General features: G+C 48.2%; 2 protein-coding genes across 12 annotated transcripts; one reads left to right on the top strand and one right to left on the bottom strand.

Annotated features, from left to right (window-relative positions):
• Nucleotides 1-37,634: 37,634 nt before the first annotated feature.
• On the top strand, nt 37,635-155,149 carry MBP (myelin basic protein). 7 transcript variants are annotated; one of them, XM_081252250.1, is made up of 9 exons: nt 37,635-37,781; nt 65,028-65,103; nt 92,936-93,023; nt 122,127-122,548; nt 144,404-144,511; nt 145,784-145,819; nt 146,219-146,251; nt 149,383-149,502; nt 154,907-155,149. In XM_081252250.1, exons 2-9 carry the CDS (start codon nt 65,053-65,055, stop codon nt 154,949-154,951), a joined length of 903 nt encoding a protein of 300 aa, XP_081108376.1. In that variant the 5' UTR covers nt 37,635-37,781; nt 65,028-65,052; the 3' UTR covers nt 154,952-155,149. The 7 variants fall into 7 exon arrangements, with proteins under 7 accessions (XP_081108376.1, XP_081108377.1, XP_081108371.1 ...); XM_081252251.1 differs by lacking the exon at nt 146,219-146,251 and having other exon boundaries at nt 154,907-155,144; XM_081252245.1 differs by lacking the exons at nt 149,383-149,502; nt 154,907-155,149 and having other exon boundaries at nt 146,219-147,062.
• Nucleotides 155,150-163,956: 8,807 nt separating this feature from the next.
• Nucleotides 163,957-257,864, bottom strand: ZNF236 (zinc finger protein 236). Of its 5 annotated transcripts, none has more exons than XM_081252751.1 (32): nt 257,685-257,864; nt 245,006-245,148; nt 243,610-243,774; nt 234,167-234,345; nt 231,502-231,626; nt 231,027-231,199; nt 228,655-228,798; nt 225,471-225,674; nt 224,282-224,510; nt 216,301-216,573; nt 214,774-214,977; nt 205,944-206,085; nt 205,040-205,300; nt 201,996-202,240; nt 201,180-201,281; nt 200,507-200,658; nt 198,554-198,657; nt 196,950-197,101; nt 195,980-196,192; nt 193,859-194,141; nt 191,506-191,609; nt 189,421-189,786; nt 188,529-188,674; nt 188,197-188,437; nt 187,610-187,789; nt 184,492-184,647; nt 175,207-175,394; nt 171,419-171,547; nt 170,403-170,600; nt 168,058-168,187; nt 166,182-166,358; nt 163,957-165,354 (listed from the first exon to the last, which is right to left on the bottom strand). In XM_081252751.1, the coding sequence occupies exons 1-32, from the start codon at nt 257,737-257,739 to the stop codon at nt 165,230-165,232; spliced, it is 5,688 nt and encodes a 1,895-aa protein (XP_081108877.1). In that variant the 5' UTR covers nt 257,740-257,864; the 3' UTR covers nt 163,957-165,229. The 5 variants fall into 5 exon arrangements, with proteins under 5 accessions (XP_081108877.1, XP_081108878.1, XP_081108880.1 ...); XM_081252752.1 differs by having other exon boundaries at nt 245,006-245,052; XM_081252754.1 differs by lacking the exon at nt 257,685-257,864 and adding an exon at nt 246,121-246,326.
• Between the last annotated feature and the right edge of the window lie 18,395 nt (nt 257,865-276,259).

Here is a 276,259-nt window from a genome sequence, read left to right as displayed (position 1 = left end):
GATACACACACAGACACACACATAGACACACAGACATAGACACACACACACATAGACACACACACAAACACATAGACACACATACCGAGACACACACACAGACACACACACAGACACATACACAGAGACACACACTCACACACAGAGACACAACCACACAGATACACACACACAGTCTCACACACTCACACAGACACACCAGCACCCAAGCAACAGCCCACGTGCCCCTGCCCCAGCTGCTGCAGCTCAGCACGTGTCTGGCTCCCAGGCCGTGTGCAGACAGTCTCCTCATCCTGTGCATTGCTGGTCACCCTTCAAGTCTCAGTTTCTAGAACTCAACCCCAGGACACACTGTCAGCCTGGGTCCTGGTGCCCACATCAGACTCTCGGTGCCACCGGAGGGAGAAGTTGTTTCCCTTCTTAAGGAGCCCATCTGGTCTGAAAATTAAACTGACAAAGACACATGAACAGGAGAAAACATTAACCTATAGGGTAAGTTTATCACTTTGCTGTACACCTGAAACTAACACAACATTGTAAATCAACTATCCTCCAATAAAAATATTTTAAAAAATAATACAGAAAGAAAGAAATAAAGAAAAACAAGCCATAAGTTCTACGAGCCACGGGAGCCTCAGAAGGAAGCGAGGACCTGAAGAACCAGCCGGACCCGAGTGCTGTGCCAGGTGCGACAGCGGGTCGACGGCGTGGAGGGCCCGGGCAGGTGAGGGCTATGGGGAGGGGCTGCCCGGGGGAGCTTGGCAAGGCCTGTGGGCTGGGGATCTGCTCAGTCGTGTCCTCCGGGCGTCGGGAGGCCGGTACCTCTCCCGGGAGCCCGTCAGGGCCGGCTGCAGGGAGGAAGGGTGGGTGCAGGAGGGGCCGGGGAGGCCTTCCTGCTTCTGCCGTTTCTGCAGATCTTCCCGCCTGAAGTGCTCAGGGTGGCGAGGGGCGTTGCCGTGCTGAGCCCTGAACCCCATCACTGTCTCCACTTCCCTATCACAGAGCCGGTCACCCCAGATTCCCTGCATATTTGTTGGGCTGAATGCACCTCTGGGCCTGGAGGGAATCATTTGTAACTTGCTCAGCGCTGTGTCTCCAGCCCTGACAGGGTGTCTGGCACTCGTGCAACAGACACTGAATGAAACACGGAAGGAAGGGAATCCAAGGCCACGAAGACCTTTCAGTGTCACCAGGATCCCACAAAGACCCCACTAGGCCTATTTTAATGATCGCGCTGAGCTCTCCTGAATATCCTTCTAAAATCAGGTTGCTTGTTTGGAAAACCTATACACTCCTCAGCATCCAAGGAGGGGGAGAGAAAACTCCAGTCCTCCCTGAGTTAAGTTTTGCGCACTTCCTGAAATTTCTAAAGTAGCAGGATCCCTAACGAGACCATTCCAAGACATGGCAGGCCACCTGGAAGCCGATCTTCGCTCTGTGGGCAGTGCCTCCTGGCCTCTTGCGTCCAGGCGCACACTAAATTTTGACCCCTTTGTAAGGCACCTGGGAGAAGGCCCCACGGCTCTCAGCTAGAGGGAAGTCACCTGTGGCCCTGGGCAGTGCCCTGGGGCCAGACAGCCTGAGTGTTTAAATTATTACTCACGCACAGGCTGTGTGGTTGAGGGCTCTTCTCTGGGAAAACCTTCAATGGCTCATACTAACATTGAAACGGTGGCGTCAGTAACCACTGGCTTGAGGGAAGGAAATCACAGGTCTCCAGGGTCCCCCAATGTCACTTACTACGCAAAGCCAACAGCTGGGGGAAAGGTGGGTAAGTTCGCTGGAAGAGAAGAAAGAAATCAAGAAATAGATCCCTTCCGTTTTTCCACTTGTTTCTCTTTTTTTTCATTCAGAGTTATTGGAAATAATTACTTACAGTAAAATTCAACTTTTTAAAAAAGTTTTACTGGCATATAGATGAAAACTTCACCCTTTTTAAGTGTCCAGTTCTATGAGCTTTGACCGAAGAGACACAGTCGTGAAACCACTACCACATTTAAGAGAGAGACAATTTCCATCACCCCAAACGTCCCCTTCTACCCCCATGCAGTCGACCACTCCCAGCACACCCAGCTCTTGGCCCGCACTAATCTGATTCCATCGTAGAGTTTGGTCTTTCCAGAAGGTCACATAAATGGAATCACACAATATAGAGCCTTTGAGTCGAGCTTCTTTCACTTCACACAATGATTCTGAGGTTCACCCATGTGGTTGCACATATCAGGAGTCCGTTCCTTTCCCTGCAGAGCCGTGTTTTGTTGTGTAAATAAACCTCACTTCATCTCTTCACGGGCTCATGGACAGTTGGGATATTCCAGTCTGGGCCCATGTGGATAAAGCTGCTACAGACATTGATCTGTGGGTCTTTGTGTGGACATGTTTCCACTCATCCTGGGTAAATACCCGGGACTTGTCTTGATGATTGAGTGGTGAGCATATGTTTAACTTTTTAAGAAGCTGCCCAGCTGTGCCCCAGAGGGGCTGCTCACCAGCACATGCGAGGGACCCTGTTGTTCCACATCCTTGTCAACAATATTGTCAGGGTTTTAAAATGAATTTTTAAGACATTCTCATTGATGTGCAGTGTTATATTAATTTGGCTTTAACTTTAATTTCTCCAATAACTAAAGACTTTGAGCCTCTATTCACGTGCTTCTTTGTCGTCATAGTTTTTCTTGATCAAATGTCCAAATCTTTCCCCCTGCCCTGTTTTCATATTTTTGAGTTGTGGGCATTCTTTGTACATTCTGATTACTAGGCAGCTTGTTTGTTTGTTTTCATAAATTTATTTATTTATTTATTTATTTTTGGCTGCGTTGGGTCTTCGTTGCTGCACGTGGGCTTTCTCTAGTTGTGGCGAGCGGGGGCTACTCTTCATTGCAGTGTGCAGGCTTCTCATTGAAGTGGCTTCTCTTGTTGAGGAGCCCGAGCTTTTGGCATGCGAGCTTCATTAGTTGTGGCACGTCGACTCAGTAGTTGTGGCACATGGGCTTAGTTGCTCCGCAGCATGTGGGATCTTCCCAGACCAGGGCTCGAACCCATGTCCCCTGCATTCGCAGACAGATTCTTAACCACTGCGCCACCAGGAAAGTCCTTGAAGGTCATTAACTTTTGATGACATTTATTCCATTTATCAATTCTTTTCTTTTATAGTTTGTGTTTATTGCATCTTATCTAGGAATGACTCCCTTGTCAAAAGGTCACAAAGATTTTCTCTTATGTTTTCTTTCAGAACTTGTCTTAGTCTTAGGTTTTACATTAAGGTTTATGGTCCACCTCAAGTTAACTTTTGTATATATATGTGCAAGATATAGGCTGGGGTTTATTTTTCATATAGAGATGCCCAATTGAGCCAGCACCAGTTGTTGAAGTCTATCTCTTCTATATTGAATTAGCTTGGTACTTTGCCAAAAATCCATTAACCATATATGGTCTTTTTCTGAACTCTTTTCTGTTCCACTGACCTGACTACCCTTCACCAATGTCACCATGTCTTAGTTACTGTCTTGAGACCAGGTATTACTATCACAAAAGTCCTCCTATCCTTATGTGTTTGAAAGCCAGCATTCACAGATCTTCTTGCAGAGATCTGTCTAGAGGAAAGTACATCAGGGCTACAAACAGGACCTCACCACTGTCACCTGGAGACAGCTCAGAGGAGGGGGTCATGGGGGAGGCTACAATGGCAGGCACGTGACCGGAAGGCTCTCCAGTCCAACACGGGGGTCTGGCGGTGGGGCTGGTGCACTCTGGGAAGAATGGCCAAGTGTGTCTTTCATGTAAACTAGAGAGCTTTGGCCCTGACAGTCCGGCAGGGAGCACTGCTGTGGTCTGGGCAGGTGTCAGAGCAGCATCGTACAGACCACCACACTGTGGTCATAACAGTGGCGTGGCCGTCCACGCCAGAGCCATCGCTGGGCAGATCATACAGCTTCCAACGTTGGCAGAAGCCTTTGGAAGTATAACTACCTCCTCTGGACCATGGAGCACGTAGGCATCAGATTTAACAGTCAAATGAAGCTTCAGGGGCACAAACACCTTGACATTCTGATCACTGAAGTCGCTGGGGCTCAAGAAACTACTTTTTTAATGTGGCCCTTTTTGTACCAGACTCTAAAGAAACGTTAGATCAAACCATTTAAAAGTGTAATTTTTTTCATTCAAAAATGGTAGAATATTGGCAATTTCATATGTTTCGAATTCATAGGTTATATCAGTTTCGTTAATACACTTTCAAAGGGTCTGTTCTGCCATAAATCCACACCAACTTATCATACATGCTTCCTGCCTTGGAAGAATTCTCTTATTTTCTCCTGATTTTGCTGTCTGTTTTCTTCCCACCAGTTTAAGAAGGCTATTTGATATTTCAGAAACTTTGTACAATGAATTTTAAAACCAAGCCTCTCCTGATTCCCCCTGCACTCCCAGCATCATTTGTTGTGGTCAGATCCTGTCTTGCTCCTGGGCTCTCTGTCCTGTTCTGTATATAGACTTGGGTGATATTATTCCTTTTGATATCTTTGTCGAAAAATTTCAAAAAACACTACAGGATTCCTACAATCAGTCCCTAAAAAGGACTTTTTTTTCTCTTTCTGTAACCCCTTTAAGAACTCCGACCAGGAGTTAAGAGGGAACTAAGATTTATTCGAATTTACTTACTTTCCTTCCTGACCGCAGATGGCTGGGGTGAGCTTTAAGCTAATGAGCTGAAGATAATAAGCAAAAGGAAGGAAAACTGCTCCAAGGGGACAGCTAATTCACAAGCTGCATAAAAAGCCGACAGGACCCAAATGAACTTGGAGATTTTACTGAGATTCGCTTGCAAATACTTAGAGATGAACTGAATTTTGAATATTTCTCTCAAGAGAAATTAACTTAACTTGCAAAATTGTCACAACTTGTGCTTTAATGAGCAGACAGGGAAGGTGAGTGTATAGGGTTATGGAAGAAAGAGATGAGGCAGTGCACTGGATGGGCCCAGTGCCAGGGGGACACAGGCTAACCACGGCACCGGAGGAGGACTGCGGACCATAGAGCAGCTCCAAGCCCTGGCATCAGAGAGCAGTGGTCATCCATCTGCACTCTGGAATCAGACAGACCAGATCTGCCTCTTTTCTTTTTGGACACATTCTGAACCTCACCAAGCTTTCGTGTCCTCAGCTGTGCACTGGTGATGAGAATAGCACCAGAACTGGAAGATGGCTATGAGAAGCAAATAAGAGAAACCATGTCAAGCGCTCAGCCTGTTGGGATGAGAGGGAAGATGGTGACACCGATGGTCACCTGCGAGGTGTTGGCAGCAGTGAACGTTTTATGGGTGAATCGTTAAAGCCTGGAGGAGAATCCTGGGAATTTTCATCAGACTGGTACTGTACTCATTCACTTATGGGGAAAGAAAGCAAATTAGCTTACTAGGAAAGGACACATTTCAGTACATAAGAGAAAAAAATCAAACATAAACTTGGATTTAGACAGACCACTGTACACACAGCCAGCCTCTGCTATGTGAAGTGAACAGGGACCAAAAAGAAATGTATTCCTTTGTATGAAAAGATCTCATTTTGGAAAGAGTTAAGAAAATACAGTATTTTATTCATCTGCTCATTTGGAGACAAATTCACACAATGCCGTACAGGTCCACACCAGCTCTCTAGAAAATAGCCAAATCCATTTGTTAACTTAGTTAGATAAGCAATTCTATTTAGGAGAATTTTACCTTAGAGGTATATGGGCACATACACAATTTAAAAGGTGCATGTATAATAATTTCAGCAAAAGACTGTAAACAATTTATTGTCAATGAAAAAAAATGGGCCAAGTTAAAATCATATATATTCAGTAAATTTCAACTCATGGTATAGCAGCAACAGAAGAGAATGAAGAAGGTCTTCATGTCCTGATATATGACTTATCTCCAATACACATTGCTGAGTGAAAATGGCATAAGAATAGACAGACAGATCAATAGAATAGAATTGACAATCCAGAAATAAACACTTACATTTATGGCCCACTGATTTACAACAAGTGTGTCTAGACGTTTCAATGGGGAAAGAACAGTCTGTTCAACGAAAGGTGCTGGGACACCTACAAAAGAATGAAATCGGACCCTTGCCTCACACCATATACAGAAATTAACTCAAATGGAACTAAGACCAAACTGTAGGAGCTAAAACTATACAACTCTTAGAGAAAAACACAGACATAAATCTGCATGATTAGTCAGTGGTTTCTTAGCTATGACACCAAAAGCACAAGCAACCAAAGACAAAGTAGATAAATTGGACTTCATCAAAATTTAAAACTTTTGTGCTTTAAAACACAACACCAAGAAAATTAAAAGACAAGCCATACAATGGAAGAAAATATTTACAAATCATATACCTGATGAAGGCCAAATATCCAGAAGATACAAAGAACTCTTACAACTCATCAGGGAAAAGACAACTCAATTCAAAAATGGGCAAATGGGGGGACTTCTGTAGTGGTGCAGTGGTGAAGAATCTGCCTGCCAATGCAGGGGACACGGGTTCGTGCCCTGGTCTGGGAAGATCCCACAGGCCGCAGAACGGATGGGCCCGTGAGCCATGGCTGCTGAGCCTGCGCGTCCGGAGCCTGTGCTCTGCAACAGGAGAGGCCATAACAGTGAGCGGCCTGCATACCGCAAAAAAAAAAAAAAAAAAAAAAAAAAAAAAAAAAAAAATTCAGTCTGATTTTCTATTGCCTTAATAAAAACCACGAATTTTCCAGTTAGTTTGAAGGATAAACTTGAAAATAGCTTGAAGGCAGTCCATCGAATCTTTGAAAGGTAGGTCATACCTAGGAAAGAAAGGAAGGCTCTTTTAAGGAGATGGAAAAAAACAGAACAGCCTCCTTGTCTTTGACCTAAATTAAACTTGAGCTTTGGGCACCTTTCCTCCTGGTTTCTCTCCCTGCACCCAACCTGCAAAATGTACCAAAAACTTGAGTAAAACAAATATTGACAAACAAGGAAGATATCCCCCAAGTAGGGCAAAATACTTAGCCAGTCTATTAATGAGCTAAGTCCAAGCAAAAAGCCAGAAGCAGAGGAAATACAGCCCCTGAGCGAAGAAAGCACAGACTAAGCCAATAAGCTAGAAAACGAAGTAGAAGAAAGTCAGCTTCTGCAAGATTTCGATACAGATTTGCCAGGCTTGAAAAGGGGACTATTTTTTCTTATTTGATTTCTTATTTGATATGTGAAAGATGTGACATATCCAGTTAGAGTTCAAATTTTAAATAAACATGTGAATTTCTTAATAAAGGGCTTGGAGATTGATAACGATTTCTAGTATCCAACTCAACTAAATAGTTCAGATCAATTAACTATGTCTTCTTGTCACCACTTGATGGCAACACAGTTAATCTACAGGGGCAGTTAGGGCCACAGCAGGATCCAAACTGATCTAGGGCTGTTACAGAGGTGACTTCACGGCTGAAGATACGGTTCAACAGAAATTCACAGGGACAGGAAAATTATTTCAGACCCTCCAAAATGATTGCATATACTGGCCTAAGCTCTCTAAAGGATCAAGCAAGACTCTTTGGCACCTATTGAGGTTATGGGACTTTTTAATTCTCTCCATTATTAATCTGTATCATTTTTATTTTTCTGCAATGGACATGTAGTGCTTTTGTAATAATAAGTCAACATTGGTTAAAAAAATAAAAAAAGAATTACAGCAGAATTCTTGTCAGGAACCATGCAAGCAGAAGAGAGTGGAATGAAATATTTTAAACCTTTAAGAAAAAAAAACAAAACCTACCAACCTAGAATTCTATATCCAGAAAAAGTATCCTCCCAAAATGAAGGAGAAATAAGGACTTTCTAAGACAAATAAAAATGGAGGGAACTTGTTTCCAGTGACCTGTCCTGCAAGAAGTTAAAAGAAGTTCTTTAGGTAGAAGGAAATGATACAGGAAATACACACACACATATCAAAAAAAAAAAAAAAGTTGGAGCATCAGAGAAAGAATAAATGAAGATAAAATAAAATTTTTTATTTTCCCTATTCTTAGTTGATTTAAAAGATAAATGCTGATTTAAAATAATAAAAGCAACACTGTATTGGGTGATTATGACATACAGACAGGTGAAATAAGTGACAGTAAGTCACAGGGATGAGAGGGAAGACAGAATATTCTGACACAAGGAATCTGCATTACACCTGCTATATGAAGACGGACTCAGAGTAGTTAAAAACACCTCAAACTTTAGGAAAGCAACTAAACAAGAAAAACTCTTAAAGGAATGTATTTGATATGCTAAGAAAGGAGATAAATAGATTCATATAAAATGCTCATTTAAAACAAGGGAAGGGGGGCTTCCCTGGTGGCGCAGTGGTTGGGAGTCCGCCTGCCGATGCAGGGGACACGGGTTCGTGCCCCTGTCCCGGAAGATCCCACATGCCGCGCAGCGGCTGGGCCCGCGAGCCATGGCCGCGGAGCCTGTGTGTCCGGAGCCTGTGCTCCGCAACGGGAGAGGCCACGGCAGTGAGAGACCCGCGTACAGCAAAAAAAAAAAAAAAAAAAAAAAAAACAAGGGAAGGTAAAAAAAAAGAGTAGGGGGGAATTCCCTGGCGGTCCAGTGGTTAGGACTCTGCACTCTCACTGCCAAGGGCGTGGGTCCAATCCCTGGTCAGGGAACTAAGATCTGCAAGCCATGTGGTATGACCCAAAACTTAAAAATTTAAAAATAAAAAATAAAACAAGTGAAAGTAGAAAAAGAGACCAGGGAAAAGAAGTGAAGAAAAAATGCAATGAATAAAAGCAATTGCAAACCTGTGGATACTAATCTAACTATATCAATAGTCACTTTAAATGTGAATTGTCTGAATATACCAATTAAAAGGGATTGTCAGAGTGAGTTAAGAAAAAACAGATCTAACTATGTGTTGTTTATCAAAGAAAATAAATTATACTGTCAAAGAAATTCATAGATTTCTAAGGAACTCAAAAACCTATCAAAAGTTCATTCAAAACGAGATTTGGTAAGCAATTTGTTAACTTATTTAATATTTATTTATTACGTACTGTGCCTCACTGTTTGCTAGGGAAGCAAAGCCAGTGAGGACAGTGCTGGTACTCTCTGTTCACTAGAAGGATGTGAATATGCAAGTGAACGTGTGTAATAAAGTTTTGTAGGCTTTATGGCAGGTGGGCACAGGGTACAAGGTCCAGAAGGAACCCAGAGATGACCCAGGCCACTCGGGGGGGCCACGGAGCTGTGATCTTGCAGGTCCCAAATTCCCTTCTTCGGCAACCACACGATCAGCTACACCAAACAAGAGCACGTGGAGCTCCCTTTCCCGCAGCCTCTCACCTGGTTTCTCACTGTCCTTTGTCCACCCTCCCGCATTCCCATCGCTTGCATTTTCCTGCTTCTCTCCATCTTTGCGCTGTGCCAGTTTTCAGGCTCACATCAGCACTTGCCAGCCTATTATACTGTAGCCCCCCCTCCTGGCTCCCTTATCCACGGTTTCCCTTTCCACTGTTCCAGTTACCCTCAGTCAGCCAAGATCTGAAAATATCACATGGAAAATTCCGGAAATAAACAATTCATAACTTTTAAATTGCCAGCCGTTCTGAGCAGTGTCGCGACATCGCCAGTTGTCCCACTCCGTCCTGCCCAGGACGTGAATCTTCTCTTTGTGCAGCTAATCCACACTGTCTACACCCATTAGTACAGGAAAAAACACAGTGTATGCAGGGTCTGGGAGTATCCACGGTTTCAGGCACACACTGGGGGCCTTGGAACATATCTGCTATGGATAAGGGGAGGCTACTGTAGTGACCTGACTTCGTCACCCTGCCTCCAGTCCGGCCCAACCTATATACAGCAGCCAAAGACATTTTTGTGGAACCCCAAATTTATTTCATGGTGTAAAACCCGCCATCAGCTCCCGGTGCCTCTGATGTGCATTTCCAGTCCCTTAGTGGCTATAAGCCCCCATCCTGACGTCATCACAGTTTCGTATGTGTTGACACAGCTCTCTGCCAGCCTTTCTGCCTCCAGCGCCCACGCCCCCATCTAGAGAGATGTCAGGCTTGCATGTGCTCTCGCTGTCACCTTTGTGTCCTCAGCGTTTAGCAGGGGTTTCTGCGCAGGTCGCCATCGGTAAATACCTGTTGAAGGCGTGGGTAGCTGGACGGATGAGTGAGTGCACTGCTTCCCCAGGATTCATCCGTTTCAGGCTTTGCCTGTCTGCAAGCCTACTGTGCGCCTGGGAGCCCCAGTACCTTACGCTTCCCTGGACCTGCTCTTTCACCCCCAAGCCCTTGGCTGGGCTGCTGTTGACCTAGGATGCCCCCTCCTGACCCCCCTCCACTAAACTGCCTCCCGCCATTCCTCCTGGCTCTGCTTCGAACACGACTTTTTCTGGAGCATGTTCCCACCCATCCTAGGTTATAGAATAGCTAAGGTCTAGATTTTTTTTTTCAACTGTTGGCTCAATCCTTTACTGTTCTTTTTTGTTTTATTTATTTATTTATTTATTTATTTATTTATTTTGGCTGTGCGGGTCTTAGTTGCAGCACACGGGATCTTCGTTGCGCATGCAGCACCTTTTTTAGTTGTGGCAGGCATGTTGGATCTAGTTCCCTGACCAGGGATCGAACACAGGGCCCCCTGCATTGGCAGCACAGAGTATTAACCACTGGGCCACCAGAGGAGTCCCCTTTACTGTTCTTTTTGAAGGCACTTTGTTTTGCTTTCCTTTTAACATCGAGCTTTTTCTTTTTTTTAATATTTATTCATTTATTTATTTAGTCATGCCAGGTCTTCATTGCGGCACACGGGGGTCCTTTTTTAGTTGCAGCATGCAGGATCTCCTTCCCTGACCAGGGACTGAACCCAGGCCCGCTGCACTGGGAGCGCAGAGTCTTAGCCACTGGACCATGAGGGAAGTCGATAGAATGAACAGAACTTTTCAGATTCTCTTGCTTATTACAGGCTTCATCTGCTACAGTATTTCAAAGAGAGATTGATACAGCTAACCATCCACAGAATTTTTAAATCTGTTCTTCCTGATTTTGTGCCCTTAGACTAGAGAACTCACGTAGATTTTTCTTTTATTTAATTTACTTTCAAATCTTCAGGGTCACTTTGGAAATGGAGATCTAAGATAACTGCAAAACCTTTAACCCGAGATGACAGGAAGTGGCTGAGGTGAGACTCACACCATATATCTCATTTCCAAAGTCTAAAGCTGCAGAGTCGGGCTGTGCTGCCTGACTTCTCTGGTCTACAGAAGACAAGCTTCAAACTCGTGTTAAACTTCATAAGTGAGTTGAAATGAGTGCCTCGTGGTGAAGGATGAGATCTGGGTTCATGCGTTTACCCAGTAGCTCTGCCAGAACGAAGCAAAGCCCACCGTCAGTCTGTTCCCAGCCTGCCCCCGGTGAAAGGAGGGTTAAGAGATCAGGCAAAGGCAAGATGAAATAAACGTGTTTTCACCGTCGGGGAAGGAACTTTGTGTCGTTCCGCCATCCTTCCCCTGGGGAGGCATGAGGAGTCTCAGTGCCGCGAACGAAAGCATTGTCGCTCCGGCCAGAAGGAGGAAAATCCGGCAATGGAGATGTCAGCAGATTGTTTAGGTGTGACTTCAGAAAACTCCTATTCTGGAAAGGGTTACCCTCATATGCTATAAAGGAAACATGAAGCTTTGTAGCTCTTTTCAAAAGCAATGTGACAACAGATGGTTAACAAAAATACACAAACTCTTCAACCCCAAAATCTCTTAGAATCTATCCCACAGAAATTACATAGCTAAAAACAAACACAGTTGTACGAGATGTCGATTCGTTCTTTATATTGACAAGAAACTGGACAGAAAGAGAATATCCCTCAGAAAGAGACTTTCTAAGCCCTTAAAACAACTGGGCAGATGGAGCATCCTCACTGCAGCAAGAGATGGGGGTCCTCATCAATCTTTAGAAAGCTAAGCTAAAACATGATCAACACAAATTTGCAAAGCCTGAAGCTAGCTGAGTACAAGAACCCACTAACTCAGAACCTGTTAAATGCGTAACCAAGATACTTTGAGGGTGGAGCTAGAACAAGGTCCACAAGGAATGGTTTCACTTCATTTTTACAATCCTAGACTAAGGTACTGTGGTCACGATGACTGGCAGAAAGCCCAGCAAACACGAGCCCCACGTGCACCAACATCCAGCCGCCGTGTCCCCTCAGCCCTGCTGGTAGAACTGTCTTGGTCATGGGAATGTGACCTCGGAACGCACAGATGAAATCCACCTGCTGCAGGAAGACAGCAAGCGACCCTCCCCTGCTGCCTTTGCTGGTCCTACTGCTTTGGAGCTGGACTCCTGAGAGCCCTCACCACCTCATTTCACGTAGACGTGTGGTCTGTGGAATCAGACAGACCTCTTAACGGAATCAATGCCACACAATCAAATCTCAGTCAAAACGGGAGGCACATTATTTATCATGCAACTACTGTCCTTTACTGGATTGTAATTAGGCTGATGCATTACCATCTACAGAGTGCTTGCACTTTTCCAGAAGTATTTGAAAAAACGGTACAGTTCCTAAGCCTTCTTTCAATAATTTTTTATGAGTAGAAGTCAAGGAGAGAATTATAATCCTAAAAGAGCAAGCACATTTTGTGTTCCAAAGAAGAAAATTTTAAGAATTCAAAAGAGATTGGAGACAGGGAACATTGGGTGGTAATTTCATATAAGTAGTATTAATGTCCACTAATTGAACAACGTAAATAACAAGTGTTTCCCTTGAACCTGATTAATCATCTAATCAATCAACAGGTACACGGTAGAGTCACTCCATACATGGTAGAGAGGGTCTTAGTGAGAACCTGAGTTGACCTCCTCTTCAAAGGAGGAATCGGACACAGAGGAGCTGTGTCACTAACCCAGGATCCTGAGAATCCTGCTGGCTGCCAAAGGCTAAAACAACGAAGTCACCACCTGCAGCAGGATATCGGTTACACGTTTTAAAGAAAACACTCATTGAACATGATTATTTTTAGCTTATAAAAGTCTATTCGTGAGGGCTTCCCTGGTGGCGCAGTGGTTGAGGATCTGCCTGCCAATGCAGGGGACACGGGTTCGAGCCCTGGTCTGGGAAGATCCCACATGCTGCATAGCAACTAGGCCCGTGAGCCACAACTACTGAGCCTGCGCGACTGGAGCCTGTGCTCCGCAACAAGAGAGGCCGTGCGCGACAGTGAGAGGCCCGCGCAGCGCGATGAAGAGTAGCCCCCGCTCGCCACAACTAGAGAAAGCCCTCGCACAGAAACGAAGACCCTACACGGCCATAAATAAATAAATAAATAAATAAATTGAAAGAAAGAAAGAAAAAGAAAAAAAAGTATATTCATTTAGAAGCATTCAATGCCGTAGATTATTGTAAGAAATATCTTTAAGAGGAATTGCAATAATTTGTGTAATTTACGTACATTATATATAATATGCTATTATATATATTTAGGGGGTCTTGCATTCAAAAGCTGTTTACAGGAGTTGAAAAACACCATCAAATAATACATAACAACAAATAATATTTAACACTGTCAAATAATATATACATGCAAGGCTGTCTTCACAAGACAGTCATTTATTGTTGAGAAATTACTAGTCTCTCTAGCCTCAGAACAAATTCTATGGGAAGCAGCTGCAGAAACTCAAATAATGGAAAGAAGATTAATATTAAGCTACTGCCCTCATCGTCAGCTCACACAACAGCACCTCCTCCATTCCCTCTCAAGGTTAAGTATCCCTTTCATTACACTGTGATGGAAACAAACCAGATGACTCCACTGCAGCCAGTGTCCAGCCGGAATAGAATGATTCTCTTCCTCATTGTGGGATCTTTGGAAGTTTCCTTGACATGTAGATTGGCCTTAGAGGAAAGCTGCTAATGGCAACAGCGTTCTTGGCAAACGTGCATGTATACGATATAAATGTGCTAAGAGGGATTCCCTGGAGGTCCAGTGGTTGGGACTCTGCACTTCCACCGCAGCGGGCATGGATTTGATCCGTGGTCGGGGAACTAAGACTTCCCACCAGTGACGGTCAGCAGCGCAGCAGGCTAAGCCCCTTGAGTTCATCTCAGGTCACTGGGTCTCAGCTCTCAGGGCCTCTTCAGATGCTGTGGAGACTCAGCTGAAAGGCAAGCTGAAAGAAAGAGTTTGCAGGGACTTCCCTAGCAGTCCAGTGGTTAGGACTCTGTGCTTCCACTGCAGGGGGCACGGGTTCAATCTCCTGTCAGGGAACTAAGATCCCACAAACCACGTAGTGCAGCCACAAAGAAAAAAAGGAAAAAGAGTTTGCATATCCATCAGTTACCTGCAATTTATAAAAATGTAAAATGGTGTAAAGACAATGAACAAAGCTGGAATCTGATGACTCAGAAGGGCGTGCTATAGATGATGCACAATTTTCCACTGAAACACAAAATTTCTCTCTACAGCCTTTTGATCGAAAGCAATCTCAAAGAAAGACTATTCCTGTTCACAAATTAAGGCTAGTCTCATTGGACTTGGCTTAATTTTTTACGTAGGTGTTGCAAAAATGGTAATTTACCATAGGTCCTCTTAAGACTGCTTTGCTTAAAGTTTTCATAAGGAATCTCAGATTGGATTATAAAATCCTCTTTAGACGAAGAAGACAAGACAAGAACTTGACATCATATTTCACCTGCAATATGTGTAGATTTGGGTGAATCCCTCTCTTCTTGAGGTCTCCAAAAGATCCTAAGATTCCTGTGTCTGTCAAGAAGTGACCATCCTTACTCACTTGTAAGGCTAGGAGCCCTGGAAGCCTAGAACCAGACAGTTTTTCCTAAAGGAGTTTGTAAGCACCAGCTCCATATAAAGTCATCTGTAGCTCCTTAAAAGTCACTCAACGAGCATCATTCTCAAATACGACATTCCAGGCCAAGTCTTGACGGCATAACCAGTGTTTCTAATTATGGCCTCTTAACAAGGAGATCAGACTCTTTTGAACCTGTTAAAATAACTATATTGCCATGAAATAAGAAGACTCAAGAGGAGTTTCAGAATTCTAGAGGTGTCAGGCAGGGAGAAATAGATGCCATTTAAATATTTCATTTCAGGACTTCCCTGGTGTTGCAGTGGTTAAGAATCCATCTGCCAATGCAGGGGTCACAGGTTTGAGCCCTGGTCCAGGAAGATCCCACATGCCACAGAGCACCTGAGCCCGTGTGCCACAACTACTGAGCCTGTGCTCTAGAGCCCATGAGCCACAACTACTGGGCCCACGTGCCACAACTACTGAAGCCAGCACGCCTAGAGCACATGCTCCACAATAAGAGAAATCACTGCACTGAGAAGCCCATGCACTGCAAAGAAGAGTAGCCCCTACTCACCACAACTAGAGAAAGGCCACGCGCAGCAACGAAGACCCAATGCAGCCAAAAGTAAGTAAGTAAATAAATAAATAAATTTAAAAATAAATAAAGTAGTTCTCATTAAATAAATAAATAAATAATGTCTGTTAACTCAATTTAATATCAGTTCTAGGTTTTTAAGTTACAAAAAATTCAGGACATTATCTTCAAGTTAATGTAATTACTATTGAAATAAAGTTTGTCAGAATAATTATTCAATTCTGGTTAAGTGTAATTTTGCATTTTTCATAACCTTAAAAATTTATTAGAAGCAATGCGAGCTTATTCAATAAGTCCTGTATAGGTTTAGGAAGAATATACCCAAGTAGAATCAATATATATTTACTTAACACTGGTAACTCAGAGAACACACGGTTTGTTTTTATTAACACTAGTAAACAAACTAGTGTTAAACTAGTCTTGTTTGCCAAAGACCTATCTAAATTATGTGAGCTTGAATTCTTAAAACATGTTCAAATTATTTCCCAAAAGAATAACTTTTTTCACATTGAAAGCATTACAGGTTCAATTTATTTAATTCCTAGGAATTTAAAAAATTGAATTGAATTTATATAAGCGCTTTTATTTATATGCAAATTAATCAGGATAGAGCTTCATTAAGAGACTTTATAATCTAATTTGGTAATACCCGCAGTAGGTAGGAAAATACCAATATTTACACAATAAAAAATAAAGGCCTTTCTGAATTAGACATATAAGTCTACAGACACAGAGGGAAGGCTGACAGTTTTAACTCTAAAACCGCAGCCATGGATCAAGCATAAACACAGAAAAACACAAAATTTACCACTTCCCATTGGGCATGAAATTCTTAATTTGAGCACCAAATAGACAAAGAGATCACCAAGTGGTTAGGCCACAGAACCAAAAGAATTCAGCATCCACAATCGAGCAAGTACGCAAAAGAACCAAACTCAAACCCACACCAAGCTATCGAAGAACAAGTGTCCTGAGCACAGGACCAAGAGTAAAACTCACCATCACTAGGTGGCCCAGCAGGAAGAAAGCACAGAGGGCCCGAGAGCCTTGTTACCCAGATTGAGAAAACGCAGATCGCAAGACAAGGTCCAACCCGTCCGATTCACGACACCAGCTGTGAAAGACAAAAATGCACCAGACAATTTAGTAGACGATGTTATTCAGGCCGTTGTGATAGAGAGAAGTGCACTAATGAAGAAGGTTTCAAGCAAGAGGGAGGAAACCTAGAGTTTCTTGAAAGGAGAGAATCCTTGGGGAAGGTGGAGTTTGGTCTCATCTCAGAATATGTGCTCAGCCATTTCCCAGAATGCATCACCACCATCTGGGAGAACAGGGCTCAGATGAAGTTCAACATCATCAACGTGAAGAAAGCAATTCGATCCGGGTTTGTGGATGAAACATTAATCAGTCTACGAAAGAAATGGAAAATTTTATTCGAGCCAAACTGAGGATTATAACCAGGGAACAGCATCTCCTAAAGTTCTGAGAACTGCTCTGCCCATGTGAAGTCAAAACACAGTGACATTTTTCAAGACAGAGGCTGTATGTTAAATGACGTATTACTGAGAGTTTACACAGTCCAGATCTGCAAGTACAAAGGGGTGGGGTCATCATGACGCCTTGCAAGATCAAGAAGGAACGTTATCTTTTTTAAAAAAATTTAATTTAATTTATTTTTTTATACATCAGGTTCTTATTAGTTATCTATTTTATACACATCAGTGTATATATGTCGCTCCCAATCTCCCAATTCATCCCACCACCACCATCACCCCCCCACCAATTTCCCCCCTTGGTGTCCATATGTTTGTTCTCTCTGTCTGTGTCTCTATTTCTGCCCTGCAAACCGGTTCATCTGTACCATTTTTCTAGGTTCTACATACATGCATTAACATATGATATTTGTTTTTCTCTTTCTGAGTTACTTCACTCTATATGACAGTCTCTAGATCCATCCACGTCTTTACAAATGACCCAATAAGAAGGAACGCTATCTTTTAAGGAGTCATCGTGTTGATGCTGGGAGAATGTTGTTCTTTACAGTTGAGCAGGTATTTCTGCTGATGGAGGAGGTCTGGTCAATGCACAATGCAGATACATAATGCACAGTAGAGGGGAGAGAGGAGACCAAAGGGCAGAGAACATTTTTATGCTTATATTTTTTCTCGTCCTACCATAAAATACAAATTATATTTCACAACAGGTGCAACAATCAAATCTACCACCTGCTAACTGTAGACCAGGGAAGTGAAGACTGAGACACGGAGCTGAGCAGGTCTTTGCTGATTTTGCTACAGAACTCCTTCGTGAGCCCCACACACAGTGAGCCCAGACGAATCAAAACACCAGAGTTTGGAGCAGAGAAAGGTTTATTGCAGGGCCAAGCAAAGAGAAAGGGTGGCTTGTGCTGAAAAAAACCTTTGGGGTGAGGGCTGTGCAGGGTGTGTGACTTTCTTCTGATTGGCTGGTGGTGAGGTCACAGGGCGGAGCTCCAGGAATCCTGTGCTCAGCCTGAAGTTACCTTCCTCCACCTGGGTGGGAGCCTCAGTTCCTGCAGAAGAACTCAGAGATATTGTTGTGTACATTCCTTCACGTGGAACCAGGACCCTGCCCCAAGGCAGCACTACTTTTTCTGGACTGCTCCTCCTTTCTTTCTGCATCCCCTCTCTTCCCTGATCAGCCACAGTTTGACTCTGCCTTTTGGAACTTATTTGCAAAGAAATTTAACCAGTTTTTCGCCAATAGCAATATTTATAAATATATTTTGTCTAGTGTCATGAAAATAAAAATTGGCCTTGTGCCATGACTTTCACAGTTTTCCAAGTTTATTCTATTTATATTCTTCACTTTTTAGTCACTTATTCTGGCCGAAATGTAGCCACACAATACGTTATCTGAATGCACTATTTTCTGTCATGTTTGGATGGGACTTACTTTCTATCAATAGGATTATTTTTGAGCAAAGGACATGCTAAAAATGCACCCAAAAATCCATAATATGATTCATAATCCTCCCAATTTCTTACTTTGTAAGGAGTCATAGGATTAAAGAAAGTAATTTTGTAACATTTAAATTTGCATTTTAAGAAGGCTTGCCTGAGAAGAGGAAGCATTTTCTCACACAGCCATAATTAAACAACAAAAAAAGAAAGTGGTAATCACAATGCCTTGCATTTAAACACTGCTTTCTTCGGAACTGCAAACTCATGGGAATCAGAGCTGGGAAGGACCTTGCAGAGAGAAAATCAAGTTCAACCTACCATTTAAATGATGGGAAATTGAGGCCTAGAAAAAATGAAGTGACTTTTAAGGCCTTAACTTTACCAGCTAATGGCTGGGACCGCTTAAAATAAATGAATTTCCAAAAATCTTTGCTTCAGGAGTCATATAATTAAGCTGTGAATATTATCACCTTACTTCTAAGCGACAGAGGAAATAAGTTAGAAACAGGTGACTATAACCTATCCAAGTTACAAATTAGCAAAATGAGAGCTCAGAATTCTTGCCTCTTGTCTGGATGCTCTGAGGGATCCCCACCTGCAGTACTGAGCTGCATTGATCAGTTTCGTACAAAGTTACCATTCAGTTTTCTACAACCCTACTCATAGTGTTATCCTGCACTTTAGGATGTAAAGGTGTGAGGACGGACAGTTTGTATGTTATTAATCACGATTTTGGGAGAATGTAAAAATACAGAATCAAAGACTGTCTACAGGGGCTTCCCTGGTGGCACAGTGGTTAAGAATTTGCCTGCCAATGCAGGGGACATGGGTTCGAGCCCTGGCCCGGGAAGATCCCACATGCCGCGGAGCAACTAAGCTCATGCGCCACAACTACTGAGCCTGTGCTCTAGAGCCCGTGTGCCACAACTACTGAGCCCATGTGCCACAACTACTGAAGCCTGCGCGCCTAGAGCCTGTGCTCCACAACAAGAGAAGCCACTGCAATGAGAAGCCCGCACACCACAACAAAGAGTAGCCCCCGCTCACTGCAACTAGAGAAAGCCCGCGCGCAGCAGCAAAGACCCAACACAGCCAAAAATAAATAAATAAATAAATAAATAAATATTAAAAAAAAAAAAAAGACTGTCTACAGATGTCTCCACATCACAGTGATGCTTCCTTAAAAATTCAGGAATCCTCACTGGAGGACAGGAGTAAACCCAGCTGCCAGCAAAGGCTTAAATATGGGTCAAATAGGCAGAAGCAACAGTGATCAGTCTTTATTTTCAAACCCCTTGCCTTCTTGTTTCATTTTAAGAGTCCTGGGTAACAGACAATAACTAACAATAACGTGTTTCCCAGGTAGCCAGAGCTTTTTAGAATCCGAAAAAAAGGTCATTAGGGAGGTTATTCCCAGGGTAAAGCTGGATATGCCTGGGCATTCAGGAAGCAAACTCACCAAAAGGACTGGAAAGGCCTTGGGTTCGGGTTTCACAGAGGTCCTGCTGAGTCTCAAATGTTCCTAAATTTAGAAAGTAGATGCGGAAACTGGCACAACTTGAAAAACAGGTAAAAATCATAAAACATTTCTGTATTGAAGAGTATTTTAATCTTAAAATATTATGTCAACTTCCTCTTCCAGGAAAATGGAGTAGTGTGTCTCCCTATACCCCCAGAGAAGTACAACTAAAAAGTCCTGGATGGAATATTCACAACAAAAGCAAAAAGGTTCTAAGTGGAGGAGAGAAGAGGAAGACTGGTCAGGAACCAAGCAACAATGCGGTGTGAGCCCCAGGGCTCCCTTTCAGTCACATGTGTCCCTGTCTTTGAACTGAAGAAGCTACAACTAAGAAATGGCAATGGAAGCAGACAGAAAAAACAACAGTGGAAGCCTGCTCTGTCTGGTCAAAGGCAGGGAAGGGGCAACCAAGCAGGCAGAGAACTTTCAGACAACAGACGACTGCTCCAGTCCAACTAAAAACCAGAGAAAATGGTGTCCTCCACCCGCGCCCGTCACAGCCATGCAGGCAAAGGCTAAGTAGGGGGCCAAGATGTCCCCTACACAGGCTGGGACAAAGGCCCAACACCCTCTCTGGGATGTTGTCAAGGAAGTCAAGTAAGAGCGGAGACATTCCTACCCTGAGCTGGTAAGGACCACCCACCCCTGCCTGGATCACCAACTTAAACATACAATTATGCAACTTTTAGGGAAAAAAATGAAAGAAAACCTTTGGCATCTAGGGTTAAGCAAAGAGTTCGCAGACTGATACCAAAAGCATCATCCATAAAAGGAAAATGTGATAAATTGGCAATTTCACTGAAGTTTAAAACTTTTGCCCTGGGCTTCCTTGGTGGCGCAGTTGTTGAGAGTCCGCCTGCCGATGCAGGGGACGCAGGTTTGTGCCCTGATCCAGGAAGATCCCACATGCCGCGGAGCAGCTGGGCCCGTGAGCCATGGCTGCTGAGCCTGAGTGTCCAGAGCCTGTGCTCTGCAACGGGAGAGGCCACAGCAGTGAGAGGCCCGCGTACCACACACACACAAAAAAAACTTAGAGAGAAACATGGTTAAAGGCCACGAACAGATAATTCACGTGAAAGGCATTAATAGTGTGAAAAGAAGCTCAACTCACACGTGAGGAAAAGTGCGCTGAGGACTTGCTTTCACCCCTCAGGTCAGCATGTCAGAAGTTTGATGACACAGTGGGATGGCGTCTAAAGCCGGCAACTTGGCAATATTTATCCATATAATGTAGGTACTGTTGTTTTGCAAACCGGCCCGGACACGGAGGGCAGGGAGACACCGAGGAAAGAGGCGCGGCGCCCCAGGCCGTAGGCGGCAGGTGTAAGAAAGGAACTTATAAGGCTGGTCTCCGCACCCGCCCCGCGGCGGAGTCTTCAAGTTCATCCAGAGGCCTCAGCAGGGTCCAGGCCCGGCCTGGGTGGGTGGTGGAGGTGGGGGCAATCTTAGTACCACATCACTCTCCAAAGCTGCATCCTTGAAAGTGGTCCCCACGGTGGGCGCGGTGGCCAGAACCCACATCCCGAGGACAGGGGAGGGGTCAGGAGGCGGGAGGAGCCTTGGATCACCTGGGGCCGGTGGGCAGGTCTAACTACAGTCATGTCCTCTCCTTGACCTGAAGACCTCCTCCGGCACTGATGTTTGACCCAGCGACTACCCCACAGATAACATTTCCATGTGTGTCAGTGACATAGGTGTAAGGTATTTCAGCTTTATTTGTTATAAAAGATTGGAAATAACCTGCATGCTTCTCACTATGGGACTGATAACTAAATTATGCCACATTCATAAAATAAAATGTTTTGTGGATGTTATGAAAAGGGTACATTCCTCAAGCACTAATATACTGCTAAGTGTGAAAAAAAAGCAATGTGTGGAGAAGTTTATACACTTTATGTCATGGATATAAGCTTTTTGTAATGCCATAGGTGTTAAGGAAGGGAAATGTATTTACACATGATATATAGATATAATATATACATGATGTCATTGTATATAAATAATGCATCCAGAAGCAAACACACAGTCATGCCATATATATTTCTGGGAGGATATGTCAGAAACTGATAATGCGGCTGCCCTGGGGGCACTTAAGGCTGAGAATGGATAATGAGAAATGGTGCTTCCGCATCTGAGCGCCCGTGAATGCTGAGCTATTGGCAGCCACACTCTTTGCTATATATCCTATGACTCAGACCTATTTTAGGCAGCCTTTCCAAATGATGAGCTGTTACGAAAGTACTTTGAACAATAACACAACTTTTTGAATATTGTACGTAATCTCCCTGAGTGACTGCAAAGGTGGCATCTGTAATTTTTACATTAAATTTTTCAACTGCTCAGGTTACTTTAATCTCCCCCCCAACACGCCCCCAGTATGAATACGTAAATAATTGACATGGAGAAAGTCAGTTTTTCCATTGTTTGTTTGGCTTCCAATCGTCAATAGACTAAATGACCACGGTAATAGCTTTCAGTTTATTTCTAATAAGAATAGACGGAACCCCAAAAAGATTAAAACTTATAACCACTAAACATGATTTCATGCTTTGTAAATTATACTCAAAGATTCAGAAATCTTTTACGATATGCTCCTATTTCTGTGAGATTCCAACTTTTCATGATTTTTCTGTCTGTATTCCAAATTCAGTACCATAGGCAGCACATTCTTATAAATCATTTTCCAAATATAAAATTACTAAAATGTAACTCAAATATGTTCCGTTATTTCATTCAACGAGCACTTCTGGAGTGTTAGCAAAGTGCTCCATGAAATTAGTACTCTATCTACTCTCTTAAAAATGACAACGAAGAAAGAGAAATATCAATCAATAAATAAGACTAACAAAATATTCCAAATAATAATGCAACCTTATGGTGGTCCTGGTAATGTAAATACTTTCCCATTCTTCATTTTTTTTATTTCCCTATTTCACATGCAATCGTTCTCCAGGCATTTTCTGACTAATTAAGGATTGCTGGGGGTGCAAGAATTAGAAAGCCACTCAAATCATCTCAAGTAAAACTAGATTTTCTGAGCAGACACAAAGGAATTACCTAGAAACAAAGTCTGTAATACAGCTGGACCTCTGGGAAGTGGATATTTCTTGAAAATGGGTCTCTCTTTGCTTTCACTCTGCATCAGGCAGCCTGGTAAGACCAAGGTATCCAGAAGGGTTACTCCAGAAATTGATGTTTCTGTCAATCAGTTATGTAAATACTTAAAAGGTATTACATATTTTCCTGCAAATATGATCTGATACTGCCTTACCTGTAACTTTCTGATAGCTAGCGGTTATCCTCAGTGTAAATCTCAGAGCCCTAAACTTTAATGATCTTCCCTCTGCTTACCTAACCAGCCTTATTTCATGATATTCCCCCTGCCCTGCTACATACCTTCCTTCAATCTCCAGACCTTTCTACATCCTGTAGTTACGCTTTGAACCGTTAGCACTTGAACGTCGTATAACTTATACTGAAATACTTCCTTTTGTTTTTACAGTTTTAAAAACAGTTGCAGTCAGGTCTGTTCTGGATATAACTGGGAGTAGAGGAAAAGATGGCAGGTAGCACAGTGATCTCGCGTTAAGCCTGGCTCCGTGCCCACACACTCACCAAGAGCCGGTTCACCTCCCCGTCCTTCCTCCATCCTCATGAAATCAGATCAGGGAAGATCCAAAACCCAGTCACCCAAAATGAAAATGGTTGATAGCTTCCATTTCATTTACCTCTCCCAGTGGTATTTGCATTTTAGCGTGAATCAAAACTTTAAAGTTAAAACGTTAGAATGTTAGCATTTCCATCATCAGCCAGTAGAAAATTGATATGATTGGGAAAGCAGGCGAGGACCTTTCAGTGCCCCCTAGTTCAAACCATATTCTGCCTTCATAAAAGGCTGACCTTGGCTGTACTCTGGTTTTCAAGAGAGTATATATCGCACATAAGAATAAACGGAATTTCTCATAAAGCTGGCCATTATTGCATCTGCCAAAGCAGGGCCGCAGAGCTACCCATCAACACACATCCCAAATGAATTTCCACAGTAGGCCAGAGATGATTAAATAATTTTTGTAGAACGGCATTTGAAATTTTGCTTTTATCTATATTTTTTATAATAATCAACAGAGAATGGATTGCACCCCTCCAAGAAAAGAATAATCTGGCATTTTAAAGAAGTCCTGAGGCACACATTAGCACAAAAAACCCATCCCGCCCCAGTGTGTCAGGCACGCACATCTTAGAGGCCTCTTCAGGTACTTTATCTTTCAGCTTTTCCAAATGCTATTTTTTAAAAGCATCCAGATGTCTATCCTAAAGGCAATTATTTCCTTAAAGTTCATAGAGAGTCGGAGACAAAGGAAAAATACATTTTAACATTTGTATGTTTGTCCCCCGGCAACAGAAGTTAAGCATTAAATTGCACTATGACTCTAAAAGCTGTTAAGGAAAAAGGGACCATGGATAACTTTAGTCAATGACTTTAGGAAATCCATGTTAGTCAAGTCTGCACAAATCCTCACATTTTCTTCTGAGACATAGTGCTTCCATATGGGTAAATACATGTCTCCTTGGCTAGGCTAGAGTGTCCAGTTTTTCCATCAAACACCAACCTAGATGTTGCTGTAAAGATATTGTGTAGACATGATTAATATCTTCAGTCAGTTGACTCTAAGGAGATTACCCTTGATGGTATGGGTGGAACTCATCCAATCAGTTAGAAGCCTTTGGAGCAAACACTGAGGTTTACAGGAGAGAAAGGAATTCTGCCTTGAGACCTCAGCATCGGCTCCAGCCTGCTGACCTGGAGACTGACCAGTGCGCACAGTCTTGTGACCCAGTCCTTGAAGGAAATCTCTTTATAGGTGATGGATGGATCAGCTGATAGATAAATATCTCCTTCTCCTCTTGGCTCTGTTTCTCTGGAGAACCCTGACTAATACACCTTCCCATGCCATCATACTGATTAATTTACATGCCACTTCTGATAGTTTTTGCAAGGATAAGAGCTCTGTGAATATATTTAGATATATCATCTTAGTGAATAGATTATTTACTGCATTAAATCAGCTTTTTCAAGCCATGATCCCAGAGTCGTAAACAAATTGCCTGAGTGACTCAAGTGGCCAGAAGAAGAAGGAGAGCTTCTAAATGATCCTTTGTCATTTCCAGGATGAACTCGAAAGATCTGATTCACTGTTACTGTTGCTGTGTGCTTTAGCTGGAGAAGTTAGAGCCATGCAAATGGAATTCACATACTACAAACACATCACAAAGGCGCCAGGTTAATCTTTATATGCTTTCCTTGATGTTTCCAAGGAGAGTGGGAATACGTGCCTAATACTTCATCAGCTTGAATTACGCTTTTCTGCCACCTTGATTATTACCTATTTGTCTCATTTCCCGATCTAGATCATAGGAGTTAAATTCAGATGCGCCAGTGAAACAGCCTCATTTACTCTTTGGAAGAGCTCTGCTTAAATAGTTTTTACCCTCTGCCAATAACTTCTCTTTAGCTAATAATGCCTGTAAACATTTTAAATGAAAAGGGGGAATTGTGGATCGTCTCCAAGGAGACTAACCTTCCATTTTCTAGAAGATGGAGGTACCAGATATTCTCATAAAGATAAACCAACACATCTGACAGGTGGTTTCTCCATCAGCCTCTTACACCTCATAGAGTTCTCACCTTCCTAACCTCCTACAGTGTCACATGTTACAAGACACTGTGATCTCTGGGCTTAAATCCATGGTATCCATGATTTTACAAAGCCAGGCTGGAACTACACATAATTCACTTAGAATGAATGAAGGGAACTTTCATTTCAAAAGAGTCATTTTTTAAAATTCTCTTGGTCAATCTGGACTTTTGCTGGCTTTGCTCAAAGCTGGGGGCATGTGTATTCTAATAGAATGTGTGACTTTAGCTTGCTCTGAGCCCACTGATATCAAATTCAAGCTAGTTGATCATTCTAGCAATATTCATTCTGTGATTATTACCAAAATCACCATGAGTGCACTTACCTCTTTTCAGAGTGAGACTTTCATCCGGGACTCTTGGGTAGATTAATCAACACAACTCCAGACTTTTTGTTATTATTATGTATCAGCAAGGATGCCATGATTCCATTGGTTCTTCAGATTTTTTGTTCTGCTTTCACACCCATTTTCTTGCTTACTACTCACGACATCTTGTAATTTTACTTTACAGATGAGGACGTTGTGCCCTAAAGAGAGCATATGACTCATCCATCAGGACTTGGTAAATCAGAGGAGTCAAAGCAGGACCCGACTGCAGGCCGGCATCCTCCCCGTTACACCCTCTCAAGGTTCAATACCCCGATGCCCATCCGAGCTCTTCCCGGACACCTAACCAAAGCCTTCTGTGTAAGGGAGTCTCGTGTCCCGAGACCACTTTCCTCCCCAAAGACACCTGAGGAGGGTCTGCACTGCACCTACAGGTCTTTTTTCTGTTGGCTCTAAGGTGTTACTCTAGCAAAACCAGCTACCCTGGTGACATCTTGGAAAGCAGACGGAGTAAAGAGGGACTGACTCATATGAAAGGCCCGGGGACTTTTCAATCATAGACTCACATATAAGAAACTAAGTCCAGGCAGTTAAGAATCTGCCTGCCAATGCAGGGGATACAGGTTCGAGCCTGGCCCGGGAAGATGCCACATGCCACAGAGCAACTAAGCCTGTGCGCCACAACTACTGAGCCTGCGATCTAGAGCCCACGAGTCACAACTACTGAGCCCGCGTGCCACAACCACTGAAGCCTGCGCACCTAGAGCCCATGCTCCGCAACAAGAGAAGCCCCACTCACCACAACTAGAGAAAGCCTGTGCACAGCAATGAAGACCCAACGCAGCCAAAAATAAACAAACAAACAAACAAATAAATAAATAAAAGAAATATTTTTTTAAAAAAGAAACTAAGTTCACAGCAAGGCCCCCAGCCAGTCCCCCAGGAACACAGTGAGCAGTGAGCATGGTTACATCTACTGACACAGAGAGATAAGTTTATGATACTCTGCTAAGTGGAAAAAGCAGCTTACAAAGTAATAGTTACAGCACCATTGCAATTTTATAAACAGAGTAAAAATGTCTGAAAGGGAAAATGCACACTACGTCCAAGTAATTACTTCTCAGTAGTTATAGTAGCATAATCTGAGGAATAAAAACATTTTTATTTTTTAAAATGTTTTCTGCATTTTCTAACTTTCAGCAATGGATAGGTAGTGCTGAGTAATACAGTGTTTCAGAGTCATCCGAAGCTAATCAGTTCTAATCAGTCATGTGTAGGTTACTGGCCTTACCAACCACTCTCAGGCCAAGGTCCCCCTGTCCCGGTCAGGGGTCAGGGCGTGAGCGGCTGGGTGGACCCTGGAGGCCCGGGGAGGAGCACGGACTAGGCTGGGACGTTCCCTCGGATGTGCCTAGGCTTCTCTTCTCCACTTCTAAACCTGCTCCTAGGCTGAGGGGTAACTATCTTCTGACTTCTTCAGGAGGGGGAGGGCACCTTCTCCTAAGCTGACAGCCTATGGTGACATTGCCAGCACCAAAGAACCGCCACCAGTTCCCACCCGTGGCCTCTGCACTCAGGCCCGTTTGTAAGGTGGGTAGCTATATTCACAGCTATATAGGTACAGAGAGAGATGCATGGAGAGAGAGAGAGAGAGGAAAAGGGACCAGAAAATATTTGAAAAGGCAGGGTGGAGCCAGCTTAATTGCTCCACTAAGTGTTAAAGATGTAGCTTCTTTTTAAGCAGTAAGTGGCCTTGTCCTACTGATCTTCCAGTGTGTGACCTTGGAGCCAGCCTGTGCAGGAAAAGGGAAGGAGAGCTGTGAGCTGCTTCTCCTCTTCCGTCCGCAGGTGACATCAACCACCCGCCCATGACCTGGCAGAGGGCTGCTGTCAGCCAGCAGAGGCCCTGACTCAGCTTAGGGAAGAATTTGTACTCATCACGTGGTTCTGACCCAGAGAGCAAGCTCCCGGAACTCTGGAAACAGCGATCGCTTTTCTTTCGCTTGAAATCCATGTAACTTCAAATGTCATCAGCTCTGAATTCATGTGTAAATAGTATGCAATGTTTCAAGCAGAATGTTCCACCTGCTTTAGAAAATAAACTCTTTAAACCTGCTCTGGTGCTCATTTACATGCACCCTAGGTAATAAGAAGTAGCTACTGTCTTTACTACTCATGTTTATTCATGGTTAACAAGGCCCTTCCCTTAAGGCCTCTATTTGGCTATGATCTGTTTCCCTGCTGGTGATTATCCCATGCGCTTTAAACTAATAGTATTTACCTCCTTTTACATATGAAAAATACATAGACACAGAGCAAACACGTACCTAGTCTTTACTAGGCCCTGTTGAAGCATCTCCCACACACTACCTCATTTAACCCTCAGGACAATTCCGGGATAAGGAAGTATTACTATCACCATTTCACAAATGGAGAAAGTGAGGCCCATGGAGGTTAAACAACTCACCAGGGTCACAGAGCTGGTAAGGTGCAGTGCCAAGGTTAAAGCCAGGCTGTCTGGCTCCTGTGTCCATGTTTTCACTATGATAAACCTCTATTCCGTATGTCACAGTGACAAAAATCATTCTCACGTGAGTGTCCACGTGGAAACGTGAGCTCCACTTTCGAAGTTGCTCCCTGCTGCTGGTAGGGCTAGAAGCTCCTTCCCAAACTAACCAGAGTGATTCCATCTGTTGTGATCCTCATCGTTGTCCCAGAGATGATCACACAACCTCGGCTGGCCCCACTGGACTAAAGCCCCAGGCTTTTGTTTGAAGACTGAATCTAAATGAGAAGCACAGTTGCCATGAGCCCTTGGCGAAATGAGAGAATCCCGCCAAGGATGAAATTGCCCTTAGGTAGCAGAGCTGCAAAGCGGAGAGCGTGAAGGGGACCCTTACCAGGTCATCTGAGCTGCCAGAACAAGCCATACCTGAAGCTGCCTTTCCCTTTGAACTTTCTAGTAACATATGCAGTGGAATCCTTTTATTGTTTGTCACTGCTTATGCTGGTGTTCTTGTACTTGCATCTAGTAACTAATTTGGCCCAGGAGTGGGATGTTTATTACACACGGTCTTTTAAAGATGGATTTGGCTGAGTTGAAGACAGGGCGGTGACGGGCCATCCTTGCCATTTTAAAGGTAAACTATGGCTAAGTTCCTCCAGGTGTGTGTTGTCACTTGAACAATGTCTGGCTGCAGTGTAACAGGAAAGGGCCCATTTTGACTCCAGGTTGGATCTGTTTCTTTGACATTAGCCTTTGCTTTTCGTTGCTTTTTTAATTATAATCATACATAATGGCCTGCCTCTGGGAACCCTACCCACCTGTGAATGGCTGGAAGAAAGAAGAAATTAACACATCCCCTCCCCGAGGCTGGCCATTCCAGGAGATGTTTTGCAAGACCGGTGGCCCTTTTACTTTACTTCCTCCCTGTCTCTCCCTCTCTATTCTCTCTTTTTACTGTACTTCTCCCTCTGATTCTATAAAAGAAACCGGCACCCAGAACCCCCATAATATGGTTTTTTAGAGACACTAGTCTGCCATCTTCTCGGTCTGCCGGCTTGTATTCCTGACCTCAACACCTTGTCTCTGATTCATTGGCCAGTCGTGCGGCGAGCAGAGTGGAACTTGGACTCTGTAACAGTTATGCAAACCTGCCCGTATATTGTGCCACCGAGAGATAAAACTCACTGATAATACCATATAATCCATGCTCATTTACATTTATTTTAACAGCCTGGCTGCGGGTACTTCTGCAAACACAGAAGCAAATTCTATTTCCCTAACCAAACGAAACTCTGAAGTTGTAGCTTCTGGTTGCCATGAGAACAGTTATATTTAAATGTTCGGTCCCAGCAGCAGTAACACAGATACGCAGATTCCCTGAAAGGTCTGTCCTCTTCCACTTTCACCAATTCGCATCAAGTACTTTAAGAGGTGGCAGAGTTGAAAGCCAGAAAGAACCCTCATTCAGTAAAAACTCCTGGGTTCCACTTACCTGGCACGACTTGGCCAAAAGTTTCAAATACAAAATCCTTTTCCCATAACTGGCGGTGGTGAGCGATTTATAAAACATACTTGGAAGTGGCAGTGTTCCCTGAAGGCTGACGGGATTTGTAAGGTGTCACGTAACCCTTAGTCCCACGTCACTTGGTCTGTAAGGAGTGAGGTCACAGGAACACTGGACACTGGGTCCAGGGAGAGACATACACATGCGGCCAAGGAGGGAGCAACAGGAGGGTTTCAGGCCCTGGTTTTTTCATCAGTGCTTTACCTGCCAGGACCACAGAGCTGTCACAGGAGGATGGCCGGGAGCTGATGAGCTTAAGGGTCAAGGTGCCTCCCACACCGGGACCTCACTGCGCGTTCACAGTCCTGGGTTCTGTTTCTTAAAAAGGGCTCCCCAATTTTATAGGCTTTGTGCCCCAGCAAACTTGGAGGCACCCTTGTGCCCACAAGCAAAAAAGAAGGTTAAAGGGCGGATGTTAATTTCAGACACGTACTATCTTTAAGAAGCACTTTCAAACGTGAACACAGGGAACAGGGGATCCTTCTGTCTGGAAGATTCTGACCAGCGTTCAGACATGCTGTCCTGTCCTTTCTCTCATCCTAAAATAGAACCCTTTCTTTCCTCCCTTTACAAAAACTCCCTGGGGCACGGGATGCCACCCCACTCCAGTCAGGATGTCCCCCCCCACCCCGGTCTGGGGAAGGTACAGAGACCTCCACGCACAAAACCCCGTCACCCCGTCAGCCCCCCCCATCTCTCCTCCAGAGGCCCCTTCCGCACGTCCTTCCCGCCCCCCGGCCAGTCCCCCATCTGTCTGGTCTTCAGTATTGGGATGAGCCGTCGGATGCTCTGTTCTCCAGCTGATTCACTCCCCAAGTGACCTCAGCCGGTCTCCAGACTCACGAGGTGCCTACATAGGAGACAACTCCCCCAAACTGTAGCTCCCATCAGGACCTCTGAATCAAACACGCACCCCATCTCCCTTGGATGCCTAAGAGGCACGAGCAAAAGAGAGCTCCCGACCCCCTCGTTGGTGGCGACATCATCCTGCAGCTGCTCAGGCCAAGCCCGGGCCATTCTGACCCTCCTCCCTGGCCCTCGCCCCACCTGTAATCTGCCAGCCCACCCTGGCTCTTACCTGTACGAACACCCAGCACCTGCTCCACCTACACCCGGGACCACTGCAGCAGGTTCCAACTGACTTCCTGCTTCTGCTTTTCCCTGCTCCAGTCTATCCCCAAACCTCAGCCCCCTCCAAGCAAGACCCAGGGCAGCTGCAGTGGACGGCAAGGCCCTCTGTGTGACCCCCGCCCCGAATATCCGACCTGCTTCTTAACATGCTCCCTCCAGCATGGTGGCTCCCACGGTTCTCTGAATATGCAGGCACTCCTGCCACCACAGGGCCTTTGCACCTGCCACCCCAGGGCGTCTGCACCTGCCACCCCGGGGCGTTTGCACCTGCCACCCTGAAGCCTTTGCACCTGCCACCCCGGGGTCTTTGCACTTACCACTGATGTGTCCCAGAATGCACACCCCCACCCCCACACCCCGAGATGTGCTCCCTCACTCCCTTCCATTTGAATTGAAAGAATCCGCCCCCCCATCCAGCACTTCCTATCCCGGTCCCCTGCGTCCCCCACACCCTGTTGCCCCCTTACTGGCACTTGCCGTGTCCTCTCATTCCTGCTCGCACTGGCTGCTTGTTCCCAACTGACACAGAGGCAGGTCCTCCCTCCTGTGGTCTTTCTGTTGGGTGTGCCCCGCCCCCCCGGCACACGCAGCAGTGGGGCAATCACCGGGACATCGGGACCCCAAGGAGACGTGTCCCAGCCCATGGGGGGCCTGGCACTGCAGAGGGGGCTTCACAGAGTGCCCACGGCCAGCCGCTGGGAGACGGAGGGCTGTGAGCCTGGCTGAGAATGTGTGTAAGGTGACACTCCGCATGCCCTGGGAGCGCGAGAACTTGGGTGTGTTATCTGAGCCACCAGGACCCCGGCATCCGGCCTGCCCTTCAAGAACCACCCTCCCCCATGTCTCCATCAGATCTGCTCCTCATCCGATATTCCCCATCTCGGCCAGCATCCCCAGCCATCCTGCCAGGGGCCTGAGTGTCACCGAGACCTCTCCCTCTTCCTCAGCCCTCCTCCCCGCCTCCTCGTCCAGCGGGGACTGCCTGCTCTCTGCCTTTAGCAAAGAGGGAAGCACGTGGGCTCTGTGGCCGGCCCGCCAGCCTCCAAAGTCTGACCCCAGCCCTTCCGACGAAGGCAGCAGGTATGTACCACAGGTCCACCAGCCAGGCCCCCTCCCAGGGCTTGACGGGCAGGTGGTCCTGACAACAGAGACGCAGGTCCCCGAGCAGCATCCCCTTCAGCTGGTGCCGCGGGCAGCCCTGGACCCTGGGAACCACGGGAATTGGGGATCTCACCCCAGAGGGGCCATGAGGACCCAGGGCTGATGCAGGGAGTTGCCTCAGTGTTGCTGGAAGCAGGTGACGCCTCCAGCAGAGTCAGTGCATTTTTATGGTCACTATTCTTCTCCTGAGGGCTCTCTCCGCCCTTATCTCTCCTGTGAATCCACTCCCCAGAGCTGTGGAATGACGTCCTGAAGCTTCCTCAGCCTCAACCCTTTGCTCCAGGGCAGCCTGGCCTCACAGCCCCTCCACAAGTTCCTCAGCATCTCGCACCTCCGTGCTCGCTCCGGCTGGTGCCCCTGCCTTCCCACTTCCCCCTCGGCCCTGCACCCTAAGGAGCACAGCAGGGAGACCCTCGGGTCCTCTTGGACCTCAGGCTGGCTCCCTGCCCACCCGCCTGCTGGGGCTTCCAGGTGCCCAGGTAGATGCTCCGGTGCTGGCCCAGCCTTGGGGGCCTGAGGCTGAAGCCCGCCTGCGTGAACCAGGAGGACCGCATGTGCGGAAGGCAGCCGGGGCCCGGGGCGGGGCTCTCGGGGCCCAGGTGGCCGGGGTCCCAGATCGAAGCGGGTCTGAGGCCCTGGATGCCCCTCCATCAGGCCCCACGGTGCCTCCCTCTGGCCTCCTCTTCCCTCCTTCATCCCACGCCCCACCGTTTCTATCATCGAATTGTCCTGTCCCCGTTCACGTGAGGTTTCTTTACGCGAACGGCTGGTCCTCTGTTTTTCCTTCTGTGACTCCATGAGTTTGCTTCCAGGGGCAGCCGTATCAAAGTGCCACAAACCGGGTGGCTCAAAACAACGGAAAGAGCCTCTGTCGCTGTCCTGAAGCTGAAGTCCGGAATGCAGGGGCCGGCGCGCTCCCTCCCGAATCTCCAGGGCCGGGTCCTCCCCGCCTCTTCCGGGCCCCGGGGGCCCAGGCTCCTTGGCCTGTGGCCCCGTCGCTGGGGCCCCTGCTTCCCCCTCCACCCGCTTCTCCTGTCTGTCTCGTGTGAGGACACCCAGGGCTTTGGAGCAGGGCCACCCTAACGACCTCATCTCAACTTGATCACACCTGCAAAGACCCTACTTCTGAAAAAGGTCCCACTCCCAGGCACCTGGTGGGACAGGGACACAGTTTCTGGGGACATAATTCAACCGACGCCAGTGAGTTGTTCTCAGTAGGAACAAGGTTTCTTCACCGGCGCAGAAGAGGGCAGGTGGCGGAGGTGAGCAGGCCGAGACCTGGGCAGCAGGCGAGGGCACGCGGGGGACGGTGGCCACCATACGCCCTCCCAGCACGGGCCCTGCTGCACCAGCATCGGCTACGGTGTAGCCCGTGTTGTCTCCACGGGGCTCCGGGTGGCTCCATCTCCTGTCACACAAGCACCTCCTCGGCACACGCTGCCCCCTCCCAGCTACGCCTCCCTCACCTGCTCCATCCGGCCAAGTCCTGCCCAGGATCGGGCCCCTCCCTCCAGAGAGCCTCCCGGGACCCCCCACGTCTGTCTGGCTTTAAGGATACAGCTGATTTAAGTGCGTTGTCAGTAGGTCTGACAAGTAAAAGTGAGTGAAGGAATGAAATGTCGCTGAGTAAGATGCTGTCCTCCCTGGAGAGGGAGCCCACGGTCACTTACAAGGAGTGACGTGCACCGCAGCCCGGGCGGTGGCATCCAGCCCTCAGCATCCCGGGACCCCACCTTCCATCTGTCATTCTGGGCAGCCCTCCAGGCACCACTGAGACACAGTGACCACCCCAGACCTGCTGGAGCAAAGCAACCGTGTCACCGTGCTCGCAGATTCGGGGGGTCAGGGGTGCAGGGAGCACACAGGAAGGATGGACAATTCCTGCTCCGTGAGGCCCGGGAGCTCAGCTGGGGGGACCCAGAGGCCACGGCGACTCAGGCGGGGTCCCTTCTGAAGGCCGCTGGCACAGCCCGTCCTCAGAGGACAGTGGCTGGGTTCCGAGGGCGCTGGGCCTGGAGAGGAAAGCAGACGTGCTCGGCATTGCTGTAACCTCGCCCCAGAAATCCAGGGCCCGACTCCACAGCTGGGGCCGTCACAGGGATGTGCCCAGGTCCAAGGGCAGAGACGCACCTCCTCCTTTTCCATGGCACCGGCCTCAAAGTCACAGAGGAAGGAGAACAAGGGGTTTGTGGGATTGGGATGGCGCTGGGGCCACGTGTGGAAGCTACACCTGCCACACGACACCCAGGATCGTAAAGCCTCTGCTTGTCAGCGCAGATGAGCCCCAGAGCTCACCAGGCGGGTTGACAACAAGCCATTCAGTATCGAGAGCTCCCTGGAAGAAGAAATTCTAGAAGCAATTAGAGTGGGAGGATGATATCTATTGAAAGTGTACACAGTTCCTTCAAAATACACTGAATCCAGAATCTACTTCTGTAGTTCAAGAGTGACTTGGATCTTACGGAAAGCTGTTTGCTTTTATTTTTATTAATAAAATTAGGGAGCTATAGTTAAAGAAAAATACTATATGTGTGTGTGTACCCTTTGTAAAACAGTTTGTATAACAGCAATGTCAAAAAATTGATGGTAGAAAATGTGTGAAAGCTTTTTTGTTTTTTCCCACACAATCAAACTTGTACAAATCTCCTTTCCTTTCTTTTTTTTCCTGGATAAAAAGAAGTGAAGTGACAAGTGGCTTGTGTGTGTGTGTGTGGTTGTGTGTGTGTGTGTGATTGTGTGTGTGAATGTGTGTGTCTGGTTGTAGTCTAGAAGCCTCCCTCAAACGCTTTCCTTGTTTACATAATTTTTTATGTTGCACTTTGTGGAGTTCATGTACCTAATTTTCTTGCAGTCATGACCACAGCAGAACCTGTCCAGTTATTAAGTGGAATTTAAGTGGATTATCAATTTTGTGGAGATCACCAGCAAACTGTTAATTACAAACCAGAGATGAAAGTGATTTCAGGGCTTTTGTATGCAAAAATATAATTACAAAGGTAAATCTGTTGATGAAGAAAATTTTTTAGAAACTCAAAATGCATGTAGTGTGGTCTCTTGGAAATTATTTAGCTTCCTTTCTTCCTTCAGTTTGAGTAATAGCAGTTTAATAGGACTGAACAAAAATGAACTGAATGTGTATCATGCATGAAACTTTGTGCTCCCTGCTACGACATGAAATGCTGAAGGTTGCTGCCCTCATTATGTGAAAAGCAGTAAGAGATGGAGGGAATGACCATAGGATTTTCTTAGAAATATCAGAGACAATGAACTTTGGATCATTTATCTTTCACCTGTCAAAAGACCCATTTCAATTTTATTGAAATGAATAAAATCAGTCTCTGTCATTGTGCTCAAAGATGCAAGGCCATCTTCATGTGGAGCGTGACACCCCTCACAGGGAGGCACCCGCTTTCCTCCCTGGGTCCTTTCCCTGGCATAAGGACCTTCCAAATGCCCACCCGTCACTTTATTTATTTTTTTTATTTTTAATATAAATTTATTTCTTTATTTAATTTATTTATTTTTGGCTGGGAGGGTCTTTGTTGCTGCGTGCGGGCTCAGTAGTTGTGGCTCCCGGGCTCTGGAGTGCAGGCTCAGTAGTTCTGGCACACAGGCTTAGTTGCTCCGCGGCATGTGCGATCTTCCCGGCCCAGGGCTTGAACCCGTGTCCCCTCATTGGCAGGCAGATTCTTAACCACTGTGCCCCCAGGGAAGCCCATCCGTCACTTTATTAAATCGTGTTCCTCATTCCCTCACACACATTTTCCTTGAAGTTCCCATGCATTTGGGGGCATTATATCCCCCAAATATAGGCATGGTGGGATCTTATAAATACTTTAAAAAGCCTTTAACCGGAGCTTGGCAAGCCTGACATTTGCAGAGACGGCTGTTGGCATATTCGAGGTTTCTACACAGCACGATGCGGGACAAACCCTGCTGCTTCCCTGGGGCCTGGACTCCCCAATATCCAGTCTTCACTGATGTCTGCAGGGCAGGAGCCCTTCTTCCCAAATCCCAGTGACCCGAGGAAGAAGCAAGGAGACGTGGGGGGAGAAGCGCTTTGTGAGCCTAAAACCGGCATCCCAATGGAACGCACTATGGCCTGAGCTTTAAGAAATATCGGGGCTGGGGGTGAAGAGTGACTTGAGTCAGGGACCCGGAAGGGTCCCGGGTCAGAGTCACTGCCCCGCACACCCTTGGGCTCCTCTGGCCCCCTTAGCCCTGCCCGTCCACCCTCTGCTGCAAATGGGCAGAAGACTTGGACAGAGAACTGGGAACAGGCAAACTCCGTCTTCGGCACAGCCACCAGCATCCCTGCTCCGCCGCCCCGCTCACCTCCCCTCTCTAACTCCTGAAAGCCCCAGGCCAACCTTTTCTGAGGACAGGATCAAATATTTCTGGGACGGTGGACACATTTCTCTTAGAATCACCAGCACTGGAACGTGGTTGCTAGATGCCCGGCCTGTGAGGGCGGCTGCTTGGGGAAGACAGCCCTGAAACCACACTGGGAGCTGGGGCCCTTCTGGCCGGCCCGGGGGGACCAGGGCTGAGTCTCACCAAGCACCAGACTTCCCCTCCTCCTAATAACCAGGTTGGGTCGCCGCGGGCTCCGGGAAAGCGTCAGGTTCAATTCCCTGACCTGGAATCTAAGCCATGGGGGACGCCCGGGTCTCAGTCTGTGTCTCCCCTCAACCTCCTACTTTTCCACCATCAGGAGGAGGGTGAGAATGCAGGGGAAAGGACCACCGGACTGTGTGCAGGTGACTAAGGTCCAAACAAGAGGCTTCCTTTGGACCAAGAGGATGACATTGACCACAAGCCAGTAGATGCTTCAGGCCGCAGGCCTCAGGGCCGCTCTTCCAAATGCGCGTCTTCTGGTCTGCTTTGCGAGCGCTCTTCGCTGGCCTCCTTTGGGAAGCCTGTGTTCCCCAGCGGAGCACCTGTCCGGGTGCTGGGATGCACGAGAGCTCCCCGGGTGTTCTCCAGGGGCCAGGCGTTGCTGGGGGCCCTGGAGCCGGCGCCGGCTGCCGTGGAGCGGGCTGTGGAGCAGCTGCTCTCAAGGCTCCCTCCCCGCGCGCTCGGGCCGGGTGCTTCGGAGGCTCAGCCGCGAGCAGCGGCTCAAAGAGCCGCAGTTCAGCCCCGGCCGGAGTCCGCGCCCGCCTCCAGGGGCTGCCCCCGCGCGGGGCCCGTGAGTGCCGCGAGCCCGCGTGGCCGCAGGTGGTCCCGGCCGGCGGGCAGCAGGTGCGGCGGCTCGGCCCGGCCGTGTTTACCTGGCTCGCAGGAAGCCCGGGGGCGGGGGAGGGGCGGGGAGCGGCGGCGGGCGCGCCCGGCGCTTGGAGCCGCCGCCGTCAGTCGCCGCCGCGCGCCAGCGAGGACGAGCCTGCGGCCCCGGCGGCCCCGGCGGCCCGCGTCCCCGACCCGGAAGGCGGCGCCGGCGCCCCGGGACCCCGCGCGCTTGGGGCCCGCGCGGCGAGGAGGCGGCCTGGACCCAGAGGCGCCCTCGGCCTGGGAGCGGCGAACGCAGCGCCGTAGGTAACCCTCGCCGGGGGCGGGAGGGCCCCTTTGCGCCCTCGAAGCGGGGACCGCGGGGACCCGGCCGCGGGGCTCCCCCGGGCGGGGGCGCAGGTGGCGGCAGGTGGCAGCCGGGCGACCGCCCTGCGAGGGGTGGGCGCGGGTATAGACGCCGATCCCGAGCGGCGGGACTGTCCCCAACGCGTGTCCAGGTGTGGGCTCGGCCGGGCCCAGCGGCCGGGGTCGCGGGCAGAGCGTGGGAGGGGGTGAGGGTAGAGTTTCGGGTGAGAAGTGACAGAGGTCAAGGAGGCCGCCCCGGGCGGGCTGGGAACGCGCGCTGGTGGCGAGCTTTCGGGCAGGCGAGGGTCCCCACCAGCCTAAAGTGCTTCTTAATGACACACCTGGAGCCGAGCGGACGACTCCTGCTGTCCCCCCGCCCCACGAGCCGAAAACCAGTTTCCTTTTGAGCGCCGAGGGCGGCTACAGGCGACTCTCCGGGCTTCCGCCTTCCGGGGGGCCCGTCCCGGCTCGGGCCGCGCCGCCTGCGCCCACCTGCGCGCCTGGCGCCCCCGGGCGCGAAGCCCCCTGGGCCCGGCGCCGGATTGGGTGGCCCTTAGGGTGCCCTGTGATCTGCACGACTCCCTGACATTCAGTGGCTCTGGGTCCTTTGGGCTGCTGGTGGCACTGCCTCGTTTCTTTTAGCGTCTCCTTTCACCTCGTTTCGGAAGGCAGAGTGCGGCTTGGAAAAACGTTTGCGTTTCTTTGGCGATCTCAGTAGGAGTCTGGCAGGAAATAAGCGCTTTCTGGTTCCTGGTTCTCTGTTTTCCAAATGCTACAACGTGAGAATCGACAACACCTGTTCAGTTTGCCTCTGCAGCCGTGGAAGGCACGGGCCACAGCCGGGATGTGCTGGGAGACGTGTAAACACGGTGCAGGGGGGCCGCTGGCTGTTCTGGCCAGGGATACCCACACCTGGCCTAGAAAGAGAGATTTTCAGAGGGAGGGAACTTTAGGGTGCGTCCTATTTAAGACCTGTGGGTTTTGGAGAAGACTTTAGCCCTCCAGCTCAGGGAGATAGTTTACAGAGTGGCCCACAAGTCTGGGAACCCCCTGGATCGGGCTCAGTCCTGACCCCCCTTTTCCCTGGCAGGACCACCTCTGAGTGCTGGGGGCCTCCTTGGACGTGGTGACCCAGGTGCAGAGCCAGCGGGAGCCTGGGACGGAGCAGCTCTTCAGGGAGGGATGGGTCCAAAGAGCCAGCAAGTGGGCCGCAGCTTCACAGCTGTGTTTCTCCCAATCCAGGAGAAGTGCCCGTCCGTCGTTGTATGTTTTTTAAGTGGGATAAACCAAAACCTGAAGGGAGGGAATCCAGTTCAAAATTATTGTAAAGTGTTGGCTAACAGTCACTCCCAATGGTTTAACTGTTCTGAAATGACTCCCTTTATTAACTCAGGGTTAAACAAAAGCTGTTTGGTTCAAATCCACTTTAGAAACCTTTTGTTGTTTGACTTTTAGTTTCTCTTTAGATTCTTTAAAAATTTGACACAGTATCAGCCACCGTCTCGGTGCCTTTTCCACCCAGGTGTCCAGGTAGCATTTTTGACCACTTACAAATTGCCAGGCTGTCTTCTTAGAGCAATATATCACCTCACTGATAGGCAGGATGCCCTGGGATACCCTCATTTGATATAACTACCCTATCAGTACCCTCATTTTTACTGCTAGGAAACCAAGGCATGGAGACACCCAGGGTGCCCAGGACTCAGTTCTGGGAACCTGCCACCAGCCCGTTGTTGCTGCCCTGCAGGGCAAGTAGGAGGCCTTGCAAAACCCACAGGGCAACCTTCCACTTCTCTGTCTGTTAAAATTCCACCGCTAATGAGCGGCCACGCCCCACTTCTCTGTCTGTTAAAATTCCACCGCTAATGAGCGGCCACGCCCAACAAAACATGCTTCCTCTTCAGGATGATTGGCCCCGAAGCCCGCTGTCGGGTCTCTGTTAGTCATCTGTTCCTTAACTTCCTCAGTGAAGGTGACAGTAGAGAAGGAAGGACGGTTCTCTAATTCCTCAGCACGCTTTTTAGTAAGTAGTCACTCAGCAGGAAGACATTTCTACTGGTCCCTGAGAGCCACTGAAGGAAGCTTAAATCAGCCTGAGTTTGGGGCCCCAGGAGGTGAGTTTAAAGCAACAGTAGTTATACACAGGGAGACCCTGGTGGTCCCATTCAGCGGAGATGAGCAGAATTCAAACTCCACCTAAACGTGTAGCCGTCAGGCTTCAGCCAGAGAAACGGAATCAATGGGAGATGCACATGAGTGACTTATCTCAAGGAATTGGGGCTAGAGAGGCCGACCAGACAGGAGGCTGCAGCTCTCAGGCGTGAGCTGAGGCCACATCCAGCGGTCACGCTGCAACCAGGAATAGGGAACAGTGCATATTCTGAAGCTTTTAGCAAAGTCTCAGAGTCAATAATGGCTAGAAATTCATAAATATGGATCTGGACTCTGTGAACACCTCTGAGTAAGTGTGAGGCTCTATATTAAAAAAAAATAGATGGATGCCTAGAGAATGAGGATAAACAGACTTAGGTGAGGTATCTGGAACGTATCAAACATTCTAAAATTCAGCAATATAAAACAAACTGCCCAACAGAAAAAGATGTGACTGAACAGGCTGGCCCAGAAGAGAAAACCCAGATGGCCTAGTAAAATACGAAAAGAGGTGTAACCCACTAGTTCTCAGGGAATCAAAAATCACATCAATGGGATAATTTTTCATATCCATCATACTGGTAAAAATTTTAAATTCTGACTATACCAAGTATTGAGGAAGATGTAGAGAAGTGAGAACTCACATTATTGTGAGTAGGAGTGTAAATGAAAACAGACACTTTAGAGAAGAATCCAGAAAAGCTGATGACGGACATTCCCTATGACCTCATGATTTCACTCCAAAGTTCACCCTCTAGGGAGAACCTGGTCTGAGTGCAGAGGGCACATACAAAGGTTGCTCATGGAAGCAATTTTTAAAAACATTTTATTTTGAGATAATTGTAGGTTCACATGCAATTGTGAGAAATAATAGAGAGATGCATATATGCTTCATAACATCTTGCAAAACTATAGACAGTATCACATCCAGGAGATTAACATTGGTTCAATCCATCAGCTGTGTTGAGATGTCAGATTTCACTAGTTTACGTGTGTGTGTCTGTGTGTAGTTCTATGTAATTTTATCACACGTGTACAATTGTGTGACCACCCACCTCAGGTAGGACAGCTCCATCACAAATTCCCTAGGGCTGCCCTTTATGGCCACAGCCAACTTCCCCCTTCTCCCTCCCTGTGCCCTTGGCAACCACTAATCTGTTCCCCATTTTCTATAATTTCATCATTTCGAGAATGCTATTTAAGTAGAGTCATGCAACCTTTTTTGATTGGCTTTTTTCACTGACTGCAATTCTCTTGAGATCTCTCCAAGTCGTTGAGTATACTGATAGCTTGTTCTTTTTTTTTATTGATGAGTAGTAGTCTGTGGAATGGATGCCCACCCGCTCCCGTAGTTTTTTGGTTTTAAGCATTTGCCCTTTGAGGGTTTCCAGTTTGGGGCTGTTTGAGTAAAGCTGCTGTGATCATCCATGTACAGGTTTTTGTGTGAACACAGTTTTCGTTTCTCTGGGATAAATGCCCAAGCAAGAGTGCCCTTGCTGAGTCAAACAGCAAACACGTATTCCATTTCATAAGAAACTGCCCTCCTCTTTTCCAGAATGGCTGCACCATTTTACATCCTACCAGCCAGGTGTGAGTGATCCAGGCTCTCCACGACAGGCTTTGTCACTGTCACTATTTTTTATTTGAGCCTCTAACAGGTGTGCGGCGATACCTTACCGTGATTTTAGTCTGCGTTTCCCTCACAGATAGTGATGCCAGTCTTTCCATGTGTGCGTCTGCCATCTGCACGTCCTCTCAGCGAGCAGTCTGTTGTCCTCTTTGCCCTTTTTCTGATTGGGTTGCTCGGTCTCGTTAGTTCCTTGTGTGTTCTAAATGCGGCTCCTAGTTTTGGTTTGCAGCTATTCTGTCAGTTTCACTTGACTTCATCCTCTCCACAGAGTCGTTTGCAGGAAGAAAGTTTTTCATTTCGATGAGATCCAGTTTATTACTTTTTTCCTTTTATGGATTGTGATTTGAGTGTGAAATGCAAGAACCCTTCACCTAGCCTGAGTCTGGAAGATTTTCTCCTTTTTTTTCCCCCTGCATGTTTTATAGTTCTACATTTTACACTGAAGTCTGTTGTCCATTTCCAGTTAATTTTGTATAAGGAGTGAGGTCTAGGTGGAGGGTTTTGGTTTGGTTTGGTTTCTGTGCCTACCTAGGAACGTCAAATTGCTCCAGGACTGTTTGTTGAAAAGATGATCCTTGCCCCATAGAACTGCTTTTGCATCTTTGTCAAAAGTCGTGTCCCCATATTTGTGTGGGTCTATTTCTGGTTTCCCTGGTCTGTTCCCTTGATCGAGGTGTCTGTTGCTGCACCAGGACCACACTGTGCTGATTTCTGTGGCTGGAGGGTGAACATTGCCATCAGGTAGCATGAGTCCTTCTCCTTCTTTCTTTATCAAAATCCTATTAGCTGTGCTGGCTCCTGCACCGTTCCATACATCTTAGAATAAGCTTGTTTGTGTCTACAAAACCCTTCGTGGAATTTTTATAGGAATTTCATCAAATCTATAGATGGACTTGGGGAGAATTAATAGTTTTACCGTGTGGAGTCTTCCACGCTGTGATCACAGGTTGTCTCTGTTTATTTAGATGTGCTTTTGTTTCTTTCTTCAGTGTTTTGTAATCTTCAGCGTATAGATTCTGAATCTGTGGGGGTTTTTTAAGAGTATACCTAAATATTTCTCTTTTTTTGAGTTATGTTTAAATAGTGTCATGTTTTTAACTTCAGTTTCTACACATGTGTTGTTAGTTTACACAAATGTGGATGATGTTTGTGTGCTGACCTTGTGTCCTGCGACCTTGACCAACTCCCTCACTAAGTCTAGATTTTGGGGGTAGATTCCTTGTGATATCCATGCAGACCGTCATGTTACCTGTCAATGGGAAAGTGTTATTTCTTCCTTTCCAATCTCTATCCTTTATAATTTCTTTTTCTTCTTGTGTTGCACTGGAACTTCCAGTGCTCTGTTGAATAAGAGTTGCAGGAGTGGACATCCTTGCCTTGTTCCTGATCAGAGGGGTAAAGCATTCACTTTTTCACCACTAAGTATGAGGTAACTATAGGGTTTTTGTAGAAGTTCCTTATGACATTGAGGTAGTTCCCCTCTATTCCTAACTTGCTGAGAGGTTTTGCCATGAACGGGTGTCGGATTTTGTCAAATATTCTTCCAGTCAGTTGACAGGCTCCTGTGATTTTTCCTCTTTAACCTGTTAGTATGATGGATTATACTGATTAATGTTCAAGTTGGTGTTGACCCACCCTTGCATGTCTGAAATAAATTCCACTTGGTCATGTGTATAATTTTTATATAGGTTGCTGGATTCACTTTGCTAGTATTTTGTGGAGGATTTTTGCTTCTAAGTTCATGAGAGAGATTGGTCTGTGGTTTTCATTCTTTGTACAGTCTTTGCTGATTTTGATATCAGGGTATTATGAGCCCCATAAAAATGAGCTGGGAAGTGTTCCCTCCTGTTCTAATTTCTGAAAGGCTTTATGTAAAAATAACATTAATTCTTCTTTAAATGTTTGGTAGAAATTTCCAGTGAAACCATCTGGGGCTGGAGATTTCTTTGGAGGGGCATTTTCTAATTACACATACAGTTTCATTAATAGTTGTAAGATTATTCAAGTTATATATTTCATCTTGGTTGAATTTTGGTAGTTTGTGGATTTCGAAGAATTGGTTCATTTCTTGTAAACTGTAGAGTTTGTGAGTGCACTGTTGTTCACAGAATCCTTTATTATCCTTTTAATGCCACAGGATCTGTAGCGAGATCCCTAGTTTTATTCCTGATAGTGATGATTTCTGTCTTCTCTCCTTTTATGTGAGAATCTTGCTAGAGCATGATCCATTTTATTGATCTTTTTTTTTCAAAGATCTAGCTCTTTGTTTAATTGATTTTTCTCTGTTGTTTTCCTGTTTTTGGTTTCATTGGTTTCTGTTCTTAACTTTACTAGTTCCTTCCTTCTACTTTCTTTGGATATATTTAGGTTTTTTTGTTTGGTTTGGTTTTTTAGTTTCATCAGTTAGAACTTAGATTATTGATTTGAGTACCTTTCCTGTTTTCAATGTCAGCATTTTAGTCCTATAAATTTCCCCCTCAGCACTATTTTAGCTGTGCCCACGTATTTTTTTTCAAATGGTTTAAATGCTTATTGAATCGAGATTTTGTGTGTCCAAGATCAGGTCAAAAAGTGAACAAAATGTGGGAAGGGTTGGCTGGTTGATGGCTCCCAGAAAGAGAGCTGAGGTTCAAGGTGTAGCTCTGCCTGGCTCCGTGCAGTGTTGGGTCAGGTCTCAATACAGGTCAAAACCAAAGCAGTAGCATTGAATGGAAAGCAGCCAAGTTACAGATGAATAAATACAGTATCATTCTATTTATTGAAAAATTTTAAATACACAAAAGAACACACTACCTGTCGTGATCACACAGAGATGAAATAAATACAGAAATCACGCAAATTGGGCTATCCATCAACCTCAGGAAGCTGCTTACCTGTGTCTAAGGAAGGATGAGTTTGTATGAAGGGAAGGGAATTTGTTTTATTTATTTTTTGAGATTTTAGACGAAGAAAGGAATGGGTCACTTTTTTTGAGGGAAAAGGTAAGCCAGCTGTGTATTTTTTTCTGTACCTTTCGTTTGTAATAATTAATCACTTATGTTAACAATAGAGAAGCCAATGCCCAGTTTGGGGGTATGACACTAAAGAAGATGAAATGATGGAAAAGCTGGGAAGATTAATAGCCTCAAAGAAGAACCTGGAAGTAGGTTGGGGTGAAGTTACTAAAATTAGGTAAAAGCAAGGGCAAAGAAAAAGAGAGTTGGGGACCTTCCCTTGTCCCCGTTATCATTTGTCAACGGGGTACAAACAAGGAAAACTAGAAGCGGAGTTAAGTAGGGTGATCTTAGAAAAAGGACTGTGCCCTGTGAACCAGCCAAGGGCTGAGATTTCGGGGGGCGGCGGGGGAAGGTGGGTGCCGCGCCTGGCCCTGCTTTCAGCCTGTGAATTCAACTTGCGATCCGCTGTCTTCCTTTTAAGAACCATTTACATCTGCGTAAACATGAAGGGCGTGGGGGAGCTAGCGTTGGGCCCCAGCTGGGTTTCCTTCTTTGCTGCCTGAATTTTTCCTGAGTCCCTCACGTGCATAAGTGTGGCCTCTACGTACCGCCCTGCGTGTTTTAAATAGAGGTCAGCAAACCAGGGCCTCCCTTCTCGCTCCTCCGCCCGGTGGGAGAGCTGGCCCTGGACGCGTCCGCAAGTCCCCAGGTCCCCCTCCCGTGGGCATCGGACAGCACCCCCGGCCCAGGGGGCCCCTGCTCCCTTCCACTCACCTCCTCCAGACTCGCGGTGTCGGCACCAATATCTGCGGGCCAGCGACTGGTCTACGGGGGCCACTGGCCACAGGCAAGTGCAGGGACGCTGCGGTGGCCGAGGAGAGGTCTGTGATTGACTTCCCGTAGAACGATTTCACTTTCTTTAAGAGTGAGGGGTTAACATTCAGCTCACCCTTCTTCCATAAGAGAAGGAAAATGAGGTTTTATTCACAGTAAGTGATCAACCAAATTTCATGCTTCGTTGTATATCAGAGACTAATATACAGAGCGTGGAAAGACGGGTCCCAGAGGCAGCTGAGGGCCTGGAAGGTGGTCACCCCGACACACTCACACCCTCACACACACACACACACACACACACACACACACACACACGCACACACGTGCTCATGGCTGGAGTCCGCACGTGACGGCCGGTGTGGGGTTGGCAGCTCTGCATGTTAGGGCAGCGCCTTGTACAGTAAGAACTACCCCTCCTTCGCCGAATGTAATTATGCCTGAGGTTTAATCCTCTGAACTTCTCAACCCGAGAGTTTATTTCCTTGTGATATCTGTTGTTTCAAACATGCATATATATATATATGTATATAATGATGTAGCTAAAACCCACTAAGAAGCCTAACTAACCTCTCCCACCACTCAGACAGACTTATTTTCTTTCTTTCTCTTTTTATGGTTTTCAGTTTCTTTCTTTTTTTTTTTTTTAAATTGAAGTAGACTTGATTTACAGTGTTGTGTTAGTTTCTGGTGTACAGCAAAGTGATTCAGTTATACATATATAGACATATTGTTTTTCAGATTCTTTTCCCTTATAGGTTACTAAAAATATTGAGTAGGGCTTCCCTGGTGGTGCAGTGGTTGAGAATCTGCCTGCCGATGCAGGGGACACGGGTTCGTGCCCTGGTCTGGGAGGATCCCACATGCCGCGGAGAGGCTGGGCCTGTGAGCCATGGCCGCTGAGCCTGCGAGTCCGGAGCCTGCACGTCTGGATGGAGCCTGTGCTCCGCAACGGGAGAGGCCACAACAGTGAGAGGCCTGCGTACAGCAAAAAAAAAAAAAAAAAAACATTGAGTAGAGTTCCCTGTGCTACACAGTAGGGCCTTGTTGTTTACCTATTTTAGATATAGTCATGTGTATCTGCTCATCCTAAACTCCTAATTTATCTCCCTACCCTCTTTCCCCTTTGGTAACCGTAAGTTTGTTTTCTGTCTGTGAGTCTGTTTCCAGACAGACTCATTTTCTAAAAAGACACGGAATAAGTGCAGTGATGATGTCTGGACAGGCCCTGTCAGCATCCTGGGGTAAGATGGTCTGCCCAGAAGGTGGAGGCCCTCCTGCCCCCCCGCTGGGGAGCCAGGTAAGGTCTGTTCCCCAGCAACCCTCTGAATCGAACGACATCCTCACCCTGTTACAGGTGAGGAAATGTGAGTTCTCAGCACTCAGCAGATCTGGGGGGGTCATGTGCAGCCCAGGGCGTCCTCTGCTCTGTCCAGCGACATGTGAGATGGCCAGCGATGCTCACCCTGTGCTCCTGAGCTCTCAGAGCACATTTCCAAATCCAGTCGTCCCTACACCTGTGTCAGGCTGCACTGTCTCAAGTCAGTGTCCCACGGGTGGGAGGGGCGTTGGGACCCGGCCAGCCCCAGGCCTTGTCCCCAAGCTGGTCACGAGTGCTGGGGACCAATCAGAAACCAGGGGCTTTTTAAAATTATTATTTATTTTTTTATTTTTGGCTGCACTGGGTCCTCGTTGCTGAGCGCGGGCTTTCTCTAGTTGCGGCGAGCGCGGGCTACTCTTCGTTGCGTGCGTGGGCTTCTCATTGTGGGGGCTTCTCTTGTTGCGGAGCACGGGCTCTAGGCGCATGGGCTTCAGTAGCTGTGGCTCGCGGGCTCAGTAGTTGTGGCACACGGGCTTAATTGCTCCGTGGCATGTGGGATCTTCCCGGATCAGGGCTTGAACCCGTGTCCCCTGCATTGGCAGGTGGATTCTTAACCACTGCGCCACCAGGGAAGCCCAGGGGCTTTTGTTTTAAAATGAGCTCCTTTTTAAAGGAAAGAATTGGTATGAAAAGGTGTAAGAACGGAGTTTCTCTTAGTGGTGATGTGACGCCGCACATCAAAACTGATGCTGGTTCTGAAAAGCGGTCAGTGGCTGATAGCTGGTGACGAGGGGGGTGACGCCCTCCAGAGTGCGAGGGAGCTTCTCTGAGGCCCAAAACCGCAGCTTTTTACAGGAAATGAGTTTCTGCTCAGAGCCCCTTGGCAGTTGTTCTCCTTGGTGTGTGTTGTAAATTTTGAAATGCAAAAAGAGTTGCAAGAGGCATTCAGTATGTTTTCCTGAACACACTGGTTTTTAACATCATGCTGATTCTGATTACATAGTAATTAGGCTTGGGTTTGGTTTATACCTCCCCACTGTTAAAACCATCTAGAAACAGAGACTGGTGTGATGCTTCTTCTGAAAGTGAGTTGACTTGGTTGCATTTTACATCAGGTTTTGCTCTGATCGGTGGCCAACATTCAGTGCTGACGCCCCTGACGGCAGCTCTGAGTGACCCGCAGGGAGTGCCAGGCCATGCCCTGCGCCCTGCAGGCGACATCTGAGTGCTGAGGGTTCCGTGGCAGCCCAGGGTCCCTGCTGGTGAGGGTTGCAGCTCAGCTCGGGGGCCCCCGGGGTCTGCCCGGCCCTATGACCAGCAGCTCCCCGGCTGGACTGAGGCTTCCTATGAGTCATGGCTGGAAAGGCAGGCAGAGCCACTAGGGTGACATGCCTCACTGTCATTTGGTTTTCTGAAATGTTTATTCCAGAGAGTGACTCCTGCAGTCAGATTTCCCTTTGTTTCATGGGACCTGGGGGCAGGAGGGTGGAAGCAGGTGAGGGTTTGATTTTCGTCAGAGCGTGGGGAGCCTGGCGGCCCCATCCTCGATGTTTTGAGTAAAGAGAGGGCTTGTGCTGGCCTGGCCTCCTTCACCACTGATAGCAGCGCCCACAGTGTCGGCCCCGCCTTTCGGGGTGTCAGGCGACAGAGGGTCTACCCCCAGGCCACATCCGCCCCGCCCCTGCAGTTTGCAGCCTCTGTTGCCGCAGCCCTGCGGGCAGGAGCAAAAAGCCAGGTGCAAGAACGTTCCTCCAGTAAAGATGGGCAGATGCACGGCCTCGCCTGCACCAGCCGCCAGGCTAACCAGTGAGGAAGGAAAGCTCAGATGGCGCTCACCTCCATCCGGAGTCTGATTGGGTACCTGCCTGAATCAGCGTAGACGGCTGCAGGGCCGGGGTTGGCTGGGGGGCAGGATACCCAGCGCCCCAGCCAAGTGTCTGCCATGGCCAGTGCCTGGCTCTAAGCCTTCCACGGGGCTGTGGACTAGGATGACGCCTAACGATCCCCCGGTGGGCTGCCAGCCACCTGCATGCATGTTGTCCAGAATTCTCATTATATGCAGAGTCCTAGGCCCGGAGCTCTGGACACCACACCACAACCTCGGGGCCCAGGCCCACGAATGTGTAATCTAATGAGCTCCAAGTGATGAGGACCACTGCTCAGTGAAAGACAGAAATGGGTGAGGAGTGCCCGATGTGTGTCTTGGTGACACAGATTTACCTGAATGCACCTGCCCGTGCTCAGACACATCCACTTTTACGCCATCAAGAAATTATATTTCACTGATAAACTGACTTTATGTTTGAAGAATGACTCATGGAAATAACGTTCTATACTGATGATACGTTCTTATTTTTTTATGATTTTTATTTTTTAATTAATTAATTAATTTTTATGTTTGGCTACATTGGGTCTTCGTTGCTGCACGCAGGCTTTCTCTAGTTGTGGCAAGCGGGGGCTACTCTTCATTGCGGTGTGCGGGCTTCTCATTGCGGTGGCTTCTCTTGTTGTGGAGCACGGGCTCTAGGCGCGCTGGCTTCAGTAGTTGTCGCTCGTGGGCTCTAGAGCTCAGGCTCAGTAGTTGTGGCGCACAGGCTTAGTTGCTCTGCGGCATGTGGGATCTTCCCAGACCAGGGCTCGAACCCGTGTCCCCTGCATTTGGCAGGCAGATTTTTTTTTAACATCTTTATTGGAGTATAATTGCTTTACAATGGTGTGTTAGCTTCTGCTGTATAACAGAGTGAGTCAGCTATACATATACATATATCCCCATATCCCCTCCCTCTTGCGTCTCCCTCCCACCCTCCCTCTCCCACCCCTCTAGGTGGACACAAAGCACCGAGCTGACCTCCCTGGGCTATGCCGCTGCTTCCCACTAGCTATCTATTTTACGTTTGGTGGTGTATATATGTCCATGCCTCTCTCTCACTTCGTCCCAGCTTACCCTTCCCCCTCCCCATGTCCTCAAGTCCGTTCCCTGGTAGGTCTGTGTGTTTATTCCTGTCCCGCCCCTAGGTTCTTCGTGACATTTTTTTTCTTAGATTCCATATATCTGTGTTAGCATACGGTATTTGTCTTTCTCTTTCTGACTGACTTCACTCTGTATCATGGTTTGTTTTTGATGCTCCATTTAGAGGATGACATTCTCTTTCCTGCCTATACGGTATTTGTTTTTCTCTTTCTGACTGACTTCACTCTGTATCATGGTTTGTTTTTGATGCTCCATTTGGAGGATGACATTCTCTTTCCTGCCTGTGACTGCTAGCCTATCTGACAAGGAATATTTAGGGATATGCATCGTCTCCATCTGGTTTCTTGGTTAGTTGGGACCTAACACTTTTGCTAAACTTGCTTTGAAAGCAAAAAATACAGAGCTGTGTGGCAGGCTTCCCAACTAGAGCAAACGCACAATTGATTCTTTAAAATTCTCTCATTCTCTAGGATGGGCAGGAGGCCACGCCGTGCCTTTCCAATGCACCCACATAAAACAGACGCATCTGGGGCCCTGCAAGTGCTGTGCAGTAGTATTAGGGGGCTCAGGGATCCACAGATAGGTTTCCCAAGGCCCAGCATTTGCTGAACACACTGCAAGATGTATAAACAAAACTCAGGTGTCCCGATGAGGGGGCTGTGCTGGCAGAGGGGAGGGGACTCAGTAGCTGCTTCTAACCCCCCCAGCAGCCCTGTGCCTCCCCTGCGGCCTGTCTGCGAATTCTCTGGGCTCTTCCCGGAATTCCTGGCTGGGGTTAGGGTTAGGATGGACTGCTCCTTCACGGCTGTTCCCTCACCCTGTTTCCAGGATGCCCAGCTTCTCCACATGGCGTTTCACAGCAGTAGCTCTGTTCTCTGGTTCTGATCACGTTTAGTTTATAAGGGTTCCATTCCGCACTCACGTTCCGGGACAGGTAAATAAGTTTTCCTCGCCTCACGTCATGTGCGTGGTGCTCAGGGGTGGTGTTTGTTGCCTCCCCAGATGGCTGCTTCCACTGACCCTAATCATCACCATCTGCCTGATGCCCACGAGAGTCTGAATCTTGCCGAAGTCATTTGCCCAAGTCTGTTCTTCAGCAGCCAGGAGAACATGGGACATGATTTATTCAGCTCTCTGTGTTGCCTTACAAGACCAGATAAAACAGGAAGTTAATAAAATAAACAAAAATGACTCTCATACTTTAGGAGCTAGGTTTCTCTTGGTGTGGTAGGAGGGCAGGGTGTGCTTTGGTTGCTTTTATTCTGGTTCTTTTGGATATCTGAAAACGTGATAGCGTTAGACTAGCTGAGACCAGGGATTTATGGAGTGGAATCCCCAGCTGCCGTTGTCTTCCTAGAAATAGAAAGAGGATAAATTGTATTTCAGAGTCAGGCCTAATGCATCTCTACCTTCGATGCATCATTTTATACAGCTCTAGGGAAGGTGCTGTCCCCTTTAAAAGGCAGACAATGATTCTTTTTTATTCCGTCATTATCTCTGTATGTCAAGACTTATTTTTGAAGAGAGAAGGCTTTAAACCAGATATTAAAAGCTAGCCTGGGATTTCCTTGGCGGTCCAGTGGTTAAGACTCCGCCCTTCCACTTCTAGGAGCCTGGGTTTGTTCCCCGGTTGGGGAACTAAGATCCCTCATGCTGTGTGGCTCGGCAAAAAAAAAAAAAAAAAAAGCCTTATTCATTTCAGACGTTGTTTGGAAATCGTTATGTGAAAGGAAGGAGGACCTAGAGGTGCTGACCTGGCAGACAGCCTTTCTGAAAAGGCAGGGAAATGCCGTGTTTAAAGCCACATCACATAACAGTCCTAACCCTGTTTACACAGATATTTTTTACATAGGATTAGCAACACCAAAATAAAATGTGGGATGGGAAATTAAAGTAAATTTTAATGTGAAGTTAGGTTAAAACCTGGACAAATTTTCACACCCTTTTTTTTTTTAAATTTTATTTAGTTTTGGCTGCATTGGGTCTTCGTTGCTGTGCGTGGGCTTTCTCTACTTGCAGCGAGCAGGGGCTACTCTTCGTTGCAGTGCACGGGCTTCTCATTGCAGTGGCTTCTCTTGTTGCAGAGCACAGGCTCTAGGCACGCGGGCTCAGTAGTTGTGATTCGCGGGCTCTAGAGCACAGGCTCAGTAGTTGTGGCTCGCGGGCTCTAGAGCACAGGCTCAGTAGTTGTGGTGCATGGGCTTAGTTGCTCCGCGGTATGTGGGATCTTCCTGGACCAGGGCTAGAACTCGTGTCCCCTGCGTTGGCAGGCGGATTCTTAACCACTGTGCCACCAGGAAAGCCCTCACACCCTTTTTTTTTTTTTTTTTTGCAGTGCGCAGGCCTCTCACTGTTGTGGCCTCTCCTGTTGTGGAGCACAGGCTACGGATGCACAGGCTCAGCGGCCATGGCTCACGGGCCCAGCCACTCCGCGGCATGTGGGATCCTCCCGGACCGGGGCACGAACCCGTGTCCCCTGCCTCGGCAGGCGGACCCTCAACCACTGCGCTACCAGGGAAGCCCCCCTTTTTTAAAAACCACATTTGTTCATGAAGGTAGAAGAGGTCCCAGGTGTCATTTCTGTGTGGGCTCATGTGGTACCATCATCACAGAGTCCGAAATCTCTGAGGCTTAACTTCATTTGCTTTCATGACTTGTGCTGAAGAAGAGTTTGAAAAATGTGCCCTGGACTCAATCCAGAGTTTGCTCCTGACCTCTTTCCATGGAGCTGCCCTTAGTTACCATAATGCCCTTAATCCAGCGGGGCTCTGAAGGGTGGTTCAGATCCCACTGTTTCCCCGTCCTTTTCTTAGATTAACCTTCCCAGCCACTCTCTCTGGAGTCTTCTGCACAGAGCTGGTGTGGGTTTCATGACTAATTACAGATGTTCTAGGGTACGTGATGGAGACCCCGGGGAGGCAGGTACAGAAACGCAGAGAGGAAAGAGGCAGGGGGTGTTCGTTCATTCCTCAAAGCAGGTGAAGCCCGGACCCAAGTTGGTGCCCGTGGACTTCATGAAAGAAAGAAAAAAACACCAGGCTGAGGTCTCTGCACAGCATGGGCTTGGCTGTCTGTGGAGACGCCGTGCCTATAGCCTGTCTAAACAGCTAACCTGGCTGGTAACCAGGTAACTGAAAGGCCAGGCGCTGCATGAGATGCTGCCCTGGGTTCAGAGGTTTCTATTCCAACCTTTGGACGCAGCTTTCATTAGAGCGTAATTCGAAATCAGCACTTTGGAAAGGTAATTAATTCATTAAGAACCGCCCTCCCCCGCTGCCCCGTCTGGGCACACGTGGTTTGGGGTGGAGGGAATAACTTCAGGGCTTTATTCTGCTTCTCCCATTCACTTCACAGGTGTTTACTGAGCACCTACTATGCACCAGTCAGTGGGGTGGGTGCTGGGGACACAGCGGTGGCCGAGTCACGGGTCCCACCTGTAGTGCCTTCATCCCCAGCGTGCTCTGTGGGACGGCAGTTCCAGCAGGGGAGGGGGATTGCAGAGAGGGTGGCTCAGGACCCCGGCCGCAGCGAGGGTCCAGCCCTGCCCGGGGAGGGAGCAGTGTTCTCAGGGCTGCAGGAGAGACCCTGCAAGGTTGAGGGGAGGCGGGGTGAGCCGGGCAGCTCCTCTGAGTTCCTGCAGGCCCCCTCCCAACCCTCCGTCCTCTCGGTGGTGGAGACAAAGCAGGACCACACGGCCAGGGGCCCCAGGCAGGCAGCGTGCCCTGCGGCTTCTGCTGTCCCCACTTCGGGGGCCTCTCCTGACCCAGTGTACGCTGGTGACATGGGCTCCCGCGAGGACGGACGTCTGGGGACCAACCTGCTCTGGCGGTCCTTACCCCCTGCCCGCTCCGAGAAGGATGGAGTCAGAGGCGTGTTCGCTTAGAGGAGGATTCTCTCCCGGAGGAGAGTTCTCGTTCTTCTTCTGGCGCCACAGGGACACAGAAGAGGGGGTGTGTGGGGGGGTGGCTCCATCTGTGCACATTGTGCCTGCTGGAACCCAGCTCCTCCCCTGCACTCCCTGCATCAGGCAATGAGTCTGGTCCTGTCTTGTTTGGACCCGGCCCCCAGCTTCGGGAACCCAGATGTTTGCGTGTCTGACACGATACGGCAGCTTCTCTTTTTCAAACTCCTGAGGTTACAGGTGTGAGGCACCCACAGCATCCCTGTAGGAGTCGGTGCAGCCACCCCCGGCCCCGCTCCAGGCCCCTTGCTTCCCCAGAAGGACAGCAGAGCCGGTGACCTGTCCAGGGCCGCCCGGCTGCCCGTGGCAGGTGAGACCAGGACTCGGCCTTCCTGCCCCGAATGCCCCACTTCCATCACCCTTTTTGGTCCTTTAAGTCGGTCCTGCACTGTCTTTGAATGTTACAACCCCTAAGCATCAAATAAGAAGTTATTTATCCACAAATGCCATGCTTTGGGGGGAATATGAGTGATTACGACACTTTATTATGGTTCCAGCGTGGCCACAATTTATCACATAAACACAGTATTGTGAACGTTCTCCGTCAGATGTTTTCATTTTTCATTTATTTCCTATAAAAGGCATTCTGGATAATCTTGATTTTGATGGAGAAATAAAATCATAAGGACTCCACCTTGTGCCAATAAAGCATTGCCTTCTGAAAGGATACTGATCTTTTTCAGGCCTTAAAGATACCACTTAGGGCTTCCCTGGTGGTGCAGTGGTTGGGAGTCCACCTGCCGATGCAGGGGACATGGGTTCATGCCCCGGTTCAGGAAGATCCCACATGCCGCGGAGCGGCTGGGTCCGTCAGCCACGGCCGCTGAGCCTGCGTGTCCGGAGCCTGTGCTTCGCAACGGGAGAGGCCACAACAGTGAGAGGCCCGCGTACCGCAAAAAAAAAAAAAAGATACCACTTAGAAACTAAAACGTGTGCAGAAACCAGGTGACAAGTTCAGGGTCAGACTACAAGCTTGTTGGCAGCCTCGTGTTCATCACACATGCTGTGCTCTGCAGAGGTTTGTTATTTACCTATTTAAAAGAGATTTAATGTTACGATGTATTCCTATAATGCACCATTGTTTACTGTTGCTCTGCGCTGGTTTCCACATCAGAGGGAATGAGGTACATAGACTCCGTCCAAGTTGTCATGAGTGTCTTTCGAATCATCAGAAAGTACATTAAAACCTGTGAAATAAAGAAGCGGTGCCGCTCTATCCTTTCCATGCAGCTCTGTTCCTTAATAAATCCAAGACTGAGTGCATCTAGAGTCCTTTTTCTGGAGAAATTCAGTGCCCTGCCCAAGTCACCGGGTCAGCTCATGGCCGACCTTGAACCAGTGACTGTGAACTTGTATTACCCGGTCTTTCTGAACCTTCCAGGTTTCACTGGCTGTAAAACGAGCAGCGTCCTAACTGCACCCACCTCAGCCTGGGGGGAGCGGGCTAGGAGGCTGGACTTCTGGAAAGGTCACGTCCCGCCTGGCGCGGAGGAAGGACCGTCACACTGGCCACCCTCTGAGGCCTCCAGTCGAGCCCTTTCCATCGAGCGGTGCTCTCTTGGGACGTGTCTCCCTCCCTTTGCTTTAACTGTAATTGTCACCTGCTCCCATCCTGCATCTTCTACAATGTCACACACCCGTATGACGATGCAGCACCCATTAGATCATCTCTGAGCCCCGTGCCTCGGGGCACCATGATGGGGGTGATGACTACGCATGCGTTCCTTTCCCTGATCAGTACCTGGAAGGTTCTGGAAGGAGGTCACCTGAAAAAATGGTGCCAGATGGGAGATGGCCCCTCTCCTGTGGTGATTTGAAGTTGGAGAGTTGAGCTCAACAATTCCAGGAGTCAGATGTCCTCTGTGTCTTCAGGAAGATCAGGATCATTTTAGTCAAGACTCAGGCTGTAGCTCCTCTGGCCGCAGGCCACATGCAAACCTGTAGTCTGAGTCAACGCGTTCCTTCCCCACGCAGAGCTCTCAGGAGGCGGCATGCCTGATGCCAGGGAACGTGTGAGCAGCTCTGGAGGTGGATTAAAAGACATGGAGTTCAACACGCCTTCTGCCCTTTGATTACTGGCCCCCAATGCTCACGTTTCCTCTGCTGCCAGTGACAGTGTCCTGGTTGTGGGCACACAGGGACCTGTAATAGTGGCACACGTGACCCCCATTGCAGGCAGTTAATAAAATACTAACCAGTCATTTTCACAACCCCTCCTGGAATTAACATTGGCCAAAACCTCAGAGCAAGTGGGAGAGAGACGACAAGAAGGGGCATGCCCTGGGCACCTCTGGGACCCGAGCTCTGGGACTTTCTCTCCGAAACCCCCGCCTGCTGGGCCTCCCCGTGGGCGGCGTGTGCAGGGCGTGGCCAGTGGGACCCGGCCTTCATGCCCATGACTGAGTTAGGCCACCAGGACTGGGCTCTTTCCAGGTGGCCCACCTGGCGAGGGAAGGGGGGGCCCTGCGTCCGAGCATCAGGAAGGCTGTCTCCATGTGACTGCAGGCCTGGCGGGCCGGGGTTACCCAGCGTCCCAGCTTCCCGGGACCTCTGTTTTTACACGGAGAACTTCCTCTCTCCTTTCAAGAGCTATAAAAGGCTAAACATGCCACCTGATTGTAGACTTGTGTGAATGCATTAACAAGAAATTCTAAAAGTTAATCTGACTTAAGCATTAATGAACTACTGTTTGATCTGCTGCTTTCCTTCAAGGAAGCACTTTGTTGTAATTGAGAGAGGTGACGTTACAAAAACACCAGGGGCCGGAACTCCAGAACGTCGTTTGCTGCCCATTTTGGTAATGGCTTTAGCTACAAAGCCAGCTGATGCCCCGAGGACCAGGCTCAAGGGACCACAGTCAGACTCCCCCCAACTCCATCCATCTGCAGTTCTGTAATTTTCTTTCTCGGTGATTTTTGAGAACTTTAAGGCAGTGTTCTTCTGCACTGTAAATCTGATAAGCCTGGGGAAAACCAAGGATGGTAATAACTAGCTTATGGATATTATGTGATAACCCAAAGCAAAACTTCCCGTCCCCCAAAATCTAGAGGCTGATTTCTTCTGACGCTTTCCGTGTGAGTCCAGATTGGGTGTTTGGGTCTGTTTGTAAACGCCGTCAGGACACCAGCGCAGTTTGGGGTCCTGAGGACTGTTGCGGGGCCAGATGCCACCTCACTGTCTTGGAGAAGCTTTTTCTAGGCTAGACATAGACTTCTGAAGTGAACTTTTACCCCGTCCTTCTCAGCGCATTATGAGCTGTCTTAGTCCACTCAGGCTGCCGTAACAGAAAACCACAGACGGGGGGTTTGTAAACAACAGACATTCATTTCTCACAGTTCTGGAGGTGCGAGTCCAAGATCAGGTGCCGGCAGATTCACTGTCTGGTGGGAACCCAATTCCTGGATCGCAGCCAGCATCTCTGCACTGTGTCCTCACACGGGGAAGGGGTGGTTTGTGTTCAGAGAATTGCGAGAAGGTCTGTGAGGTACATTGGGTGGAACAGGAAAGCAGACTCTTTCTTCAGGTTCAATGTCGAGTTTGCCATATCCACCGACCGGTGAACTGTGACGTGTGACGTGGGCGGTCTGTGTGCTGTAAGCCAGAGGGCGGAAGGGAGCTTGGGGAGAGCCTGAGGATCTCCGAGGTCAGCTGTCACATGCGTTCCTGAAACTCGGTGTGACTTCTCAAGCTTCCCACCCCCCTGTTCCAGTCGTAAGATGGTCTTTCTTTTTGTCTTGTGCACATGCGTGTGTGTGTGTTTCTTTTGGGGGTGGTTGTTTTGGTGATGTTGGTAGCTGTTTACTATGTTCTGAGCACAGAGTGTTACAAGAATGTTTTTGACCTGAGAAATAAAAATGATTGTCTAGAGAAGCCAGACGTAAACGCTTGGCCCTGGTGGAGAGAGAAAGAGGCAGAATAGAGGCGGGTGGGGAAGGAAGAGGGAGAGAAACAGCGTGAGGCTGCTGGCGGGATGGGAGTCTTTCATTTAGGCTCACGCTTCTCTCTCGGGTCCTGGTTTCATTTTCTGTGCGAGTTCCTTGCTCTGTCACATTTGCTCTCTGGGTTTTGTTTAAAGGTCAGAGAAGCAGAGTCACACTGTCTGTCCCTCCAGCTCTGTGCTACCCCCGCCCACCGTTTAGGGATGGTGGCATCAGTTTGGTCTCTGCGGGGAGGATGGGCAGGGTCCACACCCCGTGACCAACCATACCCGCCACGGAAGGGTGGCCCGGAGGAAGCGATCAGCTGCCAGCTGTGGGTTCCCTGGCTGGTCTGGGGGGTGGGGAGGTAGTGCCCTTCAGCAGCTCAGCAGCAGGTTCATTCTGTCTCGCATTTAGTGGCTCCCAGGAAGGAAATGAGGGTGCCCCTTTGGAATGTTCACCATCTCCTCTTTCATTAGCTTGTTCAGTTATTCCGTTTCGGGGACACCCTCTCTCACTCCCTCGATTAGTCAAACTCTCCAGGTTCCCCTCAGCTCAGAGGTTAAAGCAGCCCTTTCTGGCTGGTGCAGATCCCCAAGCATCTGTCTTACTGTTCATTCTTCTAGAAGGTATGGTTAGGCCACCTCCAAACATAAACCATGCTTATAAGTGCCTGGTGGTTCCTCAGCCGACCCTGGCAGTTAGTATATTTCATTCCCAAGGACCCAGGAAGCCCCTTCAGCATGTAATTCACCAGTAACTAGAGGCTGAGAGCCATTTGGGTCCAGCTAAGGGGTTAAGTACAAAGTGTAACAGTAGTAATAACAGTAAAGTTCATTTACCTTTAAAGCCTGGTAAAAATCTCCGTTAAGGGTTAATGGCACAGTACCTGGAATTTTGAAAACATTGCTTTAGTGATTTGCAAAAGCAGAGAAGCAAAAGTTACCACCCTGGTAGTAGCAGAATTTTAATTCTGCTGCCAAAAGTACACATTAATCCACCTCCTGGCTGGGATGACTGTACATGGATTCAGTGGGTAGATGTTAAAACACTAACCGTGGGCTCAGTGCTCCTGCGGTTTCTCACCTGACCCACCCCTGTGACCCAGGTTGACCTCAGCCCCTGGATCCTTCTCAGCCCCTCCCCACAGATGCCAGCCCTCGGGTGTTTGTACTGTCAATATTCACACCTACACAAGTGCAAACAGGACAGAGAGAAAAATTACTCTAAGCTACTGTACGTGAAAAATTGCACCCGAGGCAGATGAGAAAGACAAATTGCCCTCTGGCTCTCTACTGATCATGAAGCAATATATTCACTGAACATTTTTATTACAAGAAAGTTGAACTTTAACAGTTACGACCTCTGTGGATGATTAGCCCTTCGGGATCATAATTAACTCCTTATTCGTCTCATTCTGCGGTAGGTGCCTCATGTAACATACAAGCCATTCTCTAAGGAAGGGAAGAGAAGGCCCTTAGGTTGTCGGTGGGTTGTCAGGGGCCAGGGGATTTTGAGTCTGTTACCTTATTGAATGCCTCAATATGAATGAATGCACTGCAGGTATTATCATCTGATTTTACAGATGAGAAGTCAGAAGCTCGGAGAACTAAGTTTCTAAGCTCTTCAGTAAATAGTAATTGGCAGGCATGGAATTAAAACCCAAATAATTCCTTGCATACACTTTTCACCAGCTGTTATGGCAAGACATTAGGCAGGAAATTAAGAAAGTCGCTTTCATTTTCCTTATTAAACTTGTGTATCCACATACAGGTGTTTATGAAGAATAAGTTATTGTAATGCAGCTATTTTCTTAAGGCTGCTTATTAGAGCAAAGCCTTCTCCTTATCATGTTGATCAATAATCTGGAAATGGGTGACATCTTAGACCTACCGGAACACTTGTTTCCACGTAAGACATATTCATAATGTAAAAAATGTCCAGCTGATCCCTATTTTTACCTATGATATATTCCTAGAGGCGGTGTTATATTCATAGCTAGATGAGTCTTCTAAACTTTACTTTCTCAACTGTAAAATGGGAATAAAGCATACAGGGTTATTCCTATAATTCCGTAACTCAAGGGATAAAGCAAATCACTGTAAAATTAACCCTGTATCTCCATAAAAACATTAATTTTAGGGTTGCTTTTAGGAACATGGACACTGAGCAGGAAAAATAAAAAACAAAACTCCTGTACAATCTACAGAATCTTATGAAACCAAAGCCTAAAGAACTATAAGTCTGTGAGAATAGTACACCTGTGACCGTTTCCTAGAACATGGACATAAATACAACCAGACAGGTTGGTTCCTAACAAGCCCAAATGTATAGTGAGTGCAGACACCATGATAAACCCCGCCCCATCACGCGTGTGACCACACGGGTTACCGCCCTGACACTCCTCCCAGCCCAGAGGTCAGCACTGCCCACGGTGATCCCCTCCCATTTCCGAGGGTTTGGGGAGGCGGTAGGATGCTCTGGGGGCCACAGCTGTTGAGCAGCTCTCTAGGGAGACTTGCATTGAGGCCTTCTCTCTCCCACAGTAAACCTACTGAGACAGAGATTTCACAGTAATCCCGTCGCCTGTGAAAATGCACCCAAAGGTGCTGGAGGAATAGCCAGCTTAGCCTGTTAGTGTCTGCAGCCTCCTCTGGGTCTCCAGTCTCCACCTCACTTTTCCCTTCTCGCCACCCATCCCCCACCCACTCTAGTCTGGAAACAGAAGACATCACGCTGCTTCCCGGGTGGTTGCTTATGGGCTCCTGTAGGACGACGTCACCTCTGGGCTTCTCAGGCACCGGTGTGCTCACCCCTTTCTCCTCTCTTGACCTGGGAGTTTAAGAGCGGGTGTCCACACATAGGGGAACCCACGTAAAGGTCTCTGCAATAGGCGTGCAATCATAGATAGCTAGATGGCTAGAAGAGGTTTTCTCAGCTGATCACCACCCACCCTGGGCACCCTGTGCAAGGGACAAGAAAGGCAGGAGCCGTCAGCCCTAGAGCTCACCCTGACCCCAACCTTGACCCCAACCCTGACCCCAACCTTGACCCTAACCCTGACCCCCCAACCCTGACCCCAACCCAGACCCTAGCCCTGACCCCAACCCTGACCAGCCCCTACTTCATTCTCACCGCAGCACAGTGAAGGAGCTTTTGTTGCTTCCGACTGACAGGAAACTGAGGTTCAGAGAAGGGGAGTGATTTGCCCCAGGTCACCCCGCAGGAGCCTGGATTGGGACCCAGGTCTCACCTGCCGTGTTCACTCTAGAAGTCAGGACTTCCAGTAGAAAGCAGGTGGTTAAAATGCTCAGAGCAAGGTGTTTTCACCTCCATGCCCCCAGCATTCCAGCTTCCCCATTCACACGCACTCCTCTCCACCCAAAGTGGGTTTTATCTGTGACTCCTTCACAGTGTCCACCAAAGTGACACGAGTGGTCTTAGCTGCATTAGGAGCACATTGTTGAAAACAGATCCAAGCAGCTGTTGAAATCCAAGCAGCTGAGACTGGATTGCGTTCCAGTGAATCTGGGTTACTAACCTGCACTCACGTGCTTAATTTTTACTGCCCTCCCCCCGCCACCAATAACACAAAGTATGGATGGTCATGAAAACATTATGGAAATTTTCAATAAGCCCAGTGGCTGTTTCGAGATCACATCTGGGATTGAATTCCAACCTAAGGAGTATGGGGCAGTCCCAATATAACCTAAAGTCTATCCTGAAGGCTCCCAGCCCTGGCCCTCCACTTCCCCTCCCACCAGTCTCCTGTCTTATTATTTCACGAAAAGCTTCTTAATAACCTGGAGATGCTTCAGAGTCAGCCTGAGTTCCAGGAGCATTCCACATGAATTTTCCTCTTGCTCTATTTGATTAATTGCAAAAAAAATGAAATGAAATAAAGATGACCTCCAAAGTCCAGCTCTTCTGTCTGCAGATGGCTCTTTTCAGCTTACTATGGAGGCCAGCTGCCTGGGCAGCCTTCTTTCTGTAACCCAACCCTCCCGTCTCTCCACGGCGGAATGGGGCAGAGTTACCCCAAAACAAGTCCACTGCCCATCGTTTCACCACAGGACTGTGCCGTACACCTCAAGTACTGATGATCCCTCTAACGACGGGCCCTAATCTGAGAACTGTCACTTTGTTTTTCTTGTCTTTCTTTTCCTGCCGGTGTGCAAATTGTGCATTTAAGGCTAGAATCTGCCTACTCGAAATGACACATATCAATTCTCATTCTGTTCATCTGAGACAGGAGGGAAAAAAAGTCTGTAGACACTCAAAAGTCTGACCCGGACTTTTGTTATATCAATCTATTCTGTGTCCAGTAATCTTGAGTTTTTTTAATAGTGATTAAAATAGCTCATGAACGGCCTTCCCAAGTATACCCTCAAGTTGGGCTTTGAGGCATGATAAAGTTCTGTCCAGAACACACTGGCTTGGAAGACGCATCCCCTCTCCAAGGAGCAGCGCAAGCATCTTGTGATGAGATCAGCTGTGCCTCAAAGCCCTTGCTCCAAAATCAGCTTTCCTTTTGTCCACAAGCAACCCCCCAAATATTCACACATCCCACACTATTTTGATTTAGGTTAAATCCTTAGAGATTTGTTTTCTGGAAGGGGGGACCATTGTGTTGGGATTTACCTAATACCTGCAGGGGAGGTGACTGAGGAGAGTGAGAATAAGATGGAAACGGGAGGAGGTAAGGGATGCTGGGCTTGAGATACTGTCCAGGTGAGAACAGAGATGGTAGCGTGCGCTTCTCTGTGTCGGGGCTGGAAAACCCCAAGAGTCCAAGCTGTCAACTTGAAAAGAAGTTATCTATTTTTGCCTGTGTTTAGTTTCAAATACACCAATTCTTTTTTTTTTTTTGGAGGTAACTTTTATTTTATTTATATATATATTTTTATTGGAGTATAGTTGATTTACAATGTTGTGTTAGTTTCAGATGTACAGCATAGGGATTCAGTTTTATATGTACATATATTTTTTCCAGATTCTTTTCCCTTATAGGTTATTACAAAATATTGAATAGAGTTCCCTGTGCTACACAGTACATCCTTGTTGGTTATCTGTTTTAGATATAGTCGTGTGTACATGCTAATCCCAACCTCCTAATTTATCTTTCCCCAGTCAAATACACCAATTCTTATTTCTTTAACAGGGATGTTTGATGCGTTGTTACTCTGTGTATTACATACGCAGTGCAAGTTACCAGTACCTACTTAGAACCCCGCGTGGGATCACAGAGAGATCGCAGTTCAGAGTGACCCCCTCTAATCCCGGAGTTCAGACCGCCGTCCTGCACAGAGAACGTGCAGTCATGTTCTCCACCTGCAGTTCAGACCCCAAGAGGACAAAATCAAGTCCCCTCTTCCCTTTCTGTGCCCACTCTTATCAAGTAAACTACCATATGTGCCCCAAACCTCCGTCTTCCCAGTGAGGTTACCCCAAAGAGGTTTTTTAGGGGGTGGGTCCCACGTAAGTAATTTGGGAAGGTGGATGATAGAATCGCGCTGGATACTGAAATTATCTGCAAAGGTCGACTTGCATTTTTAAAAGCATACATTTTATTTATTTATTTATTTATTTTCGAAGATGCTGGGGGTAGGAGTTTATTAATTAATTTATTTATTTTGGCTGTGTTGGGTCTTCGTTTCTGTGCGAGGGCTTTCTCTAGTTATGGCAAGCGGAGGACACTCCTCATCGCGGTACACGGGCCTCTCACTATCGCGGCCTCTCTTGTTGCGGAGCACAGGCTCCAGACGCGCAGGCTCAGTAGTTGTGGCTCACAGGCCTAGTTGCTCCGCGGCATGTGGGATCCTCCCAGACCAGGGCTCGAACCCGTGTCCCCTGCATCGGCAGGCAGACTCTCAACCACTGCGCCACCAGGGAAGCCCCCATTTTATTTATTTTTTTAAGCATAGATTTTATTTTTTAATTTAAAATGCTTCATTGCTAAAAAATGCTAACCATCATCTGACAGTGCAGGGTTTCCACAAACCTTCAATTTATGAAATATGCAATCTCCACAAAGAGCAATAAAGCAAAGCACAATAAAACAAGGTCTGCCTGTGTACAATACAGTATCGTTAACTATAGTCACCATGTAAAACCATACATGTTACAATATTGGTTTCTTCACCTTCATGTCATGATACATGATGTATTCACATGATTCTTCTAAGTCAGCAGTGTTTTTATCACCACTAGAACCATGTCTTTGATTCACCAGAGCACATAATCCCCCTTCGATCCAAGTCATTTGAAGTACAGCACTTTTTAACATCTCCCTCTGCGTGGGGCTCTGGTCCAGTTTCCATTTGCAAAATACAAAGGTGGGAAGGGTTTCCACTCCTCAGTTGCTTGGTCTCCACCAGGTAACGACTCACTGTACCCCACACACTGGGAGGTGATGCTATAAGACGCCATCACTGCCTTTCTCACCAGTTTGCCTGGGGAAGGGCGTGGGTGTCCTTCGTGGTCACCGAGGAGTCACCCAGGGATATGGGAGGCTTTGGGAAAATTCCAATACTGGGCAATTCCTTCTTTGCAAAAGAGTGCCTTTGGGGAAACAAAACTTGCCTTTCATCAGGCATGTGTAGTATTTTAGAAATCCTTCCCATTTTTAGAAGACAGTTCGTATGTTAGCTTTCAAGGAGAGCCACTCCTTGTTCAGCCTGGAGCTACTACTCACATGTCCTTTGAAAAGGATGCATCCTGGATGATTGAGTGTTGCGACGACCCTTAAAGACAGGTCACCTGCAGCCAGCTGACAAGTGTACGGTGATGGTGCAAGTGGTCCTCATGGTTCTTGCAGGTCCAGGGATGTGTGTGGGATGAGGGAATCTGTGTGGAATGAGTTTAGCTAAATTCTTCAGTTTTGTGCCTTTCTGGAGGAAAAAAAATAAATTTGCTGCTAAAGTTTGGATTAGAAAATACAAATGAGGAACCTGTGCTTTTTTAAATCCAACTTTATCTTCCTTACAAATTCTGTGGATTCTTGGAATGCTTGTCCGATAAGCAACCCTTGGTCGGGTCTTGCTGTTTCTGTGCTCACACGATTCCCGAAGCATCAAGCTTATTTTTATTTTTAGGAGCGTCGGCACGTTTCTGCATCTCTGTTCCTCTTGTTAATGAACGTGAGGTGTACCTCCGTCTGTCCATCTAGACTTGTGCACAGTCTGTGAGATCTCTGGAGATGATTTCATCTTCTTTATGGATGAGGAAACACACTGAACAGTGTTTGTCACTGGACAGAATCCGGGTTTGGGTAGTCACCCCGCTTTCTAGCTTTTTGCCAGGGTTCAGAGGACAGTGACATTCACTCATGAGACTTTGGGTGCCTCTTGAGTTTGGGGGCTTTCGTTTTCTTTTCTCAGAAATGGGTATAGCATGTGGAACGGGATTGCACTGATTGAAAAATAGCGTAGAAAACTCTGAAAGTACCAGTTTCAAGGCTAATGGCCTCTCTTTGTCTTTCAGCATCTGAAGACCTCGACGGCTCAGGATGGGGAACCACGCAGGGAAGCGAGACTTAGGTGCCGAGAAGGGAAATAAGGTAAGAAGTGAGCTGGCTCAAAAATCCTTCAAACGCACAAACCCTCCTCAGGTACCCTGTGGCTACCAGGGTTTTCCGCTAAAACCATTGGCTTGTTATCCTCCTACCTTAGAAACGTCTAGGGCTTAGAATGCTAGTCCTCAGCACACAGGCCAAGACCCGAATTCCTCGGCCGGGACTCCAGGCCCACTACGATCTCACTGTGACTGGCCTTTCTGGTGCCATCCGGCCCGACATCCCTTCCCCCACCCTCATCACAGGGAGTTTGGAAGATACAGGAGAGCAAACAGGAAAAATGCAAATAAAAATCATCCAAATCCCTCCAGGGACTCAGAATGAATCTTTTATGTATTTCTAGCCTCGCATTCGCCCCTTTCCACCTTATTCCATGGACATCAGCTTCCCCTGTTCGGTGATGATTCTCTGCATCACCTTTGATTCCCCCAGAGTGACTGGGAAAGTGGTTCTCAGCCTGTTTCCCCCTGAGCCGCTCAAACCGATGACCCATCACCAGGGCACCAGCTGGGCTCATTCTCTGCCCACCGAAGAATCATTTCAGGTTATGAGGAAATAGGCCTGATGTTGTGTGCAGAACTGTGAATCCACCCTAATTTGTAGGGGGGAAAGGTTAATTATTCCAGTTCTTTGGTCCTTTAACTCAAGACAAATGACAGTTCATCAGAATGTCACAGTGCTGAGGATGGACCTCCACCAGCCCACACGCGCACAGAAGTGCTTCATAAATGTCCACCGGATTGAATTACATTACATTTGAGCCCCAAGACCTCTTTGCTGAGGTTCTGTGCTACGGGTTTTATTTAATAATAATGAACTTGGCAGCCATGGGTCCTTCTCTGATCTGTACTTGGACTCAATGTCCAAATGTCCGTATCAGCCAGGTGGGTAATTTTCCATAATTTGCTTTCAAGCCATTCATGTAAATCAGTGATTACATACTGTTTTTGTTCATATCTTATCTTATAAAGTGTTTTGAGAAAACATTGTTTTACCTAAAAACAATGTTACGGAGTTTCTTTCCTAATGATGTCAGGCCCAAGGTCAGCTAGAAGGGGTTTACCTTTTTATAATGTTATTATTGATTTGGAATTCTCCTCTCCTTGTTGAAAGGAGGACCAGTTTCCTAAGTGGGTAAAGTGTTCTAGTGAATGTTGAATGGGGAATCATGCGGTGTTTTCTACGACTCGCGCGTGAGCTGTACCACTGGTAATCTGCCTGTGAAGATACTAGTAACTGAGCTGTGAATGTGTTCCGTTACTGTAAAGACCGTGGGTCTGGTGGCCTCCGCACCAGGAGGATGGAGTCTCAGCTGAGAGTGAAAGTGGAGAAACAGCTCTTCTCCAAGAGCCCCATCCTGTTAGCACGTGGTATTTTAAGGCACTGCTGATCTAAGTGACTGATTTGCAAGTCTGCTTCTGAAAACCTCTCTGTGGCTTTCAGTGTCTTTCCTGTTGTTGGACATTGTGAAGCACCAAAACACAGTTCTCACTGGTTTACTTTTACCAACGTCAGATTCCTGGGTGGTAGGACAGCTGTAGTGACGCTTCTGTTTTCTGAAAGCTAATTTTTAACATTCTGATGATGTTTTTTTGAAAATGGGCATTTAAGACCACTGGTTCCTGTAGGGAGTTGTTACAAGTAACAGCTCTCTTCTTTTAACTGTTTGTCACTTGACAGAAAATATCTGAGGCCTTGTGGACGGAGTGCTCTGGGGCAGCGGTCCCCAACCTTTTTGGCCCCAGGGACTGGTTTCGTGGAAGACAGTTTTTCCACGGAGGCGGGGGGTGGGGTGGGAAATGGGGTGGTTTCAGGCGGTGATGTGAGCGATGGGGAGGGAAGGGGAGGGGTGGGGAGCGATGGGGAGGGAGGAGGAGGGAGGAGGGAGGGGGAGCAAGGGGGAGGGAGGGGGAACAAGGGGGAGGGAGGGGGAGGGAGGGGAGCGATGAGGAGGGAGGGGGAGGGAGGGGAGCGATGGGGAGGGAGGGGAGCGATGAGGAGGGAGGGGAGCGATGAGGAGGGAGGGGAGCGATGAGGAGGGAGGGGGAGGGAGGGGAGCGATGGGGAGGGAGGGGAGCGATGAGGAGGGAGGGGGAGGGAGGGGAGCGATGGGGAGGGAGGGGAGCGATGAGGAGGGAGGGGGAGGGAGGGGAGCGATGGGGAGGGAGGAGGAGGGAGGGGGAGCAAGGGGGAGGGAGGGGGAGGGAGGGGAGCGATGAGGAGGGAGGGGGAGGGAGGGGGAGGCGCAGATGAAGCTTCGCTCGCTCTCCGCCGCTCGCCTGCTGCTGTACGGCCGGTTCCTAACAGGCTGCGTGAACCGGTACCGGGCTGCGGCCCCGGGGCGTTGGGAGCCCCTGCCCTGTGGTGGTACGTGGAGTATTGGCTTAAACCAGAATAGAGAAAAATCACATGAGCTCGTGCCCTGCTGTTCAGCATTCTGCGTGTGTCTGTAGTCATCCTGGGAAGCTTGCTTTTCACTGCTGAGGAATGGACAGGAAGCTTTTGCCTGTGTCCGGGGCTGACTGCTGCCCTGCTAACAGGCGGGGGGCTGCAGGGACCGGTCACCCCGCTCGTCTCCCCAGCGCTGCCCCGTTGCGGCCCCCCCGAACCGCACAGGGGGCCCAGAGCCCCCCTCTGTGCCCCACGCGCGTCCCCCATCAGCCCCGTGTCCTCACGCCCGCGCCTGCTGCCTTCCTGGGACCCGCAGGCCTGCGGAGGGCGTTAGGAGGTGGCGGCCCTGTGTCCTGACCCCCTGCTCTGCCGCCCCACCCCCACCCCCCGCACTCGGCCCAGCTGGGGAGGGAGCCGCGGTGGCCAGGAGCACACAGCCCCCCGCTGCCAGGTTCCTCCCCGTGGCACCGCCCCACTGTTCTCTCACTGGCTTCTCTCTCCTCCTGAAGAAGGCGTGTCACGATGTAGGAAGGAGCCTGTGATGGAAGGCACAGCTCTGGCATTTCTCTGTTCCTGTTCCAGCCTTGCGTGTTCATGTGGAAACAGACTCAACGTCCAGGCAGCGATGCGGCTGCGAGCCCGACCTCGGGGCCCCGTCAGAGAGCAGAGTGTGCGTGGTGGAGGTCAGGGAGGCCCCATCCACAAGGGGAACCAGTGGCATTCAGGGAAGTTCTCATTCTCAGACATAAAGAAATCCCTGCTGGCCTCCGATTCCCTGTTTTTCTGAGCATCCTGGTGGGTTTGGTTTCCAGAAAGCCCCGCTCACTAGCTTACCAGCTCCTTGTCAGGCAGTGCATTTTCACAGTCGTCCTTTGGCAGAACTGGGGAAGGACACATCCCAGCTGCCACGTCCCCGGGACACATGGTTCTCAAATAGGGCCCCCGCCCTTGGGCGGGCTGTGCCCAGGCAGCCCTGGGAGCCCGGGGACCGGCACAAGTGGATGACATGCTTGGCCCCTCTGGCTCCTGGAGGGGAGGGTTCATTTCCATGTCTGCACAGGAGTGGAGCTGGAGCACTCCTTCCTCAGGAGAACCAACTGGGACTTAGGACGGTGCCCACACCCTTTCCTGAGGCTGTGCTGGGCTTCTGTCTCGTTAAGCGTTGCTCTGACTGTTCTGTCAGTCTCTGACCTATGGGTTTGCTTGTTGGGGTTTTCTGGTGATTCTCTGTTGGACACACCAGCTGCTATTAGCACCTGCCCTGCTCCAGGCATCCACGCCGTGGCTGTGTGGTTGCCAGGGCTGCTGTGACAAAGCACCACAGACCCAGGGGCTGAACGACAGACATGTATTCACTCTCAGTCCTGGAGGCTGGAATCTGAGACCCAGGTGTCGGCAGGGCTGGGTCCTCCTGAGGCCTCACTTCTTGGTGTGTAGACGGCCGTCTTCTCCCTGTGTCTTCAAGTGGTCGTCCCTCTGTGTGTGTCTGTGTCCTGATCTCCTCTTATAAGGACACCAGTCCTATAGGATTAGGGCCCATCCTAGTGACCTCATTTTACCTTAATCACCTCTGTGAAGACCCCACCTTCAAATGCAGCCATATTCTGAATTCCTGGAGGGCTAGGACTTCGACACGTGGCTCCTTGGGGAACACGAATCAGTCCACAATGTCCGTGTTATTTGATGCAGCCGAGAAGTGACTGGGAGGTTTGAGAGGCCAGAGAGAGGAGTGTCCCCAGCCCTGCCTGGTGATCGCCACCAGAGTCTGACCCTCACCCTCAGGGGGCACTGCCATTGCCCTGGCCTCTCCCCATCATGAGATTTCAGCATTCGCTTCTCTCCTGTTAATGCCTCCCTTTCAGACCCCTTAACCTTCCAGGCCCCAGATCCATAAGCCAACACCCCCGCTGCCCCTAGGACGTGGGGCTTGTCCAGAACCTTCCATGCCCGTCTATTGCCCGTGACCATCTGTCCACATGGCACAACGGCCTTGAGATTGTGTCTTCCATGTGCTGCACTCATGCGTTCAGCCCTTCTCCATGCTCTGACCCTCTGAATATCACCTTCATTTTACCCGTGATGGACTCTCAGAGTGGCCTGCGTGGTTGGCCCAAGGCCAGGTGGGGAGTGAATGGAGGAGCTAGGCTTTCGGGCAGCTGTCTGCCCCTCTAGGTTGGCACCGAGCAGCAGAAATGGAAGGAGAGCCGCAGGTGGACGTTTAAATTTTCTAGTAGCCGCATAAAAAAGTAAAGAGACAGGAAGAAATTAATGTTAATATATTTTCTTTAACTTAATATACTCCAAATATCATGTCAGCATATAACAACTGTCAGTGAAGTATTTTACAGTTCTTTCTGTCTCAGTGAATCTTCAAACTCGGGAGTGTATTTAGCTTACATCCCAATACGGCCTGGCCACTTTCCTGGCACTCTGGCCACATGTGGCTCGCAGCTCCAGGCCGGACGGCAGGCTCCAAAGCCAGGCCCATCCCTGTGGGCGCTGTTGGCTCGCCGGGCAGTGCCCCAGGACACCCTCATGGTGTCCTCTATCCAGTTCACGCCCCCCACCCTGCCCACTGTGCATCGCATCCATTGCCTGATGAAGAGGAAAGAGAAATTGTGAATGACCAGTATTGTCCGTTGAGAGATGATGATGGGTCTGCTTTTGCCCTTGGATGGAGAGAGCTGGGGTTGGAGAGGAGAAGCAGGAGGGGGAGGGAGGGGCTGGGGAGGCGTGTGGATGAACGGCTGCCCTCTGCCCCCTGGCTGGACCAGTCACCGCAGAGCAAGGACAGTGATGAGTGGAAGTCCGGTGCAAAGGAGAAAGCAGGAGCGGCCTTTTTAAATCGGCCCAAATCCAGAGACCGTTTAGGGCATCGGGAGTGCCTTCTGGTCTCGCGGCTTCCTCTGCCCTCCCCTGAATCACCCCCAAGCCTCTGGGGCACCTCGAAGCGTCCGACCTGGGAGTCAGCCCCGGACTCCACACGAGGTGCTTCGCGGTGCTCCCACAGACACGTCAGGACACTTGTCCCTTTGTGTTGCCCCCAGGTTTCTCTGACGAGAGGCAGAGGCTGTTCTAACTCGTGTGTGGACTCTTTCCTTTCAGAGTTCACAGTAAGTTAGCTGTTTAGGACTGAAAGTGTCTCAAACCTTTACTTATTCCTACATCCATTCACCCATCCATAGGCAGGTGCAGACTTTTATTAAGCGCCTCCCCTGCGTAGGACTGGGCTGGACTCGGTGACGAAAGCCTGGCTTCCCCACCAACTGTCAGGTGACCTGGGGTAGTTACTTCACGCCCCTGGGCTTTGGTTCCCTCGTTGGTTACGGAGATGCGAAGATGGTGAACGTTACGTGAGCCGAAGGATGTAACCCACAGAGTGGTGCCTGGTGCCCAGCAAGTCCTGTGTGCCGTTGCTGCTTCTGTTCCTAATGTTCTTATTCTTGCTGTTGTTTTAAGAGAAACGGGCATGCATCTTCTGTCAGAATAGCTCCCAGTATGATTAGAGAGACCAGCAGAACTCTGACCCTGTGCCCAGCGCAATGACGGGATACAGGAGGGAAACCATGGGGACCGGGGGCCCTGGCCTGCCTGATGGCCTTTAACCAGCGTGGAGAACAGGCTGCAAAGAGCAGAAGGAAAGGCCAGGAGTGGTCCTTCCCTGTGTCCTCGGGATCAGGGAAACACGGGCAAAATGTTTAAATACCGTAAACAGGATTTGACCTGGGGCACCCATTATACAATCCCTTTCTGCAAATCTTTCCCAGTTTCAGCCCCTCCAAGCGCTGTGGATTCTGAGTCCCCCAAGCACCAGCCCCACCATTTCCGCAGCCTGACTCTGCCTGTCAATCAAAGTGTCCCCCTCACAGTGATTGCTGGGAAGAGGCGTCCTTTGTGATGAATTTGCGTAACTGAGGGCAGGACCAGTGGCCCCTTGGACATTCCGTTGGTTTTTCCATTTCTGACACCATGCTGGGCGGCCTTGGAACTTACTGGCACAAGTCAGAATACTTTCTGGCTACGTAGAGATAACTTTGGCTCAGCGGGACGGCCCTGGCCCCAGGCCTGTCGCCTATGCTCAGCGATTGTAAGCGGCTTCCCTCCTGAACCCGTGGGTGCCCTAAACACCGTGATTTCTGACAACATCTCCCAGAGCAGCAACCAACGTCTTGCGGGAAAGAGCTTTCGGGCCGTTTTTTGTTGTGCAGGGGAAAAAGGCTCCCTGGCAGAGACCGATATCAGAGAGGTAAGAGGAAACTCGGGAGAGCCACAGATGGGAAGGGTTCAGAGAGAGGGAGGGGTCCGAGGCGGGCAGAGCTGACGGCTGCCCCGCTGGACACTCAGGCCCCGCCCAAGTGTCAAGTGTGGAGGACCGGGGCTCCCAGCACCTACAGACCAGGACCTTCAGAATCCACCTCAACACCTGTCACCTGGGGCCTACTAGTGCTGCCTGGCAGGTGTCAGTGGAAGGTTCTGGAACAGGGCTGGTCCCTGGGGACTCTGCCTCTCCTGCTTCCAGATTTCCTACCGACCTTGAGCAAGTGGGATTTCCAGCGTCCTTGAACTCTTTCTTCTCACCGGAATTCTTCAGCTTTGTTTAACTTTCTTGTTTGAGCACTGACCTCAGTCCACATGGGAATGAACTTCGAGAAGTTTTCATACGAAACTAGTGAGGCCATTGCTAGTCAGAAGCATTACTGCCATGAAACCTAAGAAACAAAGAGTAGTTTATATTGGCATCCCCACAGGTTTTCCAAAATGAGTGAAGTCAAGCGATGACCTATTACAATTTTCGAAATTCTAACAATAATAATTTTGAAAGCCTGCTTTTCACCTCTGGGATCTCTATACTTTTCTTGGCAGTGGTATCGGGCTCACAAAGTTTCTCCAAAGGCGCCCAGCCATGTTTCTGGAGTTTTCTATGTAATCAGCTTAAGAAAAATGATACCACACTGAAAAACAAGGTCTGAGAGCCATTTTAGAATTTAGACGCATGTCTGATTTTCCAGTGGGGAGTAACTTGTTAGTCTGTTTTGTGTTTCCGATTAAAGTGATTCGCTAAGCTGTTCTTCAAAGCCCAGTGCGTGCGGGCCGCCTCTCCAGGGATACTCACACCCCTGGGGAAGCCGTTCTCATATTTAATCATCACGGACGGACCCCACTGTCTGATGAGCCACTGGGATGCTGTACCGGTGGCGCTCTGAGAAACGAGAGGTGTAGTTTGCAAATATACACAGAGACACTCAGCAGCTCAGCGCTGCCCACCAACACGGAGATGGAAAATGTAGATTTGACGGGAAAATACGTTTCCTTCAAAACGTCTGACGTCCCAGCTGTGGGGCAGGCTGACATGTTCCCCTGGGGGTTCATTCCTCTGCAGAACTGTAATCCTGTGTCACCTTGTCCCAAGTGTGGCATGTTGTCAGCAGTCTCACTTGTTCAGGAGGCCCCGTGCTTTTCACGCCAGCCTTGGGAAGGAGGAATTCTTCTACTTTAAACCACGGCCAGCTCCGTGCCATTCTCTCTCCTCCCATGTGGAAATTAAGTGCTGTGAGGGCTCTGCTCGTGGATATTGTGCCCTTGTCCCCCGCCGCCCCCATTGCTGCTGTTTGGGGGACCCTAACTGCACAGCCTGTACGGGTGTCCAGGGCGCCCCTGACACCACCGGCTCCAGGCCGGGTGGCTGCTGGCGGCCTTCACCTGTGGGCCCCAGCCCAGGGCAGGGAGTCATCCACATGCCCCGCACTGCGAACGGCACAGGTGGGCCCTTCAAACCCCAAATCCAGCGTTGCTTTCGCCCCACATCATGCTTTCTCCTGCAGTTCCTTGTTAGAACCGACCGCCGTCACCACGGCTACTTCGCAGAATGGGAAGCGGGTTTGCCAAGAAACTCACTTCCGTCCAGTCGCCCAGACCCACTTGATAGGGCTGCCGTGTCTTCGAGCAGGGAATCCACCTGGAAAGTTAACGCTTCTGATTTGATTTTGCCGTGTGTTGGCAACTGTTAGACCCATACATGTGTAATTCCATTTTCTTAGGCCGGTTCCATGAACAATTTTTTCTGAGAACTCAGGTAGTTAAGTTAACCAAATAATATACGTTTCAAAGTTTAGGGGGCTGAAAAGTAGAAGGTGTGTCCCTGCAGACACTCACCAATCTAGTCAGATACATGGAAAGACCTAGTCAGCATCAAGTAAGACCTTAGATTGCGAGGTGCAGGCGGATTTTCCCTTGTATCTGTCTTCAACAGTCCTAGAGTCCTTTCTCTATCTGTCTGTCTGTCTGTCTCTCCCTCCATCTCTACTTGTATCTCCATCTCTATCTCTCACACACACCCATAAAGAATTCCCCTTCACCTCAACTGCACGGCATTAAACCACCTTCCGATAGGCAGAGGGTGCGCTGTACCAATAGCTGCCATGCGTCTGTTACTCACTGCAGACGCCCCGCTGCAGCCCTGTCCAGCAGGACCTTCTGCTCTGTGCCCCTGCTAGCCAATAGGGCGGTCACGGGACACACGTGGCTAATGTGATTGGTACAACAGAAGAACCAGATCTTTAAACTTTAGATTTCAATAGCCGTGTGTTTTGAGGCGCAGTGCAGTTCCACTGGGTGCTTGCTGTGTCCTTCTAGTTCTAGGGTCCCCAGAACCCTGCCTGATAGGCATCAGCTCCAACTCTTGTTAAGGACAAAAACTGGGTCTTTCTCAAAGTCATATGATTGCATTCAAAAGTGAGCATTGAGTTCAGAAGGTCAAATCCTCTGGAAACACACCCTTATAAATACCAGCAACTGCAGAGGACAGCGCTGTGAGCCGTGAGCTCCAGCAGGTGGAGCAGGTCTTGCCCTCACTCACCTCCCTTGGCTGGGAGGGTCTCACGGCCCCTTGCTTACTTAAGTCTCCCTCCGAAGGGGGCCACCTGCTGCAGGGTTGGGAAACGCGCATTGCAAAGAGCATGCATTTATCTCACTGCCTCTGAGTTTCCTGCACACACAGACGCCTACACACTTGACTTGCTTAGGGCCTCCGAAAGGATTTCAGTGAGCTTCTAAAAAGAGAAATAAAATAGTGTAGAAAATGCATCCTTTTAAAGAGGCTTCCCAGAATCAGTAACCTTCTGATTACAGTCATGGAGAAATCAACATGGGATCTGTCCCTGACTTGAGAAGGAGCCACGAGAATATAAAATGAAACATCTCCTTCCCGGCTGGTTTGTGAAATCGCATGTGTATTTAAGAACCCAGGACCGCCTCTGAAGGGGGGCTGTCTGTGCCCCGAGGGATGGTGAAGACTGCCGTGTTGGAGATGCAGCATTTCCCACCCGCAGGCGAGCACAGGCTTACTAAGTCTACCTTTACAGCAGGTTCTCGAGTGTGCTGGGTCAGCACTGATTTGCTCTTGGAAGGTACTAAAGACAAAGCCTCTCATCACAGTTTTGCACAGAAAGCAGGACCCTAGCTTGATTCTGATTTCTAAGGTCTGTGAGTGAGCATTTTGTTTCCTCTGATAGACTGAGGACACGCACACCTGTCAGTCAGGTGGCAATAGGCCTCACAGACACACATGTGAGTAAGTAGTAAAGACGGGTGTAGTTAGCCAGCAGACCCCGGCCCCTCAACAGCCCTTAATAAAAATAATGGGGCGATTATGAAGTGGTGCCCCAGGCAGCATAAATCCAGCGGGCAGGCCACACAGCAGCACGTGATTTATGAACTTGCCCGCCGCCTCCAGGCCCGGCTTCACTCCGCCCCATCCCTGGCCCAGGCCCAGCCCCTCCCCATCCTTGGGATGGCCTCGTGGACCCCTGCTCGGGGGCCCCTCCCGGCTCAGCTGCTAAGGGAAGCGCCCCAGCAGTCAGTCTGCGGGGACCTCGAGGCCTCCGACTCAGGGTTGAGGGCTTGAAAACCCCAGGGGCCTCGGACTCCCGTGAGATGCGCAACTTCTGTGTCCTTTCACCCGATTATAGGGTTTATTACGGTTGGGAGTTAGTTCGCAAGCTTAGTTTTTATCAGAAACTGTGACCAACCTTGCAAGCAGCTGACTTTGGGCCACGAAAGTTGTTCAGTAGAAGTGATATGTTTAACACTGGTCATCGACTTTATAAATGACGTGACAATAAAATCAATCTCTGGGTAAAACTACAGCAACAGTGGACCGTGCCCCCGAGGGGACGGCTCTTGGATATTCAAGCCACCCCGACACGAGGCTTCTATCCTTACGATCATGTTCCCGGGCCTCGGGCAGCTGATCCCGTGGAATCCGGAGCCCGGTGACCCTGGAACACACCCGTTTATCGTCTTGTTTTCAGCTGGACTCATAAAGCGTTCCTTCCGCATTCCTTCCCTCACCCTGTCATAGCCCCTAATTCCCCTGTCCCTGCGTCTGTAACGCTAAATCACTTATGAGAGCTGACAGGACGGGGGAAGGGAGGCCAGAAATGTTGGCCTGTCATCAGATGCGCAGCACAGAACAAGCAGAGGCAGCGCTGACTTCATTGAACAGGTTTTTTTTTTTTTAAGGTGGGGAAGTATTTGAGCTCATGATGGATACGCTTTACGTGAAATAGTTTTCAGGCTCCGTTTGGGGTTTACGTTTGATTGAGAACATGATTCCAAGGATGGCACAGCAGATATGTATTCTTGAATTCCTACTGACTTGAATGAAAGTGTTCAGATGGAAACTCCCCTTTCCAGAGGGTGGATGAGTTAGATTTCCTGGCAGTGGAAAGTGGTGCCCTCCTGTAGGTGGTTCAGGTTGACGGGCCGGGGAAAGGGCTTAGGCGGCAGATTGTTTTAATCTCCAGTCGTTTTAGGGCTCGCCGCTTGGTGTGCCCATGAAGCCTCCCTGAGCTGATATTTCTCATCCCCTGCCAGGTAATTTCAGAAAGGCCACCATGTAATTTTATCTTGGAAGACAAGTTTATTTCAGACTCAGAGTGAAAAGCGTGTCATCACGTATGAAAACTCTGTGTTTGTTTTGTTATTAAGGAAGAGCTTTTTAAATATTTAATCAAACCCTCTTACAATGTTTTAAGTGAAACAAAACCTAAAAATCCAGGTTTCAGAATGATGCTTCCTGTCTTTTCTCACTCATTACTAAGGCAATATGGTTTTTTTTTTTACTTTTTTTTAAAATGATTGCTTTTATTTATTTATTTATTATTTATTTTTGGCTGCGTTGGGTCTTCGTTGCTGCGCGTGTGTTTTCTCTAGTTGTGGCGAGCGGGGGCTTCTCTTCGTTGCAGTGCGTGGGCTTCTCACTGCGGTGGCTTCTCTTGCTGCGGAGCACAGGCTCTAGGTGCGTGGTCTTCGGTAGTTGTGGCTCGTGGGCTCTAGAGCGCAGACTCAGTAGTTGTGGCGCACGGGCTTAGTTGCTCAGCAGCATGTGGGATCTTCCCGGACCAGGGCTCGAACCCGTGTCCCCTGCATTGGCAGGCGGATTCTGAACCATTGCGCCACCAGGGGAGTCCTAAGGCAATATGGTTTTAAAACTTTAAATTTGGAAGTGAGAGATTTTATAGGCTGGAATACATTTGTGAACATCTATCTTTCTGTGTTTGTCAGTGTGTGTGTGTGTTTGAGCGTGTGGCATTTTTCTCACCCGCCAGCCTCCAGCACTGCACAATGCCCGTCGGCAGCTGTGTGGACACGTTCTCAGGCTCAGCCCACGCTCTGCACTTGTATGATCCTAACACACCACTCTCCTAATTGAGATTTGGTTCCCACATTAATTTGATTATCATACAGTCAAAAAAAAGCCTCGATAAAATTCATTATTGTTTCTGTGGCTTTTGATACTTGCAAAACAGACTCTGTTATTCAATACGTCCTAAATTATGCTTTAGCACAAGTCATATGTAAACAAACACAAGCCATCAGTAAATAGATGAGGCAATTTGGTAGTTACCTTAATTACCCGTGGCGAGTGAGGGTGACTGCAGCCTGGGTTATTCATAGACGTGCGTGCATTCACAGTCTGCTGTTGCAGAGCTGCATTAAGTCGCTTAACAAAATACCAACATCTTGAAATTTAAAAGTAAAAGGCGAGCTTACATGTTGGTTTCGACTGTTTGGGTAGGAATCTGCCTCTTTCAGGAATCAGTCTGAGACGTGTCCTTGCTGGCAAAGCCGCATGCTGTCTCCGCATCTGGGGGCCTGGCCTCTGCCACCCGTCCCCTCCTGCCCCCTTGACCTGCAGCCCTGCGCCCCTGCCCTCCACCCTTGCCGCTCGGCCCCTCTCTTCCAGCTGCTCACCTTACTCTCCTTGTCCCACCCAAACCATCGGGTCCATTTTCCTTCTCTGGCTGTTTTTGCCACCTCACCCTGGAAAGCAAACCCTGTGGGAACGGAGGCTGACCCACTGGCACCCACACGTCCCAGGGCCACTGGATACTGCATGGCCAGTGGGTGCCATCACCCCAGGGTCCGCTTATGTGGCATCTGCTCAGTGCACAGCGTCCAAGCTGATCTTGGTAGTGAACTTCACACCATGCTGGGGCTGGTTACTTCTGCTGGGAATGCCTGTAGGGAAGGAAACTTCTTCAAATACCTCCCCCGAGATTGCCTCCTTTGGATGAAGTAAAAATAAAAGGTGTCAGCTACCAAATGTAAAATAGTTAGTGGGAAGCAGCCGCATAGCACAGGGAGATCAGCTCAGTGCTTTGTGACCCCCTAGAGGGCTGGGATAGGAAGGGTGGGAGGGAGACCCAAGAGGGAGGAGGTATGGGAACATATGTATATACAGATAACTGATTCAAATTGCTATACAGCAGCAACTAATACAACACTGTAAAGCAATTACACTCCAATAAAGATGTTAAAAAATAAATAACTAAAAGGTGTCAGGAGCCAGCTTATTAATGTAGAGTCACATTCCGTTGCACTTCCTTTTCTGGAACGCAGGTGCCTCCCAGGAACCAGGAAAGTATCTAGAATGTCGAAAGCAGGTCCCATCTGTCTTATATGCTCACCAGGGCCCCGCGGCGGTGACTGCCCACACCGGCAGGTATTTTAACTGGGGAGACAGATAATAAACAAGTCAACATGTGAATTAGGTACTTTAGATGGCGTTAGGGCTCAGAAGAAATATGTGGGGTTGGGGGCTAAGGAGGGCAGGGGTGAGGGCTGCCGGGGAGCCACCGTGATGGGGCAACATAGAGCAAAGGCTGGGAAAGTGGAAGGTGGGAGCCACGCGGCTCTCTGGGGACAGATGTTCCAGGTGGAGGATATCGCACGTGCAGAACCTGAGGCAGCCACTTCCTTGGTGCATCGGGAGAGGCAGCGCTGGAGGGGTAAGATAGGAGGCCAGGGAGGCAGGGAAAGGCCTGGATCACAGAGGGCCTAGCTGGCCGTCAGGTAGCCCCGGGAACTGTCCTTCTGAGAGATGATGGTGCCCGGCGGGGGGGCGAAGGTGGATGCCTTGAGAAACGGTCAAGTTCCAGTTACCTTTGAAACGAGCGCTGGTAGGATTTGCTGATGAACTGGGTGTCAGAGAGAGAAGGCAATGAAGGGTTGGGGCCTGGGCATCGGGGGTACACCTGTGCACAGGTAAGGAAGCGTGGGCAGGGTAGGTTAGCGAAACGGGTGGAAAATCACCGCAAGCTTGAGGTGCCCCTTAGGTGCTCACCTTGCAAAAAGCGTCGGCAGAGACGTCCAAGATTCATAACTCTCAGATCAACGAAGGAGACGGGTTTAGAGAGGAATCCAAGGCTGAGCCCTGGACTTCAACATTTGGGACCCGGAGGGTGAGCGGCACCCACAAGGGAGACCAAGATGGGGCAGCCACAAGGTGGGGGGATGGACATGAGTCATGGGGTCCGACAGGGAGTGTTAGAAGCACTTCACGGGTCAAATAGCACCGAGTCCAGGTCAGAAAAGGATGGGGGGTCGACCACTGGATGAAGCAGCCCCCGGGGTCCCTGCTGCCCGGGGCCAGAGATGCTTCGGTGGCATGGTGGCAGTGAGACCCGATTAGTATTGGAAGGAGACTGGCAACAGTGGCCCCGAAACCTCCTTGAGAAGCTGTGTGGAGAGGAGGAACCGGACCCAGGGCGCAGCTGGCAAAGGGCATGGAAGCCAGTCGGGGCCGTTTTGCTTTGACGGTGGAGCTTTAAGAGCGTGTTAGTCAGCTGATGCAAACGGTACCCTGGAGAGGGGACCATCGCCGAGGGTGGCAAGGGATGCCTGCTCTGATACATGGTGGTTTTCTTTGGAAAAGGAGAGAAGTGGTTCATCTCAGCCTCAGGCAAGCGCAGGCCAAGCTTTAAGATCGGACCCCATGTCTGCAGCCTCCTTTGCAATGGCGAAGGCCTCTTGGCCAGCTGCCACCGCAGCGTCCCGTGAGGTGAGGGACAGTGGGACAGCACTACGGCCACCCAGACACACTGCCTCGTGTTCAACTGCTGCAGGAGAGTTGCAGCTCGTATTCAGGAAAGCCTACCGAGGTTTGGAAGCATGCTGGCCGTGCTGTTGTGTCTGGAAGGAAATACCTGGCTGTAGGGTGGACGCCAGAGACCCAGCTAAGCAGCTGCCCCCCACACCTGGGGAATCACGTTGCCCTGCAGGCGGAGGTGTCCGGGGTCAGGCGCGAAGGGATGAGGGCCTGGACCAGTCCGGTAGTCACCTCCTGTAGGTGCTTCAGGCAGATGCTGCAGCCAGACTCTCCAAGCTGCACCTGTGTCACAAGGAAAGTATTCCTGAGAGGCACGGTGGGCTGGTACCTTACAGCCTGAAAGATAGTGCAGCTTCCAGGAGCATCGTCCTAACTTCCTGTGGTTGCCGCGACAAATCATCACACACGGGGTGGCTTAAAGCAACAGAAACTCATTTTCTTACCGTTCTGGAGGCCAGATGTCTAAAATCAGGGTGTCGGCTGGGCCGAGCTCCCTCTGAAGGCTCCAGGGAGGAGTCCTTCCTGCCTCTTCCAGCTGCTGGTGGGGAGCATCCCACAGAAAATCTGTTTTTTAATCCTATTCTATTTTGTGACAATTTTAGTCCTTTTAAAAGAGGTTTATTGCCATGTTTTTCAAGGTGAAATATGATGCGGTATTTGTAGAATATAGTCCAGGAGTTTATAATACTGCTTTTTGGTGAGCCGTTCTTAATAAGAGGTTCCTGTCATTGCATTGTTGGAAGACAAAATATTTAGTTACTTACTCTGCTTAGGAACATTGTATCTTTTGCCTTTCTTGCCAATTCTTCAGTGTTTAAGAGAAAATCCATCTTTGATTTTATGATTTTGTTCTTGAGCATATAAGCATGCTCTAAAACATTAGGAGACTGAGCATGATTGTTTTAGGTCACAATTCCTATGGTACTTAAAATGAAAGGATGGTTTCATTAATATACAGAGAAACCCATTTGATCTGCGTTTTCCTGGACAATTTAGTTGCCACCTGACCTTCCATAAAGAGGTTTTTCAAAATATTTTTTGTACCTTCTTCTAACTGTACTCTGACTTGATTTTATTGTCAATTATGGAACAAGAGAAGGTCTGTGGCCTGAAAAACCAAATTTCCCCTGAATGTGCATTTGCAGAGAATGTCGCGTGCACGCTTTTGAGGAACTGATCGTATTGGTCTTGGTGGTCGGCATCTATCGGCACTGCGTGTATGATATTCTTGAGATGCACTTGGTCTCTTAATCAAGTTCCAGTGGCTCATCCCGACCTTGAACGGGTGGAAACCAGCTTTGGCCTGACTGTTTCTCTAGCTCCTGGAACGAGTCCGAGCAAGTTTCTGTTTCAGTGATTCGCCTGGGTGGTCACAGGTACAGAGCTCAGCTACGAAGAAAAGCACCTGCAGAGGCAAGTGACAGTTCCATTTTGCAAAACGAGCTTGTTCCTTTCGAGCAAGGGACCCAGAGCTCAGGAACAATCAGAGTTCGCTGTGAAATCTCTTTTTATTTCACTTCTCGACCTGATTGCATTGACGTGCACCTTAAAACCTGATTTTTACTTAAGAAGATTTTATTTCCACCTTTACTAAAATGTGGAAAGTAATCAGAAGATGCATAAGAGTAAAATAAATCGTGATGGTGTCCAGCACCGACGGTGCTAGCTGAGGGTCAGACACTGTCACAGTCACTACACGTATGGGCCCATTTCGCGTTCAGAATAACCCCGTGAGATAGACGGTATCATTATGCCCATTTTACAGTGAAACAGGAAACGGAGAGGTTGAAGGGATCGGCAGAGCTGAGGTATCTATTCAGAAAAATGGTCAGACTCTGACATATCAGCGTGTTTTTCCTTTGAGCAAACATTCATCTTCTATTACTAGGCTTTTGCCCCTTCTACCCTGTCTGCCTCACAGGAAGCAGTTAAATACCCACGTGCAGGCACAGGGTGATGTGTTCAGGGAAAGTAAGTAGGAGAGGTTTTCATTCTATAAAACTAAAGGAAATTTCAAATTAAGAAAAGCAGAGTTTTCCACTGCCTCCTGTTTTCAGTAACGTAGGATATCTTTTTGAGCTGAATGAAGGCCCTTCTGTGAATTAGCTTTAAGTGCATTTTATTTCAACTTTCCATTCACACGACCATCAAACTCTCTTTAGTAAAAGAGATACATGGAGCAAAGCCCCCCTCCCTCTCGCCCACCACCCCACGCCCTGCCTTTGTCACCATCCTTCTTGTTCTACTTAAACAGCTGATGGAGCAGTAACTTCCAGGAATAAATAGCAGGATATTTGTCTTCCTAAAATAGATGTTAGAACGTCCAGTTACATAACAGGTCTCAATAACAGTTTTACTGTGACACTAGTCAATACTTACTTTGCTGTGACCCATGTTGAAGATAAAGTCCTGAGCTCCTTTCTTTGCATTCATTATTTAAAGAACACTGCGATCTTAATTACGCTACCAAATGGTCTTCCAGAGAGTGTGGCTTTTAAACTAGGTAGTAAAAGGGCCATTTCCTAATCCAAGATAACAGCTTCACAAGCACCTCAAGCCTGTAGTTCTAAACTCCCTTTAGTGGTGCTACAGCGTTTCATTTTAACTACCTGCAAACTAAGCATTTATGTTTTTTAAAATATCTTTATTGAGATGTGATTCACATGCCACACGATTCACCCGTTTAACGTGTACAATTTGGTGCTTTCTTAGTTTAGTCATAGATACGTGGAACAGTCACAACAATCAATGTTAGAACATTTTCATCACCTCACAAAGGAACTGCAGTCATCTGCTATCACCCGCACCCCCCACCCCGAGACCAGCCTCCCAGCCCGCAGCCCTAAGCAACCACTCATCGACTTTCTGTCTCTAGATTTCCCTATTCCAGACATTCTGTGCGAATGTAATCATGTAATACGTGGTCTTTTCTGTCTGGCTTCTTTCACGTAGCATAATGTTTTCAATGGTCATCCATGTTGTAGCCTGTGTCAGTGCTTCATTCTTTCTTAAGGTCGATAATATCTCTTTGTACGGATATGCCGCATTTTGTGTATCCATTCATCCGTTGATGGGCAGTTGGGTTGTTTCCGCCTTTTGGCAATTATAAAGAACTCTGCTTTAAGCAAAAACTCATCGACAGGTTTTTGTGTGGACATATGTTTTCGTTTCTCTTATATAACTTCTGAATTTTAAAAAATCCTGGATTTTCATATACTCATATCATCAAAAATGCTTCCTATGTTTTCCAGACAAATCTAGAAAAGGAGTCCTGGATTTGAAATCTCATCCCATTGAGAGTTGTAACATCACGGTTCTTTTCCTCTGGAGTCCACAGTGTTGAGTGGGAAGCATCTTCAGTGCCTTTAGTCATAAATCTATTCAAGTTGCTCATTCTAGCCATCCTCCCACCCCACCCTACCCGCAACCCCAGGCCACTGCTAATGTACTTTCAGTCTCTACAGATTTGTCTCTTCTGGACATTTCTTAAATATGCAATCATACAACAGGTATGTGTGTGTGTGTGTGTGTGTGTGTCTATCTGGCTGGCTGGCTGGCTTCTTTCACTTACATAATGTTTTCAGGGTTCACCCGTGTTGTAGAATATGTCAATACTTCATTACTTTCTACTGCTGAATAATATTCCATTGTAGGAAAATGCCACGTTTTACTTACCCGTTCATTAGTTGGTGCACATTTGGGTTGTTTCCACCTGTTGGTATCACAGATCATGCTGCTGTGAACATTTGTGTATGAGTTTTTGCACAGACGTATGTTTTCATTTCTCTTGGGTATGTACTGAGGCTGCATCTGCAGGGTCAAATGGCGACTCTGTTTCTGAGGGGCCATCAGAGTCTCTTCCGCAGCAGCTGCACCATTTCACTACAGCGTACGAGGGCCTCCGCGTCCTCCCAACAATTCTTGTTATCAGTTTTGTTATTGTATCCGGCAGTGTCTTGTGGTTTTTGATTTGCATTTCCTTAATGGATAATGATGATGAGCATCTTTTTCTGGGCTTATTGGCCATTCATATGCCTTCTTTCTAGAAATGCCTGTTCAGATCCTTGGCCAATTATTTTAATTGGGTAATTTGTCTTTTTGTTGTTTAGTTGTAGGAGCTCTTTATGTATTCTGGACACTAGACCCTTATCAGATAAATAATTTGCAAATATTTTCTCCTATTCTCTGGGTTGTCCTTTCACTTTTTTTTTTTTTTTTTTTTTTTTGCGGTACGCGGGCCTCTCACTGTTTTGGCCTCTCCCGTTGCGAAGCACAGGCTCCGGATGCATAGGCTCAGTGGCCATGCCTCACGGGCCCAGCCGCTCCACGGCATGTGGGATCTTCCCGGACCGGGGCACGAACCCGTGTCCCCTGCATCGGCAGGCGGACTCTCAACCACCGTGTCACCAGGGTAGCCCCGTTTCACTTTCTTGATCACACTGTTTGCAGACCAGAAGTTTCAAATTTTGATGAAGTCCAGTTTATCCATGATTTCTTTTGCTGCTTGTGCTTTTGATGTCACATCTAAGAAACCGTTGCCTAGGCAGCACTTGCTTTAATGACTAAATTAAATCTAATTCTCAATCATTCTCTAATCCTTGTCATGTGGGCCCTGCTTTCTAATTATTCTTTATAAGTGGAGTTTTGATGACTCACAAAATGTCTTCATGAAAAACTCATCACCGTCCTATATGTTTGTGAACAGATTCATGATTTTCACCCCCTCTCTGTTGCTTCTCTTTGTCTAGACCGGTGGCTCTCAACCAGGGGACCCCCCTCCATGCTCCAGACATTTGTCAATGTCTAGAGACATTTCTTGTCACAGCTGCAGGGGCTTCTAGCATCTCCTGGGTAGAGGACAAAGAGGTTGTTAAACATCCCATGACACACAGGACAGCCTCTACCCCACAGCAAGGCTTATCCAGCCCAAAATACCAATAATGTAGCATTGAGAAGCCCTGGTCTGGATGGGCTAAGGTCACACTTTTGCCTGAATATCTCCATCCTGTTCTGATGCTGCATAAAAAGGGACATGCCATTGAGATGAGTCGGTTTATATGAGTCTGATTGTCATTTTTCTTCATATTCTTTACATTGATCCCATAAGCTTTCAATGTTTTGCTAGTATCGTCTGTTACTTGTCCAAATCCAGCCAAGAAGCAAGACTGTGATCCTTGTTTATTTTAAGAAATAAACCAAAAATGCTGACTAATAAGTGCTAAGTAAAAAGAACTATTTTTATATACTTCTTATTACTTTGTACAAACAATACATACTTACACATGCATACACACAGGCACACACACACTCATAGACATATGCACGTGTACACACAAACACATACACGCACACACACACGATTTTTTCTGGGGTTGCTACTTTAGTACTTTAACAGTTTCAAACAAAGTTTATCACCAGATTTAAATAACAAGAACATGCAGGAGGATTTTTTCAGCCACAGAAAATACCGGTAGATTCGACCCTCCCCGCGTGCGTACTGGTCCCTGAAGCACCCACACAGCCCTGGGCTGATGGGCTGTTGGCCGGGACAGTCTCATTGCTTCCCTCTCCCCCCTCCGGTGGCAGCTGAGATCTCTGAGATGTGTTAGACAGCAGTGCTGTAGGAATTTAAGCCAAACACATACAGCCAGCCCATATGGGGCCTGGATTTATTCTGAGCGTGAAAGGAATGATTTGCTTCTTAAAACAAAAAGAGAGAGAGTTTCCCTTAGAGAGATTCCACAATTTTCCTTGAAAGCACAAAGTGTTCCCAGAGAGAGGAACTGGCTGGTTAGCGTCCCGGCCTCCACCCCAGGTGCCCACACCTCAGGTCTTGGCTCCAGCTGGCTTATCTCCTTCCTGGGAAGACGCTGGACTGGGGTGTCCCAGCGACCCCAGTGGCTGAGCCCATGCCAGCTCCCGGGAGCCACGGGCAGGACCGGGAGCTGAGGGGGCGACCACACCGGAGACGGGCAACGTTCCAGCACCGTGGATGCGAGTCAGCCCGTCAGGATTCCCATCGGGGACACTCTGCCTTCCAACTCTGGAGCTGCTGTCCACCCTCTGCTTGAGTCCCCAGGTTGACACCTCCAGGGAGAAATGAGTGGGAAGGAGGCCTGTGTCCCAAGGCGCGTATCAGAGCACCGAGTCCACAAGAGATGTCCCACGACGCTCGCGTGTTGCCATCGCGCCTTCTGTTCTTCCTGGAATTCTCTCCCCAGCGTCATGGGAAGGCTTCTCTACCTTTCCTCTGATGAAGCCAGAATCTTAAAAATATCTTCAATTCCCAGGAATTTCCTAATCAGACAGCAAGAACCTCTGAGTTAAGACGCCCATTTCACACTTAGGCAAACGAAGTAGAGGAAACCTCAATTGTTTCCCCAAAGTTACCCAGCTAGCAGGTGGGGCAACAGGATTCAAGTCCAGGACATGGGCCTCAGAGACCCAATTCTTAAGCTTTTGTGCAAATAACAACTTGGTGCAGCATACTATGTGTGTCACTGATCCTATGCCCCCAAACCATTTTCAGCAATTTCTAGGTGGATTAAATCTATCAGCTATGTGAATATGGCAGAAGATAAAGGAAAATAAATATTTGTCTTTTAGTAACATCCCCTCCACGGTGACCTCAGGTCAAAGATACACGTGGTGCCCTGAGAAACAGCAGACAGACTTACGTGGCACTTAGATGAGGGTTATAAGGCCAGACGGTGACCGGTACCCAAAGCATCTGACCAGCCTGTGTTCTGGAAAGCAAGCCCGTGAGGCTGAAACATGGATGAGGAGCGTGATGGATGAATGTGTCACTGGTGAAGCCATAATGAAATCTCTGCTGGGTTTCTTCTTTCCTCTTTAAGATGACATCGGTCAAGAATAAGATGCACAAAGAGAACAGTGCGGGAGGATGGAGGGCCGTGGCCAATGCAGCTTGTCTTGCTAAATAAACATCCTAAGAATTAAAAACGGTGGGCTTCCTTGGTGGCGCAGTGGTTGAGAGTCCGCCTGCCGATGCAGGGGACGCGGGTTCGTGCCCCAGTCCGGGAAGATCCCACATACCGCGGAGCGGCTGGGCCCGTGAGCCATGGCCGCTGAGCCTGCGCGTCCGGAGCCTGTGCTCCGCAACGGGAGAGGCCACAACAGTGAGAGGCCTGCGTACTGCAAAAAAAAAAAAAAGAAAAAAAAAAACACGTTGAATCACTATGTACTTTTTTCTTAGGGTGTCTCAGAAAAAGTAAGTGTGACGCTGGCTCAGTAAGCTGGCTCACCCAGTACTAGTTTCAGTGGCTGGCTTGATGGTTCTCTGATTTTCTTTCTGAAACATCCATTTTGTTTACTGCATGTGAGCATCCCAAGGAGGCCCCACGTCTCATTTCTCTCTGCATCCTCGGCTCCCACTACAAGGTCCGCATGGGAATTAATGAGCGAATGGGAAGACAATTAAGGAAATAGAACCAGATAAGACTGTCCCTGCGTCTAAGCCCATGATGTCCCACTCAAGTTTTATGGCATCTCATGACATGTCTTTTTTTTAAGGTATGGCAAACTTCTCAAAATCAATTCTCACTTCTCCTTTTTTTGTTAAGCAACGTATGGTGGATCGTGTCTCAAATACTAACATGTAACTGGTTTTTCAGTTTAGCATGTCACTTTTTAAATGTTTCACACGTTTCCTCTCCTGATACGTGTTTTCTAGTTTGAATCAGAACTTTTGAAAACTTTTTAACTTTTTAAAAATGTGACTGCGGTGTTTTCTTTTCCTCTCCCAGAGCTTTCTTGTTATTTTTCAGAAGTTTCTACAATGATTAGAAACTTATCCTCTGGGCCATTCCTCCTCAAATTGCTACCTTGAGACCTTCAGTGTTTTAAAAAGGCAAGGCTGATTAAAATCATATTGTCCTCTATACTCGTGTGTGTGTGTGTGTGTGTGTGTGTGTGTGTGTGTAAATAGCTGTACCAAGTAGAAGAAAATCTCTAAAAATGGCAGTGATGCACGTGAATGATGGGGTCTGTTGCCAGAGGATTGGACAAGATGGTTAGAAAGTACAGCAAATTGCTTAAATCATAGTTAATATTCTGCCAAATATTGGTGGATAATGAATCTCACTATACTTAGAAGTATTTTAAAGTCTACATCAATAATTATGGGAGTTTTGCTTGTTGTATTTACCTCTAAAATTCATAGGGAGAAGTAAGTGGATTCTTACATATTTAGGCTGATGGAAAGGAAAACAGGCACAAATATTTTTTTTTACATCTTTATTGGAGTATAATTGCTTTACAATGGTGTGTTAGTTTCTGCTTTATAATAAAGTGAATCAGCTATACATATACACATATCCCCATATCTCTTCCCTCTTGCGTCTCCCTCCCTCCCACCCTCCCTATCCCACCCCGCTAGGTGGTCACGAAGCACCGAGCTGATCTCCCTGTGCTATGCGGCTGCTTCCCACTAGCTATCTGTTTTACATTTGGTAGTGTATGTATGTCCATGTCGCTCTCTTGCTTTGTCACACCTTAACCTTCCCCCTCCCCTGTCCCCAAGTCCATTCTCTACGTCTGTGTCTTTATTCCTGTCCTGCCTTAGGTTCTTCAGAACCTTTTTTTTTTTAGATTCCATATATATGTGTTAGCATATGGTATTTGTTTTTCTCTTTCTGACTGGCTTCACTCTGTATGACAGACTCTAGGTCCATCCACCTCACTGCAAATAACTCAATTTCATTTCTTTTTATGGCTGAGTAATATTCCATTGTATATATGTGCCACATCTTCTTTATCCATTCATCCGATGATGGACACTTAGGTTGCTTCCATGTCCTGGCTATTGTAAATAGAGCTGCAATAAACATTTTGGTACATGACTCTTTTTGAATTATGGTTTTCTCAGGGTATATGCCCAGTAGTGGGATTGCTGGGTCGTATAGTAGTTCTATTTGTAGTTTTTTAAGGAACGTCCATACTGTTCTCCATAGTGGCTGCATCAATTTACATTCCCACCAGCAGTGCAAAAGGGTTCCCTTTTCTCCACACCCTCTCCAGCATTTGTTGTTTGTAGATTTTTTGATGATGGCCATTCTGACTGGTGCGAGGTGCTACCTCATTTGTGGTTTTGATTTGCATCTCTCTAATGATTAGTGATGTTGAGCATCCTTTCAGTTTTCGTTGGCAATCTGTGTATCTTCTTTGGAGAAATGTCTGTTTAGGTGTTCTGCCCATTTTTGGATTGGGTTGTTTGTTTTTGTGCTATTGAGCTGCATGAGCTGCTTGTAAGTTTTGGAGATTAGTCCTTTGTCAGTTGCTTTGTTTGCAAATATTTTCTCCTATTCTGAGGGTTGTCTTGTCTTCTTGTTTATGGGCACAGATATTATGAAGAAATCATAACGGCTTGAAATGCACTCAGATACTTACAGTTACAGACACCATTTAAGAATCAGAATGCACTGGGACAAGGACACTTAGGGAGGGTGCAGGTCATAGGCCTGACTGTCTTGTATGTCTGAGGATTTTATTACGTTTTATCATTTACAGGATGCTCTTATTTCTTTATCATGAAACTTCCATTACATTGGACACACATCACCTTGATTTTGTTTGTGTTGCTTTTGGACATTTTGCTTATTGAAAATGTGTTATTTATGAGGATTTTAAAATATTTATTTATTTATTTATTTATTTATCTATGGCTGCGTTGGGTCTTCATTGCTGTGCACGGGTTTTCTCTAGTCGCAGCGAGCGGGGGCTTCTCTTCGTTGCGGTGCACGGGCTTCTCATTGTGGTGGCTTCTCTTTTCGCGGAGCACAGGCTCTAGGCGCGCGGGCTTCAGTAGTTGCGGCACGCGGGCTCAGTAGTTGTGGCTCGCGGGCTCTAGAGCACAGGCTCAGTGGTTGTGGCGCACGAGCTTAGTTGCTCCGCGGCATGTGGGATCTTCCCGGACCGGGGCATGAACCCGTGTCCCCTGCATTGGCAGGCGGATTCTTAACCACTGCGCCACCAAGGAAGTCCCAAGGACGTTTTTTATATTTGTGGAATAGCAACAGTATCAGGTCTCAGAAACAAGCTTTGTATTTGGACAGAAATTAGTCAGTAAATTTCCCAGGGCAACCTGTACTTTCCGCACAGCCTCGTGCGCCATGATGTGGGGGACAGATGTTTACTCAGCTAGAGGCTTGGTACTGAGCAGGGAGATGGGAGGGGGTGGGGGCTGCGGTCCTGCCTGTATCACTACGCGGGGCTGCATCTGCGGCCGCTTCAACGTGAGGATGTTCTGTCGCGTCAGCGCGGAACGCTGTGTAAGGCGTGGGCGTAAGACGCACGATGTCTCTTCGCCACGATGCCATTCCAGCCTTTTTTTTTTTTTTTTTTCAAGGTCTGCACAGAAGGTTTATTGGTTCCTCTCGGAAAGCCCCCCTCCCATCGTCTGTCCAGGAGCTGCCTTTGAAGCTGGTTCTGGGTTCCCCCAGCTCTGGGTTGACCATTTTGTTCCCTGAGCGTCTGAGTCCCTGGCAGGCAGCGTTCCCTCGGGGTCGGCGGGCACCAGGTTGCTCTGGAAGAGTTTAAGGATGTGGTTCTCGATCACCTGTGGCACTTTCCTGTGTCCCAGTGCCACGGCGATGTAAGACACAAGGTGTCTCTTCACCGTGATGCCATTCCAGCCTCAGCAGTGGATATGGGGAAGTTCTGTGACCATGCTGTCAACCTCCACTCACTGAAAGCAAAGTGATTTGCTTGAAAGATCAAGCTTTTCCTCTGAACCTGAAGCGTCATCATCCCTGACACCCCATGTTGTTTCCCTAACCACCGAGAAAGAAAACAGTGTCCGTTCTAGTTGGAAGATGCTATTGATTTGTAAGGAGCATCCTGATTTTAAAATGTGAAAAAACATATCCCAGCGATTTACAATGGCAGCTAAATTGTATTTAATTAATTACTTCTCCAATAAAGCTTATTATTTTGTAGTTAGTGAAGGATATGATACTGACACCAGCGTAGAAGGGAGATGTGAAACAAACACATATAATAGGAATTTATGATGATGAAAGAATCTACCAAGAAATTCCTTCTCTTCCAAGTTTTACTCTCCTCTAAAAATAAATAAGTAGACATGAAAAAATATGTACTACAGCACCTTTGACTCCGTCTGCTGAAACAGAAGTTATCTACTTTAAACGATCCTTAAACAGCATACAATTGAAGTTTTCTCTCCAGCACTTGCTAGATAGCAGGTACTGTGTCAGGTTTGGGGCTAGAAAGATTTATCAGGCAAGGTCCCTGTTCTCAAGAAGTTTACAGTGTGGTGGGGAGACGGAGCGCTCGACAGACGGGGCGTTTGTGATGGTGTCTGCAGTAGAGACCAGCTCAGATCTATGACTGGGGGGACAGGAAGGGGCTGGGGGCAGGGAAGCCACTGAGGCGGGGCTGGGGGCTGGGTGAGGTCAAAATTCCCAGAGGCTCTGACCTCTGCCTGGACCCCCCAACGCTACCCCTAGGTCAGGAGGTAGGGTGTGGTCCAGGCAGAGAGATTGGTCTGAAAAAAAGTGACGCAAAGTAAGCGTGGAGACCAGAGTATGCAGCGGCGGACCCTCTTGTGGATCTGGCCAAGTTAGGCGCTGTCTTTAAAAGATGACGGTGCGACTCGTTCAAGCTCCAGAAATGTATCTTGTACAAGGCTGAGTAGGCGAGCAAGGCTTAAGGCAGCGTTGGGCACAGCTGACGACGGGGCAGCAGGGTCCCGGGTCCTCAGCGGCAAGAGGGACGGAGAGAGCTGCCAGGTCCCTGTCGGCCAGGGCAGCGTGGGCAGTGCCGCGTGCCCTGGGGGACACGGTCTCCAGGACTCCTGCTTACATGACACAGCGCGAAGCAGAGCAGCGTCCAGGGCGCGATGGCGTTTACAGAAAGGTAAGAAGGAGGACGGAGGGAGTGAACTGGTGCAGTGGCTAAACCAAGCCCAGACTGTGATGGAGGAAGACGGAAGCTGGAAGCACATCCCCAGGGGAGGTGGGCGGCCGGGAGGTACCCGGGGATCCCGCCCTTCTCACCGTGACCCTCGCAGTGCCCTCTGAATGTGATGTCAAGTGCAAGCGTTCCATATGAAAATAATTAAATAAGCCTGATTTAGGGTAGAAACAGAACCGTATCTACTCTGTGCACTTAAAATGTTAAACTCAAAAAGCACCCTGGGGTTCCATAAAAAAGCAGAAGGGAGGGGCTTCCCTGGTGGCGCAGTGGTTGAGAGTCCGCCTGCCGATGCAGGGGACACGGGTTCGTGCCCCAGTCCAGGAAGATCCCACATGCCGCGGAGCGGCTGGGCCCGTGAGCCATGGCCGCTAAGCCTGCGCGTCCGGAGCCTGTGCTCCGCAGCGGGAGAGGCCACGACAGTGAGAGGCCCGCGTACCTCAAAAAAAAAAAAAAAAGCAGAAGGGAGTTCGGTGGGAGGGGAGTGAAGAAAGCTCACCTCTGAGGGTGCAGCTTCCCAGAGGAACGAGGACAGAGGTGGGTGCCCAAGCCCAGGCCTGTGGCCCAGCCCAGCCCAGCCCAGCCCACGTGGCGGCTGCCACTCCCCTCAGCTGGCCAGGTGGGCCGAGGACATTTGCATCATTCCTGCCCCTGCAAGGGGCTCTCCCCCAGGACTGTCCTGCCCGGCTACCACTGAGCAAAGTTGGAATTCAGGGGAGTCAGGTCTGGTGTCAGTTTCATCCTACGCTTTAAACTCACAGCCCGAAACAGCGACCAAGTGGACAGGCTCCTGAAATACATGGGATGATGTTTAGCTTGTTTAGTTTAATAACTTCAATTTCTTTTGTATGAAAGTATATCCACTGGAGCAAGAGAGTGCTTGCGTGCTCAGGCAGAGAAAACGAGCCAGAATTCAGAATCCTCCACAGAAAACACACCCTGAATTGAGATTCCATCTCATACCTTGAAGACAGACGTGAAAATGTGTTTATTGGCTCCAAAGTGTATCAAGAGAAAAATGCATTAAAACTTCTTGTTGATAAGACACTATATCTTAAGAAAGGGTTGGTTGTTTTTTTCCAGGATGGTGACACTAACAGAGGAGAATCTGAAAAAAAGAGAAACCTTCGTGACGTTTCCCGGGAGACCTCAGAAGACAATGACGTGTTTGGTACGTAATATAAAAATTAGAAGATGTGATTTCATATGAGAATCGTGTGCAAACACATTCTCATTTGGAGAAGGTCTTAATGTTTTTAATTACGTGAGTAATCCATGAATTTGTTCTCATTATTAGAAATGCAGCCTCTGTAGAAACCTGGAGGCCAGAAACCTGGAGGCTTCATCAGCCTCTTGGGAACATCCATCCGTTCTCCCGGATGGGACTGCCCTGGCCGCCCATGGTAACCATCCTCGTCTTGTGTTTGCTTTTGGTTTTGTTTCACATGCCTTTTTGTACCCACAGACACCGGAAATTTCCCAGATTTTCCCTTGCTATATGCTATTTCTCTAGTCATCTATGTGATCAATTGGGTGGGGGCGTGGGGAGGCCAAGCAGTTCTGGTAAAAAAAGTAGATAACAAGGAAGGGAAATAGTCCCAGAGCCTGGATACGGTGGTGTTTATTTTAACTACGAAGAGTGACTCAGGAGGTGTTGGGAAATGTGTTTTCGGTCAAAGTTTACTTTTTCATCACCCTAGAGATAGAGGTTGCCTCTCACCCCAGGAGTGAACGGGCAGGTTCCTACCCATTCCTGTATTAACGCTGTTGGGTCCACCTCTGACGCGTGACAGTGACCCTGGATTACTTTCCCAGCATCACAGGCCGAACTGGGACACGAGCAGACCTGCCCGTGGGCATCGCTCGTTTCCCACGTATTCGTATTCCTGGAGTGTGAGGACTGCAAGCCAGACCCTGAGGTCTCATTTATCAAAACAAGAGGGCCCGGTTTTCTAGGTGCTGAGATAAGCCTTAGCCACAGTCAGCCCAGCCTGCAGGTCTGACACTCAAGGAACAAGGCCTCCCCACCGTATTCCTGGCCTGGTCTCTGCTTATTTCTGGAAAGGTTTTCTTTACGCTTCCCTTGTCGGGCAGGAAACTCCATCCCAATTTTCTCTGTTCCTGATTTACCTGCTCTTTCTGAAAAATCCTTTCCTTCTCTATAATTCCTTCCTTCTTGAGCAGAACACGTAATTACAGAAGTACCGCTGCCCACTTTTTCAGTATCATAAGCTTCCATGAAAATCAACGTAACCCAAAGGCCCAGAGACAAAACACTGAGGATTAGTTCAATGGAAATCAGACAGGAAGTCAGTACTTGTTACCCTCTCCCGGATTCTACCTGCTTCACGATGATTTCCGTAGGGATGTTTTGGACCTGAACACAGTCCAGCGCCTCTAGGTAGTGGGGTTTCCACTCCTTAGGGGCAGAGGAAGGACTAGAGGATGGCATCCTGGCTTGGAGAGGAGCATGTGGCCTTTGGACTATAGAGGGAGACACGTCTGACTGTCAGGGACTTTAACGCTAAATCTGCCTGTAAACCTCTAAGATAAAGGTGTCTTTAGCCCCGTATTCTAACTATATATGTGTATAAACACATAAAAGAGAATGACAAAGTAGAAATGTCCATAGTTCTATATATGAATAAGAGTAAGTTTTAGAATTTTTTTTTGGCTAAGCTTACTTATTTTTTTTTCTGTTTCATAGTACTTTTTTTTTTTTTACAACTTTATTGGAGTATAATTGCTTCACAATGGTGTGTTTGTTTCTGCTTCATAACAGAGTGAATCAGTTATACATATACATCTGTTCCCATATCCCTTCCCTCTTGCGTCTCCCTCCCTCCCACCCTCCCTATCCCACCCCTCTAGGTGGTCACAAAGCACCGAGCTGATCTCCCTGTGCTATGTGGCTGCTTCCCACTAGCTATCTATTTTACGTTTGGTAGTGTATATATGTCCATGCCTCTCTCTCGCTTTGTCACATAAGCTTACTTATTTTTAAAGCAAGCATCATATTTATCATTACCCAGGTTTACCACTTTTAGGATTATTTGAAACAACATCAGCCAGTCTTTTACTGTCAGATGCACACACACACACACACACACACACAACACAATTATATTGCCTGTATGACATAGCATGAAAAGATCTATAATAAGCCTTTTCCTTAAGTTATAAACGTGGTGTAATTCCTGAAGAACTTTTAAAGGCAGCCCTTTTTAACCTTCTCAAATGCATACTCAATTTGGAGAATTTTCTTACTATCTGGAGTTGAATGTGAAAGCCAATGGAAATGCAAATATTTCAGTCCTGTCACAAAGTTAGATTTGCCTTTTACTGGGAAGAATAGTGCCACAAGCCAGCTTCTGCCTGTCTTGTCTACTGTGACTTTGCGGTGCCTTGAACGCTGAGACAGGCTGGAATATCTGCTGATTGGAGATACCGCTCCCAGGCTAAGCTCTCAGCCCATCAGCGCAATTAGGGAGTAAGTAGTTCCCTAATTGTCACTTTCAGGGCATTGCAGCTGATACTGCTGAGTCACAGCAGAGGGAAGCGTGACCATGAGTGAGGGGGACCCGGGACACCTCCTGGGCGCCACTGCTCTGTGCTCTGCCGTCCTGAGTCACACGGACATGGGAGCTGCAGAGCCGTCGGGCGTCTGCTTTTGAACTTCATAGTCTCCCAGTCCTAGTGCTTTCCTGGGGTCCAAAGCCACCCCAGTCTAAAGTTGCAGAGTGATGGGGGGAAAAGAGGCTGAAATAATCTTGGCTATCCATCTTGGCAATCTACTTTTGGAGGAAATATGTACGAGTTCCTTTTAAATCCTGAAGTGTTGTACAAATGTCACTCGACGTGAAATCAGCAGCTCCCTCCCACTTTACAAAAAGGTCTTTCCCTTGGGCCTCCCTGGTGGCGCAGTGGTAGAGTCCGCCTGCCGATGCAGGGGACACGGGTTCGTGCCCCGGTCCGGGAGGATCCCACATGCCGCGGAGCAGCTGGGCCCGTGAGCCATGGCCGCTGAGCCTGTGCATCCGGAGCCTGTGCTCCGCAACGGGAGAGGCCACAGCAGTGAGAGGCCTGCGTACCGCAAAAAAAAAAAAAAAGGTCTTTCCCTGACTAGACAGAAATTCCCCGAATCTAAGAAGAAACCGCACTTCCGTGATGGTCCGTGCAGGCTCCTGGTCATCATTCTGTCCATGTGTCCGCAGAACTGGGGGTGGGTGAGGGATGTGGGGAGGACATTAGCCTTCCCTTAACCCATGTCTTCAGGACACTCGTGCTCAGGGTCTCGGTGGAGGTTGGGAAGGCCAGCTTTGTGAGAGTCCTGCGAAGGGTCCCGACTGGGGACCGTTCTGGAGAGTCCAGAGGCTCTGTGGCCGGCGCTGACCCCCGCACAGGTGCCTGAGTCACTGGCTCACGTGCCTGATGCATGAGTCGCACAACTTAAACCAGCAACTTCCTCCGTGTGTGGTCAACGCCTTAGGACTGACTTGGCAACACGCTCAAGGGTTTCATTTACTTTTTCATTCTCTGGGAAAGTTTCACTGAAGGATTTAGATCTAAGTAATAACTCATAGGAGCGCACTTGTAAATCTCCTCCTGTAATTTCTCTTCTGACTGTGGGGCGTTACACTTGGGGAGTTTTGCCTGGTCACCCAAAGAGGAAGGAAACCTCTTAGGGCTCGGGAGCCCTACAAGAACCACGTGCTGTCTGGGCTTTGGGGAACCAGGGTGTTTTGTGGTGGGACAGTTGCTGAGCCTTTTTTTTGGAACCTCACAGCCACACACATGGCACAAGCTAGCCCTGTCATTTGAAATCCAGGTAGGAAGGAAGGTGGGCCTTCACCGCCACCCCCGTCCCCCAGAGCTAAAGCAGGGGCAGGTCATTCAGCCAAGGTGAGCAGAAGCCCTGGGTCTCCCTAACTGTACCCACGAAGGAGAGAGGTCTCCAAGAGAGGGCACCCCTGCTCTTTCCAGAGCAACTGTGGATCCTCCCAGATGCGACCCTCATCTCAAAAGTCAGAGCAGAGGGATGAGTGCCTGTCACGTTGGGTGAACGCTAGTGCAACTCCACAGGGTCACAGGATTGTGAGAACGCGGCCGCGCGTCAGGTCAGAGCGCTTGACGCAGCTAAGCCACGTGCGCGTTGCAGGGAAGGGCACGATCCTGTGGAAATCACTAGTTCACTTGCTCAGGTAACAGAGAGAGAATTGTCGATGTTTAATGGTTAGGGGGAAAGCATTCATATTAGAAACGTTTGCGTGTATGTCTCAGTATATAATTATAAAGTATATAATATATATTATTAATAATTATATTTTTAAGTGGACAGAAATATATATATGTATGTATATATGTGTGTCTTTATTTTACAAGGCTTGAGTTAACTTGCAATAAGAAAAAGGAACAAAATACAAAAAAACACAAAGCGGAGATGAAGTAAGGCCGCACGTCCATTTGTTGACTGTACAGCGGTTGCTGTGTTAAACTTATTTAACCTGTAGTTTCCCAGCTGTCCGATGGAAAGTGAGACCTCGTCAGCTTTTCCTTTTACACAGGACATAGCCTCCCCCTATCCCCATGATTTAGCTGTGTGGTTTGGGGCAATGTGCTCCCTCATCTTTCTGTGTCTTGGTTTCCTCACCAGCACGTAGGGGTGATAACAGAGCTGCCCGTGAGAAATAAACGAGCTGACACCTGTGTGTCACTCCCATCTGCCACAGTGACAGCTGTTGTTATCAGATGCCTACATGTGCTCTGCAAAGGAAGCAAAGCTGTAGCTAACACACTGTCAGAATTTTTTCTTGCTTAAATTTTTAATCACAGATGGTCACGTGGTCATCAAGGACCTCAAGGTGTTTTTATGGCAATTGGTGATTCGTTTCATATGCAAATTGACATAAACTGAATATTGAGCTTCCTTGCAGCTCGGAGCCCATTCAAGGCTCATGTCTCTACTTGTGACCTGGTGTATCATTCCCGCCACACCCGGAGGCAGCTCAGCCTCCAGGGAGGGGAAGTGGGTGCCCCTGGTGAGGGGGAGGACCTGTGAGAACGTGTGTGGCCTGAGATAATGCTCGGCCAAGTTTGGAAGATACTCTGCCACAGACAGATCTTTTCCCTGAGAATTTTCATGTAACGTTTAAAAAAAAAAAAGTTGCATTTTTTTGTTTGTTTGCCTGTTTCCAAGAACCTTCCACAAGGAAATTTTTTGAGATGTTATTTTAGGAAATATTTTATTTAATATATTCTGATTATTAGATTAAGTTACAAAATCAGTAAGTAGCAGTCATTACTGATGTAAAATTCTATCTCAACTCAGTAATGAACGTAGGTGAGGGACCCACTCTGTGCTGCCCTGTTTAACTGTCCCTCCCCAGATATAATCAGTGCCCTTCAGAAATGATCATTGCACAGCCGTTTTCCTGAGAATATTTTTCCTGTAGCCTTAATGTATTGCTCATTGCGATTCAGCTGTTGCCTGAGGCCTTTTATTCTTATCTAGACAAGTGATAGAATGGATACTGTATAAGGGCGTCTTTGGGGTGGATAAAAACCATAGAATCAAAACCGCAAGTTGACAACTTGAAGGAATATTAGAGTCCATCTCGTCCACCCGGTCATTGTGTCGATGAGGGTCTGACTGCCAGGACAGTTAAGACAGAGGCCTGGGGACACAAAGTCAAGGTTGCCGCCCGGGGTCCCTGGCCCTGCTCTGAGCCCCACCAGGAAAACAGTGGCTTGTCCTGGATGGTCCTTGGGGAACAGAGACGCCTCTCATTTGACAGATAGGTTAAGTGAAACATCATAACACGTTATTACTTCTCTGCGCATTTGAGTGAAAATGAATGATGCTTTGTGTCTTTCAAGTACGCGTTTGCCTATTTGCGCTGCCTGGTTGTAGTTCCCGGGCAGCCCTCCGGGGGCGCACTCTTCCCGCTCTCAGTGTGTGTATTTCTGGCCGAAGCCCCCCTGCTCCCGTGGTGAGGTGAGGCGTGTTCACGGCCAGCCAACGTCGGCTCTACTCGGCAGCCTGTACCGTGGCAGGAGCTGCTGGACAGATGTCTTGGCATCTAGGGTTATCTTGTTTCTTGAGTGAGGCCGTATCATCTAGTAGCTGGGAGTCTGGACCCAGACCTCCGGGCCGGGTCCTCAGCCTTTGTTTCTGTGCTTCCGGTTCCCCTGTGTGGGTGGGGATCCCGGTACGGCTGAGCTCCGGGCTGTCGTGAGGGAGCATCGGAGTTAAACAGTCCAGGGAGCGGCGGTGCAGGTGAGCAGGGCAGGTGCAGAGCGGGGGCAGGCGGCGGTGCCCTCAGCCCCTCCGTCGTGGCCAGGGGCGGAGGGTGCCTGCCGGAATGCTGCCTTCTCCCAAGGGCCCGGCCTCTGAGTGAAGCCCCCGGCGACCTTTGATAGTCCACATACATATACGGTATTCGATTGTACATACAGTGTTTAAATTAAATGTGCGTACCTGCGTGCTGGTTTCCTCTTTCTCTGGATTTTCTGCTCTGAGCCTCATTTTCCTGAAGATGAAATAGATCATCAGAGGGAAACAGCAGAAGGGAAGGGCCCGGTGAAAACTTACCGATGTCTCAGGAATCTGAGCGCTAACGTCTCCTGGCCCCTCTCCCACGAGGACACGGTGGGGTGTGTTGCCACTGTGGTGCTCGGGTCCCTCGCATCCCAGCACCTGAACAAGCTCGCCTAACTGAGCCGGCACCTACCACGTCATGTGGTCCAAGCCACCATCAGGACTCACCTGGATTCCTTCAGGAGCCCCGGCTTCCATCCTGACTGCTGCCTGCACGCCTGCCCGTCTGTTCTCAACACCCCTGCTCAGAGCCCTCCCGCCCTCCCCGCGGGCCGGCACCCCTCTGAGGACACCTCGCACCCTCCCTTGTCTCCTCCCCCGCCTGCTCGCTGTGCCTGGAGCGCAGGGCCTTTGCACGGGCTGTACCCTCCTCCTGGGATGCTGCACCCAAATGACCAGCCCACTTAGAAGGGAGCTGCATTAGGACAGCTAGGCTGTGCCGACCTCCCAAACGGGCTCCTAGGCCTCAGAGCTCCATGTCATAACTTCACCCGTGTCCCAGCCCAGCAAGGACAGGCAGGAGGCCCCCTGTCAGCAGTGACTCGGAGGCCCGGGCTGCTTCCATCTGTGGGGCGGGGAGCCAGAGGCACGTCCCCTGAGGGGGCCAGCGTCCATCACATCCGCTGAGGTTCCACGGGCCAGAAGTAGTCACGGGGCCCCATCGCATGACCCAGTCTGGCTGCCAGGAACCGAGAGGAGGGGCGTGGAGGCAGCCTCAGCTCCACCACCTGCTGAGGCTCTCAAACGGGCGTCTGCAGCTTGCGTGTTGTCTGCCCCCCGACTGCCCTGATCCAAGGCCCTCGTAGGAGCTTGTCAGCATCTGCCGATGATGGAGGGGTGGGTGGGACGCCACCTCCCCCTGCAGCCCGTCCCCTCCTCTCACTAAGACACCTTTGCAAACTGCTGATTTTCACCAGAAGTGCCCCCAGATCGTGTGACCTCAGGCCTGAGCTCTTTCTTCCTGAGAAGTTCTGCCTCTGGGCCGCTGCTGAGCGAGAGGTGTACGGAAGAGGGCCAGGCGGGTGGGAGGAGCTCGGGGTCCAGGTGGCTGCCTGGTGTCTCCTGGGACGGCTGAGTATGTCCCCTGGGGACCCGCAACGCTAAGACCGGGATGAGGGCTGTGGTCTGGGAGCGGGTGAGGCCCCCAGTGCACGGCGAGCTGGGAGGGCATCAGCCGGCGCCGGCGATCTGAGGCACAGAGGCCACAGCTGGCTGTCCAGGCGCTTCCCCCACTGGTCCTGGCCTTCAAAATAAAATGTGCTGCTGAGAGCCACTTGAGGCCAGCAGAGTCACAATAGGGCAACAGAACCATTTCCAGAACAAAAGGGGAATACAGGCCATAGGATGGCACAAACTGCAGCTGTGATGGGCTTGGCCAGCAGAAGGCACCGTGTCCCAGCTGGGACCCCGGGACTCAGAACCCCTGTGGCCCCGCCCGTGGACCCTTCCCCTCACCCACTGCCACAGGCGAGCCTGCTGGGTCTTGGGTCCCCAGCTTGAAAGCACCCATATTGGCTTCCATCAGGAAAAGTGACCGTTTCCAATGTCCACCTCAAGCCAGCCTGAATTTGTAACGTGGCCCCTGGGAGCTGGCGTGTGACCGGGGCAGTGTCACCTCCGAGTCCCCGGCCAGTGGCCCCGGCAAGCCCGAGGACAGTCCGCCTCGAGGGTGGAGCAGGTCGAGGGCACCTTTCCCCGCCGGCCCCTCCTCCTCCTCCTTTGGCCGGTTCAGGAGGTGGCCGTGGCCTTGCTTGTACTTATTCCAACGGGGGAGGGGCACCTGCGTCCTTCCCGAAGCTTTGAAGGGTGAGCGTCACCTTCCCTCGTTCCCACCAAGGCCATTTCTATGAACGCTGTCTAACTGAAGAAAGAAGGTCTTCTGGAAGGCGCGTGAGGCCTCCTGCCGCGCTCTGGTCCCACGGGCGCTGCAGGCCAAGCGCAAGCCGCTGCCTCCCCTCCCCCAGCCCTTACCCATCGAACCAAAACGGGCCCTGCCCCGTCCACACCCGCACGGCTCAGTCCTGCTGGCCACGTGCGGTCTGCCCCGGGGATGTTAGGTGTGACAGATCAGGAAGGCTGTCACTGGCCGTCACTGCTTACCTCTGTCTCCCCAGGGTGAGGGGACCGTGGTGGCCGCCCTGCCCCTCGGCACCTGAAGGGTTAAGGGGAAATCGGCCCTGGGTTCGGCCCAGGCTCCGTGTCCTGTGTCACCCTCCCTGTATGAGTCCAGATCCAGGGATGGAGGCACAGCCCCACACCTGTTCCTGCAGGTGACCTAGCCGTACCTGAGCCGGGACGACAGTGGCAGGTGGGCTTGTACAGCAGACCCTGGATATGACTCAGTTTGGCAGCTTTCATGTCGTCATCACAGGCGATCAGAGGTGTTCCTGTCAGTCCCCAGCAAGTGGACTCTAGGGAGATGGCTGTGATTTAGGCACGTGAATATTGGAATGCTTTGTTAGTAGACTTTTTGCATCCAGGCCGTTTTTATTTCAAGGCTACAATATAATCATTTTCCAAGTTATGTAAAACTTACCTAAGAAGGTATTCCTTCTGCCTTCATTGCTGTCTCTCTAACAGCCAGGAAGGACCCTTCCCGGATAGTTGAATTTTATATACTATCTTAATTAACTTGAACATTGCCTCTAGCTGAAATTTCGTATTTAAGTTGCTTCAAAAAATCATGTCTTAATGTTTCCTTTGTCTCTCTGGAATCTTTGATAAGAACCAAAGACACTGTGGCCCAGGGTTATAAGCGGGGGTCCCGTAACTGGAAGGCAACTGTGTACCAGCACCTGATTTGCCGCAGGTGGGGGGACAGGGTGACAGGAGCCTTGCCTCCAGGTGACAGATGACTTGTGATGCCGCGCTTGCACAGCATCTGCCCCGGTGCTTTACGGTCTCCAGGGTAGGCCTTGTGAACGGTCTTTCTGGAAAGCAAGTGCAGTTCCAGCCACAGAGAAACAGAATTTGACTCATGTCCACGTCCACTCACATTCATTCTCATAAACACACTCCCTGTCTCACACTCATGCTAACGCACAGACTCGGTCAGGCACATTCTCACACACGTGTGCAGGGGAAGGCAGGACCGGAGGGAGGGAGGGAGGGGCGGCCCCACATCTGAGCCCCGGGGTGGGCGCGCCGCTCAGCTGCAGGCTCGCCGGGTGGGGACCGTGGGGACCACACATCTTTGCTTGCGCATGAGGCAGGTCGGGACAGCTGCGCCCAGCTGGGTGTTGTTGGCAGAATCTCCCTGGCAGTTTCCTCGCGGGCAGTTGTTTGCTTGTAACTAAAGATGAGAGGGCTGTGTGCCTTCAGGAAGATCCGGGGAGCCATGTCCCAAGGGTGGGCCTCAGGCAGTGGGGAGTGTACCATTACCGTCCTTGCTGAGATGCCTGTACAGGATGGGGCGGCGCCTTCCGGGGGGACTTGGAGATCCCCCAGCGTGTCTCTCTTGGGCCGCGGTTTCCCGTCCTGGCTCCTCTGGTCCCCGGGGGTCCGCCTCGCGCTCTCGGGGCTGCTGTCCAGTCCTCAGTGTCGTTGTCACTCACCTCAGTGACATTGGACTAAAGAAGTGAACCCCTGCGATGAAGAGGGGTGGGACCCAGGCTGGGCGCAGCAGGAGAACCAAAAGGAAAGTTTCCAAACCAGTGCGGGGAGGGAGGGAGGCATGGGTGTGACTCTGAGCCTGGGGCCAAAGGCGGCCCCAGGCCCCTGGGCGGTGAAGCGCTTTGGGTTCCACACTTGCTCTTTGAAGGATTAGGCGCCTGGAACGATCTGCACGCTGACTCACTCATAGTAGAGACATCCCTTGAAATACAGTACACAACCGGCATACGTTCTTCCTACGTTGGAATTTCTAAGCCATTCAAATAGGAGCATGTATTCAGAAGTAGCCCGGAGGTGTACGTGCAGCCGGGCTCCAGGACCATGACAGCTGAAGCTCAGAGAGGGGATAGCGTGCAAGCTGACACGTAAACAATAAAGAGAATGCTCTCGTTGTGCTTCAGAAAGCCAGTGTCTTCGAAATTGTAAAATATTGTCTACAGTTTTCAAATCTCTTTTATTTTTGCAACTGCTTCTCTCTTCAGCGCAGTGCTTGAGGCAGGAGAGCAATCTTCTGTCCCAGGTCCATGTCAGTGAGTAACTCCCAAGTCTGGAAGGATCTCCCTGGGACAGTAGTGCCTTGGGGACGTGTAACTTCTGGGGGCCAAGAGAGGAGCTGGAAGATGGAGACACTGTTGCTCGTCAAAGTCTGTCACTTGTGGTCGTTGCTGCTGTTATGCCACTAAAGAACATCAAGGACAAACCCTGCCCTTAGCAAGAGGGCAAAACAGCACTCGTTTCCATGGCTACACAAGAGAGTGTCCTTTGGCCGCTAGTTAACCAGTGACAGTAACTCTAACACATCCCAGGCCCCGCTGAGCCACCTCAGATGGGCTTTCCTCTAAACTTGCAGGAATGCCAAGAGACAGAAAATGAAACCAGCCTTTGCTTCGTTAGGGTTTGAACAGACACCAGACTATTAAACCCTCCGTCTCCGTAATGCATGGCACAAGGACTGTTTTCTTTTTTTTTTTTTTTTTTTAAGATGTTGGGGGTAGGAGTTTTATTAATTAATTTCTTTATCTTTTGCTGTGGTGGGTCTTCGTTTCTGTGCGAGGGCTTTCTCTAGTTGTGGCAAGCAGGGGCCACTCTTCATCGCGGTGCACGGGCCTCTCACTATCGCGGCCTCTCTTGTTGCAGAGCACAAGCTCCAGATACGCAGGCTCAGTAGTTGTGGCTCACGGGCCTAGTTGCTCCGCGGCATGTGGGAATCTCCCAGACCAGGGCTCGAGGGACTGTTTTCTTAGTTTGGAATAGGAACTACTCATTCCACAAATATTTACTGAGCCGTTTCTATGTGCCAGGCGTGGTCTCAGTGCAGGGCTGCAGCAGTCAGCAAAACAGAAGACCCTGCCCTCGGGACATGACCCTTGACCTGCGTTCGGGTCCTGACTCTACTGCTTAGTAAATGTGTGGGTTTCGTTTTGACCTCGCTGACCCTCAGTATTTACAGCTATAAAATGGGGATTGTGATGCCTGTGCTGTAGCGATGGGGGGCCGGGGCGGGGGGCGGGCGCAGGGGGTCCAGTAGAGACAAATACCAGTAAAAGGCCTCCCACAAGAGTCTGTGAGGATGAAGCTCACTTTTCCTCCTCTCCGTCTTCTTCCGCTTGGCGTGGAGCCTCTGGGTTTCACCCACACGTCCTTAACCAGGAATCAAAGTTTCTGAGGATTCTGTCCCTGTCTTTCCTTTACTGATGTGTCAGCCCCCGACTGTGGAGGCAGGACGCACAAGGGACTCTTCCAGGTGAGCGACGCTGTGAAACCAGAGAGCGTCGAGCGAACCTTGCATCGGCTTCTTAGGCAAGTAGCATGTCCCCCCGGGGGAGCTGACATGCATGGGAGGGCCACTGGTCCACGTGCAGAGTCAGAGGGGCTTAAAGAGAGAAGAGGCACCTGTGGCCCTTAAATCTATAGTTCTGCGCTTTGCGGCTGGCATATTTCGTACTGGCATTGCTTAACGGTCACGTGTTAGAAGATTAGTTTTTAGACTTCTAGCTTTTCAGTTCATTATTTTCATCAGCACTATAATTACAGTTTTTGCACAGAATTTTCCTCTGAATAGTGATAGACCTAATGCCTTTATGGCATCGTATATACATTATTCATTGAGATGTTCTGATAGATATGTAATCATCAGAGATACATTAATTCTCTAGCATTTGGTATTAAGTATTAAACGTCTCTTTGCTTCTCCCAACTGCCTTAAAAATATGATTGAATACATCCCCTTGCATCTTCTGATTTCTTTTCTGTTTGGTTGAAAAGCTCTGTTGAAGCAACAAATGAGTAAAATGAAGACTTCCTTAATTGCTTTTATTTTTAACACCTTTTTTGAGGTATAATTTACCTACCATCAAGTTCACCCGTTTTAAGTGTAGAGATGAATGATTTTTAGTATTTTCATAGAGTTGTGCGACCCTCACTGTAATGTAACTTTAGAACATTTTTTCACCTCAGTAAGAAAACTTGTCCCATTATTGGTCCTTCTCTGCCCTCCAGCCCACCCCCCTCGGCCCCCAGCGACCACAAACCCACGCTCTGTCTGTGGATTTGCTGACTCCACACATGACAGGTGGCCTTCGGTGGCTGGCTTCTTTAACCGAGCACCGCATTTTCGAGGTCCATCCATGTTGTGTGGTGTGTGTGTGTCAGTGCTACATTCCTTCCTACAGTGGTCCGTGGTTTGCGTGTCCACCCATCGACTGCTGGCCGTTTACGTTGCTTCCGTATCCTGGCCACTGCAAATGGTGCCACCAGGAGCCTGGTGCTCAGGGCCTCGGGGGGCAGACACCTGCCAGACTGGCATTATTTTGTCTGTTGTGTTGAGCTCCAGAGGGCAGGGCTGTTTGCTTAGACCTTCATTTTTATGTCTGTCCTTTGCATTTGGGTGTTTAGTAAACATCACCCCCCAGAGCTGAACTCCATCCTGGTGGCTCATTCACTTAATCCATGACGCAGTCAGGCTTGCTGGTGGCTGAGGCATGGGAGACCCTTGGCATTTCGCTGCATCGGAGATTTCTTTTCCTGCCTCTGCAGACCGTTATGGTCTGGATCAGCAATCAAACTGGAGTCCACTGACCCACCTTGAAAGTTCATGTCCCCAAGCCCGTGCTTACCTGCACTAAAGCAACCCTCCCCCAACTCCCATATTCCAGAAGCTGCCTCTCCCTAAACTGAAGGAAAGGTGGGAATTCTAAAGAGAGGCCCCGAGACTGGAAGGAACCACAGAACAAGACCGACGGTCATTGAAAGTCTCGGCTTCCCCCCGGGAACGTGGGGAGGTTCGGCCTGCCCCAGCCACTCCGCCCGGCCTCCCGGTACACGGGGGACCGTGGCTTTTAGGGAGATCTCAGAGGCAAGGGTTTGACAGGATGACCCTCCAGGCCCAGCACGTGTTCCTCTGACCCTCATCCTGAGCCTTTTCCTCAGGATGCAGGACATTTGCAGAGCAGGACACACTCAAAGTTGGGGACAAAGGGGGGCGGTGATCTGAAGTGCTCTAGCAGAATCGGCTGTTTTGCTTGTGCAGGGGTACGTTTCCATCTCTGCGAATGTTCCCAGGGAGCCGTCATGCCAGCCTCACGAGCAGACATCTCTGACGCTCCTCAGACACAAAGGGACCCTGGGTTTCCGCATTACCACTAAATAAAAGTGTGATATTTAACAGGTACACACACACACTGTTATCTGTAGTTACCCTGCAATGTGGTCCAGCAGTTTGAAAGTGTAGATCATTAAGTATTTTGTACCTTCAGTTAATAGCTTACGTCAGCGAAACAAACGCTCTCCCTCCTGTGTGTCCCTGATGCAGCCGTCAGATCTACCCACAGGCTGGCCACTGACCCGTGCTTCAACTCTGCAGCTGAAGTTTTCAGATGGTGCCTTCCTGCCCCGTGTGTTCTGAGAAATGCTTCCTCAGAACCAATGTGTGGTCGCTTTCGTGTCTCACGGTTGTGTGGGAGGCGTGGTTCTCCTTCCTGTGCGTCGCCTACTTGCCGTTTTTCAAGCAATCTCACTACTACGTAGCACTTTTTCTAATAGAAGGAGAAAGAGGTTAGATTCATAATAGTAATTTTTTTAACTTTGGAAACGTCTTTGCTACAGGAGATGGGACGTTCTGAAAAGTGTGGGATTTTGTGATTGTTTATCACCTATGATCCCAGCCCCTGGGGGTAACATTCTGACCTGCGGTGGTTTGCAGAACTGACCCCGGACCGGAGGTCGGCGGTGATGATGCAGGCGCTTTCTGTTAGGAAACCTGTCATTTCAGTGTCTCTGCTGGGCGGCTGTCCTCAAGCAGTGATGCTGACTTGTAATCAGTGTTGCATTCTCCGTGGTCTGTGATATTTACGTGGAGGTTAGGGAGGCCAGGGCAGCGCCCTCTGTCCATTTGCTGTTGTCAAAGGCTGCTTTGTTACTATCTGTCATCCGCCTTCTCCAGCCAACGCAATGTTCCTTTTCTAATGGGAAAGAATAAGCGGATTAACTCCAGACGCATGACCTGATTACTTGGAAAGCAAACCTCAATCATAATGTATCAAGGTCATATTCATCCATTGATCCATCTATCCGGAGGTATCTTGTTGCAGAGGGCAGTCTTTAACCATGGGAGTGCCTGCGCACACGCGCGCGCACACACACACACACACACACACACACACACACGCACGTGCACACACACGCGCACGCACACAAGATGACAACAACCAAAAAGCCCTACAACCATCCTAACCATCGTTGCTAAGGAAACAGACATTTCCATTTCCTAGAGGTAAATTTATTGAAGAAGAAAAAAAATCACAATTTTTTAACAAATGTTTTTCTTCTCCTTTTTAACTTGATTTTAGCATTACAGATCTGGTTTTGTCTGTTCACACAGCACATAATCCCTGGGTGCCCTGAGGTGTAAATGAACAAGGAGCCCCTCGGTGGGGACAGACTGGGGACTGTCTGCTGCAGACCGGGTGGGAAGGTGAACACAGCCCGGCAGTGCGGAGGCCACCAGCCAGGGACCGTCCTGAGCGGGGCCCAGCCTCTGTGGAGGCTCCAGGGGGCCTGGGGGACGTGGCTGCTGAGCCGCCCCTAGAATGTCAGACCAGCGCGGCCGTTACCACGTGTCCCCGCGGAGCTGCCTGGGGCCAGCAGGCCGTGCGGGGTCCCTGGGCCGGAGGGCTGGGCGGCAGGGCTGCAGGGCGGTGGGCGGAGCTGACACTTGGAAAGCTGTCAAAGGGGAGTTTGCCCGCAGGGCGAGTTTCGCCTTCGGCCCATCAGCAGCGGGCAGGCACCGAGGGTCCTGAGCACAGCGGACGGTGCCTCTGTCCTCAAGGCTCTGAGAGGACAGCCCTCGGGATGCAGCGCGTCCGAGACGGGGCTTGCAGGCGTGGAGGAGGTGGGATGGCAGGGGCGGCCCCGGCCCCCACACTCGCCTCTCCAGACGGTTCCCCGGGTCGCGGCCGAGCCCCCCGTGCTCTCAGGCCACCCAGAACCACCGTCCGGGACCTTCCCTCCCTCCCTGCCTCCTTCAGCTGCCCCCATGCTGGTCTGCGTGGGCATCGGCCCAGCTCAGCGTCCACGGGGCCCAGGGGGAGGCACCTTGTCCCGAGGAGGTCACGGGCGGGTCGTCAGCGTTAAGACCCTGAAACCCTTCCGTCACCTCGACTTGAAACTGGGGGGAATAGCAAGTACAGCTGGCGTCTAAAGCTCAGCCCCGGCTGCTGGCATCCGGGGGGGGGATTCACAGCCTGCAGGAGGTGGGGTCTGCCTGGCCACGAGGGCGGAGGTGACGAACAGCAGAGTCAAAGATTCAGAAATACGGACGCATGTGGTGCAAGCGGCCGCCTCGACGGCAGCAGGAGCTGGGGTCAGGAAAGGTCAGGTAGAGTGACTGAGATCCGGGTCCGGATCCGGGAGGCCTTGGAAGCTGGGCCGGCTGACCTGTGAGATTCCCGCCCCAAATGTCTGGGCATCAGGGTGGCACACGTTAACACGGGCCTTAGACACATGTGGATAGATCCACCTCCGCAGGACCGACACCCCTTCTCACTCTGCTCTGGGTGCTCTTGGAAAGCCCTGGGATGAACTAATACCCCTCACACCAGGGCACTGAGCAGTAGCTCAGCGCATCACAATGCACAGAGCATTCTCAGGGATTAAAAGCTTTATCCCCAAGCGACCACTTTCTAAGGACGACATTTCATGCCCTGCATTTCAACATGTGTAGACCTTCAGGCCAGAAGGGACTTTGCAACCTGCTCCAGCCCTGCTGTGAGCGATGCTGGCCTTGAGTGATTACACGTGAGCAAGGCAGCGACACCGCCTCAGTGCCCAGGACCTGCTCCAGCACCTGGAAGGTTACACCATGCAATTGCGTCCTTCAGATTCCTCAAACCAGGGTCCCTCAGAAATAAACCAGGACCCGTAGCAAACGATGCCAAATTGTCTCTGGGATAAAAATGTAAAATGTTACAGTGAGACTCAAGGGGATCAAATTTTCTTCAACTTTGGAGAGCTTTGTAATACTCACACATCCATGTATGTGTGTACGGATTTATTTTCATGATGTGGAAATGCTGACTTTCTACGTCTGATAGTTTCCTTATCTAATTATTCAGGGTTCATGCAACAAAGCATAAAAATAGATTATTAGAGGCACCCATTGTGTTTAAGTTAGAATTTTCATAAATCAGTCTTTTAAAGTGTCTACTTCTACTGCATGAGACGATAGGGAATATTTTCCATTTCTTCAGTCGGATATCTTATAAAGTGTAAATGGTGTCTGATTATATGATCATGATAAATGGCCTCAAAACGATTTCTAAAAAGGAAAATAAACAAACCAAAAAAAAGCATGAAAATATTAGCATGCACTTGACTAAAGCAATATATATCTGGGAACAGTTAAAACAGCAGATAAAGAGAGTTTACCTGAGAACATTTTTATAATCGATATCTTGAAATGTTTCCTTTATTTTCATTTATCTAATTGTTACATTACCTTTTCTTAAGCTGAAAAATCATGTTTTACTGCCTGAGGTTTTTTTTAAGTATTTCACTGAATATTTCTTCACTTACAGAGTTTTCAAGTTATTTTTATCTTTAAAAAAGAGCAGTAGCTGACACTAGCTGGTACTGGACTGGCACTGCGTGGGCACTTTCTCAGTGCTGGGAGGCCGCTTGTGAAAAGCAGACATTGTGTGAAGCGCCCCCATCTCTGCCGCTAGACATTTGACACCATTGTTCCAACTGCGGCTTCCAGGGACAGACAGTGCTGCAGGACAGATCTGCAACTGTGCCCAAGGAAAGATCTAAAAATAACGTTCTCATTTACTAAAACCATAGCAAATGTATCGATTATTTTTTGCATTGTGAGCCATGGACTGTGCCGTCCTCTCAGCTCCTGGAGGCCAGTCTCCAGACCCCGCGCGTGGTTCTTCCATTTCTAAAAACAGCAGCACGCTCCCCATCCTTCTCATACCTGGATGACAGTCTCCCTGACTACCAGCTGCAGAAAACTGTGCCTTCCAGAGGCTCCTGTGGTTGATGAAACAGTCCCAGAGAGTCTCCCTTTTGCCATAAGACATAACATGATCACAAGTGATACCTCATCATATTCACAGGTTCCACACACTGAGAGAAGAGAGAATTGTACAAGGGGTGAGGATTATTGGGACCCATTCTTCAGTTCTGCCTACACAGGCATGAAATGAATATTGAATGGATGGATGGGTGGGTGGATGGATGGATGGTTGGCTGGATTGACAGGTGGATAGATGGATGGATGGGTGGATGGGTGGAAGGGCTGGTGGGTGGGCTGATGGGTGAGTGGGTGAGTGGATGGATGGATGGATGGATGGATGGATGGATTTACAGGTGGATGGATGGGTGGGTGGGTGGATGGTTGGATGGATGGGTGGGTAGGTAGGTGGATGGATGGATGGATGCATGCATGCATGCATGCATGCATGGATTGACAGGTGGATGGATGGGTGGGTGGGTGGATGGTTGGATGGATGGGTGGGTAGGTGGGTGGATGGATGGATGGATGGATGGATGGATGGATGGATGGATGGTTGGTTGGATTGACAGGTTGATGGATGGATGGATGGGTGGGTGGGTGGATGGATGGATAGATGGATGGATGGATGGATGGATGGTTGGTTGGATTGACAGGTTGATGGATGGATGGATGGGTGGGTGGGTGGATGGATGGATGGATGGATGGATGGTTGGATTGACAGGTTGATGGATGGATGGGTGGGTGGGTGGATGGATGGATGGATGGATGGATGGATGGATGGATGGATGGATGGATAGGTGGATGGATGGGTGGACGGATGGGTGGGTAGGTGGATGGATGGATGGATGGATGGATGGATTGACAGGTGGATGGATGGGTGGGTGGGTGGATGGTTGGATGAATGGATGGTTGGTTGGATTGACAGGTTGATGGATGGATGGGTGGATGGGTGGATGGATGGATGGATGGATGGATTGACAGGTGGATGGTTGGATGGATGGGTGGGTAGGTAGGTGGATGGATGGATGGATGCATGCATGCATGCATGCATGGATTGACAGGTGGATGGATGGGTGGGTGGGTGGATGGTTGAATGGATGGGTGGGTAGGTGGGTGGATGGATGGATGGATGGATGGTTGGTTGGATTGACAGGTTGATGGATGGATGGATGGGTGGGTGGGTGGATGGATGGATAGATGGATGGATGGATGGGTGGGTAGGTGGGTGGATGGATGGATGGATGGATGGATGGATGGATGGATGGATGGATGGTTGGATTGACAGGTTGATGGATGGATGGGTGGGTGGGTGGATGGATGGATGGATGGATGGATAGGTGGATGGATGGGTGGACGGATGGGTGGGTAGGTGGATGGATGGATGGATGGATGGATGGATTGACAGGTGGATGGATGGGTGGGTGGGTGGATGGTTGGATGAATGGATGGTTGGTTGGATTGACAGGTTGATGGATGGATGGGTGGGTGGGTGGATGGATGGATGGATGGATGGATGGATGGATGGTTGGTTGGTTGGTTGGATTGACAGGTTGATGAATGGGTGGGTGGATGGATGGATGGATGGATGGATGGATGGATGGGTAGGTGGATGGATGGGTGGACGGATGGGTGGGTAGGTGGATGGATGGATGTATGGATGGATGGATGGATGGATGGATGGATTGACAGGTGGATGGATGGGTGGGTGGGTGGATGGTTGGATGAATGGATGGTTGGTTGGATTGACAGGTTGATGGATAGATGGGTGGATGGGTGGATGGATGGATGGATGGATGGATGGATGGTTGGTTGGTTGGATTGACAGGTTGATGGGTGGGTGGGTGGATGGATGGATGGATGGATAGATGGATGGATGGATGGGTGGGTAGGTGGATGGATGGGTGGACGGAAAATGTATGGGTTCTTACACAAGGTATTCCCAAACTAGTCTTATAAATATCATAATAATAGCAACAATAACAAAAGCCCCCACTGAGTGTTCACTGTGCCCCGGTGCTAAGAACATTTTATTACGCGCACCTCAAGTGCTTGTCACAGCAGTGACCCGGAGGAGCTCCACATAGTCGTCCAACCTCACCCGTGAGGCACCCAATGCGTTGAGAGATTAGATCACGTGGTCAAGGTCACATAGTAGGTGGTAGAACCAAATCAAAGTCCGCTGGGCTTCACTGCAGCAGACTCCGGTCCTGTAGTCCAAATTCAGTTTAACGCTGCCGGCATTTGTTGAGCACCACTGTGTAGAACTGGCCTAGAGGTAGGAGTACCTGCTGTAGCTTATTTGATCCCCACTGAACAGCAGTTGGCGCTGGTGCCGGCGATGCCACCTTCTCGGGGGCTCCTGCAGCCTCTGTGCGTCCGTGCAGAGTCACTGTGAGAATCCCCAGAGGCTGCACAGGGGACAGGACCGTGTGAATACCGGGCTCTTTGGAATCTCATCACCTTGACACCAGCTGGGTTTGGGAGGCCGGGCGTCCGGCCTGCCACCACTGTCGTGCGACGGAGAAGGTGTGGACTCGGCGGGGGGGGGGGGGGTGCGGGGAGCCCTCCTCCGGCTCCGGCTCCGCGCGGGACTGCCTCGCCCGTGACCCCATCCCCGCCGTGGGAGGGTTTGAGGGGCCAGCTATTTAGAGCAAATAAAAACTATATGTTCTGGGTCCACAAAGGAGGCATTCGTGTGAGATGTGTGGGTTGGCAAGATTCGTTTGTGGCGAAGTTTTAAAGAAATCTCTGCAGGCAGCCTGCGGGCGGCCGCATACCTCTCATAGATGCAGAATTTCTGCCGGAGCAGATCCACAGGCCACAACCATGGGCCTTTTTGTTCCTTCGCCCTCCCTGGTGACCCTGAGTGCAGCGTGCCAGGAACAGAAGTACTCCACACACAAGGAGGGTCCTCTTCCCCCTGGCCCACACTGGCAAATTCCAGGGCTCCACGGGGCCCAGGGGCGTGGCCAGCTCCCCTGCAGAGAGGGGCCCGGTCACATCAGAGACGCACACGCACCCCGCCCGGCGCCCCTCCTGCTCAGAGGGTCGCCGGCCAAGGGCAGCGGGTGATTGTAAGGGGCGGCTCCCTCCTGCCCTTCCCCCCTGCCACCCCGGGCTGCACGCTTGTCTCTGTCGCGTTAACGTGAGGTTCTGTCTAAGGCCCTGAGCTCACAGCCTGGTTTGTGGCCGTCGGTTTAAGGCAGCCCCTTGAAGGACAGGCGCTGCAGAGCCTGCGGGCTGCTCCCCGCGGCCGGTGCCTGGCCTTTCCGGGCAGGCTGCTTCAGGAAGGAGGACGCTGGGTGCGCGTTCAGGCCAAGCCCAGCAGACCCCATGCCTGGCGGCCGGTGCGGTGCCTCCACCCGCAGGATGGAGAGGGGCTGATGGTCCACAGACGGGACGGGCACGGTGCTTTCTTATGTGGATGGTCACGTGAGATGGCACAGATGTTCTTGTCAGGTAACACGTATCAGCAGGCCCAGAGAAGAGTAACGTGGAAACTCGACCAACTTCTTACCATCAACCAAAAATGAGAATCCCGGCCAGGACTCAGGTCTACCAGATGAAACGATGTCCACCTCCCTTTCCTGTAGCTTCCCTGCTACAGAATCTCTGCTTGGCGGGCGGTGGGGGCGGGGGTGGGGGGAGCTGGAGCCTGTTTCTGCAGAAGGAGGCCAAGGCTCTGCGTGGTCACTGATGGGCCGGGAGGGGACGGGCAGGGACGGGCAGGGCAGGAGGCTCTGCTGTGGTACTGCTTGTCTGCAAAGCTGCCTCGGGCGAGAATCCTGCAGCAGCAGATCCAAACCATCTCCCTGCCACAGAAGCCAGCTGAGCAGCGAAATTTACAAAGGCCACTGGAGGACACTTGTGTGGTCTAGTTCAGTTTCGAGTTCTGAGCTTCTCCCTTGTTGTTCCTGAGCTGTAGGAAACCCAATCATCTTCTCTTGTTTTTTTGGAAATAAGCCCTCTTCTGCAATGGGCTGAAGTATTGGATAACTTTTCTTTAGTTCTTACAACCATCTTTGTATCCCTTAAGTTCTTCTTGACTCTAAAGAAGGCCGTGTGACTTCAGATTTCCTCTCCCCTTCGGATTCAGGTCACCCGCCCTGAAGGGCTTGACCTTGGGGTCACACATTTGCCAGGTCAACTTGTCCCAGTGAGAGAGGGCCTGAAATAGCGTCAGTCGTGCTAATCTACATTTTACAATGGTGTGGATGGTCTCAATGATCTTTAAGATGACATCTGATGGAAAAAATGTGGAAGAACAATATAAGTTATAAAGCATGAGTTTAAAAACAGCAAATCGAAGATCAAAAAACTAAAGATTTCCTCCATTTTGTGGATTCCACAGTGATAGTTCCTTCCATCTGTTGCTTAGAAACTAAGGATTCCTGTGAACAGTTACGAAAGTAGCACCTTTGGTGCTTTCGGGTTTATGGATTTCTTTTTGGACAATACTTCCTAAAGCGACTATAAGCTGGGAAACCAGGTTGGGAATCACTTTAGGGGAAAGCTGTGCAGTGCGCCAGGGCAGCGGGGCTCACGGCCACTCTTGACTCGTGCCCCTGTGCATCTAGTGGAAAGCGCACAAGTGCCCCAGAGCCCCGTCCCCACTGTGGCTCCGTGCCCTCCCCACCCAGGAAGGTGACCACCCCATTCCATGCAGGGTCGCTGGGATGCTCAGGCTCTGGGTAATTTCTGCCTCGGGTACCACACGACGTTACAGCAGGGAAAGGATTGGGACGGCGGGGTCCCGGTGACCTCAATGGGCCTCCTGAGCTCTGCCTGAGCTTCTAGGAGCCCTGGGGCCAGCAGCTTGGACGTGAACTGTACGAACCCCAGCAATTCCTTCAACAGTCATCTCTACTTCAGGCCCTATAAAAGGTAACCAGGAAGCGACTTGGGGTGGGCTTCTATGGGGCATCCATAGGAGACTGTAGCCGGGTTTCACTGTGTATGTCAGACCCACCAGAAGTGGCAGAGACAGTAAAGTGGAAATCCATGGTTTTGAGCCAGGAAAAATCCCTGTGATGGGGGACAGACCTAGCAGATTAGTTCAATTGTGACTTCAGTTTCTGGGTGATTGTTTTTCTTTCTGTAATTTAAAATAGTCAACTAAAATTATAGTCTGGGCTACAAACCTAATTAGATAGGCCACCAAAAACAATTGTTTTTAAAACCAAGCAAAAAAAAATGTAGGTACAACCAGTGAGTCTGACCCCTCAAAATGAAGAAACAGATTTTATTTTCTATCAAAATATCTGAATGGATGTCATGCGGGGGAAAAAACAAGTGTATATGTATGATATATACCAAAAGCCCCTCTGTGGGCGGTTGTTGGAGGTTGGTGGCAAGGTGAGACGCTCTGGGGGTTCAGCAGAGGCAGCATGGTGCTCGGGTTTGGGGACTTTTGCACAAGTCAGGGGGAGTCTGTTGGAACCCTGGGGCTACCTGGTGTGTCCCAGCCCTGCCCCTCCCAGGAGGCCACCAGCAGCGCTGGACCCAGAGCCTCCACTCGAGGTGGGCCTGTGAGGCGTGTGTGGACAGATGGAACCTCCTGGGTCAAAAAGTGACCCGAAGACATGGCACGGCCCTTTTTTCTGAGAGGATGCCTTTTCTGTTCTTTTGATACCCAAATTCCCTTTCTTTCTTTAGTGAAATGTAGGCTAGTACATGGTAGTTACTTGTTTTCTCTTTATAGCTTAGCTGTAAATAAAATAAAAGCTTCTCGAAGTTCTGGATATGCCAGTATGAAGACCTCACCCCTAATTTTTGCTATTTTACTGGTCTGTGAAGTCTGGGAACCTCCTGTTGAGATAGGAATGATGCCTGTAAATAAAACAAACCAACAGGGATGATTTGCAGTGGTCTAAGCCTCTACCACACATTTTTAAAGTTTGTTATTGGCAAAACCTCTAATTGGGTGAGTGATGATCATTTTTATTGTTTCCAGTCTCATTAAAGATCTGATCAGCCATGAAGATGAAATTTTATTAAACTTCCCCATGAAATTATAGTTGGATGATCCCTTATGGTCGATCCCTCTCTAATCATAGGAAGAAACATTAAATTAATTGTAGTGAAAAGAAGAACACTATGACTTATATCTTTTTAAAATTTTTTTATTTTTTTATTTATTTTTTTGCGGTACACGGGCCTCTCACTGTTGCGGCCTCTCCCGTTGCGGAGCACAGGCTCTGGACGCGCAAGCTCAGCGGTCATGGCTCACGGGCCCAGCCGCTCCGCGGCATGTGGGATCCTCCCGGACCGGGCCACAAACCCGTGTCCCCTGCATTGGCAGGCGGACTCTCAACCACTGCGCCACCAGGGAAGTCCTATGACTTATATCTTATCGATAGAAGGTTTTCATTTTGTCGTTAACTTTAATAGACTGACGCACTCACAGAGGGGATTTCTGTATTGTGTGTTATTCTGGTTTGATGAGCGATACAGTCCTGCTCTGAGAAACTGAATACATCCTTTCTATTCCTGTTGACCTGAGAGCCCGTGGCATTTGGAGAAACAGGCAAACTCAGAAGGTGAAGCCGCAGCCCGTGCTCACGCTGACCTCCCCTGATAGACTCAGGATGTTCCCATGGTGGTGGGAACAGAGCTGCCCACCCGGGTCAGCTCAAAGCTGGGGAAAGCCCTGAGTTCCAGCGGGACAAGCGCTCTCCCCACAGGCGCGGCTTCCCGACAAGAGCACCCAGGGCCCCAGGACACCCGACCCCACCGCGGGCTCCAGGTCATCAGCATCTTGGACACTGAACTTCCCTGATAACTACGTGCCCCGAGCTTGGGTGAACAGGAGGTGTCACTGACGGTGTCCAATGCTCGGTTAAAGGGCAAACCTAGTTATTGGGAGAATGAGTAACTCACTGCCCACTCCACCCCGGCCTGTTAAAAAAAATGCAGAATGGGGGGCCATCCTATGGTTTCTGACTTTTTGGGTCTGGGGTGTGCCTCGGCATCTGTGTGTTCTCATGTTTGTACGCACACACACATGCACGCACATGTGGTTTTGATGAACGTTGGTGATGGAATATGATTTCCATGGCTGTGATGGAAAAAAGCATAAGACACACAGTCTAGGTAAAAACAGTCATATTTAAATATAGAACAAGATTCACTTCATCATCACAATTTCTTTGAGATGATCTTATATGAATATGTGATATGTGTCATTTTCTGGTTATAGCAAAAATGATACGGAATCATAGAAAATAATGATTTTCAGGATTCCTCAACTCAGCTTTTTTGGGTGTTAACAGGCATTAACATATTCTGCCAAGGGCAGCTGATGCAGTAAATTGTGGGCAGATGTATGCATGCAGGTCAGGGGAGGCGGGGCAACAGAGCCCTGCAGAGTGCTGGGGGCTTCCAGCGCCCTGTGTCTTGCAGGTGGGGCCCAGGCTGGGCTCTTAGCTCGGGACGGCGGCGCTCTAGGATGTCCCTCCATCTCGCCCGGTCAGTCCCTCTGTTAAACGGAAACGTGTTAGCCATCGGTCATCTGCAGTTACATGTGACCCTGAGAGGCAAAACCTAGTGCCAGTTCAAGCCAGCAGGGGCTGGCGCAGGCTTGCAGGGCGCCCAGAGCTGGGGATGGTCTGCACTCGGCAGCACGTAGACGGCAGCTGGGGACCCAGAATGAACATCACCGCCTCCGTCGAGTCCTGTTTCACTTTTCTCTGCCTCGGTTTCCTCACATGAGTAAAAGGGCTCGTAAAACAACCTGCCTCGCGGCGTTGCTGGTAACGCACAGTGCATCCAGCGAGCGCTCAGCTTTCCCTCTGGGCTGTGACCGGACACTGCATTTACTGGAGGGGAGGCCCTGGGGGACACCCAGCACGCCTGGTCCCTGCGTGTGCTGCTGGAATGGGCTCGAGGTGCGGGAGGCCAGCGCGGGGCTGCCCCTCCGACCGCAGATACCAAAGGCGGCTCGGGGCCCCTGCTGCGGAGCCTGGGGGTCAAGCTCAGCCTCCAGGGCCCTTCTCAGTGGCGCCCCGCAGGCCCTGACTCTGGGTAGGTGGGAGGCTGAGGACCCACAGGCCCAAGTGATGCTGCCGAGACCTTGGGCTGGAGCCTCCCTCGGTGATGACACCTGTGAGTTGCTCTAAAGAGTCAACCCTGCCCCAAGGTCGCCATCCTGCTCTGCGGTGGGGGGGGGGGGTGTCTCTGTGCCCCAGAAGCCACCCTCCAGCCGGTGACATCCTCTGTTCCTCAGAGACGGTCCAGGGAGCAATTCGTGATTTTAGTACCACCACCCCCAGAAGTCCAGTGCATTTCCCTAAGTTTCCTGGGGTCATTTTAGCCATTAGATGGAGGTGGGGTTTTTTAAGACATTTTTGTGCAATTTCCTGTAGAATTTGTACAATAATAGAGGATTATAAGTGCATGTTTGGGTAGTAGAGCCAGACCTGTGCCTCTCACATTGTGCACTAGACGCTTTGCTCCAGACAGAGTCTAAAGAAGAACTCTGCCCTGGGCTTTAACTCGATTAAAGCTGTTATTAATTGACAAATTGAAACTGCCCTTGTCCTAACCCAAAATGCTGCAGATCCACAGATTTTAGCTTCTCCCTGTGCTCCTTGCGTCCTGGGAGAAGCTACTTTCAGGACACAAGCGCCCTTCTCTGTGCCTCACAAACACCCATATTCAGAGACACAAAAGCCAACTGTTGTAAAAATATTAGCATTCAGAGGCGCTTGTGTTTCGTTAATGCATTTAATCATGTACAAATAGTGACTGTTTCCCCTTTACATTTACATTAATTTATATCAGCCACAGAATCTAAAGCACAGCTTGAAAATCAGACTCTTTCTGTTGCAACCTATAAATTAGGATTGCATCCCTGCAAAAATCTACAGCTCTGTGCTGGCCGCAGCATTCTTCATGGTGCTTTTTCACGTTGCTGCGATCCAGTGAGGGATTTGATATGTGATAAATATTGGTGTTCTCACGTGGTTCAAGTAACCCGTGGTCATAGAAGACGTGCCATATCCTAAGTGACATATTTGTAAGGGCTGTAGCATGGCCGGCATTAGGCATACCTGAGAGCTGTGTGCACCCCCTTAGGAGCAGGAAAAAAGACCCCAGGGTCACAGGGTCTGGCTGTTTGCCTGGCACTTGGTCTCCGGCAAACATTTATGCTGTCCATTGGGAGTCAGTTCCTCTGCTTTGGAAACATAAGTCAATATACTGACTGCACGGTGAGTGTCACCCACGGCACAGTCTCTTGACCCCTATGACTTTGTTAAAGGAGTGTGGAGTCCCTCGGGTTTTGTTATTTATATATTTGTGGACGTAGGGGTTGTAGATATAAAAACTCCCCCGCATACATATAACAAAAGGAAAGACCCTCCTGGCAATCACCCCCCAGACATGCGCTGTTCCTTCCTGGCCCCCCAAGGACATGACCTTGGCCCTGCACCCTACCTCTCCCTTGACCACAGCCCCTCCCACCTGGGCTCACCCGCACCTGTGCTCACCTGCAGGCTGAGCCTTCTCCTCCCCTGAAGTCTGGTCCCACCCACACCCCATTCCTTGGCTGTCTCTGGACACTTTCTGCAAAGAAAACCCTTTGCCTCAGCCCTTGAAGCCCTGTGTAGTTTGGCCGGCCTGCCTTGAATCACCCTCGCCTCACCTCTTCCCTCCACCATCCCCCCATCATCCCCTCTCCTCCCCCCCCACCATCCCCCTCCCCATCTCCCCCCCCCCCCCGCTCACCGGCCAGCACCTTAAGCCTCGCACCCCCGGGCTCCAGGCCTTCCTCCTTCTCCCCGGTGGACACAGGCCAAGCTCGTTCCCGAGGACCCTGTCCTGGACGTCCTTCTCTGCAGAAGTCCGCCCCCCTCACCCCGGCCACCCCACCACCCCCAGCCCCGTCCTCAGCCCACACTCCCGTGTCACCCAGCGGTCCCCTCAGGGCGCCTTCCTGATGCCCCCTTATCCTGCTGTTTCCTTTCATACCATCACTCAACATGAAATTACGCATTGTATCTGTTTCCTGTGGCAGCCACACAAATGACCACGAACTGGGTGGCTGAAAACAATAGGAATTTCTACCCTCTCGGTTCCGGAGGCCAGAAATCTACACCCAGGTGTGGGCAGGGCAGCACTCTCCCCGAAGACTCGGGGGGAGGGTCTGCCCAGGGTCACCCGCCTCCCCGTATTCCCGGCAACCCCATCTTGTACACAAACCAGGCCACGGTCTGCTTCCATGCCACGTGGCCTCTGTGTGTGTGTGTCTGCATCCAATTCCCCCTCTTCTCACAGGGACACTGGTCATTGGGTCGGGGCCCACTCTACTCTAGTGAGACCCCATCTTAACTGGATTACATCTGCAAAAGACCTAACCCTCAAATAAGTTCACGTTCACAGGTGCTGGGGATGAGGATGTGGACACACCATTTGGGGGGACATTATTCAACCATAACGTTCATCTTCATCTGTGTTCATGCGACAAGGACCACATCTTGTTCGCCTAGTGCAGGGGACATTACACTTGCTAGGTGCTTGGTAAGGATGGGTGGCTGGGTGGGCGGATGGACGGGTGGATAAGTGGATGGACAGGTGGATAAGTGGATGGACGGGTGGATAGTGGATGGACAGGTGGACGGACAGGTGGATAAGTAGGCGGACAGGTGGATAAGTGGATGGATGGGTGGATAGTGGATGGATGGTTGGATAGTGGATGGATGGGTGGTCGGATGCTGTTGGTAAATGCTAGTACATAGATTTCTGGGCAGTCTGATGGATGGATAGTGTGAGTAAAGCCACATTTGCCGTAGGTAAGTAATAAACTTTGGAGAAGAACCTACCTACATGACATTCATTTATACCCACCTGTGGTAACTGAGAGCAAGATGGAGGTACTGTCATTCTCGAGAGAAATGCTGTGTATTTTTGTCAAAAGCTAAGGGAGGATGCTGTGCCACGTGAACTACCCCGTTTCCACTTAAACTTTCTGATTGCTGCTGCTTCCAGAGGAGAAGCCAAACCAAAATGTCCTGAACAAGCAGCTCTCTCCCATGCAAGAGGCCTCTTGTGGACTCTGGGGACTAAAGAATTCTAAATGCCCCATTTCTTTAAGGCATGAATTGCAAAAGGTGTGGGCAGTTCCACTGTTACCAAGAATGCTAAAAACACCTTTTGTCAAATAAGTGCTCCCAACATGCTTTGCTTAGGCACCAGTAGCCTTTTAGATGATAAACGTGCCATCCAGGCACCTGCAACCCTGGAGCCCCCCAGGGCAGGCGTGGCAGCGCCTAGGGGAGATTGTGTGCCTGGCCCTGTTTGCTCGGGAAGGCCCAGTGCCGGATCCGGAGCACCTGAGACAATTCCCAGGGCCTCTGAGACACAGAGCCGCCGCCAGGATGCTCGGGCCGGATGGGCTCTGCCCGAGGCCGTCTGGGGCCGCGTGGAGCTCCTGGAGCCTGCGCACCCTGCGGATTTGATAGGAGACGGCCGGTTCCCCAGCCCGGGAAGAAAGCAGCATTGTCCGCGCCCCGCTTTGCACAGCCATATTCATATCTCACTGTTGTTTGCAGATGTGGACCAGAACAATGGGACCCCGTTGCAGGACACAGCGGTGACAGACTCCAAGCGCACAGCGGGCCCAAAGAATGCCTGGCCGGATGCCAACCCAGCTGACCCCGGGGGCCGCCCCCATTTGATCCGCCTCTTTTCCCGAGATGCCCCAGGGAGGGAGGACAACACCTTCAAAGACCGGCCCTCAGAGTCAGACGAGCTCCAGACCATCCAAGAAGACAGCGCGGCTGCTCCCGAGGGCCTGGATGTGATGGCGGCTCAGAAGAGACCCTCCCAGAGATCCAAGTACCTGGCCTCGGCGAGCACCATGGACCACGCCAGGCACGGCTTCCTCCCCAGACACAGGGACACGGGCATCCTCGACTCCCTCGGCCGCTTCTTTGGCGCGGACAGGGGTGCACCCAAGCGGGGCTCGGGCAAGGTGAGCTCTGAGGGGTAGAGGCGCGTGCAGGTCGCGCCTCCCAGGTGGTGGAAGCGGAAAAGGAGGGGAATCCGCAGGTGAACTCAGCCGTTAGCGGGAGTACAGCCTCCGTGCTGTCTGGGGAAACGTGTTTTCCTTGCTGGAGATGCTTACGGGCTCCTGGGAGGGGCCTGGGTCACTGCTTTCGATTTTTCCACCCTCTCTCCCCTGCTCAGCAGGGATGCGGTCCAGGAACGGAGAACGTTCTGAATTCACATCTCCAGGGTGGTGTGGACGTGGGCACTGTGGTCTTTTGTGTCTTATGCTTGGGGGCTTTAGGGCTGATGTGGCTTCCGCTGCCCCCGCTTCGGGGCTGCACACTGGGCTGTTGCCAACGTTTTCCTGGACTCGGTGCCACCAGCTTCGTGTTGCTTTGCAACAATGATGTGATTGAGGACTTTGGAAGAAACTTGAAATTTAAATTCGCCTTGAGCAGACGTTCTCTTTTGTCTGAGTTGTTGAGGGAAATAAATGAGTGTGAGGGATTAAATGAGTGCGTCTATGAATCAAAACTGTATTCGTTTGTTATTCCATTCATTTGGATGTAGAATTTGTGAAGTTTCATTATTTAAATGTTCTGTAGATAAAAATGTGTCACAGGAGAAAATCGCTCCTATTGTGGTCCGGTTTGTGAAAGTGGCTTCTGGACTAGATTGTGAATAGATCATCTGTGGCTGATGCTTCATTGAAAAGCTAATCCCCAAGTGGCATTCCAATAGCAAATACATCGCACGCGCGGCAGCTGGATTTTAGAGTGCTGGATAGCTGGGTGACTCGGGAAGCAGTGAGGTTTTTCAGAACAGCCCCTGGTTTACTGGGTGTGAAAACACCTACGATGCAGCTGTGCTTCTGGCTGTGCCCTGTGCTTATTCTGAAAGGCCTTTGGGAAGTTGTAAGGGCTCTGAGTCGAGTGTGGAGCAGACGCCCTTGTCATCGTGGTCCTATAACATCATCAACACTGGGACACCAGGAGTTCAGGAGTTTCTCGAATTTGCTTTAGTCTCTAACTACAGTTCTTAAAATTAGTGACGATCCTGAAATTGTTGGAGATAAACACAGATGTCAGCTGCGCCTTTTGTGTGGTGTTAAAGGAGCGTTGAGCTTGCGGGGACCTGCTGGGGGGCCGAGATCTGTCACGTGACCCTTGGCAGGACTTCCTGTGAATAACTCCATGTACCTTTTGTGCTTATAGAATTCATTTTCTGATTGGTTTCTTCAGTGTCCTGTACTTTGGGGCAGTCTTCCCTCACCCTGAAATGTGGGTCCTCTGACCTATTTCTAATGCTGATTTCAATCCGAGATGCTTTATCAAGCACAGCTATCAAACCACACCAGACCCTGACTGCCTAATCAAGTCTTGCTATTATGCAAAGCACCCCGTATGCATGCAGCGTCGACAGTTTTGAAACCTTAAACTATTCTGCTTAACCCAAAGAACAGGAAAAATAGATTTACACTGTGCAGAAGAAATGAAGCAGCTGGATAGCATGTATTACAAAACAAGCTTCATTTCGGTGGTAATGGGTTAAGTTAAAATAAAATCGCGAAAGCGTTTATGTCAACTGTTGTGACCTCATCTCAAAATGAATATATATTAGACATACATGTTTTTCTTCCTTTATGTAAAAGTACAACCTTGATTGCATCAAGTCTGATATTCTTCAACACTTTCAAAGAAAAGATTCCAGCCTCAGAAGTAGGCATCCACTTCACAAACTAGTCTTGCTAGGTTATCAAGGATTCAGAGAAATCAAAACGTTTTCATGGGATTTTTAAACATGAAAACAATGTTTAAATAATTGATTTAGAACTTTTGAAGTATCAATTCTGTTCCCTACTGGATGTTGAGTAAAGAAGATTTTCGAATGAGCAGCCTTGCCCTTTGATGCCAAAGAAATCCATTAGAGTTCGAATGCAAAATCATATCCGTAGTTGCTTATTATAAACACAGGCTAGGGATACATTCCTGTCGAGTATCTTTGCTGAAAATATGCAGAGGGCCTTACTGGCAACCTTGCTCACCTCACCTGTCTTACTGTGGATTCTTTGTTCACTTTTAAACACTGGAGGTGTAAGCATAATACACTCGACACCCAGTGACACACACGTAATGGCCTCGAAGCCTGGGGTATTTATTGGTGTGGGCTCATTTTTTGGTTTTGACCTTATTTTTGCTTTGCTCTGTTTATAAATCGGGAGAACCCTCATTGTTTTAGGTGCTAGAAAGGTCCTTTGGATTGAAGCGTGTGGAACTGATGGCAGCCCTTGGCTCCCGGAAAAGGGGCTGTTTGTCGCCTGCCCCCCTCCTCCGAGGGCACGTGGGGTGGCCCCTGGGTGAGCAGCGGCAGCGCCCCCTGCCCTGGGAATGCACCAACACACCCACCCTCTGTGCAGCCGGGAGTTGACATTTGAGCAAAGCGCTCACAAATTCCTTGAGGCGGCGGCATATTCTTTCGAGAGCCATAAATGAAAAGTGCATTCCCGAGACCATGCGCCTTTGTGGCAGGAAGGAAGAAAGGCGGAGTTGTTGCCTTTAAGAAGCAGGTTTCCAAGTCCGTGGAACCTGGGGCCCTGTGAGGAATGGGCGGGTGGTCAGGACGGAGATGCCACCGCGTTTGGTCAGTTTTAGCGGGTGGAGGGGGTCCCCTAAGCTGCCCCACCTACCCACCCGTCAGACCCGCCGCTCTGGGGCCAGCGCTGTACCCTCAGGCTTAACAGCAACATTGTGACCCATTAGCTTGGACAATAGCCAGGGTGGCCGCAGTGGTGTGACACCCGGACGCACCCCAGTGGGGATGCAAGGGGCCAGGCCGGTCTCACCGTCCTCCACATCAGTCTACTTTCCTACAGTTTCTGTACTGGTGGTTATACCTGTTTTCCTCTGTTGACTACAGTCAGAGCTGCATTTACAACCTGCTGCTCTCAGCATCCAGCATGACTTCCCTGCCTCTAATCTTGACTGTGTGGGATAAGAGCGCTTGCTGTCAGTGCCCTGGGGTATAAGCAGTCTTGCAAGTTAATCACAATGTTCTGTTTCCTGCCTTTTCTTCCGCTGCATTTCAATTTCATTGAACACATTTTAGTTCTACGGTAACTTAACTCCTCATCGTTATCGTGGCACCCTAACGTTAGAGATGTATTCTGTAATCCCCTGGGGAGGGTGACAGTTGGAGGTGACATGAAGGACACAGCAGGCAGCGTCTGCACAGGGTGCCCTGCCCCATGTGAGTCTAGCCCTGAAGTCGGGGCGGCGGAGCTGCACTCGCTCATTTCAGCCGACAGTGTGTCCGCTTACGATGCAGCGATGCACGTAGCATGGGTCTCAGCGAACGTGAGTCTACGTGGCCACCACCCAGCCACTCTGTACATCAGTTTGCCAAGAGATCTGGCCAGACATCTTTCTAGAGGAAGATCCCTGTATGCTGGGTAGATGTGCTTCTGCACCCAAACAAACACTTTTTGAGATTTCCTACAGGAATTCCTTCTGACGTATCATTGCCCTGATCAATCAGGGATCCGTTATTGATCGGCTCCCAGCGCTTTGCTGTGTCCTGCTGTGGTCTCACTCCTCCGCTGTCTTTAACCAGGCGAGAGAGAAATCAGAATGGTGTGCCCCTGTGTTGGCAGCGATTTTGCTGCGTCCTCTGAGTGAAACGTTTGTAGATTATGTTGATGTATTTAATGCTGATTGCCTTCTGGTGATTGTATTGTGATTTGATTTTGTGATGACCTTTTGCTTTTTATATATTTCTTCCTTTTTATGCATTTATTAAACATTTTAACAGACTAATTGCATGTGATTTTTTTAAGTTGTCTTTTTTGGTGACCCTCCCTTTACTAAGCACACGGTGTAACTGGTATTTTCATGACCTTCTGACACAGCAACCAACCAGCAGGTGAGTTTGGGGCCCCGAGCACACCCTTCTGCACACAGTTTTCACACCTCTGCTTTACACACAGACGTCCTGTTCTCTTCTCTCCACGGGCGGTTCAGTATCCTGGTCTTCCTGTTAGGACTGTGTTCATTCTGCCTGAGGTTTTTACTGTTGCTCTCAAAGCACCGTCCTGTACACGTTGGGGGAAATGACGGTATTCTCCCCTGTGCCTGGGACACGGGACCCTCAATAGCATTTACTGAGTGACTGAGCACAGGAAAGACGGCCCCCGCCTGGGCTCCCTGGGAGGGTACACACCGGGGGTAGAAGAAACAGCGGAGAATCTGAACGTAGAGGCAGGCTGGTTCTTTTAAGGATGGCAGGTAATTTGTGAAATTGAGGGTAAGTTCGGGGTCGCTGGTGAACTAGAAATAAGCGCAAAGACATGGGATTAATTTTGATCTGTCTTCCATTTGTCTGTGCCCGTATCCTGCCACCAGACCCTGTCCTAACTCATCCCCTGTTAAACTCACTTCCGTGTTATGGTGTTGCTTTCCATCATCGTTGATGTTCCTTTTGGTAGAAGGAAGAGGCAATTCTTACCGGATGGAGAGCTTGGCTTGACATATGAGGGAATATCTCATCATTAGGGGAAAAAAACACTCCCTCGATCTCTTGTGGAAATCACTAAGTGTGGATTTAGCATTCCAGAACTGGAGAAATCTCTTCTCACACTCCGGTTTGATCGGTTATCTTAGAGTTTTTCCATTATGGACATCACCACACTCGTAAGCCCTCGGGAAGCGTCCTGCTCCATGAGAAACAGTAGCAGGCGGAGAGGGTGACACGCGGCTTCCGGAAGGGGCCGTCCTGCCTTTTCTCCTCCCGTCCTGTGGGCGCCTCACTCCTTCTGCTGGAGATGCTGTCCCTTTGGATCCTGAGCACGTCTGGACGCGAGGTGGAGAACCTTCCCCTGCTCTTACACAGACGGAGAGAGCTGTCTTCCCTCCTCCTGCCACCGCAGGAGGGGCAAGCCGTCGGGGAGGCATCCGTGGGCCAGTCTGTCACCCGGGGGGGCCACCCCATCTCAGAGCCGTGGGCCATCCCTGCCCCAGGCCGCGTGGCCAGCGCCCAGGAAGCCAGGCTGGCAGTAGAGGGGCCTTAACACCAGCCCCCAGAGCTGCCTGAAAATGTCACAGAGAAGTTGACCTCTTCATTAAGAAGGGATGTGGTCTTAAACAGAGGACTAGAAAAGTCTTCTTTGCCTTTGGACCAAGTGTAGGCATGGACCACAGGCCATTTTTGAGGGTTTTCACCCTCAGTGGGGACAGCCTGGCCTCATCAAGGCAGAGAATCCACAGGCTTATCCACTGAGATGTGCTTCTAAATAAGTACTCAGGGGTCTTATTTAAGTACCCAATACCATGCATCAAAGTCGCCAGTACTTCTTGCTAGTATAGAAATAGCCGCTCCCATGCGGAGAAAATTGATTGTGAGGTGCACAGCTAAGTACACGCTTACCACGGATTTGCCTCTGGAAACCCTAGTGTGTTCACTTTACAGTAATATTCCTAGAATGCGTTAATATTTTCCTGTGTCATAACTACTGCTTATTTCCATGCATAACCAACTGTTAACCTGGTTTTTCAAAATCCATTTCATCTGTAGCCAATATAAGACATCCCTTGAAACCTATTACACTGATTTCATCTCTTGACCCCTATGAGGCTCTCCGTCTCTCTCTCTCTCTCCCCCCCCCCCTTCTCTCTTTCTCTCTTGCCATTTAGCTATGGCAGGTCAAAAGAGAGGAACTTCTTGCAGGCCCCTTACCTTGGTCCTGTAATAATATTCTCTCCACCACATCCCTCAACATTGGTTGATTCAGCAGAAACTGTCTCGTAGCTGATAGAATAGGGAAAGTGCGCTCAGGAACAAATACTATTTAGGAAGATTTACAACACTAGAGTTCAGGCTCGTTCGCAGCTCATGAAGGAATTTTAAGTCTCTATTAATATTAATATTAAGCTCCTAAATGCCACCAACAGCAAAGAAGAATGGCCATGAGAAAGCATAACTCCACGTGGCTGGCTAGGACGCCTTCTGAGCGCTCTGTGGCTCTTGAAGTGATTCCCTTTTACTCTGGAGCCAACTGAGGGGACCCAAGTGTGAGAGCCACAGTTAACCCCACAGCGCAGGAAAGACTTCTACTTGTAAATCCAGAGCAGAAGCGAACACACTTGCTCTCAAAGGAAAATAAAATAAAACCCCCCGGAGTGTAAAATCTATTCCATTACAGACACGGAAAAGCCCTTTCAGCTCTTCCCGTGAAGCTGTCTTGGAAATCTTACATGTCTGGTGCCGGCAACGTTTTTAAGGAAATTTGGTCCCATAATGAGCTATAGGCCCCCAGAATAGACTCCGGGAAATAGTTGTTCCCTAACCCTTTCTCCTTGTTCCTTTCTCTCTGTCGTCCCTCCTCCTGCCCCCGGGCCCTCGGGGGCCGTCCCCTGCCCTCTTCCCTCCCCGGGTCCCCTGAGCCCCGGCCACTGGCTGCTCCATCCTCCATCCCCGTCACGTGCCTCCTCTAATCTCCGCCCGCCGCTCGCCCGCCCCCTCCCCGCCGCCAGGAGCTCACCCGCTGGAGGACGTGGACTCAGTGGCCGCTCTGTCCCTCTGGCAGGTCCCGTGGCTCAAGCAGAGCGGGAACCCTTTGCCCCCGCATGCCCGCAGCCCGCCCGGGCTGTGCAACGTGCACCAGGTAAGACGGCTCCGCGCGGCGGCCACGGCCATACCGCAGGGACGGCGCAGGTGCTGCCGGGCCCTCGCTCCCACCGTGCGCGCCTTGGGAAGGCACGTGTGTCAGGCTGAGCAGGGCAGCTCCTGAGGGGATGTGAGCGAAGGAAAATGTGCAAAGACGGAAGGGGGGTGGTCTTCGCGAGGGATGCGCGGCCTCGACTGGGGGTCCCGCCCAGACGGAGGTGGGACCAGGGTGAGGACAAGCTCCTGAAGTGGGCCTGGCCTCCGAGGTGGCCGGCAGCCGTGGGCTTGACCCGCCTGTGGCCCCGTCTTCTCGGAAAACCGGCGCCTAACGGACACGGAGCGCCCGCCGAGCACGAGGTGAGTGAGCTCTTCCCGGCGCCAGCCCAGCTGAGCGTCCCCGGGGTCAGGACCTCCTTCCCGGCTGCCCCTCGGAGCTCGTAGGGACCGTAGGGACAGCCACGTGGACGGCGGGCTGGGGCGACCCCGGGGGAGGCACGTGACCAGCCCGGGTTAGACTCAGCTCGCGGGGGGCACAGCCCTGCCCAAGGCCTCTGTTCTCGGAGCCCAGCAGGCGCTGTGCCCGGGCATCGACCGGCCTTTCCAACCTGGGAAAGCGCAGGAGGTTGAAACCACGTGGCACGCGACAGGAAATCTAGTTCTGACTGAGCCCCGAGGGTGCGGATGGGGCCAGGGGAGCGGGACCCAGGCAGCCGGGAGCTGTGCCCGCAGCTGAGACCCACTGCGGAGCCCTCCGCCCCGCACGGGACGGTGTGACCACAGGGGACCGCGGAACCGGCTGGTCCCAGGGGAGGAGCGGATCCATACGACGAAAAGGGTCGGCTCCCGGATGTCGGTCCGGGGGAGGCTGGCAGAGCGGCCGCAGAGCCCAGGGCCTGACCCCGTCGTAGGACCCGGCCACGGGAGCGGTGCCGGGGCCGCTGGCTGCCGGGAGGGACTTGCCGTCGAGCTCCTGGGGTGGGCAGGGGCGCATCTGCAGGTGACAGCTGCAGGGGGGCTGGAGGGGTGCCACCGCCGAGCCCGGGTTTCACGGGAATCGCGTTTCAGTTGCGACCATCGTGCTCACCCGTGCAGAGGGCCCCTGGGTGGCTCCTTCTCAAAGCAAACAGCCCCACCCCTGGGGAGGTCGAGAGGGCCCTGTCCCCCTGGAGGCACATAACCTCTGGGGCCCTTGGGCCTTGGCCTGGTCCACACTCAGCCTCGAGGAAGCCAGGGCTGGGCCGCAGAGGCCTTCTGGGGGGCCCTGGGCTCCCAGGCCGAGTGCGGAGAGCTGGGGCGGACGCTTGCTGTTTCCTGGCAGCGGGGATGCGGGCGGGCAGGCGGGGACGGCAGAGGCCCCGACGGGGACCCAGGTGCTCCCTGCGCCCCGAAGCCACCGGGTCCCCCGTCCTCTCCTCCACGGGACACGTCGCCATCAGAAAGCACGCCCGCTCCACCGAGAGGCAGAGAGACATTGCCAGAAATCCCAGATGCAGTGCAGAGTGGGGAGGGTCAGAGGCCAGGGCTTTGGCGTTTGGGGATGTTAAGAAACTTACAGCAGAATGACTTTTCTCTGTTGGTGGAAAAAGAGCAGCAGCCCTGCCCTCCACAGCTTCGTCCCAGACAGACCTCTGTGCCCACATGTACAAAACTGGCCAGAAATGCACGAGTTCCACACAGCAGCCCCAGGGACGCAGCATGGGGGCCGGGCGTCCGCGGCCTCCACTTAATGGGCCTTTGCCTTTGCTGTTTGTTCACTATGTCTTCCTCCAGCACGCTGCATTCTTCAGTATTTCAAGAAAGAGCTTATGTTTCTCGGAGCGTTAACGGCCCTGGACACGGGAAAGCACTGAAGGGCCAGGTGGCACGAAGTGGTTTCAAAATACGACAAAGGGCACGTGGAGTAGGCTTGTGGAGCGGACAGGAGCCGCGGGGTGAGGCCACGGCCGAAGGGCTGACGCGGGGGCTGGGGATGGTGGTGCAGGACCACCGGGCAGCTCGGGACCGAAAGCTTCCTCCTCCTTCCCCTGCGGTTCAGAGACTTAAAGTCGGTGAGCGATGTCAGGCTGGCGTCCTGCACCCGGACCTCCTTCTCTCTGTCTGTCTGTCTCTCTGAACAAACACACCGGGAAGGGTGAGAGAGCCCCACCTACTACACGTCAAGGAACAAGTGGGCTCAGCACTGTGGCTGCGCTTCCAGGACTGGGTCCCCTGCGAGGAATCCCTTGATTCCAGGAGCCTGAACACTTCTCTTGATTCTGACACAGGGCTGACCCTGAGGGCTGGAAGAGGACCGTGGAAGGTGGGAAGCCCAAGGCCACGCATGAAGTAATATTTGAGGACCGAAAAGCAAGCTGGGAAACACGAATTCCAAGGCAGAATCAAGGAGCAAATAAATACACAACAGGGAAGACAGCTCCGCGGGGAGACAGGCAGAGCCTTTCCTCTGCTTTCTCCATCACGTCACCCTGGCTCTGCACGGCTGGGCCTCTGGAAGCTGCATGACCCAGAGCGCCTGGTGCCTGCGGATGGAAGGAGCTGGAAAGGTGCCCAGGGCGGGGAGCGCGGAGCACGTACCTTGCCCGAGTAATCTCCGTCCCACCCACACCTGCACGTCTGGGCCCTGGAGATGCAGGAAGAACAGAGGGGGAAGCCCCCGTTCCCACGCCCATCAGCGGATCTCACTGGCTTCCTTAAGCCCCTCTGTCTGCATCCCACAGACCCCGGGAACCGGTCCTCGCGGCCTGGAGAGGACACTGCCTGGACGCCCGGCCCGGGAGGTGCCCAGAGGTTCGTGCAGAGCCGCCCTACCCGCTGTGACCCCCCAACCAACCGTCCCCAGGGTGCTTGGGGGTAAGGAGTCGGACTCTTCGCACCTGGAAAAGCACAGGGTAAGGATGGAGACACGCGTGGTAGGTCTGAGTTCACTGCTCAGCCTCCGTGCGTCTGCTCTGAGCCTCCTTTCCTAGCCTGAAAAGCACACCAACATCAGAAATAACCGTCTGTCCTGCCGACTCCCCGGGCCCCCGTGCTGATGGAGAGAAACATCCGGAAGCTGCTGGCGCACCGAGGGCACGTCAGGCCTGCTTCCCGCAGGGACCCTGCGAGGCCGCCCCAGCTCTGGCCGTCAGCTCCTGGGTTCCCGCTCTCAGGCCTCAGTTTCCTCACCCAGAAAGCAAAGGGGTCAGAGTCAGTGACTGCAAACATCTCTCTGAAGACTAAGACTCCATGGTTATTTCCTCAAGTCTCCAGGGGCCTCTCGTAAGCCCAGCCCCGCCAACCCCGAGGTGCTCGCGGTGACTCCGTGCCTTAGGCTTGTGGGCTCTTGTTCTGCTCCCGGGAAGCACAGCCCCCAGACCCCAGGCATCACTCACATGGAAAGCATTCCAGAGGCTTCCCTCGTATTTAGCCGTCAGGTTTTCGCAATCGATTTCTTCGTGATGCCCAAACAAATGGCTCTGACCAGAGCTGGGTGGTTTTGATGGGCCCTGGACGTCTGGCCATGGGGACCCAGAGCAGAGCAAGTGGGACCCTGCCCACCTGGGTGGAGCCTCTCCTGGGGGACCGTGGTCTACTCCCCCCACCCCCGACGGGCTGCCCCCCAGTGCAGCTGCGCCCGGGCCCACGGCCTTCACTTGCAGGAAAGCCTGTTGCAACTTGGCTTTTCTTCCAAAATAATCTTCCAGACTCTGCATCCCTTAAACCACTTGCTGTCATTCTGCGCAAGGAACTACTGAATTCTAAGCCGAGCAAAGGCATCCGGGCGATTGTTTGGTTTACGCCTCTGCTGAGCTGTTAGTTTGATGTTTATGCTGGGAAGTCTTCTGCGTACTTTAGACATATTGAGGTCTTTAAAAATGGGTGCCTGGGAGCAAGGAAAAGAGCCGGAGCGGTTAAGGCCGACATCTAACCTGTCCTCCCGCTGTTTTGGAAGGAGACATGGGAGGCCTCCAAACCCACGTTCAAGAGGTCGCTCTCAGCACCAGCCCAGACGCCCTGAGATCGGGAAATAGCGGTGAGCCTTCCCTGCGGGGACGACGAGCCCGGCTGTGAGCTCTCCAGAGCTGCCCGAGACGAGGAGGGAGGAGCTGCCTTATGGGACAAGGGAGGGTGGCCTGGGCACCGCAGAGGGAGCCTCACGTCCCTGGCGGGACGGCCCAAGGGCAGCCGCGCATCCTGTCTGGACGAGAAGACGGAGCGGTTGGTGGAAAAGACAACGGTCTGCGGCGTCCTTGCCGACGTGGCCGCAGCTCCCAGCTCTGGCCGGGCCCTTGTTCACTGCACTGCCTCCTGTTCCACCACCCTGGCCTGCTCACCGGGGTGAGAGCGGAGGCCAGGCCTCGGAGCCCTGCCCGAGTTTAACCCCGCTCGGGGGCCACACAGCCACCACATGCTCACTGAAGGAGCGGACGCGCCGGCTGTGACATGTGACACCGACTTCCTGTGTGTCCAGGGTGACCTCATGACCACATCCCAGGTTTCGTTCCGTCCTTGCCAGGAGGCCTCTGACCCCGATCTTTGGACGGCCGTCCCGTGGAGGCAAAGCCGTCGGTGCAGAGGAGGCCGGGGCTTCGGTTTCCTCGTTTCTGGAGAAACATCGCAGAAGAAACCAGAAGCCGCCGTGCTTCCTGCAGCCCGCTGCCTTCGGCTTCACAGGCTGCTAAGAGGGTAAACTCTCCAGCTTGGAAACCGGCCCCTCTAATCACGGGCCAGGCAACAGCCCCAGCTGAGCGGAGGACCAGGGACGGCCCACACCTCCGCACAGACCGCGCCCCGCCAGCCTTCTCACATGCCAGTATCTGAGAAGAAACGTGTCATCAGAACAGGCAGCAGGTCACCGAAAATCTCCACCTCAACGAAGGTCTGCCTGTGAATCTCTCCTGTAACTGAGAAAGGCCCGGCGCTGATACTGCATGGCTTTCTCTAAACAAAGAAAAAGCCCACGGCTTTAATTAAACTCCTTCGTGTCAATGATTCAGGAACAAACATATTCTTAAACTTGCCAAGGGCAAAAACGTAGGGCAAAACTGCGTAGGTCATTCAGACAGAAAAGAATTCCCTCCAGATTGCAAAATCTAAACGCCTTGACCTTGCCAGAAAAAATCTAATGCTCTCTCCTGAGGCGTATTAGAAGCTGTTTGACCAGAAATGGAGCAATTGCTTCCTCTGAAAAACATATATACACAAAACTAGGAGCGTGCCCAAAAGGCCCAAGATAACCTCGTGATCCAGTGATTTCTGGGAACGGCCAGAGAGCATCGTGCGGTCAGGGTGTGGGGATTAAAACATGCCGTGTTCATCAAGACCAGCTCTGAAAGGGGGAAACTCACAGCTCGAAGAGTTTCCAGCCAGATGTGTCATGTCTTCCACAGGCCTGTGACCTTTGGGTCACATGCTGTAGTCCAGAGTACTTATTTTACTGGCAGCTAGCTCAGCACCTGGGCCAGTCGCCACAGGGGCATAAAGCTACCACAACCCGTCCCTCCAAAGGGCTACAGGGAGGTAGACGGGCAGACAGACGGGGCAGCCACGGATGAGAGTCATTGGGCACAAGGTACGCTGCTTCCTCTTTCAGGAAGTCCTTAAGGAGGACGAATGACCGAAACAACATTTCGGAGGGCGGTGAAGGATTTTTATAAACCATCAAAAGAAGTGTGAAGCAAGAGGAAAAAGGCAGAAAAAGTATATCCATTTCATAGTGAACGATACGGAAGAAGCATATCTGGTTTTCTTACCGCTTTCACAAGGAAAACAGTCATCTTTTCACAAGGAAAACAGTCATCTTAAGACCCCAAGTCTTACTCTGCTGTTCTCCCTAATTGTCGGCAGTTCAGAAAAACAGTGACACTGTTATAGTCTGTGGCTCCAAACAGGTTAAAGAGATGAACCGCTTAGCTGCCTGGACCTGGGTTTCTTGAGGGCACCACAAAATCAAAGATTTCTCTGGCGGAAAAAAGGAGAACGCCAGTTCCTCCGCTCCCCGTGTCTCTGGACCACTGGTGGAACCACCTACTAAAGGCGTGTCTCCTTAATGCCACTTGGCGGATATGTGCACAGTTCTGTCGTGTTCAACCTGTACATTGAAGGATTCAGTATCCAAGATGTTTGTTCGTTGGATGGCTGGTCAGTTGGATGCTTTTAACCACATGACCAAAATAGAACGTTGCAGACGGTACAGCCCGCTTGGATTGAGGCACAACTTTTCCATTGAAAGTGGGAGCTGATGGAGCCCCAGTTTTAATTACGTAGAACTGCATCCTTCCAAATGACAATGAACCTGAAAAATCTCGTCTCTCTCACTAGATGTGCCGCGCATTTGTCGTATCCAGTTACCAGTATTTCCCAAGATAAGTAGGAACTCGTTTTCTAGTAGAGTGATTGCAGCTTTCCCAGTTCTCTAGATATTAACCGACATCTCTGATTGATGCCCCCAAGAGACACTAACTTGTTTTTCTTATATCTGAGCACATTTTTGTTTCTAGCGCACCGCACCTTCACAGCTTAACAGGAGGTAAGTCTGCAAACTTGGAAAAAGTTCTTCTCCCATCCCTTTGGTCACGTGGCTGGCCCGTGATTTCTCCACGTGCAGCTAGTGTTCGGTTTGGGACATTGCTTCTCGTGCACGTGGAATCCACAGGAATCTCGGATGACGCAGCAGGTTAAAACATGGAGCTGGGGCTGAAAGCAGACCGCAGGCCCTTCACTTAACCCCTTTGAGTATCCACTTCCACATCTGCAAAAAGAGGTGGCCACACAGAGCAACATTTCTGGTCTGTGACCAGCCGGGGTGAAAATAATAATGCGTCCACCCCGTGTTTTCAAAGCAAGTAGAAACAATTTCTTTGCTCCTTTTTTTATATTGGATCCTTCTGGGGGCACAGGGAGAAACGTGCGTTCCTGGAACTTGTATGATTGACTTGACTAGGAAAGTGCCAGTAAGAGAATGGTCACTGCTTTTAGCCACTGGATGACCATCTGGACATATTTGAGACAGATCCACAGAGAGGCCACTCCGGCTGTGTCATTCTGACACGGCACCAGGACCTCTCACTGAGTGAGGCGGGCTGCACAGGGCCTTGGCCGCCTCAGGTTTCCCTTCACAGGGTTAGGAGTTTGCTGATGGGCCAGGCCTGGGGCACCTCGGAGGTACCCGTGGCCACAGACCCCGGCGGATGGTGGGTTGAGGTGCCCTGGCATGAGGGCACCTGTGTCAGTCACCTCCATGAAAATGCTCAAGTCTTAAAAGGGCAGCAGTTTCCAAATAGCAGCTCCACACAGAGCTCATGTCTGTTCACATCACACAGAAAAGATGGAGCAGGTATTACCAACACTAGTTATCAGACACACATTGTCTTTGAAGGACCAGTTTCTCCCAAACTAGCACACAGTAAGACAGAGTAACAGCGCAGGAAGAGAACATGCTTCCTGTTAATGCCTGCGATTAGAGGGAAGCCAGAACACAGTTATGATATTTAAAAGACGTTCTCATCTTGTAACGAACCTCAAATTGTCACACTGGGTTTTAAAGTACCAGGGAGAGAGCTGGTCCTATAACAGGCTCGCAGTCTCCTGGGTAGCTACTATAAGCCATGAGTCTGTCTATACCTGGGTGGTCCTCAGATGCTTTTCCTTACGCTTGTGTATCTAATGATGTTATTCTCCTGGTCCCTCCTTTGCACTCATCCAATGTCATTCATCCGGAGGAGAGAGGCAAGCAAACTAAAGCCTGGGCAGAGAGAGGGGAGACCGCCTGGGCTCGTAGGGTCCAACAGGGAGCACACGGGTGCCTCTCAGGTGCAGAGCCCGGGAGGGGTGGACGCAGAGCGGGGAAGTGCCCCAGAGCCATGGATTCACTCTGACTTCCATCACTGGCATTCTGATGGTGGATTCAGGACAAAGTTTAAATTCCTCTCACAGACAAGAATTAAGCAAGCGCTAGACCTCTTTTTTTTTTCCCCCTAAGCACAAAACCCCAGGCACAGTGAATACTAATTTTTTCAAGAGGCAGCGTTTTCTTCTGAGAGGGACTGAGTCTATCCATTTGTTTCTAATCAAATGCAAATGCAAATGATGATGCCGGCAAATACCTCATCCCTATTTTCATAAGACAGCCGCTAGAGTCAGGGGAATGAATCTTTACCCAATCTGATGACCACTGATCTTCAGATGTGTCAGGCGAAAACTAATCCCCTGTTATTACTGGCAAGTTTAAGGACTCCCAGCTCTCCAGCGAATTGGAAAAACAGTTATAAAATCCTTCCCGTTACCTGGAGACGGGACTGGAAAGCCGCCGGGACGCCAAGTGCACGAGTGCCCCCTGCTGGTGAAGGACATTATCACAAGTGGAGGGAAAATGAATCACAATTTTTCAAAACCAGTACAATGAAACAGGCTAATGGAAAAAGCAGTTTATGTTAAAAATTCATGAAATGGTTGTCCTTTATCCCATGGCTTTCCTCCCGTCGTGTGTAAATTTTTTAGCATAATGTTATTTTATTTGCCACCAAGAAGTTTATTGTTGTTTTGTTAATCATGATGCCAAAAAAGAGTAACACGTCAGTGCCACGTAACCCTGCGCGTGCTGTGATCACGTGCCGAGGCCCCTACGCGACTCACGTGTTCACGTGCGCAGACAACCAGGTCTCCATGTCGTTCACCAGAGTGTGAACCAAGTCACCCCTGAGAGGTAGGATTTCTTCTACAAACTTCCTGTTCTTTGAAATCCCTATGTAATAAGCACTATTTTTCTAAACAACTTGAGTTTTCACTTTTAAAAACCTGGACTAATTTTCTAATTTCACTTGCCCCAGATATTCAGCTCCATGTATTTTGGAGAGAGCGTGTTAACGCCCTAACCTCAGGTGTAGACCGGCATGTGGGGCGGGGGCCCCGTCTCCGGCCCCGTTTCCTTTTCTGATTGCTCACGCTCAGAGGGGCGACCGCTACCCGCCCCGCCCCGGCTTCGGGGTGTCCGGTTCTGATTTTCCGGTAGGACTGACCTTCGAATTCCTCCTCTGCCTTTTAATCACTTACAAATAGATGAGCTACTTGGATCAGGACAGACGTGGACAGAGAGACACCATTCCTGGCAAATAACTGTAAAGTGTGAACAGTCGTGGCTCTTTCCTTTCTGAGCACAGATAAGGGCTGCATCGGAGAAGCACTAACCCTTCCTGAGTTAGGGAGCTGAGTCCAGGCGGCTCCTTAAAGGGAAACGTGTGTGTCCCAGGCTCTGGGGGCAGAGGCTGGGGACACAGGGGTGGAGGGAGGAGATGCAGGCAGAGGACTGGCCGCGGCTCCGGGGGTGTCGGCACCCTCACCCGCGCCCCGTCCTCCCCCCACCAGGGTCACCTCCGCACCCAGACGGCCCCGCCGCCATCCCCCTTCCCCTGTGGCCCCTTTCCTCCCCAGACTGTTTCCTCCAGGACAGAAACGGACCCCCTTGTTTACAGTGAGGCATGGAAATAAGTACCCACTCCCTATAAATTGTGAAATATAACAAATAAGCCAAAACCCACTGTTTTTAAGTACCCTGCCACTCCTGCCAGGGGCTCCCACTGCTGCCTGGGAGACAAAGGCTGGCCCTGCTCTGACCGTGAACTGAGCATCGACAGCAGAGATGTCCTGCACGGCCGGAGCCTCCCCGCCCGGCGCCCCTCAAGTTGGGTGTGGACCCCTTTCCTCAGCACAGGCCGGCCTTCGATATGGCCTCAGAGTCATGACCCCCGCTCCAAGCTCCTTCAAAGAATAAAGGATGCTCTTCAGGCTGTGGGGAAGGAAGCTGGGGGCCTGCATCCCCTCAGCCACCTGTCGGAGGCCGGACCACATCAGCATCACAGGGTCCGAGTCAGAGCAGGTGACTCTGCACAAGAGGCAAAGGGTTGAAACGACCCAAGTGTCCATCAGTGGATGAATGGGTGAGCAAAACGTGGCTTACACAGGCAATGGGGTATGACCCGGCCTTAACAGGAAGGGAGTTCTGACCCAAACTACAGCATGGCCGAACCCTGAGGACATTACACCAGTGAAAGAAGCCAGTTGCCACCGGACAAACACTGTGTGATTCCACTTGTATGGGGTCCCCTGAACCGTCAGATTCATAGAGAGAATAGGATGGGGCTTTCCAGGGGCCGCGCAGCCGATGGGGAGTTTGTGTCCACTGGGTACAGTCTCAGTTTGGGAAGATGGAAAAGTTCTGGAGGTGGATGGTGTAATGGATACACAACATCGTGAATGTAGTTAAGGCTGCTGAACTGCACACTTAACGACGGCAAAACGGTAGATTTCACGTTACATATGTTTTACCACAATAAAAAAAAAACTAAGGGTGACAGATACAGCACTCCCCTCCCCTGCCACTGTGTAAAGGTGTCGTCACCATGGCAACCAAGGCGCGTTTCTTAGCTCTGCTTCCTGTGCTCACCACAGAACTTTTTAGTGATACATAAAGAAACAGATTAAGCAGCAGCCCTAGAGTCTTAGGAAACGCCCTCATACATAAACCTAGCTGGAGAATTAGCTTTCTTTCCTTGGCTGCTACTCAGAGGTGGCCTCTTAGTAAAAGTTGAGAGCTAAAAATTCTCTCAGCGAGTCTCTGTTTCAACCCCGTGCTTTCACATGTGAGGAAACAGAAGCCCCAGCACTTGGCGTGCTCGGTTCGCAGGGGTTTTTATGTCAGGACCAGAGCCCTTCCGCCCCCAGAGGCTTGCTCTTTCCAGGAGGCCCCAGTAGAAAGAGGGTTTCTTTGTTCCCTTGTCCACTTCTATTTGCTGAACCAAACTGCCAGAAGCTTTGGGGAATCAAGTAGAAGTTTTTCTTTTTTCCTCCAAAAACTTAAAATCTAGCTGGAGACCTGGAGACGTAAGATGGATGTAGGGAGAAGGCCAGACTCACCTACGTGGAGATCTCCAACTGGGAAATTCACGGAATGACATAATGCTGCCATCACCAACTTTGGGCCAAATAATGATAGATTGTGTTAAATTGACTTATTTTATAAATTAACATACAGTAAAATTGGGTTGTATCTGGTGTACACATCTGTGAATTTTAACACACGTGTAGTTTCATGTGGCTGCCACCACAATAAGGGTACATCACCCCAAAACCTCCCTCCCACTTCACACCACACCCTTCCCTCCCCCATTCCTGACCCCTGACAAACACTGCTCTGGTCACCCTCCCTGTAGTGTACTCTTTTGAAGAAAGTCACACGTATGGGATCATACCATATGAACTCTTTTTGGAATGGCTTCTTTCACTCAGTACAGTGCCTTGGAGATGCCTCTGAGTTGTTGCTCCTTTGTACTGCTGCATAGTATTCTGTTGCACGGACATACCACAGTCTGTTTATCCCTTTACTCAGTGACGAACATTTGGGTTGTTTGCAGAGTTGGTGATTACGAATTGAGCTGCTGTAAACATTCATGTAGAGGTTTTTGTGTGATCATAAGTTTTCATTTAAGAGTCAAGTTATTTCCATCAACAGATTGGAGACCAATATATTCATTACCAAAATCACTTCCAAAAAGATGTAGTTTTTCTTTTATCATTCAAAGCAGGTAGTGGGATTGCTGGGTCATATGGTAAGTACTGATACATGGTTAGCTTTATAATAACTGTCAAATTGTTTTCCAGAGTGAACGTACCATTTTGCATTCCCACCAGCAAAGCATGAGAGTTCCAGTTGCACTGCATCCTAGTCAGCACTTAGTATTGTCAGTATCCTTTATTTTAGCCTTTCTAATAGGGGTGTAGTGGTGTCTCCTGATGGTTTTGATTTGCATCTTACTAATAGCTAATGATGCTGGGCATCTTTTCATGTGCTTATTTGCATTCTGCTCATCCTCTGCAGTGAAGTGTTTAGTCAAGTGTTTTGTCCAGTTTTTAAACCTGGTTGTTTGTTTTTTTACCACTGATTTTTGAGAGTTCTTTATAAGAAGGACTTGTGGTTTCAAGTCTTTTGTCATATATGTGATTGGAAATATTTTCTCCATCTGTAATTTGTCTTTTCATTCTCTTAAAGTGTCTTTTGCAAAACAAAAGTTTTAAATATTGATCAGATTCAGTTTATCAATTTTGTTTCTTTTATGGATCATGCTTTTGGTGTCAGGTCTATAAACTTATTGGCTACCCTCATGTCATGAAGGTTTTCTTCTATTTTCTCCTGTTTTGTTCTAAAACTCTATACTTTTACAGTGTAGATAGAGACCCATGATCCACTGGGGTTAATTTTTGTATAGGGTGTGACTTTGGATTGAGGTTCATGTTTTGGATATGGATGCCCAGTGGTTCCAATACCATATGTTGAAAACACTGTGCTTTCTCCATTGAATTGTCTTTGCACCTTTGTCAAAAACCACCTGGTCCTATTTGTGTGGGTCTGTGTTTGGACTCTACTGTGTTCCATTGAACTACGTGTCTATTCCTTCTCCAGTACGACACTGCCTGTAGCTACGTAGGAAATCTTTAAATCAAGTGATGCGGTTCCTCTGATTTTATTCTTCTTTTTCACAGTTGTTTGGCTATTTTGGTTACATGTAGTTTCAAGGTTAGTTTTTCTATATCTAAACAAAATCCTGCTGGGATTCTGAGTGGCGGAGCATTACATCTGTAGATCAGTTTGGGAAGAATTGCCATCTCTACTATTCATGGTTTTCTGACACATGAAGATAGTATGTCTCTCTGCTTAAGTCTTCTTTGATTTTCTTCCACCAGCATTTTCTAGTTTTTAGCATAAAGATCCTATACACGCTTTGCTAAGTTTATAACTAATATTCTGTTCCTTTGATGCTATTATATATGGTAGTGCTTTTAAATTTGGATTTTTTTTAACTGTTCATTGCTAATATATAGAAATATGATTGACTAAACGTTCTTTCAGCAACAGACCATTACAACTATAACAATATAGCTATAACTCTACATTAAATTATCTGTGACAACTTATAGCCAAAATTCCAAGTCAGGGTCCTAGTTCAGTCACTCTTCAATGCATATGTTACAAAAGGATTCCATGATGATTGTTCTATTTACTTAAGATCTATTGCATGTGTTGGGCTCTGTATTAAAAGTGATCTAAACTGTCGATGCGTTAATTCAACAGTTAATGCTCATTGCATGCTTAGTTCTGTGCCGAGGGCCATAAATACACTAATTGACTTTTTCATGAACAGTTCTGACCCCAGATTCTGAGAGGTAGAACACAACTTACCAACTTCATGTGTTCCTTAAAAGATTTAAATTACTTTTCCCTCAAAAGATTGGCAACCAATGTATTCATTATAAAAATCACCAAAATATATGCTCTTTCTTTTAGCGTTCAAAGCTGGCACGCATGATAAACGTGAAACATTATTATCTACACAATACTTCATTAACTATGTCACAGCATAAATAAGTTTTAATAATATCAGAACTGCATATAGGACTGAACGTTCATTTATTTAAAAACCTTTTTGTAAAGTTTAAGAAATTTTTCTAGTTTAATCACGGAATGGGTGAATCAAAGTGCACAATGTTTCTGTGACTCAAAATCCAACACAGCCTGCAGAAAAATGGTATATAAAAACAAAAGTAAAGGGACTTCTCCAGTGGTCCAGTGGTTAAGACTCTGCACTCCCACTGCAGGGGGCATGGGTTCGATCCCTGGTCAGGGAACTAAGATCCCACATGCCGTGCAGCACAGCCAAAAAAAACACACAAAAAAACCCAAAGTCAGGGCAAATTGTACTAAGTTTTGAGCTGCTTAATTATTTTTGGCCATTAGGGTGGTATCTAATAAATAATTTCACTTGGCAGATAACATTAGACACAAAGATATTTTTCTTAAAATAAGTAATTTAAACAGTTTCCTAGCTCATCTGTTTTCTTTTTTCATTCTTAGTTTTATACTCTCTCTTATTGGAGAAGAACGTGTAACGTGGGCCAGTGGTGACCAAATCTGATTGGTCTGTGAGCTCAGAAAGGCGCTGGCTGAGAGACAACATACCACAAGGAGAACCAGATTATTTATGTTCTGGCAACGCCAGCAGAGAGAATAAGAGTACGAAGGATGGGGGAGGGGGGTCGCCAGTTCCTGAAACGCTCCAGCGCTTCCCCTTGAGGTCGACATCTTCAAGTTCAGATGCGCGTGGCGTCCGCTTCTGCCCCCGCCATCGTACCCACAGCATAACTCAACCCCCCGGGCTTCCTCTGTGGGGAACCAGAATCCTGTGAGGTCCCCGGCCCATGGAGGAGAGGGAGGCTCAGCCCGTGGCCACTGGGCCTCTGGTTGTGGGGAAGGACAGGAGGACAGCATCCTTTGCAAACCCGTCTGGGCTGGAAAGGGAGGGGCCCGAGCAGGGCTACCCCAGCCTTGGCCTTAACGTCAATGTGGGGAGAGGACAAATGTAAGGAAGATTTTAAAGAAAAACCTACAAGGTTTGTGAACTGAGTCAGTGCGGGAAATAGAGCAGAGAAAGAGGCCAGGGTGACTGCTGGGCTTCAGCCCTGGTGGATGGGGTAGGAGGACCGTCAGCTGGGGACAGTCATAGACGTTAACAGTAACTAGTACCAGAGATAATGCACTTGTTACTCCAGTGACAGCCCAGTCAGGGGGGCAGGTATCACCAGTGAAACTAAGCCCATTAAATGCATTAAATTCCCGAGAAGCCCAATTTAGACTTTTCGGTGGCAACAGTGTCTTCTGAACGGGAAGGGTCGTTTCGGACCACAAGCACCGAGATGGTGATGGAGGAGGTGTGCCCGAGGCTTTGGCGCATTTACCTGACGGGCTTTCAGGAGACCCCTCTGACCTTGCTCACGACCTCCCACACTCCCGGGGCAGGGGCTGTGCTCGAGCACCGTCCCCTCTGCCAGGGCTCCGGGCGAGCCCCCCTCCTCCTGGGACCACCGGCTCGCAGGCTCTGTCAGCGCTTCTGCAGGTGGAGCCCGCGTCCGGGGAGGCTGGCGATGCGCCCTCCTGAGCTTGGCCTTCCTGTCGGGAGGGCTCCCGAGGGGGCGTCTGCAGTGGCCAGGAGGTCAGCCGAGGAGGGACCTGTGGGGACAGTGCCGCCTAGACCCCACCTGCCTGGCTGCATCCTGTGACGTCAGCAGCTTCCTAGCATCGGGTCTCCAAAAGCGTCCGGATCCGCAGACAGCAGAGGGTCCAGCCCACCCTGAGACCACGCACCCTGTCTTTCAGGATGGACACCACGCGGCCAGAGCCACCCACTACGGCTCCCTGCCCCAGAAGGCGCAGCACGGCCGGCCCCAAGACGAAAACCCCGTAGTGCACTTCTTTAAGAACATTGTAAGTGGCAGCTACGGGTGGGAGGGGGCAGGTTAGAGGGGTGAGGGGTGCCCGGCCCGGCCCCCGTCCACGAGGGCCCGAGTACGTCCCCAGGTGACACTGAGCTCTGATCCACAAGGGGTCTGAGTAGATCTCCGTGTGACACAGCTGTAATCCATGATGGGGGGTCTGAGTATATCCCCAGGTGACGCCTCCCACTTCCTCAGGGTGAGGTTGGCCTCGGGAGCCCAGGGCCAGCACCTGGTCCCAAGGTCTGAGCTGCATCTGCAGCTGAACTTTGTGTTAAAACTTTGAGTTCTACCAAAGAACTCACTCCTTTTGAGACTAAGCTAGTAGGAGATGCTTAGTTCAAAAATGCAAGCTTTGCAAACCTCTGGAGACGGTTAGAAGATCAGGGGTGCGGGGGCAGGAGGGATGAAGAGACGAGGAGTGCCCGGGAGGTGGGGGCAGCGAGTCTCCTCTGAACGATCCCGTGACGGCGGAGACACCTCATACATTTGTCAAAACCCACAGAATGTACAACACAGAGTCCCCAGACTTTGGTTAATGTATTGACATTGGCTCAGTTGTAACAAGTGGACCACACGAGAGCCAGGGGGTGCTGTGTGCAGGGCAGAGGGGTCATGAGAACTCTCTGCAATTGCTGTGCAAGTTTTCTAGAAACCTAAAACTGCTCTAAAAAATAACATATTAAAAGCAAAAACAAAACAACAGGCTCTAATTATAAACTTTCTGCGCAGCAGACATCTAAGATGGTATTTTCATGTTGATTAGGGAGCTTTAGGAGTCGCACACCTGAGGGTGTCCCTTTTGAGGCTCAAATACCAGGGGCCCTTGACTCCCCACCCCCGAGGGGATGGTGGTGACGCTCACCGTCTCCATCACCTGCGACAGCGGTTGTGGCACGGGAGCACATGCCAAGAGGAATCGCCTCTGTGGCTGCACAGCCTTTGGTGTGTTTCCCAGGCTCTCAGACACTTTCTGTGTGCTCTGAAAGATCGAGGTCACATTGGATACTTTCAACTTCTCAAATCGTATATTTTTCTCTCAACTAAAACAGAACGGGGACACCGGGCAGAGACTGAATGGGTGGCTTCTTATACCAATAGATACTAGACCCTCCCAGCAAGCAGGAGCTAGCAGGGAACTAGCAACAAGCCAGGTGACAACACAAGGTGACATGGTGACAACAGGAGGCTCTCACGAGGAGGGTCAGGGCTGCTGTGAAGGAGGGACCCCACCCCCGCTCACCATTCTCCTGTGTCTTTGCAGGTGACACCTCGCACACCTCCTCCATCACAAGGAAAGGTAAGACCTCCCAATGTGTTGAGTCATCATCACTTTACAGCCCTTCCCTGAAATCCCTAAATGGATCAAAAAGAGGGCTGGACTCAGAGCTCCCTGACTTCATCCCAAAATGTCTTGCCACGTGGAGCCCAAGTAGGACAGGCTGAGCCGTGCGTGACACCCCTTCCCGCCTGCGGCCACGCAGACAGCACTCACCCTCCCAGCTCCCTTCCCTCTCAACCCCGACCTGAAATCCTCCCTGGGCAGCTCCCGGGGGCCACGGCCAACCACAGGATAGGGCACGTGTGCCAAAACCTGCCTGCCATCTCAGCACCGTGTTGTCCTGTGTTTCCTGTTTCGTGGAGAGAACGCTTTTCCCACACTGATCACCATGTCCCTCTTTTTCTTTTCCTCACACAGGGGCGAGGACTGTCCCTCAGCAGATTTAGCTGGGTAGGTGACAAATGCACGTGCACCCGTTGCCTCTCCTTCCTCACGGCCACTCAGCTGTTCTGCTCTGTTTCGGTTGCTCTCTGGGCCCGCCTTCCTTCCCATCCCACCCAGCTTGTCTCCCGCTGCTTCCGCCGCAGCCGGTCCTTCCTCCCAGCTGGGTTCACGCTCCTGTTTCCGTGACCCAGGGCCCAGACACCAAAGGGCTCCTAGGAGACTCCCCTGGGCTCCTCCCCAGGAAAGGAGCGACTCCATGTATGAGAAAGTTCCTGATTTCCTTCCAAAACGGCAGATGAGGAAAAATGGGTCCCCGCAGTCCGCGTGTGGACCTGTCCAAATAGCCAGCACTCCCTTCCCCGCCAGATGTTGACATTTTGTGGAGAAAAAATGATTCTGCTCACGAGACAAAAAGATGCTAAATTCAGTCATTCAGTTTATAACCCAAGTGATCCAAAGATTTTGGCTTGGGTTTTGATTTAGTCATAACCAAAGCTTGGATATCAAGCCATCCAGGAAAACCTTTTTAGGAGTTTCTGAGAAGATTTTAAAGAAGATTAAAATCTTCGTTTAACTCATGAAGATTTTAAATGGCTGATTTGTTCACTTTCTAGTAAAATTTTGTATCTGAGCCAACTTTAAATGGCTATCTGTATTTTAACTAAATCTATGGACCATACTTACTAGCAAATATTAGATAGAGTTCTTACTTTATAAAATTTCCAGAATAAAAAGAGAACCATTAACCTCTAGGCCAGGAACTGTGTCTGTCTTGGAGACACGGTATCCTTAGAAACATCCTCCAATATCCTTGGAGACACAATATATCTCTAGTGCAGAGGCTACATATTCTTGATACCCAATTAATAAGCATCGTAGAAATGAATGAATGACTTTAGAAAGAAAGAAAAAGAAGGAAGGAAGGGAGGGAGGGAGGGAGGGAGGGGGGAGCCACCCTCAGAGAAAAGGCAGGGGAGGCTTCCATAAACTGCCCCAACACATCATTACATTGAAGTATGAACTGAGATATTTGCTGGAACATTTTATACAAATACGCGTGAGCGTTTTCCTGACCTAGTGAATTTGCCAAAAGGTGAGGATACCGTAGGGAATCAGCATGGGCCAGCCCTCAGGGACAATTAACGATTGACTTTCTGTGCCAGCAGGAGACAAAGATGATGTTGAAGAATAAGACCCACTTTTGACCCAGAAATCTGACTTTAGTAACCGCTTGAGCTGCCTTCTAACCTTCTAGGCGTGAACCAGGGCGAAGCCATCGGCGAACGTGGAGTGATGGGAGGGGAAAAGACCATGTTTCTTCCAGTTGTTTAAAGGCCACTTCAGCCCGGCAGCTAACAGCACGGCCTTTGCATGCCTCTCACGTCTCCGTGTTTGGTCCCACTAATGTCTGTTAATTTTCTCTTTTTTTCCAAAGTAAAATCCTGCTCCGTATTCCGTGAGCTGGTTTGTCGGTTTCCTAGAGCCACACGACTGTCTTCCCGTTTGGAGTTCCTGAAAGTCCCACCATTTTTCTAAACTATGTTGTATGTTTTTCGGTAAATTCTAGGTTGTCCAAAGATATAAGTGACCAAGAGTTTGAAAGGAGAAAATTTAAGCAGATTATTAATCTGAAAACCAATCCTTGAATTTAATTCTCAGAAGCTCTTTATTTCTGGAGAAAACAGCAGAGTAAGAGAACGATTTAGCACTTGCATGGGAAAGCATGGATCTCTACAACTCTTGCGTCTGTCCTTTGGCTCAGTCCTCTTTAACCATCCCCCCGACCCTGGACCATGATGGAGCGCGCGTGTCCATGGAAACCTCTGGGATTCAAGGGCAGTTCTGGGCTCCTCTCGTATGTGGTCTTGGATCTTCACTGCCCCTGTCCCTTGCACACTTGATAACCCTTGAAACCAAACCTTCACATGAAAGTAGCTGAGTGGCCAATGTCTGTTCCCAAACCTGGGCTGAAGAGAAGTAGCTTGGGGGTGCAGGGCAGGGGGTGTGCCTGGACAGATGGCCCTGGTCCAGCTTCAGTTCAAACACGAGAGGGGTGGACTGGAGGAATCTGGAAGCTTCTGGAGCCTAAACCAGAGGGATCGATCCCATGGTTTCCCAAGCTCCTTCCAGCCCTAAGGCACCCTCGTGAAATTGGAAAGCGCTGCAGCCTGAGGCAAAGGGTTCTGCGGTCTCGATCGGGAGACGGTTTTATATTGTGTATAGAATTCTCAGGAGAGGCCAGAGCTTCCTACTTCTTGTTGGCGAAACGTGAAGGGAGACCTCAGAGCCTGTCCGTTGTATAAGATCCGTGACGCAGACAGGATGTGTGGTTCGCCCCCCAAGGAACGTCGCACCCCAGGCTGGACACCCGTTACCCCCAAAGGCTAACAGTCCTTGTGTCTGAGCACCAGAGTTCCCCCATTCCTTTCTTGTGTTCACAGTGGAAGATTCCCTTTGAAACTAAAGCGCATTAGAATGCAGACTGGTCCTAGAGACACACATATCCTTACATTTCAGTAATCACTTGTCATTGCTACGTGTCACGAAGGCAACTTTCTCCATCTTCCCTGAAGTGAGAGGGGCTCCAGGGGCAGCTGGAGACTGGGCTGGGGGTGGAACCCCCCTTCCCATAACAACAGCAAGCTCGAAAGTTCAGAGCAGCAGGCTCCATTCTCAGAGCAGAGCATCCATTATTCTCATTTTATAGAAGTGGAAACCAAAGCTCAGAGAGGTTCTGACACTTGCCCAAGGTCACACAGCCAGGGCGGGGTGTTGCTGAGACCCGTCCAGGTGGCTGGCTCTGGGGCTGTGCACGGCCTGGGGGACAGGGCTTCCCAGCTGGGACCCGCCCCCTCTCCTCTACGGTGACCGGCTCCCAGCCCAGAGCCCTGGGAAGGACCCTGGTCCCAGTTCACCGTCCACACTCAGGGCACCCAGGCCGCGGCCAGGGGAGCTGGTCCTGGTCGTCCTGGAGAGGCTCCTCCAGGCTGGAGAATTGGGAATTTTGTCTTTGCACGTTAGAAAGGTAGGAGCCCCCAAATTTCACCAAGTCTGAAGGCTGCTGACGCCTCCAGGGAAGCAGATGGGAAGGGTCTGTGCCACATGGACGGACTGAGGGCGGCCGTCCTCTCTTGCAGGGAGCCGAGGGCCAGAAGCCGGGATTCGGTTACGGGGGCAGAGCTTCCGACTACAAATCGGCTCACAAGGGCCTCAAGGGGCACGACGCCCAGGGCACGCTTTCCAAAATCTTCAAGCTGGTAAGAGCACCTTCTTAAGGCGGGCGGCGCGGGGGCGGGTTCGCGGACAGGGCTGGGACTGCCGGCCTCGGGCCCGTCCCCACGCCGCTCCTCCGCAGTCAGCGCCCCACGTGCCGTCCCTGATGATCAAGCACTTCTCCAGGGCCCGCCTGAACAGGGGCGGCGCTGGGCGCCAGGCCGGGGCCCCTCGGGGAGCTTGCGGACGACGGGGTCGCCGTGGTTACAGCCGGGGCCCGGGAGGCACGGGAAGGTCAGGCGGCGTCCTGGCCGGACAAGCAGCCAAGGGGACACGAGGGGAAGACGGCCGGATGGATGAGAGGCCCCGGGGACCGCGGGCACCCGTCCTGTAGGTTAACACGGACGTCAGAGCCACGTCCGTCAGTGAGTGACCTGGGTTCCCGGGCGCCCTGAGGCTCGGCGTGTCCTCCGGACGACAGGGTGACGGACGCGTGGCCGGAGCCGCTGTGACGGTGGAGCGGGTACAACGCCCTCTGCCCGGCCCCCCTGCTGGTGACAAGACGGCCTCGCTCGGAGCACCCGACATCTCAGGAGGGGCTCTAACAGGGGACGGGCACCAGCACCCCGGGCCTGAGCCGCATGGAAGAGGGCAGGCAAGGTTCTGGGCTCGGCCGGCGGCCGGCAGTGGCCCTGCCCCCCAGGCCTCTCAGAGCCTCCCTCCCGGGGGAGGTCGGGGGCGCCCACGTCCAGGGCTGCCTCCTGACCGAGGCCAAGCTCACCTGTGAGGAAGCCGGACGGCCCGGAGACGGGAGGGCGGGGAGCCGGGCTGGGCCTCGGGCAGACGGACCGAGGGCAGCGGGCTCCGCCCCTGCGCCCTGCGCTCCGCTGGCCGCCGACGCCGCGGGGCCGCCTCCTCGGGCGCGACCCGCTTCTGCCCCTTCCAGGCCGTGACTAAGCCCAGGCGACTTCCAGGTGGCAGGAGGGACGTGTGTGGCCTCCGTTCGCTCGCCCTCTGCCGGTCGCAGGAGCGTCCCGGGCCCGCTGACAGCTCTTTGTAGGAAGGTCACAGACCCCGGCACACGAGGCGCATCCTCGGAAACATGCGGCCACCGCCTGAGGCTTGGGGCCCCGAGAGCCTTGGGAAGGGGCTTCGCGGCGGTGGCGGAGGCCTCGGGACTAACACGGTGCCGGGCTTGCTCTGGGGGGCGCCGGGGGCCCGGCCGGTGGCAGCCCTGTGGTCCCGCGGGTTCTGCCCCGGGCTTCGCTGAGCGCCCACTTGGTACGGTGTGACGTGCGGGCGAAGCCTTCCGCGCAGGCCGCCGCCTCGTAAAGGAGCCGTGTCGTCCTGTCGGGCGGGCGACAGAAGACACACGGTGCATGCTGGGGGGGTGGGGGGAGGCGGGATGGGCTGAGCGCGAACGTGCCCCTCTGTGTCCTCCAGGCCATCGGGATGCCAGGTGGGGCGCCAGACACGGCCCGATGGAGCAGGTGGCGGGCGCAGGGGCGCGAAGCCGGGGAGGGGCTGGCCTGGCACGGGGACAGGGCTCCCAGCTGACCGCTGACGGAGCACGGGGAGGCCTGGCCGGGTCCCGGAGGAGGGAGGCGGCCGCGGCAGCGGCACCGAGTGACCGGTGGGAGGGGTAAGGGGCTCCCCCTACAGAGGGTCCCGGGACCCTCCTGAGCACTCTGACCTTGGCCCTGAATGGGGAGGTCCCCGGGATCTAGTGACAAGGTGTGACTTATGTGCTAATGTTGAAAGACCATCTGGCAGAAACTAGTAAAAACGGGACCGGATTTTGCACTTCCTGGACTGGAGAGCAAGGAAGACCATGTGGATTTCCGCGGCTGCCCATCCAGGGCTTTGACGGCTGAGCCCAGGTTCCAGCCACGTGTCAGCTTTTCAGGCTTAAAGCTGGAAGGGGGTCGGGAGTTGGGATGACCCCGTGGAGCCACAGCGAGCCTACCGTGCCGCTGGGGTCGTGTCCACGCAGTTTTGAGGCTCCAGGAGGGCACTAGCCATCCCTGGCACAGAACCGTGTTCACAGGGCAGCTGGGCAGGGACAAACTTCACCATATTCGGGTCCCATGTTTTCTCGTCACAGTAAGAGCCCAGCCGCCACTTCCGCTGACTCTTCACCCAAACAGGCCATCACTTCCCCGCCGACATCCAACTACGACCAAAGCCCTGACTGCTAAGAGGGTCAACTCCTCTTCCAGCTGGAAGAAACGTCATACGGAAGACGGACGCCAGTGAGGAAAAGACAGAGTCCATCTGTTATGACAGGAGCGGCGTTGTAAGGACATGACACCCACGATGCCCTCAGCACCGTCGGATGCTCCCTGCGGATAAAGGAAAGCCGTGATCCGGCCGCAGGAGGGGAGCCAGCTGCTCAGTCCCCGGACTTTGGACCATCCTGGGTCCTCGAGCATCGTGGTGTCAGCATCGCAGGAAAACGCAGCCCAATTCTCACCCCGTGTGGCAGCTTCCTCCCACTGTGTCCTCAGTCCAGCGGCCACCTGGGGGAGGCGGGAGTTTCCACAGAGTCCTGTCCCAGGTATTCGTGGGCTCGGATGAGAATGGGAGCGTCTCCTGGGGAACAGCTGCTGGGAGCACAGCAGGTCACAACGTGATTCAACATGAGAAGGTCCCGCGGTGCATGGCGTGGCCGTGTCACCAGGAGATTCGACAGCCCCGTGTGCCTGTCTCAAGGGCTCGGTCACCACCAGCAAAGCACAGCGGCTCCTCCACCTGAATCACCTCTGACCTGCAGGAGTGGGCTTCCTACTTGGTTCATTCAAACGTCGAGATTCTACAATTTATGGCGGAAAGATTTGGTCAGGAACCCAAAGACTCACTGATTGGTCACCTAAGCTTTAATTTAATATCGAGTCCCATGTGTGGTGTATTTGGCGGTCGGGATATACACACGGCACAGATGGACCCCATGACCCAGATTCTGGAAGATGTTGGACACTCGTGGGTGATGTGGAGCAGGACTCAGCTCTGAGGAGCCTTAGTCTCCTCAAGAAAAACCTTACATACGTGAAGTGAGTGGTGAGTAAACCATGGCTAAGTTGGTTAATGTCAGATAAAATGCAGGGACTTCTCTGGTGGCGCAGTGGTTAAGAATCCGCCTGCCAATGCAGGGGACACAGGTTCGTGCCTCGGTCTGGGAAGATCCCACGTGCCACGGAGCAACTAAGTCCTTGCGCCACAGCTACTGAGCCTGCGCTCTAGAGCCCGCAAGCCACAACTACTGAAGCCTGCACACCTAGAGCCCGTGCTCCACAACAAGAGAAGCCACCACAATGAGAAGCCCGTGCACCGCAACGAAGAGTAGCCCCTGCTCACTGCAACTAGAGAAAGCCTGCAGAGCAATGAAGACCCAACGCAGCCAAAAAACACAAAAACAAACAAACAAAAAAACCAGAGGCAGGACCCACTCTTCAAAATGTCAATTCTGAGGCAAATCTGATAAGGAAATAAATTCTACCCTAAACGTCCAAGCAAAGAGACCATCACGATATACCTGTCTCGATTCTGAAACATAGCAGCGAGACGCTGAGGATGCAGACCCCGGAGGAGCTCTGGGTCTGAACCCGGAACTGCAGGGTTTCCACCAGTGACCCAAGCCTGGCCGGGAGGTTGCCTGCAATGCCCAGTCCATTTCTGGGTCTCCCAAGACTTCTGAACAAGAATGTCCCAGGGCTGTACCCAGACGTCTGCAGTTGGGACGATCTCCCTCCTCATCAGGGGTTCTAACCCCTTTGGCTGGCTGACTTTGGGGAAATTACGTAACCTCTCTAAGCTTCAGCTCCGTCGACCAGGCAAGGGGGATGCTAACAACGCCTCCCTCCAGGTTGGCTCTTGCTCGTTCACAAGAGGAAACAGATGTCACGGATTTAGCTTGCGGGAGATGCTCAATAAATTGTAGGCACAATGATAGAAAATAACCCCCCCAAATTTGCCATTTTTCATTTTACAAGGAGCCCTGAGGACATTGTCTGGCCAGGGGTGTGGGGAACCGAATCCGTCTCAGCGCAGGTGTACTTTGTCAGATGGGGCCGTGGCTCTGCCCTGCGCAGGAACAAATCACACTTCCGAGGGAGCCCTAACAGGTTAATCTGCGGGAAATTCAGGGCAAGGTGGGCCAGGACAGGCTGGGTCAGGGCTTCTCCGGCAGCGGCTCTGAGGACCAAGCACGCAAGGCTGAGCCGGGCTCACACGGGACCGGACCCGAGTCCCCGCTGAGGACGGTGGCCCTGAGGCAGAGGTGACAAAGCCCCTTCCCTGGGAGGGAGCATCTCTGGGTGATTCCTGATAACTTCAGAGGCTAGAATTCCACAAAGCTTCTCGCTTGTGAAAATAAAATTCCTCTGGTGAGTTGTTCAGCAACATAGGGATATTTCTGGAAAAAGCAAAACCCCAAGAAATCGGAACTACCATCTCTCTGGCTGACTGCGTTAGTTATAAGGGTCTGGGGCCCTCGTGCTTCCGTCACCTTAGTTCTGGTAACGTGAGGGACGGAGGCGTGGACGAGGTCAGGTCAATAGGTGCCCGTCTGTCATCTGGTCAACAGGGTATTTCATGTCTATCATGCTCTCTGGGGGCTCACAGTCTCAAGAGAATCTTTGAGAGATCAATTTTTCATCCATAACCTAAGAGAAAAGGGAAATCCAAAGAGACTAAAATTTGAATGAAAATTCAAAGGCAAAAAAAAAAAAACAAACGCCCTTTTCCAAGTTAATCTAAGTGACATCTGGGGTGACAAGTGCCACCTTCTCAGAGCCGATGCCCAGCCACGCTCCCTGGACGCAGTTGTCCCCGCCCAGCCGTCTCCACCTCCACGACTGCCAACTCTTTTTTTTTTTTAAATTGCAAATTGTATTTGTCCAGAAAACATGTCAATTCACATGTTTTAAGACCCTGAGGTCGGAGTTAGTGACCGGCCCCTCCAGGAAGCTGGTTTTCTTGGTGACACAGAAGAGGGCTCATGGGAGGGGACTGTCCCCGGGGAGACCAGCTGAGCAGTGGCCCCTCCCTCGTGGCCCAGGCAAGGGTGTGCCCGTCACGTCAGCACCTCAGCTCCCACAGAGGAGCTTGTCCCTGTCATCGTCACGGCCGCTTCCCTTGGTCCCCGGGAATCTCAGCCGAGGAAACCAGCTCCTTTGAAACCTGGTAATGTATCAGTTGAGCTTTTAACGCCCAGAAAATGCACCGTTCTCAGACAAGACCCCAACTCTCTGCGTCCTATTTGCCCCGTGGCACTTGGAGGTCCGACGGGCTAAAGGATGCTGGAGACACGGGGTCAAAGACTTGCCCCGTGCGGCATCATTTCCAGCAACAGACCCAGAAGAGGCCCCGTGGCTGGCGACCCAGTGACCGCAAGGACGCGGGGCGGCCAGGCGGCCCCGGCCCTCCTAACCCTCTGTTTCCTTTTCTCAGGGAGGACGAGACGGCCGTTCGGGATCCCCAATGGCGAGACGCTGAAGCCCTGCACCGTGTCCCGGAATCCCGTCCGTCCCCAGCTTCCTAACACAACTGCCTGGAAGTTAACCGCGAGCTGTAGATCCCTAACGTAGCCGCTACCCCCTAACCCTGGCGACAGCGCACAGCAGCCCCTGCGCGCGGCCTGCCGGCTTCTGGCCGACCGCCCCCCTGTCCCCTCGCCCTTGGAGATCAGTGACGTCCCCCGAGAGCCTGGGCCGGCGACGCTCCCCTGTCGCCGGCCCCCGTCCCGCGATGGCCCGGGGCGCGGCCCTGGGGACCACCGCGCGGGGCGCGCAGACCGTGCGGCTCCGAGCTTCCTTTGGTTTCTCTCCCGGCCTCCACTGCTCACCCCCCGAAGCCCTTCCCCTTCTAACCGATCGGCTGGGCGCGGAGCGGCTTGGCGGCGGGCGCTTTGGTACGTGACAGGCGGGCGGGCAGCGGGGACTGTCCCGCGTGGTGGCCGTGGCTCACACACCCGGATGAGCCGGATCGGCGCGGGCGGAGAGGGCGCGCGGGCGGAGAGGGCGCGCGGGGGCAGAGTCGGGCCGGGCTCTTCTGGGAAACCGGGCGGCGACGGCACAGGCTCGGCGGGCAGCAGAGCGGCCGAGGCCTGTTGCCACCCGAGCCCGGCGGCCGGCCGGGAGGTGGCGCAGCTCGGATCGGTGGCAGGAGTTTCCGGGGAGCCTCGCGGTGGCAGGCTGGTCACCGTGAGCGCGAAGGTGACAGGTGGCGTAGCTCAGCACGGCGGTGCACACGGCAAACACTAACCAACCCCCACCCCGGCAGAAACGTAACCGTCCCGCCCGCTTCCTCCTGGAAACCCACTGACGAGTACGCTGGCCTTTCCCGAACCGCCGGCCGAGCACGTGGGGGTGGGCAGAGGTCCTCCAATCCCGCCCTTTCCTAACGCGAGCTGACATCTCCTGCGCTCCCCCCGCCCCCCGTAACCTACTGACTCCCGCCTTTTGAGTTCAGCATCTCTCCCACAAGCCCTCCAAGGAGCCCCGCACACTGGCGTCAGCCCCCCTAGGACGGAGATGAGGACTAGTCGACATAACGCCCAAACGCGACTCTTTAATCCCCTTCTAATTTTGAATGTTTCGTGTGGGTTTAATATAATGTCTATTAATATATAGCCTCAATGATAAGAAAAAAGGAAAATTTCCGAAACAAAACCTCCAAATTGCTACACACACACACACACACACACACACACACACACACACACACACACACACACACACACACACACACACACACACACACACACACACACACTGCATCTTTGAGCTACTGTTGACTGAGTGACCTCCATTCGTGGCTACACCCAACAGCAAGAGCTGTGACCCTGGGTCTCGTGGAAAGTATGCACTGTTCTTGAATATTGAAATAAAATAATACACTTTTAATGATATTTGCATGGCCGTCTTCTTTGGCTTTTATTCTGGTCTGTGGAATGCGAGCCCACGTAGAGCAAAACTCAGAGCTGATGTGAGTAGGCGTCTTACTGTCACAGGACAGAGCTGCCTCTCGGCACCTGTTTGAGGAGGTGAGCCATCATCAGATGGTTTGTGTATCAGTAAGAGAAAGTGCAGCAGAGGCCGCTGTTAGGGCACTGAGTCTCTGACTCACAAGGAAAATAATTTTTAATTTATCTCTAAACAATCCTTTAGAGTATATTTACATTTCACTATCTTACCAGCATACCAGTCCCCATTAACTTGAACTGAAGAATCTTTGAAAAATGACTTTTTGCCACGCAGAGATGATGACAAAGATAAGTGATACTGGAAATTTTATGTATAGTTGCTTTTGGTTACGAGAATTATCTTTCAAAAAGGTAAATGGAAATCTTTTGTTTTGCTTTTAACAAACCACTGGTTCCCTTCTGTCTCAGGAGCAGCCCTGAGAAACACAAATCCCAGCAAGGGAAGCGCCCTCCCCGTCGAATGCGGGGTGACACCGGCCATCCTCAGCGAGCACCCACCAGGCTCAAGCGTGCTGTGCACTTCCAATCCGACAATAAAAGCAGGCCCCGCCTGGTAGCCTGACGCCCCATCCACAGGGTAGATAGACTCCAAGCCATGCCAACCCCCAAACCCCTTCAGACCGAGGAATTTGGAAAAGCATGCAAAGACATCACATCTTTTCAATTCTGCTCTTCCAGTTGGCAAGTCTATTTTAATGTTACATATATAGAAAATGCATTAAATGGTAAACCAAGGGGTGTCCTAGAGTAACACAGCGTTTACCATGATAATGTGATACTAAAATAAAACGACGCAAAATAGGAAATGAACCCAGAAGGGGTGTTCTCACTGAGCATTTATCCAAAGCGGTCTGCATCACCCCCTCAAGTTGAAGGAAATTAGTTTACCAGGCGGAGCTCCAAGAGAAGGGGGTGCTGAAACCCCAGCCGGGACACTCTTCCTCATCTCACTGTGCTCACCCCGAGGACCATCGCTCCCAGGGTCTAGAGGTATCGGGAGGGTCTACTGAACCAAGAAAGTCTCTTCCCACCAGGACAGGAAACCACAATGATCACGCTTTCCAAGATATCGTATCAATCTGTACAGCCGCCTCCACGCCACTCGGGCCAGACCGAGAACCGTATGTGGCCTCCTGTCCATCCGGGCGGAGGATGGTCCGAGGAGCTGGTCCAGGGTGCCCAGTCCGGCGGGAACAACCTCTGGAGGGAGGGTTGAGGTCGGGAGCAGGTCAGAGGTTAGCGGAGAGGATATCGGCTCAATCCATGGGGCTGGCTTCATAAATCGGGTGCGGGCTGTAAATTGGAATTGGGATCTGGGGAGGAGAGAGAACTGGGGCCTGAGGAAAACACTGAAATAGGGAAAGAAAAGCCTTCTTGTAGCAACTGAAAACGAGAGAGCCAAGCCTTTAATTAAGTCTATTAGGGCTGTCGTAACACTATACCACGGACTTGGGGGCTGAAACAAGAGATATTTTCTTTGCTCGGGGTTCTGGAGGCTGGAAGCCCATGGCCAAGGTGCTGGCGGGGATTCTGGGGAGGCCGCTCTCCTTGGGCCGCCCTCCAGACGCCGCCTGCCTGCTGGTGGCCCGCGGCCCCTCCTCTGGGCATGTGACACACTGCTGGTGTCTCTCCTTATGAGGGCACTAGTCCTCACCCTTATGACCGCCCTTAAACCCTGATTAGCTCCTAGAAGTCCTGTCACATTGGGAGTGAAGGCTCCAACAGATGGATCTGTGTGGGGAGGGGCACCAGTCAATCCACAGCAGGTGTGTGTTTCTCGTGCAGCGACAAGTAAGTCCTAGACCCCCATCTGGCAGGAGTTTTCATTAAACCCCAGGACTCCGCAGTGAGTACGCTTCCTTCTTTCCCCAGAAAGGCAACATGAAGTGAAGCCGCTCAGTGCATTTTCTATGGCGATTCTTCTCTCGTAAATAGTGAAGAGTCAGGGAATCCTAGGCAAAGCAGCGTGCGGAGGAGGTGCGCAGTCACGGCCCGGCAAGGCCGAGGGATGGGCAGCCGCCGCGGGCTGTTCCCTCCAGTGCACGGCCCTGGAGCACCGTCCTGTGACGGCATCTGCCCTGGACGCAGAACCAACGACCTAACTTCCGAGAGACACGCTGATTTCCGCCGGGCTCTCCCTTGCCTCCCAGACAATCCCAACTTCGTCCCCAGGGGGAGGGTGACAGCCCCTCCTCTCACAGCCTCTCTCAGCTCGACTTGCCCCGCACCGGGAAGGAACACGGGTTCGCCCAGCACCCGAACCTCACCAACTCCAGAAACTCGTTGCTCGGTCCAGACCCGAGAGCACGCCTAAGACCACCAGTCCTTCGACCGCACCCAGACCAGCTGGGGCCCCTGCCGCTCGCAGCCTAGGTCCAGATGCTGGTGTTAAATTAAGGAGAGATTTGGAGGAGAGCGCGGACAGAGTGACCGACAGGGTGCACAACAGCCCCCGAGGGGGGGTCCTGATGGCCCAGGACGCGCTGGATTGGCGGCTGTGCCCATGGCACCTGCACCAGCAGCACGGTGGCCCTGGGAGGCCCCGCCCACCTCGGGGGGCGGAACCTGGCCTCTGACGAGGCCCCGCCGGGGAGGTGGGGACGTTGCCCGTGGAAGACACCCACTGGACCCAGAGGTCAGTGACCGGTTCACCTCCCTTAACATGAATTGTGGCAAAATCACTTATGATAACGGGGCTGCTGCACAGGTGGGCAACGTCCTGCCCTCCTCGGGGACGCCTGTCTTTGCACCTTGGCAGCTGAACCTCAGAGCAAAACGAGCAACACAGGCTGCCGCAGCGACCGAGGCGGGGACCCCAGAGTGCTTGTGAGTGCGTGTGGATGCTCGCTTCCCCCGCTGAGGAGGGAGGAAACGAGGAGGGGCAGGGCCTGCAGGCAGCCAGGAGCCAGCCAAGCAGCAGGAGTTGGTTGTGCGTCCGGAGGCGGGGGCTCTCACTGTTGGAGGGGGAGGGGATGAAGCCTGCAGTGTTGGAGCATCTATGAGCCCATGGTTTCACGTGTAGACGGGTGAAAAGTCTCAGATGGATGATGAGCACGCGCGCATGCGTACACACACACACACACACACACACACACTCACACACTCACTCACTCACTCACTCCCCTACCACTCAGCTCCTGGCTTCTAAATTCCACTCTCCACTAAAGGGAGCCAGGGCTTCGGGAAGAAACGGCTGGTTCCAGCGCTGGGACAGGGAAAGGGAACAATTTATTGGGCCAGAAAGTAAGAAAGCGCTCAGAGAGTAACGTGGCCGTGTCAAAAGGACTCAAAGCTACCTGAAGGAGCCCCTCCTGGCCAAATCCAGGACTATTTGAGCGTTAAAATAAGGAAGGATCCTGATGGATTGCAGCCATTAAATAAAACAGGAAGCCACAAGCCCAAACCACCATAAACACAAGACTAAACCACCAAGGGAGAACAGGAAGCCCGTCCTCAAAGTGGAATACCAGCTACTGACGGCAGAGGGAATTAAGAGAACTGCAAGCAGGGAGCCGCCGGGGTACCACACAGAGGCTGTCAGCGGGATGAGGCACTTGGCCGCGTGGTCACAGAGCCTCTCACAAACACCAGTTACAGAGGGGAAATGGTTACAGGGTTGACACCAACAGCATCAGTCGTGGGACACGTGGACACTGCGTGTCACCCTGGTAAGACGCGCCGAGAAGAGCATCACCTCTGTGGTGCAGGACCCGGCCCAGCCGGAAGGCACGGCAGGGCGGGGGCGGCTGCTGAACTCGCTCTCAGTCGTCAGGGTAATGGAGCCACGGGGACATGGGGAGGGGCGTCCCGGGTGCAGAGGGTGGAGGTGCCGGCATGAGCCTGCACCAGGTCTGCCGCACAAAGAGCTTATCCTGCACACGCTCGGCAACACCGGAAAGGGGTCTCTGGTGAAGAGCATGAAGATTCCTTTGTGCCACTCTCACAACCTTTCTGTAAATCTGAAACTGCTTCGAAGAGTTTACACAAGAAGGAGAAAGATTTCGGATTATTAAACTTGAGAAAGATAATTCAGAGAGAACCTAGAAAACAATGCCTGCTGATGAGGGGGCAGGTGGCCAGCTGCTGTCCACCTCTGGCTGAGATAACGTCAAGATGAGCTACTTGGTGTTAAGCCGTAAGAATTTCTTCCCCTGAAGCCGGTTAACAGGGTAACCTACAATCACCCTGTTCTGATACTAAACTAGCAGCACAGAACCATCTCTTCTGGTCGATCGAGAATTTAAGATCAGGGAAACACCTGTTTAATGGCAGAAAGGAGAGGGTGGGGCTGCGTGTTGCCCCGCTGTCCACGTCTTCCTTAGAGAGCAGAGGGACTTTACACTTTAAAGGAACCGCATGACGGGAACATCTCCGTGACAGAAATAACACTCTGGATGGTGCAGAATAAATTCATCACTGACGTTTGTAAAACAAATTTTCCATTCATAGAGTACGCTGAGCCAGGAACATATTGCCAACAGCTGCGAAACGCGGGAAATTCTCCCCACCTGCCGGCTTAGAAGACCCGCCAGCTTCCCGGGTGCTGGCAGGAGACCGAGGCTCCCGGGCCGGAGAGCAGGGGCTGGCAACTCACAGCAGGAGGAGGCACCAGAGACCCGGCGTCTGTGTTGATACCCCTGGCCCCGACCTCCACACGCAGCCCAGAGCGGGCCAGGTGATGCCTGCACGCAGGGTGTCGTGTCCTGGGAGAGGAAGCAGAGCTTTGGGAACCCGCGTCTCCAATAAACACACAGCAAGCCGGCCTGACCTTCGCTTCAGTGAGACACACCTTGATTACACGGGTCAGTAAGAAAAGCATCACTTGGCTCTGGGGGAAGATGTCCTCTCTCCCGAGGTCATATTCTCTTCAAACTGCCTTGAAGAGATCGTGGGGCAGAGGTGGCCAGTGCTTTACCCCTAAGACTTGCAGAAATGAGACAGACCCCTGGAGAACTACCTCCCGATACACCACAGCTCACTGGTTAAGAATAGGTCCTCAAGCTGGGAAGGAAGACATCTAATCAACTAAGTTTACAGACCAGAGAAGTGAACCGAGCTGCCTAAAGACAGGCGGCCCGTCAGCGCCCTGGTTAACCTGACCTGAGGCCCCAAGGCCTGACTGCCCAGCTGTGCCCAAGACGCACCGTAAACTCACGCCCTTGACTGTGTTTAAATATCAGCAGCAATCTTACACCACCAAAAAGCCACGTATTCTGGAAAAACTCGGCTGGGCCATTTTAAATAGTTGCAATCCACAGTAGAGGGAACCACAATCTGATCATTTCTGAAACAACAGCCCCCTTCCCCACCTGCCGTATTTTAAACACTAATAGAGCAATGTTCTTCCTACAAACAAGCAATAAGAACAGCCAACTTCTTACCGTTCTCTCTGAGCAAAGCCCAGGAGAAAATAAAAATCACCTTAGCTGTTTCAGATTTACATAAATCTGAGTGACAATCTTTTAATGTTAAAAATGTGTACCTTCATGAGTTAGCAACATTCTTCTGCAAAGAGGAAACTCCGTGGGAAGAACAGAAACCCACCTCCTTTTCAGAGTTCCGCCCCTGTACTAATGCACGCACCTCTTGCGCATAAATACTGGCGTTCTTGTAAAACTCAAGCTCACAAACGGCAATGGGCAGGAATTACAAAACACCGTCCTGGAGAAACACTCGCTAGTTCAATGCTGACACTGGATGAGACGGAAACGATGCAAGGAAGGGAACTACTCACTTTAGGACCGATCCTCCTCGTGCTGTCAGACGTTTGAGGGACTTCCTGCTGAGCCGACAGGCTGCAGGCGGAGCCCCATTCTTGCAGGACCCTCCACCCACACACCTGCCTTTAAGAGGGACAAAGGAGAGTCTGGGGCAGGGCGTGGGAGTGCACGTTTCTGCACAGGTGTTTCCATTTACATCTACCACCATTTCACGCAGACGCGGCCACTTGTGCAGCTCCCTCCTGCCCCCCAGCGGCCTGTGAGCCACATCCCAGTTTCCCGTTCGGTATCATGGGTGGGAAGGGAACGCACTCCTTCCGCTTACTTAAGAGCTTCACCGTTACTTGACCACAGAAGACAGTTAAAGACAGTCATGCCCTTTCTAAAGGCACTTAAGTGACCAGGATACCGCTGAATATGGCCAAAACAACAGACACTGCTACCTAACACAGACGGCCTGCCTGTCATCACACCATGTCCTGATGTTTAGTCTGAAGATCTGCAAATAAACCTTGCAAGGGTAGCGTTCAAGTGCAGAGGTACAGGAAAATATGATTAAAATTCTTTTCTGTAAAAACGGACCTACTTGAGCTTGAAAGGAATTCACGTGCCAAACTATTTTAAATATTTTAAAAGAAAAAAAATTAATCACATTTCCTAACTTCATTTTTTATTTATTGTTATTTCCAAAGCAGATACGCTATGATGAGATATTTTTTAAAATACAATTATCTATCCTCAAAACCCTGGTTATGCAGGAGACTAGAAATCTCTTGTCAGAAGACTTTTTACCAGTAAAGTATAAAGATCAACCTGTACTCCACTCCACCAAAAGTTCAAGTGATATTATGTCTTTACAAAACCTTATTTTTCAAGGAATGTCTTGCAAAGAAGCAGCTTTTATAATTAGGAAGTAAATCAAAAGAATACATTAATGTCTTGTGTTTGCCTGATAATAAACTGAGAAAACTCACAAAACAGATTATTGATAGATTTTTTTTTTTTCGTTAACCAAAATAAAAGTAGGCTTTAGATTCACCTGGTAAGGCCTTACTTGGGCAGTGCACCAATACAATTCACTGAACTATGCTTTCTATACAATTAGAAATTAAACAAACCCCTTTTAGAGACTGACCTGAGATGACATTTAATGCTGAAACCAAAATAAATAACCTAGCAAGAACAAAATTTTTCAGATTTCAATCATTTCAACTTTGGAGATATTTGTTCACCAAAATTATTCAACATTTCTAAAATACTTTAATACAAAATTATAAAAGAAAAGTGCATTAAAAGCAGAACCTTTAAACTCTGGCGCAATTACAGTTATTCTGAATAACAGACTGCAGCCAGGTATACACACTGACATCCAAGAAAAACCTCAGGATATACAAGTCCAGCATCACAAGAATAAGTCAAATAAGGCTTTTTTTTTTCCTCCTTTAAAAAAATATACAATACATAAAGCAGTTTGAAAAAAAAAGTAATATTATTTAACAGTTTTCTGACTTAAATATTTTCACATAACAAAAGGTTTTATATCACTATCAATGCTACTTATATACATATGCCAGAAGTGTGAACAACAACAAAAAATCAAAAGATGCCCCTTCAAAAAAATAACAGTGAAATGTCTCTTTCTTCAGGAATCTGAAATGAGCTCCTCTCTTAATATACAAAGTCCATACAACATTTATATAATAAAACTACTCTCTTCTGAAACCAGCGAGGCAATGAGAGAGAAAATAAAGGCGACTATTTTTCAGGAAAAACAAAAACAAAAAACCAACCCCAGCTTTACGTCACAATGACAAGGATATCCATTTATTAATAAAATGAATACAATACTGATCTGAAGTGCTCGTTGGGAGGTAAAAACTCTGTCGCTCTCTCTGTAACTGGAACTAGTGCTTATTTACAAAATATACTGTTCGGCCACACAGAGGCCCATATATCTGTATATGTACATATGTATTTATATATAGAACATATAAATAATTTCAAAGGAGAGATTCACATGAAGTAAAGAAGTTTCCATCTTTGGAATGCTGTGGGAACGACACACACTCTGCCCCAGCGCGGGCAGCGGGGGGCAGGATTTGGTTTGGGACATGTTCAACGTGGCACCATTGATGATACTAAAGAATTCCCTGAAATAAAAAATACACCTGCTTATGCACGAAGAGGAAACCACGGGGCTCGTACAGGTTCTTACCCTCAAAGTACAAATATGCTTCTTAATTACTGAGGCGGACAGGGCTGCAGTCCCTTTGTTCCCAGGAGACCATTCTGTGATTTCTGACCTGCAGTGCATGGCTTGTGCTTTCTGTGGTAGCCCGACCCGTGTACCCGAGTATCAGCTCAGGCAGCGCGAGTGGCGTCATCCCGCGCGGACAGCTGGATCCTCACCTGTGAGTCAGGCTTACTGTACTCCCCGGGTGTACGCCCCAGACACTGCATTCTTGTCACTAATGATTAGATATTTGTAATGGAGAGAGAAGTGGTCCAGCCATCTCTCAAGGTATTAGTTATATTAACTTATGGTAGACTAAAAATTAGAGTCAATTTCTACTAATCTCAAAATTCACAGAGAAAAAGATGGAAAAAACTTTCCTGCGTGTTTTAACATTTTTTCCGAACTTCATGCACCTATCTTATGTTTGTTTCACAAGCTATGCTTCTTATAACAGAAAGCATGAAGGAAAACCTATCTGGGTTTTTCCACGTTAACTTCTGTCTTTGCTAATACAAAGAAACCACACTACAATGAGAGTAAGATCCAGTTAATTTCTTTTTTAACTAGACACACTGGCCACGGAGTAGGTGAGACTGCTGATGTAGTACCTGAGTTCAGTGATTTGCAGATGAACGACAGCAACGTGCTTCCATCTTTCCCAGCTTTCTTCCTGAAGTCTCTGAAAGTCAATGATTCTTTAGATAATTTTATAGCTAAAAATTTTATAGCTATTGTGGTAACATTTTTAACACTTGAGGCTTCAAAACAGAAATCCCAAGTGCTTTGTTTTTCTCCACACTTCACTCTGGAAACGTTCTTGGGGCCGGGCTGCGTCAGAAAACGTTGGCCAGGGTCTGCCACTCGCTCGCGGGTTCCGGCTCCACCTCGTCCAGGTGGAGTGCGCGGCTCAGCACCTCCCCTCCGTGCTCCTGGGGGCCGGCGGGTTCCTGCAAGGTTCCTGCCGTGGTGATAAAGAAAGAGTCCCAGACATTCACTAGCACAAAATTATTCACATTTAAATAAGGACAACTTAAACGGAGACAAGAAATTCCTAAGTTGATTTGTTTTCCTTCCCGGTGAAAAAAGAGTCATCTGAGCTGCAGGTTTCATCATTCCCTCGGTGATGACAATTACCGTTACTTGAACAAGAGCGCACACAGCGCTTGTTCCCCATGCTCATAAAGGCTACGTTCACATGACATCCTTGATGAGCGATTACTAATTAATACTAGTGTTAACGACAGGCACGATTTTTCTAACAGAAAGTAAAGCACGAAGCACTAGCGTGTAGATGTTAGAACTTCCTCTTCCTCAAAAACTTCACAACACGAAGGGTCCTACCCCTGTGGCTCCAGCAAAGCCCTGGGCACTACTCCTGCCACGCTCAGGCCGTCCAACTCCCCTCGTGGTCACAGCACCCAGACCAGCAGAGCGAGCCCGAGACGCAGGCTGTAACCCTCCCTGACTTGTCGGAGACACTCCGCGGGCTGCGTTCCGGCCCCCATCCCAAGCCTCCCGCCCCTGCCTGTCTCCGTAAAGGGTGCGGGCATTCCTGGACAACGCGGGAAACAAGGCAGACAGAGGGATGCCCCCGCCCTGCCGGCACCAGTGCCGGGGAGTCAGCTCGGCGACACGGAGGCCCGTCTGCGGAGCCACAGGGCACAGACTCGCCCGACCCGGACCCTGAGCCTGAGGCAGGGACGCGGGGCCAACCCCTCGTGGCCGGCCAGGTGCGGACCGCTCAGCACACAGAGCCCCGCGCACCGTGCAGCCAGGATGCCTCACCCGCGTAGCTGTGGGCCCGCTTCATGTGCAGCTTCATGTTGCTCTTCTGCGTGAAGCCCATGACGCAGTAGTTACACCGGTAGGGCCGCTCCCCCGTGTGCTTCTTCATGTGCACCTGCAGCGCGCTCTTCTGGTTGAAGGCCTTCTCGCAGAGGGTGCAGTGGAACGGCCGCTCCCCTGGGGACAGACAGCACAGTCAGCGTCCCTGACAGATGGCGCTCGACGCGCACACACAGCACACAGTAACTCCGAAGAAGGGACGCGGGTTTAACAGCAGGTGAGGACGTTCCTCGCTCGGGATGCTAACCCACAGGGCTCCAGCAAGGCCACTCCACGGGGAGCCACGAAAGACACCGCGATCAAAAGCTACGGGAAGTCCTGGAAGCACCCAGAAATAAAGGCAGAGCACATATGGTTCAAACAAAATGGTTCTAATCCATTTTGAGCAGAAAAGCAAAAAGACATTAAGGACATGGGAATATCAAATCCAATTGACTAAAAGTATGATTTATACAATATGTTTCAAATGGTACTTAATTGCTTTCAAGCTGACATGGAAACTGACAAATGGAGGGAAAAGCTGCCCAGCGTGACTTCTGCAGGGAGCCTGCCCAGGTGAACGCCCTCCCTACAGCCACACCGCGGAGCCCGGCCCTCCCCACGCAGCATCTCTCTCTGCTTCCACCCCCTGCAGCCCTGGCAGTCCTGCCATCCCTCGCTGTCACGCACCCACTTCCAAGTCCCAGGGACCGGGTCCCTTCCTGCCCCAGGGCCTGGCACAGCCCTTCCCTTTGGCCTTGAAGGTTCTTTCCCACGTGCTCTGCCTGGCTGCCTCTCGGGGTCACGTGCCAACACCCCCAGGGCTGCCCCGGGGTCCTAAGCCCCCCCAGGTGTCCCTCTACAGCCGACGACAAAGGAGGTCTTCCAGCAGCTCGCCTAGGGCAGGCAGAGTCCTAAAAATGGCCCCCCAAGGTCTCCTGCCCTGAACCCTGGGGCTGGGACTATGATGACGTCATGCCTGAGAAAAAAGAACGGCCACAGATGAACGAGTCGCCAGTCATATGACTGGGAGTGACCAAAAGGGAGATTACCCTGTGGGCCCACTCTGATCACACCGCCCTTAGAAGCTGGGATTCTCTGGAGACAGAAGGGGAAGCTGAAGACATCAGGAGCTGGAGGACGGGGCACCCACATGAGCAGGGACGTGGCCCCAGTGACAGCCACAAGGTGCCCACTTTACACACATGCCAAACCCTTCACATGCATCTATGCTATTAAAAATGGCAAACAGTCATTTCTCTTAATTCTGCTTTTGAATGGACGCATTATGAAGTAAGAGCACGGTTGTTTTTCACTCAAGAGCTACTTGCTGGACACCCGGTGGGCGCCGGGTCTGCGCTGACAGGCAAGGGGCATCCCTGAGGACACACGGCCCGTGGGCCGGGGAGGGCTGCCGGGCACCTGCTGACCACACAAGAGGCCCTCACGCCAGCCGGGGCACCAGCGGGGCAGGGCCTCTCGGGAGGAGGTGTCCGTGTGAAGGTGAGTCAGAGACGGCCGGCAGAGGGACAGGAGGGCTGGGAAGGCGATGACCTGCCAGAGACCACCGGGAAAGGGTGGGCGCCAGACAGAGAGCTGGACGGGGGGAGACCTGCCCGTGGCCGGGGGCCTCGGGGGCTCAGGGAGGTCTGGCGGGCTCTGCCAGGGGTGCTCAGGGGGAGCCTCTGAGGGCTCCGGCCCGGCTGCCAGGTGAACAGAGGCCTGGAGGGGCGCAGGGAAGATCCGAGAGGGTGGGAGGCCGAGCCCGTGGTCCCGAGGAGACGGAGGGGCCGAGGGAGAACCAAGCACAGCTGCGGGGGTCCCGCCACGTGGTCACCTGTGTGGATGCGGCTGTGGCGCTCCAGCTGGCTTGGTTTGGCAAAGGCCTTCTCACAAGTGTCACATTTGAACACCCTTGGCTTCTGAGAGCTCAAGGAAGGACCGGCTTGATGTGTCTGCATGTGCTCCTGGTAAAGACAAACACACACGTGAAGAATACTGAAGATCATAACAGAACTTTACAGACTTGAAACGGGAGAGGAAAACCCAGGGCAGAAAGGCCCGTCAGCGGGAGGAGGACCACAGGCTCGCCTCCGACCAGGACCCTCGTGGGCGTTCCCGGAGCAGAGTCGGAGGTGGTACCCGGGGGATGGGAGGCCGGGCGTGCGGCTGGCCAGGGAGACCCAGGCTCCCCCCGAGCCCCTGGGCTGCATCTGGGCAGGGCGGTGTCTCGGCCTCCCTCCCTGTCGGCCACCGCGACAGTTGTTAGAGGACCGGTTGGATAGTCTGCAGGATGTCCCTCAACTGAGAGGTGTCTGATGTTTTCCTCATCACCAGACCAAGGCTGTGGGCTGTGGGCCGTGGGGAGTACCGTGCCATTTCCATCGCACAATATCATCACTGCTGGCACCGACTCTGATCACGCAGGTAACGTCTGTCAGGTTTCTCCAGGGAAGGGTGGCCGTTTTTACCCCCTCCCATCACGTGCCCTTGCTGCCGCTCGCCCCTAAGGAGCGGGGCCACGCCCTCTCAGGGGCAGCGTCCACAGGGGCTACTCGGGATTCTTGTGCATGGGAGACTAGCCTGTTTCCACCAGTAACGGCCATGGAGGTTTTGCACTGCGGGCTATAACCCAATTCTCCTTTGTGTTCTTGCCCGGCTGTTCCAGCTTTTTGGCCCCTAGGAACTCTTTCAGTTGCCCCCGTGTCCCCCTGATACGGTCCCGTCATATACTGCATGTGGGTGGGATGGGTACTTCCTTATTTTCTGGCACAATGTAATTTTTTAGAAATTCCAGATTTCTGAAGGTCATCAAGAGAAAGTAACTTACAGGTATTAAAAGGCCAGATTTAGTATTTCAACCTGTACAACACACCACTTTAGATGTTTATGGAAGAGTTATGCCTTATATATAGTAACATACGATTTTAAACATCTTAAATTTTCTTTAACTAGTTTTATTCTCTTCCCTCTTCAAAAGGATTTATTCTCTATCAGGCTGTAACCTTAGCATAGTTATAATTTCTGTACTGTCTACTAAGAGCTAAGTGCAGGGCGTAAGTACTTTATATTCCCCAAAATAACCCTAAAATGGAAGCATTAACACCCTTATTTCATAAAGCAGGAAACTGAAGCTGCAGATGCTACGTGACCCGACCAGGAGCACAGAGGCTCTAAGTGGCAGAGGCAGAGGCACACGGAGGTCGGGCGGGGCTGGGGGCGGGGCGGGGCCCCTCAGGCATAAGGAGCGCTCGCCGACCTCCCCTCGCCAACCTCCCCGGCCTCCCCTCACCAACCTCCCCGGCCTCCGCGGCCTCGGGCTGCGGCCTCTTCAAGAAGAGTTCGTTTGACAGTCAGGGTTTTGCTTTTAAAAACGAACATGGAGTCCTCTTTTCAGAACACATTAATACTGGGGCTTCTCATCTCAGAAAACAGTAGAAAAAGAGGTGAGAGGTGCCAGGCAGATGGAGGCCTGGAGAACAGAAACTCGGTTTACTGACTGCCTGCCTCCTCTGAAGGCCCTGAAAAAGGAGGTGTGGGATTCACTGTGCAGTCAGGCGCCACAGGATCCTCACGCTTTTGGTAACTGAGCAGCAGCAGAGGAGGGGCTCTGGCCCAGAAGTCACAGGCCGGGCACTCCCCCCGACCAGTGGTCCTGGAAGTCACAGGCCGGGCACTCCCCCCGACCAGTGGTCCTGGAAGTCACATCACAGTACCCTTCCTCACTCTTTCCTCTACTGTGTGGACGTCCCAGACTGGGACCCTCAGGTTGTCTCCAATGACTGGCAGCTACGAACAACGCTGACCTAACCCTGAGCTCGGGTGGGCATATATGCCTTTGTGCCAACTCTCACGGTGGGAGCCGCTCTCGCATGGTTAGGTATCGCCTAATTCCCCTGCAGGACGCCAGACCAATTCTGCAGCCTGCCAGCCATCACGGAAGTTCCTGCTTCCCCAGAGCCCTGCTCGTAGGTGCCGACAGAGCTCTCATACGTGTCCCCGCGATGGGAGAAACGGCATCTCAAGGTGATCTGTAAATATGTTCACCTCCACGGGCCTTTCCTCGAAAAGAGATGGGAACCGTGTCGCTCCCTATGAAGAGTCCTGACCCCACTGAGTCCTAGGCCCGTGCAGCGCCTCTGACCTTAAGCGAAGAGCAGCGACGCTGGTGGGGGGGCGTACCTTGAGGTGCGTGGCGCGCTTGAAGGCCTTCCTGCACACGGGGCAGACGTGGATGCGCTCCCGGCCATGCATCTCCTTGCTGTGGTGCAGCAGCAGGGCGGCCGAGGCGAAGGTGCGGCCACACTCGAGGCACTGGTGCAGCCGGCCCTCCTTCTCGGGCTGCCCACCCTGGGCCAGGTTAGGAGACACGTCCGTCACCTGGAGCGGGTCAGAAATCCCGGCTTGACAGGACCAGCGCGAGGGGAACAGGCACCCCCGCCCAAAACCCAGCCCCCGAGCTCGGCTGTCATCTGTGGGAGGTGGCCGGCTTCTCGGCCTCCCGGCCTCCCGTGGGAGCAGCTGCAACGAGTGGCCCAGGCGCGCCTCAAGCACGCTGACCGGGCAGGCTCTGGGGAGCGGAGTGAGGCGCTGGCTGGGACCCCGGCCGCAGACCCGGCTCCCAGGTCACTGTTGTGGCCGCTGCGGGCGAGGTCCTCACTCCTTGTCTTTACTTCTCTGCAAAGCTCCAGGAGTTTTTAGGCTTTTATACGTGGAACTCTATCATTTACACTAAGTGTTTGTCCACCCTCATCCCCGCTGCCAAACTGCGTTTAAGAAAAAGGACTAGTCAGAGGACAAATAGGTCATGTACACACACGTGAATGTGTATGCTATGAAAAAGTATAGCAACACTTGAAAGGATCAGCAAAGGTATGACAGGAAATCCTACAAACAGAACAAAGGCAAGTAAACGGCCACGTGCAATCTGATCAGGGGGCAAATAAAGGAGATAATGATAAATTTAAAACTAGATTTCCGCATTATTGGAAAATCATGGAACAAACGAGACCCAGTGTTAACCCCCCACCCCCGGGTCCTCCCTGCTCAGCACCTGCTCGTCTCTCGGGAGACACACCCCCTCAGGCTGGCCCCGAGCCCGGCCATGCAGGACTCTCCAGGACCCTCCCCATCCCATCCATTCTGAAGCTACGTTTTTTGAAAACTATGAGAGATTGTGGATAAAACATGTGCTGTACCTGATAGGCGATTTCTTCACAGGCTGCCGATGGCTGTGGAGTGGGGCTCACCAGGATGACCTGGGGCGAGCCTGCACCCCCAGGGCCGGAGAGAGCGGGGTCCGTGAGCAAGGCTGGGAACTGCTGACCCTGGCAGAGGTGATTACTGCTTTAGAAGTTGTAACATGATCAAATCCAGTCATACTTCAAAAGATCTCTTATGGTGCAGTAACTTCGGAAAACAAGCTGGCAGGTCCTCTAACCACAGAACCACCATATGACTCGGCAATTCCACTCAGAGAAACGAAAACCTACATCCACTTGAAACCTTGTACAGGAATGTGCACAGCAGCACTATTCACAACAGCCCAAACGGGCAGAGAACCCCGATATCCATGAACTGATGAACCCACAGACAAAATGTGGTACAGCTATACAATGGAACAGCATTCATCAATAAAACAGAATGATGATGACACGGCTGCAATGTGTGCAAGCCAGTGAAGGAGGCCAGTCACAAGGACCAGAGTCTTATGATTCCATTTATGGGAAGTGCCCAGAATAGGCAAATCTACAGACAGAGAGTGGATCAGTGGTTGCCAGGGGCTGGGGGAGACCTGCAGGGGTGGGGTGGATCTGGGGTCGAGGGAGGGACCTGGGGAGTGACTGCTAACTGCTAATGGAACAAGGGTTCTTCTCAGGTGATGAACTGTTCAAAAATTAGATATGGTGATGGTGGTAAAGCTCTGCAAATATACTAAAGACCATTAAATCGCACACTTTAAATACATGGGTGAACTTTACGATACGTAAATTATATCTCAGTAACCTTGTAAAAAAAAATATATATATATAAAGACCATCTGTTTAAAATTAGACATACGGTTTTGCTAAACCATACAAAACTACTTTGAGTCTTATTACCACGCCAGCACACCTTTATCAACTGACTGTGAATCTGAGACACAGAGAGAGAATGGAGGTGGTGAGGGTGATGCAGGGGGTGAGTGCAGAGACGAAGTTCAACCTAAAGGAGCCAACACTGCATTGCAAATGCTGGCTCCATACTAAGGATACAACTTGAACTGCTACAATTAAAGCTGATTCTAAGCGTATTTCACACATCATCAAAACACTCACTCAAAACCATGAGTTTGAAGCATCCCCATCAATGCACAATGCTAAAGGGGTAAGGGGTCACACGACCATAAAGACCAGGGCCCATGTCGTTGGAAGCCTGTAAGCTGAAGGTGAAGGCTGCTGCTTAATGTCCTCACGGGACTGACACAAGCTGAGCTCCAACAGGGAAGACAAAGAGCCGGGGAGCAGGCGGGGAGAGGAAACGCAGGGCAAGACGGCACCGTGAACGCTTCCTCCCTCCGAGGACTTCAGGTGCACTGCTTACTGGAAAGACACCACCCAGGGCAGATGGGGAAACAAAGGCAGCGGGGTAGAACAGGGGGCATATGGGGCAGAAAATAAATTCACAAAGTCATCTAGAGTCTAGAAAAAAGAGCGTTTAAATTAAGATTCTTTACTTTCCGTAGGCAATGTTTTAAAAAGTGAAATAATATTTTAGGTAGCTCCATCCATCAGTCCAATTTTCTTACACCAACGTGGGATGGATTGAAAAGTTCCCATGTACCCTACTAAAGCATCACGTCCACGACCCCCCTTACAGAGGGAAGTCAGTTGGATACTGCTACCTTCAAATAGCAGTTACTGCTGCACTTTCACGTGTCTGTGGCTGGCTTTGGCCCCCACCCTGATTAGACAGCTGGTACCCAGTGTTGGTACCCAAATTTGAAAACTTAATCAAATTTGTCCATCAAAATTAATAAATTCACATTTCCTTACTTTGTTAATCAAGAACAAATACAATTGCTGGCCAGAAATCCTGAGCCACCTGAAGAAGTGCTGGCTCAGTAACTTCACATATTCCCAACTAAAGCTAAGACATTTGAGACTCTGGGCTCACACAGGTTTATCACGGGGGGTTACAATTCCTTTCTGTTTTGAAATGAGAACACCGTAGAAGAGATCAGCAGTTGTCAGGGGGAGGGGAGGCAGGTGTGGCTAAAAGGGCAACCCGAGGGATCCCTGTGGGGATGGGCGTGTTCTGCGTCCTGACTGTGCCAATGACAACACCTGGAAGGTGCAGTGCCCTGGTTCTACAAGATGCTACCACTGGGGAAACTGGGTAGGGGGTCCACGGGATCTGTTATTTCTTACAATTGCCTGCGAATCCACAATTATCTCAAAATAAAAAAGCTTAATTAAAAAACAATCCTGAATACGACGTGATTTACTAGCTTACGGTTGGTGTTTCAAAGGCTAATGTTAAGTATTCTTAATGCAAACGCCCTGATTCAAAAATCAAGTGCCTAATAAAATAAATGCTCAACAATTAGCTATACTTCCAGAAATGATGACCTGAATCCGCTAAAATGGCATCATCTAGCAGTCACTTATTTTTGGTTTGTATTATTACTTGCAGTCTGTTTCTCTGCTATATTTCATTTACACTGAGGTGGAAATTGTAATAATTCTCATTCCCCAAGTGCACATGAATTCTGTAGACTGCTGAGCACTGGCTGAGGGGAGCAGCGCTCCCCCTCAACTGCTCAGGGGGCCCAGGCTGCAGAGTCAAAATCACCTGGGAGGGAGCGTTCTGGTCGGCCGGGACAGAAGCCCCTCACGTGCAGTGTCCCACGTGTTCCCTGGGGAAAGGGCTGGGCGTGCTGGCAGGGGACCTCACAGGGCGTGAGCCCAGAGCGAGCAGAGGACACGTGACCATTCTACAAAGGGAAAGAGCGAGGACCTGCAAGAGCTAGCCCATCTTCCCGCAGTCAAAACAGCCAGCACGCACCTGTGGCAGGATCAGAAGAGAGCCTGCTCTGGATGCTACAGCCGTCAGCATTTCCCTGCACAATGAGAGCCCAGAGCGGGGACGAGGCTCCAGCCAGGAGAGCAGGTGACTGTCTACTCCGCTGCCCAGCCTGTCTCTTCACAGCCAGGCACACGCACAGCCTGGCACACGCACAGCCAGGCACATGCACAGCCAGGCAAATGCACAGCCGGACACATGCACAGACAGGCACACGCACAGACAGGGACCAGCAGACAGTTCCACTGTTGAAACTCCTACAGCGCTTTACTACAGGGATTCATTACTGTAATTAATCATCCCTTCTCATGAGTTTTCTAATTAAGGTGTGAAAGGTTTTTCGGCATCTTAAGCTCCATGCGTTATCTAAAATGTAACCCCTTCTATCCAGCACGTCTACTGCAGGGATTCGTCTAAGAACGTAAGTGATAAAGAGCATAAGACCTTCCGCCTACTACTAACAAGACCCTGGATGCAACGCAGTGCCCCTCGGTAAACTCATCTATAAGACCAACGGTGGTGCGGTCATTACAGACGTCTGCATGGCTAAAATCACTGATGGGGAGATACTCACAATATAATTAATGAGAGGGGGGAAAGTTTACACTACACGATATATACACAGGCTCATTTCTGTAAAAGTTAGAAAATACGCATCTGTACGTATGCATAGAAAGGTTTAGAAGGGTATACACACTCAAACATTAAGTGCAGTTCCGTTTGGGTAGTGGATTTTTTTAAATGCTTTTCTGTATTGTCTGGATTTTCTTGTACTCCCCACTTCGCATTTAACAAATTACTTTTTCAATTTAATCAGAAAAAAACACTTCAGCTTTGAAAGAGCGTATTCAGAACACACACTCAGGAAAGTGATAAGTTCCCCGGGACGACCCCATGGGGAGGGGGGAACACAGGAACCCACCTGAGAAGCGATGTTGAGCGTGACCGTGTCCAGCCCCCCCGAGAGCAAACCCTGAGTGTCAGCCAGCGTCAGTGTGACGCTGGCCTCTCCCCCGACTCCCGATGAGGACATGACCAGGTTCTGGGCAGATGTGGCAGATGGGGACATGGGTGTTGTCAAAGGCAGGCTTCCAGCTGTGGCATTAAGTTCTACAGAAAAGGCAAAATGGGAAAGTAGGTAAGTCCAATGTTATTTGCAGGGGAAGACAGTTTTCATAAAGGAACGAATCTGTCATAATCAGCATTTACATTGCCTAAGCTTGTGAAAGTGCATCAAGGAAATCACAGTATCTTTGATTCCAACGTTATGGCAAGGCTTTTGTAAATATCTACATGTCCTTACACGTAAATGTACTCTGCTTCTGAAGTGTAAACAGAGAAAAAAGCCGTAAAAGAGAGTGAAAAAGTGACCCTAAGGCCCAGTCACCGCTGCCAGTGCAGAAGGAGACTCAGACAAGAATTTCCAGGACACTGAACTCATCCAGGACCAGAGACCAGCCTGGAGAGAGGAATGAAACGGGACCCACTGAGCGACGACCAGCTCCACAGTGTAACATCTGACAACTCTGCTTACGTTCACCTATTCTGAAACACAGGCAGTCAAAATCAACCTCTTGCAATCCTTTAAATACTAATTTACCCTGCAGGACACCTTCATTTTCTTTGGAGAACAAAACAAAACACTATCATATTTTCCCCTTGTAGCTAATGATATAACAGAAAGGAAGACATCTGGGACAAATCGGGCAAGGAAAGGAAGGCCTTCTCTTCCACAAAACTGAAACTCATGCACCTACTGGCAAATGAAATGGACTTAGCATGGTATTATCAAAGTCCTGTGGCGGGCACCAACAAAACACAATTTTTTTAAGTTTTTACTTGTAAGCATAACACACATGCACATGCACGTGTACACACACACACACACACGCGCACAATTCTCACAAGCTGTCCTTCCATTCATCTAGCAAATGTGACTTATCACCCACTTGCGTCAGCCACCGTGCCAGGTGCTAGCGACCCCAAGATGACACCTAAAGCAGAAATTCCGAACACTAGTCCCTAATTACGTCTGAACACAAAACACCACGAGACTCCCGCGGTCCTCTGCTGAGACCTGGGTCTGCCCGGGTCGGGCACAGGGAACCAGGCTACTTACTTGTAACTGGCGTCCTCCACAGATCCACACTCCCGGAGTCCCACACTGTGCTGCACACACCTGGAACCTTCAAAAGCAGTACAACCATTAGGAGGCTGGGAGTCTCCGCTCTGAAGCAGCCACGCGGCTCCCGAGAACCTCGCCAGCCCCCCCTCACTCGCGTCTGCACAGCGCGCGTGCCCGGCCGCCAGGACGGGAGGGGAGTGTGGATCTGCGGAGGTACCCGGGCCACCTCCTCACCGGGCATCCCCTCCACACACCCGAACTCTCGCAAACGCATGCAGGTGCGACTCTCTCGGGAGGGGTGAAGATGAACAAGAAGGGCCCTGCAGGACCTGGCGTGGAGCAGCTACGTGAGCTGCTGTTCACTCAGAACCCTAAGGAGAGGACGGGGTCGGCTGGCAGGGCACCGGGCTGGGAGAAGCACGGTGGTGCGAAGGCCACGTCGACAAAGACCACAACCACAGGCTGGCAGGGCTCATCCCGGAGTAGCCACCAGGACTCCAGACCTCACCACAACTCCTGCAACTAAGGAGCCGCAGATCTTCTCCCCTTCCAACCAGTGAACTACGTCCGACGTTCTGAGGACGGTTAAGGTAGTGGAAGGTTCCAGGGCGTGCAGCACAAGGAATGCAAAGAGAAAACAGAAGCCTGTGGGTTCGTTAACTAAGGTGAACCCTGACACAAAGTTCAGAGAAAAGACTGAACAACTTCACGGAAGGCCAGAGCTCATATTTCAACTCAAACAGTGTGGTGAAGCAACCTTTAATAATGTTCTTAATTCAAGAGACTTCCCACAAGAAGGATGATCCTAGTTCAGGCAGAACTAGTCTCAATCTGGTTGAAAAGAACCTGTGTTTAAAGATTTTCTTACGCGTGCAATTAAATGATTAAAATAATTAAAAGCTGTAATTATATTTGTTTAATATAAAGCTCTTAGCCATATGAAAGTATTTGCTTAAAGCTCTAGAAGCCATAATTTAAAATCCAAATTAAATACTCTTAACAGGAAAATTAAGATTCAATACTGAAGTAAAGACTGTAGACTCTTACTTTTAGTTCCCACTTATTTTTTCTTCTTTCTTCTATTCCCCAGGACACATCACAGCCATCTAAGCCCTACGTCACTTCATGACTCTAACTCAAAAAGAGTAACCTTTAAAGGGTTAACAAGCTCTGTACGTTCATCAAACCCACCCTGTTCTCAGTCTTCGTGGGGATAAGTCTTCACAGCCTCTAAGAAAACTTAATGATAATTCTGGAGGGTTTCATAACAAGTTGACAAGGTGCGACATCACTTTTTTCTTGAGATTAACAAAAAAGTGGTGAGAGGAGGGGGGGAGTCGGGAACGGGAAAGATGCCCTGACTGGCCTCACCCCCAGGAAGAGTGGGAAGAGCGTCTGATTTTAAAGTGCACCCACAGGTGGGGACCGTGAACATTTCTGAGCTGTTGGGAAATAAGTAACTGTACTTAAATCTAGGAGAAATGGAGGCCAAAATAACCTCACAAAGAACTAGTAAACAAAGAATTGATCCTTCTCTCATTGAAAGCAGAACTCAATTTATTCATCAAAATTATCTTAAAAAGGGACTCAGATGACAATGAAAACACGGCGACCCAAAACCTATGGGATGCAGCAAAACCAGTTCCAAGAGGGAAGTTTGTAGCGATACAATACTACCTCAAGAAACAAGAAACATCTCAAATAAACAACCTAACCTTACATCTAAAGGAATTAGAGAAAGAACAAAAAAAAACCCCCAAAGTTAGCAGAAGGAAAGAAATCATAAAGATCAGATCAGAAATAAACGAAAAAGAAATCAAGGAAACAATAGCAAAGATCAATAAATCTGGAAGCTGGTTCTTTGAGAAGATAAACAAAATTGATAAACCATTAGCCAGACTCATCAAGAAAAAAAGGGAGAAGACTCAAATCAATAGAATTAGAAATGGAAAAGGAGAAGTAACAACTGACACTGCAGAAATACAAAGGATCATGAGAGATTACTACAAGCAACTCTATGCCAATCAAATGGACAACCTGGAAGAAATGAACACATTCTTAGAAATGCACAACCTGCCAAGACTGAATCAGGAAGAAATAGAAAATATGAACAGACCAATCACAAGCACTGAAATTGAAACTGTGATAAAAAATCTTCCAACAAACAAAAGCCCAGGACCAGATGGCTTCACAGGCGAATTCTATCAAACATTTAGAGAAGAGCTAACACCTATCCTTCTCAAACTCTTCCAGAATATAGCAGAGGGAGGAACACTCCCAAACTCATTCTATGAGGCCACCATCACCCTGATACCAAAACCAGACAAAGATGTCACAAAGAAAGAAAACTACAGGCCAATATCACTGATGAACATAGATGCAAAAATCCTCAACAAAATACTAGCAAACAGAATCCAAAAGCACATTAAAAGGATCATACACCATGAGCAAGTGGGGTTTATTCCAGGAAAGCAAGGATTCTTCAATATATGCAAATCAATCAGTGTGATACACCATATTAACAAATTGAAGGAGAAAAACCATATGATCATCTCAATAGATGCAGAAGAAGCTTTCGACAAAATTCAACACCCATTTATGATAAAACCTCTCCAGAAAGTAGGCATAGAGGGAACTTACCTCAACATAATAAAAGGCCATATATGACAAACCCACAGCCAATATCATTCTTAATGGTGAAAAACTGAAACCATCTCCACTGAGATCAGGAACAAGACAAGGTTGCCCACCCTCACCACTATTATTCAACATAGTTTTGGAAGTTTTAGCCACAGCCATCAGAGATGAAAAAGAAATAAAAGGAATCCAAATCAGAAAAGAAGAAGTAAAGCTGTCACTGTTTGCAGATGACATGATGCTATACATAGAGAATCCTAAAGAGGCTACCAGAAAACTACTAGAGCTAATCAATGAATTTGGTAAAGTAGCAGGATACAAAATTAATGCACAGAATCTCTTGCATTCCTACACACCAATGATGAAAAATCTGAAAGAGAAATTAAGGAAACACTCCCATTCACCATTGCCACAAAAAGAATAAAACACCTAGGAATAAACCTACCCAAGGAGACAAAAGACCTGTATGCAGAAAACTGTAAGACACTGATGAAAGAAATTTAAGATGATACAAACAGATGGAGAGATATACCATGTTCTTGGATGGGAAGAATCAACATTGTGAAAATGACTATACTACCCAAAGCAATCTACAGATTCACTGCAATCCCTATCAAACTACCGATGGCATTTTTCACAGAACTAGAACAAAAAAATGCACAATTTGTATGGAAACACAACAGAGCCCGAAGAGCCAAAGCAATCTTGAGAAAGAAACATGGAGCTGGAAGAATCAGGCTCCCTGACTTCATAATATACTACAAAGCTACAGTAATCAAGACAGTATGGCACTGGCACAAAAACAGAAATACAGATCAGTGGAACAGGATAGGAAGCCCAGAGATAAACCCACACACATATGGTCACCTTATCTTTGATAAAGGAGGCAAGAATATACAATGGAGAAAAGACAGCCTCTTCAATAAGTGGTGCTGGGAAAACTGGACAGCTACATGTAAAAGAATGAAATTAGAACACTCCCTAACACCATACACAAAAATAAACTTAAAATGGATTAAAGACCTAAATGTAAGGCCAGACACTATAAAACTTTTAGGGGAAAACATAGGCAGAACACTCTATGACATAAATCACAGCAAGATCCTTTTTGACCCACCTCCTAGAGAAATGGAAATAAAAACAAAAACAAACAAATGGGACCTAATGAAACTTAAAAGCTTTTGCACAGCAAAGGAAACCATAAACAAGACGAAAAGACAACCGTCAGAATGGGAGAAAATATTTGCAAATGAAGCAACTGACAAAGGACTAATCTCCAAAATTTACAAGCAGCTCATGCAGCTCAATATCAAAAAAACAAACAACCCAATCCAAAAAATGAGCAGAAGACCTAAACAGACATTTCTTCAAAGATATACAGACTGCCAACAAACACATGAAAGAATGCTCAACATCATTAATCATTAGAGAAATGCAAATCAAAACTACAATGAAGTATCACCTCACACCAGTCAGAATGGCCATCATGAAAAAATCTACAAACAGTATGGGGGTTCCTTAAAAAACTAAAAATAGAACTACCATATGACACAACAATCTCACTACTGGGCATATACCCTGAGAAAACCATAATTCAAAAGAAGTCATATACCACAGTGTTCGCTGCAGCTCTATTTACAATAGCCAGGACATGGAAGCAACCTAAGTGTACATTGACAGATGAATGAATAAAGAAGATGTGGCACATATATACAATGGAATTGAGTTATTTGTAGTGAGGTGGATGGGCCTAGAGTCTGTCATACAGAGTGAAGTAAGTCAGAACGAGAAAAAATACTGTATGCTAACACATATATATGGAATCTAACAACAACAACAAAAAAGGTTCTGAAGAACCTAGGGGCAGGACAGGAATAAAGATGCAGATGCAGAGAATGGACCTGAGGACACGGGGAGGAGGGAAGGGTAAGCTGGGACGAAGTGAGAGAGTGGCATGGACATATATACACTACCAAACGTAAAATAGAGAGCTAGTGGGAAGCAGCGGCATAGCAAAGGGAGATCAGCTTGGTGCTTTGTGACCATCTAGAGGGGTGGGAGAGGGAGGGTGGGAGGGAGACGCAAGAGGGAGGAGATATGGGGATATATGTATATGTACAGCTGACTCACTCTGTTATACAGCAGAAACTAACACACCATTGTAAAGCAATTATACTCCAATAAAGATGTTTAAAAATAAATAAATAAATTAATTAATTAATTAAAGTATTCTAAAATCAAAGGAAAAAAAAAGGGACTCAGGTAAGAACAAAAAGACAATGTTAAATTCCTTAAAAAGCTGTGCTAAATTTCAAGCCTCTACTAATAACTTTCTGCCTCTGTAAGGGTACTTATAGCATACTTGCCCATTTTCTAGGAAAACCCTTTGTCATGGGTGTTACCTGGATCGGATCTGGAAATGGCCTTCAAACCCATATCACAGATCTGAACAAAAGCACATGCTTTCGTTCTGGATGTGGAATTCTGACTCATCGGGCACATCCATTTATTTGTAAATCCCTCAACGGTACCAGCCTAATTCCAACTACGGCGCAAAGAGCCCAAAAGCTGCCCTAGAAGCTGGCAGCCCACCACATCCTGCTCACACAGAGCGCTAACGACGACAACCACGCGCACAGTCACTGTGCTCTGATCAAGGGCCTGCAACATGACTTTTACCAGGTGACACTGAAAGTTTGTATTTTGGTGCTCATCTAAGAAGAGGCATGTTTAATCTCAAAGTCATTTCAATTTCAGTTATTATTGGTGTGGCCTGAAGCTCGGCCTAGGGCTGACTGATTCTAAGATAAATGTTGCCCATTAAGATGCAATCTCTTGACAATAGGATATAGATGAAATCAGCCACTTAATTATAACTAGCACTAGTGGAATACGCAAACCTCTCTAAAAACATCTGCTTAGAGTCAAGGATCAAGTGGCTCAGCGTATGAAGAATCTTTTCCTATATTCAGGATTATTCAAAGATGCCAAAGGTATTTGAGATCGTAATACAACTGAGCTGCTTATATAAAATTAATCCTGTATTTATAATAACTGATACTACATTATTAAACAAATGTTCTTTAGTTATGAGCACATCTTTTATTTTCTAATATCATCAAACTCCTGAAAAAAATGTTTTTAATAAGATACCAAATTAAGCTAAAGTGGCGTCAAAAAGAAGAAAAGTTCTCAGCTGGCTCTAAAACAATAAGACTTAAGAGAAAAAAAATTAAATCAGAAGAAAGGGGCATGCGTGTTGTCTTTAAAGAAACATCAGTGCGTGGCATACAGGAGCCCTGTACACAACTGACTGCTCTTCCCCTGCCCGTGAGACCATCACTCTGTATCTGTGGAGGCAGATGTACAAGGTGGAACACCTAATGTCTGACTCACAGAAGAGATAGGTTTAAAGAAATACAGGTGGCCAGAACAGAGCCTTCTGCGTTCCTGGGCTCTCCCTCCATCCCCTTCTCCATTCCGATCAGAACATCACCAGCTTTAAGTAATCTGCTGTACTGGCGAACGTCCAGGGTCACCAAGTAGTGCAAAGCACCCCTCCATTTAAAGGGAAACACCGAAAACTCTCCTTGTCTTTCCATCGAGTTGCCCAGGACTCACTACAGACATGAAGCAGGGCTTCCAAGGAGACCTAAGATTCTACCACCCACAGCCAGTTTACTCCTCAGGGAAGCAGGAGGCGGGGAGAGCCTGACATCCCAACATTCCAGGACAGAGACCCCCACCAGAGCGTGACACCACTCATTCCAGTCAAACACAAGAGACACATCTTCATGTTGCACCACGCACCGCGCACCACGCACCACGCACCACACAGGGTGGGAGAGCTGATCAGAACCCTAGAGGTGTAAGAAAGAACACAGTGTCTAGTCGTTTATAAAAAGACACAAACTAAGACTTTCAGGAAACAGCTGCAGAAACAAGTTTGCTATGTAACTTGAGTAGTACATGATATACTGTAGATGTCTTACCTATTACAGGCTAAATTATAACCTGAAAGTACTAGCTTTCACAGCCAATTAGAATGTAAAACAAAATTCCCCTTAACTGCAAACAAAACAAAAGGACTCTCATCTCAAATTAGTAAGTACAAGAATTCAGTTCTGGAACACAATTTTCTTAGAGCCCCAAAAGGAAACAAGCAAAGCGACGCAGCAGGGACAGAGTTAAGACCACAGCAGAGCCGGGAAGACACGGCGAGCAGTGGCACAGTGGACACCGGCCTCGGCCAGAAGTCCAGACTGTGGATCTGCCCAGCCCCGCCAAGGCGTGATTCCCACACGGCTCTCCACCAGCCGGGTGTCGGTTTGCCCGTTGGCAAAGGGGAGGCGTGGACAGAAAGCCCCTCAGCGTCCTGAGTGGGACCTCACTGGGTGCAGCTGCTTTGGCTCACCGCCCGCTGCAGGTCAGCAAGTCCCCACCCCGCAGCACCAGCAGCTCCATCAAGCCCTCGCTCACGGGACGGAAATGCCCCCCCATGGCCAGAGCTCCCGCCTCGGGGGACCACCCCCACCAGTCGACCCCCCACACCTGAGACGTGCTCCCTGGGCGCCCTTCTCCCCTTTATGTATCGCTACTGCCGTTAATCCTACACTGATTTACGGGTTCTTCAATAAACGTCTGCTCTATTCATTTCTAGGATCCAAAACGCAAGGGGACCATAGTTGCCTTGCTCAACATTACACACCCAGATTTAGTATACTTCTTACCATACAGTATGCACCACAACCTTTTAGTGAATAGAAGAATTACTGGCTAAGAAAGCATTTCAATTAAGCATGAAAAAAAGTCTAGCTGGGGGTACAAACATATCTAAAGATTAAATTTTTGTTTTCTCAAAAAATGATATACAGAGTTAGAAAATAAAGAGGCCTAAGAAAGTTATGAAATCTCTACAAGGTAAGGAAAACAGGTATGTCATCCTCGACTGTTAAGGTTTACTTATGAAGCTGTGACTTATTTTATGGAGCTCTTTTACTTTTATTTTTTATTAAAGCCTATACTTCAAAACCTTAGTAAGATGTCTTCTTTTAATTCTGCCATCCTACGTTCAGCTGGTGCCCAAACATTCCCACCACAGGGCACAAAGTAACAAGTCAGAGGCACTTTCAGCCTGGCTGACACAGGGACAGCTTTGTGACTTGCAGACATACACACTGCCTTGCATATTTGAATAAGATTATTTACCTTTGTTCTTTAGAAGGTGGAAACCTTAAAAGGTTAATAACACTTGAGACAGTTCTGTGTCCTAGAATTATACATAAGCCACTAATCGTCACAGAATCACATCAAACGTATTAGAACATGCAGTCGACACACTCGTTACGCAATAAGACAGGTGACTTCTCTCCGCTGACCAGGTGCAGAGCCCTATAACTATGAAACGTTATGAACCCTCTCGTGGCTGGATCATTAGCTGCATACCTGAAGCGTTTAACGTTGCACTCTGTGAGAGAAGCTGATCATTGCTTATGGTCAAGGTGGCGCCCGTAGACGGATTACTGATCGCAGGCGCTGACAATCTTATGCTCCCGTTCAGCTCACCACTTCCATTAGAACCGTGCTGAATGAGATCTTGACCTAAACAGAAATCAACACTGTGGCATCTGAGAGTAACACGTTCATTCACAAACGGGCAAGTATGTTAAACATAGAATAACATCCTTTTAAAAGTGAAAAGGCTATTTCATTTTTAATACTATTTAAAGAGGAAAAAAATGAAAATAAGACCATGAAATACATTTCCCGAAATGAAACTATTTATTCACACTTGTTAAGCTATAAAGTTTTTAAGTGCTTCTTAAGAGTTCTACTTTAACCCAGCATTTAGGCACTTAGAGCTACACACTTTGTTGAATAAAACTTAAACCGAATTGGAAATACTTCCAAACATGGTGGACTCCCAGCTGCAGCATCGAGGGGCACAAGGGAGGGTACCAAGGCCTCCCTTGCGGCAGCAGTGGCCGCTACAGGTCTCCTGCGGGAGGGTCACTGCCCCACGGCGCTCTGGACATGCACAGCAGGCTCAAACACGCCGTGATGTACTCCCACTGAGAGACATGGGCTTCTGTCAGCTTCATTAGCTTATAACCTTTACATTGCAGTATGGAAACTACTAGAGGAACATGAAAATTAAAAACCCGAGCTGTTTCAATGAAAACCAAAAGACAAAAGGATGCTGCACTCAGCTTCATAATCACCGACACCCTCACGCCACACTAGAGAAATAGAACTGTGGAATGAGTCTGTACAACAGGGGTGGAAGTGTGGGCAAAATAAAACGTGCAGAACTCCTACCAGCAGAGCAGACCCATTTTCAAAGACCTGCGGATAAATGCTCAAAATCGTGTAGGCATCGTTTTTCTGACTCTCTGCTTGATGTGGCTTTTTATTAATAACTAGACTAAAGACATCAGGTAAGAGGACTTTTACTGTACAAGACAACTGGGGGAGACTGAGGACTCTCCTCGCCTTTTACCTAATGTTTAACTTTTTTTCCCAAACAGCTTATGAACTGCTAAAGGTCTGTACATCTTAATTGAAGTAGTATTTGCATTCTAGCATTCATAAGCATTTATAATTCTGTGCATTCATGGAAAAAAGAACATTCTACAAAATAACCAAAAATTTCTATAGCACAGCTAGATGCTTTCCACAGGTGACCACAAATTAAAAGCTTTTCTAGACTTCTCAGAATGGGATAAGAAAATGTTGAGTTAGTAGTCCCCACAGCCAATTCTCATTACACACAATAATGAGAAGTAAAGGAATAAGAAATCTTAAGCCCAGAGTTTGGGCAACCCTTATTTCATCAACTGACAAAGATTTCTCCTAGGATAACCCTTTTAAGCTTTTTTTTTTTTTTTCCATTTTTGCGGTACGCGGGCCTCTCACTGCTGTGGCCTCTCCCGTTGCGGAGCACAGGCTCCGGACGCGCAGGCTCAGTGGCCACGGCTCATGGGCCTAGCCGCTCCGCGGCATGTGGGATCCTCCCAGACTGGGGAACGAACCCGTGTCCCCTGCATTGGCAGGCAGACTCTCAACCACTGCGCCACCAGGGAAGCCCTAAGCTATTTTTTTTAATTGCAGTTATATTCACCTAATATACTAAAAATTAACAATAAAATAACTAAATGATCGATAATAGGAAAACATAGGAGAAACAGAAGTACAAGCCACAAACACAAAAATACATTTGCTGAACTATAAACAAGAATCCCACATTATGTGTTTTTTGTATAGGACTAGCACAACCCCTCAAATATTGAGATTACGCAAAAAAAGTTAATTCGATCAACAAAACAGCTTTCTGAAAATAACTCTTCCATGTTTCCAACATTAAAATTCAAATATATATATATATATATATATATATATATATATAAATACACATATATTAAATAAAAAAGAAGAAAGTTAGTGAATTAGATAAAATTCAAAGTTAATTTCTGCTGCCTGTTAGCATCTAAAAACCACTGCGTGTCATTGAGAAGCAAAGCTCCATCCAGGAATAGTTCCTCAAACTTCTCACATAAATTGAAAGGAATAAAGACACCCCTTAAGAAAGAATGCTTTTGGTTTTCTTCTCAATAACTACTCTTTCTTTTCCAATAATGATTTTTGCAGAAATCTCAGGCAACGGAGGTAATAACTACACTGACCGCTCACACAGCTATCGGCCCTGTGTTCCAGCCACTGCCATACCGTGTCTCCAGGGAGGTTATTCTGACCCCAGCAAAATGTTTTTCTTTTCTTTCTTTTTTTTTTTTTTTAAAACAACAATCTCATAAGGTTGTTATGAGACTTAAATGAGTTAATATTTGTCAAAGTTACTAGAACAGGACCTGGTGCACTGTAAGGGTCAAAAAAATTGTTGCTAAATTTAAGAACCACTCAGTTAACATGAAGAGCTCATAGGTAAGAGTCACGTGGGCAAAGCGCACCTGTAAAATATGCTCCAAGCTAACTTAGATGAGAACATATTGTGAGAATTAATGCTCTATAAGGGGAAGAACTGACCGTGAACATCACAGGCCTGGAACAGGGAACACATTAGCTGGTGACTCACATGGAGGATCAGCTTGCCAACCTCGGTGGCCTGGGCTGCCAAAGGGTGTCTTCCACCCACTTACCTAGTTCTACCATAATTTTCTACATAATCTGAGAAAAATTCTGAAAAGGTCAGGGGGGTAGGTATCTGTAATCTCCTAGTGTAACCACTTATACCGATTCAACTCCTTTAGCTCAAAGGAGCATGGTAAGAATTATGAAGCCATGGTTTTCTGCTCTTGGCTAAACAAAATATATCTGACAAAGCTAACTGGCTCAAACTGGACGTGCCATGAGGAACCACCACGTTTAATCCCTGGTATCAGATGGGAACTGCAAGATGATCGTTCTCACTAAACTGGAGTTTCTCACATAAATTACAAACACTTCCTGAGGCACTGGATTTAGGCAAAGCTCAGTCTTGCAGGAAAAAGATACAAAAAAGAGTTACCTAAACTGCAGGTGAAAGGATTTAAAAAATTTTAAGACTAACCGGAGATGGTCAGGGTAATTTCCTGCGGCGACCCCGAGGACGATGCAGCAGTGGGCCCAGCAGCCTGTGCCAGCACCTGGCTCAGGCTCGAGTTGTTAATGGTCAGGGTGATCTCGTGGGGGCCGCTGGAGGTGGACACCAGGCCTTGTGATGTCATCACCTGAGAGAGGTCTTGTGTCCCTGGTCATCGTTGTAAAACAGAACAAAGCTGGGCTTAAAAATAATAATCATTTCCTCCTTTTTCATATTAAAATATTTTAGTGCAACTGTTACTTTAAGAAGAGAAGGATTCAAAATACAGTATCAGTCATCTCTAATTCCTTCATCTGAAATGATTTAAAAACAAACAAACGAACAAAAAGCCTTATGAGGAAACAGGAAGCCGGTTCCATGAATGCAATCTCTGTGCATATACTGACTAAACATCATATATCGTCAGAAAAGCTTCCTTTATTTTTAGGACATTTATTCGTTAAGCTTTATAAAGAGAAGAAAACAGCATCCCAGTGTCCCCAAACCAAATCTGTGACTGTCAGCAGCGAGCTGAAACTCCAGCTGTCACAATCAACCGAGGCGGCAGCTCTCACCACTGCTGCTGGTGGTCAGCACGGAATCCTGCTCCGAGAGCGGGCCTATGGTCAGGTTGGCAGACGTCACCGTGGGCTGCAAGGACAGGCCTGAGATGGGCTGGAGGACCACACTGGCCGGGACTGTACTGTCTGGTGTCTGAAGGGAGCTGTGCTGCGGGGCCAGGCCGGGCTCCGCGGTCGGCTGCGGAGCAAGCAGGTTACCCTGCTGTAGCGTCTGCTGCAGGATGCTTGGGTCAATCTGAAAGCACAGAGGTTGTTGTGATGGAAATTTCACACTGAGTGTGACTCAGACCATCTGAAAGCACAGAAAAGCCTGGTAGGCGTCGCACCTGTAGCGTGATATTATTAATGCTGGAAGCGTCGATCCCAGAGATTTGAACACTGGGTGCAACCAAGTTAGCAGCCAACTGTAACTGTATGCCCTCGAGGGTGGCCAGGCTTCCATCTGTCAAAGACACTGTCCAGTCGCCACCAGCTGCAGAGGAAGAACAGGAATGACTGCATACCAGACACTTTCTCAAACAGGAAAAACGCACTGGGTTTCTAAATACACAAGTTCTAAACACATACCGACATGACCTAGTTAACAAATACTAATATTTACTTTACACAGGCACATACATATCTAATTTAATCATCACAAAACAAACCTTGTGAAATAGAAAATAATATTATCCATTTTAAACACATTAGGAAACTAGGCTCAAAGAGATCACACTGATTAGCCCAAGATTTAAAACAACGCTATTATTTTGTCTTATTATGCTTTAATTGTGCCATGGGTCATGAAACTGAAAGAAAGCCACTTAAGATGTCCAGTAGCTATTAACAGTTGCTACGTCGTTTGTGAGTTCACAAAAAACCCAACTGACTAAAATGTAATGCTTTTCAAATACTGTGGGACTCAAGAGCAACTGGATAACTCTCGTATATGAAAAACAAGGTTCACGGGTAGCTATAAGTTACGTCTCGCTATTAAATTTGTGAGAATACTAAAAAAGAAACAGGTTTAAGCCCATCAAACTAAACAAAGAGCCGAAGAGTGAAATGCAGAAGTGACGTTAGAAAGAACGGGAAACGGAAAGGCAGCTGCGTCTGGAAGTCAGGACTTCAACCCCCCACGGCCTCGCGGGAAACCCTCGGGAAGGGCATGTCCTGAGGCTGAAGGTCGCGCCCCCTGTCCCGGCGTCCACAGCCCTGGTGCCTGTCAGCCCTACTCACCCGACACGGAGGCGGGAAGGACGGCCTGGCCCAGCAGGCCCTGCTGCAGCAGACTCTGGTCCAGCTGCCCCGCCAGCACGGGGCTGTTCATGATGAACACGCTGGGGTCGGAGGAGGGCGGAGGGGGCGCGCTCACGGGCTGCGGCCCTTCCGGCGGCCCCCGGGGCCCGGGCTTCCTGGCTTTCTTGGGGTCCGGTTTGTAGTGAAACTGCATGTGAGTCTTCCTCCGCCCGGACGTGCGGAAACGCAGCTCACAGTGGGGACACTTGAACGGCTTTGCTCCAGTGTGCAAACGCATGTGGACCTTCAGGCTCCCCTTGGTGGAGAAGGCGTTGCTGCAGACGTGGCAGCTGAAGAGCTTCTGACCTGGGAGAAGGAGCCGAGCGTCAGCGGGCCGGCCGAGCGCTCGCCCCCGTCGGCCATTGGCCTGGCTGCCACCGCGCTGCGTCCACCAACCCCCGCGCTCCCCAGGGCCCCTCGCTCCGGAGGGCTGGTGGCTGGAAAACTTAAAAGTAAGCGAAGTTCACTGTCGAGGATCCGAATTCAGTCTTTCCACGACACGGAGGCACACCGAGCCCTGCCAGAAGCGGGGACCCGCCCTGCATCTCGGGCTCCGCTCCCTGATTTTACGAAGCGTGAGCTCACGCCTCACCGGTCTCCTCTGACAAAGGGGCGCCCGAGCCGCCGGCACAGGTGGAAGCCGCCTGGCAGACTGCGCTCCGGACGCACGTGCCCAGTTCCTGGGGCGCCAAGTCCTCTAACACACGCGCGCTGCGGGGGAAAGAAGGCCAGGCAGGCGTGGCTAGGCGTGGCGGCAGAGCCCCGACCCTGCCCTGGAGTCTCTGCAAGGAGCGCCCGCCCGTTCCTGTCTCCCTCCCCTGCTCTCGGAAACCAGCACAGACTGTGTCCAGGGGCGGGCGCCCGGCGACTCGCCCTGGGACTGGTGGCGCCTGCTCCCCTCGCACTGCTTGGGCCTCAGAAGTCACCTGAGAGGGAGCCCTGGAAGGTGTCTTCCCAGAGACTTTCTTCCTAGTCCTGACACCAGGGAGCCGACACGGAGGCTTGGTGCGCAGGAGGCATCCTGAGGGTCGCCGGCACCTGCCCCGTGAGCTACCATGCGAGACCCGGGACGCAAAGCCGCTAAGCGGGTCGCTCCCAACCCTTGGCAGCGCCCAGGGCTGCAGGGGAGGGTCAAGCACAGATCCTAAGGAAACAACAGAAGAACTGTCCGTAGAATACGCAGCTGAAGGACTTCGTGTATCTGTTTACCTAATTCCACACATGAACCCATCAGAAAAGAATCACAGGACTTTACGCCTATGTGTGAAATTCCACTTGTACTCTCTTGGTCAATTCTGCTTACGGCCAAAACTTCAGAGTGTAAACTGGTTTGATAATCATAATCCTACACGTCCTCACGACGCTAACATTTACTCCGTGTTTACCAGGCGCTACTTTTACTTTTCTAGGCAATTTAAACCGGGTGGGGGGGTACTCGTGTTTGCCCCACTTTCTACATGAGGGGTGGGCGGGTCTGAGGACAGACTCCAACCGGGCAGAGGCCCAGGGCCCGCCTTCTAACCCACAGGGGCGCACCGTGCAGCATCAAGAAGCAAAGGTTGAGTACGTTTTACTTAGGATGATTAACCTTCAGTTCCTCACATTAGATGAAGAAAATGGCCATGAAATTTGGACGTTAATTGTTTTCCTTTATCAGATTCCCCCCCACAGAAACAGAATTGCTACCTGATAAGTGTAATCAGATTTGTGAAATCCCCAGTTTTCACAAAATTTCAACAAACTGAATCTCTGGCCTGAAAGAGACTAAAAGGTAATCTTTCTAACACAGGTATTTAACTCTGAGTGAGACAACTTACAACGCCACATCTGAGACCTAGATCCTTTCCTTTGGTGTCAGATACCACTTTCTCCATGTTGGGAATCACACATCTTCTATATTCATTTCTTCGTGGTTCCTGATTTTTAAGCTTTGTTTCATCTTGAAAGTATGTGTGCAAAATACATAGGAACAAGTATAAAATGCTGTCAGAAGGCATCTACCAACAGTGCAGTGTTTGTTCTTACCTGTGTGAGTCTTCACATGGCAGTCTAGGGTAGACTTAACAGTGAAACTCTTCCCACATTCATCGCATTTATATGGCTTTTCTCCAGTGTGGATTCGAACATGCCTAGCCAGAAAGCATTTGCAATTAAGTGTCTTTCTTTTTAACTTTATACGCATTCACAAAAACCTTCATGATTTAAAATTTATAGCTATCCATATAAATAAAAATTATGCATGACTATGTACTGAATAAATTCAGCAAAAATAAACTTTTAAGCTTCACTCTATATAAATAATACCATAAACAAATCCACAAGACAACAAAGTAATCTGCAAGACCAATGAAAACAAGGCTAACTTTCTTGAAAACCAAAGAGAATCTTACAAATCAGCAGTAAGACAAGAAATATCACAGTAGAAAAACAGGCAACACACAGGCAGTGTAGAGAAGAAACACACGCACCCAAATGCCACATGAAAAGGTATTCCCCAGCCTCAGAATTTAAAAGGAGCAAGTTAACATGACAAGCCATCCCTTTCCCATCAGTCTGATGGTGACCCACCATTGGCTGGGTGGCCTGGGAGCAGGTGTTCAGAGGCTGGGGGATATGAACGACACAGCCCTCCGAGGCCAGTGGGTGTGTCCATCAGCACTGACCCCGGGTACCCACACAGGTGCACACAGAGCACAGGACAGTGGGGCTGGCCTAGTGATTCCACACTGAAAACTAGGCAGTCATCAACAGGGGTCTGGGATGCCTGCACGACAGAACAAGACGTCGCCGTGAAGCATGAAAGAGGTGGGCGGGTACTGACAAAGCTGTCTGAGACCCCACGATATATGTAAAAATTAAACCGAGACCAGAACTGCAGAAGTTAATGCTGACATATGTGTAGACATTTCTGAAAAAACGCACAGAAGAAACTGCTGATAGCGCTTGTCTCTGGGGAGGGGAAGGCTCTCCCTTCATAGCCTCCTCCGCTGTTCTAGGTCCTGGCTCGCTTCACCAGGATGCCCGTCCAGTACGCAGTGGGGGCAGCTGAGCCTCGCACGACTGTTAAATGAAGGACGGAGGAGAAGGCAGGCCGGCTGCCAGGCCGCAGCAGGCTTCCCGTTTCCAGGGGCAGCTGCCGCCTCGCCTCCTCACGGGGGTGCAGGGTCGGCAGTCCCGCCTCCTGGGCGCACCTCCGGGCCGCTGGCTGTTCGTCAGCACCACCCTCCGGCCACGCGCGCTGCAGGCCTTCACAGCGGCGCGACGCTGCCCACGGGGCTGCCCAGCATGACGTCCTCATCCACGATTCGCACCCCTGCCTCCCGCTGGGGCCCTGCCCTGCCCCACAGCCAGCGTGTTGCTCCCTTGCGGCCACCGCCCGGTCCTCTCCGTAGCTGAGGGTTCCAGCGTCTCACTCCCGGCCTCGGAGTCACGCTGGCATCTTCTTAGCTCCTTCCTCCTCCCCACCCGCCGGGACACGACGCCATCTGGGCCCCGCGCCCAAGCTCGGACCGGCCTTGCCCACTGCCCCTCGCCCGTCTACCCGTCCCTCTCTCGCTGGCACACGCCCCTTCCCGCCCGGCAGGAATACAAGGGCAGGGGTTCGTGGCTGCGCTCAGGTGATGAGCACTTCCAGCCTAGCAGCTTCTCGGCAGCCTGTCTGCCCTCCCGTCACGCGCAGGGATCTGTGCGACAGAGAGGGACAGGAAGACGCCTCTCTGGTTTTCTGAAGCAGCTGGCTCTCTTATTACCCGTCTTGAAATCCCGACAGCTCCTCCCTCAATCACCCTCTACCTTTTACCCAGCAGTTCCACCTCCTGAAGCAAAAGACGAGCGCCCCCCCGGCCCCCCAGTAAACGAAAAACCTCCAAATGTTGTAAGAGAGCGCTGTGCTTCGGCCTTCCTTCCTGGAGCCCGCCTGTCGGCTGCCCTCGGCCACTCTGCCAGACCGCACGTCAATCACCGCCTCGCGGCTGACGCGGCCTGGACCCCCAGCGCTCGGGCCACCTCCCCGTGTGATGGAGCCTCGCGCCATACAGACTGCTCACCCTGTGGGGCGGGCGGGAACCCGCTGCTGTTCTGTGCGCCTACGAGGCTGGGCTCAGCGCCGCGTCCTCCTCAGGAAATGAGGTTTAATTCTCCTTTACCGCTACCACCGTCACACCGAAATACGCACAAGCAACCCACAGAGCAAGCAGACGTCTAGCTAACGTGCTCAACGAGCCTCCAGGAAGCCGCGGAACGCACACGGGCCTGAAACCGTGACTCTAGAAGGCAAGGAGCCACTCACAAGGCACCAGGTTCAGACACCACAGCGAGGGCTGCAGAGGAGCACACAGACCGCACGGCCGCCCCCGGGGCAGCAGGGCCTGCACCGCACCTGACCAGGTCGCTGGGCTTCTTGAAGCTCTTGGGGCAGTAGGAGCAGCAGTTGGCGTGCTTGGGCTCGGCCTCCAGCTCTGCCTGCCTGTCCTTCATCTCGCTGATGCGGTCCTTCTCGGCGGCCGACTGCACCAGCACCTGCTCTGAGACGGTGGCACTCTCCTGCGGCCGAATCTTGGCCAACTGCGCCGTCTCCTCCTCTGTGAAGGTGATGACCTCGGGACGAGCCTTTCTAGACACATTTCTTTCAGAACTGTCTTCCTCTTCCTCCAGACCCATCTCTAAACAAAACGCAGGAAAAAGGATCAAATCCTAATAAAAAACTAAGTTGTAACAAAACAACGAAAACTAAACATTTAACTTAAATATGTAAGGTTAAAATTAGCAACTCAATGAGGCTACATTTGCGATGGTAAAGGGTTTTTTCCCACCACTGTCTATTGAGAAGCTGGTCAGGGTGGAAAGGCCATGCCTCGGGGGAGGGGTCACTGACAAGGGCAGATGCCATGGCTGACGGTTTCCTGCCAGCCCTGCCAGCAGGCAGGCAGTGGGCTCTGACAGGGTCAGTGTCCGCACGAGTCAACAGTACTCGTACACACAGACATTCATTTATCAACACGGGCACAAAGTGAATTGGCGTAAGGTGAGCAGCCCGAAGGAAGAGACCAAACTGATAACTAGCAAACAGCCGCCCATTCAAAAGACTTACTGAAAGGAAAGAAAACACTTAAAAAATATGTATGTTTAAGTAATCTCTCAGTGAAATGTAAGGATATATTTACATCCATTAAAAAAAAAGAATAAGCTGCTGTTAAAATGTAACCGAGAAGGAAAAAAAGGTTTGGCTGGGGACAGGGGACGGGGGACAGGGGGACTTTATTATTGCACAGATGGCTAAGAAAATTTTTTTAAAAAAACAGTAGAAACACTAAATAGCAAAACGGACGGCGATCAGAGCCAAAACAGTGAAATAAAAACTGACGGATGGCCCTCTGAGTCGCGCCCCCATCTCAGCATGCTCACTCCGCCAGCATCAACGGTGTGAGGTGCACAGTGCCGGCTGCAGCACAGACAGGAGCCCAGGCCCCAGGACACCATGTAAACTATCGACAGCATAACTCACACTGCGTATGGAACAAGGTCGTTTAAAAAATTTTAAACGCTGTGCACTGGCGCCATGTGTCAGAATACGCAAGCTGCACGCTCTGTCACCGTAATTTCACTCTGGAACTTGCTAAAAAGAAATCATCTCATAGGTACAAAAAGTATAAGCGGGCTTCCCTGGTGGTGCAGTTGTTGAGAGTCCGTCTGCCGATGCAGGGGACGCAGGTTCGTGCCCCGGTCTGGGAGGATCCCACATGCCGCGGAGCGGCTGGGCCCGTGAGCCATGGCTGCTGAGCCTGTGCGTCCGGAGTCTGTGCTCCACAACGGGAGGGGCCACAACAGTGAGAGGCCCGCATACCGCAAAGAAAAAAAAAAGTATAAGCACAAAATAATCCTCCTGGGATTACTATACTTGGTGTGGGAACTGGGCCCATCAGCTCGTCTATCGTTTTAAGTTAGCTTCATGGTATCTCGTGTCGATCAGATGAGAATGTGCGTGGTGAATAAGCACAGCGTCGAGGGTTAAAGCCCCCTGACCGCCAGCTCTTCCTGTTACACTGCAGCACTGGGCAGCCACTGTGCATCCAGCAACAAGAAACTGTGTAATGAAACACAATGGAATTCCATGCAGTTGTTAGAACTGATGTACATCCGTGCTCACTAATATCAAATTCGCCTGTAATAAACACTCATGGACGACAACACTGCATTTAACGTGATCTCCTATTAGGGAATTCGGGTCCACCTACGCGTGCGTGCGTGCGTACGTGCGTGCGAGGGCGACAGCCTGCCCTGTGCGGGGATGCTGGTATTTTGGTGTCTGGTGACCAGTGAGGTAAGAAGTTTTCCTCTTCGTGCCTTCCTGAATCTTTCTTTCAAAGAGCAGATTATGATTGCTTTCATAATCAGAAAATGAAATAAGTTAACATACTGGTACAAATCACCTCTGAAATGAGTTAATCACTAAGTTTCAGCATCGGCTGACGATAAACCTGAATCAACAAAGGGACCACACCTCCTCCTTCTGCCTCTCCCGGTGCTGACCCAGCCGAGGGGACTGTCTGGTGCCTCTTCATGTGCTTTTTACAATGAACTGTGGTTCGGAAGCCCTGCTCGCAAAACGGACACTTGTAGGGCTTCATGCTCATGTGCGTGGCCGTGTGCCTGGTGAGGCTGCCGTTGGTTGTGAAGGAAGCGTTGCAGACGCTGCAGCTGAACGCCTTTTCTCCTGCGACAGCAGAGACGGGGTCAGAACACGTTCGTTACCTGAAAACCGTACGCAATCAAAGCAAAGATGCGCTCAACAAGCTGCAAAACCGAAGAGCATGTACTTGCTGTGGTCTCCAAGTTTTAGGAATTGAGGGTCTTTCAAGAAGAGGTTATTTTAAGAAGACAGACGGTCATAATGAAGCAGACAGACCATACTAAGCCCTGACAAGATGTGAAATCATTGCTGGTGGACAAGGAAAATGGTGCGGCCACTCTGGAAAGGCCACTCTGGTTTGGTAAACCCCAAGGTTTAAACAGTTATCGTATGACCAAGCAAGTCCACTCCTAAACAGAGAAGCAAAAACTTGCATCCACACAGAAACGCACGAAACGTTCACAGCAAGGTTATTCCTGATAGCCAAAAAACGGCCACACCTCAGCTGTCCAACAGCTGATGAGCGGACAAGCAGAACGTGGTCTCTCCACACAGTGGACTACTGTTCGGCTATAAAAATAAGTGTGACACATGCTACAACGTGGCTGGACCTTGAACACGTGCTGAGTGAGGGAAGCCAGTGACAAAAGGCACCGGGTCGTATGGTTCCGTTTACAGGAAGAGCTCGGAACAGGCAAATCCACACAGATAGGAAACAGGTCAGTGGTTGCCTGGGGCTGGGGGCCCTGAGGGGTGTGATGAAAATGCGCTAGAATTCATATGCTCTAGAATCACGTATGGTTTTCCGCATGTTTACGTCCAGTGCGAGGCAGACAATGACCTGTGTGTGTCTTCTCGTGGGACTTGAGGACCCCAGAGGAAACGAAGCCACGTCCACAGAGCTTGCACTTGTAGGGCTTCTCCCCGGTGTGTGACCGCACGTGCTGCTTCAAGTGGCTGGACTTCTTAAAGCCTTTGTTGCAATAGTCACATCTATACACACAACACAGACCACGTTAATTCACAGCATGATCACAAACGCAACACCTGAGAAGGGAAGAAAAGCAAACACTCTTCACCAACAATCAGTAAACAATCAGGCATAACTGTTACAGAAACCAGGTATGCTCTCCAACACTTAAAATGCTGTGAAATACTAGCAAGAAAAACCTGTTAGATCAAATTCTGCTCAGACTGTACCCTGAAACATATTTTATTATTTCAAAGGTAGTAAAACCTATAGCAATTCTCCAGGAGAAATAAAATTTGATTAACTACAAACTATTCCTTTAAACATAACGGGGAATTTATTATGTGCTATTTTCTTTACCAAGTCATAAGACGCTGCGAACCCTTCCACTGCATTAGGGTCAGAATCACCTCTGAGTCTAGACACTTGGAAATGTCAGTTCGTATACTCTTTAGTTGATAAAATACTTTACCAAACAGATGTTACTAGAGCTATTTTGAATACTATATAAATATGTAGTGCTATTTTCCTCTCAGTTGTTATGAAATATATTAAAATTAAGAATGAAACAATTATAAATTTCAAAATTCCTATTCACATATTATTAAAAATTTTTTTTAAATTCTGAAAGCTTATTCCATTTTATTTCCCTATTTTTTCCATTTCCAGGTTTTAATCTGTGATAGGAAGGTACACAGAGCACACAGCAGCAAGTTCTTAATAAATGTTGAATGAACAAATGGGGAATGAATGAATGGCCAGAAGTCCAGGAATGCCCAAGCAGGTGTCACAAAGGAATCTCAAGAAAACATTACACTAATCTCACTTAAAAATACCCATGCAAAATCCCAAATTAAACATTAACAAACAAATACTTGTTGAATAAATGGAAGTGTGAGTTAAGTATCAGGAGGTTATATATAAAACACACAAAGAGCCATGGACAAAAAGGCACGATATAAATTCAAGTTATTTCTGAAAACACAGTAACAGCGGCCTAGAGTGGGGACAGGAAGCTACAGCAGAGTAGTTTACAGGTACAGGCTGATGCATCCAAACCCTGCCCATGTCACTTATTAGCTGTAGAAGCTTTAGCAAGTGAGTCTCTTTTGTCTCAGATACTTTCTTTATAAAATGGGGGTGACGACAGACCCTGTTTCCCAGAGCTTTTGTGAAGCTGCAGGAACGGTGCAGGTGGGCACTGGGCGCAGCAGGACGGGCTGCAGTCTGAGAGCGCATACCCGGAGAAGCGCGCGTACCCGGAGGAGCGCGCGTACCGGTAGAAGCGCGCGTACCCGGAGGAGTGCGCGTACCGGTAGAAGCGCGCGTACTCGGAGGAGCGCACGTACCCGGAGGAGTGCGCGTACCGGTAGAAGCGCGCATACTCGGAGGAGTGCGCGTACCCGGAGGAGCGTGCGTACCGGTAGGAGCGCGCGTACCCGGAGGAGCGCGCGTACCCGGAGGAGTGCGCGTACCTGTAGGAGCGCCGGCTGTGCTCCTCGCTGTCCTCCAGGAACGGGGGACGTGGCGCCTGCAGCTCCAGCTCCTGCTGGGATGACTCCTGAATCAAACGACTTGTCTAAAACATAGCAGAAGCACAGAGCAGACTGCTTGAACATCTATGAATGAATACAAACACCTAACAACTAAGGATAAGAACACTCATAAATGTGGATTTAAAAGGGAGAAACCCCAACTGGGTCGTTGCAATCTTTTGGGCCAAATTAATAACAAAAATCATCTATACCCATTTTAATGAAGAAATACTTATTTTCCATTAACTTGCTTTAACCTTTCCACATTTTTTATGTCTATTAAGAGACTACCCCTTCATCTCTACTCTTACTGAGAGTGAACAAAACGCCCTGCTTTCTTCAAGTACTAAGTCCCCTCACTTGTCACACACTCACAGGGGAGAAAGCCTGTTCCCAGCCCAGGAGCAGGAGGCCTGGAGACAGCAGCCCCTCAACTCGACACCTTCCGGCCACAGGTGGTGCAGCCCAGGGACTGGGCACAGATCTGCAGGAAACACCCATGTTCAGCGGACAGAGCGCAGGCTGACCTTCAGGACGTGGGGGACAGGCACAGGAGAGGCCAGAACAGGGGAGAGCCTGTCTGCGTGCACGTGTTTCCCCTGGCTTCGGGGACCCGCCCCGAAAAGCCACGAGTGAGCAGGTGTGCAGTCTTGCTCAGAGGGCCGAGTGAAGGCAAGCCACAGAGAGGCATGCCCCCCACCACCCAGATTCAGCGCCTACTGTCAATTACGCAGCTTCGAGCTGGGAAAACGGGCTCTGAAAATTTCACTGGAGGGTCCAGGTCCCCCACTTGGCAAAAGTTACCCACATGGGCTTTTAAAGAGAGAAAACAAGGACTTCCCTGGTGGCGCAGTGGTTAAAAATTCTGCCTGCCAACGCTGGGGACACGGGTTTGAGCCTTGGTCCAGGAAGATCGCACATGCCGCGGAGCAACTAAGCCCTGTGCACCACAACTACTGAGCCTGCGCCCTAGAGCCCGCGAGCCACAACTACTGGAGCCCGCGAGCCACAACTACTGAAGCCCGCACGCCTAGAGCCTGTGCTCTGCAACAACAGAAGCCACCGCCATGAGAAGCCCGCGCGCCGCAACCAGAGAAAGCCTGCGCGCAGCAACGAGGACCCAACACAGCCCCCCCAAAAATTAAAAAAGTAAATATTAAAAAAAGAGAGCCAGGGCTTCCCTGGTGGCGCAGTGGTTGAGAGTCCGCCTGCCGATACAGGGGACATGGGTTCATGCCCTGGTCCGGGAGGATCCCACATGCCGCAGAGCGGCTGGGCTCGTGAGCCATGGCCGCTGAGCCTACGCGTCTGGAGCCTGTGCTCCGCAACGGAAGAGGCCACAACAGTGAGAGGCCTGCATACCGCAAAAAAAAAAAGAGAGAAAACAATTGATTTGCCAATCATTTTCACCACTACCGAAAGATTTCCAAAAATGGCAAAATCAATACCAAAACAAAAACTTAAATGCCTCCAACTTGACTAAGAGATGAAAATTTTAAATGATGCATTTAAATATGTATCTTTAGTATGTCAGCCTTCATTATATTTTCATTCTAGCATGTTTCTTTTAAGAGTCCACATATTAAAATGCTTAGGTTTTCTCACTAAAGCAAGGTGATATCCTTCAGATGTTACGGAAGTCAGTTACACTCTCCTGACTTTCCTGACTTTCAACCAAAAAGGTAAAGCCACATCATGGGAATGAAATCTTAAAACAAAAATGTTTTAAGGGAATAGAAACCCTATATGATAAACATTGAGGTTTTCACAGGTGATGCAGCAATTTTAAAGTTGCAACAAGTTAGCATGCCCTCTTAAGTAAGCAAATTTTAAATATTTACAGTGAAGAATAAGATAGAATCTGCTCAATGATGAGACTTCTGCAATACTCACTACATTAATCGTATCAGAGCTAGGAACTGGAAGTAAGTTCTGCTGATGGAAGCTCGTGGACAGGGCTTGAGACTCCAGTGTGCTAGAATCTTGTAACTGTTGGACGGGTGGAAACTGAGTCTGTTGATTGTATGTATCAGTCACTGTAAAACCTGAAATAAATTAGAAGACATGAGTTCTACAAAAAATACTAAAGTTACACACACACACACACACACACACAAAACCAAAAAAGGTTGGTTTTACAAATAAAGGTATTTAAAGGAACATGTCTACTTTCTGAACGGGAATCAGGATTATTAGTTTTTATCAGCAGGCTCTAAAGTGATCTGCTCACAGGCAAGAGGCTACGCTCAGCTCCCATCCTTGCAGGGCAGGCTGACACACCAGCCACAGATAAGTCCCAATTTCTACTCAATTACCTTTCCTTGGCTAGAAACCAGGTGTAGAATGGTCATTAAAGTTCCTTTCTGGAAAATCTGAACAGACTACAAAATACCGGGTGTGTGCATGTGTACACACACACACACGCTACCCACGCAAGAGGTTATCTGGTTCGGTAACTGGTCATAAATTTCAGAAGAGCACTAAAAGAAACACTCAAGGTTGCTGTAAAGTTAACCCCAACCAGGCGCAGCTCACTGGAGAGCCCCGGGTAAGGCCCACCACTGACCCTGTGACAGACCCGCTGGCTCGAAGGGCTGCGGCGGGGGAGCCTGCTCCTCGTACTGGCCCACGTGCCCTTCCAGAGTGTGCTGCGGGACCACAAGCCTGTCTGAAGACAAGAAGCACAGACGAGGGCGGAAAATTCGTAAACCCGGAAGCTGCTTCACATCTACCAACCTGTCCAAAAGGATGCTTCGGTGAGTTTCCAAAAAGCAGCCTCCTTGTTTGGAAAAGACAGTAGGAACACAATTCATACAGAGGGTACAAACTTACATATGTTGGGTTAAAAAGTACAACACCCTGCTCACAGACCAAATACTTCTTGGGACGCCCATAAAGTAAACAGCAAGCTGACCCGGCCAACCGTTTGTCAGGCCCGCAGGAGGCCGGAAGCCGGAGCCGACTCTGTCACTGAGCTCACTGTCTCCCCGGTGAGCCGGCATCTTTCTGCAGCGAGACCTCCCCGCAGGAGGCAGCGCGCTGGCCAAGGGGCCTCAGCTCCCGCCGCCAGCAGCACCCAGTCCACGGCCTCACGCTGGGAAGTCCGGGAGCCACGCACCAGGACACGCGTGAGCACACAGATGGGCACTCAGTGGAAACCAAAGACTCTCTCGCGGTAGGCTCAGGGGTGAAAGTGGGTGACAAGCAGCACGTATCAGAAGGTCTCATTTCTACCATTCTAAATGCACCGCAGACTCTCTCACGCTCAGACACACGGCACAAACTGCGCTTTATTTAAAAGGTCAGAGACGAGAGGGCCAGCGGGGACTGGAGTACGAAGGGCTGCAAAACTCCTGAGAGTTAAAAGCCCTGAACGACTCACCTTCATCTGCTTCCAAAGGCTGACCCGCCATCTGCTGGCTGAGCCCCGCCTCCACGCCGGTGGGCGGCCCCAGGTCCAGCACGGCCCCAGGGTTGTCGGCCACGGCCTCAGCGGTTGGCTGTAGCACGGCGTTCTCAATCTCCACCGGCACCTGGGTGGGCACGTGCATGCCCTGCTGGTCCACGGCGCCGTCATCTATCGGGCAGGCCTGCTGGTGCTGCCGGAGCTGCTGGGCAAGCTCAAATCTTCAAAAAATGGACAACAGTCCACAGCGTCAGCACCGCGGGCACGCGAGGTGCGATTTATTCAGTGACAGTTTTCACTTTAAACTGTTTCACTTTGAAGTCGCGGCGGCAATCCAGTTGAGAGTTAAACACTACAAATAATCTGAAAGAAAACCCACGTGCCCTCATCTCTAAGCACTTTCACAGACTATAGGGGCCTGAAGGCAACAAGGATTTTTCAAAGTCTGAACGATACAAAAGACGCCACATTTCAAAGCTGAACTCTCCCAATTCAAATTCTGCGATGAGCTGAGGTGTTCAAAACAAGAACTGCATGAGATGAGGCAGCGCCTTGACAGACTGCTTTCAGTGTTGCACACACACGTGGGAGAGACAGGGCCGTCCTGCAACCTGCCAGGCCGTGCGCGGCTCACTGACCAGCGGGCCACAGGCTGCAGAACCTGGACCACGAGGCATGTGGCCGCGATGGTTTTCTGCAAGATCATTATTCCTGTTAATATTACTTTTACGTGTACAAAGCATACCTGGCATATTTTCAACAAGGCCAGCAATTTCTCTTTCAAAGAGACAAATGGACAATGAATTCAGTGAATGAATCAAAAAAACTGGGGAAAAAACAAACAAACAAACAAAAACCCAGGTCCGACAATGATCTGAGTAACAGGCTGTACAGTATCTCAGCCATGAAGGGGCTACTCCAGTCAGACTCACACGAGCTCTACCGGACGCTGGATGCCAGAATCCCGTGAATCTGCCGGTTCAGGATTCCATTCCGAGTTCCAAACAAAGTCTTTCCTCTCTATTTTCTGATATCAAAAACCGTCAGTTCTCGACTACTCTTACTGAGGAGGGGGGAACAAAAACGTACTGACAAGCAGCAAAGGAGAGAACACGCCCTGTCACAACCTCCACCACAGGGTGACTGGACAGTGGTGCCATGGGTTCACGGGGTCCCCTCTGCCACCCCGAAGGAGAGCAAGTGTGCCCTCTGTCGTGACTGGTGGAGCCTTGTTTTCTGTTGATTTGCCTGGGTGTTTTCACAACTCTTGCTACGGCGACCTTTTATTTTTAATGTCAGTGTATGTGGCATTTTAGGAATCCCCAAGACTTCACACAATGGGATCCAACGACTGGAGCTGCTGCCTGCTTGCAGGCAGGTTCACAGTACACGCCATCTGTGAGATAAAACCCCAACTCTGCAATGACAGACCTACCCGTCCTTACGCTGCCACCTGAAAGTCACGCACACTCGCCCCTGGCGTAAGCGTGGCACGTGTCCCTCAGCAGAACCCTGGACAAGCAGTGGCCAAAGCAACGCTCCACTGACAGAAATGACCCGGCTAAAAACAGCTGACCCTCTTCCCAGAAATTACAGCACTGGCCTCTGAGCCTGTAAACTGTACTCCCAACACCACCACTAAAGCACACTGTGAAGGCCAGGCGTCTTGCAGAGAGGCGTCATTCACCATGCTCTGGGCAAGCTGTGGCCACACCCCATTTCTCTTGGCAGGAGAGCAGCAGCGCACGCTCTGAGCATCTCCACCCCCATGAACTCCCCAGTTCCTGAATGCGTGTGAAGCACAGAGCTTCCTCCATAAAATGCAGCCAAGTATAACTGGATATATAATTGGCAAGAGTCCCCTCACTGACACCGCCAATCTCATATTCCCTAGATGGTCTCGAGAAGCACTTAAACTCCTCGCTACACGATCAACAGCGCCAAAATCGAGGGGAGTCAATTCTGTCAAGTGTGCTTCGGCATCCAGAGGGATAAAACCAAAACACTATTTCTCAGAGTTACCTTATTCTAACAGTTGGGAGTTCTGTTTGGTAGGTAAGACCTGGACAGAGACATCTAGGTTAAAATACGGCTCAAAGGTAAACATTCTAGGGCAGAAGGCTAATATTCTTTCCTGGTAAGCCTGGTAACTCTTGTTCTCAAAGTCTCCTAGGAGGTGGTCGTGGTCACCTTGTCCAGGCTTTCCGTTACAATACAGAATTCTGTGGCTTCACAGAAGCACCACTGAATAAGCTCCAGAAACAGTCAGAAATGAGTCTCTGTAAGGGCTCTTTGGGTCACCTCCATTTACAGATGAGGCAGCCCTCTAAGCAAGCAAAAATCTAAGTTAGGGCTTCCCTGGTGGCGCAGTGGTTGAGAGTCCGCCTGCCGATGCAGGGGACACGGGTTCGTGCCCCAGTCTAGGAGGATCCCACATGCCGCGGAGCGGCTGGGCCCGTGAGCCATGGCCGCTGAGCCTGCGCATCCAGAGCCTGTGCTCCGCAACGGGAGAGGCCACAACAGTAAGAGGCCCACATACCGAAAAAAAAAAAAAAAAAAAAAATCTAAGTTAGCTTTAATGATGGATTTATGTGTTAGCTAAAACATATTTTCTTTCTGTCAACAACCTACAATAATTACCATTCAGATAACACTAATGATATGCCTAGAGGTCACAGAGTTGACCAAGATTTTTTTTGAAACCTTCATTACCTCATTATAGTAGACACTGTCTATCTAGCATTTTATCTACCACTGATTATCAGTTTTAAGAGAGTTTAGAAAGCATTTAGGCCAACACTGACTACTTCAACACTACATTAAAAATAAAAATGATGTGCTTTAGTCTATGGTTCTCAATAGGTCATTAAACACTGATACAGAAGTTTCTTTAGCTCATACACCTCCCGCTAGAAGTAATAATAAAGGAAACAAAGACAACTATTTTCTTCAAAACGCTCCCCACCATCATCTGGGAATTATAAGGATTGTTAAAAAGTGACCATCAGAATTATACCTACCTATGGGTTTTCATGTGCTTTTTGCAATTTAGTGAGGTCTTAAATGTTTTCTGGCAATAGGGACACATATAGGGCCGAAGGTCGTTATGGATGCCCATATGTCGCCGTAAGCTACCTCCAGTAGTGAAAGCTCCATTACATATCAGACACTTGAAAGATTTAAGTCCAGTGTGCGTTCGGACGTGTGCTTTGAGCACTCCTGCGGAAACAAAGCCTCTTCCACACTGAGAACATTTAAAAGGCTTTTCACCTGTATGTGATCTAAAAAGAATAAAAACGGTAATGAATAAGCGTCTTACGCTGTCACACTGCTTTCTAATTTAGAACGCACCCTGGTAACTATCTCACTTGGCCACCCCTTTTCTGAGCTCAGCAGCAGAGAGACTCGGCTCTCACGTCCCCACAACGGGACCTGAGACTCAGCGCCCAGGCGGCGCATCTGAAGTCCCGGGGCTCGCACACAGCCAACACAAAACCAGACCCCGCACCCGCTTCTACGTTCTGTGCTCTTCCCGTGACCCCTCACGGCCTCGTGTGAGCAGGTTTCTATCAATACTTCCTTCTCACTGTTGCTAGCACCAAGAATTAACCTGATGAATACACCCGAGGAACTGTGAAAGAGCATAATCCTAATGAAACAAATACTTCTCTGACATGTCCCAGAGATCGCAAATACTGAGATATAATAGGAGCGTAAATAAAATTCAGTGGCGGTTTGTGGGTAAAACATTTTGGTCAAGACACTGAAGAATGAAAACATCAATTATCAGTAAATATTCTGGGGTCAAAAGTGACATTTTAAATAACAAAAGCTAACACTACCATTCTTAGTATTTCCACAAGTCACCAGATCACTAAATCACTGTAACTGTAAAGTTCCATCTCTGAATCTACATTACCTTACCTGATGTGTTGTTTAAGATGGCAAGATTTTTTATAGGCACGATGACAGTAAAAACACTTGTACGGTCTATCTGCTTCATTTACAAAATTATTATTAAAATAACTTTGAAAAAGCTGGTTTCTTGGAATGGGCTGGATAAGACCTAGAAACCAAAAGAAAATCAGAAATAATTCACTGTCAGTGCTACTAAGAAATGTCAAAAGGCCTCTGCTTTACCCAGAAGATAAAAATCCTGAGGAGCTAGATTCCAGTGTTGCGACTAATGGCTATTTTAGTTGTGTTAGGAACTCGCTATTTAAAGAACACCTATCAGGAAACACTTACGGAGTTAAAGTTAATGTAAGATAGATATTCTTTCGACATAAGGAACATTTATATCGTCCCAACTACTTCTCCTCATTCTAGAGCCAATTTTTCATGGATTTCTACATTTAACTTTCTATATGAGCATCTGTTGGCATGCAATTTATATAACTACATCAACATTTAGGTTAATCAGAGTTTTTAAGTCCCTTATTTGTTCAGTATGAAGACTGTACCCTAGGTACTAGAACAAACTCAAGACAGAAATGATTCCAACGTGATCTTTTGTTCTAAGAAAGTCAGGGTTTTCATAGAAATTTTGTTAAAAGAAAATCTGTAAACAGCAAAATCACAACCTTAAATATTTCAGGCCTTGCATACTTTCAGTGAATAAAGAATGCCCTTAGGTTGACCGTGTAATACGTAAGTCTTGATCAAGCAATTGAATTCTTTACGGAATTCAGGACAAACATATATTCGAGCACTCTGCATTGCTTAACGTTTACCTGGAACAACAAGAGGACGACATACGCTATCAGGTCTACCTGGGCATTCTACGACGCAGCTGTCAGCCAGGACTCTGGACTGGCCACACTCCCTGCTCCCTCAGCTGTGCCATGCACTTCCATGCAATGATTACCCACAGGCACCTCCTAACACACTGCTGTCCAGACTGTCCCTAACAGTGCCGGTTACAGCTCAATCCTCTCCCCTAAAACCTGCTTGTTCCTCCCAACTCTCCTAGCTGTACGTAAGGAACCCCATCCACCTAGTCACACGGGGGCCAGGGATTTCAGACTCCTGGAGCCGCTCGTTAAGTTTGCCATTTGCCAGTCCTGGAGATCCCACTTTCCAGTGTTCTTAAACTTGTTTCCTCGTTTCTATTTCCACTGCCATTTCCACTGCTATTTCTATTTTGCTTCGCTCGCATGTGAGACGTAACTGAACGGACCCGCACTTCCCGATGCTGCATGAGAGCTCATTTATTTTTCAAAGAGAATTCAGAACCTCCCTTGTGGGACTTCCCTGGCGATCCAGTGGTTAAGACTCTGCCCTCCCAAGGCAGGGGGCACAGGTTTGATCCCGGTTGGGGAGCTAAGATCCCACATGCTGTGTGACACGACCAAAAAATAATTTAAAAAAATAACAGAACCTCCCTTGTGATTGATGTGTGTACAATCCACAGGGCACACACTCGAAGAGCTGCCAAACCTTCTCCCATTTCACAAGGATTCAGGACTGGGGAGCTGCGTGGGGACCACACAAAGCCCTGCCCTCCGGGCAGCTTCAGCATCGCTCTACCCTTCACGGTCTCGCCCTTTATCCCAACAACTCCTCTCTCGCGCTCAAGAAGAGAAAACTTCAGTCCTTCAGTCCACCCCACCACCTTCCCCAGGACACATGCGCTAAGTCTGCTGCAGACAGGCTGACACGCCTGGCGCTCGGAGGCAAGCTGGCCGTACAAGGGACGATTCCCGAACCCAGATGCACGTTCACTCTTCTGCGTGGCTATGTGTCAGACACGCACCTAGACCAGCCTCCTGAACGTTCTGCTCTGCCTTCTCGTGTCACCAGCAGAAGAATGTCCCTGGCACGGTGCGCCGGGACCCGAATGGCAATTTGCTCAACCACCTCCCGTGGTCTGCCACCGAGAACGGGGCCACTGCGACCACCTGGCTCGGCCTCCTGGCACCGGTCCCTACCTCCCTCCACACCCACCGCCAGCTCCTACCCAGGCAGCTTCATGCTGTGATTCTTAACGAGCCTCACTTTCCCACCTCCACACGCTGACTCATTTCTGTCCCAGCACTTGTCACTGCTGGTTCTCTTTTCTCTTTCCCCACTCCCTGGGCTAAGCTTCTGGAGCCTGGGGCTGCCCCATGGTCATAGATATAGCCCTGAGCCAAAGAGCACCGGCCAAGTAGGACACGTAGATATGATCGAATACATTAATGATCCTGTTCTCAGTGTTTACAAAATCAGAGAAAGAAAGGAAGAAAAGAAGCACGCACAAATCCCAACCAAGATTGTTGATTCACGGTCTGACGGTCAACCTTTACTGGACATCTACTTTCAGGGAATCATGTTAGATTCTATGAAGAGAACAGAAAACTCAAGTGAGTATTTTCCAAACTGGCAGCCAAAAAGGGTGGCTCCTCTGGTCACTGCGAAGCTTGTGAAACTGTGAACCTCAAATGCTCTGCAAGGAAGGTCCACAGGCAACACATAATAGCAACTGTTAGGCACAGTTCCCCAGTATCTTATGCAAACAGGTTCAGTAACTATTAGCATAAAGTACCACCTAATTACAACTGTAAGCGCCAAGTAATATCAGATAAGCCATTTTATTGTTCATTGCTGAACTTAACGGAATGAGTGATTTCTAAGAAAACACCAATAAAAAAATTTAAAACTGTCCTCCCACAATTAAAATGGACGGTACAAATATACAAACGTGAGACATTAATTTTATAGACTTCATCAGACAAGATACACATTAAAAAGCAACACAGGAAAGTGAAATAATTTTAAGCAATTAGTTATATAAATTATTTATATAAATTGTATAAATTCGTGAAAGTAGGTAAAGTAAATAAAATTCACAAGGTAATTTTTAAAAAGTAAAAAGCCCTCCTATAGTTGTCTTCTATCTGTCTCATAGGGAAAAAAATAAGATATTCACAAATAAGGAAACAAAGTATTGCTTTTGCCATTTCCCACATCAAAAAAAAAAAAAAAAAAAAAAGCCGTACTGAGTGCTGGGGGCAGGGCTGTGCAGGGGTTCACTGCCTCCCAGTCAGACCTGAGGTCAGTTAGCAAAGCGGGGCTCCAGGTGAGCGCCTCCCTAGCCTGCAGTGCAGACACAAAGCTCGTCAGACGGCAGAGCCGGGCTGCGCCCCTAAGGCTCCAGGCTGCACCCGATTCAGCACCTTCAGAGAGCTCGCCACCCGTCTGCTGTGGCAGGCCCTGACTTCCAGCCTGCACTGAAGCAGCCTGACGCCAGAATCTACCGGGAGACTTCAGACTGGCTGTCTGCGCCAGGCCTTGAAGCTGTGAGCCCTGTAAGGCCCACAGACATCCCTCCTCTCCAAGTCACCCCCATTCTGGTGCAGGGTCCCCCCTCCAGCCCCACTGTTCTCCCAGCTCTTTCTCCTGTGGCTTCGGGAACCTACGTTCCACAGCAAACAAGTTCTCCATCATCAACAGGTCCCGTAAACAGAATGTTCAGTTGCTCCTTTCTTTTCCACAACAGTAGGTCTGTGGCCGAGCGGCAGGCCTGGACGCTCCGGCCCCTGAGGCCCCCTCCGAGCCTGAGGAGCTCGAGCCTCCTGTCCCGGCCCAGCACTGCCTCCCAGCCTGTCTTCGCTTCCTCCCCAGCCCCACCTGCCCTCCACGAACCGAATCCCTTTACCCGGTCCCCTGCCAACATGCTCTTGTGCAAGTCCTCTGGCCCTTTCTCAAATAATTCACAAGATCATAAAAACAAAAGCAAAAGAACGTGCCCAGTAACACCCCTCAGAGACAACCACAATGAACAGTTTAGTATCCACTCTAGCAGAAGAGTTTGTAATGCAAAAACGTAAGTGGGATCAACCATACACACCGTTCTGGAACTACCTGTTCATACTTCATACATATACTTAACTCTCCAAGTCACTACATATGACATCATCCCCATCACCCTTTGGATGCTGGCAAGGAATTCCACTGTGCCAGTGTACCCAGTTCCCTTAATGCACTTCTGGCGGACATTCTGCTTGTTTCTAACTGTACACTACTGCAGGGCTGCAATAAACAATCCAGTATATACAACTGTTACCTTAGTTTCTCCCCGCTAGACACAGAATTACAGTTTCTGGGCAGCATCCAGGCATATTTATTTTTAAACAGAACCCCAGATAATTCTGAGATCTTTGGGGGTGAGGGGAGGGGTCCCACCTTGAGCTCCTCAGAAAGTGAAATAACAGGCTTCATTTTTCCGATGCTTTATTTTTCACATCTAATAATTTTACAAAGTTCTGTTAAAAAGCTAGGCTAAGGGGCTTCCCTGGTGGCACAGTGGTTGAGAGTCCACCTGCTGATGCAGGGGACACGGGTTCATGCCCCGGTCCGGGAAGATCCCACATGCCGCGGAGCGGCTGGGCCCGTGAGCCATGGCCGCTGAGCCTGCGCGTCCGGAGCCTGTGCTCCACAAGGGGAGAGGCCACAGCAGTGAGAGGCTCGCGTACCGCAAAAAAAAAAAAAAAAAAAGCTAGGCTAATTATATGGTCCTAATCTTTGAAGAAAAAAATTAAAGGTGAATTAAACATACATAAAACTCTGGAGGTCTTGGCTACATTATGTCATTTCTACTAGACCATCAGTCCCTTTATATATATATATGTATTTTATTTTAAGGAAACTACTAATCTTAAAGAAAGGCATGGATAAATTTCAGCTAATACGCCTCAAAAACAAACTAGAAATGTCCTTAAAACTTCCTAAAATTCCTTCTATACTAACAGAAGAAAAAGTTTTATGTTGTTATGGTGCTTGGGGGAAAATACAACTTAGTCTTACAAGAGCTACCATAAATCACAAAAGAACAAAATGATGACAAACATAACACATATATCACACATAACATTTAAAATAAATCTGGTATACTAGGTTAGACAAATATGTGAAAGAAAAAGCAAGATAAATGCACTAATATCAATATGATTAAAACATGAATATAAACTTGGAAGATCAATCATTACAGTGCTGAGGTTTAAAATAATAGATAACTAGGGACTTCCCTGGTGGTGCAGTGGTCAAGGCTCTGTGCTCCCAATGCAGTGGGCCCGGGCTTCGATCCCTGGTCAGGGAACTAGATCCTGCATGCCGCAACTAAGAGTTAGCATGCCGCAACTAAGGAGCTGGCGAGCTGCAACTAAGGAGCCCATGAGCCACAGCTAAGGAGCCCACCTGCTGCAACTAAAACCCGGTGCAACCAAATAAGTAAGTAAATAATTAACTAATTAATTAATTAATTAAAAACAAAACAAAAGCCCACTTTTAATTTAAAATAAATAAATTTAAAAGATAATAGGTAACCAAAGCCTGGCTCACTTCGAAGAAAATATTTTTCAAACATCTATGCTCCACAAAAATGGTGGGAGCATACACCATTACACACACTCACACATACGCACAGTCATATATAGAAAACACAGTGATTTCTTTTTAAAAAAATAGATATGTCATATACACATGTGATTTGAAAATCCAGAAGCAGCTACAGATCAAAATATTACAATCACCCTGACTCCAATACTTCCCCAGTCTGCACACTGTTTTATTTAAACTTAGTTCTTGAATTTAGAAGAGAAAGCATTTAGAGTACAGTACACCGCATGTCTAGTGAAAACAGCCCCACGTGCAATGAACTACGCGGTATCTGTGGTCAGTAAAGACAACTGGTGCTCGATGCCAAGATCCAGTGGCTATCTGGGCCCCTGGCAGCTCCTCCACACTCCTGCGCTGGGGGTGCAAGGTGACGGGTGTGGGAGGAAGTAAGCTTTACTGACCACACCCTGATCCAGAAGTCTGAAGACCCAGGTTCTAGTTTTACCATGAGCTCTGGTTGTAGAACCTAAAAGCAATGTTAGAACCCTCTCTAGGGCCCACTTTTTACATCTGTGAAAATGAAGAGTGAGGAATGTAGGCAAGTTTGGGAAAGACTATTTTTAAGTTCCCACACAGCTCTGGAAGTTTTTAGAATTACACAACTATATGGGACTATTCCATCCAACAATGCTCCCTTAATATGCAGAGATTAAGTTACTTGCTGTAGTAATTTTTGATGCATTCTAATACTTTCCTAAGTGACAGTAATTAGTGTAAAAGGTATTGAGCTTCAAGTAACTAGACTGGACTGGAGCATCTCATCTCCCAGTTAAGTCAAATAATTGTAACTCATCTATGCTAAACCCTCTCTGGCGTGTTTTTATCAAGATCTGTCCCCCAAACATAATTACAGTCACACTGTTTCGACACAGCCCCCAAGGAGCTCAGCTTCTGAGAGAAGAGACAGACACAAATACAAATAACGACGAAGTGTAAAATAAATATTGAAATATTTTACATTTACAATGTGAAGCCAGCTCTATGAATCACTTCCCCCATGTGTCCCACTCAGCCTAGAACAAAGGAGAATTCTGCTTCCACTAATTTAGTCTAAGATACAGGTGTCTGTGAAGCTAAAAGCACAATGTTCTCCATTTTAACCTTGGAAAAAGTTTGGAGAATCAGGGCTCCAGTTCAACTCAACTGAGGATTTGTAAACTTAATGGCAAGAAACCCACAGGTGTGTAACCTGAGTCATGGCAACCTGAAAAAACTGGTAATCTGAGGGTTACCCTCAAGCATGAAGGATAATTCTAGGGCTGCTAAGTAAGTTTTTAGTCTGTCCTGACTTTTAGAGATTTTTTTGCATTTCAAGAATAACACAAATCACTGAGAACCTAGAGACTACAGTGAAGATTAAATACACATTAAGTGAAATTGGTCTGTTGTTTTGTGAGCTGCCACAACTGCACAAGGACATCAGAGTGTTCTAACCTACCATGGGAGTTCCGATCAGTGTCTATACCCTAAACAATTAAACACCCTAAGAATTACAGTTCCTAGGAAGCTTAGTAGAAATCATACGTAAAATCATTGCAGGCTGGTATTTGGGGAGTATGCTCTTAAACTTGTTGTCTTTCGGGGGTTTTCCATTTCTTCTAGAGTCAGTTCTGATAAGCACGTTATTCTAGAAAAAATCCATTTCATCTAAATTTTCAAGTGTATTAGCAAAATGTTGTAGAGCATCTGCAAACAAGTTTTATCTCATCTGTACCTGTGCTTATAGTTTGACTCTCCTTCCTAATATTCCAGTTATTTTCTTGGTCTTTAGTTTCCTAGAGACGTGTCAAGCTATCTATTCTACTGTTAACTTTTTAAAAATTGTAAAATTATGTTCACTAGAATTTTGTCTTCTATCTTAAATTATTATACTTATTACTTTTTGCTACTTGCTTTTTTATTTTTCTACCTTTTTGAGTTATATATTTTATTTATTTTTGTTCTTATTTTTTAGTAAGAAATACTTCTTAAAAGCTGTTATCAGTCTTTCTGATAATAGCTTTGGTCCATCAAACTGTTTATAAAAATGTTCCCATTTCGGGCTTCCCTGGTGGCGCAGTGGTTGAGAGTCCGCCTGCCGATGCAGGGGACGCGAGTTCGTGCCCCGGTCCGGGAAGATCCCACATGCCGCGGAGCGGCTGGGCCCGTGAGCCATGGCCGCTGGGCCTGCGTGTCCGGAGCCTGTGCTCCGCAACGGGAGAGGCCACAACAGTGAGAGGCCTGCGTACCACAAAAAAAAGTTCCCATTTCTAGGATGTAATTGCAGTTTCGAGTCTTACTTTTCCATATAATGAAACTTTAGATAGCTACTTTCTATTAATTTATGTTTTCATTGAACAGTAATCAAAGACTGTATCCTTCACAGTACCTATTTTTGAAAACCTGAAATTTCTCTATACCCTAGAATGTGATCAACTTCTATTTCATGCATATTTAAAAGAGTGTGTACTTTGGAGTACAAGGCTTTAAAGCCGTTCACTCACCCTTTTTATATGTGTGCTTCAAATCCTCCTCAGTCTCACTGTGTTTACACCAGTCTAACTGAGGGTCTCTCACTATGGTTCAGAATTTGAATATTTCTCCTTTCTTTTGTTTCTGGTTTGTATGTTTTGATGCTATGCTCTTAGATACATAAAAGCTCATGACTATTGATCACCTTATTAGTGGACTATAGCTGACATTAGTCTACAGTATCTCTCTTTTTTTACCATTTAAGCTTTATTTATATTAAATTATGTTTTGTTTGATATTAATTTTGTTCACAGACTAGATTATCTTGCCTAAGACGATGAAATACAGAAGAACTGCATAAAAACGTAAATTCCTGCACAGAACTTAATGAGTTTCCTTTAATCTTGTTTTAGGACCTACAAAAATCATTTTTCTGAAGATTCTCATAAACAGTGGGTTTTTTTTAGTTCTAACAAAATCAAAATTTACCTTGATCATAACAACACCAAGCCTAAAAAGAGCTTAAAAGCTGGCAGATTTACCTTTTAATCCAAAGGTTAAAGCAGCCCAGATAATGATCTGTTACACAGCATGCAGGGCTTCTAAGACATAAATGACACAGCATATTGTGTGCCCCACTCAGGACACCCATCCACCCCACATGTCCACTGAGGTACAGTCTTCCTTAGTGAGGACTCACATATAAATATCTTCACTTACACAGCACTTCCCTCTTACCGAGAACATAATCTGAGCAGCAGTTGAGCCAGAACTAGGATCTTAATTTAATTGTGAAACTTGCTGGCCCATAAAGCAAAACAGTGCTTAACAACAACTCCACTGGTACCACACATACAACTATCTAACTACGCAAACCATAATGTTCATACACCCTTTGCAAAGTACCAAGGGAGGACAATCTTACCTACGTCTGTTATGAGGATCGGCTCCTGCAAAGGAATATCGGGGACTGGAACGTTCGCCTTGCCAACACGAACTTTTGCAGGTTTACGCTGGTGCCTCATCTTTCTTAACTCCGTGTGTTTAAAGTGAGAAGCAATGTGAGTCTTCCTGTGGCCTGAGGTTCGAAATTTCTTGTCACAGTGAGGACAAGCAAAAGGTCTGACTCCTGGTAAAAAATAAAACAGACTGTAGAATTATTCCAAAGAAATACATCTCAGTTAATGCCAACATAAAATTCTAGTATTTTAATACTGATTTGAATTCTCAATTTGTTGTTTCACGCCATACGTTTATAATTTCATGGACATTATCAATTGACAGTTATTCTCCCTTGTTTGCATACAGTGCACGTTACAGATGTTAAGGCATGTAATAAGAGCATTTTAAGTAAAAAAAAAAAAAAAGGGCATTTACTGTTTTCAGGAGAAAGCCTAAAATTGTAAAACGGACGTTCAAACAACTAGTAGTCCTTAAGACGCTAACGTGAGTAGTGAGTAAGGCTGCTCTCCTCTCTCACATCATCCTGTCTGTAACTGGAATAACGACGGGGCCCCAGGCTTGCTGCGGGGATTCTATACACTTGTGATTGAATAGCACTTAGCAATGCCCAGCATTTGGTAAACGAGCAGTAAATGGTGGTGGTTTGATTGTAAATAATAATGTCACTGCTGATGATGATGACAGTAATAACATCCTCTTAACAATCCTCTGCTATGACTTCCCTTTTCTGAAGGAAACTTCCTTTTCTTACAGTTTTATTGGCAAATGAAAATGCAGATTCCAAAGAAAGGCATATATCAAAACAGTCTCATTTCAGCTTTTTCAAATACTCATTCACATGCTCAGCTCAGCCCAGGAACCTCAAAGGGTTAGGAGAAGTTACTGCTAATGGGTACAGGGTTTCTTTTGGGGGTGATAAAAATGTTCGAAAATTAGATAGTGGCATCGGTTGCACAACTCTGAACTGCACACTTTAAAAGAGTGAATTTTATGATTTGTGAATTATATTTCAATAAAACTGCTATGAACAGAACTGGAGCCTGAATATGAAAGTTCTTGTGCCTTAATACTGATGACAAAATATCTGAAAGGCAGAGTGGGTACTGATAGTAAGGTCTCAGCACAGACACTCCCAGCCTGAAGTGTGCCAGCTAAAACCCAGAGGCCCCACGGGGGCGATGCCGGCCTCCTCCTCGGGAAGGCCCTCCTGGGCTGCATCTGAATCCCGTCCCCCACAGCAGTCTCCCCTCCTCACTCCCTGCACTCCTGCCCTCACTCGTTCGTGGTACAGTTTAATGCGCCCTCTTTAGGCCATCGGCTCCATGAGGACCAAGGCCACGTGGACTTTGTTGAACAGCGTGCACCGTGTGCCCAGCCCACAGAAGGTCACTGTCACACTCATTAAAATAAAGAGCAACCAGTGTTCCACACGCTCAGCCACCACCGCAGACCCCGCTGTGAACCCCCTGCAGCGGGAGGGCCCCCGTACCTGTGTGCAGGCGAATGTGCACCTTGAGGCTTCCCGAGGTGGAGAAGCTCTTCATGCAGCACTGGCACTTGAACGCCTTAATGCCCGTGTGCGTTTTGACATGGGCCGTCAGTGTGCTCTTCACGGCAAAGGCCCTGAAGCACTGTGGGCACTTGAAGGGCTTCTCGTGGGTGTGGATGCGGATGTGGCGCACCAGGTCGCTGGGCTTGCGGAACTCCTTGGTGCAGTAGGGACACACGTGCCATCGCACACCGTTCTCCTCGCGGATCGACCCTGGAGGAAGATTACAAGAAGAATGGTCCAGCTTGGCCTCGAAACCGCATTACACCAATTATTAATGTCTTTCTAGGCTTAGATTTAGACAGCACACCATACCTATAAAAAGCTATACACCTTTTTCCACAGCAGAGGATATATGATCAACTGTGGGAAAAGATGAAATTTCCATAATAACTGTAATGACTGAGGACTATGATTGAATCTTGCAGAAAATCCTAACAGTCCCATATGAACACAAATCATAGCCTAAGAGAGATAAGAACGCTAACTAGACAGGTACTATGATATAAATCAAGAATTAGCAGGGCAGACTTAGTCTGCTATAAGTGTAAGTAACAGTAGGTGTGATCAAATGACTCCAAAATTAACTCAGAGAACATGAAAAGAAGGAATGAAGTTACAATAAGTATTGTCTGAGCTGATCTGTTATCACTAATAAAAAAATGCAAGGGCTTCCCTGGTGGCGCAGTGGTTGAGAGTTTGCCTGACAATGCAGGGGACACGGGTTCGTGTCCCAGTCCGGGAAGATCCCACATGCCGCGGAGCGGCTGGGCCCGTGAGCCATGGCCGCTGAGCCTGCGCGTCCAGAGCCTGTGCTCCACAAAGGGAGAGGCCACGACAGTGAGAGGCCCGCATACCGCAAAAAAAAAAAAAAAAAAATGCAAATAAAAATAATGAGGAAATGGTAAATTCTTATGCTATAGAAAGGAACTGATAAATAGTTAAAACAAAGAAACAGCATATTTGATCATGAATGAGTTCAGGATTTATGATCAAATATAGAAGATTCTTTTGCAACGCTAAATATTGCGTTTGGCCAAAAAGTGCCTTTGGTTTTTAAGTAAAAATAAAAGATGCATTTTTCATTTTCACCAAGAACTGTATTGAACAATGTATTCACCCTTTTGTTCCACTACCTTCCGCCATTTTTCAGGTAACTTCATAATTCCATCTTCCCAAAACTTCTTATCGTTTTGAGCAAAGAACTGTTGCAGGTGCCTTTTACAATCTTCCAGGGAATTAAAAATTATTCCATTAAGAGAATTTTGTAAAGACCAAAATAAATGGAAACCTGAAGGTGCAAGGTCTGGTGAATATGGCAGATGAATCAGAACTTCCCAGCCAAGTTGTGACAGTTTTTGCCTGGTCATCAAAGGAACATGCGGTCTTGCGTTATCCTGATGGAAGATTATGCATTCTCTGTTGACTAGTTCTGGATGCTTTTCGTCGAGTGCTGCTTTCAGTTGGTCTAAATGGGAGCAGTACTTGTTGGAACTGTTTGGTTTTCCGGAAGGAGCTCATAATAGAGGCCTCCCTTCCAATCCCACCATATACACATCACCTTCCTTGGATGAAGACCGGCCTTTGGTGTGGTTGGCGGTGGTTCATTTTGCTTGCCCCGCGATCTCTTCCGTTCCACATTATCGTACAGTATCCACTTTTCATCGCCCATCACAATTTGTTTTAAAAACGGAACGTTTTCTCTTCATTACGTTTAAGTAGAGAATTGCATGTGGAAGTACGGTCAAGGTTTTCTTTTCGCTTAACTCATGTAGAACCCAAACATCAAAGCGATTAACATAGCCAAGCTGGTGCAAATGATTTTCAGCGCTTGATTTGGATATCTGGAGTGTGTTGGCTATCTCCAGCATGGTATAACGTTGACTGCTCTCAATTAATGTCTCGATTTGATCACTATCAACTTCAAGTGGTCTACCCGACCGTGGAGCATCATCCAGCGAGAAATCTCCAGCATGAACCTTCACAGACCACTTTTCACACGTTTGATCAGCCACAGCACCTTCTCCATACACTGCACAAACCTTTTTTTGCGTTTCGGTTGCGTTTTTACCTTTCTTGAAATAATAAAGCGTAACATGCTGAAAATGTTGCTTTTTTTTCTTCTCTTCAATATTAAAATGGCTACACAAAAATTCACCAGTTTTGGTTAAGTCTTTTTTTAAACGCATGCTGATAGGACAGCCGTCATACAATCTAACAAAATTGTTTCGAATGAAGTTAAAGACAACTAAGTACTACTAGAGCCATCATACGGAAAAAACCAAACGGGGTTTCCCTGGTGGCACGGTGGTTGAGAGTCTGCCTGCCGATGCAGGGGACACGGGTTTGTGCCCCGGTCCGGGAGGATCCCACATGCCGCAGAGTGGCTAGGCCCATGAGCCGTGGCCGCTGAGCCTGTGTGTCCGGAGCCTGTGCTCCGCAACAGGAAAGGCCACGGCGGTGGGAGGCCCGCGTACCGCAAAAACAAAAACAAAAACGAAAACAAAAAAAACGAATCTTTTGGCCAACCCCATACTGTTATTCAACCTTGATCCAGGTTTGAAGCTATTCCTCTCAGAAGAAAAATTGCAAGTGGAATTTACGGAAATATAATTAGTAAAATAATACCTAAATTGGCAAATTTCTAATCTGGCAGAATCAGCTTTTTAAACTTCAATTAGATGTATTAGCCAGAAATTAAACAGACACCTACAATAAGGAATCCACTTGAAATCAAAGAGATTTGGGCCATGCTGATGAAATTCATCAGAAAAATTTTTACTCTTTATTTAACTGTGTCTTTACAGACATAGTTTTATTAGGGAAAAGAAAAGCTCTTTGTTTCCTTCTCTTTGTTATCAGTAAATACAAGGACTTCTCCTTATGTGCCAGTGAATCTGCAAGGAGAGAAAATGTATTTTCCTGAATATAACACTCTTTATGGGACTAATTAACATAGAGAAAGAGGTTAGGTAAAAGAATGAAAAGTAATATTTTTCTAATAACGAGAACAAAGAGAAGAACATACACACACCACGGCAGGTGGGGGGGAAAGAGTAGAAAAAAAAGGAAATGGTTTTTAAAGTGAAAGAAAGATATTTATTTTAGGTGATATTGCTTATACTAAGGAAGTCTAAAACTTAAGATTGCTTAAAACGAATAGGTATTAGAAGAAGTGCAATAATTACCTAAAGGTCTTATCACGACAAATCAGAAAAACAACGTACAAGAAGATAAGACAGAAGCATAATATGTCAGCTAAAATCTGGAAATCATCTCCCCAAATCAGACTTCTTTTCCAAACAAAAATGAAAATATGTCTTTAATTACATAAGATGACATAAAACTGTCACCAGGTTCTAATTATTTCTGGGAATGAACTGGAAGAGAGATACAAACTGGCAGCTGAAGCTGAAGCTTCAAACCTGAAGCTATCTACAAATCTGGCCTGTATATATTTTGTTTGGCCCAGGCAGTGTTAGAAAAAGAAAACTGAATCCAGATTTCTGACCCTTTGACAAACTGAATGATCTGGAAAACCAGTTCTGCATTCCCACATGGCAATCTTTCTTGGTGCTGGGCAATAGCTTTTCTCTTCAAACACATTAATAAATTTTGAAAGAAAAAACATGCATAGTCATCTTCAAGACGAAAAGGCATATACTAAAATTCAATGTCTACTTTTAAGTTTTAAAAAACTACCTAAAAACAGGAGGAGGTGAATAAAACATATCAATACAACATTTGACTTGACAGGAAAATACTAAAAGCAATCCTATTAAGGTGAGGAAAGAGTCCACTATCACACTGCCATTAATTTATGTTTGAGAGATACTAGCCAACGTAACTAGTTAAGATAAAGAAATGCACAGTAATAACTATAAAGGAAAAGGTAAAATCATTGTTTACAAATGATATGATTATACACCTAAAAAACTAAAACTCAGAAAGAGGCCCACATTTTAATACGTGAAAATCAACATCCTTCATACCTACCAACAAAATCCAGAAGAAGATTTTAAAATAGTACTAAAATATGGAAAAAAAAAAGATCTGAGTAAATGGAAATGCATACCCTATTCTTTTTTCTTAAGTTATTTTTTTTACTGAATGAAAGATTCCTTAAGTTCTATAGTGCTTTACAATTTTCAAAAGTTTCACACACATGATTTAATATAATCCCCTATTAACCCTATTCTTTGGTATAAGGACAAAAAATTTATAAAGGCATCAATTCTCTCTGATTAAATCACTTATATACAAATACCAATAGGAATTCTTTTAGAACTAGTTTTGGAAGCTTAGCAGTCGCTTTTGAAGTACATATGAAAAAATAAATATGTGAAAACAGTAAAAAATACACTTTAAAGAAAAGTGTAGTGAGAGAGGACTAGGTATCCTAGTTATAAAACACACGATAAAGCTAAAGCCATTTGGTATCACAACACATGAATAAAAAGACAGATTACTGGAATCAAGTCCAGAAAAGACCCATACAGTTTTAAGAGTGTAATATATGATAAAGGCAGCATTGCTTTCCAGTGGGGAAAATGTGACTTATTCAAAAATGGTGTCTAGGCAGCTGGGTGCCCATCTGGAAACAAAAAATAAAACTGAGTCAAAGATTTGGTTTAAAATATTAGCGTAAACAGATAGTAACTGTACATATCATGGTGATCATTTTGTAATGATGTATAAAAAAACGAAAGTATAAGCGTTAGATAAAAGAGGCACTTTTTCCATAATGTCAGTGTTGAATTCTAAGTATTACACGAGTCCAGAAGTCATAAAACACTGACAAATTTGGCTACATAAAAACATTTCTCCCCCTTCTGCTATACAAAAAGAAAATACCTCTCCCCTTTAACTCAAAAGCCAAACAAATTAGAAAAGAATACGTGCCATAAATACAGCTCAAAAAATACTACTAGGTAAAGGAAAAACGAATGCAGCAGAACATTTAGCACTTGGAGGATCTAGATGAAGGCAAAAGGCAATTCTCTGTATTTACTGTTCCTGCAATATTTCTGGTAAGCCTGCAATTATTTCAAAATCAGTACTTTAAAACAATCTTTACAGAACTTACCCTCTGAAAGCTCTGACACTTCCAGAAATGTACCCTACAGCTATACACGTATCCATGACAGTATTATTGGTACTGGCAAATACCTAAATATTATTTACCCATAAAAGGGAATACTATTCAGGCATCTTGTAAAAGAAGCTATCAGGTGGGAAAAAGTGAACCAGAAAATAATACATACAGTATGCCATACATCCTGCTAAAAAACAACAATATATAATATATAATAATATGCCTAAGCTTGTTTAAAAGACACAGAGGACCCCAGTGACGGCAGCTGCCTGAGGGCGGGGCGCGTGGAGGACCAAGATGAGCAGGGAGGGGACTCCCCGCTTTCCACTGTATCCCATCGTGTACCTTTTGAATTGTGGGGCATGAGCAAGTTTCACCTGCTTTTAAAATAACTTAAGGGCTTCCCTGGTGGCACAGTGGTTGAGAGTTTGCCTGCCGATGCAGGGGACACAGGTTCGTGCCCCGGTCCGGGAAGATCCCACATGCCGCGGAGCGGCTGGGCCTGTGAGCCATGGCCGCTGAGCCTGAGCGTCCGGAGCCTGTGCTCCGCAACGGGAGAGGCCACAACAGTGAGAGGTCCGCGTACCACAAAAAAATAAAAAATAACTTTAAAATGTACGTATTCATTACGCACTTGGTATGTGTCAGGCGCTATTCAGTTCTCTTCCATTTATTCTATCCCTTTTATCTACCCCTGTTACAGATGAGGAAGCTGACATTTTAAAGGTTAACTGACTTTATTAAAGCTTCATAATGATTTATACGTCACAAGTTTTATGATAAATATAAAAGCATTTGTTAAACGTTTAACTGATACACAAAATACCTCTTAAAATAACAAAGCAAATTCTACTAAAAATATTCACTCTCACAAAACTGAATAAATCAAATAGTGATAGCTACAGATGGCAGAGTTCAATTTGGAAATGTAATTAAGGCTAATTTTAAGCTGTTAAGAAAATGTTACGACTTACGAGACAAGAATAGTTTGCTCAGGGTCTTCTTAGGGTATCAGATGGTATCAACTACCCCTGAAGAGGTATTTTCAGAAACAATCGTTACATTAAACGTATACTGGTCCCTATAAAGTTTTAATCAAGAGGAATACCTTTATACAGAAACATGTCCCCATAATAATTTTCTCATCACAATATCAGAGAGATGGTTAAAACAAAAAAAGCTGACTCCAACCTGCAGTAAGGATCACATTTAATCTAAAATTTACTAGAACTCTATAAAGTTGCTAAGTGCTCTAAGTATTTCATTTATTCAAGTATTTCAAAAATTAATCTGCATAATCTTTACAAACTCGATGAACACAACACTCCACATTAAAACAATGTACAATAAGGTTAACTGCAGTTCCATTTTGAAATCTCCATCTAATAATGCTCAGTGCAAAAGAGAAAGCTGTTTCTAACACCTGAAGAAATGGGACGGCCCAGGATGAAGTCTCCCTTCCTCGTTACTTTCAGGAAGCCAGGTCTGGCCTTTCACTTGAAGACGTGTATGTTGCCTGCAGCCACATCAGAGCATGTTCATAGGCTCAGCATGACGACTAGCAGTTAACTCATACAAAATGTTTCGCAAGGACCATGGGTTTCCATCAGTTTATCAGGGGCACATAAAGGAGACGCTCAAGAATGCACAGCTAAACGTGTAACCTACAAGGCTGTCATATAGCTATTAAAAATATGTGGCAATGGCCTTTTATTTCCTTCTTGCCTCTCTAGATCCCAGGAAAACCCAGACAATAAACTGCTTAGATTCCATTGTCCTATTTTTCACTCGGGGAGGAGGGGCCAGATCAAAAGAAAAAGGAGAGTAGGGCCACAATGTTTTGTGGGTTGAGAAACGAGAATCTCAGAATCGCACGTTAACAATGAGAAAATACATTCTCATAAAGAAGTGTTAACAGAGATGACAGGGTTACTCCATGCTCTCCAGAAAGAAAGCACTTGCTCCCAAGACACCTGGGAGGGGCAGAGTAGTTACATTCACTGAGAAAATATTCTCAAAGGAATGCTTCTCCCAGAAGGCAGGAATCTATTTTTTTCAAGAAAGATGCATTAATGCGTGCTCCAGTGCAATGAGCCATACTGAGCACCGTGGGGTATTCGGAAATGAAGGGAATGTCTTCTAGCTGTCCACAAGTGACGTGAGGGACCGCGGGGGTCCCAAACATTCTAGTCTGCAGGACTGAGAGGGGGGAGACCTGTGCTCCTACAGCGAGGCGCCATGATCTGGCCTCAAATGACCACCAGAGTCTGCACAGAGAACAGGAGAGGAGGAGGAGGAAGAAGACATTCATGATGCAGAAAAGCCTGGGGAAACCCGTGCCATTCAGAAGACGTGAGAATGTTGAGAGAAGTGCAGGAATCCAAGTTTACCATAACGGAAGCTTGCATCCAGGTGACCCGGGAGGGAAGACAGACATGCACGCTGGGGCAGGCTGCGGAGGGCTTGTGGGCCGAGAAACGGAGCAGGTGCCGGAGCAGGTGCAGCAGGAAAGGGCCGAGGGTTTCGAGCAGAGGGGCTTTAGAAGCACCAGGCGGCGGCACTGGGGGACAAAGGGGCAGAGACTGGCGGGAAGGGCTGGAGGGAAGGAGGGGCCTGACAGCGGTGGAGGGACGAGCCAGGAGGGGCCCTAATCACAGGGATGTCGGTAAGTTTAACGAAGTTTACGATGAACAAATGCTATTAGGTAGACGCTATCAGAGCCTTCAACAAACATAGCACCTTCAGTAGGGAAAAGGAGGGCGTGTTTCTTAAAAAGCAGCAATAGGCCACCCAAAGTGTCTAAACCTTAAAGCATACTAAAATTACCAGGTAGGAACGGCGATTTCTTCTTTATAATCTTCTTTTCTTTTTTATCCAACTTCTCTGGGCTCTCCTGTTCTTCTTCTCGCTCTGCGGCCGTAGGGTCAGCTGGCTCCCTTGAAACGCTGGGAGCGTCTGGAGTCTGGCCCTGAGTGGCCGCGGCCTTGGCGTGGCTGGGGTCGCTGGGATGCGCTGCAACTGGAATTGAAGACAGCCCACTGTTTTCTAAGGCTTGCTGAGACAGAACAGAACTAGGAGGTTAGGAGGCACGATGCCCACACCTGCCCACCAAAGTCAATTACAAAGACGCGACCAAGTTTGACCTACGGAACTCTGACTCCACCCCACTGGGCGTTAAGAGCTACGTCGCCAAGCAGTCATCTCTGAGCGAAACGCCCAGCCCTTGGAGGCTGAAACATCCCTCCTGATATAACATCTCACCTCCACCCAAAATCTGGTGTGGCAAGCATTTACAGTTCTAAATTCAAGGGCACTGAAATTAATTCACTTGCCTTTTAGAAATTTTCTCTCAGACAACTCTAGCTGTCTGTAACACGTTTAGGAATCACTGGCTGAAACTACAGCGGGGTCACCCTCACAACGTCAGCACTCATAACAACCTGAGATTCTTCACACCCCGGCCAACTTGTCACCACAAAGGTAGAGGGGAGAGGTGAGTGTTCACGTCAGCAAGTAAACAGAGGGAGAGGAGAGAGAAGGCTGTCTCTGCCTGGGAATGAAGGCGGTGGCTATGGAGCTGGGCTGGGAAGACTCAGAAGAGCCCTCTGCCCTCCACGCGCTCCAGTGCCACACGAGCAGGGACGCTCACACACTGTCAAGACAGGCAGTGCTATCTCCAAGGAGCGCGGCGGGAAAGGATGAAATATTCCTTACCCTCTGTCAACAAGGATAGATAAAAGGAAGTTCTGAAAAGCCTACACTTTTCAAGAAAATTCACTTACAGAGAAAAAATGATCGAGTTTTAAACTTTTTATCTATCGAGTAATAAATCATTTCAAATACTGCACTGTCCATAAGTAATCAAACAAGCATATTTTGTTTCAATATATTTTTTTCAATTACGACACATTTTGAATGAAGATCCCTTTCCTTTGACAAGACCTGAATATTTCGTTTTCAGTGATGATACCCAGTCCCTGACAAACACAGACAGGAGCAGGTAAGTGTGTCTCACCTGCAGGATATCCTGGCTGACCCCCACCGTGATGCTCAGCTGCTGGCCAGCCTGCGGCGGCTGGCTGGACCCTGCCGGCCCCGGCTCTGACAGCTCCAGCAGCTGCTGGATGACATCGGCCACCGCCTGGGAACTCTGCTGACTCGGAGCAGACGTGACCTGGGCTTCCGCCTGCTGAAGAGGTAAAGTCTGAAACAGCGTGGCCTGAAACACAGCAACGTTTCGTTAAAAATATAAACAATTACGTTAATTTGTACACCAATTTTTTTAAAAAAGGAAATAAACAGGCATGTCTCCCTTATGAGCATTAAAATCCCAAAATTAGTGCCCTAAACATGAATTTTTTAACAGCTTTATTGGAGTATAATTGCTTTACAACGGTGTGTTAGTTTCTGCTTTATAACAAAGTGAGTCAGCTATACATATCCAAACATAAATTTTAAATAAAATGCCTCACTGACTTTTAAGTTAGACACAAAATTGGCCCTTAAAAAAATATATTCAATGAATTTTTTCTACTACAATTCAAGTCTTGTAAGTGGTGGTAGAGACTATTGCTTCAAGATGGGGGATGAAGCACACAAACCTCATCTCCCTCTTAGTCCATTAAAATGAAGGAGTAAAAGAGTTACAAAATATAGAAAATAAGCAAGAAATCACTGTGGTTTAAATTTTTTTTTTAATTCCCGAAAAATAGGGGCACTGGAGGAATAAATGCTCTATAAAGCTACAGCCAAGAACATGTGAAGAGAGAGCTGATCTGATTCCTCAGAAACCCAGGAATGTGAAACACATACACAGAAGAGGGTAGGGGCAGAGAACTACCCTGTGCGATGCTGTAATGGTGGATAACAGGGCATTATACACTGGCCCAAACCGACGAACATGCTCCACCGAGAGTGAACCCTAACATAAACTGTGGGCTTTAGTTAACAACAATACACCAGTACTCATCCATCGATTGTAACAAATGCACCACACCAGTGCAAGGTGTAACAATGGGGGTAGTAACTCATGTGAGCTGCTGCAGAACAGAGTCTACAGGAGCGTTCTGTACTTTCCGCTCACTTTTACTGTTAACCTAAAACTGCTCCAAAAAATAAAGTCTATTAATTAAAATACTTAACACTGACAATGAATCCCCTGTCTTCCTCCATAGAACGGATGGCAATTAGGCACTTACCGTCAGGCAAAAAAATGGGGGACTGCCTCCAAAAGAGATAAAAATGAAAAAACTATTTGGGGAGAGCTAGGGCACCTTTTGTGGCCCTTAGTTCCCTGGATTAAACAAAAAATCTTCTACATTCTGCCACCAGGGACCCCAATTTTAAGAGCTGGCTCCCTGGCCAATTATAAGTAACCCTGGAGTTCAACCAGCTCTGTTGATGCATAAGAAGTTCAGAGGCAGGTTTCCTGATGCCCCCCTTCTTAAATACAGGCAACCAAGAACTATAAGACATCAGAAAGAAGGAGGAGTGGGGAGATGCACAAGAGAGACAATTCAATGACCAGAAGAGAACTTTTAAAAGAAAATGCTGATTAGATTCCAAAGGAAAGTACCTCAAACCAGAAAAGAGTATCGTGAAAAAGAAACGATCAGATCACAAGGAAAGATCTGAGAAATTAAAAACCTCACTAGCTTAAAACAAATTCAAGGAAAGAATTATAAGATAAAGTTGAGGGCTTCCCTGGTGGCACAGTGGTTGGGGGTCCACCTGCCGATGGAGGGGGCGCGGGTTCATGCCCCGGTCCAGGGGGATCCCATGTGCCGCGCGGTGGCTGGGCCCATGAGCCGTGGCCGCTGGGCCTGCGCGTCCGGAGCCTGTGCTCCACGGCGGGAGAGGCCACAGCAGTGACAGGCCCGCATACCACCAAAAAATAAATAAATAAATAAAAATATATTTAAAAAATTAAAAACAAAAAAAGATAAAGTTGCAAAAAACCCTCCAAGGTGAAGCAAAAAGGTCAAGATTCAGAAAATGGGAGAGACAAAATAACAGACAGTGTTCAGGAGGCTGAACACTGATCCCTAGACAGTCCTGAAAAACAGTACGTATAACCTGACACAGAGTGCTCTTACACACGCAGATGAGGGTAAAAGGTGGCGTGGATCCCAGGTTTCCAAACCCCTATACTACATTTTCAGTTTTTTGCTGAGACTATAAATTTTTTAAATGATTTGCATTATCATTCCAGGTAATTCACTACATCTACATATTTGATTTGCATACTGCCAAAGGAAATGAATATTTGCTTGATTTATACACTGAAAATTTTATTTAAAAAATACTCAGTCCAAAATAGAATTTAAGACATAATTTATTAGACTCTAATTATTCTCCAGTTTTAGAACTTCTTTACAACGTCCTCCCTGATCAAGAGTAAGTTGAGGAATCATCCTAAGCTGCAAATATTGTGAGAAAAGAAAAGAAAAAGTAAACACTAAATGTGAACCTAATGCTTGGGAACTAAATACAAACTAGGCCTATTTTCTAGTTTGGTAGGAGGCAGCTGCTGACTTAACACACTATCGGCTGAAGGCACTCATGAGCTACTCCAACACTCCCGAGACTTGTACGTCCAAAGCCTCTGCTGTTGGTCAGGACAGCAAACTCTATGCTTACATGCTGCCACTTATGATCAATTGGGAGGGCAGGAGAAGTAGCAGATCGAAAAAAGGAGTAAAAGGGGGTGTGTTTGGGGGTCATACAATTTTAAATACATGCACTGAAAAATACAATTGAGTTTCCCAAAAGTCCAAGGTCTCAGGAAAAAGTATCACTGTCACATTAGACCTGGAGAAATATTACTTTAAAGAGAGAAGTGATTCTTAAAATATAACATAAGGATAAAGAATATTCAATAATAATCATCAATAACACTGACCATAGGAATTACAATTTCATAAATTAATGATTACACGGTTACATTTTGTCTTATTTCTAACCGGTTCAGATGACAGTCCATAAATCAGAATCATGTAATATTATTCTAAAGTTTTTAAAAATTTGATTTCCTTCCACTCATTAAACAAATAAAAGTAGCACCATACTTCCATATAGGAAACTTTCATAGCACCTTTACGGTACTAAATACTATTAATAATATTCAATTTTCAACGTCATAATAAAGATGATAGATTTGGTAAAAGAATACCTTCTATCAACCAGCTTACTAAGCTTACCGTTAAAACGTGAGCAGTCTCTGCAGCACTTGTTGAATTCTGTGGCCCACCCATATGCATCTTGCTGATATGAGTGTTCAAGCTACCTAAACTTTTAAATACACAACTACATTCTGTACAATTATAGGTAGGGCCATTCTTGACCTTAAAAAAGAAAAAAGAAAAAAGAAGTTTTTACAATTGTTAGATTAAAATATTTAAATTATGGCAAATCATAATTTATCATTCAATTAAAATGACATAAATAATCTAGCCCTTTATCATACCTTTTCTTATAAGTTAGATAGGTCTAGAATCAATGACCCAACTCTTTAATCAATATTGGCAGTATGAGATTAATTGAAATTTCAGTCTTTTCTATAAATCAGAACTGGCAGAACTGGTTCAAGTGAAAAATCATAGTTTTCAGTTATTGTGCTCTGGTAAAAAAAATGTCTGACATGTTCTCAACTTCTTAAACGGTTAAGCAGTGTTCAATAACGAAGGCCAGACAGTGAGATATAATTTTACTCTGAGCCTTGAACATACAAGTTAGGATGGATGGCCACGCAGTGTATACATTTTCCATCACCAAGTCCAATAGTCCACGGCAGTGACTACTTTTTGTTTAATAGTGACTACTTTTTAACACTATGACAGAGCCAAGAGTGGACTACAGAGCAGTAACACGGACAGGGCCACCCAGGCACAGAGGAAGCACCTACAGTATCCTCTCTGCACCACTCAACAAGCCCAGCCAGCTCTGAACTTGGCTAAGACCTCCATTCCACCTAGCACCTTGCTAAGAATGAACTTTACGGCTTTAGACTCATCACAGGATTAGATAATGTTACAAACAATCTTTAGAGGTTGCTCCTGTCTCACCGCAGGTCCCAGGATGTCCCCAGGCTGGGAGCAGGCGAGTCCCCGGCCTTCCCTGAAAGGGTTTCCTAAAGCCGGGAGCACCAATGAGCACGCCCTGGGACTGTTCTAAGGTGCCATTTTCCAGTTGCTGTGCATTTAAACACACTGTTATTCCTCAGCAATCACCTTTACACAGAGGGAGCTCCACCAGAGTCACTTACACAGCCCACACGTGTTCTCCTCAGATCGGAAGGTGACCTCACGCATACGTACACGCTCTTCCTAGTGTCTCTGGGTCTTAGATAATAAAGCTTAGTCTTTAAAAGCAACTTCACTGCATATGAAATTCTCAGTCTCTTTACAAACTATATGAAGTATGTAGGGTTTTCTTCATTTTAGTGTTAGATATACATATGCTTTTAGGAATGTGATACTTGTCATCCTCCAAAGTATTATAGTTATATAAAATAAATGATCCATGATAGGAGTATTTGTGTTGCTTAAATATTTCTTCATAATCTACAATTAGATTAAATAAGACACCAAATCATGACAATTAACAAGAGCAAAGGTGGGGACTTCCCTGGTGGTCCAGTGGCTAAGAATCCGCCTTCCAATGCACGGGACACGGGTTTGATCCCTCGTCAGGGAACTAAGATCCCACATGCCGCAGGGCTACTGAGCCCGCACGCCGCACCCAGAGAGAGGCCCACAGGCCACCAGAGAGAAGCCTGCATGCCACAACAAAGAGCCCGACGCCGCCAAAAATAAATAAATAAACAAATATTTAAAAAAATAATAATAAGAGCATAGCTGAACCAGTTTAAGAGAAATACTTCCAGAGTTTGCAAATCAGTATTACCTGGAGACAACAAAAAAATTAGGAACATCAGTTTGGCTGAAATAGTTAGCTAACATGCAGCGTGGAGGGAAATACACCGAGCAGGGCTCTGATGGAAAATGTGAATGGGCCCATATGCAAGGTCAGCAATACTAGCACCAGAAAAATACTTTCTCCTCAATTTCATTTCTTGTCTTTCAATTTCTTACACTTGGAAGTGTCTGTTTCAGGTTCACTAAAGGGATGACATAGGTTAGCATTCAGATTGATGGACCACAACTAAGAATGGTATTATGATTATTTCCAAACATTTATTCATCAAAGGTATAATACTGTTGACAAAAAACAGTATTTTATATTTCTCCCATGTATAAGCCAGAAAGGTTCAAATGTGTGTATATATATGTGTGTCTGCGTATATGTGTATGTATGTGTGTATATCTGTGTGTGTATATTTGTGTGTCTTGTATGTGTATACGTGTGGGTCTGCATGTATGTGTGTATGTCTGTGTGCATTATGTGTACATATACATATATGTATTTTTTTAAACAGGGTCTGCTCTGCACAAACTTTGTCTACACTGAAAATGAAGAATTTCTCAGGTTCACTCTTAACTCAAGAGCCATCCGTGCAGCCTGTGACGTACTGCACACCTGTGAGGACCACACCCCCAAGTGTGACGCTTACCTCTGAGTGAACTCTCTGCACGTGTGACTGGAGGTTCCCTTTCTGAGAAAAAGCGGCAGGACAAAAGGCACAGGCGTGGGGTTTTTCACCTGTATGCTTAATCATGTGAGTTTGCAGCGCCCCCTTCTGGTTGAAAGCTTTTCCACATTCGCTACATTTAAATGGTCTTTCACCTAGAGAGGGAGAAAAATGATCAAAACATCATTCCATACTGTGCGAGCATCTGATGGATTAAAAGAAAATACTTAAGTTACCCTCACTCAAGACCCCGAACCTACCCCTCCAGGCAGAACGTTCCCCTGTGGCCGCAGACTCACACGTCTCACTACCTACTCAAAATCTCACAAGTAATACCAAGGTTATCAGCAAACTATGGAAAAGGCAAGATTAAATTTCAGGTCTAGCTGGCTCTAAAGCACCTTTTCTTCCCTTAAGGTCCCACGGGAAATCACCCAAAAGTAAATGTATCTCGTACCTGTGTGTATCCTAATATGCCGAGTTAACTGACTTGGCTTTTGGAACGTCTTTCCACAGTGTGGGCATGAATACGTGAATCCGCTCCTGTCGATGTTCCGATTATAAGACCTTGTACTTGACACCCTAGTATAAATAGAGGGAAAATACTCAGTAAGTCGAATCCCTTGTGCCACCACTTCTAAATCAAAATCCTATGGGAAAGGTTAGCCGACTGGCCATCAGAATGTGTTTTAATGAGAAATCAATCACATGTAAGTGTGTAGGACACACACACACACACATCCATGTATTAGTTTTGTGTATCAGTATCATAAAACTCATCTTTTTGGTTGGGGAGGAGGAGAGTCGGAATGTCTCTTCTAGATAAAGCTTTCCCTGTGATGACCAAACACAAAGACCTGTGCAGTGTGGTTTCTATGTCGACACGAGTGTGTGCTGCCTGCTCCAGGCTCCTCCTAGACGCTGACGATCTCCAACAACGCGGACCCCTCCTCTGCGCAGCAGCCCTGGGCACCTAACTCTCTACCTGACACCCCCTGAAGGCTCCCAGGCACCTCAAACCTAGCAAGTCCCAAATGAAACCCTGTTAATTCTCAGCCTGCTCCTTTCCACAACAGGAGACGGCAGCTCCCAGCTGTGAAGTTTAAACCTTAGAAGTTACACTGGATTCTTCCTTCTCCCTCACCCCTGACTTCAAGTCCATCTCCAGAAGCTGCTGGTCTCACCCCAAAACACCTCCAAAGAAGCTCCCATCTCTCCACCCTGCAGCCACCAGCGTGGCCTGAGAGCAGCGCCGCCATTCTGTGGCCCCGATCCATGGGTCTCCCTGCTTCAACCTCACCCACACAGCAGCCAGGCTGCGGCCTGAAGGCTGGGCAGCCGGATCCGTGGGCCAAACCCTCCCAGGTTTTCCCGCGGCCCTCGGGTAACACCCGCGTTCCCGGGTGGGCTCAGCACCCTCCAGCTCCGAGACCCTGCCGCCTTGCACTCAGCCCCAGGAGCGCCACTCCACCCCGCAGCCGGCTCCCATCACACCGGCCTCCCCCTGCGGCTCAGACGGTGGCAACTGCTCCCCTCCCCGCCCACCAGGCCCGGAACACCGCCCCCCCCAGACCTGCAGGGCCGCCTCCCCCTGCTCCTCACCTGGGTCCCACCTCAAACGGCCCTCCTAAGAAAGGCCTACACCAGACAGGTGCCTCAGCAACTGCCCCATCCCTGGAGCATCACCCCAGGTGAATCCAATCCTACTTCCTTCTCAACACGCCCACTGCCTGAAACCTGCACCGGCTAATCCGATTGCTTGGCCGCTGTCTGTCTCCCCTGCTAAACGGCAGCTCCGTGAGAGGGAAGCAGTCTGCCTGGCCCCCGGGAGGCCCAGGGGCCGGCACTCTAGTGCGCGGTGACCACGTACGTGCCTTCAGTCGCCTCTCCAAGACCTCTGGGGACAATCAAAAGAGCCTGTGCTAGAAGGTCACTACAATAAAAATCTAGTGTGACAGACACATGCGTTATGTTTTGGGAGTTTAAAAATCGCCGAAATAACAAAGCATCAGGTGGGAACCACATTAGTCAACAACCAGCAATATGAAGGGAGGGGGAAAGACAGGAGAACTTTGATCATATGGAGATGTTCAGTCCACGCTTCCAAAACACAGTGCCGAAGAGAATACATAAATACTACAAAGCACTCAGGCACTTTACAAACTTTATTAACTGGTGTGGGACCTTTTGCTGTGGTGGTGCTGGTTGTTAAACAGCTCCTAAATATTGGAGCTTGGAAGGGTGGCAAGTTAAACTGATGATACTGTCATTAAAAAGTTAATCAATACGGGCGTTTATAGTTTGTTGTAGAGATCAGCTCAACGAGTGTGACCACTGATCATCAGCATTAGCTAGCTTAGCACAAAGGGCCAGGAACAACTCTGCATTTCATATCATTAAGAGAAGGAAATATCAGTAGAAAAATATATATGTAATCAGGAATAGGTCAAATACAAAATTTCTAAGCCATGTTAAGTTTTACTAGGAATAAATGTATATATGTACGTAAATATAGGCGTGGTTGCTAATATTATGAGCACTAAAGCCAGACTATTAGGGTTTAAATCCCTAACACTTGACTTATGGCTGTAAAACCTTGGGAAAGTTACTTGGTCTCTCTAGCCTACCTTTTCTCATCAGCAAAATGGGGACATAAAAGTATCAGGCCTGAAGGGTTGTTTGTAATGATTAAATGAAGTTTTATTATATATTTCAATACACACTAAGCACAGTAACTATTTAAACATGTAAGTTCTAAATAGGTAGTATAAATAAACCGATTCAGTAAACAGGGTGCTAATGTGGCCTTTGTGAATCCACTCTACACACCTTGTTACCTGCCCATAAAAATGTATTGCCAATAATACTTTGTTCTGCACCTTTTAACATTATAATATAGCTAACAACATCTACCCATCAGTCTGACATTTAAATTTTCGACCTTTCCTGTCGTACTGTAGACACGACACATAACACATGCTATGAAAGACATCCCGACACCACATGAGATGAGTTGCCCTGTTCTTGCTTCTAAAGCAGCCAAGATGCGTAACCCATCATAGCAAAGCATGCCCATTTTTAATGTACTGTATAATTTTTTTAGCCCAAGAATAGGCTCACACCTAATTTTATAATGAGTCTTCATGTGCTCCCTCAGCTGTGATGACGTCTCGAACTCCTTCCTGCAGGCCTTGCAGGTGTGAGTCCGGTTCGCAGCCAGCTCCTGGCGGTGCTCCTCCATGTGTATGGCCAGCTGGCTCTGCAGGGTGAACTCATCCCCACACTCAGAGCAGATGAGGTTCTGCAAAGGCAAAGACCGCCCATGAGCAGAGCAAACACTTCAGAGCCATCACCTCGTGAAAGAACTCATACTGTAAATGGCTGATACACAAAGTATGCTTTCCTCTGGAACAAACACTATTTCACCTCTCAACAAATATATCATCATGTCCAAATATGAACATATAAAAATGATTTCTTTCCTGATAGAAACATAGGGAAAAGGATGAGAGAACAATACAATTTCTGAGCAAAGCGAATTGTTTCAAATTGGCTGCTGGGTAAACGGCATTTTGTCCATCTGTGCTGTGAAAACTTTAAGGAGAAGCAGAATGACTTCAGTACCACAAAAGGGTCAGGAAAGAATTTAAATTAAGATGACAGTTTAATAGGCTACCTTAAAACAAAATGACAGCTGGTAAATTTTTAAATGGAAACACCTATCATTCTTTCAATCTGGTTTATGGGTAGTCGATTACGAGAAGTCCGCGACTCTGTCCAGAAGTGCCTGGCTGAGCACCCGAACAGAGCTGTGGAGTAAGTATAAAATACGCACAGGATTTCAAAGACTTACTGAAAAAAAAAAGGTAGCTCAACTTTTAACATTTGAATTAGAGTATTTTGGATATATTTTCATAAATATATTAAAATAAAATATATTTCATCTGTTTTCTTTGTAACTTTTGGAAATATAGCCACTATAAATTTTAAATTACTCAAATTTCAATTAGGATAGCACTGGTCCAGATGTTCCGGAGTTGGGCCTTGGTTCACATGAAGGCTGCCAGTCACCAGCTGTGTGTATCTGGGGGTGCTGACCGCTCAAAGTCTGTGAAGCAGTGGTGACGGCAACGCCTGCCCTCACGGGGTTGTTATAAAGTTAAGGACAGCGGTGCATGTAAGATGCTGAACGGTGCCTGGCACAGAGGAAGTACTCAGCAATGAACTGCTGACGCGGTACAAAGTTCAATGAGTTTACTCATGTGACCTTCTATAATACAATTATTTATTTAAATGATCCAAACATGGCAAAGAATGAGTGTAACCTGTCAATGAGCATAAACTATTATTTCCAAACAACAAAATATATAGCTGTCTTCCCATCAGACTTTCTTCTAATTACTGCACCTGACAGTCTCGTAAATGCATAGAAACAGCATTAACATGAGGTTGTTCATTGATACTACTCAGAGCATCCTTTGCAGAAAAGACAAGGATGAATGGAATACTTTGAGCAATCCAACAATGACGTCAACTTAAGTAACTTTAGTGTTACTATATAATAATTTAAGGAAATAATGGACTATCTTGTTAGTATCTTGCTGATAATAAAGAAATTTCTTCTTGGGAACTGTCAAAAATTTAAAAGCCACCTAACAAAATTTGCTGCCTATCTTGAGTGTGGCACTGGGGGCATCTGCCACACCCTGAATCTGTACAGCAAAGTATTCTCCTTTCACTGACAACTTAGAATCACAAGATAAACCCTGACTTGTTACCCTCCCACCCGCACCGTGATTCTTTCATTGCTTTGGCTCAGACCCATCCTCTTTTCAGGTACTTTTTCACCAAATGAGCAGATTAGTATATTTCAGGAGACATCTACATGATATTACTCAGAAACTGATCAGAATTTTCTGAGTGGAAACTCTGGTTTATGTACAATTTGCTCATACGGCGAAAGCAGGATCAAGTACATGCTGGGCCACAACCGAAACAGGCCTCATGATGGAAGGTTTCGTGCTGCCGCTGTGTTACACCCAGCCAGACCCAGGAGCCAGGATGCGCCTCCCTCCCTGCCCAGGACCTGGCACCTCGAGCAAGTCTCAGTGGGGAGTGCGAGGCCTGTGGGCAGCTGGCGGACGTCCACTTTACTGCGCTCCCCGCAGTCGGAGCTCCCGGCAGGCTCTCTAGGCAGAGGCAGTGGCTAGTGCCTGCCCCAGAAGCAGGTGGTCCTGGGGGAATTCCAGTGATCGCTAAGTGGCCAGCAGATCATCCAGGTAAACATACGGCACTCTTATCAGCCCCCATCTGGCTGAAGATATAGTAATTTTTTGAAGTCAAACAGAGTATAAAATACAATAAGTACTAAGCGCCTTTAGGTCACTCACCCTATAACACTGGCCCTTGCTGCCTCCCCCACTGGGGCTGCCCACGACCTTCCTTCTCTCGAGCCCCCAGGCTCCAATGCCCAAGTGCTGTCCTTGCTCCTGCCTGGGCTTTCTCAGCAGCCACTCTTCCTTTCCTACAGGAGTCTGCCTCAAAACGGCGCTCAGTGCAGGAGAGCATCCCTAGCCCACCCCACAGGACACCGCCCTCCTCTGAGCCCCGGCAGCACTGGTCCCCATCACAGGCCAGTGGGCTCATCTCTTGGCAGGTGTCACCCTGTTCAGAGGCAGGGCCAGCTGGGGACTGGAGGGCCACTTCTCAGGGCCCCTCTGCCCTGGGCGGGTGGCGGGAAGCAGCGTGCAGACCGGTCCATCCCGCATCACCTGGCTGAGTCTCAGTGCTGCCGGCGGAGAGACTACACAGGCGGGGAATCAGAGCACGGCCTGCTTCTGCCCGGCAGAGGACGGAAGGCCGGCTTCCAGCCGGGCTCTCTAACACCATCGGGGGGTGCGGATCTGGGTGCCACTTCCTTCCGCCAGGAGACGGATGCAAGATTAGCTCCCTACTGAAGCCTGGGGGTCAGGGGAGCTGAGGGCCACCTGCTTCCAGGGGACAGGGAGCAGGACGGCGCAGGCGATCGCTCTCCTCTCAGCCCCGCCGAGCTCTTCAGTGGGTATTTGGCTGGAACAGGGTTGGCAGTGTCAACAAGATTTTCTCTTGTGAGACCACCCTCTTCCCAGTTTGGGCTGTTGGCAACCAATCTTCTGGCGTGCTTTCATCTATGCCTGCTGGCAGAAGGCTACAGGCTCTTCCTGCACCCGGTCCAGATGTACAGCAGGCAAAAAAGCAGCTCGGGGGCTCACTGCCACACGCTCCTCAAGTCCTGAAGGCCCTCAGCTGCCTGCCGCCTTCTTCCCACCCTCAGGAGCCTCTAGATCGCTTGGCTGTGTGATCTCTAGGTATTTTCAGTTGTAAGAGGGGCACAAAGGGTCTACTTCATCTTAGCTGGATTCTTATCGGTTAATTTTAAGTGCAACTAAAGGGAAGGAATTATTCCTATAGTCGATACTGATATACCACATTCAAATCAATTAACTAAGAAATAAAAACACACAAAATAGGCAAAGGTAGCTAAAATGCATTATTTAACATACATGGAAAAGACTGATAATTGTGTTCCAGTATCTATTCTTCTTCTATACAGTGGGTTTCTTAGCTGAGCACACGGCTGCGTGCCGACCTTCCTAACACTAACCACCCCGTGTAGCGACCGTGCCCCTTCCACTTGACGGATGGCAGCAGGCTGATGCTCCGCCTCTGGATCTGGCCTTCCCACAGCAGACGCGCCACCTCCCTCCCTCCCTCCGCCGTCAGCCACGTGGTACAGAAACCCTCAGAGAGAGCAGAGTATGTGGGGTCCCGGACTGCCTCGGCCACCCCACCAGCTCTGTACTGCACGGCACCAGACTGTGCGGAGAGAGAGGAAAACTCTGAACCTGTACCCGAACACAGCCCTTTTTTAAAAAAAGAGCACCCTATTTTTTACATATTGCCAACACATTTTCACATCAGAAATAAGCACTGCAAACCCTTTTTGTTGTTGTTCTGCTCATGTGAAACCGCTAGTCCTGAATTCTGTTCAGCATGGGGTTACTAAGGTCAAGTTACTGAATATCACTTCTCAACTTCCAGAGCCTTCTCCCTGGCAGCACAGTGGCCAAGGGCAAGAAGATAAAGCATTTTCACAGTTTCCATTCCCAGCTTCAAACCAGTTACACAAAAGCCTCTCTTCTGACTATTCCAACCCTTTTCCTCTCCTGTGATTATTTATTGATCTAAGAGGGAATCTGTTATATTCCAAGGGAGAAAATAGAAGACAGGTTAGTAGTAATAGAAATGAAAGTCAACTGATTTCAGAAAATACACGCTTCTCAAAGGCCTTTTGGAAAAAAAAAAAAAAATCTGGAGTCAGAAACTATGAACTGTTTACGTTCCTACAACAGTGAAAGACAAAGACAGCTGGAGCTTCACCAACGCAACAAGGATTCAGATGAGACCAGGCTGCACAAGCTGCCGTCACAGCTGATGCGCATGACGGGGTTGCCACCTCAGGAGACGACGTCACAGCAACGAGAAACCGACACAAGCAAACGGCGTAAAAGCAGACATCAGAGACTGTGAGCTCCACTTGGGGGACAGTCTGGAAAAGAATCTGGACAAAGGGTGTGGAAGACAGAATAAAGGGAAGGTTTTGAAAATAATGTATAAAAACCTCAGAGTGTCTGGAAATGATGAATTACCGTTATTTCTCTTTCCAGACATGGAGGAGGTAGAGAAAAATGTTAAACGTGTATCTGAAGAAGCATTAGGATGGAGCACAGCAGTTTCACTGGCCTGCATCGGTGGTGCGCGGCTGGCAGAGCTGCGGGGCCCTGGCTCGGGGGCACACCTGCCCTACGCCATCACCCCCAGCGCTGGGGCCACCCGGGGCGCCGGGACAGGTGGGACCGCTTCAATGATCTCCCCCCACCCCACCCGCCGCCGTGAGCCCCCTAGAGGATTGACACACACATGCACACGCACGCATGCACACACACACACACACACACACACACACACACACACACCCAGGCTTCACCCCCTTGCTGATGCGGCCTAGACCGCATGTTACATCATTTCAACCCTCTGCCAACACCTGACTCACTCGCTATCCCGTCACACACGCTTCGTCAACCGGAACCTTGATGCAAACAACCATCTGACCTCCTACCCGGCTGAAGGGCGCTGTGAAGAAGCCACATGCTCCCCTCCCACCCAACACACAGATCCGTTCGCAGCCACGACCCCTGTATCACGTGTAACACAACCCACGTATCTGTCCCCGGTCAGGCTCTGCTCCCGCTTCCCACAAGCAGGCTTCCCACACCCATGCGCCTCTCCACCACCTCATTCTTCTGTGAAGACAAGGCAACGCCTCCATTTCACAGAAAAATGAGGCTCTGCAGCCCCAATCCAGCCTGAGAGGGAGGCGGCAGTGACCATGACAGACTCGCAGGGGCCCTCAAGGGAAGACACACGACCCTCGACAACCGTCCCACGTCACACGGATGACTGGCTCAATACCATTCAGTTTCAATGACATCGTAACGTTGTGAAGCTGGCTTTCAGTAGTTGCTGCGGTTAAATGAGTGAAAATGAGTGAAATTCAATGTGAAACAGGAAAATTGCAGGGTTTAAAAAGCTACGCAGGGCTTCCCTGGTGGCGCAGTGGTTGACAGTCCGCCTGCCGATGCAGGGGACACGGGTTCGTGCCCCGGTCCCGGAAGATCCCACATGCCGCGGAGCGGCTGGGCCCGTGAGCCATGGCCGCTGAGCCTGCGCGTCCGGAGCCTGTGCTCCGCAACGGGAGGGGCCACAACGGTGAGAGGCCCGCGTACCGCAAAAAAAAAAAAAAAAAAAGCTACGCAGTACCTAATTTACATACGGTAGTTTTTCAAATGGCTACTAAGTTACTTAAGACATAAATACTTATTGGACCTCTTAGATTTAACTACTTCAGAAAAAGAACTCTTAGTGTTTGGCTCAGTGCAAAACTTGCTAAGACACAGAGACTAAGGAAGCTGCAAACCGAGAAAGGGAAAGCTGCCCTAAGCCAGCAGGAAGGGCCTGGACTCCCACTGTCACACCTGCATCCCCTGTCCACCTGAACCTGTCCTCACGCTTCTCTTCTAGGGTCAGAGGCAGAGGTATCGCTTCTGCTCACAACTCCCTTCTCCACCTACTCTCATAGGAAGTCAGTCCTTGCCCCTCCCGATGGAGACGTCTGAAGATGGATGATTAGAGCAATGTTAAATTCTTGAGTGTGGTAACTGTTTTGTGATACTGAGGAAAAGTGTCTTTGTTCTTAGGGGATACAGCTGAAGTACTTAGAGGCGCAGTAGTAACATGATGCCTGCAACTATTACAAACTTGTTCGAAACTTCGAGGGGTGAGATCGGGTTTACTTTAAAACCCCCCATGTACTAGGTGAAAACAAAACAAAACCAAAAATCTCATCACCTAATTATTACTTGTAGATGAGGCTGTACACCTGAAAACTCAGAGAATCTGGTAGAACAGCAGGCTACAAAACTAATATACAAAAAAGCACTGCTTTCCTATAGACAGATAACAAATAATACATCTTTGAAAGAGCCGTTAAATGATATTTTAAAAAAATGTTAAAACATTTGAGAACAAATTTAAATAATGTGAACCCATCTGAACAAAACATACTGAATGTTTTGACAATAAAGATTCAATATTTTAAACATGTTCAATTCTCCCCTTTAACAATCTAAAAATTTTATGCAATCAAAATTAAAATACCAATTAATTTTTAATTAGGCAAAATTCTAAAGTCCACATTAATAATAAACCAGAAAAGTAAAATAAGAAACATACAAACATTTGTTTATCATTACAAAGAGAAATACAGCAAAGTCAAACTGAAAACCAAGAACCTGGTCCCAGGAATGCGGCGGGGTTACAGAAAGGAGCCAGTCTCCTGAGTGCCCCTTGTTTTTATCTTTTTGACGGCTACTACTTACTACCCTAATGTTCAAAGACTAACTTCCCAGCCCTCAATCCCTACTCTGCCTGCATGGGGCTATCTGTCTCTGGTCTTACGAGCCCCACCCTAGTTGAGGGCAGTAAACTGAGGCCCGCAGATCGTGAGAATGGGAAGGGGGCCTAAAAGAGAAAGCAAACGAATGCAACAGCCCTGTACTGACCTCAACTCCGAAACGCGCTTCATGTACAGCGGTTTGGGCCAAGCAACTGTGAAACGACTTCCAGTGTTAACACAGGACCGCCGAGCACACGAGGGGAGGGGCGTGTGCACTGCTGGGAGCCCCGCCCCGCCGTGGAGGAAGGGACACACAACCAGGAACTGGGGGGCAGGTGGGCGCCCTGTGCAGAGGAGCTGGGGTTGGAGGGATGAGCGTGAACTCAGGATTTCTCAAATACAGGTGCGCCCTACACCCTGTGGACCTGCATTAGAAGACACGGTGGGATTTTAAAAAATAGTGATTGTACACTTGGGATGCATTTCTAAGCAAATCGTAAGACCCAGAACCTGTCAATGAATAGACTGCTCACTGCAGCTACACACAAAGGGCAGAAACAACCTACACAGAAACCTGTTGATTATGACACAGGTGTACACAAAGCATACAATGTAACACCATGCGGCTGCTGCAACAATACCTAAGATAGAGTCAGCTGAAGACAAAGCACAGAATACTGCTACTGGGTGGTATCACTGGGGATGCAGAGACGTGTACGCCCACTGAAAGCCCCGGGGAGGACGCAGAAGAGACTGCTGTGCAGCAGCTCCTGGGAGGAGGACTCAAAGTCGGGCCCGATGGAGACTGAAGTCTCACTCTCTAACCCTTTCTCTGCTGTCTGAGTCTCACTGTGTGAACTTATTCCAAAATTAAACACTTTCTGCCTTTTAAAATGAAAACAATGGCCATTTCTGGACAGCGCTACAGCTGAGTGAGACAGGCAGGCCTGCAGTCTGCAGAAGGTCTAAAGCAGCATGCGCTCTCGAAAACATAACGTGGCATTCTATAAAGAACTTGAAAAAGCCTTGTTAATTCAGTAAATCCAACTCTAGCAATCTATCCTAATGAAACAATTAAAGATACATGCAAAGATGTATTATTTATAATACTGAAAACATATAAACAACTTAAAGGTTAAATAATAAAGGAAATGGTAAAAATATCATGATGCTATATCCAGATGCTGAAGACTTTAATAAAGCAATTTAAAATAGTGACATGGGGAAAACACTCATGATTCAGTAAGTGAAAGAGGAAAAGACGTATTCACAATGTATTAAAGGAAAAGAGTGGGTTACAAAACAGTATGTATTTGCACTAAAAAAACTATCCTTAAGTATATAAACTATTATGGAAAAGTATACGTATAGCCAAAAAAAAAAAAAAAAAGCCTGAAAGACTACACAGCTGACCCTTGAACAACACAAGGGTCTAGAGCGCCGACCCCGCGCAGCTGAAAATCCGAGCATAACTTCAGGGTGGCCCTTCACGTCCACGGTTCCCCATCCTTGGAGTCAGCCAACTTAGCACAATGTAGTACTGTCATACATACTGACTGAAAAACTCCACGTTTAAGTGGACCTGCACAGTTCAGACCCGCGTTGTTCAAAGGTCAACTGCATATGCGTTCTCTCCCACTGGTGTGATTATTGGTTCTTTTATGTTACTTTTGTTAACCTTTAGTTTCTAACTTTTTCCAAAATAAACATGTATTACTTATACAATAAGATTTTAAAAGATAAAAATTATTTTATATAAAAAATTAAAGACATAAAAAGAGGACACAAAGCGATATACAAAGTATAATAAACTCAATTTTCAGGATGCAAATTTTATATATGCAATTTAAACGCTGTATGTTTTTCTGTCTCTGGAGGAAGCTATACCAAATAGTTACCTGTAATTGTCCCTGGGTGACTGCTTTTTACATTTGCATTTCCCTAGCTTTCTATGGTAACAATGGGGGGTGATACTTTAAGCAACAGCCGTGCATACGGCACAGGGAGCCCGCCCGTCCCCAGCGCAAGCAGGCCTCTCTGGTGCACACCAGCGGCACGGCCCTGTCACCCTTCACTCTGTCCCAAGACTAGGCCTGTGGCCCTTTCAGGACTGTTCACTGTGGTGCATAAACTGCTTTGGGTCATCATGAATTTCCTCTCTTCTCCCAAATTCCCACGTGTCAGGGGATCCAGGAGCCAAGCAAGGAGATTCTACCATCTTCGGAGGCAGAAAATTTACTTTTGGCACTCAGAATCCTAAAAAAGTTAATTTTTATTAAGAAAAAAAGAGTGGGGGGGCACCTCTGCCAGCCACTGTGGACATACTTTGATCCCCCAAATATACTACACACTAAAATGTCTCTGCCCCAAGGTGCTGACATGACCCCGAAACAAACACTTTACCAGTGACCTGGAGACTAGCCAAGGCAAATTTAATGATAACTGACTCCTTGAAACCTATACGAAACGCTTTTTAAAACTAGTTTAACCCTAACATCCTCCTGATGCATTTTAAAAATCCTCAGATGCATTTTAAAAATCAGTGAACAAAGTATAGGCTGAAATAATTACCTCTTCCTTTTCATGCAGCATAACATGTGCTTTGAGACTAGCCACTCTGGAGAATTTCTTGTTACACACGGGACAGGTAGGATCCTCCCCATTGTGGGTACATTTGTGAAGTGTCAAGTTGAACTCAACATTAAAGGTTTGGGGGCACTGGTCACATCGATGTGGCTAGGTGGAGAAAAAAGTCGAGAAGCCACTGAAACACAATCTTTCCACAATAAATGTCATTCAAATATTAACAAGCAGCATAATCCACAGATAAGCTTCCTAAGGAACTTCTGAAGTCCTTCTGGACCTGAAGTCAATAAATCCAAAACGGACACAGTAAAGCTCCTTACAGAATTTCTCAAAGGAGTATAAGGAGACACCACATCTATATAGAAAATATTTCTAATAAGAAATGCTGCATATAAACGTATCAGAATGTAGCCGCTATGAAAATAAAAGTGAGACATTTCAACTCACTGGGTGGGGTTTTCTCCCCTCTTTCATGACACCTCCACTGCTGTGAACAAAATCACAAGTAAACTAAGTAACTGTGAAAACTTTCACTAGATTTTAACAGAGTTGCTTATCCCCATCTAAAATTTCCCCCAAATGGAAGGTATTCTGCCCCCTACTAGTAGAAAGATAAAGTAATCACTGGTATTTCTCTTGTAAATATCAAGACCCTAATGGGTCAGTATTTTCAGATTTTTCAGCTTGGGAGAGTAACGCCAGTGGGTACTGGTGTCCGTACCACATTACCATAGTTACAGCAGCATTCATGCTGAAAGTAAGGCTGGAGTTGGTCAGATCCCGTCCTCCAGAAAAGAGATCCCTGGTGTTTTTCTGGTCTCAGATGGCTCACTAGCTTACATCCTCCTAACCTAGAGAAAAGTCGGCAATCACTCTTTTCACTGTAGTTTTAGCTGCCACTTTCCAACTATCAGGCAGCTCGTTCCATTAGGACACTAACACGCTTGACATATCCCACAGGGGGCACTGCAAGAGAGTTCAAATCCCTATTTAAGAGAGTGCTGCTCCCTGCGGAAGTAAGATCTAAAACATCTCAAATACCTCCTTAAAATGCAAGACCACTTAAAGGTAACACTCCCTGCTGGAGAAAAACACATCAAGATAAGGGAGATTGAAACTACTGAAGAAAGTCGTATTTTAAGATTATTTCTTTGTCTACCCATAAATAACTTCATTAGATTCACCAGACTAGCTCTCACTTTCTCTCATTATCTAATGATGGGTAGAAACACAACTACAACTAAAAAAACATCAAAATATTTATTTACAGAATATGGAATGTTCCACAATTTAGGAATAAGAAAAATGTTTACATGTTGATTTTCACAATTCCTCCAGTTTCAACGCTCACATTTCTGACATCCCTTTTTAAAATACATACCTTGTCATTTCGCTCGTGATCCCTCATGTGGCGTTGAAACTGGGACTCTTTTGGAAAAGATAGCAGACAGATTTCACATTTATGGAAGTTTGGAACTTGATAGGCATAATTAGTGTTCTCCGCATTCAATGTTAAAACTCCATCTATAAAATTGCATAAGTATAAACAATAAATACCAGTTGTTACTCTAAGCACATAAATGAAACTAAATTATTTGGTTATTGTTTCAAAACCAAATTATGTCAGATTTATGAGAGATTTCAGAAATGAATGGTACCTTAAATTTTTTTAATGGACACGTTTTTAAGTTAGAAATGAGAAACGTTGAGATGACTGAGACATGGACTACAGGATTCTAACACCTGTGAACAGGATTGTCAGAAACCTGAAACTAAACTCCTGAGGCTTAATACCCACTCAGCGACACACAAAAGCCATCGTGTTTCTTAACCTTGCCTGCCTGCTCAATACTATTTCTAAGTCACAACAAATCACAGAGGCACTTCTCCTCTAAGTCACTTTGAGCGTTCATCAATAACCCAGTTGCGTAAATCACTCAGTAAACAAAACTCTAGTAGAAGTATAAAAGCTGATTCACTAATTCAATCTACCTCTGAAAACTGCTGCAAAGCAAGATAAAGTCAAAAAGGCAAAAACTTTTGTTCTCTCACATAGTTATGGTTTTAGGAAGGTAAAGAATTGCAGTGCTTTGAACAATCCTCAGGTTTTACAGTATGCTTTCAGTGTACAGTGTGCTTACATTTAGGTAAATGGCTATAAACTTAAAAGTATTTTCAAACAAGAATATGCAATAATCACAAAAATTTACCAAGAACGTCATAAAATAAAGATGTCCTAAACGTCTTCAATTCTTGAAAATAATACTCTAAGTCTTATAATTTTGGCACAAATACACAATCCATATTAACTAGACAAAGACAGAAATATGTCACGTACAACTCTTTGTGCCCAACTTGACCCCCAAAATATTAGAAATTTGGAAGTTGGGTGAGGGGTTAATTTAAGACTCAATAAAGCTCAGGAATGTCTTCTATTTCTCAAACGTCCATGTGGTGAACACAGCATTCCAGCATTTTCTCTAGACCTTTACATGCCTGTTCTGAGCAAATGGCCTGCAGTCCCCTGTTTGGCCAACAGTCCTCCTGGTCTACAGCAGAATCTGCTTAAAAGCAAGAGCTGTGAACTTCCAACGATGGGAGGTGGGGTGGAACCATGCTGGAGACAGAGTAGAAGCGGATGGAGAAAGCCGGCAAGAGCTCCAAAACATCCTCCCGGCAGATCCTCCAGTAAAGCGATTCCAGTTTTGAGAAACACTGATGCAATTCAAAAGAGTGTAACTTCATTCAGAAACAAAGTGGATCTACTAAGAGAAAGATACACATAATTTTTATTCTATTTATCCTTAACTCTATCCACATTCAAAGCCCATACATTCAAAATCTCTACACCAAACTGATAACAAAATGTTGTATGACTCCCCAGGCCCAAATAAAATGATTGCTGGGACCACATTAATTGATATATTATTCCCTTTTGAAAAGTCTGTACTATGGGAAGAAACACTAAAGGCACAAGTAAAATATCTGTTGACAACTGTGTTTTAAGAACTCAGTAGTAAGTGTTTTAACCTAAAGCCTGAATACAATAAGAAAAGAGCCCCTCAACTTAATTTCTAAAACGCAAAATTAAAATGCTATTTCAGGATGTAGAATGAAACAATTTTCATAGTCTCTATGCTGAAACTACTTAATATGTTACCTAAAAAGGAGAATTAATTTCATTTAATTAACTGCAATTGATAGATAAATCCCTGAGATAAAAAATCATACATTTAAAACTGAAAAATGATGTCATTTTGCTTATGAATTAAGACTTTTCTAGAAAATAGTTTTATCCTAAGCAGCAAGACTTCGCTCTTTAACAAAGCTCCAAATGTAATAAAATGACTTTTTCAGTAGGTCCCTTCCCGCTGTTGATAACATAATATTAATCTGGTTCAAAGACAAACTTAAAACAACAATTCAAATTACAGTGTAACTGGGAAGGAAAAAAACAAAACAAAACATGTTTTAGTTTCCACGTTGGGTCTAATTTTAAAGTCCACAGCATCTCTAGACTTTCACTTTGCTTCGCGGCTGTCCCTCTGGGCACTGAGAGAGCAAAGCCTTTCTCCAGGGCTGGGGGGTGCTAACCCCACACTCGGCTTTCTTTCTGCTGAGAGCTGGCCCTTTCTGGCAGAGTCCTAGGCCTCAAAACAACCCCAATTAGGCACCAGCTCTTCAAGTTCATTCACATGTCTGGTCTCCAGAGTACTTGCTCAGAAAGAGGTCTATGAAATTCACGTATACTTAGGATGGGCTTCAGGAGATCCACCAACTCCAAGAAAACTACACGCCAACATACACGTGTGTGCACATGTCCACTGTTGGGGGTGGGCGGTCTCTGCAGCCACAGGGCCCCCGGATTTCTAAGGGGCTAGGGATCTAGGTTAAGGTGTGATCAATTCACATCAGTCCTCCTGAGTATGGCTGCATTTTTAAGAGGCAGCTAGAACCTCACGTGAGACGTTGGGCCGCACATATTCCTACTGCTTCCCCAGACAGAATGGGAATGAGCACAGAGCCACCTGCATTTGGCAGTGCTCAAACCTAAGAGCTCATCCAGAACAGTACTTTTCACCTATGTGCTTCTGCCCTCTGAGAGGACGGGGAGGAATCGTCATGAGATCTCAGTGGTGCAAGGAAGCCTCCGGACGTAGGACCCCAGGCAGGACCCAGACTGTCCCCACACACACGTCCCCTCACACACACGTCCCCTCACACACAGACAGGCCCACCGCTCTCCTCAACTGCTCACCCTTCCTGCCACCAAGAGCTCCACTTCACCATCAAAATTAAACAAAACCCGGTTTACGAAGATCAGAAATTGAGCACCTTTGCTTCCTTGAGGAAAACTTGAAGACCAGTTTCAAAATCAGTTTAACTCTTTATGTAGAGATTCTAAACAGTATATAATAATAGTTGTGTCTCCATCACCCCAAAGTGATAAAGCCTATCACAGAGTTGTGCAGGTGAAGCAAGATGATGCTTCCTGGTGCTATGGGGACAAGAGCCTATCAACCGTCTCGGAGCACGGCCACCTCTTCAATGCTCGTCCTTGCTACTCAACACCCTACCCATCACTCCAGACCACGCTCTCCCACGGTACCTACCCACAGGCAGGCCTGGCATGTAACAGCGGGGACAAGACGAGCCGGCTTTCAAACTGCTCTTCCCAGAACGGGCCCGGCACATCAGACCAGCCAGCTTATCCACATGGCAAAGGTCGTCCACATCCCCACTTGGAAGAACCGAGGTGGATCTCTTCTATGCAAAAGACGTACGATGTGACACCAAGTTCCAGCAAAACCTACTGCGTTTATAGCATTCAGGGATTTAACTCAAATTCGCATCTCTCGACTGAAACTCTTAAGCACTGTGCATTTAAGATCTCAGCTACCCGTAAATCCTGATGAGGCATTTTCAATGTCTAAAGTAACTAAACCCCCAGCTTTTAACCTGTTTTTATTTAGTTCTGAAGAAAAATCTTTCCAAACTAGAGCTGCTCTCCCCCTCCTCCGCCCTCAACAGGCACCAGCCTCACTTCCCTCTTTCCGTCATCCCCCACGTTCCTCCCAGAGCCCAGCTCTTCAACCAGCAGCCGCCTGCGCTCCCTCTGTCACCCTCTGACACCACAGTGCTCTCTAAAGTCACCAAGCAGGCCTCTGGGAGTTCTGACAGGCATCCCCCCCACTTCAGATCGGTACCACCTTGCCTAATCTCCACCATTCCTTCCCCTCATTGCTACTTTTTTAAAAATTCCTTTCTACTTTCTTTTCTCCCATTTTCTACTGCTCCTCCCACATTTGTCAGCATTCAGGTTTTAGCACAGCTGAGCTTTTTTAGGTAAAACTCTGAAGTGAAATGGGCAAAACTAATCCAGGCTGTGAGATATCAGGACAGTGGTTAGTCTTACGAGGGTACTGATCGGATGGAGCATTGTGGGGATTTCTAGGGTGCTGGTAACATCCCATTTCTTAATCTAAGAAATTATATAAATAATTATATGAATTATTAATATAACCCATATAATCTGGGTGCTGATTAGAGGAGAAAGTTCTTGCTCTGAAAATTCACTGAACTGAACATAATTTCTATTCTTCTCTGTATGTTATATATCTGTAGAAGGTTTACCCTAAAGTAAAGTGCTCTAATATGCAACTTCCCTTTTTATTCCTGTTTTCTTTTCCAGATTGGGGTCAACTAACTAGGGTCTAGCCTCTCCGGTAAGGAGAGTTTCATGGACCACAGCCACGCTCACTGGTTTACGTATTACTGTGGCGGTTTTGGGTCTGCGACAGCAATTCAAAGTTACAGCAGAAGCCTTAACACCCACAAAGTCTAAAACATTTACCATCTGGCGCCTGCTACCCGTCCCAGAGGGTAAACCGGGGTTCCACACCGGCCAGCCAGCACTACTGCAATCCCTGCAATGTCTGTTACCCTCCAAGCTCCGTGGCACCCCAGGGACGTCCCAGAGTGATAAAGGCATAAAGGGCTGACATATACCATGCTTTACCTTCTACAGTAAATAGCCTTAACATTTACTTAGGCATAATCTCCTTAAAACTAAGACCTTTGTCTTAGTCATGGGATAGAAAGACTGGACATTCCCCTAAATAATAGTTTTCAGAAAATCAGCACAATGAAGGCAGCTCTCTCTGTATCTCACCGTTCTGCCCGATACCTACGTGCTTCACTCCACGTCTTCTTACTCCACCCACTAAAGGCTTTCTGCCAAGCATTTTCAATAAATGCAACAATGAGCATCAGGGCCTTGGTTTGCTACACAATGATTAGCAACGACATATTTCCTAAACATGTGCAGAGATAGTGTTTTCTAAGTGTGACAAGCATACCACCAGCAGTCTGTGAGGGGATTTTAGGCAGCACAAGAACTCACAATTTTACTGGCTGTGTATTGATTTTAAACTGTCTTAGTATAAAGTATACTTGACATTCAGTATGAGGTCCTAGCACATGGACAGACACACAGACCAATGGAATAGAACGGAGAGTCCAGAAACAAGCCCACACTTCCATCGCGAACTGATGTTTCAACAAGGGGGCCAAGACCATTCACTGAAAGAACAGTCTCTTCAACGAACGGTCCTGGGACAAACGGATATCCACAGGCAAAAGAATGAAGGTGGACCCTCACTCCACACCACACACAAAAAATAGCTCAAAATGGATCAAAGACATCCATTTAAGAACTAAAGCTATGAAACTCTCAGAAGACAAAAGGAAAAAGCTTAATGACTATGGAGGGGTGATGGTTTCTTAAATATGACACAAAAGAAAAAGTAGATAAATTGGACTTCATCAACATTTAAAACCTCTGTGCATCAAAGGATGCTATCAAGAAAGTAAAAAGACAAGCTACAGAATGGGATAAAATATTTGTAAGTCATATATCTGATAAGGGCCTAGTAACCAGAATATATAAAGAATTCTTACAAAAGCCACAAAAAACAAACAACCCAATTAAAAAATGAACAAAGGATTTGAATAGACAGTTCTCCAAAGATATACAAATGGCCAACAAGTAGATGAAAAGATGCTCAGTGTCATTAATCATTACGGAACTGACAAGGTGATTCTACAATCTAGATGAGGGACTTCCCAGGTGGTCCCGTGGGTAAGACTCCGCGCTCCCAATGCAGGGGGCCCTTGTTCGATTGCTGCTCGGGGAACTAGATCCCACATGCATGCTGCAACTAAGAGTTCACATGCCACAACTAAGGAGCCTGCATGCTGCAATTAAAAGATCCCGCATGCCGCAGCTAAGACCCGGCACAGCCTAAATGAATAAATATTTTTTAAAACCTCTCAAATCACATTAAAAAAATTTTAAAAATAAAATCTAGATGAAACTGAGAAGTACCAAAAATTATCAGGATAACCATGAAAATGAAAACCAAACTAGAGGACTTACATTTATACTAGATACCAAAACTTGGACTAAAAGTAATTAAGACAATAAGAAATTGAATAGGCAGAAACAAAAACACAATGGAAGAGAACTGAATGCAAAAACAATTCTTCACTTCCAGAGTCACCGGATTTACAACAAAGGTGATACTACAGTACGACAAAGGATGATCTTTCCAATAAATAGTGCAGATTAATTAGACATCCACATGTAAAAAGCCTTGACCTTTCCACCAAAAACAAAAATCAATTTGGGTTGGTGTATCAATCTAAAGGCGAGAAGTAAAATAATAAAGCTTCTAGATGAAAACATAGGAAAATGTCTTCACGATTATAATTGTCAAAAATTACTTAAACAGGTCCCAAAAGTACTACACATAAAGGAAAGGACTGATAAATTGGACAACATTAAGGTTAAAAACTTCTTTCATGGGCTTCCCTGGTGGCGCAGTGGTTGAGAGTCCGCCTGCCGATGCAGGGGACACGGGATCGTGTCCCAGTCTAGGAAGATCCAACATGCCGCAGAGCGGCTGGGCCCGTGAGTCATGGCCGCTGAGCCTGCACGTCCGGAACCTGTGCTCCGCAATGGGAGAGGCCACAACAGTGAGAGGCCCGCGTACAGCAAAAAAAAACAAAACAAAAAAAACAAAAAAAAAACTTCTTTCAGGAAAAGGTTATCCTTGAGAGAGTGAACACGAAAGTACAAAGAACTCATGTGCAGTATACATAAAGAACTCCTATGGATCAGTAATAAAAATACATGTTAACTCTTCACCAAAAATATATAGATGACAAGCATATGAAAAGATGCTCAACATCATAAGTCATAAGAGAAATGCAAATTAAAACAATGAGATACCCAATAACACACACCTGTTAGAAGGGCTAAAAATCCAAAATAATCAATAATACCAAATGCTGACAAGGATGTAGAACAACAGGAACTCCCATTCATTGCTTGTGAGAACACAAAATGGTGCAGCCACTGTGGAGAAGTATTAGCTGTGGCAATCATTAAATGGAGCAAAGTAGGAGCCGGCCCCTGTAGAAAAAACAGGAACTCCAATTCTCCGAAACCCCAGAGCCAGCTATTAACTGCTATCACCTACTACCTTTAACTGCCTCGCTAGTATGCATTAGTGTCTGACCCACAGACAACTGAGGTTTTGAATTCAGTTAAAGAATTGAGGTATTAAGAGAGGTATTAAGAGAGTTCCTGCAGTTTATTAGATTACATACATTTTTCATTTTAACCCAGAAAAGCAACAGGTTTCACGTTCGCTGAGAGAAATGCTAGAGGAAGGCACCTCGGAGCCCCAGCGCCCTCCCTCCCTCCTTCCCAGCAGAGTGACCTCAGTCTTGACCACACAGTGGAATCTCCTGTGAGCTTTAAAAGCCATGATGCCTGGGTCCCACCATAGGCTCGGATGTCACTGGATGAGGCCGGGTCATCAAGAGCTTTAAAAGCTCCCCACATGACTCCATAATGCGCTCCAAGGGTGAACACCACCACCCGAGGTCTTGCTGCGACATTTCACGTGAGAGAGTTCTACCACAAAAAAGAAGTGTGAAAAATATTGCTAATTCCTTGAGCACTGTCTTTGCGTATGGAGACAATGTAAAAACGCTGATATACATTAAGCATTTTAAAACTGCTGAATTGACTCTATCTAATGAAGAATTAGGTTTACTATGGTTTTCCCAGGCTAGGTTTGTGTCAAAGACCAAGATTTTGAACCCATGTTAACTCAGGACTTGATTCCAGGATCATAAAATCTTCAGATTTTGTGTCTTATCTAATCACACTTTCTTCAAAATACTAAATACTCCAAGTTTCTGTCTACCTAAAAAGTTCGATTATGGAGAGGACAGGTTGCTCCTTTCTGAAGAAATCTTTTCATCCTTCAATACCTGATACTGATAGAGAGTAATTATTTTAAGCAGGATCTATCTCCCCTTAACTGTTACCCACCAACGACACCTAGTCTTGCCAGGGAAGCAGAGTCCCCTTAGAGCCTCAGAGCACTTCCCCTACTGCCCTGTAAGAAGTTCAAGCTCTACCTCTGTTAGCTATGCTAACAGTCTCCTCCCCCTGAAGGAAGAACACAGTTACTGAATTCATCAGAGAAAATCTACAATGGCCTGAATTGGTAATCTGAGCAAGAAAGGAATTGTTTATTCATTTGGCTCAAGGTCTGCCTGTCTCAGCTCTCTGGAAATGAAGTATTAACAAATATCCCTTCAACAGAAAACAGAAACTTAGCAGGCCAACTACAGGTTCAAGCTAGGGAGAAAAGATTTGCACCATTCTATTGGAAAAACAGAAGCCATACAAGATCCCAAAATGTAGTTTCCATCCAGATCACATTACGGCTTATTAAGAGTAAACTAAAATAACAATGATAAAAAAAATCCTATCTCACTCATCTTTATATTCCCCAGGACAGTGCCAGGCACAAAGGCAAGTGCTCAACAAACACTCCCCCATCAATTTATGTAATAGATGAGGCTTACTTCTTTACTTATGTCCGAAAGCTAATTATTACTTTAAGACACGTTTTTATGCTACTGACAAGGGATTAATCTCCAAAATATACAAACAGCTCATACAGCTTAATATCAAAAAAACATACAACCCAATCAAAAAATGGTCAGAAGACCTAAATAGACATTTCTCCAAAGAAGACACAGAGATAGCCAACAGGCACGTGAAAAGATGCTCAGGGCTTCCCTGGTGGCGCAGTGGTTGAGAGTCCGCCTGCCGATGCAAGGGACACGGGTTCGTGCCCCGGTCTGGGAGGATCCCACATGCCGCGGAGCGGCTGGGCCCGTGAGCCATGGCCACTGAGCCTGCGCGTCCAGAGCCTGTGCTCTGCAACGGGAGAGGCCACAACAGTGAGAGGCCCACATACTGCAAAAAAAAAAAAAAAAAAAAAATGCTCAATATTGCTAATGATTAGAGAAATGCAAATCGAAACTACGAGGTATCACCTCACACCAGTCAGAACAGCCATCATCAAAAAGTCTACAAATAACAAATGCTGAAGAGGGTGTGGAGAAAAGGGAACCCTCCTACCCTGCTGGTGGGAATGTAAATTGATACAGCCACTATGGAGAACAGTATGGACGCTACTTAGAAAATTAAAAATAGAGTTGCTATATGATCCTGCAATCCTACTTCTGGGCATGTATCCGGAGAAACTCTAATTTGAAAAGATACATTCACCCCAATGTTCACAGCAGTTCTATTTACAATAGCCAGGACATGGAAGCAACCTAAATGTCCATCAACAGAGGAATGGATAAAGAAGATGTGGTACATATATACAACGGAATATTACTCAGCCACAAAAAAAGAATGAAGGAATGCCATCTGCAGCAATGTGGATGGACCAAGGGATTATCATACTAAGTGAAGTAAGTTAGAGAAAGACAAATATCACATGATATCATTTATATGTAGAATCTAAAAAAAATGATACAAATGAACTCATTTACAAAACAGAAATAGACTCACATACATAGAAGACAAACTTATGGTTACCAAAGGGGACTGGGGTGAGGGGGAGGGATAAACTAGGAGTTTGAGATTAACATATTCACAGGACTATATATAAAACAGATAAACAACAAGGACCTATTGTATAGCACAGGGAACTCCACTCGTTATCTTTTAATAACCTATAATGGAAAAGAATCTGGAAAAGAATATATGTATATGTATAATAATCACTTTGCTAAGTTGCATTAAAAAAAAAAAAAGGAAATGTTTTTGAGCAGGCCTCCCCTCATTTCTGAAGGTTTCAGTTTTGACATCATTTTCCTTGGGAAGCCTAGACCACCAGTGACTGTTATCTGTTGCCATAAACAGTGTTCCCGCCGTCAGAGGACACACACTGTCCTGAGACCCAAGGCAGAGACCTCGTCTCTCTTCTTAAACACTGCACCCTCAGCCCCTAGCACAGTGCCCACCTACGACAAGAAGTGCTTCAAAATGCTTGCTGAATAAATGAATTAACCCACATGTAGGGCTTTATAGTTATGAGGGCAGAGCAATGCAATGGACCCTTTGGACTCAAAGGCAGATTCACATCCAACTCTGACACTTACTAGCTGGGTAGACCTTCCATGTCACTTAAGCTCTCTGAGCCTCATTTCCCCTATAAAAATATAGAGGAAATATAGGTGTTGTGTAAAAATCCCCACCTCCTACCTTCCATGTTTTTCTTAGAATAAAATTCATGAGTGACACAGAAAGACAAGCAAAATAATTTCAGATTATGAGAAACATTAAAATTGTAATTAAAATCGTACACTGTTAGAGCAACAGTCCCCAAACCTTTTGGTTTCAGAACCCCTTTATATTCTTAAACATCACTGAGGACCCCAAAGACCTTAACTTTCTATAGGTTATACCTATTGACAACTGCCCTATTAGAAATTAAAACTGAGCAACTTTCAAAACACTTATTCACTGAAAAATAAATCTATTACATGTTAACATAAAGACATATTTTTGTGTAAAACATACTCTCCAAAAAAATAGTTAAGAGGAGTTTCCACTTTTGTACATCTTTTTCAAGGTCTCCTTTAGCAGAAGACAGGTGGATGCTCATATCTGCTTCTGCTTTCTCTCTGTTGCAATATGTTGTTTTGAGTGAAATACACGAATGTAGCACAGACTCACAGGATTGGGTGTCGCCACCATGGCTCCTGCTAAAGAGTCAGCAGTTTCACCCCTAATGGCCTGTGTATGATTAGTGCAATTGTTAACCAAGTGAAAAAGCCCAACGGACTTAGTATCACTCCAAGAATATTTACCTTGCAGATGCCTGAAACTGTCTCCAGAACTCCCAGGGGTCCATGAACCAACTCTGAGAACCACTGTGTTAGTGGATGACTGGTGTAAGGCAGGGAAAGCAACTTTCAGAAAGGTCTGAGGAAGGAGGCCTCTCTCAGGAAGCTGAAGCCCAGAATGAGCAAGGGGTGGATTCTCAGAATAGGGAACAGCAAAGGCCCTGAGGCAGAAACAAACGTGGCCTCGTCCAGGAGCTAAGGACTGAGGGCAAGGAAAGGGAAAGGAGAGTCAGACGAAGGCCAGATCAAGCAGAGCCTGCAAGGAGTGGGACTGTAAGTTAAAGGGATGAAGGATCCTTTGGATAGTTCTAACCAGGGTGTGGCCATCTTATTTACATTTGAAAGAGATGCCTCAGGCTGACAGGTGATGGAGACCAGCAGAGACCAGTCAGAAGGCTCCCACGGAGGCCCGCCTCCCAGTCACACTGGAGAGGGAGGGAGTACTGCCGACTGAAAACACGCCTCTGCGGGAGAAGCTACAAAATTATGCAATGCCTTGGGGAGTAAGGGACAGAAGTAGTTTTCCGTTTGGGACCTGAAAAAGCAGGTGAACATGATGCCATTGGCTCAGGCGGGAAAGACTGGGGGAAGAAGAGGTCCCAGCCGTATTCCAGTGTAAGGTTCACATTCTTCCTCTACCCTAAGCCTTTTCCAAGTGACTAAGAACTGGGGACACTGCACTTTACGTTATTTTTTGCATAAATATTAACGAAAAAAATTAACACTGACCAAAATAAGGCCCGATCAGGGAGCAAGGCCTTTAAGACCTCCTTCCAGACACCATCAGCCACTAACGAGAACTCTGAGCAGCCCACTAGCCAACTACAAACGTGCACACCTGGACTGTTCTCCAGCGACACCTCTCCCGACAACGCCGCTAAGCTTACGCCTAGTCTCTCCCCCTCTCTTCCCAAACGCCGCAGAGGCAAAATGGAACGGACGCAACGGCCTTCCTTTCCAGACACGACCTCTTTCTCTTCCGAAGCCCGAGGCGAGCGCCCGCCCGCCCGCCTGGGTCCCGAGCCTCAGGGGAGGGTGATGCTGGGCCACCGAGCCCGGGGCCGGAAGACGGTGCACCTGGACACGAGCCCCGCACGGTCTCGGCCCACGTGTCACCGCGGGGGGACCGGCTCCCGAGCCCCCCGCGGGCGCCCCCCCGGGGCCGCGGCAGCTCGCGGTCGGACCGGGCCCGCCACCCCCGGGGACGCACACCGGGCCGGCGCCTTCTCGTCAGAAAGGCCTCCCACGACCTGCGGCAGCCGGGCCGGGAGGGCGGCGGGCGGGGGAGCGGGAGGAAGGTGGCGGGCGGGGAAGCGAGAGGAAGGTGGCGGGCGGGGGAGCGGGAGGAAGACGCCGAGGACGGGGGAGGAGGACGGGGTGTGGAGGGGGGAGGAGGAACGGGGGGGAGGGAAAGAGAGAGGAGACAGAGGAGAGGAGGGCGGCGGCGCGCGCCTCGCCCCCGGCCCCGCCGCCCGCCCGCGCGGCCCAGGAAAGTAGGCCCAGCCCGGCGGAGGGGCCGGCCGCGCCGCGCCGGTATCATTCCGCCCGCACCCTGCGACCCGGCAGTCGGGCGGCGGCGGCGGTGGCGACGGTGGTGGTGGCGGCCGCGGGGCACCCACCCCGGCCCGGGCCCGGCCCCCGGCCCCCGGCCCCCGACCCCAGCCCGCTCCGCCGCCCCCGTCCCGGCCCGCTCCCGGCGCCCTCTGCGTCGCATCGGGGGACTATATTCGCGCGGAGCGGCACAGCGCGGCCGGGCCGGGGCCGCTTACCGGTGTCGCCGCGCGCCTTGCTCTCCTTGGGCTTCGGGGGGCGGCCCCGCGGCATCGTCGGCGGCGGCGGCGGCGGCGGCCCACCCCTCGGCTGCCCACACACTCACACACATACACTCGGCGGAGCGCGCACGCGCGGGGACCGGGCGCGGGTGCGCGGCGCGCACCCGGCCGAGCGGCGGAGGCGGGCGGAGCGGCTCGAGCGGCCGCCGAGCCCCGGCCGAGCGCCCGCGGGCCTCACGGGGGGAAGACGCCCAAGCGAGCGAACGGGAGAGCTCGAACCGCGCCAACTTCGGCGGGTTCCATGGCCCGGCGGGCCGTGTTAGGGGCGTTGGGCGCGGGCGCGCGGTGGGGGCGGGGAGCGGCGCCGTGCGCATGCGCGGTCGGCCGTTCGGGCCTGGGCGGACGGAGGGCGAGGGGCCGCGGTCACCTAGCGGCGGGGTCTCCTGAGGTGTTGGGCAGCCGAAGTCAACGCAGCCGGTAAGGCCGCCGGGAAAGTAAGTAGGAAAGGTGTCCTTGTAACGGGCAGAGGTGGTGAGAAGGAGCTTTCCAGGTGGAGGCAGGTAAAAGAAACAACCCAGCCACGGGTCCTTCCTGTGCCTCGTGCGTAGTCTGCGTCCTGTGTGTGTATGTGCTCGTGTAATTCCAGGAAAACTGAGCGCTCCATCTCCCCGGGTTGCTTCCGGAAGGCCTTTGAGAGCATCCCTGTGAAAACCACAGGGGCAAAACGACTGGGAGCCTAAATTTACCCAAAACATCGACCTTGGACTGAGGAGGACCCACCCAGAAGTCACTTATGTTCCTATCCTCTGATGTAATGCATTAAAGTTTACAATTTCAAATGTGTCCATCTGGTTGTTGTTGTTGTTGTTGCCCATACTGACTTAACCCAAAACCCGAACAGGAGCATGACGGCAGAGTGTTAGGTGAGGTCAAGCAAAGCCGAAAGAAAGTAGTCTAACATCGTCTTAGTATCCTCAGAAAAATTAATGCAAAGCCATAAATAATGACCACCAACTACACGCAGGGTATTATGAGGAAATACAAAGCTTAACAAGACAATCTGTCCCCCCGAAAAACTTGGAACCATGGGGCAAGAAACAAAACTAGTCAAGAATCCACAGAGAACCTTGAGAAGGACAAGGTTAATTATAGTTAGAAAAATAAATACAAAAGACCCCTGTCTTAACTGAAACTTAGTAAGTGGTTGGGTGCTAACAGATGGTAAAGGGTTTTCTACGTGGAAGCAACAGGGTAAAGAAGGAAAAACTAAAATGAAGAGTCTTATCTGTTAGGGGCTTTGTATACATCCAATTCCTGAAAAAACTAAACACGCTCAGGTTATTCAACCTCCCAACATCAGGCAGCCAGTGAATGGCAAATGGGATTTAGCAATTGACATTTCCTGTTCTAGTGCCTTACGTAAAATACTTCTAATCCATACAACATTCCTTCAAGGTACTCTTTTACGAATGAGATTCAGAGAGGTTAAGTAATTTGCTTAAGGCTACATAGCCTGTAAGCAAATCCAAGACCCAAACCAAATCTGCTTACCTGTTAATCCCATGATCCTAGTTGCATCAAAGCAGAAGTCTACATCAAGTTTAGACAAAATATGACAGTACTACCATATGCATGCTAGGGCTGGAGTACCTTGTAAGGCTGAGAAAATAGATTGGAGGCAGATAATAAGAATCCTTGGTCATTTATAAATCAATTTGGATGATGGTGATGTGTTTGTGAGTGCATACCCTATTTTGTTCTGAAAAGGATTTGAAGCCATTTATATCAGGGGAAAAACAGGAGGAAATCAGGACAATGGAAAAAACAGAAAAAGTGAGTAAGCACCCAAACTAATAAAATCCTTATAAAAGGCAAATAGAAAATCAAACTCCAGGTTTCTTAGCCCAAGCAGAAAAGTAGACATGATTAGTTACAAGATTCTCACTTTATCCATGAAAGAGAGCTGCACCTCTATCACTGTGCCCCCCATGTAGTTTCACAGGTTTCTTTCTTCACCATACATGCATACCTACACATATCTGCGAGACATCTTTACTTCTTCCCTTCTGATTTGGACGACTTTTCTTTCTTTTTCTTGCCTAATTGTTCTGGCTAGGACTTGCCAGTGCAATGCTGAATAGAAGTGGTGAGAGTGGGCACCCTTGTCTTGTACCTAGTCATAGTGGGAAAGCTTTGAACATTTCACCATGAGTAAGATGTTAGCTGTGGTTTTGTCATATATGGCCTTTATTTTGTTGAAGTACATTCTTTCTCTACACAATGTGTTGAGAGTTTCTATCACGAAAGGATGTTGAATCTTGTGAAGTGCATTTTGTGCATCTATGGAAATGAACATATGACTTCTATCTATTAATGTGGTATATCACGTTTATTGTTTTTCATTGCTTCCCAGGAATAATTCTACTTGATCAGGGTGTATGAGCCTCTTAATGTGCTGTTGAAATCAGTTTGCTGATATTTTGTTGAAAATGTTTGCATCCATGTTTATGAGAGGTATTGGCCTACAGTTTTTTTTGCTGTGTCTTTTTTTTTTTTTTTTTTTTTTTTTTTGCAGTATGTGGGCCTCTCACTGTTGTGGCCTCTCCCGTTGTGGAGCACAGGCTCCGGACGCGCAGGCTCAGCGGCCATGGCTCACGGGCCCAGCAGCTCCGTGGCATGTGGGATCTTCCCAGACCGGGGCACGAACCCGTGTCCCCTGCATCGGCAGGCGGACTCTCAACCACTGCACCACCAGGGAAGCCCCTGCTGTGTCTTTATCTGGCTTCGGTATCAGGATAATTCTGGCCTTGTAAAATGAGTTTGGGAGTGTTCCTCTCTTCAGTTTTGAAAGGGTTTGAGAAGGATTGGTGTTAATTCTTCTTTAAATGTTTGGTGGAATTTACTGGTGAAACCATCTAGTCTTGGGCTTTTCTTTGGTGGGAGGTTTTTGATTACTGTTTCAATCTCCTTACTCATTATCGGTTTATCTAAATTTTCTCTTTCTTCATGATTCAGCCTTGGTAGGTTGTATATAGGTTGGTTTTCTATACTCACCCTCCTGGGTGTGTCAGAGGGTTCCATGGAGGACTGCTCTTTTCCTCCTTTTCATTTTGAAGTTGATAACTGTATCAGACATTTAAAAAGGGGGCATAAAACATATCCTCCCCAGAATCATCACACAGGGCACAGCTAGAAAACAGGACCAACACCGCAGAAGCTCCACATGGGATCCTGACTGAAAATGTCCTCCCCCTAGAGATACCTGCTCTCCTGATACTATAATATTCATCCCCTCGCCTTTACGGTTGTACAGTCTATTTAGATGTCTTTAAATAAATGAAGTATTCGTCGGTTGGCCCAGCTTTGGAACTTTTTCTTAAAGTTCTTCCAAATTCTGCTTCTTGCTTCTTTGCTCAATATTGTGTTTGTGAGATTCAATGATGCTGATGCATATAGCTGCAGTTCATTTATTTTCACTGTTGTATTTCATTGTAAGACTATGCCATAGAGTATTCATTCAATCCATGATGGACTTTTGGGTTATGTCAAGTTCTGTTTTGTTTTGTTTTTAATTTTTATTGGCGTATAGTTGCTTTACAGTGTTGTGTTAGTTTCTGCTGTACAGCAAAGTGAATCAGCTATACGTATACGTATATCCACTCTTTTTTAGATTCTGTTTCCATATAGGTCATTACACAGTATTGCAGAGAGTTCCCTGTGCTATACAGCAGGTTCTTATTAGTTATCTATTTTATATATAGTCGTGTGTATATGTCAGTCCCAATCTCCCAATTTATCCCTCCCCTCATCCCCTGGTAACCATAAGTTTGTTCTCTACATCTGTGTCTCTACTTCTGGTTTGTAAATAAGTTCATTTGTGCCCTTTTTAGATTCCACATGTAACTGATATAATATGATATTTGTCTTTCTGTGTCTGACTTCCTTCACTCAGTATGGCAATCTCTAGGTCCATCCATGTTGCTGCAAATGGCATTATTTTGCTCTTTCTCATGGCTGAGTAATATTCCATTGTATATATATATATATATATATATATATATATATATATATATATACCACATCTTCTTTATCCATTCCTCGGTCGATGGGCATTTAGGTTGCTTCCATGTCCTGGCTATTGTAAATAGTGCTGCAGTGAACACTGGGGTGCATGTGTCTTTGAATTATGGTTTTCTCCAGGTATATGCCCAGGCGTGGCATCACTGGGTCCTATGGTTTTGTTTTTCAATGAACATGCTGCTATGAGTAGTCTTGTACTTGCCTTCTGGTGTTGATTTTTTAACACAGTATGAAAAATATTTGTGCCTATTATTTTATTTTTTGCTTTCAATTTGTTCCGTCATCTAAGTTTACTTTTCTCTACTTTCTTGCCTTCTTTTGGATTGACATGTTTTTCTTCCTCTACTTTTTCTCCTTTCTGATTTGAAAGTTATATGCTGTATTCTGTAAGGGAACCCTAGAAACTTCAAGATGATACTTACGAAAGTTGAATGTTAATAAATATCTTTACCCTTCTCCTAATTTATATACCACGTAGTTCTGTGTTTTAATTCTACTTTTAAGCTTTAGAAGATATTATTATATTATTTTATTTAGTCTAATTTATCTAAATATACCTCCATGTTCCACTTTTTTTGTCCATCACATTCCTTGCACCTCTGACCTTCATCTGCTCTTTCCCTCTGTCTCATGCACGTACTGCACAGCTTCACTTAGTAGCATGACCAGTGCCAAACACTCTCATTTTTTGTTCACCTGAAAATTACTTTATTTTGCCCTCATTCTTAAAAGTACTTTTTATGGTTAAATAATTCTAGGTTGACAATCATTTTCTTTCAGTCCACTGAAAGTGTTCCATTTTTTAGCTTGGCTTCTGTCATGGGTGATGAAGAGTCTTATCAGTCTTTGTTCTTTGGAGGTTATCATCTTCACTGGAAGTTTTTAAGGCCTCTCTCAGCCATTCGTGTCATGCAGATTCATCATGGTATGCCTAAGTATGGATTCTTTTTATTTACACTTTCAAGAATTCATTGAAAAGTGTAAGTGAAATTTGTCCTTCTCCTGGAATCCCAACCAGATTTATCATAGGCCTTCTCATTTTATTTGCCATGTTTCTTAACTTTTCTTTCATATTTTCTGCCTCTTTTTCTCTCTGTAGTGCATTATGGATACTTTTTTAAGATGTATTTTGCAGTTCACTGATTTTATCTTCTGCCATGTCTTCAGTTAAACCTATTCATTGAGTTTGATAATTCAATTATTTTCTGTTGTATCTCTTGTAATTTGGTTCTTTTTCAAATCCATTTGGTAAATTTTTCCAACTTTTTAATGATAAAATTATCAAACAAACCTTTCAAAAAGTTGAAAGAATAGTCAAATGAACACCTGTATACTGACACCTAGATTCAAGCGTCTTACTATTTTTGCCATATTTGCTTTATCTATTTATTTTTTTCTTTCTTTTTTTTCCAAACTATTTTAAATAAGTTGTAGACATCCCATTTTACCCTTAAATAGTTCAGCATGTATCTCCTAAGAACACTGGAATTTTCTTACATATCCACAATACCATTATTATACCTACAAAAATTACCAATAATCTCCTAAAATGGTTAATACCTAGTCCATATTCAGATGCTCCTAATTGTCCCTGAAATTTGTTTTCCCAATCAGGATCCAATAAGGATTAATGTCTTTAAGTTTTTATTGTGCCTCATTTTATTTTTTACAGCTTTATTGAGATGTAATTTACATAGAATAAACTGCACATACTAAAGAGTGAAGTTTAATAAGTTTGACACATACAGATGTGAAACCATCAGCACAATCAAGGTATGAATATATCCTATCACCCTTGAAATTTCCTTATTCCTCTTTGTATTCCTTCCTACCCCCTACTTCCTACTTATTTCCCTGGCACCCACTGATCTTCTTTTTGTCACTATAGATTAATTGCATTTTCTAAAATTTTGTATAAATGGAATTCATAAAATATGTATTCTTTTTGTCTAACTTCTTTCACTCAGAATAATTGTTTTGAAATTTATCCGTGTTGTTGCATGAATCAATAATTGATTACTTTTTATTGCTGAATATGATTTCTTTTTGTTTTGAGATATGATTGACATATAACATTGTATTAGTTTCAGGTGTACGACATAATGATTTGATAATTGTAAATATTGTGAAATGATCACAATAAGTCTAGTTAACATCCATCACCACACACAATTACAGTTTTTTCCTCATGCTGAGAACTTTTAAGATCTATTAGCAACTTTCAGATATACAATACAGTATTACTAACTATAGTTACCATTAGTAACTATGGTTACATTATATTTCTAGGACTTATTTATTTTATAAAAATACAGAATGCTTCACAAAATTGCAGTCCTCCCTGTGTAGGGACTATGCTCATCTTCTCTGTATTGTACCATTTTTTGCACTGTTGAAATAAGCACGGAATAGTGTTTCGGTGTGTGGAGGGACCACGGCTTCTCTAACCACCCACCTTAGATGGAGGTTTAGATTGTTTGCAGGTTTTGACTGTTATAAACAGGATCCGGACTAGGGTGAGAGAAGCAGGGCACCTTGTGTGCAAACTTAAGGAGGTGCTCACTGTCAGGTTTGTGCAAATGTCCCACTTGCCTTGCCCTCATACCAGCCCTGATTGCAGATAAAACTGCTATGAACATTTGTGTCAAGTCTCAGCATGGACATATACTTTTCATTTCTCTTGGGTAGATACCTAGGAGTGGCATGACAGGGTGATATGGTAGTCGTATCTTTTTCTAGAAGCTACTAAACTGTTTTCCAAAGTGGTTGTACTGTCTTACATTTCTACCCACAATGCATGACCTTCCAGTTGGTTCACTTCCTCAACAGCACTTGGAATGGTCAGCCTTTTGAATTTTAGTCTTTCTAGTGGGTGTGTAATGGTATCTCATTGTGGTTTTAATTTGCCTTTCTTTAATAACTAATTATGTTGAGCATCTTTTCATCTGCTTCTTTGCTGTCCGTGTATTGTCCTTGATGTATTGTCTGTTCAAATCTTTTGCCCATTTTTAATTGGATTGTCACCTTATTATTAAATTGTAGAGTTTTTTAAATATTCCGAATATAATTTATTTGTCAGATATATGTTTTGCAATATTTTCTCCTAGTATGTGGCTTGCCTTTTTATTTCCATAAGTGTTTTTTGAATAGCATAAGTTTTTATTTTTTTGAAGTCTAAACTACCAGTTGTTCCATGACTTTTATCATTTTTAAGAAACTTTGCCAAAGTCACTAAGATTTTCTATGTTTTCTTCTGGAAGTTTTAGCTCTTATTTTTAGGTCTTTCTCCATCTTGAGTTAATTTTTGTATATGGTATGAAGTAAGGGTTGAGTTTTATTTTTTTCAATATACTATCCAGTTGTTCCAGCACCTTTTATTTAAAAGATTATCATTTCTCCATTGAAGTGCCATGCCAACACTGTTTAAAATTAAATGATCATATATGTATTGGTCTATTTTAAACTCTATTCTGTTCTATTACTTTTTTGCTTATTTTTTCTCCAGTGCTACACTGTCTTTAATACTGTAGCTTTATAATAAGTCTTGAAACCAAGTAGTGTTAAGTTCTCTAAATTTGTTCTTTTGAAAAGTTGTTTTGCCTATTCTAAGTCATTTTGACATTTCCTGAATTTTAAAATCAGCTTGTCAATTTCTTTAAAAAAAATCTGAGTTTTTGAGAATTACTTTGAATCCTTAGATTAATTTGGAGTAAATTCACACCTTAACAATATTAAGTCCTCCAGTCTATGACCACAGTATCTTTATTTATTCAAGTCTTCTTTAATTTCTCTTTGCTACAATTTGTAGTTTTCACTGATCAAGTCTTGCTCATCTTTTGTCAAATGTATTCCTCCCATTTCGTATTTTTGAGGTTTTATTAAATATATTGTTTATCTAGCATCAACTTGATTGTTCAATTGATTTCTCAATATTGTCTCTTTATCCAGAAACCTTGTTAAACTTATTTATAAGTCAGTCTAGCTTTTTCTGTAGATTCCCAAGTGTTTTTAAAATTAATGATTATGATTTCTACAAATTAAGTATTTTACTTATTTTTCAATATGGAGCCATTTTTTCTTTTTCTTGCTTTGTTGCACTGGCTAGAACCTGTAATAATAGTTCTAGTACTAATGGACAGTCACGATAACAGCAAATTTTTTTTCCTCTTTCATATTAGAAAGAATTCAGTCTTTCCCCATTAATTATATTTTTGCTCTAAGTTTTTTATAGTTGAGGACATTCCCTTCTTTCCCTAGATGGTGAGAGTTTCTATCATGAATGAATGTTTGATTTGCTAAAATTTTGCTAAGAACTTTCACATCTATGTTCATGAGAGTTATTAGTCTGTAGTTTTCCTGGTAATGTGTTTTTCTGGTCTTACTATCAGAGTAATACTGGTCTCATAGATTGAATTGTGAGGTATTCCTTCCTCTTGAATTTTATGGAAGAGTTTAGCATTAGCACAGTTTTCAAGTCATAGAAATAATGTTTAGGTTTTTTGATTTGTTGTTGTTTGTTTCTCATCTGTTAAGAATTAAATACCAGCAGCCAGTTTTCAAGTTAAAATGAAGATGCAAGCAAAACCATTGGGTATTAATTTGCCACCAGGCACATTTACACATTTAATCTCTTTCAGTTGTCCCAGGAATAGAAGTATAGACTCCCATTTTACAAAAGTCTCTCAAAAGAGGTTAAATAACTTGCCTGAGGTCACACAGTAGGTCTTGGAGTTCAGATTGGAAAGCAGGTCCCTAGGTATCCAGAGCCCTGTGCTCTTTCCCATACCAGATGAGCAAATTAAAGTACATACCTTGCCGTTCGAGAAGCTGAGATCTGGGAGTGGGAATCCGAGTTCACTCCAGAGTTGCCTGAATTCACAGATTCCAAACTGAACTAGACTCTGAAATCTGCCTGAAGCTGAAACTGCCTGGAGTACTTTCAGAAGTAAACCGACTTAGTTTGGCACCTAAGAAAATTGAAATAATATGATAATAGAAATAATAACTTATGATAAGTAGATAAATAAAATGGTTACTAGGTATAAGCTAGAACTGTAACACTAATCAGCCTGTCTCACGACTTCCTCAAGAAGCACTCAGTAGCCCAAGAAAACAGGCACAGGCCCACACGGATGGGATGGTGTGAGCACAAGCAAGAAAGCGACTGGGGGCAGGGGTTAGGGGTAAACTAGGGAGCTACCAAGAGCATGATTTCAAAAAGCACAGTCAGCTGATGTGCAGTAAGGAATGACGTCATTCAAACACCACTCAAGTAAGGAAGCAAACGATGTGTGCAGGGGGAGAGTGTCTTGGATAAGGAAAGCAGATGTGGATCCTGATCAGCAGTGATGGGGTGGAACAGCGGGAAAAATCAGGTTTGCCATCAGTGAGGAGACTCTAAGACACCAGAAGAAAGAACAATTGCTTTACAACTTCCAACACATTTTCCCCATAAATTCCTCAGAGTTGCTGACAGAAAACAGAGGTGTCAGGCTGTGTGAGCCCAGGAAAATCGCCTTACCTTTCCAGGTCTCAGACCGTAAAATGAGAAAGCTGAATTAGTGTCTCTCTGATGTCCCGAGCAGTTTTAACTCTGTGACTGCTCTATGCTTCAACCAAAAACCATCAAACACTATTTTTTTTTCCCCCGGGGAGAGTCTGTTGGATAACAGTTAAAAGTCAGTGGCCCTTGAGCAGGACACTTCCAGGGATCAGGGGTCGGGGTGTCCTGCTTGCCCACTGATCACAGGTGTGAGCATTACTCTGGGCTGTAAGAAAAACGAAAATGTACTCATGATTCACTAGCAAACTCAGAGCCCAGCTTCACGATGCGGCTCCGTGGCAGCCCCTCCCTGGGAGGCCGGGCCCACAGAACCAGCCACGTTTAAAGGGAGGGCACATCCCACCCCATTTGCCCTGAATCCTAAACACAGCCAGCCCCAGTGCCTGTGAATGTATGTATCTTTATGCATCTATTTTCTCTTTCTATATTGTGATGAGAAATGTATCTTGTTCATTTTCACTGCTGTAAACAGTTCTGTTATATAACTATATTAAATTTTCTTATCTATTCTGTTGGTGAAATTTAGGCTATTTCTCTTTTTTTTATTATTACAAATAAAATTGCTGTGAACATTCTTATACATGTGGGCATAAGTATGCTGGGTTGTAAGAGTGGAGTTACTGAGATTTAAAATGATTTTCCAGTGTGATTGTAATAATCTACATTCTTACCAGCAGTGTCTGAAAACACCCTCATCACCGTCTGGTATGACCAGACTTCTTAATTTTTGTCAACCTGTGGGGTCTTATTTGAGTTTTCCTAATTTCTAGTGAAGTTGAACTTTTCTTCCCTTGTCTTTCCTCTTCACTGATCTGCCTGTTTTTATTTTTGCCTACTTTAAGCATTAGGTTTATGTTTTTTACTATGAGATCTATAGTAATTCTTTATATATTCTGAATACTAATATTTTATCAGATAAATGTGTTATAAACGTCTTTCCATTCTGTGGCCCATTTTGGTTTGTCATTTGAGAAATGCAAGTTTTAATTGTAACATAATTTCGTGGACCAGCCTTTTTCCCTATCGCAGTAAGAATCCAAGTTGTTCACTGTGGTCCTTTCTAATTCCCCCGGAGACCCCTCCCCAGCCCCGAGCCTGTGTCCCCGGCGCTGCGGTGACCTGACCTGGGCGTCCCCGCTCTGGGCCCGCTGGTTGCCCTCCCTCTGTCGCGTCCAGCGCGTCGTCCCCACCCCGCCCCCCGCCACAGTCACACAATCACTTTGATGCTGTCCGGTCTCTTAGCGCACGGTCGGTCGGTCTCCCCCGCTAGGTTTTGGATTGTCGAATCCGCTTCCCCAGGCGGGGAGATCTGTAGGGGAGGCAAGGCCCGTGAGGCTGGGGACCAGCCCGGGGTGATCCGGGTGTGAACGCCCTACCCCGGGCTGGGGAGCCGGGGGCGAGGCCGGGTCTCAGCGGGTGAGCTGCAGGGTCTGGATATTCATCACGCAGGCAGAGGCGGGGTGGGAGGAACAGGGAAAGAGACCCGGGCCCGGGACTGATGCAGGTGGAGCAGACTCGCGCGCTCACCCAGCGCCCTGGCCGGTCACCATCACTTCCCACCCGCGCCGGGACCCAGAGGCTGCGACGTGCCGCCCGGGGCACCGGAGCTCCCCGCGCCCTCCCCGCGCCCCCCCACCCCGCGCCAAGGTGGAGGCCGCCCTCGTGGAAACGGCGGGTCTGGGTTCCCTCCCCAGGTGACTAGATCCAGGGATGACAGTGTACACACGGAAGGGAAGGAAGGAAAAGACAGGAGCAGAATGGGGAAAATGAAGAAGAAATGAGAGACAGAGTCGGGGAGGAGGAGCGCCACCTGGTGGCAGATCGCGCCGCCTGCACTCTCCCCGCCGCAGAGCAGACCCGGGCCATTTAAGATACAGGCCTGACCTCCAGCGCTGAAGCGGTGATTGGCACATAGTGGACGCTTATAATAACGAGATTCATTGAGCAACAACTCTGAGGAGGTTTTTGTTTTTGTTTTTTTTTATATGGAACGCTTCAGGAATTTGTGTGTCATCCTTACTCAGGGGCCATGCTAATCTTCTCCGTATCGTTCCAATTTTAGTCTATGTGCTGCCGAGGCGAGCACCTGAGGGTTTTTTAAATTAATAGTTGATTTTTGAACAGTTTTACATTTTCAGAAAAATTGAACGTCTAGTACAGGGAGTTCCCACGTACCCTCCCCCCCCATATACACACTTTCTCCTATTAATAAGACCTTACATTAGTATGTTACATTGGATGCAGTTAATGAACCAATATTGACACGAGTATTAACCAAATTTCATAATTTAAGGTTCATTTCTGTACAGTTCTATGGGTCTTAACAAATGTGTGTTATGTATCCACCATTACAGTATCACAGAGAATAGTTTCACTGCCCTCAAATTTCTGTGTTCTACCTAATCACCCTCTCCCCACCCGCCTTGAACCCCTGGCCGACACTGCTCTTTTTACTATCTCTATATTGCCTTTTCCAGAATGTCATATAGTCAGCATCATGCGGTATGTATCCTGTTCAGACTGGCTTCTTTCTGTTAGCCATGTGCATTTAAGATTCCTCCGTGTCTTTTCTGTGGCTTGATGGCTCATTTCTTTTTAGTGCTGAGTAACATTCCATTGTCTGGATGAACCACAGTTTATGTATCCATTCACCTACTGAAGGACATCTTGTTTGTTTCCAAGTTTTCACGACTATGAATAAAGCTGCTATAAACATCCATGCAGATTTTTGTGTGAACATAAGTCTTCACCTCCTTTGGGTAAATACCAAGGAGTGTGCTTTCTGGATCACATGATGAGACTATATTTAGTTTGATAAGGAACCGCCAAACTGTCTTCCAAAGTGGCGGCACCATTGTGCATCCCCACCAGCAGTGAATGGAGTTCCTGTTGCTCCACATCCTCGCCAGCATTTGGTGCTGTCAGTGTTCCGGATTGGTGTGTCCTGGTATCTCACTGCTGTTTTGATTTGCAATTCTCTAATGACATATGATTCAAAGCATCTTTTCATATGCTTACTTGCTATCTGCGTATCTTCCTTCATGAGGTAACTATTCAGATCTTTGCCCATTTTTAAAATTGGGCTGTTTGTTTTCTTTGTGTTGAGTTTTAACTTTATTTTGGGTACCAGTTTTTTAATCAACATGTGTTGTGCAATACAATTTTTTTTTTTTTTTTTTTTTGCGGTATGCGGGCCTCTCACTGTTGTGGCCTCTCCCGTTGCGGAGTACAGGCTCCGGATGCGCAGGCTCAGCGGCCATGGCTCACGGGCCCAGCCGCTCCACGGCATATGGGATCCTCCCAGACCGGGGCACGAACCCGTATCCCCTGCATCGGCAGGCGGACTCTCAACCACTGCGCCACCAGGGAGGCCCTGCAATACATTTTAATACATATGAAATAAATACAGAGATATTTAAATAAAACATTTGTTGGGGTGTTGCCTAAAATTATTTCCTATACCATCTGTTGTATGCATACAACATTTTGGGGTATATTATTTAAATCTCCCAATTAAAGTAAAATAGCAGCAATAACATAGAATCATTTCTGTGGACATATGATTAAAGCTAAACAACCCTCATAGTATCCACGGATGCTCACATCTCACAGGCTGCAGCCTCGGTTAGATGTCTCTACTTTCAAACAGATGGACTATTATGACCCATGGTGCAGGAGGCTTAACACACACCAAGATTCTTTCAGCACTGTCTGCATGGGGAACTCAACATGCAGACTGAAATTATATTTATTTCCTAGTTTTTTTCATACCTCAGTCCATTCAGGCTGCTATAACAAAGTACCATAGGCTGCATGTCTCATAAACAGCAGACATTTATTTCTCATGGTTCCAGAGGCTGAAAGCCTGAGATCAGGTGAGACCATGGTCGGGCTCTGGGGAGGCTCTCCTCTGAGTTGCAGACGGCCATCCTCTTGCTGTGTCCTCACGTGACAGAAGGGGCGAGGGAGCTCTCTGGGGCCTCATTTACAAGGGCACTAATCCCACCACGAGGGCTCCACCTTCACGACTTAATGTCCTCCAACAGGCCTCACCTCCTAACACCATCACACGGGGGTGTGGGTTTCAACACACAAATTTTGGGGGGACACACATGTTCAGTCCATAACAATACCTTAACATACATAACATACACAATGTAAACAAAGAAGAGCAGAGAGCTTTGTGCAGTTCTGCAAGGGTTGACCCACTACAGCTGCTGACCAACAGTATCCTCTGCCTCAGACGGGGGGAATGATGGTACCAGGGTGCTCTGTGCTTGGACAAGCAGGCCCCTTAGACAGGCAGAAGGGTACTTCAGCAAGAATTTCAATGAACTCAGACTCTTGCATCTTTCCGTACATAGAAAAGCACTAAAATCATTAACTTGAGATGTCTGTTCTTTGTGACTAGCAACAAGTAGTGTTTTACCAAGATGGATACTTGATGCCTGAGCCCAAGCACTGGACCCTCCCCCAGCCTCTTCAGAGCAGCTTACTCAGAGCTCCTGAGAGGCTGTCTCCCCGGTTGTAGTCCTCAGTAAGACCCTGAATAAAACTTAAACTCACAGCTCTTCTGCTGTGAGTTTTTCTTTCAGTTGACAGTAACAATACCTACTGCTCCCAGAGGTAGGTCTTGTGAATAGCATGACTTTAGACATGCTGACTATACCAAAGGTGAGTTTTAAGTTCCAATGATGTGTAGCAAAGACGATGCAACTTTCTATTGCATACCAGATCTTTCCAAGAAATGTTCTGTAGAGTGACACCAATGAGTGGGAGACAGGAGGCCAGAGTTCTTATGGTGACTTATATTTACTCATGGTGTAAGGCACTTAACTTCTTTGAGACTCAGTTTATTAACATAAAGCAAGTGGTTGCTAATGTTCTCGCTAGTTCAACACTTTTATGATTCAAAGATTTTTTAAACTTACCTTTTTTATATAAATTTTTTTTTTTAATTTTTGGCTGTGTTGGGTCTTCGTTGCTGCGCACGGGCTTTCTCTAGTTGCGGCGAGTGGGGGCTACTCTTCGTTGTGGTGCATGGGCTTCTCATTGTGGTGGCTTCTCTTGTTGTGGAGCACGGGCTCTAGGCGTGCGGGCTTCAGTAGTTGTGGCACGTGGGCTCAGTAGTTGTGGCTCACGGGCTTAGCTGCTCCACAGCATGTGGGATCTTCCTGGACCAGGGCTCAAACCCGTGTCCCCTGCATTGGCAGGTGGATTCTTAACCACCGTGCCACCAGGGAAGCCCTGAAACTTACCTTTAAGACACAGGAAATGGCTACATTAAGAAGTCCACAAAAGTTGAGGGATATGTCTGACATTTCACTACAAGAGGAAGGAAATTGAAGCTTTCGCTTTATCCTCAGCTAAGGTCTGAAACAGACAGCAAAGTTGTATGTAGAAAATCACAAGCCCATCCGAGGCGACTGTGACAACCTTGCACTTTGTGTGTTGTTGTTGGGCTGAACACCTTTAGGAACAGAAGTGAATACGAATAAAACGCGATGAAAAAGCTTCAGTGAAAAGTCCAGTCTAGAATGAGACAATCGCCGTCGCTTTAGACAGTTAATGTCAACAGCCCAAGGTTGACCTGAGAGCTCAGCCCCGGGAGCTGGACCGCCGAGCTCTGCGTGTTGGAAAAGCCAACGGGCTGAAGGATCGCCCTTGCCTTGCTTCCCGTCTGCCTCCCTCAGAGGTTGTTGTGAAGTGTAAACGGTGTGTGTAAGAGTCTTACACAGCACTGGGCACGTGGACAGTCTTCAGCGAAGGTCAGCCCTTGTTGCGCCCGACAGGCCCCTTTCTAAGCCTCTGGGCTCTGGGCACCATATAGGCTGCTGAGCCGAGTTCCGACCTGGCTCCGGCTCGCCCCTCCCCGCTTCCTGGACGCGCCCCTGGCCTGCCTGGAAGCCTTCCTTCCTTCTCATTTCTCTCCCTTCTTCAGAGGCTTGCCTATGCTCTTTGACTCTCCAGAGGACCTCATCCTTTCAGTGACTGGCAATTTCCCTGGCGGTAAAAGGAAAGTGTCACAAAAGTAGGTGAGGCGCGTGACGCTGTATAGCCTTTGAAATTTCAGATAAGACCGGGAAAGGCTAATGGGAGAATTTGTTTTCCTCAATCAGTGATGCACAAGAGGACTCCTCCTATCTCGTCCTCCTTTTCATATAATGAGCATTTGGGGAGGAGAGGGGTCCTGGCCCGCTTCTACCAAAAGCAGAGCCCTGTGTGCTGGGGGCGTATTTGGGAACGGGGCCCCAGGGAGCAGAACAGGGAAGGGAGGCAAACGCGGGGATGTAGTCTCCAGCTGGGGCCACCGTGGACCCCCCTGGGGACCTTCTGAGGAGCCTCACGAAGCGCTTCCCAGAACCACCTGCCTGGCTGAGGGGAGGAAAGCTCGTGGGGACATCACCACACCTGCCCTTCTGGGTGGGGGAGCATGCCTCAGCATGCGGCACCGTCCAGAACTGGAGTCCATTCCTGTCCCTTGGGGTCCAGGAAGGTGTCCCTTCCCGCTGTCCCTGCCAGGTGGCAAGGAGTCTGGTCTGCCCAAGCTGCCACCGGGAGGCCACGGGATCCCCTGTGGCTGGTCCCTCAGTGGGGTCTCAGAGGGGACCCTGTGAGCGGCCAGGTGGGTGCCCTGCAGTGTCAGGAACAGCCCTGCAGAGGGAGCCAGGCCGTCCTCCTTCGCCGCCGCGTGGCTACTCCGGGCCTGGCCCACTGCGCAGGCGCCGGTGGCTGACGGGAGGCGGCGTCACAATCCCCGAGACCCTGAGCATCCCCCCGGCCGTCCGCAGCCCCTCACCACATTACACCCGGTGCTCTGCTGTGCTTCGTTTCCTTGTTTGTTTGTTTTTGCAGGACAAACGGTTTGAACAGAGATGTGAGGGGACACGTCGCCTGCATCCCGTCTTCGGCGGGGACCCTGACCTTGGGCAGCCCTTCCAGGCACGCGGCTTTGCTCCAGAGTCACTGAGTTGGGGGCTGAAAGGAAACTGGGTCCGTTTGGGGGACGTCTACTCGGCCCCTCCTACCAGAAATGGCTCTTGTTCCTTAGGACAAGCAGCCAATATGAGGATGTGCCAGTCACTTAGAGCACGGACACCACTCGTACCGGATGGACTCGATCAAGAAGCCCGGCGTCTGGCCTCTGACACCCGCACTGCTGGGTTGTGACCGTGGGAGGGTGTGTGGTTCGCCCCCGAGGCAGGATGTCCTCCGACTGCAGCTGGGCAGAGCACGACGGAGCCCACGTGGGGCCCGGCAGCAGAGTGCAGTGGGGCAGGGAGGATGCCGGGGAGGAGGGCAGAGGAGCCTGCACGAGAGGGGCTCAAGCTTCAGGGGCGTCGGCGCCACAGAGAGACACCAGATGTGCCTGTCAGCGCCGGGTACGGGGTGACACCCAACAACAGACCGGAGACGGGGAGCAGAAGAGAGAGCGTGTGGAGGTGGCGCCGTTGGCCTGGAGTACGGCTCGGGGACGGGCCTGCTCCGGCGCCGGGGGACCGGGCTGCAGTCGGAGGCCGTAAGTTAGAGCGAGGCACACGGAGGACACCAGCTGGACTCAGACCCCGGGGGACGGGACAGCAGGGGACAGTCAGGGTAAGTGGTGGCAAACGTACTGGAACCAGGAAGGCATAGCCCCAAACGGGCAAAGCAGAGAAGTCAAAAGGGAACCCAGGCTTCCCTGGTGGCGCAGCAGTTAAGAATCCGCCTGCCAATGCAGGGGACACGAGTTCAAGCCCTGGTCCGGGAAGATCCCACATGCCGCAGAGCAGCTAAGCCCGTGCGCCACAACTACTGAGCCTGCGCTCTAGAGCCCGCGAGCCACAACTACTGAGCCCACATGCCACAACTACTGAGCCCATGAGCCACAACTACTGAGCCTGCATGCCACAACTACTGAAGCCTGTGCACCTAGAGCCCATGCTCCACAACAAGAGAAGCCACCACAGTGAGAAGCCCACGTGTCACAATGAAGAGTAGCCCCCGCTCACTGCAACTAGAGAAAGCCCGCACGCAGCAACAAAGACCCAACACAGCCAAAAATAAAGAAATATTTTTTTTAAAAAAAGAAGAGGGAACCAAGGAAGCCTCAGATGGATAACATGCTGGATTTTGCCTGAACACCTTTAGCCAGAAGTTTCACATATGAACTGTGCTGTGGCAAAAATAAAAGTTAGGGGGCTTCCCTGGTGGTGCAGTGGTTGAGAGTCCACCTGACGATGCAGGGGACACGGGTTTGTGCCCCGGTCTGGGAAGATCCCACATGCCGCGGAGCGGCTGGGCCCGTGAGCCATGGCCGCTGAGCCTGCGCATCCGGAGCCTATGCTCCGCAACAGGAAAGGCCACAACAGTGAGAGGCCCGCGTACCCCCCCGCCAAAATAAAATGAAATAAAAATAAAAGTTAGGGCTTGTTGGCCTGGGGCTGTGACAGAGACCAGAAGTGCTGAAAGGTGAAGACGGAAGGTGAATCCTGTAGCCAGTGAACAGTGTTTTATTTTAACCGAGTAAAGCCTGGCATAAACCGAGCACTGTGGATATAGCATGACTATTTCTGTTGACCGCCGTCATCTGAAACGGGACCTCAAACATGGAAATAAAAACACAAAACTCCCAACAGCAGCAAAAGCAGGGCCTCTGGGCATCTAGCAGTTGTCACCCTGGAGGGCAGGCTTTTCACTCTATGAGAGAGACCCAGCTTCCTTCACCTCGCAGCCACACAGGGGAAGAGAAGTAGCAGGACAGACGGACAAGCAGTGCTGGCTGCGGAGAGAGGAGCTGGGCTGGCTGGAGGGGGAGCTGGCGGCTGCTTCAGGGGCCACGGGGGCATCACCGATCCAGCAGCAGCAGCGCTGCCAAGGCGACTCAGCTCCCAGGACCATGATTCGCTACTGTGCCTGGGCTCAGCCACGTCTTAGCTCTGCAGGGTGT

This window comes from Mesoplodon bidens (genome assembly GCF_964165515.1).
Source record: "Mesoplodon bidens genome assembly, chromosome: 13".
Taxonomy (NCBI): Eukaryota; Metazoa; Chordata; class Mammalia; order Artiodactyla; family Ziphiidae; genus Mesoplodon; species Mesoplodon bidens.
Note: the sequence above shows the minus strand (reverse complement) of the source record. Positions and strands in the feature narration are given on the sequence as shown.

What these genes read in the sequence shown, in the direction of transcription:
- MBP (XM_081252245.1), top strand. Translation starts at nt 65,053, where the DNA reads ATGGGGAACCACGCAGGGAAGCGAGACTTAGGTGCCGAGAAGGGAAAT. An exon ending in CCAAGCGGGGCTCGGGCAAG is followed by an intron (nt 122,549 to 144,403) that starts GTGAGCTCTGAG and finishes CCTGTCTTTCAG; the next exon opens with GATGGACACCACGCGGCCAG. An exon ending in CTCCTCCATCACAAGGAAAG is followed by an intron (nt 145,820 to 146,218) that starts GTAAGACCTCCC and finishes TTCCTCACACAG; the next exon opens with GGGCGAGGACTGTCCCTCAG.
- ZNF236 (XM_081252751.1), bottom strand. Translation starts at nt 257,739, where the DNA reads ATGCCGCGGGGCCGCCCCCCGAAGCCCAAGGAGAGCAAGGCGCGCGGC. An exon ending in CACAGCCGGCGCTCCTACAG is followed by an intron (nt 197,102 to 198,553) that starts GTACGCGCACTC and finishes TTGTGTGTATAG; the next exon opens with ATGTGACTATTGCAACAAAG. An exon ending in CCTTCCCGCCTCCGTGTCGG is followed by an intron (nt 188,675 to 189,420) that starts GTGAGTAGGGCT and finishes CTTCCTCTGCAG; the next exon opens with CTGGTGGCGACTGGACAGTG.